Source organism: Ambystoma mexicanum, chromosome 6p (genome assembly GCF_040938575.1).
Source record: "Ambystoma mexicanum isolate Mex_15411 chromosome 6p, UKY_AmexF1_1, whole genome shotgun sequence".
Classification (NCBI taxonomy): domain Eukaryota; kingdom Metazoa; phylum Chordata; class Amphibia; order Caudata; family Ambystomatidae; genus Ambystoma; species Ambystoma mexicanum.
In genome coordinates this window covers 167,603,099-167,891,456 of record NC_090935.1, presented here as the reverse complement: position 1 = coordinate 167,891,456, position 288,358 = coordinate 167,603,099, and positions in this window count along the sequence as shown.

Sequence of the window (288,358 nt, the reverse complement as noted above, 5' to 3'; positions counted from 1 at the left end):
AAAGGCAGATAGGCCTGGGAACACAGTTGTGACTCAAGTTTCACTCCTGATGGGGGTAGCTGTCAAGCAAAATCAAGTTCCTTAAGCCAGACTTTCAGCTAACTGTCATGTTTTTTTTGTTGCTTTTAAATTAACTTGCAATTTTACACATGCAGCTAGAATGCTGATTCTAAGTGCAAAACTATGACATTTCAACAGTTACAAAGGCATGTGACACCAAACATAGGTCACTCATTTAATCTAAACATTTTCGATTTTAGTGTCTTTAAATCCAGTGCAACTTAAACTGCTGACTCCATAGCAGTTTTGTTATAAGCATTGTTTTGGGCTCTTCATTTCCCAGATTTTATAAGCACACAAAACTCCATTCTACCAAGTGTCTGCTGGTGTCCAGTGAATATTTTGCACATGTTGCAATGTTTGAAAATAGGCATTTTGAGCCTGCCTTCAGAGAAACACAGGGTGGTTTTAAAGCGCTTTGAAGCTAACCGGCGCTACTGTTTTTCCTTTGGCAACCCATTTCCCTCATGGCACCCCGGCCTATCATTCTCGCACTGGTGGTTGGCAAGTGAGGCAACCATTTTGGTGTGCGCACAAACTGCGCAGCTTTCCTGGATTTCGGCGCACATGTGGGTTTTCCGCCATCTTGAATTTTCTAAGCCCACAGCACCAAATGTTGCAGCATGATAGCTTAAACGTGGGTCAGGACACCCAACAAGCCCCCCCACGCGACTGCACTTTGAATTTGAGTCGATGGGGAGTCGGGTGCACAAGGGTTTTGACCCACGCACCGGTCTGTCCGCATAATCTTCTTCCAATTCTGTAGATGGCACAGTTCAGCATCTTCTTCTCCATCCGGTACTGATCGATGGGTTCGCCTCGTCGGTCCTGATGGGAATATTGGGCGGTACACAGGGCCCATCGCGTCTCTGCTCCCGGTCTCCGGATCATCCTCCTTGGCCCGTCTCCAGGTTTTCTTTCTCCTAGGACGACAAAGGAAGAGCGGCAATACCTACTCATAGACGTTTTTCCACCACTGTTGAGATAGTGGGGCAGCATATGCATTTCATCATCACGAAACATTACATTCTTATTTTGAAAAAAAAAACAGTATAACTAAGAGACAGTTTCATGCAAATCACAATATTTTAGAGACTAGATGTGGTATGTTTTATGATTGGAACTGAATTAGTCCGAGACAGTACCCGCTAGGATTCCAGAGGATTCCTCCAGTTGTTGCAGAGCGTGCCTGGGATGGCAAAACTTCAACTGGTTTATGTGGACCCACTTGTCTTCCCCCGCTGCCAAAGGACCTTTGGGGATGTGGATTTTGTAGGCCACAGGGGAGATTTTGTCGATGATCTCAAAGGGTCCCTTCCATGTAGGCAAAAATTTGCGCTGATTGGCCTGTTTCCTTTGGAAGTTGTATAGATAGACCCGGTCTCCCACCTGATATTCCTTCCTGGAAGTTTTCAGGTCATAATGGGTCTTCATGCTATCAGCCGATCTTTCTAGATTCCGCTGAGCGTAAGCAAAAGCATGTTGGAGGTGTTTCCTTAAATTCTCCACATACTCATGAGTAGTGGAGGCATTTATCAGTGTCTGCTCTTGGGTCCTGTAGAGCAAATGCTGAGGAAGCACCATCTTGCGCCCAGTCATCAACTCAAATGGTGACATTTTGGTTGCAGATGAAGGGGTAGATCTGATGGCCATTAGGACCAGAGGTAATCGGATATCCCAACTTGGCCCAGAATCTGCCACAAACTTCTTTAATATGCTCACAATTGTCCGGTTATATCTCTCTACTGCCCCAGAAGAAGCTGGTCTATAAGCAATATGCAGCTTTCTCTTGACCCCCAGTATCTCCCACATCTTTGTCATTACTTCGCTGGTGAAGTGGCTACCTCTGTCTGACTCAATCCTTTGAGGTAGACCAAAACGGGAAAAGATGTGGTTAATCATCAAGGCAGCTGCAGTTTCTGCCTTGCAATTTGGGGCTGGGAGACATTCCACCCACTTGGTAAACAAGCATGTCACAGTCAACATGTACTTATTCCCCCTAGCCGAGCGAATCACAGGGCCTACAAAGTCGATTTGTAAATCTGACCATGGGAGTGTCATTCCCCTCTTTTGTAAAGGCGCCCGGTGCGTGAGGGATGATGGCTGAAATTGTGCACACACAAGACACCCCTTCAAGTATTGGTCGAGGTCCTGCCCCATGTGTGGCCAGTATGCAACCTCTCTTAAGATTTCCAATGTTGTGTGAAACCCCCTATGACCGGCGGTGGCCGCATCATGGGCGTGACTTAACATCAGGCTTCGGAATGAGGTAGGAACCACCCACTGATCGTGGCCAGCTTTGGATTTCCTTACCAACAAACCGTCTTGGATCCGGAACATTTTTGGACACTTCATCAACACTCTTAGGTCCTCTTTCCCAATGTAATCGGTATCCGTAAGGGGAAAGTTCTCAGGGTCCTCAAGGTGCTGGTAAAAATTTACCAATTATTGGATCCCCCTTCTGAGCGGTAATCTAATCAGCATCAGGGGTCTCCTTACTCCATTGTGCAATTGAAAGGTCGTTGTGAGCATTTGTCTGGGACCTAGTGATAGCAGTGACCTGGATTTCCCCCAACAGGAACTCAATCTCAATCAGATCCCCTTGGATGGCCCCAGTTTTGGCCAGCTGATCAGCTAAGTCATTTCCAGTTTTGTCTGGTCCCTCTACTTTGGAATGACCCTTGATCTTTTTCCAATAGATGGTCATCTCATTCGAGGTGACCAGATCATCAATATTTTGGATCAACTTCCCATGTTTCAAGGGTTTGTTGTTAGCACATAACATGCCTCTGGTTTTCCAATTAACCAGGTGCTCCACGAACCCGTTCCGTACATAATCCGAATCTGTGATTATGACCAGTTTGTGGAGTGGATGCTGGACAGCAGTGAGGATGGCCTGATGCACAGCCATCAATTCTGCCACCTGACTACTTCGGGGACCAATTTTGTATCCAGCGGAGGGTTCTGGGGACTCATTCACCCATGCATTCCCTACGCCGGCCACCAGTTCTTTCTCCCCGTCGTTGTCAACATGGTAAGAGCATCCATCCACATACACAGTGGGCATTCCCTCACACTTGTCTTCTTCAAAGACTTTGTGGGGGGAATTAAGGTATGCCTCCATGTTGTCCTTTATTTTTAGACTTTCGTCCTCGAGACAGTTTTCTCTGGCACAATCATGCAAGTCAGCCAGACCTTGCGCGAGGGGACTCTTCTTGTTTTGGCCATATCTGACCTCCACAGGAAAGCCTTGCATTGACAGAATCCAGGAAGTAATTCGGGAATTACTCACATTTCCGGCCCGTATTCTGTCACTTTGGAGATATTGCAGAGGCTGGTGTGGAGTCTCCACTATGATGTGTTCCCCCTGGATAAACGGGCGGTAATTCTTCAATGCCCACACCGTTGCCAGGAGTGCCTTCTCACAATCGTTGAATTTTTCCTCCACAGAGGATAAAGTTTTGCTCGCATAGGAGATTACTTTATTGACCTTGTCATGCTTTTGGTATAATACTGCCGTCAAGCACGTATTAGAGAACCCTGTCTCCAGGAAGAACTCCTTGTTTCTGACAGGGTAAGCTAGGCAAGGCGCTTGTGAGAGGCTTCTTTTGAGTTGTTTTACCGCCTCGGCTTGTTCTGGACCCCATTCCCACTTGACCCCCCTTCAGGAGATGAATCAGGGGTCTGGTGATCTCTGCGTAGCCCTCAATGAACTTTCTGCTGTAATTAGTCAGTCCAAGGAGGCTCCTTAGTTCCCGCAGAGTTGTGGGGTCTTTCAGTTTCTGAAGTGCTTCCACTTTCTTTTCCTGGGGACAGAGACCCTGAGGAGTAATCTCATGCCCCAAGAAATTAACACGGGTTCTACACCACTGTGCTTTCTGAAAGGAAAGTTTTGCTCCGGCGGCCCTCAACTGTGTTAGAACATAACGGATCTCCGCTATGTGTTCCTCAACAGTTGAGCTTTTGATGAGGACATCATCTACATAAGCCAGGTTACCCCTCGCACCCAGGTCGGGCATGGCCTTATGTAGGAAAATATTGAACTCATTACCGGAGTTGAGGTATCCGAAGGGAGTCCGGGTCCATGTGTACTGCTGGCCCCCAAAGGTAAAAGCCAGCTTGTATTGGTCCTCCCTACTGACAGGCACAGTCCAGTATCCGTTGGTCAGGTCTATTGCTGTGAATACCTGTCACCCCTGGATCTGGGCCAGCCCTTGGTCAATGTAGGGCAGAGGCCATCGGAAAGTATGGACCCGTTTGTTGAGCTCCCTGAGGTCAGCACAGAGTCTCCACTGGCCGTTCGGCTTCAATATTCCCAGCACCGGATTATTGAAGGTGCTGTGGACTGGACGGATTATTCCCCGGGACTCAAGGTTCTTAATTATTTCAGTAAGGGACTCCATGGATGCGAGAGGCAAGCGATATTGCTTCACAAACACTGGGGTCATGCCAGGGTCCGTGGGGATTGTTGTTGTGTGGATGTCAGTGCGACCACAGTCATATGAGTCTACCGCAAAGAGATCTTGGAAATCCAAGAAAACTTGTTTCAACTTTTGCTTTTGTTCCAGAGTCACACAGGCATCAGCTAGGTTGACTCTCTCTTCCACCATCTGCCTGAAGCCTGGAAAGACTTCTGGTCTGGCTATCTCCGCGGCCTCCTCCAGCTGGGTGGAGAAGTCCCTGGTCAGAGTGCTGATTTGGACCGGAGGCTTCAGGTGGGAAAGGCAGCCCTCATGGACCTGGAAAATCACCTCATCCCTCCTGAAGTCACAAGTCACATCTTCCTTACCATAGGGGCAAGAAGTGTACACCAGGAAGTTCCCCCCATGCCGGGTAAAAATCCTGTCTGGTGTTGTATGGTCCTCACTGTCACTGTCAAAACAGTCCTTGGGGATTGGTCCTAACAGTTCATTACCTAAATCAATGGAAAAATGTCGGTCATCAACCGCCATTCCAACAATGGTGCCTGCGGCTAGAGTAATACTCTTTAAGTCGCTGTTATCCACCTCTATTGGAATGGTGTCATGTTCTATGTTGACTAATGGAGTTGGGTTTACCCCCAACCCTTGCTGTTGGAGAGAAGCATTTAGATGTATGTAAGCATCAGGGTTTTTCAACTCTTGTCCCCTTTTAACTTTCACTTCCAGGGAGAATTGTCGGGATCTTTCTGGGATGGTGACTTCCTCTTTAACCTGAATTTCAACTGCATAAGGTAGCAATTGAGCTGACCTAAATGCTTTTTCTGGATCATCAAAGCCCATGGGATTATCCGCTAATCAGGACCAAGCTTTGAAGTTTATTAGGTCCAAACTAATGGCAAAGCGATTGAGAATCTCACTGCCTAAGTAAAAGGCGGCAGTGACGTCTCGCACGACCCAACAATTATGGACTATGCTCTTGTTGCCAATGGAGATTTTGAGCATACACCTGCTTGGCAGGAGATGTTTGGAATTAGGTGCTTCCAGGTCCATTTCCCATTTGTCTATCAGTTTGAAGGTGGGAATGGCTGGATCTTTTGGGAGTTGGCGAAACATGGCTTCGCTGATGAAGCTCTTACCATTGTTCACACACACTCGAGCGAGAACAGAGTCCTTCCCATCATTTAACTGAACAGGGATGAACAACTGCTCTCCAATTTGCTGAATCTCAGCCAGGCTCTGAGCTGATTTCACATCTTTCTGGATTATAGGAGTGGGAGTTTCAGATTGTGGATTGGTATAGAATTTCAGAGTGTTTCCTTCCAGCGTGGAATACCACTTTAGACTGGAAGGAAGGTTGATTTTCAGAAATAGAGAGGACCCCCCATCACCAGTCTGTTGTCCTACTGCTATTACTGTCACGTCTGGAATTTGGTTGTTCTGGAAGTGAAATTCTACTTGGTCAGATTTTTGTTCAACCATGTGGCAGGTGCCGTTTAAACTGACATGGTTGACACTCTGTTTTAATTTTATTGGTCGGCTAGTCTGGGTCCAGAGGACCTTGTTTACGCAATCTATTAGGGGTGACAACCTTCTCAGGAGGTCATTCCCTAGTAAACAAGGGGTGCCCTCTGGGGTCACAACTATGACCGGGTGTTTCAACTTGTGTCGCCCAATTTTAATGTCCAAATCTGCCGTCCCCTCGACGGGAATTTCCTTCCCGTCAAAGTTCTGCAGTTGTCCAGGAAGAGAGGTGAGAGGAATTTGGTAATTCTCTCCCCTTCCTGCATTCAGTTCATCAAAGGCCCTTCTGGACAGAAGGGTAGCTTGAGATCCAGTGTCCACCAGTGCCAAAATTGTACCCTGTCCCTGTACTTGTACCGGGGCATAATATCTTCCCTCCTTCTCCTCAAGGGGGCACAGATAATGTACATTTTTGGACAACTGGTGGGCTAATTTTCTGGTTTTGGACATGGCGAGAGAAGAGATTTGGGCAGAATTCTGTGGAGAGCCTTGGGAATCTGAAAGAAAAATTTGGCAACTGGAGATCAGAGCCATTGTGGGTTCCCCTGGCTCCGGTTCTGGGCCGCCCCCCCCTTTTTGGAGGCAGTCACCAGGATGGGTTTGAACCAGGGGATTTTCTAGCTGTTGGTTCTGGGATGAGATGGTGGGCGGCGGTAGCTCAGTCTCCACATCTCCCCAGTCTGGATTTGCATCCCTAGGGACCCATTTTTCTTTGGGAGGAGTTCCCCCCTCCCTGAAGGAGAAGATCCTTTTCCCAGGATCCTCTGAGGATCCCTCTCCCTCAAATTGGAAGATCTGTACCTCCTCCTCAAACTGAGTCTGTTTGGGTCTTTTGTTTCTCTTACCCCACCTCTGCTCCTTAGGAGACAGACTTTCAGGGGCAAGAGATTTTGTTTCCGGTTCCTGGGTTTCCAGGGGCTGTTTACAAGTGAGGAAGGAAGCTTCCTCCAAGGCTTTACACCCCCCTTCCCTTCGTGCCTCCTCCCTGGGAACCGGTGAGTTATCGGGGTGCTGCCCCCGTCATTGTTCTGGAGCACCAGGTCCAGAGTTGGGTGCGTTCTGCGCCGGCATGCTGATCTGAGGGTTCTGCTGAGCCCTCCGTATGTGACCCATATCCCGCGCCATGTTTTGAACCTGGCGCTCTAACTGGGAAACCCGCTCAGGCTGATACGGGGCCCTGTTTTCTCCCCTGGGCTGATCCCGGGAAGGGTAGCTATCCCTTCTTTGGTAGTACCCCTGGTTGGGAAGATTTGGGTACCCCTCCACCCTTGGCCTCCCCTCTCCCGGATTCAGTGGTCTGGGCTCAGGGAATTGGGGAAAGAAGGATGGATGGTTTTGGGGCTGAAAGTCGGGTGGATATCTGGGGAAAAAGTTCTGCCCAGGGTTTGGTAAATTTCTGCCCTCCTGTGGGAAGTTTGGAGGGAAGTTCCCTGGGTTTGGTGCTTGGCTGGATCCCCCCCCTTGGGCTGGAAGAGTCCACACATAACCCAGGATGGGTCGATTTCCCTTGTAACGGGGACTTACATAATCAGGAGAGCGAGGGACCCCATTTGTGGGGCTGCCTCCTTGGCTCCCTGTCTGTGACTGACCCGAGGACCTTCTGGGCCTAGCATTATTAGGTGCAGGTAGGTTTTTAGGCCCCCCCATCTCCAAATCCAAAACGGGGGTGACCTTTACCTCTGCCACCTTGGCAGCAGCAGGGGTGCTGTTGGCTTTGGGGTTTTTCTGGGCATTACTTTTGCTATCTACCGGTTTCTGCACCTCATAGATCCGGGTAGCCTGTTCAATGACCCAGTCTAAAGATCTTTTCTCGTGAAAATCCCTCACGAGCTGGGTCATTATGTATTTGGGCAAGGCATGAAAAAATGTATTGATGAATTCTCTACTGTCTGTGCGCACCCTTCTAGTGGTCTGCGCAAAAGCACGTTTCAGTTCCTGCACAAATTCTTGTGGGGCCTGATCCTCCCCACATTGTAAATTGTAGGCTGCCTTGCAAGCCTCTTGAGGATTTCTATGAATGGAAAAATGTTTCAAGATGGCCGCCTTATAGGTGGACCATCTTAAATGATTTTGGTCCTCCAGCCCCGCAAAGAAACTGGAGTATTCCGGGGAGAAGGTCCACTTTACATATTGAATGCAGCTTTGGCCGTCCTTCAAATGGAAAGTCTTCATCATTTGCTCAAACAGCTCTAAGTGCTCCCAAACAGAATACTAAGCGTTCTTATGGTAAGGCGTGATGACGCTCCTGATTGCCTTAATCTGTTTTAAGGGGTCTTTAAGCAAGGCCCTTTTTGCCTTATTGGCCTTTTTGGTTCGGGTAACCCTTGTCCATTCGTCCTCGGACTCAGAGGCACTGCTCCCAGAGGTTCCCGTCTGTTCTTCCAGGTTTTCCCGGATTCTGCGAGCCTGGGAATGGCTGGCAGAATGTGGGGACCTGGTCTCCTGTGTCCTGCGCAGTTCAGAGGAGTCTTCAGATTCCTCCTTGCTGCCAGGATTTGCTGGGTACCCCCCCCACTGACCTAACTGGGCAGAGGTTTTCAGGATGCCCTTAATGGGCCTATTCTCCCGGGGTTCCCCACTGAATTGCACCATGCTTGGGTGCCCATGCCCAGATGCCCGCCCATCCATTCCTGGGAGGTACTGGCCTATGAGCCCCATGCTTCTGGCTGGATAGTAATCTGCCATCCCTGTGGCCCGGTGCTCATGTGCGCCAGGGGACATGGGGGTGGCAGAGTCCAGGGACTGAGAAAGATAAAGGCCTCTGGTATTAGGGCTCCTGAGGTTATGCTCCTGAGTTTCCCTTTCCCAGCGAACCTGGTCTCTATCCGCCTCTGCTCCCTGTTGCAATGCACGAGCCTGCATTTGTGCCTTCAGTTCCTCAGTTAAGGCCTTACTAGACTCTATCAGTCTCTCCTGCATCGCTACCTGTTGTTGGAGTCTATCATTGCGCTGGCAGAGAGCCTCATTCTCTCTCTGTGTTTCCTGATTGGTCCTGGAGCACTGGGCCAGTCTTTGCTGCAGGAGGGTTACCTCCTGAGCTGTGTCCCTATTGGCCTGCTCCTTTCTTGCTAGAGCATCCTCCACCCTCCTGGTGTGCTCTAACAAGTTCTGGTGTTCTTTTTGGAGGTCACCCAGTCCCTGGTGGGCCAGGTGATTTTCTTCCATTTTCCTTTTTAAATGGCAGACTTCCTGGCCTAAGGCGTCTCTTTCCTGACTAAGAGCCTGCATTTGTGCCGCCAGGTCGTCCCTCTGCCTTTGAAAGGCACCAGCTTTCTGGCGTTCTTCATCAAACTCTGCCTGGGTATCCAGGTCTTTCAAAATCAGCTTGTTGCTCTCAACCTTCACTCTATCTAGATGACTTTGCAGGGTGGCTACCTGCTCCGTGCATGCCCTGTTAAAGTCTAATTGTTGCTCCAGCTTTTTCTGACTCTGCAGTAAGGAGTCCAAACTGTCTTGGTGCTCCTTCTGCAGGGCCAGAAATCTAGTATCCTGGTCAGCCTTTTCCTGTTGCAGTATATCCATATCCTCCTTTATATTAGTGATGTACCGTCTGCTGTCATTTTCTGACTCCTGGCTCCTCTGCAGCCTCTGCTCAGAAGAGTCCAGATCAGATTGGGCCTTCTGTAATGCCATCTGTTGCCTATTTGCCAGATTTTGGCTTTCAGCACATCTATCCTGCATGTCTCCCATGTATAGGTACAGGTATGCTGCTATCCTGGCAATCTTATTGTGTTCCTCTTTGGCTTTAGGAGCCATATATAGTTCACTCAGGGCCACATGTAAGGGACCCTGATCTCTATATATATCTGACCCTGTTTCAGTGACCTGTTGTGTGATGGCCTGCAACCACGCATCCTGGCCCTGTTCGGTCCCTTCACCTCTCACAAGTAGCTTATGCAAGAGGTGCTCTCTGGCTATTTTCATGTCTACTAAGGTCGTCATTCTAGAGATTGGTCTCTGTCCTGACTTACAGAAGTTTGTATTTTATTTTTGCAGAACAGAACTTTTCTTGGAGTGTCCCTTTTGAGGAGTGCTTTACAGCTTTACTCAGCGTGGTGATCCGACCGGATATGTGTATCTGGTCAGCTGGCACGCTGTATTAATCTGCACAAATGGTAAATCTAACCCAAACGTCCGGCCCGAGCCCCCAATTTGTAAGAGGATTCAATTCAACACTACAGCTAAGTCAACGCCTAGTCTAGAATACTGAATGAAAACCCTCATTGATATACCTTTATGTCCAGTTCATGCGTTCTGGATGACTACCCCTATATAACACCCCTCTCTTGGAATCCTCCTGACCCCACTGAGCCAAGAAGTAGTTCTGTTTTGCAAGTTAAAAGGTTTATTTGATAATTTAAACAATATATATATATCACACTTTATAATAAATTAATAATTGAATATCACACTTAATCTGATATGATAAAGATTAACAACGGAGAATCTGGCACTAGCACACTTCTTTATAATCACTAAGGAGTTGACATGAAATGGATAAGATAGCACACTGGTAAATAGGAACAAAAGAAGAAGGTGGTAAAGAATGCTTTATGTAAGCTCAGGTGGATGCACTATTCAATGAATGCAGTACAGAAAATACTCAATATGATTTCAACCAAACAATGTAATCACTTTTCTCTGGCTATTCACTCCCCCCCCTTTATGGGATGCAAGGAAATGGGAGGAAAGCACACAGTTCTCAGAAATGCAATCAATGTAATTCAGTTCAATCCCCCCCATGTAATTCAGTTCAATCCCCCCCAAGCACGCTTAAAGAAAACAGATAGGAGTTTTGAAAACACAGGCCCAAATACTTTTATATGTGCTAGCAATGGATGAGAAATATGCTGGAAATGCTTTTAATTCCCTTTCAGAGGTTCAGGGTGAGTGATATCTAGTTAATATTAGCTCAGGCTCACTCTTGCAATGATTCAGGGATAGTTTTTATGAGGCAAACGATTTTCTGGCAAATGGAAGGCAAGCAGCAGCTGATTTTTACACGTGAAGAAATTTGCAAATCGCGGTAAAATTTGCGAATGCGCCGAGCGCTATTACAGAGGAACTACAAGGAATATCACTATCGTTTTGGGGTCCTAAGAAAGCCTAGGATTTCAGCTTCCAGATGAAAGTTACTGCAAGTCTCTAAGACAAACGGTCGCGGAGATATGAGCGATTTAGTAAAGGTCGTTTTTGGTTTTGCAAATTTTAAACGCAGCACTTTTTCAGTTTTAAAAATGATGGCAGGATAACACAATTGCTAAGCTGCAGTTCTACTTAGATTAAAAATGGATTGAATTATATGATTTCAACTAAGAGATGTGTGCTGAGTTTTGCTGAGTACTCACAAGAGATTTTAAACAGGAAGGCTTCTTTGTCACGATCTGGTCAACAGGTCTGGACTTCGGACGGTCTCTGGGCACAGCGTCTGGTCTCTGGAACTGCTAACATGGGTCTGGGTCAGCTCTGCTCTCTCTCTGGGTACAGCACTGCTTCTGGATTCTGGAGATTGAGGGATTTGAAGTCTCTGTTTATCTTGGAGTCTAAGTGTTGGCTCTTTGAAAGTTGATGGAGGTAAGTATGGATTTTTCCGGCAGAGCTTCCAGCTGCAGATGGAAAATGAAGGTCTCTATTTGTCCTATCCGTCTGCTTTTATGTATTTTGAGAGTGGGTGTGTATGCAGCATCACTAGACCCTACCCCTCTCCACTTGCCATTGGTCCAGCTTTCATTTCTCCCCTGATTGGGGGAGCTAAATTGTGTCAGAGTGATGTCAGCCATTTATGATCTCTTGAAAAAAACTCCCCTGTCATCTGTGCACCCAAATCTATATATGATCAAAACACATATTTCACAGTTACACAGTTGTTTGAAATTACATACCCATGTCACATATCACATGAGGTATACTCTGTCCCAAATCTGCTGTTTCTAGGAGCTTGCATTCAGAAATGGCACATATTTCACTTTTTAACTGATTTTGCCATTTCTGACATTGACCCCACTTTACATACATGTGCGCAGGGAGTAGGGACATTAATTGATGAAGTTTCAGATTTTTAACATGCATACATTTAGAGTAATATCCACTTTTCCGCTAAAACCCCCCTGAACATACCACCGGTTCTAAAAACCTCTTAAACTGTGGGCAGAAAAATCACAAGAATTATGGTATCATTTATAAAATTTTCACATTTCCGCTCTATGAATGATCCATCTTTTTAAAGTTATGTTCTGGCTCCAAAGGGGTGTGGCTTACCCTCAGCACAAGGTTGAATTTCTGGTTTTTCCAGTTCTGCCAAGCCAGCTTGCTCTCACAGGCAGTGCTCCTCCCCTTTCCTTCAGGAGGAAGCCACTTTTTACGACCATTTACGACTCCTGCCATAAACCATCTGCCTGGGTGAAGGGGGTTACATTGTTCAGAGCTCCTGTATTCTGTAGGGGGCTCCCCTTAATTCAATTATCAGAGAGATGGTATATCCTTAGTGTGGCCAGCAAAAGGCAGATAGGTCTGGGAACACAGTTGTGACTCAAGTTTCACTCCTGATGGGGGTAGCTGTCAAGCAAAATCAAGTTCCTTAAGCCAGACTTTCAGCTAACTGTCATGTTTTTTTTGTTGCTTTTTAAATTAACTTGCAATTTTACACACGCAGCTAGAATGCTGATTCTAAGTGCAAAACTATGACATTTCAACAGTTACAAAGGCATGTGACACCAAACATAGGTCACTCATTTAATCTAAACATTTTCGATTTTAGTGTCTTTAAATCCAGTGCAACTTAAACTGCTGACTCCATAGCAGTTTTGTTATAAGCATTGTTTTGGGCTCTTCATTTCCCAGATTTTGTAAGCACACAAAACTCCATTCTACCAAATGTCTGCTGGTGTCCAGTGAATATTTTGCACATGTTGCAATGTTTGAAAATAGGCATTTTGAGCCTGCCTTCAGAGAAACACAGGGTGGTTTTAAAGCGCTTTGAAGCTAACCGGCGCTACTGTTTTTCCTTTGGCAACCCATTTCCCTCATGGCACCCCGGCCTATCATTCTCGCACTGGTGGGTGGCAAGTGAGGCAACCATTTTGGTGTGCGCACAAACTGCGCAGCTTTCCTGGATTTCGGCGCACATGTGGGTTTTCCGCCATCTTGAATTTTCTAAGCCCACAGCACCAAATGTTGCAGCATGATAGCTTAAACGTGGGTCAGGACACCCAACAATCCCTCCCCAGGCCTGTCAAATCCCTTGTGTTCACCATTGACTTCCCACTTTCCTTCACACAGACCGCACAGCTGCTGTCAATAACACATGGAATCTGCACCTACACCTCCTACCAAGACATATCCTTCCCTCTGATGACTTCTGCAGCACAGTCCAAGCACTGGTTGTGTCCATACTGGATTACTGGAATGCTCTCCTCGCTAGTCTCCCAAAAAATACCCTTGCCACCATGTAAGCCACTCAAAATCCAGCAGCCACCTACCCCTACTTTCACACATCACCCAAGCTCCACCGGCTCTACATGCCACAGATAATTGCATTCAAAGGACTCTGCATTGTAGCCCAAGCCATCCACTGCAAAGCCCCATCTTACCTTCACCACATACACTAACCCATCACCCACACAAAAGCCAGACATGCAAGACATTCCACTCTAAAAACTGACATGCAGACAAAAACAAGAATTTACCAATTGGGCAAGAGTGAAGAGGAACATGACTCATCTTGTCCTAGAGCCCCTGGATTGGGACTTCCAGTACCAGAGAAGTCAAAGCAGCTTCATTCCTATGTTCTGCCACTTCGAACCTTCCCTGAGCTCACATTTACCATTTCTGATGCCATAGAAACAGACAGAACCTGAAGGGCCTCACTTTGGTACTCTTTATGAATCTCAAACCACTGTTTTGCCTCATCGATCCAGTTCACCACCTTATTGTTCCAGCAGAGTCCATCGCTGCTCCATCTCGAACTGTATGCTCACCTATGTGAAAGTGCCCAAACCACCTCATCTTTGAAATGCACTGCACCACGAGGTTATGTGCATCAGATTGTCTCTGGAGGATAGCTCAGGGGCAACAAGCTCAACTTGGAAACAAGATGACACGGAACAACATGGGTTTGATCCCCGGGTCCACGCTTAGAAGCCTCTGGGTATTAAGTGCGTTATAAATAAGCTATTATATCATATCATATGACTCAACCTAGCAGTTCCCATCGCATTGAACCAGCTTGACCGACAGAGCCAACCTGGCGGTCTATTTGAACCACAAAGTTCTTTTTCTACATCAAAACCCACTGAGCTCAATTTGATTCTGGCTTGCCGCGTAGATCACTGTGCCGTGTCACATTCAATTCAGTTTGGTCTACAAGCACAACACTGAGAAACACAATTCGATGCTGTGAAGCCATCAAGAAAAGACTAAGGTACTTTTGAGCGGTTCAGCCCCCATGCTCCACTTCTGTGACCCGAGTGACTGATAAGTCACCCTTTTGCACCTTTTTCTCAAAGACATTTCCTTTTAAAGGTGACGTTTGTGCAGTATCTTCTTCTTCACCCCATCTAAATTATCCAGAGTACTTTCATCTCCGTGTTCTTCATTTTCTGTGTTCTTTCCACACGGGTGGGATCTTGTTAGTGTTTTATAGTCAGTTATTTGCATATTGATGTGCCTAATTAAAATATACATTTTAAAGAACCATGATTGGACATTCCTTTATTTGGACTCTTGTACTATTGATGCTTGGACTGCTACACCTTATCACATTCACCCCCCTCTCAAGTGGGCTGAAGGTTTACATGCGCTCGTCCCACATTACCACAAAGGGCAAAGTAAGGATATCTCTTGAATTTCACCTTTACTATTGGGTTCACCGTTGACTTGTAGCATTGTGGGGGCTAAGTGTGCGGTGTATCCACTGCACATCCTTTCACACCTGTAGGGCAGCAGTCATTTAGCCACACAAGGTGTTCCAGGACTGCACATACAAACATTGCAGGAAAAGGAGAATATAAGATGAGTATTGTGAGAAGAATCTAAAGTATTCAATCGAAAAAGCGACCATTTGTGTGGAGAGGTGCACTCACGGGGTGGGGGTGCAAAATGAGGAATTTATGCATTTTAAAAATTGTAAGGACAGACTGACTTTTAATCTTCATGACTAGATTTTCACTTGCACGATATGACTTTTGCTGACCCTGTTTATTTCACTGTTGAGAAACATCTGAGCAATTGTTCGTGGCACAGAGCAATGCACTTCCAAGGAGACTTGAGGGCAGTTCTTTTGTATTTCGTCAACGCTAGCAAGTGACCTGTACACGTGCAGGCAAAATCACAGTTCCCAGACGCGCGAACTTGCAAGAAAACACTCACAGGTTTTTCAAGCCAGTGCGAAAGAACAGCACCTCTGCAGGAGCAAGGTTTCTATTCATGAGCCGGGGAATCCACAGCCCAGAGTCTTTTCATGTACTGTTCATTCTGGTGCCGGGAAGCTGGTTTCCTGGTGATCAAAATAGGTCATGAGTCACACACATGTCTCTGTCTACATCTAGGCCACTCTGGTTATGATTTCACAGACAAGCCAAGAGCGAATAGGTGGGCTAAGGCTCCTTGCAATAAAAGGAGGGTTTCCCAGTTTCTAAAAAAACAAACCCAGTGTAAGAGGAAATAATTTAAAAATCACAGCTATCAGCTAACCATTCGTACAAATGTAATATAAAGTGTTAACTTCTTCCTTTTTCCTATTGTAGGAATAGTATGTGCTGAGAGGAATGGGATAAGGCGTGTTTATTGCAAACATTAAACAAAAACATGTATATATGTGTGAGTGTATGCCTTCTGATATCCAACACATTGCATGCAGTCTGGTTGCTTCTCTCCCCTGAAGACCAGGGGGTAAATCATATTTCATACACAAATCCTACCTGGGCTTCTAGAGCAACATTGCCTATATCAGTGTATTCTACATACATACCATCAGTTATAACATATCGTGGTAGTATGACAGTGATGAATTAAGCATTCGATTTTAATTTTCAACTTCATGTGCTATCCCAACCACATGAATTAAAATACAGAATACCCTTTTATTTGAAAGCCTGCCTGTTAATAGATACACAACTCTGATAACATGCATAGACCTCCCAGTATTTTTAAACTCATTATTGCACAATTCGATGGTCATTCCATCTTCTAACACATCCAGTAACACCAATCACACAACACATATAAGAAGCATGTGTATATTCATTGAATCACAAACGAATATACACAGACACTCAGAAGAAGCACACCATTATATTATGTGGGTGTCACACACCTGCTTTGCTGTGGTGTGGATCACTTTGGAGTTCAGTGGTTCAGAAGAAATATCTCTTTTTTCAAAATACAGAATACATTTTTTATTTGAAAGCCTGCATATTAATCGCTACATAATTCGGATTACATGCATAAACTTCTCAGTATTTTCAAATTCAGTATTACACAATTCGATTGTCATTCCATATTCTAATGATTCCAGTCACATCAATCACTAATCACATATAAGGAGCATGTATATATGAACCAAAGTGACTTTCTTAGGCTGCAGGTAAATCCCATTAAGCTTTAATACATCTTTTTATGGTGACATCAGGTTAGTTTATCAGGAACAGGTACAAGGAACAAACACTGGCTCCCATCACCCAGGCAGGGGCCCTCCAACTGCCTGGGTTTAGAACCCTCACCACAAGCATTCCCTCACTCACACCATAACATTCTGCTCCAGATCACATTCTTCTCCATTCCATTCCAAGTACATCACAACATATCTTCCTTTATTCCAGGATCATCACACACACACACAAAGCAAATCACAACACACCTCCCTTTCTTCCAGATTCACCACATCCACACAAAGAACATCAAACATCTACGGTGAACAGCATGCAACCAACAAACACACAATCACACGGTGCACCTATTTTATAGAGAGGCCCAACGCTGTATAAATAATGATGGGAGGCGTCCCCACCTTCTTGAACTCTGAATCTGCAACACAGAAGGTGTCCCCCCTCTGTAGTCTTGGTGACCTTTCCTGCAGCATTCTATAACCTGGTGGTGTGCAGGCACACCCCTGTCAACCCAGGTTGGTACGTACTTGCACAACCACTCACTTTGTACGGATTCACTCCCACTTATACTACAGAAGGCATGACCCCCCCTATATTCCTTGGTGGGAAAAACACAATTCCCAACCACTTATGCTGCAGAAGGCATGGCCCCCTATCTACCCTGGTTGGAAACACACAATTCCCAACCACTCACACAGCGGCAGGCATGACCCCACTATCTACCCGGTTATGACACATTCAGTACACAACCAATTCCCAACCACTTCACATTTGTCATTCAAGATGTCAGTACTAGATACATTGAAATATTTCTACATTTATGTATAAAGCTCTATCCAGCATGACATTACATTTACAATGTATATATTTATATCCCAATTGGGCAACATTACTACAGATGGAATCCTTCACAAGGCACTTCTTAGTTCTTCCACGCAAACTAATGCTGCAATTCCTCAAAATCTGTTATCACGTTTCCTATGGCATTGCCAACATCTTCAAGTCTAAAACTCAATTACTGCATAACACTACCCTACAATTCCTCAAAAGGTTATATACTAGGACAAACTTAAACAACTGCACATTATCACGTGCTCTCACCATGCATCATAGGACACAATACCAAAAATCCACCGGAAGGATGTATCCATTTATACTCACTCACAATTACCGAAACAATACTCTAACGGCTGCACACCTATGAGTCTCGCAGCATAATAAGCATGTTTACTCCCTTTAAGTCCCCCTGCCCTCTTCATTCTTGCTCTAATCAGAAAGATAAAAAAAGTAGCATTTGAAGACCAACATTAGCAGTTTACAAAGGGGTTACTGGTCTAGTACATACAGGATACTTTTTTATCAATAACATCCAGGAAGGTAGATGTAGTATTAATGCAGGACCATATGTAAAAGGTATATGTAACCCATAATAGACAGAGAACTCACATTAGCTGCCTCACAGAATACAAACTTGCCCATGCATGGATAGAAACCACCAAATGGAAGGAAGGAGAATGCTGCACATACCGTAGCATGGGTAGTGGAGGCAGATTAGATTAGAAGCTATCAGGGAGACTAGAAGTGGAATATGGTTTTCAAACAGTGTTGCAAATTAGACATCAAGGGAACAAATGGCTGTGGTGTGCAATATACATATGCTCAATATTAACACATTGAAACCATGAATAAGGCTTTCATGAAGATCATACCATGACAAGGAAATCACTCGGAAGCACTGACAATTTTGAAAGGTTTAGGGACTGGCAATATTGAAAGTTTAGGCAATACAAGCTTAAATGAGATGCCCAGGATCACACATTGGTTAACGGGTGAAGGGGTGAAGCTGGGATGTGAGTCAACTGTGCAATTTCTGCATTTGAACACTTAATTTTCCAGTTCTTACCATGAACTAAAACAATCTCATTTTATTTTAATAGAAAACAGACTTGGCAAGTACACAAATCACATTACCAAACATGACCATTTTTAAACAAAATATAATAGAAGGGTGTTTTCCAAAATGGGAATGAGTCTAGCTTTATTCTCTCCATCATCAAGGGAAGTATATAAGAACCCGCACACCAATCTATGTGATTTAAAAAATGTAATCTGGGTTTGTCTTTTGTATTTTAAAGCAAAACAATGGCTTTTGACATTTTTATTTATAAAAGTGCATAACAACCTTTGACTTTTACCAAAAAACAAACCGTTTTTTGTGTCAAACAAGCAGATCTTAAAATATGCTTGCCTGTGGCATGCATCACATGGTTAGCTCTCTTCTGTCTACTAACCCTTCCACCCAAATGGCCTACAGGAGAAGAAAGATCATGTAATGGGCTAAACGATACCAGCAGCATGCAAGAAGGCACACCTCACAGAAGACAGCACAGTAATGTAATGTGAGATATATTAGATGATTTGATCACTGTATCGTCTGCTGGCAAATCCAGGATACAAACATGAACACTGTTGTTCCATAGTCTTGAATTTAGATACTTATTCACCTCTTGAACTAACAGTTCATGCCATCCTTGGAGGTGATTACCTAGGTTTTACAACACCCCATCTGAACAAACCAATTTCTAGACCTTGAACATACGGATGATATATTAGTTTATATAGCAACCCCTATCTGGTACCCATATGGGCGATGAAGATATTCAGTTAGTTTAAACATGTACATATGCAAGGAACCACAAGAAGCACAGAAATAGTGAGGCTTGCTTATGCTTAGTAGTAAAATAGATTGCGGCAAGCGTCACCTATACATATCTAGATCAAAAGGAGCACTTTTTACAAGTATACTTCCACTTTGCACAAGAGCAGAATCAACCAAAGGTTACTAAAGGTCTCAAGAGGAGAGCTTCACAGCAAATGAATCAAGAATTAAAAATGGAGAGAAAATCATATGAAGGCAAATCATGCCAAGAAGCCAAGGTCATGCTGGCTTAAATAGATCCACCGTGGATACAATTTATGAAAAGAAGAACAGAGTATCCTGTTCAGAAAGGTCAAGATAAAGCCACAGATGGCAGATGGCTGGCAAAATTAAATCAAATACACAAATTGCATGAAGAATGAGATGATTTCACAGTGTTGAAATCACGTGACCAGACGAGCAAGAAGGGATGAATCTTTCACACCTACGCATGGACCTGTGCCAGGCACAGACACCTTAACTTTTTCAGACCAAGAAGCAGTCTGGAGGCCAACCACAAGGAAATAATTGAAACATGACCACTCAGATGATGAGTGATTGTAGCAATAATTGGAGGGAAGCTGGGGCTGCAGACAACCTCCCTGCACGCTGCTAAGCCAAGTTGAAAAGTATGAGTGGGGTAGTTGCCAACCCAATCATAGTGGACCAAGTAATCTAGGGTCCTATAGTTAGTAGAACCAATGAGACATTGTACTTTTAGTGATGTCTGCAGTAGCCATTTTGAAGGAAGGGCTTAAATGCCCCACCTGACAGTGGTTATCCAATCCCCACTCCCCGTTACCATATACAGATATAGGCCCTCATTACGACCCTTGCGGAAATCAACTGACATGACCGCCATAGCGTAAATAGCGTTTCCGCCACTGCACGATGGAGGAAAGTGCGGCTAATTCTGACCCATCGGGCACGAGCATTACGCCATGGCGGAAGTGCAAAGTCCGCGATGGCGGAAATGACCCCAAAACGCCCCTTACCGGCGTCGTACGTCGCCCTAGGTGCAATTCCGCCACCCATCTTAGCGGTCACCGTAATGAGCGGTCAGCGCAAAATACGGTCACCGTAAATATACGGAAACGGAAGTAAAAACATGGGGCCGGAACGGGAAACAGCACGCCGTACACCTATAAAATCAGAATCCCAACACACCCATTAAAAATCCGACCCTGAGACACATCCCAACCCGTTAGCCACCCCGGTCAAAAAAATGAATATGGGAAAAGTTGCTAAAAAAGCGTGCGACCGCAAGCGGCAGGTCCACTTCTCCCACGAGGAACTCACCGTGCTCACAGAGACCCTCCAGGAGAATGCTGCCGTCGTCTTCTCTACGCAAATGACCAGGACGGCACTTGCGAACAAGAAGGCCATATGGGCGCTGGTGGCACAGCGGGTAAGTGCGGTGGGGACCGCACCCCGCAACCCACAGCAATGCAGAAAGCGATGGGACGACCTACGGATACGCGTCCGGAGCATACTCTCTGCCAACCGGAACATTGCCACAGCTACCGGGGGAGGATCGGAATCACCCATCAAGTTGACCCCCTGGGAAGAAATCTGTGCCTCCACCATTGGAATGGAGAGCATAGAGGGAGTCGGAGGGATGGAGAAAGGAGTGCAGACATCAGAAGAATCAGGTAGGTGGCCCAAATAAAACTATGCCAAATCCACAATTACCAACCATGTGAAGTACCATGTGTCCCCATAGTGCAATAGAAACACATGTTCAGGAGAACGACCACATACAATGCCATGACAGCGCCCCTTAAAAGTCAGATCAAATAAATAAATATTTAAAAATCCAAAAAACACACTCTACATGTGCAGCATGCACACCCTAACTGCAGACTGCAAAATAACTGCATCCCCAATGCACACGAAAATGAGACCACCTCCAAGGCCCTGACCCAAATCACCCCCAGGTACCACCCCAATGCATGTGATACAATTGCCATTACAATTACCACAGACCCATGAATAACGCTCGCCCTCCTTTACTCCACCACAGGGTCCGATTCCAACGACGAGCTTCAGGACACCCCTACCAGCACACCTGCAAAGAGGGCCAAGACCAACGGCCAAAGACCCTCCACCTCAGCTGCACGGATCAAGACACGGCAGCTGCACAAATCGAGTGGCAGCACACTGGAGGGGACATCAACAGGCACCCCAGCAGCCAGCATGTCCACAACAGCAGCACCACAGGTCCCCCCAATGGATGCCACAGAAGGCACTGCTTCTGGTGGCAGCAGCACCCTAGGTGACACTGCATTCATGCCAGCATGCTCCGACACAGAAAACGGTGCTGCCGAAGTAGGACACATCCATGACCTGTCCCAATCCCCCTGTATGTTTCATCCCGTACACCATGAGGAAACCACGCAGGGGCACCCACAAGATGACGACTGGCCAACCCCCACAAGGCCTGTTGCAAGGCAACATGAGGCGTCCAGCCCCTCTGTGACACCACCGCAAATGGGCATGGCCCAGCAGAGGCAACAGTCCCTCGAGCAGATGATAGTGCAACAGCAGCAACTAGCCACGCTCCTCAAGGAGCATGCTGATGAATGTGGGGGTTCTAAGGCAGCCATTGAAACATCTACTGAGACACTTAGGGCAGAAATGGAGCGAAGTACAGAGACACTAAGGGCACAAATGGAGAGAAGTACCGAGAGCCGTGCTCACTGAGCTCTCACAAACCCTTAGGGACATGCATGGACGTGAGCAGGCAGAGACATCATCCGCTGCAAGTTCCGTCCAGGGCAGCCCCCAACGTAGATCTGGGAGGACCCGGCGCTCCACAGGCAGGGGTGCCCCTGATACCCAGAGAGGGGGCTTGCAATAGCATCTGCCCACTGACAATAAGCGTCATTGGACACTGGTGTTCGGGGGGGGTAGGAGGGTGGAGGGTGTGTGTTGTGCTTCTTTGGGTGGCGGGTCGATTGGGTGTGTAATGTCATTTCACATCTGCAATACAATTCTTCATATTCATCCTATGAGATGTGTGGACATTGATCTCTGTGTACGAGGCCTATCTTGGCGTACAGTCCATATTGTGCATGTTCCAGACACACACAGTGCCACAAGTCCCGTGTCCATGTAACAGCCACCAGGCGTGAGTGCTAGAAGCATGCATCTATGAGATTCTGACGTAATTCACGGGCCTCCTGTGCCTCGCGGACCCCTTGAGGTGCTGCCACATCCCCACCCTCATCATGACCATCTTCAGGTGCTAGCAGTTCTGCGTCGGGGGGCATGGCCACATTCCTACGTACGCACATGTTGTGTAGCATGACACATGCCATGACCATCTTTGCCACCTTCTCATGGCGGTACAGGAGTGCCCCGCCAGACCTGCTGAGGCAGCGGAAACGAGCCTTCAGTAGGCCGAATGCCTGTTCTATGACCACACGGGTACGTGAGTGGGCATAGTTGTAGTCCTCCTCATGCTGGTCCTGTGGGTTCCGGATTGGTGTAAGGAGCCATCTCTTCAGTGGATACCCGCAATCACCTGTATGTGGACAAGAAAGGATGTTTGTGGAATGTCATTGCTACGTACGCACCCCCCCCTTCCTGCCAGGTCATTCAGGCATCACCTACCCCACATACTCATGCATTAAATGAGACTCACCGAGTAGCCAGGATCGGCGCCCTGCGTGTCGCTCCATGTAGCGTGGTATTCTAGAGTTCCGCAAGACCATAGAATCATGTGTTGATCCCGGAAATCGGGCAGAACAATGTGTAAAGATCCTGTTGGAGTCACACACCATTTGCACATTGATAGAATGATATTGTTTCCGGTTGCGGTACTGGGCCTCCATGGCATGTGGGACAACCAATTCCACATGGGTGCAGTCGATGGCACCAATGCAACCCGGTATGCCGCCAAGTGCATGGAATCCCACTTTTGTGTTTGTAAGCTCCTGCTCCGAGCGTGGTAAAGTGATGTAGTCGTCTGAGTGCTTCAGGAGGGCATCAAGCACTTGGAATAGTGTCCGTGAGAATAGTGGCTGTGAAATGCCATGCAACTGTCCGACTGTGTGCTGGTAGGTGCCTGTGGCCAGGAAGTGGAGTACAGACACCACCTTCAGTAGGGGTGGGATGGCGGTTGGGCTGTCCATCATGCTGACAAGGTCAGCGTGTGTCATGTCGACAATGGCGGTTATGGTGTCCGGGTCCAAACGGTAGAGGGTGTGGATCTGCTCAGCTGTGCGGTTGAACGGATTAGCTCGGAGGCGTGGGATTGCGGGCTGCCTGCGTGGTGGTAGTGGCTGTGCTGGTGGGGCTTGCTGGCCATGCCTTGCCCTCCTCCTCCTCCTCCTCCTCCTCCTGCGTCTCCTCTGTGCGGCCGGTTGTTGTAGTAGTTGGCGTTCGTCTTCTTCTTGAAGTTGGAGTACTTGCAGTGCAATCAGGTCCCCCAGGCCCAACATCGCTAGTCCTGCCGGTAGCATTCTGGAGTGGGTGTGGTTGGGGGAGGGGGTTGGGTGTGCAATTTATGTGTTTTCAGGCTGTATAGCCTTCACCTGTGGTGATTCATTCCACCTGTGTCAGCTGCAATGCCTTTCGTGCGAGCACGTCCCGCACACGACGCTGCAAATCGACGCATGGCATCTTGCATTTGCAATCATGTTCTTAATCCCGATGGCTGTGGAATATTGGTTTATATGTTAATTCTGCTATGGTCCCATTGTTGCACATACTATATTTGCATTCGCGAGCAGACTTGTGAAGGGTCAGTGGAATGTAGTGCTCGATCAACGGTGGACCCTCATGCAGCACTGTACCGACGTTCACCGACGGCGGGGAGTCCCATCAGTGATTGAGGCCAGTTACCATTTTCACACACAGCCGCACTGCATAGATGTATTTGGGAATACAAGCGTTCACAGATGCCTTTTCAACGTGATGTTGCAAATGAGGAATTCGAAGGACAGCGCTTTCGGTTTTCAACTAGCGGCGTGGAGACGCCCACAGGTCTGACTGGAAATGTAACGTTCTATTGTTGAATGTCCTTGGGACAGGGCCCATGACGGGAATGCAATGATTGATATGGCTTGAATGGGATGCGCCATAGCGTAGTGGACGATAAGGCAGGACGTTCCCAAATACATGTGACTTCACTACACAAGGAATCCGGGCAGGAGCACAGTGGATTTTGAAGCCTGCATTACGCACAGACTCAATGGAAATTTCGAATGTTATGTGAGTGAATATTCAGGGGTTTTCATAACGGGATGAGGGAATGATGAATGGATGCATGGAAAGATGATTTAATTGGGAGTCTGCCATGTACATGGCTATTTGGAATCTGTCCCCTTCCCCTGGGCTATGTGATGCAAGGCTGCCATAGTGGGACCATCGTCTGTCTGCCCTTGTTGAACCCTCCCTGTCTCGACGCGCCTTCAATCACTTGTGTCTATGCACGTTGATGATCCCGTCTGATGGATCCTGTTCTGACAGGCGCATGCACACAGACACTCGTTTGAAATAGTGTATTCACCTCGATTTGTGTCGTAATGATTCGCAAGTGATTTTTGGGTGCAATTGATCCTTATGAGTGGCCTAGCATGCATATGGTTGTAGGTTTGGTGTGTTGAATGAAGTGAGTAATGCATATGGAGTTCGGATGCCCATACTATCATTTTTTTCATTTGGGTGACAGGTATCTCCTCCCCTTCTGCCGCTGCCATCTGTACGCCACTCCTGCAGATGGCTTCTACAGTCGACACCTGCAGCTTCGAGTTAATCAGTGGAGCACCATTACGATCTTATGGGACGATCGCCAATGGCCCACATGCCCTTACGCAGTACTAGTGGCTAGGTGCAGCATACCTAGCTTCCAGCTGGACTAGTGCCTACTTCATGGGACGGCCCTGCGGCCCAAGGCGCTTCCATGTTGCCTTTTTGGACGTTGATGTAGCCCATGGGGAAGCTGGTCATTTATTGCGGCCACAGTAATGCTGATCATTTGTGAGTTTATGTTCAAATGGCTGTATGGGCTTGGTGATTTTGATGTGCATTAAATTTATATTCCGATATTAACCGTGTAGCGTTATTCTTTGCTAGTAATGTGGCATATTCCGATTTGTGGCGCGATGTATTGTGAGGTGTTCTGCATTGGGTTCCGGCTTCTGGGTACAGTTGTGTGGTACGTGCTTATGCTGATGGTTGGTTTGACTACTGGCATGTGTACAGGGCTGGTGCAGTCTCCCTCAGGTTACTGCTTTGAATGTTGATTTACACTGGTGGCAAGCGATGGGGGACTGTTGTTGTTTTGTGTCATGGAATTTTCAGTTCATTTTGGTGTACTTGCACCTTCAGATGCCTGTGCTGCATCAGTACGGCAATGGTGTGTTGCCAATTGTGGATGGCCACTCACAGGGCACTTGGGGCCCCTGCATGCATTTGTTCGTTGGGATGCATGGGTGACTTGTACATTTCACTGGTTGCATGGTGTGACTGCATTGCGCCTACGAGGAGTTGTGCAATGTGGCCAGGGAGTCGAGTACAGGCACTCAGTAGGGCCATTACGGTTGGTTCGCGATGCCGTAGTTCTCGCCATGGCGGAATGGTACTTTCCGCCATGCTTGATGGCGTTAGGTGAATGTCCGCTGGGGTCAGCATTCGCGTACCGTTGCGCCATGGCGGATATTGCGGTTTTGCACGGCGCGCGTGCGCGTACTTGGTGCAGTTAGCGTTGGCGTTCGCTACGGTGTCGCTAATGGCATCGTACTTTACGGTGACGGGTCATGATCGCAACGGGCGGTATTCGATGGCGGTATTGCATTTCCGCCATCGTTTTTCGTATTCCGCCAGGGTCGTAATGAGGGCCATAGTGCCTATATTAAAGTTACCTTCCTAGAACCAATAGAAATGCATGCTAAAGTTTGAGAGTTACTCGTCAGTGGTGACGAGTTTTTGTTATCAATACAATGTTTTTTTCTGAAATTAATTGGAGTTGAAGCGAGAAGAGCGATTGCTGATATTCATGAACGCCCCATTTCTTGTGCTTGTCATTAAACAGACTCCCTTTGCCAAACTATTGAGTTGTCATTATTGATTTGATGCGAGAGTATTAATCTGCATCCCCATCCATCTCAAGGGTGCTGCTGCTCATCTTAAACTGCTGTTGGGAATCCCCCAGCTCTATGGGCCAGTTGGGGTCCTACTGCACACTCTTGTTGGGGCGAAGAACCCCTATTCCTTGACCAGGAGATGCCTTCTTCCTACCGGCGCTCCCAATGCTGCAGGGAACACATATATTGGGTACAACTGAGGTAGGGCGCAACTTGCCCTTATTCCTTGCCCTCTTCACGCTCCAGTACTCCTTCCTTCCTCTCCCAGGGTTTTGGGACAAATCCCCCTTTTCTTTGCCCTGGGGAAGTCTGGGGATTCTTTACTAGATGGTCTGGGGAGGATAGCTCAGGGGCAATGCACTCGACTTGGAAACAAGACGATGCGGGGTAACACAGGTTCGATCCCGGGTCCACGTTTAGAAACCTCTGGGTATTAAGCACGTTATAAATAACAAATTACAATTACAATTCTGCAGGGCCAACACTTTTCCCTCTTCTTAGCCCTGGGATTTCTTCTACCCTGGCGTGTCTGCTATGCTGCTCTAGGGCTTGCGCACCTCTCCTTATAGTCTGCCCTGGGGGATGGGACTTACTTGTGGGGTCTGTTAACACATTTCTCATTTTGCCTTGTAGGACCATTTCTTGGCACCATCCTCGCCGCCAGTGAAACAAAGTGACTTCCTTAGGCTGCAGGTAAGTTCCAATATCTTTAATCACATCTTCTTATGGTGACATCAGGTTAGCTTATCACAAACAGTTACAAGGAACAGACATTGGCTCCCATCACCCAGGCAGGGGCCCTCCAACTGCCTGGGCTTAGAACCCTCACCACAAGCATTCCCTCACTCACACCAAAAAATTCTGCTTTACATCCATTTTTCTTCATTCCATTCCAAGTGCATCACAACAATATATACATTGAATCACAAACTAATATACACAGAAACTTACCAGAGGCACATAATTAAATGAGTAGGGTCTCAAACAGCTGCTCTGTTGTGGTGTGTATCACTTTGGAGTTGAGTGGTTCAGAAGAAATAACTATTTTTAGGGATTCAGTGACTCTAAAGTGGTCATCCTCGCAGTGATCTGGCAAGGCATCCCACGGGACATGGCACTCAGGATGGAAATAAGCCCTTCTCCAGCATGTTCTTTCCTTTTCATGGCTGTTGCAAGTCTAGGTTTGCTTGCATTTGAGGGTATTTAGATCCTCTGAAGCTTGTGCTTGGGCCAGAGGATCCACAGACATTATGGTTCTTTTTCCAAAAAATCTAAGATGTTTAATGTCATTCTTTGGTCCACTGCTATCAAGTGGAGGGTTACTGCAGCAGGGGTGATGAGGATCATCCTTGCAGCTAATTTCTGAACCACTTCAATGTGGTTCAAGGGGACATTTTTGGAAGGCCAAAGCTCTATGCCATTATGATCGTCCAGCCTGGATATAACCAAGGCTTGGTTTAATATAATTCAGTGACCTCTATCACGATATGGTATGATTATTTTGAGAATATTAAGTTGGAAGTGTCCGTTGCCGGCCAATGACTTTATCAATGGCACTAATGGTAGTTTATTCTTGATCAGGATATCCCAGGTATTTTGCCTTGCCAGTTGGAGTGAGAATTTTCCTTGAGTACTCTGCGAGTCAAAGGCTATCATGCCCATTCAGGCGGTGGCCTTAACCAAGATTTCGATGTTTCATGCTTGAAACAGCGGATCTGTGCATTCATCCAGTGCTCCATTAGAGTCCTATATCTGATAATTTGGGTTTTGGTTGTCTCCCTTTGACATGTGTGTGTGATCAGCATATCATTTAAAGTGGGTGTAAACGTTTTTTTTATTATGGTTCCAATATTTTTTTCCTCTCTGCCAAACTGTGTCCTAGTGCTAATACCATGCGAATTTGCACTTTCACCGGCACACACTTTCTGTAATCTGGATGCTATTGTAACTCTGACTGCAGGGATTTGTGGTGCAGCATAGGGATTGGATTGTCCAGGACAGTGCCCTGGCAGGGAGCAAGACAGGTTTTCAACAATGTTTGTAATTTCTTTATCCAAAGGTCTTAAGAAGGGCAACTAGTGCTGTGTTTCTTTGAGAGTGTTCTAGCAGCCTTTTCCTTGGCATCAATGTCTCTATTTAACCAATTAAGTTTTCACCTGGAAACATTGTTGAGGTCATTCTTTAGAGATCTGCACTGGTTGATCTATTGAAGAAAAGGACTGGCTGATATGTATTAAACATATAAGCAACTGAAAGAGCTGTTCTTGCATCAGAGGGAGCGAGTGGGCAAGTTTTGAAGAAGAAGATGTTGTCATCATGTATTATAAGGAATACAATTCCCCTTATTTTGCATTCCCGTTTTGAAAAAGGGTGTTGCATGTCATTTTAGAATTTAGTGACATTAGTACAGGTTAGTTTATTTGGTCATAGTTCTACTCAGTGACTTGTCAAATACTTAGAACCTAGGGTAGGTTGTAGTCTTGTGCATATATAATGTTGACGTCTGAGCCTTATGACGAATTGCTAACTTACTCATGTACTCTGTCCAACAATATTCTCATGCTGGAACCCCTTTGAATGTTATAAAAATGGTGTACAGTGTGAGAAACCTAAAGGTATCTCCCTGGCTATTCACTGGGGATCTGTCATCCATGTGGCCTGGACACAGCCATCGTTATTGGATCCAGTTCCTGAGGGTGGGCTAGGGAGGGAGGGTCACCTGGATGGGGAGTGCTTGGTGAGTGGGAGTGGGACACCGACGGGTGAGACTCGGTTTCCCTCTTCTTTCAGACCATTTTCCCCATCCTACCACATAGGGTATTTCTAAAACACAGCCCCCTCCTTTCTGACACAAACACTTTCGTACAACATGGAAGACAACAGACTAACAACAAAGCCGTATACCTGAAATGTCCCAATATAAGCATCAGACAAAGTCTGGCAATTGACCAGAATTACACACACCTGGCCAGAGACGTTTTTATGGGAGGGCAAAAGGGACACTTGCACAGGGCCCCCACCTTGGAGGGGGCCCCAGAGGGCTAGCTAATCTGAAAAAGTAAGATTCGATTGTTCACCATTCTTAAATAGCACACGTCAGGATATTTTATGGGGTGTTGCTGAGGCTCTAAACCCATTGCCTTTCTGTTTTGGCAAGTGCCTTCTGCCTTGATCAATTCATCATGTACTGCTTTCTGTGTTCACTGTGGTATACATAGTTTGTGTGTTCCTTATGGCACAACTCTGTAGCATTCTTTCCTTCCTGTGAGAATTATGTTGATCATGTGCAATAGGAAATGGTGAAATGCATATTGAAAAATTGAGTGCCACAATGGTTCAGAAGTTAGCTCAGTGTGTGAAGCACCCATTGCAGAGGTGTGTGTTCATATGCAAAATTAGAATATCATATTCCAGCAAGGCTGGCTGAGCCTTTCCTATGTCTGAAGTTTATAAACCTGACTGCATATGTACTTGCTTTTGCAGAACAACATCTGCTATTATCAGCAATGTACCTGTACCAGATAGGGGTTGCGATAATAAACTAACATATCTTCCGTATGGTGAAGGTCTAGAAATTGGTTTGTTCAGATGGGGTGTTGCAAAACCTAGGCAATCGCCTCCAACAATGACATAAACTGTTAGTCCAAGATGTGATTAAGTATCCAAATTCAAGACTATGGAACGACAGCGTTCATGTTTGTATCCTGGATTTGCCAGCAGACGATAAAGTGAGCCTGGTCAAATCATCTAATATATCTTACATTACTGTGCTGTCTTCTGTGAGGTTTGCCTTCTTGCATGCTGCTGGTATCGTTTAGCACATTACTTGATCTTTCTTCTTATGTAAGCCATTTGGGTGGACGGGTTGGTAGACAGAAAAGAGAGGACCATATGTTGCAGGCCTCAGGCAAGCTTATTTTAAAGTCTGCTTGTTTGACACAAAAACAGGTTGCTTTTTGGTAAAAGTCAAAGGTTTTTATGCACGTGTATAAATGAAAATGTCACAAGCCATTGTTTTGGAAATATTTAAAGCTTTAAAGTTTAAAATACAAAAGACAAACCCATATTAAATTTGTTAAATCACATCGATTGGTATGCTGGTTCTCATATATTTCCTTTGATGATGGAGAAAATGAAGCTAGATTAATTCCCATTTTTATAACACCATTCTATAATATTATTTTTGGTAATGTGACTTGTGTACTTTCCAAGTCCGTTTTTTTATAAAAATGAGATTGTTTTAGTTCATGGTAAGAACTGGAAAAGAAAGTGTTCAAATGCATACATTCCCAGCTTCATCCTTCACCCCTTAACCAATGTGTGATCCTGGGCAGCTAATTTAATCTTGTATTGCCGAACCTCTCAATATTTCCAGTCCCTGAACCTTTCAAAATTGTCAACCCTTCCGAGTGATTTCCTTCTCATGGTGTGATCTTCATAAAAGCCTTATTCACGGTTTCACTGTGTTAACAATGAGTATATTAATATTGCACACCACAGGCATTTGTTCCTTTGAAATCTAATAGCAACACTATTTGAAAACCATATCCCACTTCTAATCTCAGTCTGTCTGGATAAAGACACCTTGCTGGTAACTTCTAATCTGCCTCCACTATCCATGGTACAGTATGTGTAGCATTCTCCTTCCTTCCGATTGGTGGTCTCTATCCATGCATGAGCACTTTTGCATCCTGTGAGGCAGCTAATGTGAGTTCTCTGTCTATCATGGCTTACATGTTCCTTTTACATACTGTCTTGCATTAATACTATATCTATCTTCCTGGATGTTATTGATAAAAAGTATCCTTTATGTACTAGAAGAGTAACCCCTTTGTAGACTGCTAATGTTGGTCTTCAAATGGTACTTGTTTATCATTTTAATTAGAGCAAGAATGAAGAGGGCAAGGGGACTTAAAGGGAGTAAATGTGCTTATTATGCTGCCAGACAGCATATCAACCTATAGGTTGTGAGTGCCACGGGTGGGGTGTGGGGGGCGCAACCAGTATTCTTGATCCCTTAATTCCTTTGGTTTGGTGGAGGGGGGTCCAAAGATATCTGTACCCAGGGCCCCAAAAGTGCTTAAGATGGCCCTGCACCTGGCAGCCCTTTCCCTTCCCCACATGGTTGAAAGGTGGAGCACAAGATAACAATACGAGCAAGGCAGACCACACATTTTGAGAGTTAACTCAGCACAGCAGTTCAAGAGGAGGCAAAAGACAGCGAATACCTAGAGGGAGACAAGGAGAGAAGTAACCTTGCCCTTTCCGATCAATGCCTGTGAAAGCTCCACAGATGGAAACATAAGACCGCAAACAAAGGCCAATGTGTGTTGCAGCAGATGTCAGTTGTACACAAGACTCTCCTCCGCTGATTACCAAGCCACGGAGAGAAGCTTGACTGAGTCGTACCAACCTTGACTCCAAAGCCAAGCGGTTCATCACAGCTGGTGAGTCAATAAGAAACCGAACAGTGTTCAACGAAAAGTAGCAGGAGCTAATTTGAACTTTGAAAAGATACGATTATAGAAATATGGGGAAAACCAGCAACAGTGGAGGCTGGCACCATGTGGGCGCTCGAACAGGAAACTCTGGGCGAATACCCAACGGTAAAGACACCCGTAACCAGAAGGCCTTGGGAAGAGGCGAAGAAAGGTCGAGATGGTCACACAGGGTTCTTAATGTTTTGTACCGTCAAAAGTCTTTGACCGACAGATGATTACGAAAGCTAATGGAAGTAAATCTTGCATGGTGAACATTTAGTACATGAACTGTATATCGTAAAAGATTAGCAAGAGTGAACCCGGCAGAGGGACGCTAATGAGAACGGCAAAGTCTAAAGTCCTGTGATGAATTGTATATAACCATCGGCGAGAGTGAAACCTGCAGAGGGAAGCCAACAACCAAAGGTCAGTGAGAAGGAACCCAGCAGAGGGAAACTGACTGCCAAAAGGTGGTGAGAGTGAACTCGGTAGACGGAAACCAGTAACGGGGGGTAAATCCTGAAAACCTGCGTAAAAAGACATTATAATTTGTGAAAGCAAGAAATATTGCAAGACAAGGGCAAGGAAAGTGTCCCACTTGTCAATTGGTATCTGAGCCCGGCCGAGGGAGATCCAGGGGTGGAAAGCAGTCACCCAAAATTTACTGAGAAGGGAACTATCTGGTGAATTCGTTGAATACAATTTCTTAGGCGTCTGCACCCAAAAGAGGACCGAGAGGTGAAGTCACCACCTAAAGCGTTTGTAGAACAGAACTTTAGTGTTTGTTGAAAGCATCAGACCTCGAAGGTGAGAGACTTTTATTGAAAAGAGACTTAACCATTGAAGAACTCTATAGCTGATCTGATACTGCTAGCTCATGCTGGGAAGGCTTGACTGTGTGATGTGCCAGCTGGAACAGAAGTGTTGGCTCATGCTAAGAAAGCTTGAGTGTGTGCTGTGCTCCAAGGTCCCACCTTGTCCCGTGCTGAAAATGTGGGGGAGGGATACCCCTGGCAATCACATCCTAACTTATGATTTGGGAACACTTCTTTCTTTATTGATACCCTATCCCACACTCATTCTGTAATTATTTGTAAGGAATTGGCAAGAGGTTGTTCTTAGTATAGGCCTTTTTATTTTGACACAACGCCACTATCACTGCCCTTTTTTTCATTTGATGGTCGACACTTGCTTTCATCTTAGATTTACGTTTAGTTTAGGCGTTTTTCAATTCAACAAACACCCTTGAACTGAGATCATTTGTGTCTGTCTTTACTGTTGCCACCATGAGTTCCTTACATTTGGTGTCAGAAGTGGGATGTGATTCAACTGATAAAAATGTAAACACATGCTAATGATTGTGTTACCAACAGAAGGGGAAAATAAAATAGTTGATCTCCTGGATTCTGATCATGTATCCACCTTAAAAGAGGTGTTGTCCTCTCAGTTACATATTCCATCTAGTCAACAGGATCTGTTCTTTAAGACTTAAGTCTTGCTAGATATCCTCCCACTCTCTCATTATAACATCTAACCCTTGAACCGAATAATTCAAAAAATCCGACCTGTCTTTTCTTTCATAAAACCCAGTGCTCTAAAGCCTCCTCCCTCCGACACTTTTTTTTCTCCATGGTATTCATTCTCCATCAGCAGCAGGACCATCAGGATTAAAACCTAATCTCCCCCAGTCCACTCCTTCGACAGAGTCAGAATCAGATGACACAGATGATTTTGAAACTTTACCTGAAGGGGTTGAGAGTTTCTTTTTTTCTGATTCAGACAACACAGGGGGAACCCTTACACCCCCGGAAGAAATGTCCGATCTAACCAATATCATCGCCCAATTGGCAGACCATCAGATACAAGCCTAAAACAAACTCCAGGAAAATCTAACTAGACTAACTGAATTGCAAACAAGGCTATTACTACCACAAGGCATAGTTTAACCGTATCTCGAAGCAAAGATTTGGGAAATGTTTTCCTAAACTTTGAATGCCTGGCCGAACAACTTGTGTTGGAGAGAACCTTCAGAAATTCTATTTGGGACCCTTGTTAAAAGGGGAACTCCAAACTTCTTATATACTACTCAACCTTGCACAGGGAGCCTCCTTCATATCCATCAAGGCTTGTCGAAAAGAGTAGGTCAATCCTGCAATTTTTATCGGCAGGCATTTCGAGCCATTCGGCTGAACCCAGGAGAAACTCCTTTAGAGATGGTTGAATGGATTAAAAACACAGTGACCCTATCGACTAATGATAACACTCTAGAAGAACTGACAGAGATGATTACCTTAGAACAATTTACAAAGTCCTTACCCCTTTTTTTGCAAAAATCTGTCCTTCAATTAAACCAACCTACCCTAGCCATGGCCCTTTAGAGTGTGCAAAACCACTTCGATGTGGCTAAATACTTCAAGCCAGCCAATCAATGGGAAGATTTAAGAGAACATAAATCCATCCATCACCGTCCACCCCAGGGAATAGATAAACAAGTGTGGTTCATGTAGAGCCAAGTAAGGGCTACCTCAAGAAAGACTGGAGATCAAGAAACCTGATCCAAGACCTAAAGATGAAATCAGAAGGGAGGAAGTAAAAGGAAGCAAGCCACCTCCTCTGGTCTGTTTTTCCTATAGAGAAACTGGACATCTAGGTAGACACTGTCTAATGAATATAAAAGACAAAATTATGGATACAGGCTGCTTGAAGTGTGAAGAGTGGAAAGAAACTCAGGAAGAGCTAGAGAACTTTAGCATTTAATTATGTCAAACCCCTACCGAGTTCACCTTGGAAAAGACCTGGGTGAATGGGAAACAGGGAAAGACCTTAATAAACTCAGGTAGTAAGCAGACCGGTATACGGGCCAATTTAGTTACACCACAAGTCCTAAACCATGCATCCCTAGTTCGAGTAACCTGTGTACATGGAGACAATGAAATCTATCCTAAGATGTCAGTACACACAGAAATCCGGGGCAAGAACTCTGAAATACCATCAACCATAATTCCATGACTCTATGAAGAAGTTATTCTGGGGCAAGACTTCCACATCTTCTCTACTCTCTTACAGGAAGCTCCACTTCCCTTCAGAGACTTGCTGCTCTAGAAGTCCAGGCAGGAAAGTTATGACTCCCAAAGCTCTCACGTATGGGATCCTGAAAACTCAAAACCCATGAAACCTAAGATAGCCTTTGAAACACAATTTGTAGGTTATTGTGGAGAGTCATATAAGCTCCCCTCAACTCTACCTATTCAAATTGATCAGTGGAATATGCAAGAGTGCTTGGACATCTCTCAGCCCTGTTCCTTTGCCAGTCGTAACAAGAAATCTAACCAAAAAACAGGCATATCCACCTCGTATAGGGGAAGAATATGTGATAAACTGGATGGTGTATCCTAGACTAGTCCACAGGGATCTGTCATCCAGGTGGCTAGGACATGGCCATCACTTTTGGATCCAGTTCCTGGGGGTGGACTAGTGAGGGAGGATCACCTGGATGGGGGTCCTTTGGGAGTGGGACACCAACGGGTGAGAAGCGGTATCCCCCTTCTTTCAACACCTTTTCTGCATCCTACGAGGTAGGGTATTCTATAACACTGCTCTCCGCTTTCCGACACAAACACTTTGGCAGGACATGAAAGACAACGGAACAACAACCAAAGCCGTTTGCATGAAATGTCCCAATACAAGGGTCAGGCAAAGTTGTGCAATTGACCAGAATCACACACACCTGATTTCCCTTTCCCTTCACCAAAGAGATAAATGGCGGAGCACAAGAGCACAATATGAGCAAGGCAGACCACAGATTGTGAGAGCTAACTCAGCACAGCAGTTCAGGAGGAGGTGAAAGATGGCTATTACCGAGAGGGTGACAAGAAAAAAAAAACCTTTCCGTTTCCAATCAAGGCCTGTGAAAGCCACACAGACAGAAACACCAGAGCGCAAACAAAGGCCAACATGTTTTGCAGCAGATGTCAGTGGTATACAAGACCCTCCTCTGCTGTTACCAAGCCGGGGAGAGATGCTTGCCTCAGTTATACCAACCTTGACTCCAAAGCCAAGCGGTTCATTGCAGCCGGTCACTCGATAAGAAACCAAACTGTGTTGAACGAAAAGTAGCAAGAGCTAATTTGAACTTTGAAAAGATACGATAGTGGAAAGAGGGGGAAAACCAGCAACAGAGGAGGCCGGCACCACGTGAGTACTCAAACAGGAAACTCTGGGCGATTACCAACAGTAAAGACTCTGATAAAGAGAAGGCCTTGGGATGAGGTGAGGAAAAGTCAAAGTGGTCATACAGTGTTCTTGTAAAATCCTCTGTACCGTCGAAAGTCTTTGACCGACAGATGATTATGAAAGCTAAGGGAAGTGAATCCTGCATGGTGAACATTAGTACATGAACTGTATATCATAAAGGATTAGCAAGAGTGAACCTGGCAGAGGGATGCTAATGAGAAAGGGCAAAGTCTAAAGTCCTGTGATGAATTGTCTATAACCATCATCGAGAGTAGACCCACCGGAGAGAAGCTGACAATCAAAGGTCGGTGAGAGTGAACCCGGCAGAGGGAAACCAGTAACGAGGGGCAGAGCCTGAAAACCTGTTTAAAAAGGCATTAAGATTTGTTAAAGCAAGACATATTGGAAAGTGCCCCCCTTGTCAATTGGGATCTCAGCCCGGCTGAGGGAGAGCCAGGGTTGGATAGCTGTCCCCCAACATTTACTGAGAAGGAAACTATCTGGTGAATTTGTTGAAAAAGAGTCTGCGCCGGAAAGAGAGGGAGCCAGGTGTGAAGCCATCACCCAAAGTGTTCGTAGAACAAAACTTTTGTGCTTGTTTGTTGAAAGCATCAGACCTCGAAGGCGAGAGACTTTTATTGAAAAGAGACTTAACCATCGAAGAACCTGATAGCTGATATGGGACTGCTAGGTCGTGCTGGGAAGGCTCAAACGTGTGCTCTTCCAGCTGGAACAGAACTGTGGGCTTGTGCTAAGAAAGCATGAGTGTGTGCTGCGCTCCAAGGTCCCACCTTGTCTCATGCTGAAAACTTGGGGAATGGAGACCCCTGGCAATCACATCTTCACTTATGATGTTAAAAAACGTCTTTCTTTATTGATAGTCTATCCCACACTCTTTATGTAATTGGTTGCAAGGAGTTGGCAATAGTTTCTTTCTTAGTATAGGCCTTTTTATTTTCACACAACACCACTAGGAAGGCCTTATTTTCCATTTGATGGTTGATCCTTGCTCCCATCTTAGATTTAGGTTTAGGTTAGGTGTTTTTCAACCCTGCATTCATTGTTCAATAAACACCTTTGGACCGTGATCACTTATGTTTGTCTTTACTGTTGCCACCATGAGTTCCTTACAACATATTTTGTCATATTATTTTTTGATGATTTAATTCGTTGTATTATTATTTTTTGGTATACTTTCATGGCCACACGTTCTTGAATGGTACTCCAATTTCTACAGAACTATTGCATGAGTTTTTTCATTGTATCCATGGATAGATCGTGAAGACGATAACAGCTTCATTTATCAGCTGCTGTTACCCATGATGTGATGAAGTTGGGAGCACTGAGTTATTTTTGTAGGCAATCTTTACCACAGTCGAGCAATGCATTCTATGGCAATATGAAAGAAACCCACACTGAATGATAAAGAGATGCACTTGTGTTGGGTACAGTAGATGCTGCAAAGAGCCTTTACTTGGATTGTATCAGCTAAACACCCGAGCTCATGAAAGACACCTACAAAAACCACATTCAAGCAATACAAGAGGCCGAATTAGTCTTACATTTGACTTGCGTTCCTATCCACCGCTCTTTTATGGGGCATCTCCATAGAAACTTGGGCCAATATTTATCTCCTGATTCTACTCTCCGGTTTGGCATCCCAAATTGCTTATGTGTGGGTTCCATTTATAAGGCACATTTTCACCCTTGAAACCTTTGTCACCGACTACCAGCAGTGAAGTATGACAAAAAAGGAAAGCAAAGAAGGCAACAGAGAGGTTTTAAATGTGTGGCTGGAAGGCATGTGACCAGAGATTGTGCAAAGCGAGACTGCCATGCTGTCCCTGAGTAAAGAAGACCGTACAGAAAATCACCAGCGACCTTACTTATTTTTTGCAAGAGTAACATGGAACAGCAAGAAGAAAACAGAGTACAGTGGGTAGGCTTAAGCATTTCCCTGAGTTTACTTTCATAAACACCCTTCTTATGATGACAGAACCAAGGAGCAATTACATTTGAAGAACTTCAATATGCCACCACTCGTACACAGAAACTATTCAACATTGTCAAACCCCTCTCTAAACCACCATCCACACCTTCTGCACCGCCATCCACTTCAGTATACAAATACTTCACAGACTCCTGCAACTCTCCTCTGCTATCCCAATTCCACCCCCACGCCCATGCATTACAATACATGGGACACCTTACTGCTACATACTTGACTGGTTCACCTCTGTCCTTACAGACATAACAAACTTTGTCCCCTTGCCAAATTATCATTCTTACCCCCAAACCAGTCAAGAATGGGGTTTAGCAAGTTTCCTCCTTATCTCCACTCCTCCACATCCAATAGGTAGAATCTCTTGAACAGACCCTTAGCAAATACAATTTTGATTTCCACCAATAACAGAAAATATGCAGATGTACTTCCAAATTTCATCCACTACACAACATCATAACCTCCAAATCTGTCTCTCCATCATCACCACCTGAATAGCGACTCATTTCCTCAAGCTCAACACTTCCAAACTCAACCCTTCTAAAGTGGAAATACCTCCTCACGTCCCGTCCCCATGTACAAACACAAGCTCATCCCCTGGATGAAAGATTTCACCACAGACAACTCACCTATATCCCTCCCCAGGCCTGTCAAATCCCTTGTGTTCACCATTGACTTCCCACTTTCCTTCACACAGACCGCACAGCTGCTGTCAATAACACATGAAATCTGCACCTACACCTCCTACGCAAGACATATCCTTCCCTCTGATGACTTCTGCAGCACAGTCCAAGCACTGGTTGTGTCCATACTGGATTACTGGAATGCTCTCCTCGCTAGTCTCCCAGAAAATACCCTTGCCACCGTGTAAGCCACTCAAAATCCAGCAGCCACCTACCCCCACTTTCACACATCACCCAAGCTCCACCGGCTCTCCATGCCACAGATAATTGCATTCAAAGGACTTTGCATTGTAGCCCAAGCCATCCACTGCAAAGCCCCATCTTACCTTCACCACATACACTAACCCATCACCCACACAAAAGCCAGACATGCAAGACATTCCACTCTAAAAACTAACATGCACACAAAAATAAGAATTTACCAATGGGGCAAGAGTGAAGAGGAACATGACTCATCTTGTCCTAGAGCCCCTGGATTGGGACTTCCAGTACCAGAGAAGTCAAAGCAGCTTCATTCCTATGTGATGCCACTTCGAACCTTCCCTGAGCTCACATTTACCATTTCTGATGCCATAGAAACAGACAGAACCTGAAGGGCCTCACTTTGGTACTCTTTATGAATCTAAAAACCACTTTTTGCCTCATCGATCCAGTTCACCACCTTATTGTTCCAGCAGAGTCCATCGCTGCTCCATCTCGAACTGTATGCTCACCTATGTGAAAGTGCCCAAACCACCTCATCTTTGAAATGCACCTGCATCACGAGGTTATGTGCATCAGATTGTCTCTGGAGGATAGCTCAGGGGCAACAAGCTCAACTTGGAAACAAGATGACACGGAACAACATGGGTTTGATTCCCGGGTCCACGCTTAGAAGCCTCTGGGTATTAAGTGCGTTATAAATAAGCTATTATATCATATCATATGACTTAACCTAGAAATTCCCATCGCATTGAACCAGCTTAACCGACAGAGCAAACCTGGCGGTCTTTTTGAACCACAAAGTTCATTTTTCTACATCAAAACCCACTGAGCTCAATTTGAGTCGGGCTTGCCGCTTAGATCACTGTGCCGTGTCACATTCAATTCAGTTTGGCCCACAAGCACAACACTGAGAAACACAATTCGATGCTGTGAAGCCATCAAGAAAAGACTAAGGTACTTTTGAGAGGTTCAGCCCCCATGCTCCACTTCTGTGACCCGAGTGACTGATAAATCACCCTTTTTCACCTTTTTCTCAAAGACATTTCCTTTTGAAGGTGACTTTTTTGCAGTATCTTCTTCTTCACCCCATCTAAATTATCCAGAGTACTTTCATCTCCATGTTCTTCATTTTCTGTGTTCTTTCCACATGGGTGGGATCTTGCTAGTGTTTTATAGTCAGTTATTTGCATATTGATGTGCCTAATTAAGATATACATTTTAAAGAACCATGATTGGACATTCCTTTATTTGGACTCTTGTACTATTGATGCTTGGACTGCTACACCTTATCACATTCACCCCCCTCTCACGTGGGCTGAAGGTTTACATGCGCTCGTCCCACATTACCACAAAGGGCAAAGTAAGGATATCTCTTGAATTTCACCTTTACTATTGGGTTCACCATTGACTTGTAGCATTGTGGGGGCTAAGTGTGCGGTGTATCCACTGCACATCCTTTCACTCCTGTAGGGCAGCAGTCATTTAGCCACACAAGGTGTCCAGGACTGAACATACAAACATTCCAGGAAAAGGAGAATGGAAGATGAGTATTGTGAGAAAAATCTAAAGTATTCAATCGAAAAAGCGACCAAAGGCTCAGATGTCCATGCAACCATAAGAATAGAAACATAGAAATGTCAGAATGCTACCTTTAATCAATTGTGTGGAGAGGTGCATTGCCGGGGTGGGGGTGCAAAATGAGGAATTTATGCATTTTAAAACTTGTAAGGACCGACTGACTTTTAATCTTCATGACTAGATTTTCACTTGCACGATATGACTTTTGCTGACCCTGTTTATTTCACTGTTGAAAAACATCCGAGCAATTGTTCGTGGCACAGAGCAATGCACTTCCAAGGAGACTTGAGGACAGTTCTTTTGTATTTCGTCAACGCTAGCAAGTGACCTGTACACGTGCAGGCAAAATCACAGTTCCCAGACGCGCGAACCTGCAAGAAAACACTCACAGGTTTTTCAAGCCAGTGCGAAAGAACAGCACCTCTGCAGGAGCGAGGTTTCTATTCATGAGCCGGGGAATCCACAGCCAAGAGTCTTTTCATGTACTGTTAATTCTGGTGCCGGGAAGCTGGTCTCCTGGTGATCAAAATAGGTCATGAGTCACACACATGTCTCTGTCTACATCTATGCCACTCTGGTTATGATTTCACAGACAAGCCAAGAGCAAATAGGTGGGCTAAGGCTCCTTGCAATAAAAGGAGGGGGCCCCGTTTCTAAAAAAACAAACCCAGTGTAAGAGGAAATAATTTAAAAATCACAGCTATCAGCTAATCATTCGTACAAATGTAATATAAAGTGTTAACTTCTTCCTTTTTCCTATTGTAGGAATAGTATGTGCTGAGAGGAATGGGATAAGGCATGTTTATTGCAAACATTAAACAAAAACATGTATATATGTGTGCGTGTATGCCTTCTGATATCCAACACATTGCATGCAGTCTGGTTGCTTCTCTCCCCTGAAGACCAGGGGGTAAATCATATTTCATACACAAATCGTAGCTGGGCTTCTAGGCCAACATTGCCTATATCAGTGTATTCTACATACATACCATCAGTTATAACATATCGTGGTAGTATGACAGTGATGAATTAAGCATTCAGTTTTAATTTTCAACTTCATGTGCTATCCCAACCACATGAATTAAAATACAGAATACCTTTTTATTTGAAAGCCTGCCTGTTAATCGATACACAACTCTGATAACATGCATAAACCTCCCAGTATTTTTAAACTCATTATTGCACAATTCGATGGTCATTCCATCTTCTAACACATCCAGTAACACCAATCACACAACACATATAAGAAGCATGTGTATATTCTGATCACAGGTCACTGCTTCACTGTAACCCAAGGCACAACCTGCACACATTGTAACTAAGTCTTCCTTGCAAGTAACAGTGCCACAATGCCCCTGGGCTGCCTGCGCGCTATATAAATTTAATAAATAAATAAATTCATTGAATCACAAACGAATATACACAGACACTCAGAAGAAGCACATCATTATATTATGTGGGTGTCACACAGCTGCTCTGCTGTGGTGTGGATCACTTTGGAGTTCAGTGGTTCAGAAGAAAGATCTCTTTTTAGGGATTCAGTGACTCTAAAGTGGGCATCCTCGCAGTGATCTGGCAAGGCATTCCACAGGACATGGCACTCAGGATGGAAATAAACCCTTCTCCAGCATGTTCTTTCCTTTTCAAGGGTCTTGCAAGTGTAGGTTTGCTTGCATTTTGAGGGTATTTCGATCCTCAGAGGCTTGTGCTTGGCAAGAGGATCCACAGAAATTATGCGTCCTTTTCCCAAAAAATCTTCAGAGTGGCACCTAAGATGTTTCATTTCATTCTTAAGTCCACTGTTGTCAGGTGGAGGGTTATTGCAGCAGGACTGATGTGAGGATTAGACTCAAGGCCGGGGATCAACCTCGCAGCTACCTCCTGAAACACTTCAATCTGGTTCAAGAGTGGATTTTTGGCAGTCCAAAGCTCTACTCCATCATGATAGTAAGGCCTGGTTATAAGCAATGCTTGGGTTAACTTGATCCAGTGACCCCTTTCGCGGTATGGTATTATTATTTTGAGAATATTGATTTGGAAGTGTCTGTTGCCAATCAACGACTTTATCTATGCACTAAGGGAAGGTTATACTTGATGAGGAATCCCAGGTGTTTTGCCTTGCCAGTTGGAATGGGGGTTTAGCTTGTGTACTCTGTCATTCAAATGCTATCATGCCCATTCAGGCGGTGGTTTTAACCAAGATTTCGATGTTTCAATGCACAGCGGATCTGTGCATTCATCCAGTGCTCCATTAGAGTCCTATATCTGATCAATAGGGTTTTGGTTGTCTTCCCCTGACATCAGCTGTCTGTGTTGAGCTCATGAGCTCATGAAAGACACTTACATGAATCACATTCAAGCATTTCAAGAGGCCAAATTAGTCTTACGTTTGACATGAGATCCCATCCACCGCTCTTTTATGGGGCATCTCCTTAAACAATTGAGTCAATGTTTAGCTCCTGATTCTACTCTCCTGTTTGGCAACCCAAATTGCTTATGTGTGTGGGAGATATTTTGTTCACTCTTGGAACCTTTGTCACTGATTGCCAGGAGTGAAGTATGACACCAAGAAAAGCAAAGAAGGCAACAGCGAGGTTTTAAATGTGTGGCTGGAAGGCATGTGACCAGAGATGGTGCGAAGCGAGACTGCCATGCTGTCCCTGAGTAAAGAAGACAGCACTGAATACCAGCAGCGACCTTACTTATTTTTTGCAAGAGTGAACATGGAGCAGCAAGAAGGAACCAGAATACTTAATCATTTCTCTGAGTTTTCTTTCACAAACTCCCTCCTTAAGATGATAGAGCCAAGAAGCAATTACATTTGAATACCACGTGACAAAAAAGAAGTAGAAGTAGATGTGGCCTTAAAGACTGTATTTTTTTGCAAAGATGGAGTGAAAGATGCACAAAAGTCACCTACTTATCAAACACTCGCGGCTGCAGGACAGCATGAACACACTGCACTGCTGGGTTGCTTCAATGTGGATGTGTGCTCTTCATGGTTGTTAGTGATGCCACGGCTGAATGCTGTGGATGGTTTCTGCCACCTGCCACCGTGCCATAGGCCATCTGCATGTTGTTTTATTATGGGTTTTTCAATGTTTGCACTATGAGTGGCAATCGGTTTTGGAGCAGTAATATGTTATGTTTTTGATTTGTGTAATGTGCACCTTCTGGCATTGTTACAGCCACTTGGCCCTTTGAGACCAGTGGAAGTATGTGTTGTGTTTGGTTAGTTGGGGCAGAGGGAGCAGGGCAACATGTCTTTGCTGGTGTGTTGATGTGTGCAGATTTTAAGAAAATAGGCTCTTTGTGTAGGGTAAGATTCTGAAATGTTAGGCAAGTATCCCATTTTGATGTGGCCGGAGTGTACCCTGAGGTGGATACCCATGCAGTATATCGGGTGAATGCCTGTTGTGGTACTTTTGAGCATTATGGTCATGCAGTGCATGGATTATTGCCTTTGCTTAAAGGTTGTGTTTCGGGGGTCAATGTTTGTCAGGGTATGTTTGAGCGTTATGGACATGTGGTCTGTGTGATTGTGCCTTTGCTTCAAGGTTGGGGTTGTGTGATGACTCCTATCAGTTATTGCATGCTAATTCTTTGCTCTAAGCTGGTTCTGGTTGCTTTATTTGGCATAGTGTATTAAGTTGTATGATTTGATGTGATGTCATTTATGGTAGAGAACCCGAAAAGGTTAGTAGGGTGAGCAACTGATTACAGGGAACATATATATTTGTGCACTTCACCAAGGCACACATCTGGACCTCAAATATGTACCTTACCAGTCGGCAAAGGTTGAATTCTTGTTGGATGGGATCCAGGAGTGAGTGGATCCTTTAAGACAATGCTGGTGACCCAAAGGATGAGGGGATCTGTTTACTGGTGTAAGAAGTAACTGTGATTGAATGACTACTGCTCTGCAGGCAAGAGTACAATGAGTAGTGATTGCTGAACTCCTACTCAGCCCCACGCTATTAATAAACCAACAGTGATCGACATCATAAAGGTTAACAGGCACAACATGAATGGCATTCACCCTTTGCCATTTAAAATATCATTGGCCGAGGGTCGCTAAACTCTTCATTCTCTGTGGATTAAAAGTTGCCAAGGCGGCTTATGTCCTGCAGTGGTTATCAAAGCTTTGCTCCTCAACTTGCCCCATTCATCACGAGTCTCATCAATGCCACGTTTGAAAACAACTGTGTCCCGACCGATCTCAAAAATGCCTTGGTGCTACCATTACCAAAAAACAATGCTTGAACCTAAAATTCCCACTATTGTCCTATCACAACAGTGCCCTTCCTACTGAAAATACTAGGCAGGGTAGCATACTTACAAATTCAAAACTATCTAGAAATGAATAACCTCCTCAGATTACAACAGTCTGGATTCCGTCCGAGACATAGGACAGAAACAGCTCTCTTGGATTTAAAAATCCAAATGGACGAGTTAAAAGACCGAGGGCAATTAGCACTGCTACTCCTCATAGACCTCTCTGCCGCTTTCAATCTGGTGGAGCATAACATCCTGTGTAAAGACCTAAGCTCAGCAGCACATTTCTCCCCGAAAGCCACTCAATGGATACAATCTTTCTTGACAGACTGAACAATGAGGGTCTTCTCACAGAAAGTGGATGCACCACCAAAAGCTGTCACATGCAGAGTTCCCCAAGGTTCGTGCATCTCTCCCACATTATACAATATCTTCACGTAGCCTCTATTTGACCGTCTGAACAATTTGGGTGTCACCTACACTAACTATGTAGATAAAAACCAAATCCTCATCGCCATCACTGGAGACCATGCCACTGACTCTGCCACGCTCAATGCCATCTACCTTACTATACAAGCCTGGATAGCTCACCACAGTCTGTGCCTGAATGACGAAAAGACAGATGTGCTCCTCATAGGATCACAACTCCGGCTCTCCAAACTAAACGACGCCTTTAAAATATTCAACATCGATGGTAACACGATTAAAGTTTGCAAAGAAGTATAAACTCTTGGTTGTTACCTGGACTCATCACTCACACTTTCGAAACAAGTAAATACTACTGTATTGGCAAGAGCATACACCATTACGGCCTGCCGACCATTCTTGTCATCGGACAGTTGCATTACTCTGTCCAGTGCTCTCATACTAACTAGATTGGATTACTGCAACACTCTCTATGCAGGCACTAACATTCACAATGTCATAAAACTACAGGTTCTCCAAAATAACGCTCTAAGAGCCACTCTTAACATTCCTAGAAATACACACATCTCTTCAACCAGACTGAATGTACACTGGCTCCTGATGCAAGAACGGATCATATTGAAAACACTCACACTGACACACAAATGCCTATACCGGTCAGCCGCTACATACTTGTCAGAGGAAATATCCAGATCCCAATCCCTCAGGCCAACTACAGCAGACTACATGCATCTACTTGCCACACCCAGATACAAACTCCAGAAAGCAGGAGGCAGCAGCTTCCTTACACTAGCCAGCAAACAGTGGAACACCATGCCAGTCACACTGAGGGCTGAAGAATCCTTTTGGACCTTCCACAAACATTTAAAAACCCACCTCTTTACTCAGGGCCAGGCTTCTTAAGCTCTCTACCTAAGACTATGTAAATAATTGCATAGTCACAAGATGTGTTCTCTCAGCATTCCTAACCTATCTACCATCTTATGATTATGTAAATAACTGTTTTGCCCTAGCCCATATGTCTGATGTAACTGGGATGTCTGATGTAAATGTGTAAATTACTGTATCGCCATGCAAATAACTAATAATTAAGTAACTTGAATGTGTACATTTGTACTCAAGAAGATAACTGTACATCATCACATATAAGAAAAGCGCCCAGATGCCCACGAGTTAGGTGTGCTATACAAATAACAAAATAAATAAATAATTAAGGGGCTGCGCCAACATGGAAGAGTCCAAAACAGCATTATCATGGTAAGAACCAAAATAACATAAATGCCCAATCAAGTTTCTATAAAAGGACTTACAAGGTATTTAACACCATAACACCCCACCCCAGTAAAGTGACTCCAGACTGTTGGAGAAAGAGGCCTTCTGGGTATTTAGGACCAGGGGTCTGAAAGTAAACAGCCTTGCAGAAAAGGTAACCAAGCTCAAGAGTATGTATTTAAGGCATAAAACGGGTGTTGGCTCTCACAAGGGCTTATACAGCAAGGCCAGGTGGCCAGATCAACTTATTTATATCTTGTGTCTACTTTCAGGAGCTCAACAGTGTTGAGTTTGCTTCTGAACACTTTCCAGTTCTTCGAATCAGATTGAGATGCGAAGCTAGATTTGACAAAAAGGCAATTACACTACACTTGGAACAGGAAGGCAATGTGCAAATTACTGTGCTTCAATGGCTCGTCAAATCTTGATGCAGGAAAGAATTTAAGTGACCACAGTGGTAAACTGGCTCCAGTGGACTGAATGATGTAATGAGGCTCGACAAGTGGAAGTGACTCGAGACTCGAGGAAGCTTGGGACAGGCATGTGGCAATGAGGTCAGCACAGCTTGGAGGCGTACAAAGCAAATACATGTATACATTTTCAAAGGCAGGTTTGTTGTCTTTTTGTAGCATCTCAGGTACTTGGACCACTTACATCAGCTCAAATTAGCAGAGAAGATAGCCTTATCTATTTTCTTATGTTAATTAGGTTTTTGTGAGACCCTCCACTGGTTCCCTTAATTAATGAATTAATAAATGTTTTATAACGTGCCTAATACCGGTGGCCAGACTCTAAGCGTTGGTACCAAGATTCAAACCTGTGTTACTCTGTGTTGTCTCACTTCATAAACAAACCAGCCCTTAGAAAAGTTCCTTTTCTGCTCTTCCTAGCCAGGAATGTTGCCAGTGACACTTGCATTTCTTGCCATAATTTAAGCATGCATAGTCATAGGTACCAGTGTTAGGCAACAGTGAAGCCTTTTCAACAGCAGGTCTCTTGGTCGAGGGCAGAGTCTACACTCCACTTGAAATTCCTTACCCTTCACCGCAAAGGCAGGGGACTTTGGACAGTCTTTAACCCAACAAGTTTCATGTGAAATCTTATAAGAAGCGTCAAGAAAATGATTCCATTAAGAGGAATCAAAGAAGATTAAATAAAGGGGTGTCACTCTCCTATATTTAGTCATGTATGCCTCAGCAGATTGGTAAATCCCAAGGCCTCTGTAAGGCCTGTGATAACAAGCGTTATTCCTTGTGATATCAGCTCCCAGAGTGCCTTGTCTGCAAGGAGGTAGGGGAGTTCCAGGTAGGAAGTGTAGCCTGGGAATATTCAGGTTGTCTGGAACCTTCTCCTGTGCACAGATCCTCTACCTGGCTACACTCTACTTCCTACCTCTCCTGTCTGGCTGGGATCAAAATACCTCTTCTCCATTGTGTTTCAGGGGTTCATTTGAAGCATCAATTCCTCACCCTAACTCTGGGGGAGGAATATTTTGCTCTCTTGGGTAGTTGTGAGGCCTTTCCAGCAAAGAACAAGGCGCTTCTGGGGCAAGCAGCAGTAGGTCAGAGACAATGAACAATAAATAATACATCAGCATCAGTTTGGGGTTTGCCAGTTTCAACTATATGTTCCCCAATGCCATTATACCATACTAGATATATTATTATATTTGTATAGAAGCACATGTCCACATCCTGGCTAAGAGGGTATGCAATTATATATAGTTTGAACCATGGGTCCCAAACAGAAAATGCAGACGATGTGTGTTAGATTAAATCTGATTCCAGCAGACATTTTACTCTGTAGCTTTCATGTTACCAAGTCACATTGCAGCTGCTGGTGTGTCAGGAGGTAGGGCCCAGACATGTGCATCTGTGTTAACTGTACCTATTAAAATGAAAATGCAGACGATGTGTGTTAGATTAAATCTGATTCCAGCAGACATTTTACTCTGTAGCTTTCATGTTACCAAGTCACATTGCAGCTGCTGGTGTGTCAGGAGGTAGGGCCCAGACATGTGCATCTGTGTTAACTGTACCTATTAGAATGAGCATTCAGAAAGTGAGATCTGTTTAACAGAGCTCAGTTTCAAGGTTAGAACCCAGTATTATTTTGCAGAGCAAAAAGTTAAATAATAGGTTTAGGTTTGCACACTCTCACAGATGGCATTCTGCCACAGTGGGAGTGCTAGTGTAACACAAAATACAGTAAAACACATGCAATTCGAAATATTTCAGCCACAGTCATTCAAGCAGGATGTCGGTAATCAACTGTATTGTAGCTTCTAAGAACGTATACACAGCCGCTGCAACCTCCCTCAATGACAATGATAGTATATATCTAGTTGCTTCTTTTGTTGAGCTACAGTTTGACTTCCATAAGATTGGTATTGAAAATCTTAACCTGGGTTTGTGGAAAATTGGACAGAAAAACAAAAGGTGAACCAAATCATGGGATAGGATGGCATTGCATGGCCATTGCATGTTCAATTCCGAGCCCATACACTTCTTGCTGTTGTATCCCCTGACTAATGACAATAAACGGCTTGTCCTCAGATGGAGCAGAACACTCCTCTTTCGTTTGCAATGGAACCAGTGCATATAATCAGCATTTTGTCCACTAAAGCCATAGTCTTGGTACCTTAGCAAATTCCTTCTGTACTGCATATATTTTTGCAGCACCGATATGACATTGGCTCTGGAAACACTAGCGTGGACAACAGAGAGGCCTGACAAATCGCGACTTGCAAATGCTTTTTCCAATATGTTCAGCTGGGCAATATTCCTGCAGGTGTCTGACGATTTCAGATCCTGTACGAGCTTATGTGTTAAATGTTGCTCGGTTTGAGACCATAATCTTGGCCATAATAGCAGGGGAATTATCCTTGTTGCTGGGAGCGCACCTTGAGTATTATAGTAATTACTAGCTTTTTAACAATGGTAGTGGGGTGTCAAACCCTGACACTAGTTGTTATACTATAGTAAAGCACAGCAGATGTCCACAGTCTTGTGGAACACTCCCGTCCATCGCACACCGTATACATATTGAAAAAACAACCACATTTTTATAATGTTCAATAAAATGATTCTATACACACTTCTCATTACCTGTGTGGTATTGCTTATATTTGTGTTCAAACAAAGATTCATAAAAAACAAGGTATGTAAAACATACAGTATGCAATTTCTTAGTGTGCAATTTTTCGAAATATTCTTCTCAAAATTAAAATGTGATCTGTAAACATTTCATAAATTAAAACCAATTCTCATCATTGTTCAATTTATGCTCAGTATCAACAATAGGTGCCAGATGTTATTTTGAGAAGAATATTTTGAAAAATTGCACACTAAGAAATTGCATACTGTATGTTTTACATACCTTGTTGTTTTTTATGAATTTATGTTTGAACAGATATATATATAAAAGTGATACTGCATAATAACAGGGGTTTCAGAGTTATAGGATCGTTCATGCAGTCCGCTATTCATTCTTCATGGAGCAGATAGGTGTGGCCCCTGAAACATTCCAAAGGAATCTATTTTCTTTCATCTGAATTGATTGTAATGGGTACAGACCTAACACTTCTGCTCAATAAACACATGACGCAATGGGTTTAGCGCGGTAGATGTTGAGTGTTGGATTAATGATTAACCCGCCCATCTGTAGCCCAAATCTATATAATGCATCACAGTCCTGAGTGAATTTCTGCCTTGTTTAATAATGTGATTGGACCAGTTTGCCCTTCTGGTAAAAGTCACTCCTGAGTAAGTAAAGGTATCCACCCAGTCTTTTTTTTTTTTTTTATTGTTATAGCTGAACTGAATCAACTTTACAATATTTCATTAATATTTCATCTTCATTCATATTTATAAAATTATAGCGTTGTATATAAAAAGGTACACATAAAAAGTACACACAAAGAGTACCTATAAGATACACACATAAAAATACACATAAAAAAGTACACATATACATACATATCTATACATATGTATCCCCCAGTAAGCTGAACAGAAAAGGAGAAAAAAGACACACCCACTGGGCTTAACAACAAAAATAAACAAAATAGCAAAATAAGCAAAATAAACAAAATAAACAGCACAGATTTCAATCACTTAAACAACCAACATCAACATCAACTCTACTTGCTCCTTCCAACCATCAGTACGCTTCTTAAAGGTTTGCTCATCATTATCCATGCAGTTTCATTCCTAACAAACTTCCTAATGTTCTGCTCAGAGAATTTTAATTTACTCATAACCGAGTTCTAACACAGGTATGTATATATGTACTTAGCATTTCAGCTATATATAAAAACTGACTAAGCATTCATCAGTATTAATAAGTGCACTCTTTTATCTCAGTATTTGTACATATTTGCTTATCCATGTTGTACTAAGTTAACCAAGGCTCATCTAATCTTACTCTTCTCTCAATATCCCTCACTAATGGTTACCATAATGGTTATATCTTGGGTTCTGTCAGTTCTTGATCAATATCCAATCTCAAATCCTTCACAAGAGCAATGGTAGTGAGCCTTAGAGGGGTGGTGTGCCCGCAATAAATCAACCACCAAAGAGATTCTGTTGTAATTTGGGTGTTTTCATATAACAGTGGTTTAAAATAGAGCTCCTGTTTCTCTTTAAGGATTTGACATTCTGTAACGAGATGCCGTAAGGTTTCAGGTTGATCATTTATCTTACAGAAGCGGCATAAATTATCTTCCTTCATTATCATTTTCCTTTTAGCTTTCAGATCCCTCGTCTCACATAGGTTAAAGCGTATTCTTAAAAATTTTCTTCTATGATCAGTTGAAGGTGATCTAAATAGATATGGTTCCACTATACTATGCCTTTTAAGCAGGTATGCATTTTTGGGGAAATCATGATACTTCAAACATATCTCCCTCGTACGTAGCCAATCATGCTGAAATATCTTAGTTTTGGCTCTATCCGGATTTGTAAGGAGGTCATCAAGGGAAAGATCTGCTTCGGCCAAAGCTTCAATTATAGTGTGCCGCCATTTCACCATATATTGATCATTAGTTGTGAACACGTAATCAGCAAGGGTATTAATCAGTTTATGCCTACCAGAAGCCAAAATACATTTTCTGTACAATGATATCATTTGCCAGATGTAGCGTGCATGCAATGATATTAACCCCAATTCATACCTAACCCAAGACATAGGTACTCTCGAAACGTAACCATGTATTTCCCATTATACACGGTTTTGTTTCCGCTCCATAGAGTAGTACCGGAACCACTTTCTGTTTGAAGTATGTTATGGCAGGTGTAATAGTGAATTTACCATATTTGGCTTGAATAATTAAGGCTTGTGAGATCATCATATTCAGCTTCTGGTTGAGGCTTAGTAGGAATACTTTATTACTTGCTCCATCAATAATAACTCCTAAATAAGTATATTGTGGAACTATCTGTAGTGTATGCTCTTGTGAGCACCACCTTAATGCTTTTTGTTTCTTGTTTAGGGTACCACTTGGATTCGGGTTACAGACCATTATCTTTGTTTTGTTCATATTCACGGTTAACTTATTCTCAGTGACATATCTGGCAAGTGCATCAAGCAGGTTTTGAAGGCCACGGGGAGTTTTCGAAATCAGTACCAAATCGTCAGCATATAGCAGAGCTGCAAGTGCTTTGCCTGCTAATTTCGGTGCATCAGAAATAACCTCTTTGAAGGCTTTGCATATATCGGCGATGAAAAAATTAAACAAAGTAGCCGCAAGTATGCAGCCTTGTCTGAGACCTCTATAAGTTGGAATATTCGTGGTTAGTAAGCCTTGTAGGTTTAGCCTCACTCGTATGCTGGTCTCTGAGTGTAACATACTTATCAAATTAATTAAGTATGTAGGGCACTTTTCTCGGGCTAGTTTGTCAAATAATACTGATCTAACCACTGAGTCAAACGCCGCTCTAAAATCGACGAACACAAAAAATAATGGTTGTTTCAGGAGGTTATGATGCTGTATTAAAGCTGTTATTAATAACAGATTTATAGAAGTTCCCATGCCAGGTATAAACCCTGTTTGATGCGGATCTTGCTTGTCACAAGTTCTTACCCAATTGAGTGCGATCGGTCTATAATGTCACCTTTCTTAAAGATGGGCACTACCACAGAGGATTTCCAAGACTTTGGGATACTGTTAGATTGTAGGGCATAGGTAAAGATGTTATACAGGATCAGAGCCCATTGTTCCGGATACTGCTTCATCATATAGTTGGTTAACCCATCAGGTTCTGGGGCCCTTGAGTTGGACGCTCTGAGGATAAATCCTAGTATATCTTCTCTAGATATTTGTAATAGTTCCATGCTGTTACATAGTATCACAGGGCTATTTTGTCTGACTTCAGGGTCAGCATATAGTTCCGTATAATAGTCGATCCATAGTGTTTCAGTTACACCGTTTATCTGGACCGGGCCCTGTTCCAAATGGTTAGCAGCATTAAGCAAAGCCCAAATTTGGGCTGTATTTTTTGACATAATTACCTTGAGCATTTCTTCACCATCAGACTGGTATAGAATACATCGACGAGTACGAATCCAAGCCGTATATGCACGCTGAAGAGAACGAATGACCTCAAACCTGATATTCACCGGCAATGATAATGCCATTCTCTTTTCTCGTCTCAGTAAGGTTTTACGTTTTTGAACCTGATCATCAGCACTGTGTCTAGGTGCAAAGTACACATGAGTTCGTGTTGAAGAGTGCAGTTTGAACATTTGGAGTGTGACGTTGTACGGTTGTTCTACCCCACCATTCCCCATCTGTTCACCCAGCAGCTCTTCATTCAACTCATTCAGGGTAGATTCATTCCACCTAAACCTTATTCTTGAGTTATTTGTTATCAAATTGGTGGCGTACCGCTCTTTTTCTAGATTTTGTGGTTCTTTATAACAGTTCCATTTCAAGGTTAGCATATGATGATCGCTCACAGTCTGTGTTATCACTTTAAATGAAGCAATGTTTTGGAACATTGCTTTGTCCGTATAAATATAATCAATTGTAGAGCTACTGAGTCCTCTACGCCACGTCTCACTAGCGGGTGTGTCACCAGGTATCGCACCGTTAAGCATCAGCATATTACGATCACACATCACATCCTCCCATATTTCATTTATGCAGCCCTTTTGCGTTTTTTTGTTTTTCAGACATTGCATATTCAGATCTCTCACAAGAATGACATTCGTTATTTCGGGGGTCATAAGAATCATGTTGAAGAAATTCTCCAGTTCTTTAATGAAAATTTTATCTGAAATAGCCATCGGGTTACGATAGATATTAATTAGAGCCAAACATCCTCCAGGGTAGAGGATTTTAACTAATTGCATGAATATATTCGGGGTTGCCCAAGGCCTAATTGACAAGCCCCTCCCCATTTTGGTGGCAATTAGTAACCCAGAGGATGGACGTCCTTTCTTATTTGATCTGGCTGCCAGAAATGCTATTTCATGATTATTCCATACCTGGCAATCCACCAGCCACGTCTCTTGTAGGGCAACTACATCATAGTTGTTAAGATCATTGCTATCTTTTGCAGAGAGATGGCCATGACCACAGGTATTCCAACTCACCAAGGTCAGTGTGTCATCTCGCCACTCCTTGTATTATGATCTTTTATCACTCGGTCTGTATTCATTTTTCCCCAAGTCTCCTACTATCTTATTTTGATCTAGTAAGTTTTGTTTACGGTATATGTTTAGGGATCTAGCAGTCACGTTATCATTTGGGTCCTGTAGTTGTTCGTAGTTCATATTAGTTGGTGAAATTGTAGGATCAACTGCTAGCAAAAAACCCATTGTGAACAATTCCATCCTAGCTTGCCATATAATATTTCTGACAAGGTTGGATGAAATCCACAATCGGACAACGTCAAGCCTCTCCTCATTTAAGAATTCAACTTGTTGAATATCAGTTGAAGAGATATCTCTTAACTCTTCAATATCTTCAAATATCATCAGCACACTTGTTCTATTTAGGTCATAGGATATATGGGGAGCAGGGCAGCATTTCAGAATAAATCTGTGATATAGTTTCGGATCTAGGGCATGCTTTAATTTCTTTCCTGTACTCCCACTCAACCGTTCCGTTTCAAATCGTTGGTTTGGTTCCAAATTTCTCTCAATATTTTGTATTGTATCAGATGAATACACTGTAGTTTTACTGTTAAATGACACTTTGCCTCTCTCCACTACAGTGATTGTCGCGGGGGTCTGATCTTGTTTCCATCTTAGATACTCATCAACCGAGTTTTGTATGGTCTCTCTAATGTCTTTTAGTATGTCCAGTGAAGGTTCTCTCGCTAGAGGAGGGTTTGCGCTTGTAGTATTTGTTATAACATCATTCTTTGGGTGGTTTGTCACAATGGTACTAGCCAATGGGATACAAGGTGTTTCATGGGTTGTGATGTTAACAGCAGCTCGTTGCAGCCGCAATTGATCCTCAGAACCTTTTTTTGCAAGCAGAGCCACTAGATCATCTAGTGGAACATAGTCGTTGTGGGATACAACATTCACAGATTGACTAGCTACCGGTTCTCTAGCCTGTCTTAAGTTAGTATAATTAACTTTTAATCCTCCTCCCACAACCGCTTTACTTTTGGAAGTAATTTGCAATCGTTTTAGGAATTGATTAGTAGCGGCCTTTGTTGATCGCAGGGCCTGCTTCTGATTCTTAGTTTTCTTTTTAGTTATTGTGTTAGCTTTGGATCTTACATTGGTTCTTGAGTCAAACATATTATACACACCAAAGTCATTCCCTCGGTTATCTACAACAGTTTTATCTGCATTCACCTTAACAGAGGTACAACTTTCCACTGTCACTATCTCGCTACTAGAGGGGCTACAGTGCACTTCATCAGCACTGGATGTGACAGGGCATATAATAGCCTCAAAAACAGGTAAAGTCGATACAACATTCTCAACCTCGTTCTTCTCCTTTACACCGGATGACATTTGTGCAGAGTCTCTATTTTTAATATCTTTCGTTGTCTTTGGTGGCTTATTATCACCCATGTCAATGTACCTAGACATTTTGTCTAGGTTCTGGGTAATCAGTTCAATCTGCACAGCTTGTCGGCTTATCTTAGCATCCAAGGTCTCAAACAAATTTAAAAAGGGACATAATTGAGATATTTATGGCATTCAGCGTTATTTCCACCAGTGAGCCATGTACAATTTGTCCACCATTACCATCTGTGATTCCCACACTCGGAACAATATTTTTGTGTGGTGCACGTGGTGTAGGATAGACAAAGGAAGATGTCAAGTCTCGAGGGAATTGTGTATGGTGATCAAAAAGGCTTGGAGATCCATATAGACTGCCATCATTACCCTTAGTTCTATCATTGAGAATTTGGGATTCCAACAAAGCAGGGTCATCTACCACAATCTTATTAATAGAATCGTCCAGATTAGATTTGTTTGTAGCAGTTATATTTTCCATCTCCTCCTGCATATCTTTATTCTCACCCTCATTAGCCACTTCATCATTAATATAATTTAGCTTGTTTTACATGATAATACAGGATTTTGTGTAGTTAAATCGATTAGAGGGCACTCCTCAGTTCTCTCGGGGTCGCGTTGTGTTGAGCATATATCATTTACAATAATAGTGTCTGAAATCGACACATTTGAATTCACGGAAACCACGTGCGGTGCAATTTTCCCTCCTCCCATATTTACCGGGCTCGAAGGTTGATTTTCAGCACACGTGGGAAAAATTAAATCTGAGTCACCCCTTAGCGTGCAAAATCCTCGTATATCACTAGTAGGGTTCTTTCTCACAGGAGTCACAATAGGTGAACCTCCTAATTTTTTTTTTAAGAATAGTAACGGGGAGGCTTTAGGGGTTGCAGGCTTAAGGTTCACAGAGGCTCTTGTAATTACGATGTTTGCTGGCATCCCAGACGTCAGCGTATATGTAATACCTTTCATTCGGCACGTTTAACAAACAAATGGTTAACAATGCAACAAATTGGATATAAGTGAAAAAGTCTTACTCCACAGTCTACAATCCGCTATAACCGCTCTAACAGCAGTAACAGCAACCTTTCCAAAGCAAACTTGCAAAGCGCGCGCGCAAAGCGCGTGCATTTGATGTAAATAGTTTCCTGTTAGCTGGGGGCGGGATTTCACCACAGCACGTCCTATGGGTGAAGAGAAGACAAACTACCGTGAGTGCACTGATAGAGTTCGCCTAAGCAGTTGCTTAATCAGTTGCTTAGACAGTTGCCTTATGCAACCTTAGTTTGTAACAGTCACAAGAGTTCACAAGAGTTCTCACTTGGTGGAGGCAACGGTCAATCAAACTTCATCACTTCGTCGTCGAGTGCAATAAATCCAGTAGCGAAGCGTCTCGCAGCAGTAACAGCAACCTTTCCCAAGCAAACTTGCAAAGCGCGCGCGCAAAGCGCGTGCATTTGATGTAAATAGTTTCCTGTTAGCTGGGGGCGGGATTTCACCGCAGCACGTCTTGGTGGAGGCAACGGTCAATCACACTTCGTCACTTCTTCGTCGAGTGCAATAAATCCAGTAGCGAAGCGTCTCGCAGCAGTAACAGCAACCTTTCCAAAGCAAACTTTCAAAGCGTCCACCCAGTCAAGTTTATGTCCTGATGCAAAAATATGGGGTCGATCTTGAGTCTGCCTGCCAACACACATGTCTTGCCATTTCTTAGTGTTTACTGACATGTCTCTGCAACCAATATATTTGACCCAGGCATTAACAAGTTTCTACAATGCTAATGGATTGCGTGCCAACAGAACTGCATCGTCAGTGTAAGACAACACAGTGATATTTCTCCCCGCAACTCTAGGTGTGTCCTTTGTGACTTCATTTAGTTACATTGCCAGGTTCTGAACACAAAGGTTGAACAGTAGTGAGCCCAGGATGCACCGTTGCCTGACCTCATGTTAGATGTCAAAAGATGGAGATAATGTGCCTTTGTTGTTCAACCTCAATGCTGAGTTCAGGCCTGTATGTAGGGAGAATAATACATCTATTAATATATCACTTAATCTGTATAGATTTTTAATGTTATATTTTATGAAGTCTATGTGCTTCAAAATAAAGATTCATTCATTCACAGTGGGAGTGCAGGGAAATCCAGCAAACAAGAAACGAAACCTCAACCTTTGGTGGCTGCTCTCACAAGACATCCAAGTAGGACATTTGGATTTATGGAGAGGCCAGATTATTAGACCCTCTTATCCACCCCTTGCCTCGGCTATGGAATTTCTTGGGATATGGCTCAGGCATTTATTTATTTTATTTAATTGATGTTTTTATAATGTGCCTAATGCCATACCTGAGTTTGGTTTCTAAGCACGGATCCAGAATTCGAACTCCTGTTGCTCTGAATGGTTTCGCTTCCAAGACCATCATGTTGCCCCTGGGCTATCCTTCGTTCACATGTGGTGGAATGAAGAATAGTTTTTCAAGTGTGGATCAAGTTGAAATGTATGGCATCACCAAATGATGTTGGTCCTGGACACTCAGGTGCAGCAGGTGCATGGGAAGGGGGGCTGCGGCAGGGCATGAAGGGCATGGTTAAGCATGGGTAAAATTGCCCTTCAATCCATAATTCATCTACATGAAGGGCTTAGGATTCTCAGGTTCTTGGGGTTGGGTGAAGGTATGGAATTGGGCAGGAATGTAGATATAGTTTTGCAAGTGTGGGTGAAGGGGCAATTGACCGTATGGTGCTAGTCACGGACCATGAGGAGTAGCAATGGAGTTTAGAAAAGCTCTCTCCCTGATTGATGGAACTTAAAGGTAGTTTCTCAAAGAAAATTGTAAATGACACGTAGAAAATCAGCAAAGATCTGGAGGAAAAAGTGCACCTGAAACCAAATTAAATGAAATTAAACATCTACCTCTTACCTTACCTCATACCTTATACAGCAAATGGGTTACTAATGGACAGAATACATGGGCAAACTTTATAAAGCTGAAAGATACATGCTTTTTGTATTGGGTGCAAAATGACATCTCTAACTCAAACAAAAGGTACAAAATATGAAGAAAGAAATGATAGAATAGAGAGCAACTTTAGGAGACGTGAATCACAAATCCAAAAGTATAATGAATATGGAATTCGACGAGAAAGATCCAAAAATCAAACAATGTATGTAGATTGTTTGTTCTAAGAGGTCTAGTTCCCTAACTCCCACCTGCTATACCCAATCTCTCCCTTATGGTACAATGTATGGATAATGTACTCTGCATGGAGGGCTAATCATCTCCTTCATAGAAGCATGGCTATAAGATTCATAATTGTTACAGCACTGTCTGCAAACATTTAAACATGAATTATTGTTTTAGATGGCAAACTGTGTAAACAAAACAGCATTTTTACACACTTTGAAGGAATTAACTGTTTCTTCATTTTTACAATGGTATACGTTTGCCAAAATTGTTATGGCCAAAGGAATTACATTGGTTTAGTTTAGTGGGTCTATTGCTTGAAGAAAATCTGCTCACATTTATTTTGCTAGTTCTTTGCTCGGATTTTACCACCAACATGTCGATCGTGGGTTGGGGGCATGTAATATTGGTGGGGATTTTGTAGAGCGTAGTGAGGAGTAGTGTGGGAGTCGGGGGGAGTTGTTCTCCTGTGTTCTGTGCTAAAGCAATTGGAGCAACAGCAACAACACAAAAACAAGCAAAACATATGTGGGCAGTTTCTTTAGTGATAGACATAGATCCGTCCATGGAGTATAAAGGTTTCTAAGTGAAATATCCACATTTGCTTGAACATTCAGTCATAAATATAAACAGATTCGAGTAGATCGAATATCTACTTCATATCTATTTTTGTAGCATATGCCTGGGTAGGCTATCCTCTTCTAGTATAGTGCAAGTAGTTGCAGCCTCTAAGTAAAAACAATGAAGCAAGTGCTCAAATAAAAGTAAAGTACAAGCTAGGTTGTATTAACAGCACAAAGCTACTACTAAACACACTAATAATCCTTTCTGGAACGGGAAAGCACACAGTATTACAAACTGAATATATATCTGTAGTTTGGCAGGTACAAGGGGTGCTACACTGCAGGTGGGTTTGAACATTCAGAAAATATTTGAAGAAAAAAGGGAAACCAAAACAAATACTTAAATGGCTTTGGGAAAGGCGGAGAATTGGGGGCAAACAATTAAGTTTTGTCTTCTTTCAGGGAATAAACAGCTAATGCCACAAATGTTTTCGGTCCTAAAATGCGTGAAGAGCAAGGCTCAGGAGCATCCACTCAACCCTATCACAATGGACTGACTTTGAGTAATCCAATGTAAATGTAACTCTAAAGTTTCCATAATTCAAGCCTATAGTTTCCAGGCCCCAAGCACACAACAATCACGGATCAATTTAACAAATATTTATTTCTTGAGTAGCCTACGTCATATTGTACTTTAGCACTGTCACACTGGCAGAACCACAGACTATCTTTGAACAAATGAAAGTAAAATTGTGCCCTGGAGATTCCAGTTCTACATAATTTGCAAAGATTCTTTTGATTAAACTATTGCAGTTTTTACCTGAGTTTATTAACAGCTCTCCTAATCCGTTACCATAGATTTCTTCAAATATAATTTCCCCTAATGAGATTTCACCAGATTTGTTTCACCGAAAATGGTAGGGGAAATGGTATATGTGTAATTAGGTGGGGTTGGGGTAAAGGTATAAGTTAGGGTAGGGAGGCTGAGGAAGAGATGCGGGGGACTCCCCGCATTAAGAAAAAGAACAAAAAGTAAAAAGAAGATTTCATTTTTCGGTGAAATGGATTCAGTGAAATCCTTACTAGGTGACATTTTTTCGAAGAAATCACATACATCCCTCCTAATTGGGGCATAATGCAATATCTACTCAAAATATCCTAGTTATACCCACTGTTGAAAAATCAATTAGCATATACCATTGAATTACAGATCTATAGCAATGCCCACTTTTTAAAATTCAAGAAAATTAGCTTCTTAACAAAGTACAATAGTTTGTCGAAAAATACAGTTATCTGAGACATAAACAGTCTTGATTCTGACACAACTGAGGTACTGACTAGATATCTTTAATTGATGTTAGAGACAGCCAGATGTGTAACATAGACTCTCTCTCTGTCATGCTTGATTTATCAACTTCTGTCAACACTCTGGGCCACCAGATCCTTCGGGAAAGATTGGCACTGGTAGCCAGGATGTCTTCTTCATGTAAGGATGCCATATGTGTGGTTCAGATATTATTTCTGTAGTCGCTATACATACCCTTGTTTGAACGGCCTCCCCTCTGCCAATTTACGAAAGCCTTGTGTAGTACTACAGGGGAGTGTCTGTTCTCTTTTATCACATCCTATCTCTCTTGAACATATGTAATACATACTTTAAAAACTCATATTAAAACAAAGGATCACATTGATATAAAATAGGGATTTAAGAGACAAACAGTCTCCTCAGTTGGAAGGGGTTGTCCTCTTTTTAATACATACTTAATAACTTTGCATGACATAGTGCACAACTTAGTCCTGGGATATCATTAGTATGCAAATGAATGACAAGCTCCCTTTCCAACTCTAAAAACACAACATCTGAGAGTATTCTTGACTCAACTGCTTGTTAGCCGGCATTAGAAACTGGATGGCTAGGTCTAAGCAATTCAGAGAGGGAGGTATCCATTATCTGGTCAGGGGGTTAGCTCAGGGGCAATGTGTTAGTCTTGCAAACAAGATAACACGAGCAACACAGGTTTGAATCGTGGTTCTGCGCTTCAAGACCACTCTGCTGTATTAAGCACATTATAAAAGAGAAATTAATTAATCCATTCTCCAGACAATACAAACAAACGACCATCATTGAATGTGTTAATTTACCCATTCTACCAAATATAAAATGTTTACTACATAACCCTCTTTAAAAGAATCTGATGTTATCTTTCTTAAGTACAACTTGGTCACAGAACCAGAGCCTTTCCAAGTTCAAAATTGATTTGTGTAATGTTTTGTGAATGTGATTCACACAACAACAAAATACCAAGACCCAAGACATTCAACATGATGTTACAGTGCATTGACTCCATTGTCAATGCACCCCCATCCTCTCATATAACTCAGATTTCGCAGAGACTCTTCTGGCTCCTAGTAATGTCTTCAATATTTTTATGGTGACCAATTTGACCACCAAATCCCTCTTTCAAGAAGCCCCAATACTTCTAAAAACAAAAGAATCCTCCTTTGAAAACAAACCTTAAATCATCAAAAGCTCCCCTCCGGGTTACTCCACGATTTAATCCGAGTTGCTAAGAGGGATGATTTGTTGTGGTGCAAGGACCTCGTGGATGGAATGATTGTCTACTTAAAATTAGGACCCAACCAAATTTCCTTTCTTTTTTACACCATACTTTATTGGTTTTACAAAAAGCAAACAGAAAAACTGTTCTCATGTCGATCATACCGAGAAATTACAATTGAAGGCATAGCAATGTAATCCATAGTATACCCCAAAGTTTATATGTCTACACTACCATCACGTTTCACATATCTGTCCAACTAATGTCCACAGGTGCCGGGTGGAGTGCATACCTTGAAAGGTGGGGCGAACCCAACCAGTTTGTCTTCAACAAGTGGTGTACTATACAAATGATGACCTGCATTTCCCCCAACCCCACACATCAGAGCAGTGTGCTGTTGCTCAACATTTAAGTAGTTAACGCGTACATTACACCAAGCATTTATTTTTTGAAAACAGAACTCATTGCATATCCAAAACATATTTTTAATTCTTTATCCCCTCCCAGCCCAGTGGTGATTGCATTCCAAAGGCATCACAGACACTTGGAGGACTGTGGTTCGGTGGCACCCCACTCAACCCTGACCCGCCCCCTTCGTTGCTTCCTTATATGCTGTCTGATATTCCAGGAAGGAGAGCCATATCATATCTATGTGAGAATGGGACTCCAAGAGGGCTGCTGTAATACTTTCCATCTGATATATTGAATATGATTTTGAAAGCCATTTCCCTTTCGTTGGCAAGGCACTAATTTTCCATTTGATTGTCAGGCACACTCTAGCACCAAGCAACAAGTACTTGGCATGTGAGATAAGACAATATTAGTGTCACCCTGATCCGATTCAATCCCAAGCAGCAGTAGCAATGGTTAGAGCCCTCTGGGAATCCTGTCTATCTCATGAATCCACCCCAGGGCCTTGTTCCAAAAGGCTTGGGCCTTCACACATCCCCACCACTGATGCCAGTAATCGCTTATTGGTTTTACCCCTGAAAATATTCTTAACAGCCGGTGTGGAGTAAGGTGCCACCTCATCAATAGCCTCCCATTATGCATTTTGTATTGTATGGATATGGATGTGTTTTACACAGTCCTATATTTCACTGCCCAGACTTCAGGTTGATCCTGCAACTCTCCTCCTCCCATTTAGTAGTGGGCTGTGGGAGGTGACCCCTAGTGAGCAGGGCACTATATAGTTTGGCTATCAGCCCCCTCGTACCACTGCATCGATCAGGATGCAGTTGAATGCCATGAGGGGTCTTTGTAAAAGGTCACCCGGATGCGGATCTTGCAGGACAATGCGCAGCCGCAGGTAGGACAGTGGCCCTATTATGGTCCCGTGTTGCGCTTCCTCCAACTCTGCCTTGGAAATATAGATACCGGCTTTCCCCATCTGCCCCTCTCTAACCAGACCATTTTCATATTGGGTATGAAAGCGGTGGACATCAATCAAATGGTCTCGAATGGGGGGTGCCCAGATACAGCTAAGAGGGGATGGCCAGGACGTAACTCCCTTCATGCTTTGGGTGGGTTGCCACAGTGGCCACAACACTGCTAATATCAGATGTTCTAGATTTCTGCGTGGCATTGTTCGATATGGGGCCCATAGCCACTCGCCTAGAGTGACTGGCTTAAATAGGTAATTCTGAAGGACCACCCATTGTTTCTCTGAATGTTCCCACAGGTGGTCTTAGAGAATGCAGAGGTGGAAGGCCCTAAAGTATTCATAAAGATCATGCTCCCCCTGTCCTTTGGCAGAATTAAGGTTGAATAGGAGACTAAGAGTTTCAGCTTTGCTCACAGGTAGGCCGCTTGACTTCTGTGTGAAATGCCGCAGGGAGTTTCACAGGGAGGGACTGGAAGAGATACAAAAATCAGGGGTGAAAGTTCATCTTGCTTGATGTGAACCGTGCAGCCCAGGAGAGCATTAACTTAGATCACCTCTCCAAATCTGTCTTGATGGTGTGCCAAACAGGGCCATCATTTGCATTAAATAGGTCACCCACATTCTTTGTGATTTCTACACTTAAGTACCTTAGCCCAGTGATGTGCAGCTGGAAACCCCACTCGCAACGAGATGAGCCGGGACGGTTGCATTCGGTTAAATCAGTAGGGGCACCGTTTAATTGAGATTTGCCCAGAAGCCCGACAGGACACTATATTCCCTCAAGGCTGCAAACAAAGCCATTACTGATTCTAGCAGCTGGGAAATATAGGCCAAGATGTTGTCAGTGAATAACGCCAGCTTTTACTCTCTACATCCTCTCTCTATCCCGTGGATGCGAGAGTCATCTCTAATTGCCTGTGCAAGGGGCTCTCCTCCAAGGGCATACAAGAGGGGTGACAAAAGGGCAGGCCTGCTGCATGCCCCGTTTCAGGTCTAAGGTGTCTGATGTGAAATGGGGCGATATGATGTGCATTCTGTGGGATCTTTAGCCTCCTTAGGTAGGACTACTATCCTGGATTCAGTAATTGATGAGGGGGCTTGACTTGTTTCCAGAATTGAATTGAAAACTTTGACTAAAAAAGGGGTCAGGGAATTAGAGTTAGCTTTATAGAAGGCTGGTGTATACTCATGTTGCCGGGGCGTAGAACCTGCTTTCATCTTGGAGATGGCTGCCTGAACTTCATCATTTGTGATTGGGGCATTGAGCATGATCTGGTGTTCATGCAACAACGGTGTCCAGGAGAATCTTGACAAATATTGCTCGGCCTCTATCCCCATTCCCCCCCTTTAGCGGTGTACAGGGAAGCGTAGTATCTTGAGAAGCATCCTGTGATCTCCAAAGGGACTGACAGATCTAACCCCAGTTTGTTCTTAATTTTGAGGACCATCCTGTCTGCCCTTTGCTTCCGTAAGAGGTTGGCTAATATGATGTGGGCTTTATCACCCTTTTCAAAAAATGTCTGCCTTAAGTATTGCAGTTTCGTCAGCACTTTATCCTGCCATATATCCCTCAATTCCTTTTTGGAGCTCACTAAACTCTGATAGGATTTCCCCTCTCCCAACGGAGTGTGTTCGAAGAGCTCGCTCTTTGCGTGTTGTCTCTGATTTCAAATCCTTTTCCCTTTTTAACCAGAACCTGTTTTTGTGTGCACCCTCCATGATTAGGACTCCACGAATCGTGGCCTTTGCCGCCTCCCACACCATGGTCAAGGATGACACCCATGTGTCTTTGTCATACTCTGCAATGTAGTTTTTTATTGCATCCGTGAGAGTGTCTTTGAATACTGGGGCCTTATATAGGGTGTCATTACATAGCCATCGATACTTTGTGCACGGGGGTGGTCCAAGGTCTAAGTCAAGAGAAAAAAGGTTGTGATCTGTCCAGGCCATTCTTTCAATGGATACATTGAGGATGGAACCCTCACTCTCAGCCCCAACTAACAAGTAATTGATGTGCGAATAAGTGAGATGTGCGGGGGGAATAAAAAGCAAGGGCCCTCTCTCTTGGGTGTTATGTCCGCCAGGTGTCTATTAGATGGCTAGCCTGTAATTGGCTAAGAAATCACTCCCTCTGGGAGCTGTTAGACTGGTGTGCGCCTTGTTGCATAAAGTCCCAGTCTAGGCGCAAGTTTGCCATAATGTTAAAATCCCTGCACACACCAGAGTGCCCTCTCTCCAGCCATACAGAAGGAGGTCTTCGCTAAACTGGGTTTGGTTCTGGTTGGGGCATAGGCAGAGCAAAGTATAATTGTGTGCAATTTTATAGAGCAGGAGTGGGATATCCACTTTGGTGGCGCTGTCTCTGTCATTTCCTGGTATTTCTGTGGAGCTTTGGACTTCGTCTTGTTCCATTTCTCTAGAGGGACGTCTAAATGTCCTCAGCCTTGTGAGCGTATGAGGGTGTCAGAGCTTAATTCCAACATCTTTTCCCTGTGCAGGGGCGCCCACCCTTTGACTGGGTCCTTTCCTTTATGTATGCTCCTGGATTTCCCCTCACCCTCTGACGAGTTTGCCCCTATTAACTCAGTTTCCAGCACAAGCCTCCATATCCCCCTTGTATTGGCTCGACTGCTACGGTGTCTTTCTGGGGACTCTTGTTCACATAAGAGCTGTCTTCTCTGTTTAGGTGCCCTTGGGCTGATATGAGCAGCTGTCACTGTATTTTCTCTCTTTTTTTTGTTTTTACCTTTGAAATTTCTAAAAAGCTGCCTGTGGTCTGAATGGATTTAGTGGTACAGGGTCCTGACTTGTGGAGTTGTACGTCATTCAATTTAGTCTGTCACCGGCATTCAGCACTCCTCACTCCATACAGGGTGCCTTTAGTGCGAGCACTGGGTCTGCTTCTTGCAATGATATTCTTTCTTGCTGGGCAGAGAAACTTACACCTCCCTCTATGGTCCTCGGTGATCCCAGGGCTGCAAGGAGCTGGTGTGTGGGTCGCTGGTCACAGCTGCAGGGGGGGCAACCTTGGTTCCAAGCTCCTTTCACTACCTAGCTGTTCGGGCTGAGGGTCATACTGATGCGTGTATCAGCAGTTGCAGGGATGGGTAGGTGCTGTTGGGGGTCTGCAGTTCACTGAGGCTCTGAAGGATGAGCGCAGAGCCGGGTACGACAGCAGCAACGAGGGCAAGCGTAACTTGCAGCCTAATCCTTTGAGGGCTACCTTCGGGTGACTGGGCGACCGGGCGGCCGGGCTCACCAATATGCAGTGGGTGCTGCTTGTTTACCGGGTGGGGCAGCACACTCCATTCTTTCTCCTCGATTCCCCTGCCGGGTTGTTCCCATCAACCTGCGGGAGCGCTGGGATAGCTTCTCTCCTTCCCTCTCAGTCTGCTTCAATAATGTGCACCATGGCCAGGTAAGGTCATCCTCGGCTGTGCTGCAGAGGGTCCGCCATTTTAGAGGTTCCATTCCGTGCCGGCCGCTTGGCTTCTATTGTATTGCAAGCGGTGGAATCGGGCACTTCTTTGCTCGTTCTTCCACCGATCGATGCCCCAACTGTTTAGGGACAGAAACGTATCAATAAAAGTTGTTTAAAGGCTTTTTCTGTGGGGGTTCTTCGCTATATTCTACAGCCTGAAGAAGGAGATGACGGCTCAGGCAGCCATAAAATCTGAGCCCCCTGGTGGTCTCCCACCCAACCAAATTTTAATTACTTTTCACAAGTCAATTTATAAGGCCTCCTCTATAGGTCTCCACAATGCCTGTGTCACCAACATACTTTTTAAAATGTTCTTTGCACTATATAAATATAAACCTAAACATAACAAGGCTTTAGTTTCTAATGTAAGAATGGGGGATGGATCATGTTTACCAGAATAACTCGGAAGGCCACCTATTCCACAACTACTCCACTGTATTCACTTGAGAAGGCTGCACAGCATAGTCAATCTTCTGGAGAATCTCTGTTGTTACACGCTGTGTTTTGATGCTTAGAGCTGGATTTATTGTCTCCATAGGTGGTGCAATTCACTGACTCTAAAGTTCTGGTCTGTTGTCTCGAAGACGTCAAGGCAGCTTAACAGGCTTGTCCCAGCAGCTGTATCTGTGAAGCAGTGCTCTCGACTCTGTGTGATCAGTCATTGTAATGAAGCAACATTAGTTTGATGGCTCAGGCAGAAAATTGCTGCACGAAGAGGTGTTCGGTTGATGCAGGTCAGCAGTGGCTTGATGGCTCAAAGTCCATTCTTTGCCTGCTCGCCAGCAGCAGGTGACTGAGGTACTGCCTCTGGACTTTAAGTTTCTGCGGGTCTATTTAAGAGATCCAAAGAGTGCTGCAGATCTATTTTCTAGTTTGCCCCTTGGTTGAGGCACTCTAGACACATGTTCACCCTGTTAGCACCCTGGTATCCTGAACTCTGATTCCTCATTGCACGCAAGTTCTAAAGTTCTTCAACTGTTGTTACACATATGTCTTATGGCGGTTTGGAGAAAGGTATCTATCCTTCATTTTGTCAGCTACCTTAACCCCTACCGAATTGGACATTGAGCAGCAAAGAAACTGAGTAGATTTCTACCACTTTATTGAAAGGTAAATCATGGAGATGAGTTACTTTCAAATCCTTCAATTAATTTATGGTTACCTCTCTCTGAGTGTGAGGGAAACCCCCTTCACAGACAGGTCCTGAGTGCATATTTTCTGGAGATATTTGACAGTATCTCTGTGGTATTTCCACAAAATGATCACCAAACCCGTTCAGCACTGCCACCACTCACTCCTGCGGATTAACTGTAGGATTATGAGTGGTGGCAAACAAGTGTTAATCCCAGGTTTTGGAGTTCATAGGATTTGCAACGATTTAACACCAAGGTTAATTTCAGTGTAAGTAAATCGAGTTTTGGAGGAATTACCACCAGCTTTTAGCTGAGGCTGCACCTGGAGCCTCTACTTCATCTACAAACTCAGAATGTGGCACTTGTGTACATTTATTGGCAATTCCATTAAAAAGTGTCATTAAGGGAATTACTGCCAAAAATGTACCACATCGCTGACATTGTAATGATTCCCAAACTTTGCAGGGAATTGCCGAAAGGGTGGAGAAGATTGTCCTTCTTCTGGAGCTCCTATACTGCCTTGGATCTGCCAATTGTCTGCTTCTCACAGAACAGGGTCTCTGACTGTAAAATCTGTTTTGGTATGTTATGGGTTCAAAGAAATCATTGGAGTTGTCATTCTCACTCAGGAGCGAGGTGTGAATTGAATGAGGTGTGAATGTTGATCACTGGAGAACAGAATACATCCTAGGATGAGCCCTGGACAGCTGTTGTGGGTTCTGCGAGAATGTAATTGGTCTTTTGTTGCATACCGGTCTAGGTCATGCAACCTCTGCCCTCACTGCATATTAAATTACTGCTTTTTCATTGGAGCCTTCTTGCATTACCACTCTTTATCATTTCCCCACCACCTTCTTGTCCCTATTTAAGCAGCTCTCAGCGTCTTTCATAGTTGACCAGCTGGTGTAAGGGGATCTAGGTTACATGACTTCTGTCCCTTCCACCTGTCAATCACTGCTAATCTGCAGATGCCCTCTTATCTTGCTGCTGTTTTTTGTTTCCCTACTTATGAATGACACTCTGGTTGCCTGGGTTCACTTACCACCACTGCCAGAAAGAGCAGCACGAGCGAGGTGCAGGGCATGAGACCTGTGTGACGAATCTAGCAACATCCTCACTGATTGTCTGGAGGGAAGCTTCTTCTACATGGCCAGGGAAAGGCAGAAGCTACCTGACACTGACCATGGGGGTGGCTATCTGCGGGAAGATCACGTAAGGAAAGACAAACTCCAAGGAGGCAAGAGAATACCAGACTTAGATAACCCTTCAGTGGTAGCTTCTAGTAACAGCCAAGGTCTTTCAACACACTCCTGCATGACTTATTGTAGTGTGGATACTGAATTCCTAGGCTTTCATAGCTAACATCACTATGCGCCCCAACCCCTTTTCTGGAACTTAGACGATCCAGAGGGATGTAGTAAACGTGGCAGCCCAATGACACATTCTTGTCATTGGAAATTACTAAGTAAGACCAGGATTATTACAATGCACACAGCTGAGCAACCAGAGAGAGAGTGAAATGGAGCCTGCAACTGAATGTGACACTTTATGGGACACTAGAGACGAGTGAAGTGCGAAACGCAGCTTAGAGGCTGATGGATATGGCATGCAGCTATGAAAAACTGGGAGAAGTTTTGCCATGTCCCAGTTTTAGGCAGCTGGAGCTGCCAGACACAGAGGGAGGCCCAGTGGGAACATAGTAGCTCATGGAAGGCACTGCTGGTCAGTGGGCAAGAAGCAAAAGAGACGGAGAAACTACTGAAAGTACAAGGTGAGTACATGGGTTACTGGCACGCTTCAGGGCGAAACTTCGAAGGCTATATAACGGATACAGACACAAACATTGTAAAACACCTTAATGAAGACAATAGAACTGAGACAAACATTTTGAAAAGCCTAAAGAAGGCAATATAATTAATACGAGCACGTACCTTGCGAAAAGCCTAAGTGAGGGTAATATAAGCGTAACGAAAATTGGAAAACTCTTAAGTGATTGCGGCAGAATTAATACAGCATTAAACATTGTTGAAAACCTGAGTAAACATAATACAATTGACACAAAGTTTGCGAAGAAAGGGTCAGTTTCCCAATACTGGAGAAGTATTGTTTCTTGGAAACAAAAGAGAGTGAAAGGAAAGTGAAGCAGCCCTGGCAGGACAGTGAAAGAGGGAAACAGTGAGTCTGGGACTCAGACCCAAATATGAAAGCTGTGATACCCTGACAGGAGAGTAAACCAAGGGTGAAAGAAGAAGTGAGAAGAGACAAAGAGGTTAAGCACCCCACTTTGATAGAATGAAACAGTAATCGGTAATCAAAGGGAAGATCTATTCCCCTTACTGAGAAGGAGCTGCAATACCCTGGCAGGAGAGTATACCAGAGAGAGGATGTGGAGTAAAATCAAGAAACCATAATGGTTGAAGCAGAAAGGGAAGAGCCTTACCCCTGTGAGTAATAAAGGAAACAAGAGAAACAATAAAAACAGTGAAGCCCCGGCAGGAGAGTAAACCAGGGGTAAGAAGATAATTGAAGACCAAGAAAGTGAGAGTAAGTAAATACATTAAAAGAACTGTAAAATTGAAAGGTAACCAGAGGGAGAAGAAGGAACTTTCTGTTTCTTCTGAGTGACAAAAAGACCATTGTGTAAATGAAGACTTAAGGGATTCAATGGTGGAACCACACCCTCCCTCTCCCGTTGATGAATGATGAAAAGGAGTATTCAGGGAGAGAGTCAGAGAGTCATCTCTTTGGGAAACATTGGAACATAATTTGCTTTACCGGAAGTGCCGGAAAGATTGTGAGAAACCAGAAGAAACATAGGAGAAGGGAGAACCCCTTTTACCTGGGCAACCACTATTTTCTATCTTTTCTGCACCTTACAACTTAATAAGCTATAGGTTCATAAAGAAATCCTCATTTTCACCTTGAATTTTGTTTAGCATGTACGGGTCAGTGTAGGGTTTTGGATACAGGAAGACACAAACGTTTATTAGCTTTGTTGAGGCAGGGAAACCCCTCATAGACCTAGGGACAGGTAAGATTTCCCAACCCCTCTTATTATTTTGATGATAAACGTACTATTACAAACCTGAAACCTGATACTGTGGCCGACTCTTACTCTTGACCCATTACACCTTACTTCCAGTAAGTTTTCCGACTACCACTCCATTCTCTGGACCAAGCCTACCTCTCCTGCTTCCTTCGCCATGTCCATTGTTGGCTTTATCAATGTCACTTTGACAACTTAGGGCCACTTACCAACACTGGCATTAGAGGCAGCAAGAGCAAGGTATAAGTCACGTGACCTTGTGTTCCTCCTCCTTGCCAACTTCCACCAGCACTCCTGCCTCCTCTGCCACACAGGCTTTATCAATGCTGATACAGTGGCCATTGGTCAATTTGCACCATCGGCAGCAGCTGCAGATGGAACTAGGTGCAGGTCAAAAAACCTCGCTTTTTGCCTCCTGTAAGACCACCATCAGAAAAACAGCCTCCTTGACGACTGATACCTTTGGCTTTATCAGTGCTCCTCCAGTGGGCTAGGGCCCCTTACCACCTCCGACAGCAACATCGGAAGCAAGGCACACATTATGTGGCCTTGCATACCCGCCTCATTTCTGACCACCACCAGCACTCTAGCTCTCTTGGATGTGCCCACCACTGTCTTAACCAACAGGCTCCTCTGGGTGTTCTTGGCACTAGGCATCTTCAGCAAAGGACATATGAAAAAAAGGATTCTGCACTTTGTTCCTGTTCAGACCTGGCAGGGCCAAGATCCAGACACATTGTTACTCTTGCCACTAAGTTATCACCATGTGCCACCTAGACTTCAAACAACCCTGACCCTCACCAAACACACCTCCAACGGTTACCCAAACCCACAATCATCCTCAAATAACTTTGCCATCCCATAACCTGCATCCTCTTTGTCCTCATGTTCCCTCTTGCGAATCAATGCCTAAGTAGCCATTGTACACATGCATGATCAGACCTTATCATCTGTCACAAACTCAACATGATCTTCATCACAAAATCCTGGCTCATGCCAACAACTTCCCATAACTTTGATGTCCTCGTACAACCAGTTATGGCATTCAACATGCATTCCAATCACAGAAAAAATGGGGTGCAAGGCAGTCTTACACACAAGTCTCTAGGGTATCAGGTAATATTATTCTCACCAGCGTTTAACATACAGGAAACCATTAAATGCAAATGCTCCATCTAACATAAAGATTCAGAGATGTTCTGCCTCCTCTACAGAACACCTCACAGGTGTGGTACCATCCTAGATGAGATCATGAGACGTAACCTCCACATCCTCAATCTTGCACGTTAACTACTTTGTCAAGACTTGAATCTTCCTGGGGACATATCCAACCAAGAATTCCAGTGAAACAGTTTTTATCTATAGATGAATCGCTACACCTAACACAACATTTGCTCTCCCCCACTCACATCATGGAGAACACACCCCACCCAATCCTCACCCAATCCTCTACTCCACCTCTCTTCTAACATTCATCCTCGACTGGTCAGATCGCACAGCAATCCCTTCTCCCTAACTCACACCATGCCAACACATAAAGGCCAGGATAAATATCCTCAGAACACACCATTCAAGAGAAATGATCTCTTAACTTTCCTTCCTAAGAGAAGGTCTCATCTCTCTTGAACTCCTTTTGCCTAACCTCAAAGATGTGTGCAGCTGCCTAAGTTCTAATCAAAGTAAGCTGAGCCAAGACGAAGCCTGCTGTCCCTTTGTACACCCAAGAGCTACATAGTAGCAAACATGTTAATAGGTAATTAGAGAACCATGTCACAAGGCACACACACAAGAAAGTCACCTTGCGCTCGAAGCAGCCTGTAACACCAGTACCATTGGAACAGTACTCTTAGCACCTAATCTTTTAGTGAAGTCACTTTTCCTGACGGACTATAACCAGGGCTCACATGCTCCCTCTTGAGAAAATCCACCCTCAATGCTGAGAATCTGGAAAACTACCGTCCTACGGCTAGTCTACCTTTCAATGCAAACATCATTGTGAAGGTAGTTGCCAATTAACTACTCACTACAAACGTGACCAACTCAGCCTGCTTTGGGATTATCAATTTGGCTTCTACCCTAAATGCAGCATAGACACATCCATCACCCAGGTGAATGATGACACCTTGTAAATTATTGATAAAAGTGAAGCATGCCTTGTCAACATCTCAGCCACATTTGACTCAGTCGACCATGGACAACTTCTGTCCATTCTGATTTTAAAAAATCTGCTTTGCAAGCACTGTCATCAAATGGTTTTCTATATAGCTATCTGGGAGATGTCAGGTCGTCCAGATGGGCCCTTTGTGGTTGGCGCGCCACCACGTGAACTGTAGTTTTCCCACGGCTCCAATCTATGACTGGTGATATTCAATCTATACAAGGAACCCCTTGGCACTCTCCCAACTGGCTCCAACATCTCAATATACTAATAAATAGATGACACTCAGCTATACATAAACCTATACCACTGCGCCTTTCCAACACTCAAACTTAGATGTCAATTGCCCATTTGAAACAATTCTATGGAACTCCATGCCAGTAGCAATACACACTAAACCCTTCCTTCCCCTGTTCCAGATAGAGATTACATTCTGGCTATGTCAGTCACACCTTGCCATTAGCTAGACTCTAAGGATGCTTACCAGCTGCAGGCTGACTATCTGCTAACGTGCTCATGGTTTTCTGTATACACATAGCACTGCATCGTTGTCTGTCCCTCAAAACTCTTGGCTATTAATGTTACCCTAATATGTTTGTGCCATGATCTTCTGCTTTCCAGCTAGGTTTGTGTTATTTAAATATAATAATAATGTAAAAGGCTTTGCAGTATGTCCTCTACCAACACTAACTGAGCTCCAATCATAGACTGTCAAGATTTTAGGAATTTAAATAGATGACATTAAATTATCCATAACTTTATTTCTGTGCATTGAAATGTAACATCCTTAATGAACTCACTACTTTATCGTCATGTCTGACCAGCAGCCAATTACACGCAATATGACATGCTAACCAAATGCCGGCAGAGTTTTAGTATAGGGCGGAACTTTTAAAATAAACACCATTCTGCTTAGGAACAGCATGGGGCATACCAGGCATTTCGATTCATAATTTGACCGTACTGCACTAGTACTGATAGGGTCTGGGGTAATAATGGTTTATAATTAATTTGCTTTCTTAGTGCTAACAGGTCTTTTAAAGAAAGTGCATGGAAGATGCTATTAAGAATAAGTTGCCCATTTCTCTGCTTGCTTTGAGTAGTTGTAGTCCTTAAAGATGGCCATATTGTTTATAGCTGCTGGTGTGAATGTGCCAAAAGACTGTGCACATTAGAAATAGTTATATGTTTCTATATATGTCAGTAACCCCAGGTACACGTGCAGTGGCCTGATAGGTCCATCTGTTTAGTAACCACTAACACCACTTTTTTTGGCACAGAGTCCCTGATTACAAGCGTGTTAGAGGTAAAACACTACAAAATTACCACTACCAGATGTGTTATGCCACTGTCAATCTTTGAGGTTCATTACCAAAACCCCTAATTAATGGTGTCTTTTGTGTGCAAGTAATTATTTCCACATAAATGTCTGAATGTGTGCAGTATTTACCACGTGGTCAATTTCAGACCCCAAGAATTCTATGCTCTGGAGGGTTGCCCAGGGCAATGCCAGAGCTTAAGATTCAGTCCAAACCTTCCATCCATCAGCTCTTTGTTTTTCCATTGGTACTCGTACATGGGGAATAACAGAAAGGTCCAAACAATGTGGGAGCATCCAGTCAAGGCCACTCACCCAGTATTTTATGCATGTGGTGATGTTAAACTCATAATCAGACCGACAGGGAGGCTGTTTGGCTAACCACGTTTTCTTGCGGAATACATTCACTAAATCTTCTACAATTTGAGAAAAATATGCTTGAGAATTTTCTTAGCAAAACATGATATTATGGTAGAGGGGATTGAAGGCTATGATATAAAATTCAACATACATTTCAAGACACAGTTCCATCCTTCTGCAAGGTGCTACCAAAATATTCCTCTCCCACCATTAAGAACATGTTAGCAGTCATGTAAATATCGAGTGATATATGCCAGTCGTTAGGATGAGAGCATCTACCCGATGAATCTGGTAATGTTGTGAAGTAGCACTTGGAGTGCTGGATGGGTTTGCCATAACCAATAATTACTGGCCCAAATAACCAGACAGACTCAAAGAATATGGCAAAGTACTACTTTATTATATGTTCAATAAAGCAGGGAATTCTGGCAACCATAACAGGTCGCAGTTTACACATTCTCAAAATAGTTTTCCAATATACAAACGCTTTATACCCAAATATGTGCCTTCTATGACATCATCCTATGTGGCAAATAGCAAAAACCTATTGGGTGGAGGAATTGGTTAAGGGAACATATCTATCTATAGCTTATGTAGGTGTTAATATCATCGTTGTCTGCCCTTTATCTAATAGGCACACGTAGAACAGCCTCTAACTGCGTACAATACAGATAATAGTAGAATAACAGCAGCGGATTGGCTTCTGCAACAATGTATGGGCCATCATCGCAGAGACCATCCTGATTGGTTGGCATCCTCTTTCAACCTTTGACATTCAGCTAATTAGCAGCATTTACGCAAAATGAAACAGAGGTGCGGGGACCAACATCAGACATCTGCCACTTGGCCAATTAGCCTTACCATCTCTCATCAGTTAGGCCCTGAGCCAAGGCCTCTTCTTTGTAGTTGACCTTGCTGACTGTTCTCTTCTCCGGAACTTTTAATGGAGTGAAGGTACACAGCTATCTTCCTTTGGAGCATTATGAATAGGCCTTGCTTTCTGGTCTACCACCACGTGTGAAGAGATCAATATTTTCTCCATTCTGTCCTTTTATTTAGTGCTATTTGATCCCATTATTGTGGGTTCTATTACTCTCTTTGGCCTCCGGAGACTTGGTTGGTCGGTCTTGCATATGATTCCTTCACTATTAATTGTCCAATACTTGTCACTTGCAAATGTTTACTCCTTTTCTTAATCCAATAGAAATAGGACTTACATACATGGCTTATCCTCTTTGACTCCTTTTGTACTTTACAGTTATTTCTCCCTGTGGAACCCTTAATTCTTAGCCAAACAAATATTCTTTGTTCTGGCATGAATCTGTATTCCAGTGTCTGTCAGCTTTTCTGCCTCAGATTTTTTTTTCTGGGGGTTTTCAGCGTACTATTTACAGGAAACCGACGTCCATCTTCTCAACATTGCTGCTTTACCCGCGTCATATTTTTCACTGTAGCAAGCTTCGATATTTCTCATCTACTTTGCATTTCTGTGTATATACATCTGCTGCATATCTTCTTGCTAATCTTCTTAGTATATATGGTTTCTCTGCGTTTGCATGTATTTTCACTTTGTTACTTTACCTGTATCTTCATTCTTTAAGTATTTGAATATCTTTTCAGTGAGTCCTTGTATCTTTTCTTCATGATGAAACTTTACACCTGTCAGACTTCACTTATAGTTCTTCCATGTACGATGGTGTTTGCAGACTTTCTTCCAATGCTTCAGTTCGAGGGTACATTTGGTACGGTTGTCTGAGCGCATAACTTCTTTCATATTTCTGATGTGGTATTGACACGATAATAGGTGTCATGCACAGTGCTTTCTTGCTGCTCTCCCAGTATGACAGAGGTAAGGGGGCGGGCTGCCTGAGTGACTTGTACATCTCCTTCTCCACACTGTGTAAATAAATAAGTTGCTTAAACAAAGACATTTATGCAAAGAAGCAACTAAAGTCATATTTGTCAAAGCTACAACTGGGCATTGCTTATTTTAGCTCTCTGAATGGGCTTACAAATATTTCACGAGGTAGAGTATTGGGGAGCATTTTACATTGCAAAAAACAAATCAAGTAAAATGCTGTTTTATGTTTTAATTTCCTCTAGGGCAATCAATTGTGTTTGTAAAAGATCCATTTGGTTCCATCTTTATTAAAATGTTAAAAGAAACACACAGTTCACCAGTGAAACACAGTGTTGGCAAAAATCCCCCATTTTGCCTTTGGACCAATATCTTTCCTGATCAGGAACTAACAATACAACACATTGGGCCTCATTAGGGGTTTGTCAGTGATTTTGTGGCAATTGCATTGAAATATTGACAAACTCAGTGCACATTACCACTGCTCAGTACCATGCACATACTGCACAATTTCGAGTGGGGTAACAGTGGTGTAATTCCTCATTACTGGAGTCCAAATATCTCTATGGGGAATTCTGTAGATATACTGTGAGTGGTAATTCCTCTGCAGTAAATGTACAGGGTATTACCATGTGGTGGAGCATTACCTCCAGCATCTTGACCTTAAGGCAAAACAAATAGTTCTGTGGTGCAGTAAAATCAGAAGTAATTCCATTACCACAAAAAAACTGGAGGTAAGAGCATTACCAGGAGTGTAATTAAGCCGAATTAGGCTAAATAATATTTTTCCCAAGCAATAGCAGACACTCAATAAAACCATAAGGCAAGGATACTGTCAGGGGGAAATTCTTCCGGGGTCGGCTGGGCCGTCCGCGGACCTCCGGGCAGGGAGGCCCCAACTCCTCCCGTATATCCCAAAAAGAGATAGAGTATGAGACACACGCAAGAAGCAAGGTGGTTCTGCTGTTTATTAAACAAAACGGCAGGGATGGGTCAAGGAACGTACGCGTCCGTCCTGACACTCTCTCCTCATCGTGGGGCTCGCAGGGCCTTTTTACCTTTGTATGACGCACTACTTGTGTCACCTGGGAAAGTTAGCAAAAAACCTATCGCCACTCTGGATTGGTTCCCCGAGTGGTAGGGTTAGTATAGCAGACGTATAGAGAACGTTGTTAGTGGTTAAGGGTCAGTCAGGTGGTATACTTGGTTTGTCCCTTCAATTTGATACATAAAAATTGTTACGTGAAGACCCATGAGGATTGGTCAATGTTAATGGCGTCAGTGATAAGGGCCCCATGTTCTGATTGGTCCACCGGCGAGCCCCCCAGTCTGGGACCATCGCTGTTCCCAGCTCGCGTGGACCTGTCATTTGCAACAATGTTTCACTATGGGTATGTGCAGACAATGTGAGGATTTATTCATATGCTGGAAGGCCGACTACTCCCACCGCCGCAGATGTCCATTGAGTCGCTTAATTGTATCTGCCTGTGTCTTGAGACGGGGGATCCAGGCGCCTCCTTCCTCCTGGGCTTGGCACCCTATCAGGTTCGGCTTGGTCACGTGAGGTGGGACCGTGGTTGAGGCAGAATTCTGCACAATTAATATTGCATTTCCCACTGTGTGCCTGGCTTAATATGCAGGTGTGACCTTGGCGTCGGCTTGCGGTATGCGAGTTTGCAACGTTGTGCCCTTGACTGTCTGCTTTCGCCGGGCTCATTCTGCAGGGTCAGCAACCGAACTCTTGCTCATTCAATGTTCATGGAAGCTTTTGCTTGCGGCCTGCTTGGGTCTGGTGCATAGGTGGAGCCATTTGATACACAGGCTCTTTAGGTTATGGTATCATATTGCTTTATCCCCAGTATCGTGTCTTCGTTATATTTCTCGTTGTGGAGCGTGAGCAAGCTTTTTAGATGAGTTCATTATGCGTCTTGCGTTTCTGCATTTTGAAAAGCCTATGTGAAAAATAATAAAGATGCACGTCCGTGGGTGTGTCCGTCGCCTACGTCATAGCACCGAGTATGTTCTTTGTGTGGATTGGTGTGGGAGTGTCCAGTGTGCATGTTTGCACGGGTGTGCTGACCGTTGGCTAGGTCGTCATGGCATCTCTAACGATGTGTTGATTTAGTGCTGGATGGTTCAGTCGAGTCCATCCATGCCGCAGGTGTCGGCATGTGCAGGGCAGGCTGGTGGGCAGGCGGGTGGGCACGCGAGTGGGCACATCCGTATGTTCCTGTACCAGGGTATTTGGTCGTCTGGTAGATGGGCAAACTCCTCTCATGGCGGGTGTCTGGGCCATGATCCTCTAGGCCAGGGGTGAGAGGGGATTGGTGGGAGCCTTTTGTTCACTTTTCCCACTTCAGTCCCCCCTCTGGTCGACTTGTCGACCACAAACATATCCTTTTCCTTATCTCCTCTCACTCTCCATATTTTAGTTACCATGGTTAACATGGACTTCAAATGACCAATACATATATACACAGATTCCTCCAGGTGTACAGTATACCCATTTCCCTATGTAGCTCCTTGGGTTTCTTGGGTTTTCGAGCTTCACAGATGGTGGGTCCAGGTGGTTGGTGATGATCTGGTTGCGCAACCTCTCTCTCTCTTTTATTATTGTGCCTGTGTGTTGGCCGTCATCTGCTGGCATCAAGGGGTGCATACCGACCATTTCAATCATCTCGTCTGTGGTGCGTGCCTTCCGGGCCTTCCAAAATATTATTATGATAAGTGCCGCTCCAGCCAAAATAATGCATCCAACTATAATCTTCAGTCCATCTGACAGCCAAGATGGCATCCATGACCATAACATCGAAAACCAGCTCTCATCCTTTTTCACACCTTTACTTTCATCCATCATTTTGGAGTGCATCTGGGCCAATTGTGATACTGCTTCTGTCAGTGTACCATTGTCAGCGTCATTATCAGGGATGAATGTGCAGCACGATTGACCTATCTTTGCGCAAACCCCTCCTTCCATTGCTGTGAGGAGGTCCAGTACGTATCTGTTCTGTAGTGCTACCATCCTTACTGCTCGCAGTTCCTCTTTTATTGCGTTGAATCCATTTACTGTAGAGTTAATTGTCATCATTGGTTCCCATCTAGTTATCTGGAGCCATTTTGCGTCTGCGTAAGCCTGTAGTCCCGGATGTATTATTGAGGAGAAGAACATTGCTGCTCTGCTGAATAGTCTGTGTTCTGGCGGAATTGAAGTGAGTGCTGTTTCCGACCTTCCCCATAGGTAATTTCCTGTCAGAGGTTCTCCTTGTCTTTTCTTACTATTCAGGACAGTGTTGTTGCTGTTGTTTTGGTTCTCTGGCCCCTTCTGAAGCTGTACAGATCTCTTCTTCCTCTTGTTTCCTTCATCCATTTTGGGGAAGTTCGCCACATTCACATGTTTCTGGGGCACCACTAGTGATGGTACATTAACGTGTACCATTGTGCATATACCATTCCACAGAGGGGGCAGTGTGTGGTATGCCTTGTCTCCACAGGCCCAGTAATGGTCCATTACTACTGCTGTTCCTGCTCCCCCCTCAGGTAACTCTGTCACGCTTGCACAGTTGGTGTTGTATCCCACTTCCACTTCTCCTTTATGTTGGTAGCATACCTTAGGTGCAGTCATCGGCAGTATTGTTATTGGGTCTTCATCCTTCTCTAACCACGTTAGCATGGGTACGTACTTGACCCAAGTCATCCAACATCTGTTGTTGTGTTCAGCAATAGTTGTAGTATCCTCTCTCATTACCATGTTGCTGCCAACCACTCCTGTGTCCCATTTGTCACCCAGGTACACCTTCCCTGTTATTATTGTTAGTGGTCTTTCCCAACATCCTTGTTTACCAGGAACTTCAGTGGCGTACCAATCACATGGTAGGTACTGTGTTACTTTCTTTGTTTCTCCTTTTTCAGGGCCACTTGTTATGTATCTGAATGCTTCAGCATGTAAACTGGCATTGTGGTAACTCAAATTACTCTTGAGGAAGTTATTTTCGTACGGGTATGTGCCTCGTGTTTTCCATGCCGGGTGCACCGTGTTCCCTTGAAATCTCCCATTCGTTTGAAACAGTGCCAGGTATATTATTAATCGTGCTGTTTTTTCATCTATTTCCGTGGCAACGAAAGTTCAGGAAGCGCTCATGGCGTATGGGATCAATGAGCAGACGTAGCAGCTGTCTTCTGTTGTTTGTTTGGGTCATGTGTTGGTACCACATGTTGTTCGAGACGAGTGCTGAATTGGGATCAATGAGCAGACGTAGCAGCTGTCTTCTGTTGTTTGTTTGGGTCATGTGTTGGTACCACATGTTGTTCGAGACGAGTGCTGAATTTTGTATGTAGTTGTCAATATCTTTATTGTCTGAGTATAGGCTGCATTTAACTCTATTTCCCTTGTGTGGAATTTTGCTAGTACCACCTGACGTAACACCTGTTGCAGCCGGGGGTGGGGGTATATTAGGTTTGGGTACAGCAAAAATATTGATAGCATAACTGTTCTGCCATACAGAGGCAGCCAAGAACCCGGTGATCATCAAAATCCTTATCATCTTTATTACAGAGGCTAGTCTCACCGGCATTTTGCTCTTACCTTGCTGCAGTCCGGCAGCTAATTCTTGCGACGTTAAAGTTGCCCACCTGAAAATTCTCAATATGCTTGTTATTAGTGTTAGTTGTTGTTTTCAAGCTCTCCCTATCAAGTAGTCGTTCAGTGCCCAGGCGAAGAGCTGTTCCCACGCCAATCTAAGCGATCTATCTCTTAGGACAGGCAAGTATGGGTGGAGGTGGGGCATTGATTGTTCTATGGCCAAGAGAAGTGCTGTGTAGTAGACACGTACCCTCCTCCTTTTCAGGAGCTTTGGCCTTTTTATGTAATAGACAAATTGGTGTGATAATTCTTCAGGGTAGTTATTGTCTGAGGGTATCATCTACTCCTGGGCAGTGAACTTTGTTAGTTATCTGTTTTCTTAGCAGTACAATAATACACACTTACCTGCATGTGCGACAGAAAAAAAAGAGAACATTCAAGTGTTTACATGTGTATGTGCAAAACAATCTCCTTCAGTTGGGTTATTACTGCAGTGGGTAGGGGGTCGATGGGCAGAGGGTTTGGGGCTCAACTGGCAGAGGTCTCTTTACTCTTTGATCGTGAGACCATGGGGTGGGCGGTATGGTAATTACCCCTTTCTATTTCAGTAGTTGTCTCTGGGGAATCAGGGGGGTGGCAGGGTATGGGGACACTTAGGCCGTTAGCTGCGGTAGAAGTCCCTTCCTCCGTTGGTGACGCTGGTGCTGTTCTTCCAAAGGCCCTGTCGGTGACGCTAGGGCGGGTCTGGAGTTTACAGATCTTTACGTCGTGTAGGTGATTCCAGGCACGTTTGTCCTGTAGCTTTACTGCTCTCGTTGATACTTCCTCTACCAGGTGGGGGCCAGTGAAGCGTGGGCTGTTCCACTTTCTGTTGAAATTGCGGAGTAGTACGTGGTCACCTTTAGCAATTTTGCACAGTTTTCCCTTTTCCAATTCTTCATCCGCGTCTTCTTGTTGATCACTCTTAGACCCGCCCCGCGTGCGCTCGAGCTGTTGAGACACAAACACTACACTAGTAATCAAAGAAGACACATATTGGTACATTTCATCACCAAGGTAGGTTGCATTGTTTTCATAGTCAGTAAATGCTCTTGATGTTGGCATCAGAGGAAGGCGCATTTGACGTCCGGTCACCACCTCGTGAGGGGTGAGGTGGTGGTCGGAGCCTGGTCTATTCCTTAGCTCAAATAGGGCTAGCGGAAGGCAATACAGCCAACTCTTCTTTGTTGTTTGCTGTATTTTTGCAATTGCCTCCTTTAATAGGCCATTCAGGCGTTCGCATATACCGTTGGCCTGCGGGTGATATGCACATGCAAATTTATGCTTGATGTTCAGTAAGGATGTGATGTGCTGGAACATTTCATTGGCGAAATGCGGGCCATTATCTGACCGCAGTATTTCGCACACTCCCCACCTGGGGAAGACCTCCCTCACTAGGAATTTAGCTGCTCTGAATGCATCTGGGTGTGAGCAGGGCCCTGCCTCAATCCACCTCGAGAATGGGCATACAACTACAATCATATACCTATTTCCTTGACATACGTTGATCATATCAACATAGTCAATGTGGATGTGTCGGAAGGGTCCCTCTGGCCGGGGTATACTACCTTTTATCACCTTCAGCGTGTGACCGGCCGTGAACTGTTGACATGTGAGACAATTGCTGATAAAATTTGACACATGGGAATTTAACTCGGGGCAGAACCAATCTTGCCTAATTCGTGCTGGAATGACTTCCTTGCCTGTGTGGGCTGGGTGGTGTAGTTGGCTCAGGGCGGTGTTCAATAGTGCCAGTGGCATTACCATCTTTCCAGTGCTACCCTGGCGCCATAGTGCGTCAGTTGGTGACATTGTACATCCTCTTTTTACCCATATTTCTTTTTCTGCCATTGGTGCAGCCGCTTGTAGCTCCATTATCTGTGTGGCTGGGAGATGGGTGTACCCTTCTCTTATCAACATCTCCTTAGCTATTCCCCTCCCTCTCCCTCTCTCTGACTCTGGGGGGTTCCATATCTCCCAAAATATGCAGCATACTTCGCGTGTGCGTCTGCTGCTGCATTCCCTTTTGAGATATGATCTTCTCCATTAGTGTGTGCGGTACATTTGACCAAGGCTAATTCTTGGGGGTCATTTATTACTTCAATTAGTTCAGCCAATAAGAGAGCATGTTGCACTGGAGTGCCGTCAGCTCTCCTAAACCCTCTTCTCCTCCATTTGGACAAACCTGAGTGGACAGTAGACGTGACATATGCACTGTCGGAATATATGGTCACTCGTTTGTCAAAGCTTTCCTTCAACGCCAAGATCAGTGCAACTAATTCAGCTGCTTGAGCAGAGTAATGCTGTGGTAATTGTATGCATTTCTTCGCCACACACACCGGTACCTCAGTCATTTTTACCACTGCTGCCCCAGTTCTCCTTATCCCATCACTTTGGTCAATTGTTGATGACCCATCAATGAACAAGAGCTCACCTCCGTCTAGTGCGTTCTCTTCAACCTTTATAGTACATGAGTACATTTCAGTAGTCTTTGTACAATCGTGTGCATAGTCTCCTTCCTGAATTGCTTCTGCTATAAACCTTGCAGGGTTGACCGTGCTGCATCTAACAATCAATAGTTCAGCTCTAGATAAGATTATCTCATAACCTGACGCCTTCTGCGTGGTTAGTGTGGACTTAGGCTTGTTCAATATGGCAAATAGTGCATGTTCCACAAATAGTGTGGTTGGGCACCCCATGGTGATTGCTGATGCTTTCTCCACCGCAAAGGCAGCTGCGGCGAGACCTTGTTCGCAAGGGAAATGACCTAACATCACAGGATCCAAGTGGCCGCTGTAAAACGCTACTGGTTTGTAGCCCATGCTTGTTTTTTGAGCCAACACTGCTTTCATTACTGCTGAGTCGCAATGTGAAAATATAAAGAATTGTCATTCATAATCTGGGGTGGCCAGTACCGGAGCGGTTGATATTGCATCTTTCAGTTCATCAAAAGCCTCTTTCATTTCCATTGTCCACCCCAACTTTTTCTCCCCTTTGTTAGCTTCTTTTAACGCCTCAAGTAGGGGTCCTATGTATGAGCTGTAATCAAAAACCCATGCTCTACAGTAGTTGCACAGACCCAGGATCTGCTGTAATTCTCTCCCTGTTTGTGGCAATGGCGTTTTTGAAATGGCCTGTGCTCTTTGTGGTGCAATATTTCTTCCATATTGGGATATGAGCTGACCAATGTAAAGTACCTGTTCCTGACAGTACTGTAACTTTTCCTTGTCTACCTTGTATCCTTTTTCAGCCAATATTGTCAGCATCTTTAATGAGTCCTCTCTGCATCTTCTTTCGTTTGTGCTGCAAATTATTATGTCGTCAACATACTGCAACACTGTGCTTTCCACTTCAATGTTACCCAAATCCATCTGTATTACTCTGTTGAATATTGAGGGTGACTCGCAGTACCCTTGTGGCAATCTGGTGTGTTTCCACTTTGTGTTTCTGTAAGTGAAGCTTGTCAGATCTTGTGAGTCTGGGTGCAGTGGTATTGAGAAAAAGGCATTTTTAAGGTCGATCACTGTAAACCGTGATGCCTCTGCTGGAATGCCGCAGAATATTGTGGCCGGGTTTGCTGCTATGGGGTATTCCGCTTCCACTATGTTGTTCAAAGGCCTGAGGTCCTGTATGAAGCGCCAAGACCCCCCTTTAGCCTTGCGCACTGAGTATACAGCTGTGTTGCATGGTGATTCTGATGGGACCAATATGCCATTATTTATAAGGGCCGTTATTGTTTCATATATGCCCTCATCTGCCTCTTTCGATAGTGGGTACTGTTTCACTCTGGGGAGTATTGCACCCTTTTTCAATTTTATTCTTACTCCCCCTATGCTTTTTATGCACCCCACGTCATAGGGGCTAGTAGTCCATAATGATGTGGGTACTTTTGCCATATCCTCCTCAAAGAAGGGAACTGGGGTGGATGTGGGTGCCTCAAGTGCCATTGCAATTTTCTGTGCCACTTGTTTGTACGTCACCCTTAGCCATATTTCCACACTCATCATAAATACCATTTCACCTTCTTCCTTTTCTCCTGAGAAGAGCTCCTCATCTGACACCTGGGTGAGTCTACATCCCTCTGCTAGTGCTATCACTGCCCTCCATGCTCTTCCTTCTCTGTCTTGGGCATGTACTGCAATGTAATCAGCTGTTGCTATAATGCTCTCTATGTCCACTGAAATCACCTTTCCTTCTGGTTCATTTGCTGGTGTTTCTCGTCTAAACAAATAGGCTGCTGGCCTCCTCCAGATCTTTCCTTCTATCCCTGGCATCCATGCAAATGCCATGTCTGTCCCGTATTGGAACAGTTCACCATTACTGGCTCAGCCCTAATCACTGTCTGTCCACAGTATGCTTGCATAATCTGTCGTGCAGTGAGCATGTTAATTCCTGGAGTGGAGCAAATTATGCCGTCCTCCGTAAAGGAGATCGTCATATTCAACCTGCTCATTATGTCTCTCCCCAGTATATTTACTGGTGAGGCCCTAGAATATAAAAGTGGGACTGACATGTCATAATCCCCTATTGATAAGGGAATGTTATGAGTAAAGGGAACCAACCCCCTAGCCCCAGAGAATCCTTGGGTGTTCATGGCTTCACCTGACATCTTAAATTTACCTTCCATTATGCAAGACCGGGTCGCCCCGGTGTCAACAAGGAATGATAATTTTTTGTCACCTATCGTTACCTCTATGCGTGGTTCCTCCACACTATTAGGTGTTACCGACAGGATGTGACACACCAAGGCCGTCTGTGGGCTGTCCTATTGAGGGTATAATGATTGACCACTTCCTGTGTAAGGGTTGTGTCCCAGGACCGTCACCCTACCCAGTTGTGTTTGCTGTAGTTGGGTATTGGTAGAGGTTATGTTATGGTCTTGGACTTGTGCAGGTTGCTGTACTTGCTGTGCTTGGGGTTGTTGTGTTATCGCTACCTGTTGTTGAGGCGGTGAATATGTCTGTGGCTGTTGTTGTGTTACTAGTTGTTGCTGTCCATTTCCCTGTTGCAATGTCTGCTGTTGCTGGATGCCCTGCTGTTCCTGTGTGGGCCTTTGTTGTCCCTGTTCACTCCATGATGGTGTGCCTGGTCTCACTCTACACGTGCGTGACATGTGTCCTACTAATCCACAAATCCAACACACCAGTGGTTCCCTGTTCTGCCATGGAAAGCTTCCTGTGTTGTCCTGGTATACTGGTTGCCCGGTGGGGTAGGAATTTCTAAGTCCCCCCACCTGCTGTTGTGTGTTATATCCGTATCCTCTCCCTCTCATTATTCCTCCCCTTCACCTGTTGTAATTATAATACCCAGCTCCTGGCGTTGAGTATCCTCCTCCCATTTTAGTCGTGTATGGTTGGAGTGGCGGAATCGTTGTGTTACAGCCTGCGATGATTGTATTTGGGAGGGATCTTGTGCAGCCACTACTTGTGTGGGGCTTTGAGTCGTTGTTGCAGGTGTAGTTATTAGTGTGCCTTCCATCGTGTATTTAGTAAGTTTTTTCTGTACTAGTTTAGCCTCTTCCGTTTTCCTATCCTCTTCCTTTTTTTTCATTTTTTCTTGCCATGTCCTACAATGATGCACTATTGTCAGTTGTATTTCTGGCCATGCTTTTGCTTCCATCCCCACTACTTTCTTCAGTTGTTTCTGAACTGCTTCTGGGAGCCCCTGTACTAGTATATGATAGAATATTGCTGGTGTTTTGTCCCATTGTTCTCTAGTTTCCATATGCCACTTCTCTTGAATTTCCTGGATATAATCAACAGGATCTTCGTTCTCACGCATCTTGCGCGAGGTAATTGCTCCTATGTCTGATGTGTCTGGATACTGTACCCTCAGTGCCTGCCATAATGCATGTCTGCAGTTTGCGAATGGTGCCCCATCGTGTGATGTGTTTGTTATTGTTACCCCGGGGAAGCCCGCTCTCTTCCAGATGTCATCCGCTGCATCCCCTAATATTGATATTAGAAGGCCCTTTACATCTCCCACTGCCAATTTCTGTCCTGCGGTGTGTTTTTCCATTTCATATATCCATTTACCCGCACCTCCACTTAATGATGGGAGTATGCCCTTTATATTTTCCTTGTCTGCATGCTTCCAAGGGACGTATTGTGGTCTAACCCCTCCCCTCTCCAGAAGTGGCATTAAGTTGTGTCCCGTTTGACCCTCTGGGTCCCACAAAATCGAGTTCGCACACCCCTCCTCTTCTTCCGTCTCTTCTACATCGTCAATTTCGTCCATAGTTCTCCTGCTCTGAACTATTTCTCCTCCATCACTTCCCCTTCTTTCATCATTTCCTTTATTTAATGTGGGCGTGTGTATTCGTTCTCCCTGCCTGCGTCCTGGGAGGTCTCTAAGCCTTCCTGCATAGGGTGTCAGTTCGTTTGTGAAGGGCGCGAGTTTAGATGGGCATGTTGCACGTAATGAGCGTGAGGTGGTGGAGCATGTAGGACGGGATGGTGACGGTGTGGCTTCACGTGTCAGCCTTTCCGCTATTCCTTGCTCTTCCTCCTCACTTCTCTGCAGTTCTTCCTTGCTCCTGCAGATCCATGGTGAGTCTCTATTTGTCCGGGTGGTGTATAATTTATCTAGGCTTTCCCTTTCACTATTTCTCCCTTCCTTCTCCATTCCTTCTTCTTCCTCACTACAAAAGTCATTCATAAATGGCAACCCCCAATCTGTCTTTTTCCCCCTAATCGTTACTGTTCTTAAGTCTATTAGGTCCGTTCCTCCCTTTTCTTCTTTACCAATCGCTCCCCTTTGTGCTGATGTTGTTGCTACTTCTGTACCTCTATATACATGCCTCCTTAATTCACTCTCCCCTCTTCTATCTTCTCTTTCCCCTTCATTTCTCTCTGCTAATTCTCTACCAATTTCCTCTCTTTTTTTTTTTAATTCTTCCATTACTTCACTACTCATCTTTTCCAATATCCTTTCATCTTCTTTCTTCCTTTCCCATCTCTCCCTCTCCCGTTCTAATATACTCTCTATTATCCTCCCTTCTTCGTATTTCCTTGTCGTTTCTGATAGTAATCTCGTCTTCCATATTGCCATTTCTTTTTCTTTCTCCTCTTCCTCTCTTTTCCTGTCACGCAGTGCTGCTCTTGATACCCTTTCTGCTACTGCCTTTACCCTTTCGGCTTCTCTCCTTTGCTCCTCAGTGTGTTCTCTCATTTTTTCCAACTCATTCTTACCTTCTTTCCTTTCCCGTGCTCTCTCTCTTTCCCCCCTCTCGAGCTGCTTGATCAGTGCATTCTGCTCATCCCTAAATTCTGCTAATCGTTCCTCCAAAATCTCTTCCTTTTGTCGTAACAGCTCTTCCCCCTTTCTTTTCCCCTCTTCCCCTTTCATTTCACTCTCCCTGGTATTATCCTCGTCCATTTTCCTTACTACCTCCTTCTCTTCTCCTGTTAATGAACCTCGTAATTTTAATAGTACCTGCGCAGCTACCCACTCATCATTTCCTACGTCCGTAGTCTGCTCTTCTCCAGTCCTCCCCTCCCCTGTTGGCATCTTCCTATGAGCTGATCCCGTCGTACTAGACCGCTCCCCTCCCGTGTGGCCACCTGAAGCTGTATATGGAGGCGGGCTGTATGCCGGGTTCGAGTACCCCTCAGCCGCCCTTAATTGTTCTCTTGCTATTTCTCCTAGTTCTCTTAAAGGATACAACCCCCCTCCCTCTGTTTCCACTACCTTCGCTAGGGGTATATCGTCGCTCTGTTCCTTTTTTATTTCATTTTCGTTGGAGTTATCACTCTTTTCTCCTCCCTCTTGTCCGTTCCCCGTGTTCTGTGTGCCTTCACTCTCTTTTTCCCCATTCTCTCCCTCCTTCTTAATCTCCTTATCTCCCGTTGTTTCCCCCACAATGAACATTCCGTTTGGTCCTGGTCGGGACCCTTGGAACATCCTCCATAAGTTGAACACCTCCACGTGGTGTGTCAACTTCTTCCCCTTGTATGTATTATGCAGATGGTTTAATAGTGAATGTTGGGTATATGGATCGAAGCTACCATTAGGCGGCCATGGTGTCGTCATTTTGTTGTCCGTCCCCTGTGTCCATTCTATGCTATGCTATACTTGATCAGTTTCTCCCTATGGGGTGACAGTGTTGCAGCGGGGTAGTGAGGGTGTTCCCCCACCCTCCCGATCCTGCCCCGTATGACATAGTAGCGCTCCACTTGTTATCCTTCCCCTATTTGGTAGCGGTTATCTTACTAACAGTTTACAATATACAGCCTTATATCTTTACCTGGCCCCGTAAGTTTGGGGACTTGCGATAGTCCGCTAAGGAAAATTAGTAAAATATAGTTTTTACATTTGTATATTCTTTTCTTTCGTTTCTTCCTTTATACAACACCCTTACGGCCCCCTGCGGCCGAGGCGCACGTAGCCCCCTGCGGCTGTGTGCCACTTGTGACGTTCTTATAATGCCGTCCTACTTTCACTTGCTCCTCCTCCCTCTTCTACACTTGCCGTGGCTGGCGTTCTTCGTGCGCAGCCACGTCCCCCTTTTCGCCTACCCCCCGATCAACTCAACCTCCGTTTCCACGCCCTTACCACAGCTCTCCTCCCCACCGCTCTCAAAAATAAAGATGCCTGGTGCTCGAGATGTCCTATGAAAGCCCTACTGGTGACGTCACCGATCTCTTCAAACTACTGGTAAGTTCTTCATATCTTCTTTAAGTCCAAAATACACTTGCAATATACCCCCGTTAACCCCACAGCTGTCTTCCTGTCACTCCTGGAACAAGGTAATCAATAAAATAATCGGACTGCACACACTGCGTCGCCTCGCGTGTGATACGCCCCTCGACAGGAGGGCTTAACCAGCCAATTATCTTCCGTATTGGGCAACTAGCTAGCTACCGCCTACAGGGAAACGTCATCTATCTATCAAGTTTCCTGCTCGATCAATAGGGATCCTCATCTACTCATTGATCAATAATTGCCAAATCGTAGGAAACCGCGCACACACCCTTACACATGGTCGCAACCTAGGCCAATCAGTGTCTACGAGCGGCCACACGTGATGTTTTCGTGCTCCGCCCCCTTCTCTCCCGTAACGTAGCGGACTGCTCTCGCACTCGTCCGGCTACCATTCATTTCATTGCCAACACTAAATTATCAAACCTTCGCCGCGCACCTGTGCAACACCTCCCACCTCCCGTATTCAATTCCTCCCCCCTCCCTCACAATTTCACATTGCTTGTTGGGCGTGGCATACTCACCAAGTTCTCTTGATGCGGGGCCGCTCGACTGCGTGCACCCCTCCAAGCGGCTCGCCACCTCCCCTCGTCTGGACTACGTCTGGACACTCGCCAACCGCGGGCAGGATACTTCTCAACCGGCTCCCGAGGGCCAATATCCGGATTGCGCTGTCCGGTCGTCTCGCAGTTCCGCGATGGTCCTGTAGTCCTCAAAAGGGGGCAGCGGCAGAGGGGGCTGTGCCGCCGGGCCTCCTCGCAACGGGAGCACTCGGAAAAATAAAATAAAAGCAGATCTTAAACAGATCTCAGCAGTGCCTCCAACTTGTCGGGGGGAAATTCTCCCGGGGTCGGCTGGGCCGTCCGCGGACCTCCGGGCAGTGAGGCCCCAACTCCTCCCGTATATCCCAAAAAGAGATAGAGTATGAGACACACGCAAGAAGCAAGGTGGTTCTGCTGCTTATTAAACAAAACGGCAGGGATTGGTCAAGGAACGTACGCGTCCGTCCTGACACTCTCTCCTCATCGTGGGGCTCGCAGGCCCTTTTTACCTTAGTATGACGCGCTACTTGCGTCACCTGGGAAAGTTAGCAAAAAACCTATCGCCACTCTGGATTGGTTCCCCGAGTGGTAGGGTTAGTATAGCATACGTATAGAGAACGTTGTAAGTGGTTAAGGGTCAGTCAGGTGGTATACTTGGGTTGTCCCTTCAATTTGATACATAAAAATTGTTACATGAAGACCCCTGAGGATTGGTCAATGTTAATGGCGTCAGTGATAAGGGCCCCATGTTCTGATTGGTCCACCCGCGAGCCCCCCAGTCTGGGACCATCGCTGTTCCCAGCTCGCGGTGCACCTGTCATTTGCAACAATGTTTCACTATGGTTATGTGCAGACAATGTGAGGATTTATTCATATGCTGGAAGGCCGACTACTCCCACCGCCGCAGATGTCCATTGAGTCGCTTAATTGTATCTGCCTGTGTCTTGAGACGGGGGATCCAGGTGCCTCCTTCCTCCTGGGCTTGGCACCCTATCAGGTTCGGCTTGGTCAATGAGGTGGGACCGTGGTTGAGGCAGAATTCTGCACAATTAATATTGCATTTCCCACTGTGTGCCTGGCTTAATTTTCAGGTGTGACATTGGCGTCGGCTTGCGGTATGCGAGTTTGCAACGTTGTGCCCTTGACTGTCTGGTTTCGCCGGGCTCATTCTGCAGGGTCAGCAACCGAACTCTTGCTCCTTCAATGTTCATGGAAGCTTTTGCTTGCGGCCTACTTGGGTCTGGTGCATAGGTGGAGCCATTTGATACACAGGCTCTTTAGGTTATGGTATCATATTGCTTTATCCCCAGTATCGTGTCTTAGTTATATTTCTCGTTGTGGAGCGTGAGCAAGCTTTTTAGATGAGTTCATTATGCGTCTTGCGTTTCTGCATTTTGAAAAGCCTATGTGAAAAATAATAAAGATGCACGTCCGTGGGTGTGTCCGTCGCCTACATCATAGCACTGAGTATGTTCTTCGTGTGGATTGGTGTGGGAGTGTCCAGTGTGCATGTTTGCACGGGTGTGCTAACCGTTGGCTAGGTCGTCATGGCATCTCTAAGGATGTGTTGATTTAGTGCTGGATGGTTCAGTCGAGTCCATCCATGCCGCAGGTGTCGGCATGTGCAGGGCAGGCTGGTGGGCAGGCGGGTGGGCACGCGAGTGGGCACATCTGTATGTTCCTGTACCAGGGTATTTCGTCGTCTGGTAGATGGGCAAACTCCTCTCGTGGCGGGTGTCTGGGCCGTGATCCTCTAGGCCAGGTGTGAGAGGGGATTGGTGGGAGCTTTTTGTTCACTTTTCCCACTTCAATACAGATGGGTAATAAAATAAATACTTCATGCATATGTGAAAACAACCAAGTGCAATCTCTGTATACAAAGCACACGGCACACAAACATCATGACGAAAATAGCGCCTAAAACAAAATGGACGTTTGAAATTATAATATTCCTGGTATAAACTATGTTTTTCCAACGAAGGTCTGGAAGGAGAGAAATAGAGGCAATTTTAATAAGTCTATTCTGAATCTTGGTCTGGTCCAGTGGTCGCACAACACAAATCCAACACAATGGGGGTAGACAAAAGTCATTGATTAATAAAATATGATGAGCAGGGGTCAAGTCCTAAACATTGAAGTTGGGGGACTCATCAACAAACACAATGGGATGGGACGTCGCCAGAAATTAGCATATCAAGGTCAAATATGCACATTTGATTAAATTGACTTTGTATAACCACTCAAATTGCACAGGACAAGTATCATTTGCATTTCATAAAATCAACACCCACACAAAACCAAGAGAGGATATTTTCTCCTGAAAGTGTTTTTGAAAATGTTAAAAGGTGTGCATGTTTTAAACAACAAGAACCAATACATATTTTTTCCCTGGAACTTGCAGTACAGAAATGGGACATTTCACCTTTAGTTGTTGGTTATTTTTCATCAGGTTATATAATGTAGTGGTGAAGTGTGAGGACAGAGGGCGGCGGTTCAATCCCTGAGGTCGACTTTAATTTATAAATTCAAACAGGACATTCATTGTTTCTCATTTTAGCAGGGGAGGGCTGAGTCCACCCTCTGAAAAAAGTGGGTGGACTCCGTCCATCCGCATGTACCCATGACTTGAGCCCTGAATGAGTATAGTCACTCAATTGACAGCTAGGAGATGTAACGATCCACAACCTTCTCAATATATCTCTGTCCGGATTTGACTCTTGAATTTGCTACTTTCTACCTCTGCTATAAAAGCACATCCTCTTTCCATCACCCCATAAAGATGTGCTAAGGGTAGTTCCAATTTTTAGTGTTATCGTGTGTTTTGCCTCTATTGTAGCATGGAATTCCTTTTTTATCTTCTTCTCCCTTTCTTTTTATCACGCACGATAAACCTATTCCAAAAACTTCGGTCGAATTGAATTGATAAAAAAGTTTAACTTGACGTGTTTCCCTGTTGCCTAGCAACATAGGATGCTGTTCTCATGGACCATCCGATTCTAACGTTGACCGCATCCAAGTGCCTAATTTCAATTCGTCAACCTGTTCTGCTAAACATTCTCTTAGTGTCTTCTGTTTTTATGTAATTGAACAATTGGCAATATTACTGCTTGGCAGTGCTCTTGGCCAAAGTGCCAATCAGCATCATGTTTTCCATGAAATGAGCATTCCGATTTAATTCAATATCCGTTATGATTCCCTTTGGCAAGTACAGTGCAGCGGCAGAATTCAGAAATGTATTTTTAGACAGGTGGAAAAGCGTGCCCAGTTTTTGGCAGACTGGTTTGAAAGTCATTGAGGTCAGCGCATAGCTAATGATCAAGATGGTGGGATGGCAACCCTGCATCGATCCATGTTTAGATTTAAAGAGACCCAGATCTGCTCGCTCGCATGAGTGTCTGCATTCCTGATCTTAAAACAGAAAGCGTTCATTGTCCCCTTTCAGGCGTGAAATCAATAATTAATTAAGTGACCTGTGATATTGATTGGGCATAAGGCATGTGTCAATATAAAAAAGTTTCTAATGAATAAAGAATTGTTCCGCAATTAAAAAGTACATATGGTAAAACTTGACTCTGCGTATAACTTTAAATATGCGGTCTGATCAAAATCTAAATACATCAAGCATAATTAGCACCCAGCAGGTGTGGCTAGGCAGGCGTTACCCACCCATGGTGCCTGCATTCAGAGTCATCACTCACACCTAGGCTATGTACACCTCCACTGCCTCCATTTTCCCTGAACCCTCTCGTGTCTCCTCTCCCAGTTACCTCACACTGCGCCCCACCTTTGTTATGCTCCCATCAACCTTCTGCGCTTTCTTGAGTTCCCTGCCAGGGACTCATTTCACAAAAATGCCTGGGGTAGTGGAAGTGACAACACACGACACTTGACCTCTGATGACATCACAGGAAGTGTTGGCATTTGACCCCACCCCGAAGTGACATCACAGGAAGTGATGGAACACAGCCTTCCACCCCATGACAAACAGGAAGTGGCATAACATAGCATTGTTTCTAAGTACACTGCTAAAGATATGGTTAAGATATCACTGTAAAGTGATATACATTTCATACAAGAATGGATCACCATATGTATCATTAATAAAAGCGCGTATAGGCCCATATTACCAAATTACTGTGAATGCAAGCAGATGCCCAAGGCCAAACGATAACGATGTGTTATTATATAGCACTTACACTTTAGCGCTTCATATAGAACAAATATACTTAAAATATCACCCAACCTGTGTTGGTACTCATTTATCAACATCAGCAGGATGAAAAGCTGAGTTGATCTTGCAGGGAGTCGAACCTGCAACTTGCAGATTACACATACATTGTAGCAGAGAGAGCTCAACCCACTGAGCTATTTTAGCAGATATAGCTATCAGAAAACTAGCCACTCCAGAAACAAAGAGCCACATGCTGCTGGCCACAGCCCAGGAGCCCTAATTTAAAAAAAATAAAATAACGTGTATTATTTTTTCCTTTTTTTTTTAGGGGTAGCAAGGAAGACCACGGGGTAGCAAGAGAGACCTCGGGGGTCACAGGTGCGAACCCTGGTAACCCCTAAATGATGTCCTTGCTTCCTGCTCCCTCTCGTCATGGCTTAGTGTAGATCACAGCATGTATAATGTAAGCCTCCAACATTGTTCTTGTCCTATGTCAGACTCACATTTTATAGTCAGCCTCTTTGGGGGTACGTTTAACGTATGTGAGGGGGCTGCAACCTTTAGGCCTTCAGATGTTTTGGACTGCAACTCCCATGATCCCTCCCCATTAATTGCAATGGCCATTAGGTAGTGAGCGTTGTCCAAAACATGCTGAGAACCGCAGGCTGCGGACTAGTGATGTGTGTTATTGCTTCCATGTGTTGACAAATCAAGTGAATGTGAGAGGAATACAGCTGTGAGAAACGGATTCCAAACCATTTTCTAGCAGACAAGGGGAGGGGCAGTGGGAGGAGCCTGGAATTTCCAGCCTCACGTTTTTGTCGATGGGAATATAATGAGCTCAAGGTGCTGCTTCTCTGAGGAATACTCCATAACCCCACCCGAGGGTACTGGACAAACTGGAGGCTTCATTCAGACGAAGTTGATGGGAAAAAACTGTGGACCCAGATGGAAGTCCAGGACCGCTAATTGCACCCATTTGCCCATCAAATTCCTTTGAAAAATGAAGAGAACTACTTTAAATTGGGCATAGAAACCTTTGCAAAAGAGTGGCTCCTCCCCCTTCTTCTAACACCTACAAAAAGGGCGGACACGTGCTCCTGCACGTGCGCTTCGAGAAGTCGCTTGCAAGTCGCTGTTATGCTAAAGGATCTCTGCAACACAGCGTCCAGCTCAGCGTGCTTACTGTGGACTTTGAATCTCCCAACCTGATTGTCTTGAGTATGTTGTTGTTTTAGACTTTTAAAACATCTGTTTAACATTCTTATATAATTTAACACTTTCAGTGTAAATATCCCTTTTTTCATTTTATTTAGAGTGGCTCCTCCCCCTTCTTACAACTCCAAAAAGGGGAGATGCGCACTTTTGCACACACGCTTCGAGAAGTCGCTTGGAAATCGATGTTACGCAGTTACACTGTTAAGCTGATCAGCTGCACGACGCGACTTCTCTCTCTCCCTTCTTTTCCCTTTTTTTGAGTTCTTACACCGTGGTTTTTGTAACAGCCGTTCCTGCATCTAATTTTATTGAGGTCTTTCTGCGAGACTCAGAGATGTCGGGAAAAGGCATAGGCTACTCTTTAAAAACTGACATGCCGCATCGTGTTGTTGTTACACGTGCTTCAGTAACGTTGCAACCTTCTCAATAAAGACAATCACCTTCTATCGCCCTTAAAAGCAAGATCAGCGGACACCCGGTCCTGTTGCCTGACAAAAGAACGGCCACCAGTGACATACGTACCTTTGCACATTACGTGTGCCAACAGACATTGATGAAAGCACGAACTATATCAAAGAAACATCCGGTTATCTTTGCAGACAAAACAGTGATATTCCCATATGTAATGTCACCATTTCCCACACCTAGATCATGACTGCAATTGATGATGGGTCTAGTGCTATCCTAGTAGTGAATCTAATCTCACAAGAAAGTACCATCAATGAATTGCATATTCCATTACCTGATTGTAACCATGCTGGTCACTCGAGAATGTGTGAGAACAAGAATGGAAATGAGTTAAATCCTGTCCGTAATCATGTTACATCAGATGAATCTGCTGAGATTCCTGTGAAAAGTCATGATGAATTAAATCTTCCTGCGGAACCTAAATCTCCGATGGCAGCGACTGCTCATGATGTCGAGATAACTCTATATCAATCTCTGAGTTTGTTTGATCACCCAGATGATATCTCAGTGGTCTGCTTGAGATCTTTTGCGCAGCCGACACCTCCGGAGATTCCGGTCAATCGGGCATCTTCTGTTTCATCTATGACCATTGATGTCCCTCAGAAGTGTAGCCCTGTGCCAGAAATTACCCTGAGCGTGATGAATGTGACCATAATGTCTTTAATGAAATTATTTGAGACCTTCGATCTCAAAATAACGTAACAGACAAAAAAGTTTGATGACATTGTAGTGTGGATGAATACCTGGGATGCGAACAATTGTGCAAACTCCACACATAATGTGCATTATAAGGCACTTGACGATTCTAATTCTGAACCAGAGTTACCACTTTCAGGGCCAACTTCTGAAATTAAACATACTATACAAACAAAGGTCCTTCCACTGTTCAAGCACGTTATTCGCCCTGAAGAACCTGAAAATCACAGACAAGCCTCTTTAAGGCAGAATTCTATTCCTCTCAAAAATAACTCAAGTGCCAATTTCATTCCAACTTACAATTTGTTTGAAAAACGAACAACTGAGATAAAAAACATTCCAAAGAGTGTTGAGACGAGCAAACCTCTTCAAAAATTGAATAACGAAATAAATTTGGCTTCAAATAATAGAGCGAATGTCAAACAATTTGTAAAATGCCTAAAATCTCTCAAGACTTCAGGGTTTAGTGTTGGTAACATGGCCTTGAATAAATACAAACACTTAGTGAAACAGAAACATAAAGATTGTTGCAAAAAAATAAGTCGACAGGAAGATTGTCCTCCTCTTAATGATCTAAAAACCACGATTGAGACCTCCACAAATACACAGACTCCTCAAACGATTACTCAACAACCATTGGTACATGACACAATAGCGCCTAAACTCACTAAACTTCAACAGCAGAATAGTGCAAAATTGTTGTCAAGCCAAACAACCTTGGACATTATTATCTCCAAAAATACTCAACTTCAACAGCAAAGTAGCGTGAAACAATTGCCAAACAAAACAATGTTAGATACTATCACTTCTAAATGTACTCACAGTAATTTTAATAAATCTCCTTGCTCTGATGAAATCTTGAAAGATGTGAAGGCTGAAATAAGGAGATCTTTAGATGAGTACATGAAGTTTAAACATCCAAGTCCGGAAAAGGGTCAAGTAATCATTCCATTGGCTCAAAGCTTGGACTCACAAGCAGAGATTATTCCATCCTCTATAATATCATGCCCAGCCAGTAATGCTAAGACATTACTGGCATGTCAGCTATTAAATAACAAAACCTCAGATATGAGCATGAATCCTGAAACTGCCAAATCTGTCATCAAAGCATCTAGCCATCCTGAGTACATACCTAAGGACTTCAAAGCAGAAATCCACAGAGTTATGGATGACTATTTGCAATTGAAACATATGGGGTCGATCCGCAATTCCAATGCTAATGCATCTGGTAAAGGGTCTGAGATGTGTGCTGAGACAATTGATCTTACCCCCTGTTCTTGACAACTGCCCAATGTCAAGGTGTCATCACAGCTGAACAATCAAGTGTTTGGTTTTAAGGAATCAAGACATCCAGGTACACATCAGCGATTCATTTTGTAATTCTGTGCTGCCCCTTTTCCAATGTATGATCTTTGTAGAGCCAGCACTTTGGCCATTTTTAGTGACCTACCTAGTCTGAGTGATATTACTTCAAGTGACAACACACAAGTGGAGTTCTTAAGTGATGTCAACCTGTCAGTAGTCAGACTGTGGATATCTTCAAGTGTGGTCCGGAATGTCCTATGGCAAGCACAAATGGAGCTGTTTGCACTGGGTTTCTTACTGGGCATTGACCCTGAAAATTATGAGAATGATAAATAATCATGGGTTGATAGCAAATGCACAACTTCTGTTCAGGCACCGGTGATGACATTATACAACGCGAATGACAAGCTCCGTTCTCAAAATTTCTCACATGGGGGTGACAAAGGAGTAATAAAGTCCAATCAAATCATTACATTCCCTCCTAACTGGTGCCAGAGTCACACCCAGTTGAAATTCCTATTGCTAGCTGGAATACCTCTGGCCATTTGCACTTACTGAATGACTGCACAACGTTGTTGGCTTATAGTATAATAGCATTACAAGAAATATGGCTCACTACAACACTCACATGGAATAGTTATGACATTTTACTATCACCAGCTATTAAGAAAGTAAAGGGAAGACCAGCCTCTGGGATGTTGGTGGCTGTTAAATGTGGATTGGGACTTTGTATACTCCATTGGGTAGTACCTAATCCATTTTTACAAATGGTCAAAATAACACACACCTCTGGCACAATTGCCTTGATTAATGTTTACCGTAACCCAGTGGGGTTGGCTGATGTACAATTCTTTAGTGATTTGGAGGATCTGCTAAACACTGTTACGTAAGCTAGTGAAGTAACAAACATTTTGATTGTGGGTGACTTGAATCTGCATTGTTTGTCTAAGGTGACTGTCAAGAAAAATGGAACATGTATTAAATGGGAGAAAATTATGGAAAATCGCTATTTATTAATGCTTAGTCTATGATCGACTATATATATGCAGATGATAACACCTTCAACTTGATAACCAAATTTGAGATAGTACAACAAACTCATAGTGACCACAACATGCTTACTGCTAATTGGCGTGATAATGGAGTGGGTTGTGTTGTGGACACTCCTGGATACACACCTGGTTTGGTAGATAACAACTCTAGAACTAGGTTTCGATGGAACACATCACTTCTACAAAATTTTAATAGAGATATTTTAAATGCCGGAACAGGTGTGGGATGGACAGTGGAACCCTACACTTCATCCTTACAGATATACAAGCTGACCTCAAGTACTAATACACACGACTACTATGCACCAAGGCATGTTTTTGATAAAAACATTCAAGAGCGTAAAGCTTGCTTTCGTAGACAAAAAAATGTGCCCTTGCTTTTGCCGAGCGATGCACGATTCGAAGTCATTAAGTCCCTAAAAATCAAATATAGGAACTGGATTAAGGCGCATAAAGCGTGGCTACATCAAGCTGATGGAGAAGCTATGCTGACTACGATTAGATCCAAAAACACAGCTGAGATTTGGGCTTTACTTAATGTAGCAAACCAAGCAAGCCAGTTACCGCTTCAAATGAATGGAGTCTTGGAAGCTGACTGGGTTTCGTATTATACAGCCTTGTATGCCAGGCCTAACTTAGGAGAGCCCACGATAACCAATTATGCTTTTGACGCAGACCACTTGCAGATACAGGAAAAAGATGTTTTACAGTTTATACTTAAATCAAGCAACGCAAGAGCTCCTGGACCTGACGGTCTTAATAACCATATGTTTAAACAACTCCCAGAGCTTTGGCCGAAAATTCTTTATTATGTTTTTGCCCAGGTCCTTAAATCTAGCACTATTCCAGATTTGTGGCAGCAGTCTGTTATAGTGCCGATTTTCAAAAAGGGCAATCGGTCCTGCATCTAATTACAGGCCGATTGGCCTATTGGATGCCACTGGAAAGATTTTCGCGAGGTTTATCCTAAGAGATTTCAATTAAATGGGTCTCTGAGCACTCTAAACACGATAGTTGTCAGACAGGGTTTATTGCAGGTTTGGGGACCTCAGTAAATTTACTAGCGATTACATCTATCGTACAACATCACCAAAGCATCAAACAATCTCTCTATCTTGTATTTGTTGATCTGCGCGCATATAGCGGATATCTGTAAGAGCTTTAGTGGTATTCTGTCAGACGCTCCAAGATTAGCCACCAAAAAATTCTGGCATTACTTTATGCTGACGATCTGGTGTTCATATCCTAAACACCGGTCGAGCTCCAAAATCTTCTAGTAATGGCATATAACCCCAATTCAAGATCAAATACCAAGAAGATCAAATGGGTAGGTTAAAAGGAACGATTATAGTGTGTTTACCAATACATGTACGTGGGAGTCATAATTTCTGGTGTCAGAAATTATGCCCAAATGGCAAACTGGAAGACAAAACTTGACGTGACAATTTCCCAGTCAAGTATTATTCAAGAAAAAATTGGGAAATGTTCTATTCAGCCAGCTTTAACTTCTGGCAAAAAGTTACCCCAATTTTACTATACGGCTCTGAAACATTACCGATGTTGTCAGAAACCGTATGGTGTAAATTTGAGTCCAAATTTTGGAGAAAAATCCTTGGGATGGACACCAATTGCTCTGATTCATAATGAGCTGGGTTTAACATCTCTTTATGCACGTTAGTTGTGGTATCTAATAGCTCTAAGCAGGAAGTGTCTCCTAGCCAATAAATCAAATATGATCATAGGCACTCTTGCGCAACATGCTCTCTCATCTGAAAATGAATTTGCTCGTAAGTGGCGCCAAGAAGTAATACATGACCTAGGTTATGCTGATGTGTCTATTGATGTTCTTATTCAAAATCCTACTCATGTTAAAACAAAGTTGTTCAAATGGGACAGGTCAAGGAACAGAGCCACGTGCCTTTCATATTGTGACTTTGATGGCACTGGTTTCATACAGATAACATACAGCACACCTGAACCTTATTTGATTAAATGCCCATCACCGCAACATAGATCAGAGTTCTTAAGGTTGAGGTTGAACTTGTGGCCAACTCAGGAGATATTGGTCAGATATAAGATCATCTTGCCGCATGAACATTTCTGTTACTATTGCAAAATTGAAACGCAAACTGAGGCCTTGCGTCACTTATTAGTTGAATGTACGGCCTTATGTGATGACATTTCTTGTATTTTGAACCAGCTGTAATAGATTACAGAGAAATAACTTCTGAGACTTCGTAGCTAATGTTAGGAAAGATTTCATATGTGTATGTAATTTTTCCCTCCATGTGTCAACCCCCAAACATTTTGCTGCTGTTTAGACACCACTGACTGACTTTGACAGAGAAGCACAGCCCTCAGCTGCACTCCTCTGGTCTTTCGCTCACTTTTTATGGGGAAACTAACATGCCCTTAAAACAGTCAGTACTGGGAGGCTGTGTTTCCCTTAGTCCTTTTCTCGTGTTGCAACTTTTGTGCAAGAAGTAACTAGTGTGCAATGTATCTTACTATACAGCACACTTGGGTCTATAGTCATTTCCCAAGGCCCTAGATACTCACGCTGCACTTTTTATGAGCTGTGCAGATGGGTCAAAGACAGGACTGACAGCTATGATTTCACATTATTTTTTAACCCTTTCCTGCCATGTTAACTGTGTTAACCCCGTTTGGCATGAATAGGTGGCCTGGCTCCAAAATGGCCATGCCACGAGTTTCTTTGTCCTGTCCTTTGGCCATCTTGCCCGTTCAGCTTCCCTACGTCAAGTCGACCCGGGCCAGTCCTTATTTGGTCATGCACTTTCACGCAAATCCCACTGCTTTTGCGGGCTTCTGTATGCCTTGTGTGTGTGTCTCCAGGATGTGGGCTGGGATATCTGGTCCCAATACACATCCTGGTTGCCAGAGAGTCTGGAGTGTCTTGAATGCCTGAGACCACCGTGGTCTGTGATTGTTCCACATATGGAGTGAGTGTTTGTGAGCAGATCTCCCATTGAGTCCTCTCTGTTTTGGCGCAAATGCAACTTTGGATAAGAGGAGGCTGGAAACACCACTACCAGGTCGATCTCCAGAGGTCCCATTGAATAAACGATAGAATCCAAGTATCCTGTAACTACAAAGCTGAGTTGAGGAACGGCTGGTGACCCGCTGGAAGGTTTGGCACCCTGAGCCTGCTGTCGTCCCGTGGGACCCCTCTGCATCTGGTCATCCCAGAAGGTCTGCGAAGACACTTTGACCCATTGGAATAGTGGGACCAACTATTCTCGGCACCTTCAGCAAAATCTGCAAGTAAGCTTTCTTGGAAGTGTCCCTGGGCCAACCAGTGGGCTGACCAGCTTACGCAGGACCTTTGCTCTGTCTCCACCATTGTTTCAAAACTGCTAGCTTTGTGTCCATGGCACCCTCACATTAAATTTCGTACAATTGGCATTCCCAGGTCAGAAGTGAGACGAGTGCGTCTGGACCGGAGTAAACATGGTTACTGTGTTGCCCTGCTGCGGCGACGTCCTTTGCAAGTCTGCTGCATTTGTGACCCTCTTGCCCAGAAGCCTGCTGCAGTGAAACTGGGGTGATTCATCCCCCTTGAGCGGAGAAATCACCACTGTCCCATTTGGGAATCCTTGCTGGATCTCAGGAACTAAAAGGTGCTGAGACGTCATTTCTGCCGCCGTCGAAACTGCAACCGAAGTGGACTAACCTGCCGAAGTTTGGGTCTCCTTGCTTCAGGGACCGGTGAGTAATCATTACCCCAACCGGTGGCTCCTAGTGCCAGAGCACAACTTGAGGCACGAGTGGCCCTGGGGGCCCCTCTCCTGTCCACTGCTATTGCGAAATAGCGACTCCATCCCGAACTCTTGAACTGCCTCTGCCTGCAAGTGGAGGTCCTTCTTGAATAGTGGGAACTTATTCTTCATCGCCTTATCCACCTTCCGAGCTGCTAGAGACCCCTAAAGGGACCCTGCTTTGTCCATTGGAACCACTGCGTTCATTGGCACACATGTACTACTGAGCACAAGGCTCCACTCTTCTTAGGGCTTGGACTGCCTCTTAGGTGAATAACTGATGTTGAATTGGGTCTAAAGATCAACTGCACTGCCTGTTTTCATCCCCTCTAGGTTGTCCACATATTTCGTGCAGTCATCCCTTTTTGACACCCCTGGTTCTGTATATATATTGTATTGAATGTGATGTATTGGTTTACTTAGTTTTACTGTGATTCTTTGCTATAGTCTGTGTTACAAAGGCCTTTTAATAAATGTGTCTATATTTTTTAATATAAAACATGTCTGGAGTAATTTGTAAGTGTCCTTGCTCTGTCTGCTCATTGAGGTTCTTCAGTCACCCTCACCCCTCCTTAGACTTAGTCTTGACCGCCTGCCATAGCTACCCTGATTGGTCTGGCTTGTCCAGAGGTTACCCAGTTCCAAGAAACTAGATTGGCCTTCTGAACCTCTGCCCCTCCAGGTCAGACTTCAGAAATCCAACTTAACAGCTAATGATTATGTGCGGGTGGTTAACTCTCCTGAGAATAGGTGTATTAACCTTTCTGAAGAACTTGAAAGAACTAATGGTTTATGTTAAACAATTAAATTAACTGTGGTGATGGATCTTATGTCATCAAATGTTAGGTTCATGATTTGATGGTTTATGGATGTATTCTAAGGAAAAAATGTTTATATTTCTTACTGTTTTTTTTTTAAATTGTGCTCTATGACAAATGATTGTAAAGTTGATTTATCTCAACTTAATCAATATAAAAAATAAAGACCCAAGACCATTTGCGCCCCAAAACACTAAATCTTAAATTTCCAGTTAACTCCAACTGCAAACCATGAAAAATACAATAACATGTTTAGAAAATTAACTCTGACATTTTAGGAATGACATATCATTGCACCTTGCAAAAAGAAATACAGCCATTTCTTAAAATCGCCCTGCTCGTTTTCCAAAACGTACTCCATAGCTACAGAAATGGTGCCTTCTCGTGACAGCCTTAAGCTCACCACAGCGTTTGTGGTGCTTGCAGTAGTGTGTAAAAGGTGCCGTGTGTGTTGCTTTGGAAGAACACCCTTTGCACCCGAGCAGTGGTGCCTGCCCTCTCGTGCGAAGATCTCTGTTACATTTCCCTGATGTTCAGCGCCTGATTCTTGGAAATTCATATTTTCGCACTTAAACTTTTATCTGCAAAGAAAAATGTCACGGTGTGATGTAGGAAGGCGCAGGCAAAGGTCAATAACAGCTTCCAGTACTCCATCTCGTCTTGTCATTTCTCAGCTAACTACTAATCCCTGTAATGAACATTACTTATTAATAGTCAGTGCCCTGTGATAAAACTGTGCCCGGGTAATGGCGTCTCAAAGGAGGCTTTATACACGGACAGGAAGTCAGTCATGTGCCTGGGTGACCTTTGAACTGTGAACCTCTTTTTGCAGGATACTTAAAGCACATCAGAAACCTCTTTATCTTTAAGTCAGCCCTGGTTTATGACTGCACAGACTGATTAACAATACTGCCTCCGAAACAAGCTTCCAACAGTATTTACCGCATTGACCCCTCTTATGCAGCCAAGATCGTCGCCTAATAGTTTCCCCTGAGCACAACAGCTAGAATAATGGTGCACGCCTACTTAGCTACTGGACCAATGTACATAATTGAGCATTGTTCACTGCGTGTAATAAATCCATATAACTGTCCTCATACCTATGCCTGACTGTTGGCCATTTGCCTTGAAATATTCAACACAGGACCTACAAGTTACCCGGGATAGTTTGAATGTTTTGTAATGTTTTCTTCACTGAATAATGCCCTCTCTAGACTATTGATATAAAGTATGCTTTAGTTCATATAGGGCGAAGAGGTACTGCTAAGCTTTGGCAAATCTGGCAACAACCCACTCGCAAATCCCTATTGGTGTGAACACTGGATTTAAAATTGGGAACCAAAAGAGGCCACGGAAATAATGTTCAAAGTGGATCCATATTACACATTTTCAGCAGGCCCAATTGTTTTCCTATGAGAAAATGTGGAAATAAAATAGGTTACCAAAGAACTACAAAGGACTGGGTTTTTTTGTAAAAAGAGGCCTAGGACAATGCCCAATTGAACTTGTATTGTTACAAACAGAAGGTCCTAGCTCCTCTCAAATCCTCGCCCTTAAAGATCCAACAGCAATAGTTTGGATACCTAACGAGCTGCCCTCCTCAGTTGCAACAGACTGCACTCACAAGCGACATTAAAAAAATATAAGTATATTTTATTACAAAATTCATTTCATATGAAACAGTTTTTTTCATATGTATACAACGAGTATTTCAACCACAGTAATCCATATATGTGGAGCAACAAAACAAACCTCAAGTGGAAAAAATATTAAAAAAGTATATATAAAAAAATCTGAATAGAAAACAAAATACCAAAGATAGAACTAAAGGGGTTCTGTGTTAAACTTAAGAACAAACACCTGCACCTTTAATAGACAGAAAAACAGTAAAGCAGTTGAAATAATAAATATTTCTCATTACAGGTTGTTAATAATATAACACACACACATCCAATTGTATACTAAACAACACATAAACAATACACAATATCTAACATTAGCATCTTGAGTACAAATACCAATCTGATGTCTAATTGTGGATCTGTTATATTAATATTAAGATCCTATTATTGTTTCTAAGTAGACAGCAGCTTTTGATGCTTAATTAAAACCGTGACCGTTATCTCACAGCCAGAGAGACCCGACATGTTTCATTCCCATATTTCTTCAAGAGAATTGTTCACAGGAAATTCTTCAGGGGGGATGTACTGTAGACAACAATCGGAATTACACACACTTAAACCAATTCTAAGTATTGTTAGTGCAACCAGATACAAGCAAGCGGGGGGCAGCTCTTTGATGACAGGCTCTGAACACAGAATGGTGTCGGCCTACACAAACAAGAGAGGGAGAGGAAAAGAAACAAAGAGAGACAACTGTATTAATCGGTTGAGTGTACCAAATACAAACTCTCATAGCCAATGACTTATAGGCCTTACTTAATGAATCTCAATTTATAGAGGCTCACCTCACTGCCAACTTGTTATTAGTAGCAGGGGTAAAGAAAGAATCTTTGCATGGGGAGCTATCAACCTCTGAAAAAAAATGGGAATGCAAAGCCTTGTCAGTGATGTGGCAAAATACGTTCCATAAATCGGATGTCAACAACCACATCGAAAAATCACCGGTGAGGTTCCAATACTACCTCAATCTTAAAGAATATGGCAGAGACAACTTTGTTTACTACCAACCATTCCCACATGTTATCAACACAATGTGCCCCTCTATAACATATGAGTTAATAGTATGACAGTGTTCTAAAAACCATTCAAAATCGCAGCTCTTCATTAATTGAAAAGAATATATGAAAAACTGTTACCACTCTAAAAATTTGATTGTAACAAACTCGTTTAGTTCTCTAGATAAATGACTGACCTCAGGCTCGGAGTCTTGTAAGTACAATGGCGGCAACAATTCGAAGTCTTAATACAGCCGAAGATTTCAAAAAGGCAGGCACGATGTCAGCCGTTCGCTCATTCATCGCAATCAAGAGCACTTTGCTGTGTCTGTTAAAAAGTGCACATGGGGAAGCAACCGTTAATGTTCATGTATATGAAGGGCACCGACGAATGGGTTAAAAAACACGATATTACCAACATCAAATCACGGCAACACACGCTCATAAGGTTCATCTCTACACTTACTTTGTTGTGCCTCCTCTCCGCGTGCATTCCCATTATGCAAGCTCTACTCGCATGGCCTACTGCAACAGTAACGTGACCTCGCTAACTACTGCGACGTGACTAAATGTTGCAGCAGCTGTGCTACCACACAAAAGAGGCCCAGGGGAAATCTCCAGAGTTCCCTATTGGCCAATCCACGCCCTACCCAGGATACAGAGGCCCATTGGGAAATCTCATTGGGAAATCTCCAGAGTTCCCTAAATGCCTGTCCACCCCTGCCCAGGATGCAGAGGCCTACCGAGAAATCTCAAGAGCTACCTAAAGTCGCGTCCACCCCTGCACAAGGTGCACAGTCCTCCCAGAAAATCTCCAGAGTACCCTAAAGGCCTGTCCACCCCTGCACAAGGTGCACAGTCCTCCCAGAAAATCTCCAGAGTACTCTAAAGGCCTGTCCACCCCTACCCAGGGTGCAGAGACCTACCAGGAAATCGCCAGAATACCCTAAAGGCCCGTCCACTCCTGCCCAGGGTGCAAAGGTCTCCCGTGAAATTCTAGAGTTCTCTAAAGGCCTCCCTACCCCTGCCCAGGGTGTAGAAGCCTACCAGGAAATCGCCAGAACACCCTAAAGGCCTGTCCACTCCTGCCCAGGGTGCAGAGGCCCCCCTGTGAAATTCCAGAGTTCCCTAAAGGCCTCCCCACCCCTGCCTAGGGTGCAGAGGCCTGCCAGGAAATCTCCAGATTTTCCTAAAGAACCGGCCACTCTTACTCAGGGTGCAAAGGCCTACCGGGAAATCTTCTGAGTTTCCTAAAGGCCGGTCCACACTTGTCCAGGGTGCAGAGGCCTACCGGGAAATTCCCAGAGTTACCTAAAGGCCTGTCCACCCCTGCCCATGGTGCAGAGTACTCTCGGTGAAGAGGAAGTGCCAAGCACCATCCACACTCCAGCCGCCCCCTTCTTGTACCAGGTACATTCACCCCAAAATATGTGACGTATGAAGAACAGATAAACCAGCAGAGAGCCGCAGTCGGGCTCTGCCCAGTATCTATCAGAATAACAGAACCTATTGAAGTACCGACACCTAAGAAAACCTGGACAGTAAGGCACCCATTAAGAAAACCATATCTACAGGCAAGACAAAATGACGGTTGTCAGAATGGAATACCTGAAGAAGCCAAGAAGATAATAAAAAAAGACGAAGGGAGACGTCATAAAAAAATCTAATTGAAACACAAATAGAGGATATAATGACCTAAGAATACTGACAAAGAGATGGAATGCCATGGATACGTGACATATTGAACCTAAGGTGAAGTAGCTGATGTCAAGATGAAGAAACGTATGCCATATGCACAATGAATATATTGGGCCTCATTACGACTCAGGCGGTAAGGGTTTTACGGCGGCGTAAACAGCGCCGACCCTTACCACCTGAGTACGAGGTCCCTTAGTGCCATGGCGGACTTAACACCTGCTTTTAGCAGGTGTTAAAATCCATGGCGCTAAGGGACCATGGAGTTAATTACGCCACCGTAATTTACGGTGGCGTAATTAACGCCTTCCCCACTCCCATTATGCCCTATGGGGCAAAAATGGGAATGGGGAAGGGTACATGGGGATTGGGGACTTATCGCCCCGCCAAGGTCAGAATGGGGCGGTAAGTCCGCCAACCACCATGGCGTAAACATAGTTTACGCCATGGTGGTAAAGTCACGGCCCAGGCGGTAACTTACCGCCTGGGTCGTAATGAGGCCCATTGAGTTAGTTTAAACGTGTACAGATGCACAAAACAGCAAGAAGCAAAGACATTCTTAAGCTTACTTATGCTTAGTAGTATATAGATGGTGGCAAGCACCAACATATACATATATATATACCTCAAAAGCACTTTAATAGATGAGTGTAAATCCACTACGCAAAGCAGCAGAATTGAATAAAAGTTATTAAAGGTCTCGAGAGGAGAAGTGTTGCAGCAAACAAATCGAGAATTAAGATGGAAAGAAACCCAGCTGAAGGTAACCATGCCAAGAAGTCAAGGTCGTATTGGGATGGAAAGAGCCAACAGTGGATACAATGAAGAGAAAAAGAACAGAGTATCCTGTTCAGAAAGGTCAAGATAAGCCACATATGGTAGAAGACTGGCAGAATTAAATCAAATACATGAAAAGACATGAAGAAGAGGCCGATTTCACGATGTCCGAATCACATGACAAGGCAGGCAGGAAGGAATGACACCTTCACACCTATGCATGGATCCTTGCCAGACCCATACTCCTTAAACTTTCTCAGACCAAGAGCAGACTCAAGGCCAAACTACATAGCAATAATTGACACATGACCACTGAGGTGATGATTGATTGTAACATAATTGGAGAGAAGTTGGGGTGCAGACAAACTCCCTGCACCTGGCTGGTTGTTCTGCATGCTGCTAGACGTAAGTGAAAAAGTATGAGTGGGGTTGATGCCAACCCAATCCTAGTGGACTGTGTAATCTAGGGTACTATAGTGAGTAGAACCAATGGGATGTCATACTTTTAGTGATGTTCATAGTGGCCATTTTGAAGCAAGGGCTTAGTTGCCCCACCTGACATTGATTATCCAATCCCCTCTCTCCATTACCACATGCAGTTATATTACCTTTGTTAAAGTTACCTTCCTATAACCAATCACGTTGCATGTTAGGTTTTGTAAGATTGCGCGTCATTGATGACGAGTTTTTGATATAAATATTGTGTTTTTTCTGAAATTAAGTGGAGTTGAAGCGAGAAGGAAGATCGAGCAGTTGCTGATGTTCATTGTACTCCACGTTTTTGTACCCGTCATTAAACGGACTCCCTTTGCCAATCTATTGAGTTGTCATAGTTATTTGATGCAAGAGTACAAATCTGCATCCCCATCTATTTCGAGGGTGCTGCTACTCATCTTAAAGTGCTGTTTGGAGATGCCCAGTTAAATAGGCGAGCTGGGGTCCATCAGGTTCACCGGGAAATCTCCAGAGTTCCCTAAAGGCCCGTCCACCCCTGCCCAGGGTGCAGAGGCCTACCAATGTAAAGATGGATTTCTGAACTCTGACCTGGAGGGCAGAGGTTCATAAGGCCAGCCTAGTTTCTTGGAACCGGGTAACCTCTTTACAAGCCAGACCAATCGGGGTAGATATGGCAGGCGGTCAAGACGAGGGGCTCATTACACGGACGGCGGTAAGGGTTTACCGGTACCGGTAAGGGCACCGGTATCGGTAAACCCTTACCGCCTTACTACGAGGTCCCTTTGCGGGTCGGTACTTTAATGCCTGCTGTTTAGCAGGCGTTAAAAACCAACCCACAAAGGGACCAGGGTGCTAATTACGGTACCGCAATTTGCGGCACCGTAATTAGCGCCTTCCCCATTCCCATTATGCCCTATGGGGCAAAAATGGGAATGGGGAAGGGCAATGGGGGAAGGGGGAATTACCGCCCCGCCAACCTTGGAATAGGGCGGTAATTCCCCTTTCCACCAAGGCGGTGCCAGTATTTTACCGGCATTGACCAAGGTGCTAACAGCACCTTGGTCCTCCGCCTACTGTGTAATGAAGCCCTAGGTCTCAGGAGGGGCGAGGGTGACTGAAGGACCTCAATGAGCACACAAAGCAAGGACACTTACAAATTACTCCAGACATGTGTTATTTTAAAAATATAGACACATTTATTACAAGGCCTTTGCAATATAGACCATAGCAAAGAATCACAGTAACACTGAGTAACCCAGCACAACACTATCAACACAATGTATATACAAGACCATTGGGGTCTAAAGGGGTTAAATGCATGAAATATGTCGACAACCTAGATGGGAAGGAAACAGGCAGTGCAGATAGTCTTTAGGCCCTTTTTAACACCTAACTAAGAGACAATCCAAGCCCTAAGAAGAGAGGAGCCTTATACTCAATAGTACATGCAATGCAAGCGCACGCGGTTGTTCCAATGGGCAAAATAGGGTCTCTTCAGGGGTCTCTAGCAGCACAGGAAGGTGGATGAGGTGATGTAGAACAAGTTCCAACTATTCAGAGAGGACTTCCACTTGAAGGCAGAAGCAGTTCTAGAGTGTGGGATGGAGTTGCTAATTCACACTAGCTGTGGAAAGGAGAGGGACCCCAGGGGTCACTCGTGCATAAACAGGGCCCTTGGTGACAGGGCTACCAGTTAGTGTTGTAGGTACTCACCGGTCCCAGGTGCACTTGGACCCAAACTTCGCCTGTTCAGTCCACTCGGATTGCAGGTTCGAACGTGACAAAAGAACGTCTCTGCGGCTTTCAGTTCCTGAGATACAGCGATGATTCCCAAACAGGACAGTGGTGATTTCTCCATTCCGGGTGGATGAATTGACCCAGTTTCACTGCAGCATGCTTCAATGTACTTGCAAATGTTGTTGCCGTGGCAGGGCAACACGGTAACCGCACTTACTCCGGTCCTGGCGCACTCGTCTGACTTCAGACTTGGGAATGCCAAGTGTATGAAATTTGGTGTGAGGGTGCCGGAGACAGAGAGCTAGCAATATACCAAGTGTCGGGGGACTCCTTGAAACGATGGCAGAGACAAAGCAAAGGTCCTGTGTAAGCTGGTCAGCCCACTGGTTGGCCCAGGGACACTTCTGAGAAAGCTTACTTGCAGGTTTTGGTGAAGGTGCCGAGAATAGTTGGTCCCACTATTCCAATGGGTGAAAGCGTCTTTGCAGACCTTCTGGGACGGTCAGATGCAGAGGGGTCCCATGGGACAACAGCGGGCTCAGGGTGCCAAACCTTCCAGCGGGTCACCAGCGGTTCCTTGATTCGGGTTCGTAGTTGCAGGATACTTGGATCCTATCCTTTGTTCAGTGAGAACTCAGGAGATCGACATGTTAGGGGTCTTCTTGGCCTCTTTTTACCCAAAGTTCCTTTTGTGCCAAAACAAAGAGGACTCAATGGGAGATCTGCTCACAAAGACACACTCCATGCGTGGACCAATCACAGACCACGGTGGTCCCAGTCATCCAGGGCACTCCAGACTCTCTGGCACCTAGGATGTGTATTGGACTCAGACGTTCCAGCCCACATCCTGGTGGCACATACACAAGGCATGCAGAAGCCAGAGGAAGCATTGGGTTTCATGGGAAAGTGCATAACCAAATAAGGACTGACCCGGGTCAACTCTACCTGGGGAAGGTGAAGGGGCAAGATGGCTAAAGGACAGGACAAAGAACCTCGTGGCATTGCCATTTTAGAGCCAGGCCACCTATTTGTGCCAAACGTGGTTAACATGGTTAACATGGCAGGAAAGGTTAAAAAGAATGCGAAAAGATAGCTGCCACCAGTCCTGTCCATGACATAGCTTCACAGTTCATAAAAAGTCCAACGAGAGTATCGAGGGCCTTTGGAAAATGACTATAGACCCAAGTGTGCTGTATGGTAAAATACTTTGCACACTTGTTACATGTTGCACAAAAGTTGCAACATGGGAAACGGACTAAGGGAAACAAAGTCTCCCTTTACTGACTTTCTTAAGGACATGTCAGTTTCCCCCTAAAAAGTGAGCAAAACCCCAGAGGAGTGCAGCTGAAGGCTGTGCTTCTCTGGCAAAGTCAGTCAATAGTGTCTAAACAGCAGCAAAAGGTTTTGGGGTGTACACATGGACGGAAAATTACATACAATTATGAAATATTTCCTAAAAACTGGGAAATCTCCAGAGTTCCCTATAGACCAGTCCACCCCTGCCCAGGTTGCAGATGCCTACCGGGAAATTTCCAGAGTGCCCTAAAGGCCGTCTACCCCAGCTCAGGTTGCAGAGGCCTACCGGGAAATCTCCAGAGTATCCTAAAGGCCCCTCTACCCCTGCCCAGGGTGAAGAGGCCTACTGGAAAATCTCCAGAGTTCCCCAAAGGCCCGTCCACCCCGGCATCTAATTACGGGACTCGTGCATGTATATGGGTGCATTTTTCGGTTTTGATACTTATGAAGTAACTTTCAACTTCCTGTTTCCTTTATGGTTTGAATCTGGCTGCAGGAAGGTGCTATTCACGGCATAACAGCAAGAGCTCAAATGTTATTGGGGAGAGATTCGGCTGCCATTTGACAGGATGCAGTATTGTGAATTGTATGTGCGTGAGTTATACGCGTGGGACCTTTGTGTGTTTGACACCAGTTTGTTTTGGAAAGGCATCTTTTGTTCTATATTGTTAGGAAACCCTTTTGTTAGGGAAACCTTTTGCTGTGATTTTTCCTTGAAAGATAATTGCAGGGTGGTAGACACGACATGCAGTGCTGTCCATCAGTAAGCACAACAATCTTGATGCGGATGCACAGTTATACAGCAGATGTGGTGTGATGAATGCAGCAAATTACTCCACCTTGCTTTGGTCTCATAGATTCGGGTGGTTCATGCGGCCGTGGGCATCCCCGAGCTAGTAGATGATAAACACAAGGGGGTATGTAGAGGTTCCCTCAGTCACCCTCAATGATACCATGCCAGCGTGCAGGCACCACCACTTTTATAAACTGAGTGTTGCTGCCCCTTTAACAGAAAAGCATTACTTCCTGGAAGGTGAAGAATTCCCAACACGAGTTATTACATACGCGCTGAGCATGAACCATGGGCAAGGAAGGATGCATGATATACTTGCATCACTCGCACAGCTTTTGCTATCGAAGCATTAACCAGGCAGAATGTGGTTCAGCTTTCAGAGCCACACTGAACCCACGTTGTCCAAATCAAACATGTTAGATACAGCTCCTGAACACATCAGCTGCACTCAACTCCAAAAAAGCATTACCTCTCCTTTATGAAAAACGTTCTTAATCCTGGGCCAGTCAGCTACCAAAGTCAAACTAACACTCAGGTGAAAACCACAGAATGGGGCTTAAACCAAGTGGTGCAGCAGAATTTCCTGTGCAGAAAAATGCAGATGGTGGGTGTTTGGAGCATGGAGAAAGCAGAGTTTGGGGATTTAGGAGAGAGCAGAATGGAAGAGATTGGATGTGACAAGGGGAGTATAAAGTGGATGGAAGGGAACATCAGGGGCACGGAAGAGGGCACACAGAGGTAGGAGAGGAACATCAGATGGCAGGAAAGGAGTACAGGAACATGCAGGAGGAGAGTACGGGAGGTGGAAGGAGAACATCACATGGCAGGGAAAGAGAACAGGAGGTGGAAGGACAGGAACATCAGGTGGTAAGAGGAGAGTACAGAAGGTGGAAGGAGGAGAACATCAGGTGGCAGGAGGAGAGTACAGGAGGTGGGTTGACAGGAACTTCAGGTGGCAGGAGGAGAGAACAGGAGGTGGAAGGACATGAACATCAGGTGGCAAGAGGAGAGTACAGAAGGTGGAAGGAGGAGAACATCAGGTGGCAGGAGGAGAGTACAGGATGTGGGTTGACAGGACATTCAGGTGGCAAGAGGAGAGTACAGGAGGTGGAAGGACATGAACATCAGGTGGCAAGAGGAGAGTACAGAAGGTGGAAGGATGAGAACATCAGGTAGCAGGAGAAGAGTACAGAAGGTAGGAGGAGGAGAACATCACATGGAAGGAGGAGAGCACAGGAGGCAGAAGGACAGGAATATCGTGTGGCAAGAGGAGAGTACAGAAGGTGGAAGGAGGAGAACATCACATGGAAGGAGCAGAGCAAAGGAGGCAGAAGGACAGGAACATCAGGTGGCAGGAGGAGAGTACAGGAGGTGGAAGGAGGAGAACATCACATGGAAGGAGCAGAGCAAAGGAGGCAGAAGGACAGGAACATCAGGTGGCCGGAGGAGAGTAAAGGAGGTGGAAGTTGGATAGGATCAGGGGTCAGGAGGAGAGCACAGAAGGTGGAAAGAGGAGAACATCACATGGAAGGAGGAGAGCACAGGAGGCAGAAGGACAGGAACATCAGGTGGCAGGAGGAGAGTACAGGAGGTGGAAGGTGGATAACATCAGGGGTCAGGAGGAGAGCACAGAAGGTGGAAAGGGGAGAACATGACATGGAAGGAGGAGAGCACAGGAGGCAGAAGGACAGGAATATCATGTGGAAAGAGGCGAGTACATGAGGTGGAAGGAGGAGAACATCAGATGGCAGGAGGAGAGCACAGGAGGTGGAAATAGGAGAATATCAGGTGGCAGGAGGAGAGTACATCAGTTGGAAGGAAGAGAGCACAGGCGGTGGAGGGAGGAGCACGGGAGGTGGAAGAACAGGAACATTAGGTGGCAAGAGGAGAGCACAGGAGGTGGAAGGAGGAGAACATCAGGTGGCAAGAGGAGAGCACAGGAGGTGGAAGGAGGAGAACATCAGGTGGCAGGAGGAGAGCACAGGAGGAGGAAGGAGGAGAACATCAGGTGGCAGGAGGAGAGTACAGGAGGTGGAAGGAGGAGACCATCAGATTACAGGAGGAGAGTACAGGAGGTGGAAGGAGAGAAACATTAGGTAGCAAGAGGAGAGTACAGTAGGTGAAAGACGGAGAACGAGGGAGGAAAGTAAAAAGAGGTGTAAGGATGTGAACAGTGGCTTTAGAGGAGTATGAGGGATGTGAGGAGGTGAACAACCTTCTACTCCCCTGCCTTCTACCACACATTTACTCCTACAACTTTCATTCCCTCGAAGTTGCGATAAGTATGACATGAAATTCAAGTGCTCCTGTTTGTCAGATACTCAGCTCAACAAAATCATGGGTGAGTGCACACTCAATCAACTAGCATGTCCAAAGACATTCGCCCTGCATGCAAAGAGTGCTAATACATGTTAAAAGAAACTGAAAAGGTCATGTATTTCAGCTACTTTGCTCATCCAAGTCTATCATGAGCACACGTTCAACCTACACGTACCCCAACGAAATGTGCCTTTCCCTCAAATTGTGCTAACCCATTTGAAAAGAAATTCAAAATCTCGCGTCAGCTAATGCTCTCAAACGAGTCATGCATGAGCATGAGTTCAATAAACAAGAATGCCCTAAAGACATTTGCCCTTCAGTCAAGGTTTTCCAATAAATGTAATAAGAAATTCAAGTGCTCATGTATGTGTGAGCTACCATGCTTAACACAGTTGTAGGTGTGTGTGTTCAAACAACCAGCATGACGCAAAGACGTGTGCCCTTCCTTCACCATGTTCTGATAAATTTGACAATAAATTCAAATGTTCACGTGGCAGCTACTGCACTTAGCCACTTGTGGTTAAGTGCAAGTCAATCAACCTGCATTCCACAAAGAGGTTTGTACTTATCTCAAAGTGTCCTATGTTGCAAATATCTGTACATGGCAGTGTACATCCCCTAGTTACTCAAATAAGTTATGGATGAATGCGCATTGCATGAACCCACATCCTGTGCCTTCAAAGTGTGCTTATGAATTTGACATGCCCAATCAACTAGGACACTCCTAAGACATTGGCCTTCCCTCAAAGTAATATGAACTAAATACATTTTAGAAGCAATTAAAATGATTGGAACTGTCAACTACTGTGCTCAGACAAGTTGTGTGTGTGACTGCGTATTGAACAAGTGCACCCCAAGGATACTTGCACTTCTCGGAAACTGTGCCTCATATTGGACAAACTATCGAATGCTCTGCTTTGTCAACTACTGCTCTCAACCAGGCATTCATTAGCATGTGTTCAAGTAATCAGTGTTCCCCAAAAGACAAAGGGCCTCATTACACGGAATGCAGTAAGGGTTTACCGGTACCGATAAGGACACCGGTACCAGTAAACCCTTACCGCCTTAGTACGAGGTCCCTTTGCGGGACCCGACCTCAACGGCTGGTTTTACCAGCCGTTAAGGAACGGGCCCGCAAAGCGACCTTGGTGCTAATTGCGGTACCGTAATTAGCTCCTTCCCCATTCCCATTGAGCCCTATGGGGGCAAAAATGGGAATGGGGAAGTGCCTTGGTGAATGGGGAATTACCGCCCCTGCTCACCTTGGAGTAGGGCGGTAATTCCGCCATCCACCAAGGCAGACACAGTAAAATACCGGCAGCGATGGTTACCGCATGCCATGTAATGAGGCCCAAAGTATGCTAATACATTTGACAACAAACCAGCACATCCAAAGATATTTGCCTTTTCCTCAAATATTCGGATACTTTCTAAAATAATTTCAAGTGTTCATATGTGTTAGTTCCAGCATTTAACCAATTTGTGTAAAAGTACATTTTATCGTGGGAATGCCCCACAGGTCTTTGCTCTTCCATCAAACTGTGTTAATGAAGTTTACCAAAAAGTCCAATGTTTGTGTCAGCGCTTGTGCATGTGCATGCATTCGATCAAACATCATGCCCCCTAGAAATGGGCATGCCTTTACTTGACCAGTGCACTTCAAAGACATTTGGCCTTCCCTCACTGTATGCTGATTCATTTGTTATGCAATTGTTGTGCTTGTGTCAGCTATAGTGCTCAACCAAGTCATGTGCCCATTGAATCAAGCCTCCCCAGTGCAAATTCCCCCTTCATCCAGAAATGAGATGTGCTGTTCTTTAGTCCCAATCGCCCTGCCACTAATGCCACCTCATGATTGACCAGAAACATATTGACAGTAATATTTTACCTGCATCCACAAGGACATTTGCCTACCCACAAAGTGTGCAAATATATCTGAAAAGAAATTCAAATGCTCGCGTCAACTAGTTCTTCAATAAGCAAACAATCAGTCAACGAGGTTTCCCAAAAACAAGTGCCATTTAAATAAGTACAAAGTACAAGTGTGTAAATAAATTTGACTAGAAATGTAAATGCTATTGCACTTAACCAAGACTTGCATGAGCATGTAGTCTCTCAACCAGTGTTCCCCAAAATGCTCGCCCTTCTCAAAGGATGCAAATACACTTGTGGTTGCTTAAGTAGATGCGCCAGACACATTGCTTGCATTTTTTGATTGTATCCGTTGTACAGTCAATTTACTTGTACCCTACACGTGTTTCACCACCTGTTCAGATGGATCTTCTGGAGAATTTATCAATCTTTTGAGATATGTTGTTTTCGAAAAATTGTTCTCAAAAAGTCCACTTGGTAAGGATAATTTGAAATTCTCTGATACCGGTCTCTATATTATTTGCTTTGTGATACCTTCTTCAATGTTCTGGAAATGCTAGTCCAGAACCAGAATTCCTTAGTTGATTTGTGCGACGGGTTCTGGAATTCTGAATTATCCTGGCATATTGGACTTTTTGAGAACAATTTTTCGAAAACCATGCATCTCAAAAGATCGATAAATCCTCCTGAAGATCGACCTCAACAGGTGGTGAAACACGTGCAGTGGTACAAGTAAATTGAGGATACAATGGATATAATCAAACAAGGCATATAGAGCAGACAATTAAAATTAAAAAAGCGTAATGAAAAAGCAAACAATTTGTCTGTGTCTTGCGCATATATTTAAGCAACCACACATGTATTTACATTAGTTCAACTTTTGAGCAGACAAAAAAGTAGTGGATGTGAGGAAGCAACCAGACGCAGCCCAATAGGTTTCAGGATCATCGCCCTGCGAGAAGATTTGATTCCTGAACACTAAATTCAATACTATATCCTTCTCAAAGGGTCCAAATATAACTGTCAAGAATTTCAAATTGTCCTGTGAGGTATTGGGCTCAGCCTAGTCCTGAGGGAATGTGTGTTCATCAAGCCACTTCAGGGGGAATGTTCCCATTCCCCAGTAAGGTGTCGTGGTGCATCAAACACCCAACCCTCACTACTACTAATCGCACTACTGCTGTGGTCAACAAGATTCTGACATGTTTTTACCAGCAATCCCTAAATAATTAGACTCTTCTACTGCATATTCCATCAAGCTACCCCAGCACAAAATACATAGGTCAGGCTCACTGTGTTTGTTTCAGTGATTTACAGAACATCTATTAAAGATGTTTGCAAAAATAAAAAATAAAATTATATCCTGTCTAAAATCACTGCTAAAACGAAGGCCCAGGGGTCTTGCTGATAAAATATGTCCTGGCTCTCCAATTAATAGCAATGTAAAACTCCCTCCTCACATGCAAAGAGATTCTCAGTGACAATTGTAGAGGACCAGAAGCAAGAACTTTACCTGTTATACTGTGGTGAGAGGAGGAGCTGCATTCATTCATTGAAAAACCCCATTTACCGTGGAGCGGGCGCAGAGCTGGTGCTGAGGTGGTGCATTCTGAGCAGTCTCCAGCAGAATCTGGCTCCCGTTGTTTTGGGAATGTCATCTGGTGCTTCCTTCACCAGAAAAAAGCTGCAAAAATGAATTGTGGATATTTGGTTAACCGGAACTTCCTTCCATTTCAAGAACTGAAATCCTGCATTCCAACTCATTAGTAGCATTACTAATATCGCGTCTCTATTATGCCTGAAATGTTTACTGCCCTCGCACACATCGACATGAGTAAAACCCTGAGAGCTTGTCTACATATTTCATCTAGAACGGGTCATGCTACAGAAGGAAAGCAACATATGGGGATGAAGTCGTTCGAGCAGTTTCGACGTGCATTCTTTGTCCAACCATCAAACCTTACATCTAGCCCCATAGCTCTGGGTGTATCTTTTGAACCAGTGTACCTAACACTAGGACCTTTAAGACGAGGTAGCAATACTTTGAGATCAATGGAGATGCAGAATATACTCAAACATCAATAAACAAACTGACTCAGGAAGTTGGCAAAGTACGTCTGTTTTGATATCAATTTTCTAAAACAGGGAGTTACAACGAACATCCGCTCGACCTTCTGACTCAATGAATTTATAAAAAATAAAACATTTATAGTAAAAACTTGTCATCATTGACATCAATCTACGTGGCAAACTACAAAAACCTACTTGGGAAAGTGATTGACTTAACAGGATCATCTAGGTATACGTTCCATACTTTTTGGGAAGGTGAATGGGTCTCTAACATTAGGTGGGGCAACTAAGCCCGCCTCTATTGCAAGTCACTATGAATGTCATCAAATACACAATGTCCCATTGGTTATACAAACTATAGGGCTCTCTATTACATTTCCCTTTACAATTGGTTGGCACCCTTGCAACCCTCTGTACTATTCCACACTTGCTAGCAGCACACAGGCTGGCACCCAGGTGCTGGTGGGCTGGTCATAACCGTAGCGTTCCACCTCATTAGCCTCTCATCTATCATCACTATTGTGGTCTGCCTGTCAATTAGCCCTTTGATCATTGGCCTTGGAAAGGTTTGTTGTATCTGAGAATCAAAGGGAGTAGAGGCATACTCTATCTCTTGCTTTCGATACAGCTCAACTCAGTATCTATTTCCATCCATCCACGTTACTGGAGACCATGTTTCTGAGCTTTTCGGTATTTGAAATACTATTAAATGATGAACCTCTCACGTCTTCAATGTTCATGCTCCTCATTTCAAACAGGAGTTTTTTTCTTTTCACACGTTTTGTAGTTACTGAATGAAAATCCAAGCTCACGGTGGCCTTGACTTCCTGGTACTGGGCCGGCCAAGCTCTTCTTGAATCTACCTCTGGTATTAAGTCATTTTCCAACTGCGCCACACTGAAAAAGCCTGTCTAGTTACTGCGGCCAAACTCTGCTAAAGTGTGTTGTGGAACATCCATAGTCTATACATTCTTATGCATATACGTTGCCGAATTGTCGCAATCTAATCACTACGTAGCCAGCCTTTAAGAATACTTTGTCTACTTGCGTTGCTGCATCTGTACAATTGTAAAATGACTTGACGTTTTCTTCATCATTTCTGTAGCAGGAGCATCTTCATCTCAAGCCTGAAATGTTGATCATCTTTAACACCTCCTCCTTAGATCTTCATAGAGTGCTTACATTCTTCAGCCTCTTGTCTCATCTCTGGATACGTCAGCTCTGCTCCACATGATGTCTTCAATCTTCTCTTTTGCTCGTATTTTCACACTTCTTCTGGTATTTTATTCAAATGGCCATCATATTGTTGGAGTGCATATATGGCTTTCTCAACGGGCATTTTACTTCCAGGATTATTTTCGGTATAGGTACTCTCACTGGAACTGCGCGTGTCTCACACTCTGGCTCCCAACATGTAAGCATCATGGGGGTGCAGCTTTGAGTGGGTTTACTTGGCTCCTCCTCTACACTTTGACTCCAGCCCGCTCAATTGTAACAACATTTTGCGTGCAGGCATCCAAGTGCACACGGCAAGTTGTAAGAGAAGTAAAAGAGCATACCTCCGGCGACAGAGTGCCTGCTATTTGTGGCACGGGTCTGAACTCCTTGGTGGATGGCTCGGGGTGCAGCTTGAAGGGGGGGCGATACTGCTGGGCAGGCTGATGCCTCGTGTTGTGCGGAACAAGCCATGGAAGTCGAATGCTCTAAAAATTCAAATGAAACCAAGGATTTGAGTACAGAGCACATTTGCCCTGTGCATGTGCATGTAAAACAGCAGGGGAGTGTGCAGAAGAAAGTGCATTTTAAACAGAACATGCACTACCCTTTCGAATAAAATGATTTAGAGCGGGTATTTGCACATTCAAGTCCACTATTTAACCTGGATACTCTAAAGGATCAAAAGTCAAATTGTTCCCATTCTCCGCAAGTGCTTGAAACATATGAGTCACAAAGCATCTTAACACCACTATCTGCACTTGCAGCAAGACTATCTCGTGACATAGCATAGATCAAAGCATGCTTGGCTATTTACTGTGGGACAACTAATACTGGCAATAGTGCCACTAAAGAACTGTCAAGGGATGTTGTATCATCCAAAATAAAAGAGGGGCGGGAAGCCTTAATTAGCAAAGAGACAGTCACTTTGCATTCTCAAAATCAACAAGATCGAGAGCCTGATGGCAATCAAACGGGCGAAGGTTCTCTTGAGATAAATTACTGTAATGGAGCCAGAGATCGTGACAGATGTCTCAGTCGGAATACTCACTAAATCCTTATGGACAAGCACCGGATAAACAACTCTGTATTCCAACATGATGGCTGTCATGTGAATATATCTGCAGAAACAATAACTCAATTGAAAAATAGCATCTTGCCCATCTTATGTAACTCCATGACTCCATTCATCAAACCATATGAGGCAATTTATGGTACACTCAAAGATCAAGCAACATTGTTAGCTATGTCACACATCAAATTGATATATGTTGAAGGCATAGTAAATAAAGCAATGTGAAGCTGGATCAAAAAGCTAAGACGTCCTTAATGTGTATAAACAGGCTCTGTGACCTAGCAACGAGATAGGAATCAGACAAAGTTGCTCTTATGACAGCGGTTCTAGAAAACCGCTAATGGATGCGCCAATTAACAAGATCACAGCAAACAGTGAACCTACAAACAAAAAAACTCTGCTCAAACCCATCGAGCTTGATAAATCATCATATGGATAAAATTGTTGACCGTCTTGAACCCATTGACGATGTTACTAAGCAAGTGCCTAGAACTACTGCTAGTGGTGGGTCCAAAAAAATGATGGAATAATGACTGCTGGGATTGAAGGAAGACAAACAACAAACATACCCTCCCTTAGCATGCCAAATGGAGATGATCAGGATCATCGGCACAATATGGGAATAGATAAGTCTCTGATCATGATTACAAATGCACAAGAGTCAGAAAGTGCAATATACATAAAGAAAATCCAATTGCCACTACAAAAACAACAGATTCAAGTGACACTCATAGGAACCTATTGTCATTTGATATATTTCAAAAAAAGTCTAACATCAAGGGGCAGCAGGTTAACCCTGCTGTGACTAACCAGACAACTTGGAGAATCCTAGTGAATGAAATCCAGCGAAAAAAATTCTAAAAATGTACGCATTGCACAGAAGCCTAAGATAAATGGATCTAGAGCTTATTTGTGGAATATAAGAATTGCTACAGTAGAGATCAAATAGAAATCAAAAAAAGTTCCAAGGAATCTGCCGAGACCTCCACTTGGCTTAGAAAACTCGAAAGACAAGTATTCTCAATTGGCTAGATCAAATGAACGCTCTTATAAACTTCAGAATGATGACCCTATGATAGATCTGACAAGCTCAAATAGTACACTGAACTCAGAAAGTGATGTAAGTGAAAACTATGAAGGCATATCTGAGCTGTCAAATGCAATTGCGAACTAGGAAATGAAACATTGCTAATCTTTACTGAGAAATTGGAAATACTTTGAAAGAAATCAAACATCTAAGGATGTGCAAAAACCGTCGGGTCAGGGAGGCATGATTTTGGGACAAGTTCCTAGATCAGATTACCGGGCCTTTCTTACTCTGGAACAGAATCGATCCATTTCTCAGACCAAAGGAGATATGCAATTACCTCATGCCAGACCAAAAAAAACAACAATGCACAGGCAGAGAAACAAGAATAAAATCTAAAACAACTGAAGGATTCGATACAATCAATTTGGTATTAAATGGAAGGTATCTTCAATCACGAGATGACTTGATACTAAGGCCCTGTATCATGGATTATTTGCGCTGAAAAAATGGGATTTGTGCACCATTCTGCCTGCAAATCCCAATTTGTTAAACCGGGATTTGCGTGCAGAATGGCGCACAAATCCTGTTTTTTCACGCAAATAATCCATGAATCAGGGTGATTATCATAGAAATGTCATGAAACTATTACATCATAGTCCCAAACTTAAATATATTAAATCTGAACATATTAGGATTGTACAATTCATGAATGAAACGCGCACCGATTGGGTGATATTACATCAAAAATCCCTGAAAATCATACACAGTCTACTGGAATCTGCAACTGACTTTCTACCACTAGGATTTTAGCTAAGAAGCTATGTGAAAATTAAAGAAGAGATCAAATGAAACAGCATGTTTCGGAGTAAAGAAACAAATTGTGTGCGATGCTAAATTGCTGTCATCAACATCAGAAATCGACTGGAAATGTGAAATGAGAGAGCTGTGAAAACAAAATCAAAATATCGAGGCTGAGTACCCCAAAAGGAAATGCACCAAACACAGGTTACAAAGGAACATACAAAGTACTTTATTTTATACTGAATCCAGTTACGAAGAACAGAGCAAAATCAGATAGCGATCGACCCTCAGTGCAACACAACGAACTCTAGTGTGGTTCAGTCTGTTCAGTGAGAGATGCTGCACATTAGAATGCATTGTTGTTTTATACTCTTTGTGAGCACGATGTCCAGCCCCACTTCGGGTTAATATTCCACTAATACATCACCAATCTAGGGTTCATGCCAAGTCTCGCACATCCGCATATAACTGGTTTGCTTTTAATACATATATCAACAAACCTATACCGCAAATGTGTATTCTGGGATTTTCAATGTAGGTCTTCTCAAACATTAATACAATGTAGTTAAACAAGTGTTCTACGTTCAGTATTTGAATACAGTGTTCTTAACATATGCTCGAGGATTAGTTTCATTGCACGAGTAATCCTTTACACACAGGTCAACGAAGGACAAAGTCTCAGTTCACGACCTCAACAAGTGGCCTGGAGGCAAGTTACATATTAGCTACATACAGAGGTCAAGACGGCCATGTTGCATTTTGGAATGTCATTGTCCACCATTTTAACTCACAGAGTGACTTTACAAAGCGAACCTAAAATGGCGGATTGACCTATAATGGCGGCTTACATTAATTTTAAGATCAGGACCTTGCAACACGGATTTCTTCGCCAGCGATTTATAAGCAGCTTGGCGTAGGTCAATATACATATATTTATTGCGATAGGAGGCACAAAATAATTTCTCTTTCAACAAACCCTCCGTTTGGCCTATGCCAAGTGCTAAAAACTACTTTGGATCTCCTTGCAAATAACTCCATGCATCATCCTCCATGCACCCTGAATCGCTGTCGGAGATATCTATTGCCATTAGGTAATTCGCTAAAATTTCTTTCAACACATATTCTTTGGAAGTTTTATCTGGGGCATACACTTTATGTCCTATCGTACCTATCGCTTGTGTGCAACATCCCCCTATCATCGAACATATACTAGGTAGACACTGAATACAGCAACAAAGAAACAACAGGATTCCCAAAATAATCAGCAAGACCGAAAGTACCTTCCAACCCCGAGATCGCAAGAAGTCCCAGAAACAAGTGCTAAAATCCCAGTTTCCCTTGGGAAAATGCACTTCTGAACTAAGGACGTGCAGATTCTGTATTGCCTTGAAGATGGTTGGGAAGGAATCTGCTACAAAAACACAGCAAGCGGACCCCACTAATTTACACACTCCACCACGTTCAGCCGGAATGACATCTAATGCCATCCGATTTTGAAGTGCTACTAGTCTTATCGCCTTTTGTTCTAATGTCATATTATAGAGTATGTCTGTGGTCCGGTTGATGGATCTCTCCAGTACTCTCGCTAGTCTTCTGATATCTTTGGAATTCGCTATCTGCCCCCAAAATGGCACAACTGATTTTTGCTATATCTCCCAAGATTTGTACTGGGGTGTCACCATTATCGTCCCGCCGTGGACGAGCCTTTGAAACTTCTTTTGTACTAGCTATAAACACCCCAGGTAACAGGATCCCTAAATAACAGGTTATCTGCCAATCCCTGGGAAACCATGGGAATGCTACATTACCGCAGACAAAGTGACAGGTTTTCCTATATACAAAGGTCTGTTTTCCCCAGTCAAATTTGCAACGTTAGCACAACCTAGAAAATCTCACATTGACTGAGTTCCATTCCTCTGTATGCAAAAAGAAACTGAATCGGGGCTATGGTTAACAGTGTAAGAAGGAGGCATGACATCCTTATTGCCTATCGGAGCCATCTTAAAGGAAATCAAAGATAGAAAAGGACGAGAAGCCTATCAGAAGGCCTAATAGAAGCAACGTTAGGTTTACTCCTGTTTGCGAAAAGCGAGCATCCAAGGGGAGTCAAAATACATTTCTCAAAACTATTGAAATTGGTGCCATCAAAGTTCCCTGATATGCTATCATTCCAACGGCCAAAGAACAGTGCTCTAAGAGAAGCATAGCAAGCAGTTGTCAAAGGTAAAGGATGAATATACCAACCTAGCCCCTTATCCCTGTGTTGCGGTAAATGTGAGAAGACCAAACAGTTAAACTTATTAAAAATGGCATGCGTAGCATTCATGATAAGTAGCAGAGTATATTTGTGGTACCTTTGTCTATGCTGAGAGTCCCTAGGGGACAGAGTATGCAAATGTTCAAAGGGAGTAGGGACAGCAGGTACATTTTCAGTGGGCAACACGGATTCTAAAGGATGCATTTCCTCAAGGTACCACAATCCTAAAACAGTGACTATTATAAACCCAAATATCGTTATAAAAACACAGCTATATGTTTTCGGGGCCCAGGCATATTGTCCATTGTCCCAGTTGGTCACCCCCTCATTTAAAAGTCACATACAAGCGGTGGCGGTAGCAGGCATTGTAGTCTTCAGACGGATACCCCCAATGTTCTTTGCTGGTGACCTCCCGGCCGCGCGACTTCTTAGTCCTTCCACAACCCTAGACAACAGAATCCCCTTTCTCAAATTTGGGCAAAAACAAGCCCTTGATGATCCTTTTCTTCTTCAAATGCACAGCCAAACTGTGCCGTAAGTCTATCAGATGCACAGCAAAACAGTGCCGTAAGTCTATCAAATGCACAGCAAAACCGTGCCGTAAGTCTATTTTCTTGGATGCAGATTGTACCTTACTTTTCCCGGTACTGATTGATCCGGAAACAATGTGTCATCACTTCCCGTTGGAAGCAACGTATCAGAGACAAGTGAAGATGCCAAATTTGAAACAGCAGTTCCCGGATGCAAAACTTTTGGAGAGTGTGGAGACAAAATGGCGGCTTCCACAAGTCTCACGGGCTCAGAGAGATTCTCCGACACACTCTCGCCGCTATGTACTGCTTTGGGATCATTGGTTGCAGCATTAGCAAGGGTTTCTGTTTCTTCTGTAACGTGTGGCACTGGGTGAGGGTGTCTTTCTACTAGTCTGGCACTCTGAGCATGTCTGGCCGAATGGAACCGTTTGTCGATCTGTAATGCCGCACATATCTGCAGAATTACAGCAGCGACAAAATGTGGACCTTTATCCGACCAGATAACTCTTGGTAGCCCGAACCGCGGGAAGTACTCCTTTAACATGGTTTTCGCAGTTGTCATGGCTGTAGCATCTTTGACGGGGAAAGCCTCAACCCATTTACTAAAAGCACAGATGACCACCAGCACATATTTTTTATTGTCACATCGTTCCATTTCAATAAAATCAAAGTGGATAACTTCAAAGGGGACAGAGGGTGGCCCAAAATTTCCCCGTGGAGTTACGGTCCCCTTTCCCACATTGTGTTGTAGGCAAATCATGCAATCCTGGACGTAGCGCTGGGCAATTTTCGAAATTTTGGCATTTGCCCAAACTTTCTCTAACATTTTTGTCATTTTCTGGGCACATACATGCGTATGACCACGGGCCATGATGACCATCATCATTATATACCCGTCAGGAAGTAGCCATTTCCCTTCATCTATTTCCACCCAACACCCGTCATCATCAAGTTTTCCCAAGCCTTCAGCCCACCTCTTGGATTCTTCTAACGTGGCATCAGCTTGAATATCCCATACAGACCCAACGCCCTCATCCATTGCATAAGCATTTAGAGTCTCCCTTGAAACATATATCTACGTAAGGGGATCGGTAGCAGTTTGTCTAGCTATCTGATCAGCGAAAGCATTCACTTTCCCTATGTCATCTGTAATCTTTCGATGTGCTGCACATTTCATAACTGCTAACTGAGTGGGGAGCGCAAGTGCTGAGAATAGTTGTACTATTAGGGAGCCATGTTGGATTTTAGTGCCATGTGAAGTTAGGAATCCTCTCTCTGACCAAAGTCTCCCAAAGTTGTGAACCACCCCAAAGGCATACTGACTGTCAGTATATATATTTACTGCAAGCCCTTCGGAAAGTTTGCAAGCTCAGGTCAATGCTATAATCTCTGAAGCCTGCGCAGAATTATGCGTGATTCTCTTAGTTTCCACAACCGTGCTTAATGTGGTGATTGCATAAGCAGCTGTGGATGTACCATCCGGAAGTTTGAAGCTGGAGCCATCACAGAACAGCTCTCCTTGCAGATTATCCAAAGGATTGTCTTTCAAATCAATTCTACCCTTTGTTTCTTGTTCGGTAGTATACAGTCATGTGACTCTTCATCACTGCAAGTAGTATCTTGCGGGAAAGGTAGGAGTTCAGCCGGATTAAGAACACAACACCTCTTAATTTGAATGTGAGGAGCAAACAAGATCAATTCATATCTTGTCAACCGTGCAGAAGTGAGGTGTTGCGTTTGGGTGCGGTTCAGTAGAACATCTACAGAGTGAGGCACCATCAGGGTTAGATCATGGCCTAGGACCATTCCCTCTCTCTGTTTTACAGATGCAGCAGCAACAGCTCGCAAACATCTTGGCAAAGTGTATGCTACAGGATCAAGGACAGAAGAAAAATAACCGCACGGCCTATTCTTCCCTCCATGTTCCTGCGTTAATACAGCCAAAGCACATCCATCACATTCATGCACAAACAACACAAAGGCCTTTTCATAGTCTGGTGTGCCCAAAACTGGTGCAGAGCATAATGCAGTCTTAAGTAAGTCAAACGAATGCTGGTGTTCCGTGTTCCACGGCAATGGCGAAGAAATGCCCTTCTTTGTCAAAGCCATCATCGGTTTGATCACTAGTGGAAAATTTGGGATCCACAACCTACAGTAAGAAGCCATACCTATCAAGGCTCTAACTTCCTTCTGTGTATTTGGGACAGACATGCCAGAAATGTGTTTTATTTTTTCAGGTGTCAATCTTCTTCCCTCCTTTGACAGGAGATAGCCTAAATAGGCGACCTCCTGGCAACAATATTGACATTTTTTAAGCAAAGCTTTGTGACCATGCTTAGCTAGATGGATAAGCAATACCACAGTGCCCTCCTTACAGGCGCTCTCAGAGTCAGCAGCTAAAAACAAGTCATCAAAATATTGAAGCAATGTACAAGTAGAGGGCAATTAAAGGGTATCAAGCTGTTCTTTCAAAGCCCTACTATAGATGCTAGGACTATCTAGGACTATCTGTGTACCCTTGAGGTGCACGAGTAAATGTCAACAAGCGTCCCCCTAAGGTGAACGCGAACAAGTATTTACTATCCTTGTGTTTAGGAATACTAAAGAAAGCATTCTTTAGATCCACAACACTAAAGTAAGTAGCTGTAGCTGGGATCATGGTTAAGATTGTCGTCACATCAGGCACAATTGGAAATTGTGGAGCAACGACTTTATTAATGGCACGTAAATCAATTATGAAACGGAATGGAATTGCATTATCGCCTTTTTTGTGCACGGGCAAAATCAAACTATTACACAAACTTCTTCAATAACCTCGCGATGCACAAAATCGTAAACAATGCATTTCAAAGCTTGCTCACCCTCAACTGAAATCTTATATTGGGGAATGCGTGGCAGCTCAATTCCGTGTTTCAAAACTATCTTATCAGGTTCAATCTGTAAAACACTGACATCATTGACGTCAACAGCCCATAAGCTCTCTGGCACATTAGTGAATTCTGGCGGAAAAGGTCTAGTCAAGAATTGCGAGACAGAAAATTGCTGTGGTGAAATCATCAAGCACACTCCATCAGAAGAACAATAAATCACTGCATTTAATTCTTTTAACAGATTCAACCCCAGCAAGTTCTCTCCACAATTCGAAGTGAACAGAAATGGACAGTGGTCCGTAAAGGAACCCAAAGAAATGGGTACTGGTGAAAAAATCGGACAAATAACTGGTGTGCCAGAAAACCCTACAGAAACATTGGTTTGCCCTGACAGTGGAATGTTTTGAACCAGTGAATGATCAATGGAACACTCTGTGCTCCAGTGTCTATCAAAAACTGATGTTTCCTATTTCCCACCACCATTTCAACGTAGGGACCTTTCTGATTGACGGGAATAGGTGTAGGTTCCAAACCCTGCTTCGGGCAATCCTAACGAAACAGAATGTCATCAAAAGGAAGCTCTTCAGATACATATGCAGCAGAAGGATGATCAAATATGTTCCTGGTGTCCACACTCGAAATCTGATTATCCTGTGAAAAAGGTTGCTGAGGATCCTGTGTAATCTGACCTCTACCAGGGCCCCCTACACCCGGGCGACCTCTGGATCATCTACCCATATTCCCAAATGTGTTATTCGACCTTTGTCAAAGGACAGTCCATTGTGCACGCCAATGATCCTTTTGACGACAATAGGCGCACTGGTTAATGTTCACAGGACCCAAGGGCACATTCCCTTGCGGGACATACTGACCTAGAATCTGAGAACTACCCCCTCTGGGGCCTCTAACCATTTGCTGTAATAGCACTTTAGTCTTCAAATCACCTTTTCGTTTTTAAACTCTATCTTTTTCATTATTGACACGGTTCTCGTAGTACTGAGCCATGTGCAGTACTTCTGATTGCGATTTCGCCTGCCAAGCGCTCTCAGAAGACATACTTTGTGACTGGATGTCAGGCAGCAATCCACGCACAAATTTGTCCACAAATAACCTTTTCCCAGACTCTGTGCCTAGATCTTGTCCACTGAAATCCGAGAATACCTGTTCGAACCGATTAAAGAACTCAGTAGCACCCTCAGACTTTCCTTGGACACAGGCCTTAAGTTTGTCCCAAATAATTTTTTTCTCTGGAATTATGGTTTTTAATTTTGTAATAATTCTATCAGGCAAAGTTACTATAACCTGAGGCAGTCTTTCACCAGCTGGCCTTTCTCCATCGAGTCTAGTTATATTCACCCATGTATCTCCCAACCCTGGTATGTCATCTATAGTTCTAACTTGTTTCCACAAATCTACGGGCAGGAGTACAGGCAATAACAAATCAATATCACCTAAGTTGAACACTGAGGATTGCAAGACGGACTCTATTTCTTTATAGAATCCTGTCGGATTTTTCCTAATATCAGGAATAGATTGCCTAATAGTATTCACTTCCTGTCTTCAGAACGGGACGTGAACGAACTGTGATACATAATGTGCAGGAATGTCCACAGCGACTATACCCCGTGCAGCATCGGCCGCAATTTCAACCTTTGGGACAAATGTTATAGGAACCTCTCTCATAGGCAACTGAGAAGTAGGTAGCTCCGAACACTTACTAAGCAACAGAGCTAAATCGAGCGCTAAAGCAGTCAAAGAAGTGTCAAGTGAAAAAGCTCTCTTGTAAATACTCCATACCTCTGTGGGACAACTAATCTTTCTTTTTACACAATCATCCTGTAGGTACTCTACCTGTATCACTTTCCTCTGCATTTCTGGCGTATATTGACTATATGTGTCATATACTTCAACTGGAGTTATCGACACATCTGAAATCCATCTAAGTGCATCCTTCGTACAAATTCGTGCTTCCTCAGATATCGATTTACAACAAGGAAGGAACCGTTTCTGCACATACATACTTTCCCCCTCGTCATCCTCATTCTGCAACTTTTCTAGCTCCTTTCTATACCCAAATAACCTCTCGACATGCTCATTTACTTTCTCCACAGTGTCTCTAGAAATCGCTAAAGTATTTAGAGCCCTTAACCCTTGCGGGAGATCAGTATTATTTAATTTTCTCCACATTACACATAAATTAATCCCTAAACCTTCAATAAAAACATTTTTCTCAGGAAAATTATCCATATTACAAAGTGTGACAAAAACATTAGCTTGATCATCCCTCTCCATACAATGCTTAGCCCATGCAATCAAATCACGTTTCTTCTCTGTTGGTACAGTATTGAGAGTGACAACCTTTGACCCTGCACCTCGATCGACTACAAGTGGCTCATGACCACTTGGAAGAGAGGGAGCAGGCAAATTCAATGGAGGTACTGTAACTGGTGCGATAAGAAGAGGTGGAGGAGCCAAACGAAGGGGAACATTAGGAGGAGCAGGAACAACGGGAACAACAGCAGGTAGAGCAGGAATAGCAGGAGGAAGAGGCAAAGCAGCAGGAAGAGGAATATACAAAGGTGGCGCAGAGGCACCAGGCTTTTGTTCATTTAACAATTTGTCTATGAATTCATTGGAAGCATGGAGGTCTTTGGAAGGATAGATTTTCTGAATTCCAAGTGAGAAAGCCCTATCCATATTCATATTCTATTCAGAATGTTTATCTTGGTCATACAATAATGCCTTTTCGGCGTTCGTCTTATGTTTTTATCTACTTTTAAGTTGCTGCAATGCTTCTTTTTTCCAATTCTGCAAAACATCAAATGCTGCAGGTCTAGCTTACAGTACATAGTACATGCCGACGACCCCTCCTGTGGTGCGGGATGGCCCAATTCCAAAGTTTGTCCATCGCTGCGGAATAACGCCCTGAAGCAGGTAGACAATTTCCCAGGCATATCAAATTATTGGTGTTACCTGGTCAATAATTGTGTCTGCAGATACAATGTGCCAAATTCAAATTATCAGGGTTGAATTACGAGTCGGGTCACGACTCACCTGAACAAACCTAAGGAGGTCCGATTGGATTTCAAAGAATCTTACCTAACTAATCTTACCTCGTTTATGGTGATTTCGGCAAATCTGCCTGCCTCGATAAGTGAACCCTCGTCAAGACGCCATCTCGGACCACAAGCTAATCGTCCAGGGATCGGATCGTGCAGCCCTGCTGAGGCGGCGCGTCTCGTTCAGTGGGGCCCCTTTTTGTCACACCGTCCGATCCTGGTCCGATAGCCTGCGTCAACCTTCAACAATCCGGCATCAATCTTGAGGGTCCCCATTCGGGCGCCAACTGTGAAAACAAAATCAAAATATCGAGGCTGAGTACCCCAAAAGGAAATACACCGAACAAGGGTTACAAAGGAACATACAAAGTACTTTATTTTATACTGAATCCAGTTACGAAGAACAGAGCAAAATCAGATAGCTAACGGCTCTCAGTGCAACACAACGAACTCCAGCGTGGTTCAGTGTGTTCAGTGAGGGATGCTGTATATTAGAATGCATTGGTTTTTATACTCTTTGTGAGCACGATGTCCAGCCCCACTTCGGGTTAATATTCCGGTAATATATCACCGATCTAGGGTTCATGCCAAGTCTCGCATATCCGCTTATAACTGGCTTGCTTTTAATACATATATCAACAAGCCTATACGGCAACTGTGTATTCTGGGATTTTCCATGTAGGTCTTCTCAAACATGAATACAATGTAGTTAAACAAGTGTTCTACGTTGAGTATTTGAATACATTGTTCTTAACATATGCTCGCGGATTCGTTTCATCGCACGAGTAATCCTTTACACACAGGTCAACGAAGGACAAGGTCTCAGTTCACGACCTCAACAAGTGGCGTGGAGGCAAGTTACATATTAGCTACATACAGAGGTCAAGACGGCCATGTTGTATTTTGGAATGACATCGTCCACTATTTTAACTCACCGGTTGACTTTACAAAGCGAACCTAAAATGGCGGCTTACATTGATTTTAAGGTCAGGACCTTGCAACACGGATTTCTTCGCAAACGATTTATAAGCAGCTTGACGTAGGCCAATATACATATATTTATTGCGATAGGAGGAACGATATAATTTATCTTTCGACAGAGCAACCTCACATGCAGATTCAAGTCAACTTTGCAACTGAGACACTATCTCAAGTACAGTCCACCCAAGCTGGAAGCCTACAGGAAAGTAAGGAGGAGTGTGAGTGGGGTTGGATTTCCCCAGCCCTGGCCAAACAGATGGCGGACTAGAGCCTGGGAAAACCTTGAAAAACTGCCCTGAGAATGGGAGTCTAGATATCCTGAGGATTCTATCATCGCTTTAATAACAAAATCTTAGGCCTTGAAAAGTATGACATTATTTGCTTACATCAATCCTGGCTCAGGCAGGCTCCAATTTGTGATGGGTACTCATGCTACCTGAACCCTGCAAAAAAGGACTGACTGGTCGACCTTTCTCGGGTCTTCTTATGCTTATTAAAGCTAGCTCTGTTCTTGTGGTAAGAGAGGTTAAGAATCCAAACCTCTTCTGCCAAATTCTCACACTAAATAGATTGAAGGAGACAAGTGGTTATTAATAATTTGAATGTATACTGAAGCCCGGAAATGTGTAACTTTAAGACGTTCCTCTCTACGATCATAAAAGAACTTGATGATGCCATCATCCAACATCATACATTTTCTGCAATAATATGTGGAGATTTAAATATGAAGTTACTTGTTCTAGATAAACATCTATTTAGAAAAAAATGCGCATGAATGTATTGAAAGTATTAAAGCCAGAATTCTACATTTACTTAATGGACATACAAAAGAGGATGTACCCGGACACTTTACATGGTCGAATGACCAAACACAAGGTCATTTGGACTATGTATTTGTCTCTAAGAATCTCCTGGAAACAGTGTCCCATTTGTGCATGAAAAAGGTGCTAACCAGTGATCATAATCTCCTGGAGTTAACATGTGCAGAATCCACTATGAAGGAGCCACAAAAAAAAAATAATAGCAACAAAGTCATGCAAAGACTTAACAGACTCCGATTGAAAGCCAGGGACATTAAATGCATCACTAAATTGTTGAGTAAAACTCAAGGAGATTCAGCCAATACTACAGAATACATATAGCTGCTATCAAGCTTTAAAGAAACAACAAAAAGGTGCGGGAGACCCTCGTTTTAACCTGTCCATCTGTACAATACTCTAAACTACGATCGGACATAAGGGCCATTAGGCAGAAACAGGATTCAGATATGCTAGCCGTTCTGAAAGCCAGAAGGCAAAGATATAAAAACTGGCTCATCGCGACCAAATCTCTCGGAGCACAACAAGATACCGAAACCATAATGAGCACAATCTCGAAGCAGAATACAAGATACTTGTGGGGGCTATTAAACAACAATGGAAGATTCCAAGCAAGTGTACTTACCTCAAATGTGTCCGAGCAAAATTGGATAGCTCACTATTCGAATTTATATGGCAATTTAACACAAGGAACTCAATGGGTAATAAACCAAACATCGGAGCAATGGCGTTTTTACCTGGGATACAGCAGATATCATGTTAATGATTGGCAGATTAGATGCATCGCAAGTAGCAGGCCTTGATGGTCTAACTAATTGTTTATTGAAAGAAACTCCAGACCTTTGGGCAACACTTATAGCGATACTATTCAAAAGAATTATGCAACACAAAAACACATCTTCATGGATTAATGCAATCATTGTCCCGGTGATCCTACTATGGGAGTTAACCATATGAGCCGAGGAAAGTGGACACCTAGATCCCTGTCAAACAGGGTTCATCAAGGGCATTGGCACAACTCTAAATCCATTAATTCTCAAAATCCTACAACTGAGGACATTGCTAAAAAAAATAAGTACTTCCTAGCATTTATCCACTTTGAACAAGCATTCCATAGTGTGGATAGGAGCAGATTGTGGAATAAATTGAAAAAAATGGCAATTACAACCAGATTTGTTTGAGGCTATTATGATGCTATATTTAGACACAACTATTCAGATCAGGTTGAACAACCAAGGTCACATCACTGTCAAAATACCAACAGACAGAGGGCTAAAGCAATGCTGTCCTCTTGCGTCTATATCTTGCGTCTATATTGTTCAACCTATATTAGCATTCTCTTCAACTGTAATATAAATGAGAAAGAATGGCTTGACATACTGCGCGTCAAAACAAGAAGTCTAACTGCGCATGCTAAAGTTACCACTAATAAATATGGAATGTATACACTGATTACAATGATTGCATTCTATAAGCAGAAGGTAGTGCCTGTGCTAACATATGGAGCGGTAGCATTATTAATCTTGTCCTGGAATACATGGGCGGTATTGGAAGATCTATTCTTGAGAAAGGTCCTGTGTTTACCTAGGGGAATACCGATTAGTACAATCAGGTACGAACTAGGACTCCAGTCAATGGAACCACAAGTGCTATGGAAATCCCTTTCCTTATGAAGAAAATGTATATCAGAAGATCGTTCAACATTTTGAGAACGGAAACAAATGGAAGAAGAGAAGGGTTGTAGGATCTTTGGAAAGATAAGTACCTAATGTGGCTCAAAGCAATAGGGGCAACAACGGATATGTTGAAAATGAATCCAGACATGGTGAAAAGAAATCTGAAAGACCATGGCCCTCATTACAAGTCATGCGTTAAGGGTTTAACGGCGCTGTCGGCGCCGTTAACCCTTAACGCCTGATTCACACTTTAACGCCTGCTTTTTGCAGGCGTTAAAGTCCAAGGCGCTAAGCGACCTTGGTGCTAATTACAGCACCGTAATTTACGGTGCCGTAATTAGCGCCTTCCCCATCCCCATTATGCCCTATGGGGCAAAAATGGGAATGGGGAAGGGCAAATGGTGAATGGGAATTACCGCCCCACTCACCTTGGAATAGGGCGGTAATTCCGCCATCCACCATGGCGGAATCCAGCATGGACCATGGTGCTAATAGCACCATGGTCCACCGCCTGACTTGTAATGAGGGCCCATGACTGGATATAAACGCAAGTTAATAAATCCACCAATCAGACGTGCATTTCGAACATCATTGGAAGACGAGCCCTGAATTATGTGCCTGGCTATCTAAAAAAGTTCCCATCAAGGCACTATCTGGATATGTTTATGAGATTTAGGCTCAACATACTTCCGACAGGTGAAATTGTGTTCCTCTGGAAAAAACACCCCCATGGCACTCCATGGTGCAGATTCTGTAACTTAATCCGAGTGAAACCTGGCAGCATCTGTTGATTAGTTGCCCTGCACTGAGAACTTTAAGAACAATTTACCTGGAAAACTTTGTTAGTAGAATGATTTCACTATCTGCAGATGAATGGTGGAACAGGATCGCAGGTGGAGCTGATGTGAGCTTAACACTGGCAGCGTTGAAACATTTGGAGAAAATACTAGTAGAAGTCCAACTGGAATGAAGCTGCTACGTTATGGAAATACTGTAAAACTAAAATGTATAGGAATGTGAATAATTCATTTTGCTTGTATGAATGATGTTTGAAGGTGATGATGTGTTGTTTTGTATTTAAAATGTTTGTATAAACCATAATAAATCAATAAAAATAAATAACTAAAATTACAAAACAGACTTAAAGTGAAGATATCATAAGTTAGTCAGTGACTAACTTCTAATTAGATAAGAAATAATGCCAGCAAAACTCAAAACACTGAAGAATAGACTAAGAGGGTAATTCATAGAATTTTACAGAAAAGTGTTGCAAGCGGCTGGCGCAGAGTGTCCGCGTGTGATTGACTGCGCCAGGCACGTGCGCTAAAACCGATTTCCGCGCACAGCGTATTCATGGATTTCAGGCTTCCAAACCAGCTGTGGCGCAGGGAATCGCAGCGACCCTGCAGCAGCGCCAGTAACGCCCCCAAGAACGCCCTCGCGCTAGGAAAAGCCATCAAAATCGCTAAATCATCGCAAAGGGCTGCGCTAACCCTGGACCAGTTCACCGGGCTGGCAAACAGCAAACGCCAAGCGGGGAATGTGTATTGCAGGGGTGCGCGGGAAGTTCCACACGCGACTGGCCCCGTGCAAGCAGGGTACGTGTATTTCAGGGATGCGCGGGAAGTTCCACACGCGATTTCAGCAGGGTACGTGTATTTCAGGGGTGCGCGTGAAGTTCTACACGCGAATGGGCCAGTGCGAGCAGGGTACGTGTATGGGTGCGCGGGAAGTACCACACGCGATTCCATCAGGGTACGTGTATTTCAGGGGTGCGCGGGAAGTTCCACACGCGAATGGGCCAGTGCGAGCAGAGTACGTGTATTCCATGGGTGCGCGGGAAGTTCCACACGCGATTCCATCAGGGTACGTGTATTTCAGTGGTGCGCGGGAAGTTCCACACGCGAATGGGCCAGTGCGAGCAGGGTACGTGTATTCCATGGGTGCGCGGGAAGTTCCACACGCCATTTCATCAGGGTACGTGTATTTCAGGGGTGCGCGGGAAGTTCCACACGCGATTGTCCCAGTGCGAGCAGGGTACGTGTATTTCAGGGGTGCGCGGGAAGTTCCACACGCGATTGTCCCAGTGCGAGCAGGGTACGTGTATTTCAGGGGTGCGCGGGAAGTTCCACACGCGATTGTCCCAGTGCGAGCAGGGTACGCGTATTTCAGGGGTGCGCGGGAAGTTGCACACGCGATTTCAGCAGGGAATGTGTATTTCAGGGGTTCTGGGGAGTACTACACGTGAATTGGCCGTGTGGGTCCTCCCAGGTGTACGCTCCACAACCTCCACGGCCCCTGCAGGCAGCCCACACCACGGGGGACTACCCTGCACCCCTGCTCATGTCCTGCAGGCAGCCCATCCACCATGGGCATGCCCCCCAGCCAACCCACATGTCACCTTGCACTACTGATCAACAATGCATGTCTCCCACCACCCCCACCCTCCAGCACTGTGGGGCACCTGCCAGCAGGCCCCAACCCATGTCCAAGTCATGTACCCCTGCACCCCCACCCCCCAGCATTGTGGGGCACCCTCCACCAGGCCCCCACTCATGTCTCCCACCACCCCCACCCCCCAGCAGTGCAGGGGCACCCTCCACCAGGCCCCCACTCATGTCTCCCACCACCCCCACCCCCCAGCAGTGCAGGGGCACCCTCCACCAGGCCCCCACTCATGTCTACCACCACCCCCACCCCCCTGCCACCATGGGCAGCCCCCACCAGGCCCCCACTCATGTCTCCCACCACCCCCACCCCCCAGCAGTGCAGGGGCACCCTCCACCAGGCCCCCACTCATGTCTACCACCACCCCCACCCCCCAGCAGTGCAGGGGCAGCCTCCACCAGGCCCCCACTCATGTCTCCCACCACCCCCACCCCCCAGCAGTGCAGGGGCAGCCTCCACCAGGCCCCCACTCATGTCTCCCACCACCCCCACCCCCCAGCAGTGCAGGGGCACCCTCCACCAGGCCCCCACTCATGTCTCCCACCACCCCCACCCCCCATCAGTGCAGGGGCACCCTCCACCAGGCCCCCACTCATGTCTACCACCACCCCCACCCCCCAGCAGTGCAGGGGCACCCTCAACCAGGCCCCCACTCATGTCTACCACCACCCCCACCCCCCAGCCACCATGGCCACCCTCCACCAGGCCCCCACTCATGTCCCCCTGCACCCCCACCCCCCAGCATCCAGGGTCACCCTCCACCAGGCCCCCACTCATGTCTACCACCACCCCCACCCCCCAGCAGTGCAGGGGCAGCCTCCACCAGGCCCCCACTCATGTCTACCACCACCCCCACCCCCCACCCACCATTGCCACCCTCCACCAGGCCCCCACTCATGTCCCCCTGCACCCCCACCCCCCAGCATCCAGGGTCACCCTCCACCAGGCCACCACTCATGTCTCCCACCACCCCCACCCCCCTGCCACCATGGGCAGCCTCCACCAGGCCCCCACCCATGTCTCCCACCACCCCCACCCCCCAGCAGTGCAGGGGCAGCCTCCACCAGGCCCCCACTCATCTCTCCCACCACCCCCACCCCCCAGAAGTGCAGGGGCAGTCTACACCAGGCCACCACCCATGTCTCCCACCACCCCCACCCCCCAGCAGTGCAGAGGCACCCTCCACCAGGCCCCCACTCATGTCTCCCACCACCACCACCCCCTGCCACCATGGCCAGCCTCCACCAGGCCCCCACCCATGTCTCCCACCACCCCCACCCCCCAGCAGTGCAGGGGCACCCTCCACCAGGCCCCCACTCATGTCTCCCACCACCCCCACCCCCCAGCAGTGCAGGGGCACCCTCCACCAGGCCCCCACTCATGTCTACCACCACCCCCACCCCCCAGCAGTGCAGGGGCACCCTCCACCAGGCCCCCACTCATGTCTACCACCACCCCCACCCCCCAGCAGTGCAGGGGCAGCCTCCACCAGGCCCCCACTCATGTCTACCACCACCCCCACCCCCCAGCAGTGCAGGGGCAGCCTCCACCAGGCCCCCACTCATGTCTACCACCACCCCCACCCCCCAGCCACCATGGCCACCCTCCACCAGGCCCCCACTCATGTCCCCCTGCACCCCCACCCCCCAGCATCCAGGGTCACCCTCCACCAGGCCCCCACTCATGTCTACCACCACCCCCACCCCCCAGCAGTGCAGGGGCAGCCTCCACCAGGCCCCCACCCATGTCTCCCACCACCCCCACCGCCCAGCAGTGCAGGGGCACCCTCCACCAGGCCCCCACTCATGTCTCCCACCACCCCCACCCCCCAGCAGTGCAGGGGCACCCTCCACCAGGCCCCCACTCATGTCTACCACCACCCCCACCCCCCTGCCACCATGGGCAGCCCCCACCAGGCCCCCACTCATGTCTCCCACCACCCCCACCCCCCAGCAGTGCAGGGGCACCCTCCACCAGGCCCCCACTCATGTGTACCCCCACCCCCACCCCCCAGCAGTGCAGGGGCACTCTCCACCAGGTCCTCACAATCCCCAATCATGTGCGTAATGGTCAGCCTCCACAGCCAAAAAGCCCTACCAAGTAACCCATTCACCCACATGGAAATGGAAATTACATGTTACACCCCCAATGTTCATGAAGCTAATGAACCCATGTCCGTCACACACAATGGTTGCAATTGAATGGGAAAACACCCAACACGACATGCATGAAACCAATGAGATGATACCACACAGTGAAGTATGAAAACAAAATTGTATTGAAAAAAATAAAGAATGCTAAAGAAAGGAAACAAACTACAATGGGAATGAGAAAAAATAAGCTGCATGTCTGTATTAAAAAAAAATACTGCAAATCAGAATCCAAAAAAATGTCGTCCAAAGTCAAGTGTAAAAACATCTCTATGCAATAAAGAAGTATGTAAAAAACTACCAAGGGTCCATGAGCCCAACTGAACAAAGGAAACCTACTAAAAAACCTAACTAAAAATCAACTATATACAAAAAGTGGAGCAGTGTCCGTCGACTCCAAATCATAATAAGAAACAAAGGAAACCTAAAACTAAAGAACTATATACAAAGGCGGCGGGCAAGTCCAGCGGCTCACTCCGTGGTGTCCCGGGCCAGGGCATCATCGAACTCCTTTTCGATGTCCCTGAGGCGGTCCAGTTCCATGGCCCCGAGGGTCCGCAGGGACGACGCAGTGTCCTCCTCCAACCCCCTGCGGATTGCCTCGAGTCACTCGGCCCGCCTCAGGGCCCTCCGCATTCCGCCCTGACCATTGTGAGCCGCGCCTCTTCCGCCCGCCGCCGCTCCGCACCTATGGCGTGGCCCAACCGCTGCCACACGGAAGACACTCTCTGTCCTGGTTCCCCCTGCCCTCCGGCCGATGCCTGCCCCTCCGATGTCGAAAGCCCCGAGCCTTCATGTCTCACAACATGTTGCTGCTGCTGCTCTGCCTCTGCCCGTGCACTGCCTCCTGCTGCCTGCACATCCTCCGCCGGCTGGGGTGCAGTTGTTGATGTGGCCACCCCTGATGGACCTCCGACTCCCGACTGTGGCAGGGATGCCTCCTCCACCAGCCTGGCCGCACCGTCAGAGGCAGCTCCACAGGGCACCCAGGTGACTGATGGGTGGGAAGATGGCACAGAGGACGACTGGCGCGTAGGGGGTCCAGTTGAGGAGGGGGTCGGAGCAAGCCCCATCAGACGGAGGAATCCGGCCTGGGTGACCTGTCCCAGCAGGCTGACGTGGTCAACGAGCCAATCGAGATGACGTGCAGTCTCTCCATGAAAAGACTGCAGGTCACCTCGCATGGCCCGTTGACGCAACGCCACACCAGCCAGGACAGGCTCAACCCGGACCTGGATGGCCACGTCCGCAGGCAGAGGAAGGCCAGTTGACGTCAGCTCATCCCCTGCCTGAAAACGGGTCTGGACATAGGCATCCCTGCTGGTGCAAGATGATGCAGGGACAGGATCGGGGACAGGATTGCACACAGGCACCTCCGCGGCGGCCTGTGCTGCCTCCTGTCCCTGGTCCTGCACTGCACCACTAGCACCAGTGGGATCCCCACCTCCAGACCCCGTCTCTAGTGTTTGCATGGCCTCCTCCTCCACCAAACCCCCCACCAACCTGGATGACTCCGTGCCATCTTCCCCTGTTGGGCCCTGTGGGGTCCCAGCTGCCCCTTCTGCTGCCGAGGAGTCCAACTGCAACCTCCGCCTCTTGGACCTCCCCCCGGCAGCTGCGGCCTGGGACGCGGCACCGGACTCCTCACTCCCCGACGAGATGACAACACGGGAGGGGAGCCGGGCCTTGCGTCTCCGGCTGGCAGTGGGATCCCCGCCGCTGTGCTCCACAGCACCTTCTCCGCCCTCTTCATCAGTTGACGCTGCAGACAGGGAGAAACAAAACACAGGCATCAGGGCACTGTACAATGGACACATACACACATGACAGTTGCACATGAGTGGCATTGGCAAAACTCAGACATGTCATCACAATCCCCAACACACATGTCATTGCAACTCGCACACATGAGCCATACCACAGCCATATCGCAACTGCCAGCACCATCCCTACACATACAACAGCATGAGCAGCCAAAGGGGAGCCAGACATCACATGCAACACATGAAGTGCACCACACATGTACACACACCACCACACTTGCATGCATGTGTACACCTCTGCCAAGTGTCGCACTGTTCAGACGGGCATCCATGTCACATCTCCCAATCAGGCTTCCACATACCGCTGTCACATGCATCCATGTTGCATCACTGTTGCACCCTTGTCAAATACACACACATGCACATGTACACAGTGCTCATACATGCAGCCGAAAACAACATACATGCGTGACATCACGGACATGTCTACTTACATACACATTCATCCAAACATGTGTGCACGCACAACTGCATTTGCCATGCAAGCCTACACACACAAGCACCATCCATGTCTCACACATTACAGCCCTCGCATGTGTCAGCCCCACGGCCCTGTACACCCCCACCCATACTCGACCCCATACAAACAGATGTGCAACCTGCACAAGAACGAATAATCACCACACGCACTGCTCACAATCAGGATGCATGTACACTCACCGCTCGACTCCAGACGGGTCTGCTTCTCTAGGACCTGGACGTGGAGCGCTGGGGATATGCGTTCCAGGACCCCCAAGAGGCGCCGGGCCTTGTTCAGGGTCCTGGACCTGAAGTCCTCCCAGCGCTTCCTGACATGTTGTAAGTCCCGGACTGCCACCCCCTCCGCGTTGATGGCAGTCACGATGTCAGTCCAGATCCGAGTCCGTCCTTCCTTGTCGGCGCGGGAACTTCCGAAGAGGGCATCATACTGCCCCAGGACTTGCTCCACCAGGACACCAACTTCGGTGGCACTGAAGCTGGTGCCCCTCTGCCTCTCTGGCCGGGGGTTGTCAGTGGTCACAGATGGTGTTTGCCCCGACATGACAACCCCAGAGGCAGGAGTGGGTGGGCAACTGGGTCCTGGGGCTGGGCTGTGGAGCGATGGAATTCCAGTCGGGAGTCTTCGGTTCCAGCAGTGGTGGTCACAGTAATAGCACCCCTGGCTGATGTGCAGGCAGCAAATGGCAGTGCACGTGGGCAGCAGGCAGTCAGGCAGCAGCAGATGGCAGGTGGGAGCGTGCTCGGGGCTCTGGGGGGCAGTAGTTCGGCCTTCTGGGCAGGAGCGTGTCTTCCGTGTGCTTACGCGTGGCCAGCTTGGTACGGAGTGATTTGGCACGTGAAAATCCTGCACGTCAGCGTGAAAATCGAGGAAAGGCCCTTAGCGCGTAAGCGCGTCAGCATGCATACGCGATTCTATTGGACCAAAGGCCCTCAGCGCGTAAACGAGTCAGCACGCATACGCGATTCTATTGGACCAAAGGCCCTCAGCGCGTAAACGCGTCAGCACGCATACGCGATTCTATTGGACCAAAGGCCCTCAGCGCGTAAACGCGTCTGTGACGTGACCCGCACGGGTGTTTCCCACACAGCACGTGATGACAGAGCACACGTGGAAAGACTGCACGTCAGAGTGTCATCGCGTGTAATCGGACAGCACGTCAGAGTCTCATCGCGTGTAATTAGACAAAAGTGCGCGTACACGCGATTGGCCTATGTACGTGTATATCAGGGGTGCACGGACACTTACACACGCAAGTACGTCAGCGCACCTGTATCCCGGGGTGCGCGGGAATTGCCACACGCTATTGGACCGGGTACTGGATTTCAGGGGTGCGCGGGTCACACGCTCGCCTACAACACGCGCAACGCATTAATTTGCGCGCTAACAAAATAACAAGCTCAGACCCAGGATGAACATACCGTTCCTAGCAGCAGTGGGCGTGGCCTACCAAAGGAGGAGGAGGAGGATAGTCAGGGCCAGAATATTCACACCCAGAACCAGCCTTTTCGGGATGCCTGATGACCAGGTGCATGGGAGGTACAGGTTTCCACCACACATTATACTGGACCTGGTGAGTGAGTGGGAGGATGACCTCACATCACCCACCCTGTGCTCCCAAGCACTCAGCCCCCTGGAGAAGGTCCTCAATGTACTGCACTTCTTAGCCACTGGATCATTTCAGCGGACAAGTGCCATTGTGGGTGGTGTATCACAGGCCACCCAGTCACGCTGCCTATACCAGGTCTTGAACATCATCACTGCACGCCCATCAGTCCGCAGGCACATATACCTGCCCAGAACACCTGCAGAAAGGCATGCTGCCGCCCTGGATTTTTACGCTGTGGCACGATTCCCCAAAGTGCTAGGTGCCATCGACTGCACCCATGTGGCTCTACGTCCCCCCAGGGCATCTGAGCACATCTATAGGAACCGCAAGCACTGGCATTCCATCAACGTGCAGGTAGTATGTAATGCCAAGGGAATCATCACCTCAGTATATGCCAACTATCCCGGGTCAACCCACGACAGCTTCATTTACCGAATGTCCACCCTAAGCCGGGACCTAGAAGCTGGCCGGCATGGCGATACATGGCTGCTTGGTGAGTATGAATGCCACTGCACATGCATGTATGTCAGATACTGAGCAAGGTCACAACCCCACCAATGATACCAATCAACACCTCCACAGGGGACAGTGCCTACCCTCTCAGCCCCCACATGATGACGCCAATTCGGAACCCCACCACGCCACCCCAGGTAAGATATAACACAGCCCACATTACAACCCGGGGCATAGTGGAGCGCACATTCGGAGTGCTCAAGTCACGCTTTCGCTCCCTTGACCGTTCTGGCGGGCAGCTGTTGTACGCTCCCCCAGTAGTGTGCAGGATCATAGTGGCAGCATGTGTCCTGCACAACGTTGCAACATGCCGGGGCCTGGCCGTGGACATGGTGGTGGCCCCACATCCCCAACCACATGCACAGCCGCTGCGCATGGGAGGGGAAAGGGCACGGGGGGAGGCAGCCCGTACACAGCTAGTGGCTAATTACTTCACATAGGAATCACACCCCTGTGGAGTGCACACTGCCCTGGCACATTCCATCTGGCAATCAATGATGACTCAACCTGACACTGATCCTGAATGTCTGGAGAATGAACCGTGAAAACCATATCAGCCTGAGATTGTTCACCTGGAAGTGTCACAATGTGTGCATCCCTACCCACACAGACACCACCAATGCAGTTTTGTGAAGTAACACATTCAAGCAGCTCAAATGAATACCCACTTGCAAAATGCAACAAGAGGACAGTGCCATGTCAGCCAACCCATCCCCAGCACCGCCACACGACACACCGTGCCATGTCATGCTATTTGCAGGTAAACAAAGTAATCCCCACAACATGACACTAGTGTCACAATGTAGAGTGTCCCTAATTGAAACTTGCAACACCTGAAATGCTCACAGTAATGCAGGACCAACAACAAACTTGAGCAGGTACTACCATTAACATGACATCACAAATGTTATATATTAGAAGTCTCACCACCTGGAAATGCCTGCACTCCCACCACTACCAACTGTGCAGTGTTGGCGCCATGTAGAGTTGTAGGTGCACTGCTGCCAACATGGACCCCATCTACAGACTAGAGGGCCTTGTGTAGACATGAGGAAGGGACCTGCAAATTGGGAGGTAGACACAGATGATGAGTTACACATCAATGCAACATGCAGTGTACAACACAACAGCAATATGCACTAGGAATGTATACACAGTATTGACTAGACTACCCACACATGTAGTGGGAGTCCAATGTCACCATGTACGTCAATGTCACTTGGGCACACCCTTTGCAAGCCCATGGAAACGGGAAGCAGGAGGGGTGTGTGTGACTCAAACCCAAGCATCTGAACCAAATACATGACAAGCCTGCATGTGCCCAGACACAATGCTGCGTATGCCCACAGGAACCATGGAAGCCAACAAATTGTCCCAAAAAAATTGGGAAAAATTATTTAGAAATAAAAAATAAAAATAAAAATAAAAATAAAAATCAAAAATAAAAATCAAAAATAAAAATTAAAAATGGCCATTGATGGGCCCGGGGGGGTTTGGGAGGCCACCCAGGAGGTCCGAGGACAGGGTGCACACCAAAACCCACCTGTGTGGGTCCTGGGAAAAAAAAACACCTCCATGGGCTCATGGCCCACACGGCTACCCTATTGTGGGAGTATCACTGCTGTCGCTATTGTCACCCTGTGCAGCTGCATCCGGAGGTGGTTGCACTATGGGAGGCAGCCCACGCAAGGCCCTAGTCTGCTCCTCCATGGCTGCAAGCATGCGGGTGTGGTAGGTCTGGTTCTGGAGGATGAGTGTGCGGAGGTCCCCATGCAACAACTCACGGGATGCCCGGACCTCCGCCCTCGTTGCCTGCATCTCAGCTGAGAGCGTACGGGTGAGACGCTCCAGCTGCTGTCCTGTCCTTTGGTGTGTTGAAGCCTCAAGCTCAACAAGAGTCGTCCTGAGGTGAAGGAGCTCCTGCCTCAGGGCTTCCCTGTGGGCCTGGGACTCAATGGAGATGGCCTCCTGCAGAGTCGCCAGTGCCGCCCGCCTGTCCCTGTTGGACCCCAACATGTCCTCCCTGTGTGACTGGCAGATGGAGTCGGTTGCCTGCTCTAGTCGCTCCATCAGCCTTTCAGGGGGGACAATGGAAGTGGCCACCCTATCCATGGCCTGAGCCATCATCTCGGATGATGCTGCCTGTTGTGTTGCCATACCGTAAATGGATTGCTCCGATGCGGTATTGCCAGGTGGCGTACGGCCACCACGTCGGCGGGCACCACACCTGTCTGGGGCAAGGCGAACTGCGCCTTGCTGTGCCGGCACTGCCTGAGGCTGCAGGACTGCATTCCCCCTCTGATCTGCTGGCTCAGGAACAGGATCAGATGTCGCGGAGTGTGACCCTGCATCCGTAACCACCAAAGGCATAGCTGCCAACACTGACATCCCCATTGAGGGTTCTGACCCTGGTGCAGGTGGGTGGGACAGAGCAGAATCCCTCCCTGGAACACTCACCTGCGACGGCACGTAGGTCTCATCCGAATCAACACCTGAGTACAGCTCGGGGGAGGTGCAGCCAGAGACACCCCTTGAGAGCACGACCTGCAGCACTTGTTGGTTCTCACCCACCACCACACCACGTCCCTCACTGGTGGTTGGTCGGCCCTCGGACCCCTCCTGGGTCTGCACCATCTCCACAACCCCAGCAGTATCAGGTGCGTCTTCCCCTGCAAAGACATAAAAACAAAGAAATGGAAACAGGCATTAGCACCATGGCACACAATGAGGGCTGAGAAGCAAGAGAACCAGTACTTGATTGACACATGTCCCACATGACTAAAACCCTCCCATGCATGCACCCTCACTGCATATGAAGGGCAGGCAAATGGCACACACTGATGACACCAAGATGGAAGATGAACACATTTTCTGCATGCTGCCTGGCAGTGCCATCACACATTGGCCTGTGATTGCCAGGTGAAACACACATGCCATCACACAGATGGCATGTACCATTGCTATTGAGTGAAGATGGAGAGGAGGGCAGCACCTATTCATTCAGTCCAGTTCCCGCAAGTAATAGCTTTTCAAATTCTAACAGGTCAGAATTTTCACCTGGAGCTGCCAGTCTGAAATGGTCCAATTGCACAGGGACATGTGTGAACAAATGACATCCAGGTAACAAAGTCACTCCACTTTACCATAGCCATGTCAGACATGTGACTAGTGGACTGCGACATGCCTAGTAAAGGTGGTGGAATGCAAACAATCTGACTGAATGAACAGTGAAAAATAAGCAACAATGTTGTGGCAAGGTGACACTTCAAGGGCAACTGGCGTGCTGTTGGGCTAGAGGTCTACTGTTGGCAGAAGGGATACTGCTATGGCCAAATGCAGCTGCGCAGGATGTATTGCATGAAGCACATGGCTGACCCATACGACTCAGGTGCACACACTCTCACCTGGCACACAAACAGAAGCCCTCACACACACACCATGCACATGGATGACACACACATGCATGTGCACTCACCGGACAATGCCTCGTAATCAGCCAGATCTCCCACGCCTTGGATCTGTTCCTCCGTGACGTAGGTCCCAGCGACTGACTCATGTGGAGTGAGTTCCATGTCTACTACTGGAGACCCACCTCCAGTCACTAGAGTTGCGGCATGACTTGAGGCCAGATTACTCTTTGCCCTGCGCTTTAGGTCATTCCAGCGCTTATAGCAATCATTGGCTGTGCGCCTCACGATTCCAAGGGCACTTACGATGTCCGCAACGGTCTGCCAGTGTGCCTGGCGTTGTGCAGGTGTGGTCTTGGATCCTGCAACAATGACCATCTCGTTGTCATGTGCGGACACATACTCGACAAGTGCATTCAGTTCGTCATCCGTGAAGCTGGGCTTCCTGGATGGGCCGGACTGTGTAGCCGTGTCTGGGGCATCAGCCTGTGCCGGACGAGCACTCTTCCTCTTCCGCTTGGAAGGTGGTGGTGATCCTGAGTGTCCTGCGCCGCTCTGGACACTAGGGGCAGGAGCCCTGGTGGACTCTGTATCAGGAGTGTGGGATTGCACACTCAGCATGGGAGTTGGTGCAGGCATTGGCTCTAGTGTAATGGTGTCAGGGGGAATGTCAGCAGCATGGACTAGGACCGACACTGTCCTGGCTGGGTGTGTGAGGGCTGGGGTGGATGGAGCCGCAGCTGCCCCTGCAGCCTCTCCGCCCTGCCTACTTGGGGCAGCAGATGACCTTGCTGCCCCAGATGCACGTGGCATGGTGACATCAACGTGCACCAGCGCACGTGTCATAGGCCTGCTGACCTGGAAGTCAGCCATGGAGTCAGCCAGGTCTGGTGCCACAATGGGCTGGTCCAACAAGGGCTGAGCATGGATGGTGTCAGCCACATCAGCCTCAACGGGAGGGGGGGAGAGGGGGGGGATTATGGGTGCCCTTGACTGGTCCTCCACACATGGGGGGACAGGCTCACCCTGCAAGTAACGACCACGTCCCCTACCAGATCCACCACGGCCACCACTTGTGGCTCTTCCACCTTTGCCACCCTTACGGAATCCTCGCCTCCCAACCATGGCACTGATGTTGATGTGCGTATGGGAGTGGCTGTCAAATATTGTCCTGGGCAATTGGGGGTCAAAGGGGTTGGGTACCAGATGGTAATTGTACCCTAGTGCTCTTGCAAGGCTGATTGTAACCCCTGGGGAAAGATGACGGGTCACGCTACGCACAGGAGCCCCAAAAAAGGGAGATGACGTGCACGCAACCCCTCCTAGACCACGTGTGCAGAAAGAAAAACCTGCACTACGCTGTGGCACCCAGTAACACAAGAATGAACTTATGCGTGTCACACGCAGCCTAGAATGACCTCTGAAGGGGTAGGCTACACACGGGGCAAGCACAGATGTTAGATACGTGCGTGACTCACCGTCTGCCAGGTAAAAGAGCATGAAAAAGGAGCGCGTTTGGTTGGCAACACCCCCGCCAAAAGAAGATTTGTACGCTGTCTGAGGAGACAGGACAACAGTAGAAGGGAACACTGTTTGAGGGAACAGGCCCAGGTAAACCAGTAAAAGAGAAAAAAGAGAAAAAGCTGTCAGAGGTAACAGGGAATACGAACTTGAAACGCCGTGAAGTAAATCGCGTGTGAAACGACAAGAAGTACAGAATTCACCCACTCGCTCTCCACGAAAAGCACGTACAAGGAAATGGTGTTCTACACGTACCTTTTATACAGGCCCACACATCCAGCGTCACTTACGCGGCGTGTACGCGCTAGGGCCATTTCCACCAATTACACGCTTTGTCACTTATGCGTGTCCATCAATTACACGCTTTGTCACTTATGCGTGTAGGGCCATTTGCACCAATTACACGCATTGTCACTTCTGTGTGTAGGGCCATTTCCACCAATCACACGCGATGAGACTCTGAGGTGCAGTCTTTCCACGTGTGCTCTGTCATCACGTGCTGTGTGGGAAACACCCGTGCGGGTCACGTCACAGACGCGCTTACGCGCTGAGGGCCTTTGGTCCAATAGAATCGCGTATGGTGCTGACACGCTAACGCGCTAAGGGCCTTTCCTCGATTTTCACGCTGACGTGCAGGATTTTCACGTGCCAAATCACTCCGTACCAAGCTGGCCACGCGTAAGCACACGGAAGACCACGCTCCTGCCCAGAAGGCCGAACTACTGCCCCCCAGAGCCCCGAGCACGTTCCCACCTGCCATCTGCTGCTGCCTGACTGCCTGCTGCCCACGTGCACTGCCATTTGCTGCCTGCACATCAGCCAGGGGTGCTGTTGCTGTGACCACCCCTGCTGGAACCGAAGACTCCCGACTGGAATTCCATCGCTCCACAGCCCACCCCCAGGACCCAGTTGCCCACCCACTCCTGCCTCTGGGGTTGTCATGTCGGGGCAAACACCATCTGTGACCACTGACAACCCCCGGCCAGAGAGGCAGAGGGGCACCAGCTTCAGTGCCACCGAAGTTGGTGTCCTGGTGGAGCAAGTCCTGGGGCAGTATGATGCCCTCTTCGGAAGTTCCCGTGTCGACAAGGAAGGACGGACTCGGATCTGGACTGACATCGTGACTGCCATCAACGCGGAGGGGGTGGCAGTCCGGGACTTACAACATGTCAGGAAGCGCTGGGAGGACTTCAGGTCCAGGACCCTGAACAAGGCCCAGCGCCTCTTGAAGGCAGCGGATGCCAAGGGGCGCCGGGGCCACTTGTCGGAAGAACAGATGGGGGTCCTGGAACGCATATCCCCAGCGCTCCACGTCCAGGTCCTAGAGAAGCAGACCCGTCTGGAGTCGAGCGGTGAGTGTACATGCATCCTGATTGTGAGCAGTGCGTGTGGTGATTATTCGTTCTTGTGCAGGTTGCACATCTGTTTGTATGGGGTCGAGTATGGGTGGGGGTGTACAGGGCCGTGGGGCTGACACATGCGAGGGCTGTAATGTGTGAGACATGGATGGTGCTTGTGTGTGTAGGCTTGCATGGCAAATGCAGTTGTGCGTGCACACATGTTTGGATGAATGTGTATGTAAGTAGACATGTCCGTGATGTCACGCATGTATGTTGTTTTCGGCTGCATGTATGAGCACTGTGTACATGTGCATGTGTATGTATTTGACAAGGGTGCAACAGTGATGCAACATGGATGCATGTGACAGCGGTATGTGGAAGCCTGATTGGCAGATGTGACATGGATGCCCGTCTGAACAGTGCGACATTTGGCAGAGGTGTACACATGCATGCAAGTGTAGTGGTGTGTGTACATGTGTGGTGCACTTCCTGTGTTGCATGTGATGTCTGGCTCCCCTTTGGCTGCTCATGCTGTTGTATGTGTAGGGATGGTGCTGGCAGTTGCGATATGGCTGTGGTATGGCTCATGTGTGCGAGTTGCAATTACATGTGTGTTGGGGTTTGTGATGACATGTCTGAGGTTTGCCAATGCCACTCATGTGCAACTGTCATGTGTGTATGTGTCGATTGTACAGTGCCCTGATGCCTGTGTTTTGTTTCTCCCTGTCTGCAGCGTCAACTGATGAAGAGGGCGGAGAAGGTGCTGTGGAGCACAGCGGCGGGGATCCCACCGCCAGCCGGAGACGCAAGGCCCGGCTCCCCTCCCGTGTTGTCATCTCGTCGGGGAGTGAGGAGTCCGGTGCCGCGTCCCAGGCCGCAGCTGCCGGGGGGAGGTCCAAGAGGCGGAGGTTGCAGTTGGACTCCTCGGCAGCAGAAGGGGCAGCTGGGACCCCACAGGGCCCAACAGGGGAAGATGGCACGGAGTCATCCAGGTTGGTGGGGGGTTTGGTGGAGGAGGAGGCCGTGCAAGCACCAGAGACGGGGTCTGGAGGTGGGGATCCCACTGGTGCTAGTGGTGCAGTGCAGGACCAGGGACAGGAGGCAGCACAGGCCGCCACGGAGGTGCCTGTGTGCAATCCTGTCCCCGATCCTGTCCCTGCATCATCTTGCACCAGCAGGGATGCCTATGTCCAGACCCGTTTTCAGGCAGGGAATGAGCTGACGTCAACTGGCCTTCCTCTGCCTGCGGACGTGGCCATCCAGGTCCGGGTTGAGCCTGTCCTGGCTGGTGTGGCGTTGCGTCAACGGGCCATGCGAGGTGACCTGCAGTCTTTTCATGGAGAGACTGCACGTCATCTCGAATGGCTCGTTGACCACGTCAGCCTGCTGGGACTGGTCACCCAGGGCGGATTCCTCCGTCTGATGGGGCTTGCTCCGACCCCCTCCTCAACTGGACCCCCTACGCGCCAGTCGTCCTCTGTGCCATCTTCCCACCCATCAGTGACCTGGGTGCCCTGTGGAGCTGCCTCTGTCGGTGCGGCCAGGCTGGTGGAGGAGGCATCCCTGCCACAGTCGGGAGTCGGAGGTCCAGCAGGGGTGGCCACATCAACAACTGCACCCCAGCCGGCGGAGGATGTGCAGGCAGCAGGAGGCAGTGCACGGGCAGAGGCAGAGCAGCAGCAGCAACATGGTGGGAGACATGAAGGCTCGGGGCTTTCGACATCGGAGGGGCAGGCATCGGCCGGAGGGCAGGGGGAACCAGGACAGAGAGTGTCTTCCGTGTTGCAGCGGTTGGGCCACGCCATAGGTGCGGAGCGGCGGCGGGCGGAAGAGGCGCGGCTCACAATGGTCAGGGCGGAGAACTCCATGCGGAGGGCCCTGAGGCGGGCCGAGTGCCTCGAGGCAATCCGCAGGGGGTTGGAGGAGGACACGGCGTCGTCCCTGCGGACCCTCGGGCCATGGAACTGGACCGCCTCAGGGACATCGAACAGGAGTTCGATGATGCCCTGGCCCGGGACACCACGGAGTGAGCCGCTGGACTTGCCCGCCGCCTTTGTATATAGTTCTTTAGTTTTAGGTTTCCTTTGTTTCTTATTATGATTTGGAGTCGACGGACACTGCTCCACTTTTTGTATATAGTTGATTTTTAGTTAGGTTTTTTAGTAGGTTTCCTTTGTTCAGTTGGGCTCATGGACCCTTGGTAGTTTTTTACATACTTCTTTATTGCATAGAGATTTTTTTACATTTGACTTTGGACGACATTTTTTTGGATTCTGATTTGCAGTATTTTTTTTTAATACGGACATGCAGCTTATTTTTTCTCATTCCCATTGTAGTTTGTTTCCTTTCTTTAGCATTCTTTATTTTTTTCAATACAATTTTGTTTTCATACTTCACTGTGTGGTATCATCTCATTGGTTTCATGCATGTCGTGTTGGGTGTTTTCCCATTCAATTGCAACCATTGTGTGTGACGGACATGGGTTCATTAGCTTCATGAACATTGGGGGTGTAACATGTAATTTCCATTTCCATGTGGGTGAATGGGTTACTTGGTAGGGCTTTTTGGCTGTGGAGGCTGACCATTACGCACATGATTGGGGATTGTGAGGACCTGGTGGAGGGTGCCCCTGCACTGCTGGGGGTGGGGGTGCTGGGGGACATGAGTGGGGGCCTGGTGGAGGGTGCCCCTGCACTGCTGGGGGGTGGGGGTGCAGGGGGAAATGAGTGGGGGCCTGGTGGAGGGTGGCCATGGTGGCAGGGGGGTGGGGGTGCAGGGGGACATGAGTGGGGGCCTGGTGGAGGCTGCCCCTGGTGGCTGGGGGGGTGGGGGTGCAGGGAGACATGGGTGGGGGCCTGGTGGAGGGTGCCCCTGCACTGCTGGGGGGTGGGGGTGGTGGTAGACATGAGTGGGGGCCTGGTGGAGGCTGCCCCTGCACTGCTGGGGGGTGGGGGTGGTGGTATACATGAGTGGGGGCGTGGTGGAGGGTGCCCCTGCACTGCTGGGGGGTGGGGGTGGTGGTAGACATGAGTGGGGGCCTGGTGGAGGGTGCCCCTGCACTGCTGGGGGGTGGGGGTGGTGGGAGACATGAGTCGGGGCCTGGTGGAGGGTGCCCCTGCACTGCTGGGGGGTGGAGGTGGTGGTAGACATGAGTGGGGGCCTGGTGGAGGGTGCCCCTGCACTGCTGGGGGGTGGGGGTGGTGGGAGACATGCATTGTTGATCTGTAGTGCAAGGTGACATGTGGGTTGGCTGGGGGGCATGCCCATGGTGGATGGGCTGCCTGCGGGACATGAGCAGGGGTGCAGGGTAGTCCCCTGTGGTGTGGGCTGCCTGCAGGGGCCGTGGACGTTGTGGAGCGTACACCTGGGAGGACCCACACGGCCAATTCACGTGTGGTACTCCCCAGAGCCCCTGAAATACACATACCCTGCTGATATCGCGTGTGGAACTTCCCGCGCACCCCTGCAATACACGTAACATGATGAAATCGCGCTGTGGAACTTCCCGCGCACCCCTGAAATACACATACCCTGCTGAAATCGCGTGTGGAAATTCCCGCGCACCCCTGAAATACACATACCCTGCTCGCACTGGGCCAATCGCGTGTGGAACTTCCTGCGCACCCCTGAAATACACGTACCCTGATGAAATCGAGTGTGGAACTTCCCGCGCACCCCTGAAATACACGCACCCTGATGAAATCGCGTGTGGAACTTCCTGCGCACCCCTGAAATACACGTACCCTGCTTGCACGGGGCCAATCGCATGTGGAACTTCCCACGCACCCCTGAAATACACGTACCCTGCTTGCACGGGGCCATTCACGTGTGGAACTTCCCGCGCACCCCTGAAATACACGTACCCTGCTCGCACTGGGCCAATCGCGTGTGGAACTTCCCGCGCACCCCTGAAATCCACGTACCCGGCCAAATCGCGTGTGAGACTTCCCGCGCACCCCGGTATACACGCACACGTATTTTTTGTCAGCGGGTGTCCGTGTTTGTGGGTACCCCTTTGCACGTCATTTGTCCTGGAGGGCCACAGTATAGGACATTCATCATGGCAGTATATAGGTGCTATTTGTTGGCGCACCTTTTGGCGCACATTTCTTACAGCCGCAGAGACGCTACCGCCTGCTTTCTTGTGGCGGTCGTGTTTGTGCCTGTGCGCTGGTTTGAGCGTGCGCTTTCTTGCCCTATTCTATTCCATGAATACGTGTTGTAGGCGAGCGTGTGGGCGTTCCGCGCACTTGTGCCCTGTACTTCCCCCGTGACGCCCACGTTTTGGCAAGTTGTTCCCCATTCCGAGTGTTACGCCCGTCTTCCGCCTACTTTTGTTGCGTGCGCCGTGCTATGTGCGATTTTCGCTGTGGCCGGTGCGATTTTCGCTGTGACCTGGCGCACGTAGTTAGATGCCCTGTGCGCCAACGTGCGCCGCGCACTTTTTTATCGCACATCCACTGGTTTTCTCGCGCACGGCCTTCCATGAATCGATGTGCGCTGCTTTTCGTGCAATTTTCGCACTTGCACTGCGATTCGCACATTTTTGCCCACTTGCGCAGCGCTAATTATTCCATGAATCGGCCTGTTAGTTTTTAGTAAAGTTCAAGTGGTCAACCATGTGTTTATCAGACAGCCATTATAAAGGGGATCATGATAAGGGTATCTTAAATCAGTCTTTGGAAAATGCCCACAAATACTGTAAGTGTTAGCACAGTTTCTTTTCATCAGAAACAGTTGCCAATAATTTGACAGACCAGCTACTTAAATAGGAGTTAGTGGTTAGTGACTTTCCCACCTAGTCTATTTCCTGGAGCTATAATGGAGCTGGTTATCATTGATTTCTGAATAAGACATGACCACAACGTATTGGTTAGGTTCAAATCCTCTTGTAAAGCTCGGTTAAAGCACCTCCATGAGGCTGAAGCGTGCTAAAAGAAGGTCACATCCACAGATGATTCTTTGGGCATGCTGGCAACAGAGCTTTGGATTCAGGCAACTTCCGGTGGCTGAATCTGGGTACAAGATAATCAGACTCATTTGGTGGTTAGTGTCAGGTGGTCTCTAAAGACTGAGCTCTAGGAGCTAATACCTCTCCAGGGGTATCTGGTCACAAGGAATGGCTGACAAGTGCTCCATAGTCTTGGATGGAGTTTTCAGAAAGTCTCAGCAAAGGGGCTTAAAGTGCCGGAAGATGTGTTCTGAGCGGTTCCACTTCTGCACGCAACTTGCCCTGTGCCTCCACTCTGCCTTTAGCACCCGTGAGTAACCAAATGCTGGTGTGAAAGGAAAAAGAAAACGTACCTTTCTTCAGTCCTGGGAAACGGCATCTTAAATCAGAGTCTGTTTTCAGTGTTGATATGTAATCAGCAATGGAAATGGACTTCTATTCTGCATGCAGTGTCACATGACTGAAGAAAAGTAAGTTTAGGTTTTTTAACATGTTGACTTGACTTTTAGTGCCCGCGAGTGATTTCTCGCGGGTGGTAATGCCACTATAACCCTCGGCCATGGCCCAAACATGCTGGTAAAGACACCGCTGCCCATGTTAACAGTCCCTCACTTTGCTCTGGCCCACCACCTCGGGTTATATCGCCTCAGTATGTTTTTTCATTTTGCTAGTTTTTGCCCTAGTTTTAATACTGTGCAAAATTACACTTTAGCAGTGTAACATTTCTGTAATATATGGCCTATTGTCGTGGATCCCTTTTCAAACCCCTAAAAAGTTATGTTATCTTCCTTTCGTTTCCTGAGTGCAGGCCCATATAATGCACCGACAGGTTCCAGAACCGTATTAAGCAGAATGACACAGACTAAGTAACAAAGATTTCAAGGGCAAAGTTTACAATGTTGTGCATTAAGTGTTACCAACATGTAATTTAGCTCACATCGATGATACTGAAGCACAGAAATGAGGATTCTAGAGGTTTTCAAATTCAATCTCTGAAAGCTTGCGGACTGAGACTCAGGAACCATTCCACGACTCTCTCAAATTGCTTCCCATCCTGCAAATGGCTCAGCCTGGATAGCCAAGTGCATCTGTCCCCTATTCTGGGCTCTGTTATGGATCTGTAAGACATTATGCTCATCAAAATATAAAATGGTTGCCATGCTAAAAGAGCTGCTGTTCTGCCACGGTGGATGCTGTGCAGTTAAAGAGGCTGGGCTATTGCCTCTTGTAATGTGTTCAATAACAATGTTTTTGCACAAAAAACTAGCTCCTTGCACATACTTGCCAACATTCTACGACCAAAAAGATGTAGGATTTTTCAAGTTTCAAAAATAATACTTAGCATAACAATGACATCACAGGAAATTACAAAGCATACATTGTTGGCACCCCTGGAGCATTCTAAAATGCTCAACCCATCAAACAGCACAACATGGAAAGATGCTCAAATGTTTAAAATGTATAATTGTGAATGGTAAGTTAACACCAAATTCAATTACCTAACTTCACAGACAATAATGATCACAACGGGCTGGTAGGCAACGTTTGCCACTGCTCTGCAGCAGTAGCCCAGGCAGTATATATGTATTCCTGCAGTGCAGGTTGACACTGAAGAACATGGAGGCTGATACCCTCCTCAGTCTGATTGGCAGATGCAGTGTGATGGTGGTACGCTCTGCCACTGCCTTCACTGGTGGTTCACCTAAGGTCTGTCCCGGCCAGAGTGCAGGGCAGAGTCACATAGCTGTCAGGTCACTGGATTTGTCTGAGACTATCATTCAAATGTATCACTTACCCGCCCACTGCACAGACAGATTAATTGCCTTAAAGTCACATGAATTACCTTCCACGTAAAAGCAGTAGGCTCTGTCACCCAAATCTGTAGGTGGTAGGACTGCTTAAAAAGCAGTAGCCTACTACCTAAACAGTAGGGTTGGCAAGTATGACTGCATCACAATAGGACACCTCTGCCTATCATCTCATGGCTGCAATCTCTGCAATATTCGTCCAGCATGAAACAGACTTAATGGAGTCTTTGTTAATTTCAAAAGGCAGATCCAGTTGCAGGTAAATTGACCTCTCTTTGCCACTCGAACTGCGCCTTTTGCGTAACTGACAGAATGCGTTTACGTCATGCTATTCTTAACTAATGCTATCATGCTGTATTTCTGTTAGGCATGCCCATTTATAGATGCTGTCGCACCACTCGTGAGACCTATTGGGCAGTATGCATTCGCATATAGCATCTCGAGCACACTTCTCGAAGATTCTAATGGAAACTGTACCTGGCAACAATGTTCCTTGAGGTTAACTCATAAGCTTGCCTGGACAGTGCTGGCAGGGTCTAGGTTAGGTCCGTTATTCAAAGGCCCTGTCACCCAGAGCACCCTGACCATTCCCACGGCCTTTGCCTACATGTCTATGTTAACACATTTTAATATAATTTTTAAAGTGTCATTTGGGTTATTGTTTCTAATTTTTAAACCTTTACTTTTTTGTAATCAATGAAACTGTATGCATTATATGTGTTGTTTCACCTTAAATGTGAAGTACAGTAGTGGTAAACGCATCCTGTGACTCTTGAACTACTTTGGACCTCTGCGCCCACAATCTCGCTCCATTGACTATGCTGGGCAGGGCTGATGGAAGTTGTAGTCCGAAACAGTGGTCTAGCCAGGATCTTGCCTGAGGGGCAGGTCACGGCCTCAATTTGCTTACGCCAAACCTGCCACATTAAATACAGGAGATGGGATAAGCGTAGGCTGCAAAGCGCCTGTTTTTCAATGGGATAACTGGAGCACTGGTCACTGTTCTAAGATGTGAACTATACTTTAAACTCTGAAACGGCCTCCCCACCTCCAACCTGGTCGCCTGATACCAGGAAGTGAGTGTTGATATTTTTTTAAAATAAAAATAAATAACACAATCAATATGGGATTGTGCAGTTCACTGCTGAGTTACTGAGCATGCTGGATGGTGTTAAATAAGCCGTGTCTGAAGAAATCCTGCAATGCATTCTGGGTTAATTGTAGTACAAGCAGTTTGTGGGTCACAATAGCTCAACCTCTCTCAGCAGGTTTACATTCGACATTGCTCTCTGCAATTTATTTGCATGCAGTTTGTGGGTCCCATTGCGCAACTTATCTCTGCAGGTTTGCATTCGAAATTGCTCTCCACGATGTATTTTCTCTGTTCTGAATCCACATGTATACATGAGTACAGCTTTCTCTCAACCTATATGTGTGCATTTTACTAAACAGAAGTGTGTTACTTGCAGTCTGTTCCTTGGTGTATGTGTGGGTGTGACTTGGAAAACAGCTAAGTTCGTAATTTTGAATTCATGTGTGTGTATGCGCCATTTTCAAGCTACTTGCCAGTGCAACTTTCATGTATGTCTGCACAGCTTTAATGCATCCGTGGGTGTGTTTTCAGTCTCCATGTATTCACCTTTCTTTGGGGAATAGGTTGATCATGTGCCATAGCCAAATATGAAATGCGTGCTGTTGAGTTCCACAATGGCCTTGAAGATAGCTCAGTGTGTTGAGTACCCGTTGCAGAGATCTGTGTTTATTTGCCACATCACAATTCCAAATCCTGGCAAGGCATTCTTGGCCCTAGTCTTGCTCAGCTGTTGATAATCTTGAGTGTATACATACTTTGATGATAGTATCATCCATCGTGCCACTGGAGCAACATACCTGCAGGAGAAATGGCTAGTTTTGATAATGAACACAAAATCAGTATGGTACAGGCAGCGTCATCCATTCGGGACCGAGCGAGATGGTTTCTAGTATGTTATTGACAGATGTCCGTGTCAGTAAGGCAACAGTCAAAATGTCTTTGAAAGCATTTCCGGTACTGTACCAAGAAAGATACTTCCAATGCTACTGCATCTTATAGGGAGATATGTACTGTCTTGTTCGATACTTATGGCGAATGAGAAACCCTAATGTCGTGATGTATACGGAAGTCAGTAAAAGATGTCCATGGCACCCATGTTAAATCTAAGTACATGAGGCTATGTAACATAGGAGCGTTGCATATCTATACTAGATCTCTTAGAGAAGTATACAAATGGTTGCATGTAGTGTGCAGGCCTCCTCTTCTGCCACAATAGCCATCCATCATTTGTTCATAAAGCTTGGCTTCAACTTTCTGCACGTATTGATATATCTTGATTCCAACTTGAAATGACATCTATGACATCATTTCCTTAAAATTCCATGTGAGGAATAGCCCAGGTTTAAAGCTATGAATAACATAGAAATCCGCTATATAATAGTGTGCAAAGAATGCAGAAAGAACAGTGTTCATACAATTATCGGGACTCTTTCTGGAGTCAAGATACAGTGGGCCTCATTAGGAGGTTGGAGTTAGCTTTGCCCGTAAAACCGGCAAGGCTACCCCCAAACTCGCATCCGGGTTTGGCACCCACGAATGGGCAATTTCTGGGTTATTCCAGCCCCACCAGACCCGGTAATTGCCCTTTTGCAGGCGCCAGAGCTGGTACATCCTCATTCGAGCCCCATAGCGCTCAATAGGAATGGGGACATTGGATGCACCAGCACCATTCACAACAGTGCCGGTGCATCCGACCTGATGTGCTCATGGTTGTCGCTCTGCCTGCCAGGTCAGACCTGGCAGGCTGACAGGCACCCACGAGCACAGCTCCCTGTGTGGCGGTACAGTAGCAATGGTGCCGGTAGCACTACCAACACCATTTTTACCTTACCGCCATACTTATAATGAAGCCCAGTGACTCATATTGAAAACGCAGTCTCAATAAATTGCATATGAAAGAGGAGAGGAGAGTCCTCAATGAAATCAATGTTTGAACATGTCTACGTGAACCATTTGTCGTGACTGGTGAGGAGAGGTATGGATCAATGTATAGTCCTCGGGGTGTCATAAGAACGCTCCCAGGTAGAACTCTTCATTCGTTCCATGGGGTACATTGCTGTCTAATTTATCTATCCAAAATAATTCTCTTAAATCCAATTTCTTAGCATGATTTCCTCCTCTAGATGATCTTTGTACCACTTAGAGTATCTGAAATCTGAATTGCGCCACAGAATTTCTTTTCTCTGAGTAGTGCTTGGCCACTGGTGAATGAGCGTTGTTTGTCCGGATATTGCTCTTGTGCTCATTACACCGTTCCTTCTTTTTTTATTTTTATTTATTGTGTATTTAAGTTTTAAAAAAACATTTTACACATATTCCATTAAAGAGAAAAAGACATATTATGTTAATTATAATCATAAAACAAAACACATTTACTAAAAATAACTTCTACAAAGAACATCCTACTGCAATCATGATACAGAATAAAACTCAAAAGAAATGTAAACAAAATAAATATAAGATAATTAAAAACATACTTCTATATGCACAACATTATTATGAACATGCTAGTATAAAATTCTGAACTTCACATATCACCTGCTTTTTTCACAATCACAACTACATTATGCCTACCATAAAAGGTAAACTGTGTACATCACAATTTAAATGCATTCAATTATTACAGATAACAAGGCTGGAGTCACTGTTGTAATAGACATTGCACTAATTACTAGGGTCAAATGTCTCATTGTGCTTTAATACTTGTCAACCTACTTTGTCTTCTAAGTACTGTAACCAAACAAAGTAACCACCAAAAAAGTGTATACACCAATTACAAATAGATTACATTTCCTGGCTAGTATTTCTAGGCATAAGATCCAGTAAATCGTGTTCAATTTTAATAAGCAGACGATTCAAATGAAACATAAATTAGTTGTTAGGACTCGCCATGCACTTAGACCATAAAGACTCTATAGCGATGGATGTATATCTTACATTTTGCACTCTTAGATAGATAGTTCTGGCCACTTCATAATGTTGACAATAAATGACAAGATATTTAATGGTTTCAGTCTGCTCAGGAACCATACAGAATCTGCAGCTTTCCATTGTAGTGTTAAACCAATGCTTTGTGCGCTCTAAAGTGTGTAATTGATTCAGTCTAAATTTCATATAAATAGCAAACCCTAAGTAAGTAAACCCTTACAGCCTTACTACGAGGTCCCTTTGCGGGACCCGACCTCAACGGCTGGTTTTACCAGCCGTTAAGGAACCGGCCCGCAAAGGGACCTTGGGGGCAATTACGGTACCGCAATTTGCGGTACCGTAATTGTTGCCTTCCCCATTCCCATTGAGCCCTTTGGGGCTCAAATGGGAATGGGGAAGGGCCTTGGTGAATGGGGAATTACCGCCCCGCCAACCTTGGAATGGAGCGGTAATTCCCAAATTCACCAAGGCAGAATCGGTAAAATACCGGCGGCATCCATGGCGCTATTAGCGCCATGGTTACCGCCGTCCATGTAATGAGGCCCTATATCTCAATCTGGGCCCTCTTTTATGAGAAAATTGTGCAAATTGTCAATACAATTGTTAAACCCAATCTCATCGTGTGTAGTCTCCCAATCACATTCATATAATTTTATTTTAGCAAAAGACAGACCTAACCATAGATCTTCCTTAGTGATGTTAGTTTATGCAAAGTCACCTCCATGTTATTTTGAAAAATGACCAAAGAGTGTGGATTGGCTTTTGATAACATCTTTGCAAATTCCTGATATAAGAAGTTTCTCGGGGGGTTTATCATCTTTGCATACGTATTTAACTACCTCCACTGGAATCGGGCTGCTAGACTAGAAAGGCCCAGTTCAATACGAATGCAGGAATTGGGCAACGACTTGGCCAAGCCAAGAGCCTGCTTCCATATACATGCTTGTATTGAATTTTAAAAAAAGTGCTAATGTCATGAAGCTATAAATCCAAACCATAAAGTAATATTGCTTCCATTTTCAGTAAATAAAATTGCAGTGCCGGGTTGAAAGAAAATTTACATAATTTTTTGATTATTATTTTTAGTTGCAAGCTCAAAAGTCTCAATTTCTAATTTAATGAATTATGCCAATTTGTAATGGACGACGCATCAGGCAGATCATATCACAAATATCTGACGGTGGGCATCCTTTCTATGGGCATCCCATTGAATGTCCAATAGAAAGAAACTATTTTCTTTCTGCAGGTGAATACTAGTATTTTAGATTTCATAACATTAGCATGCAGATTAAATGCCAGGGCAAATTCGAAGAAGGCTTGTAGTTTATTCTGCAGCCCAAACAGAGTTCTATCAAATAACAAGATGTCGTCCGCAAACGCGAGCAAATTGAGCCTCAAAATACCTAATATTATGGGAAATTAAGTGATTCGCTGCCATATCTGATCGATGTCAGCTAAATATAAATTAAATAAGGTCGACGCAAGGTTGCACCCCTGCTTTACACCAGTGTGAGTGCTGATTTTTTGAGTTAGAGCCCCTTGTTGAGTAATTTGCACCTTGTAGCAGGTGTCTCGATGTAACATTGCTATAAGTTGAACTATAAATGGTGAAAATCCCATCGTAAGCATTTTGGACCACAACAGGTTGTGAATTACGCAGTGGAAAGCAAAACTGCGATCTAACACAGCCACATATACCGCCCCTGCCGCTGCTTTCTTGACTCCAGATAGCACATGGGATAGCACAGTTGCATTAAGTGCTGTCCCCATGTTTTTCCTGAAACCAGTTTGATGTTGTGAAAGAATATCATTACCGCAAATATGGAGCTCTAATTCATTGAGGATCAGGATGGTGTAGACCTTGTACAAGTCATCCATTAGCGATATAGGGCAATAGTTTGATGGTAGTTTGATGCTCATTACACCGTTCCTTCATTCTCCTTGCAGTTTGTCCTACATAGTAGATCCCGCATGGACAGTTTATGGCGTAGATTACTGACTTGTAATCACATGTGGCGAAGTCTCTCAGCTTGATTTTAGCTCCAGTTGATTACTGCAACTCGTATCTGGCTCAGCCATCGTTTCTCATAAAACGTCTCCAACTGCTGCAAAATGCGGCTGTCAGAGCCATCCTGTGCCCTCCCCATGGGGTGCATATAACCCCCTTGCTCAGACAGCTTTATTGGTTGCCAGTTGAACAGAGGATCCTTTGTAAGTCCCTATGTCTTGTTCACTGCACGTTCTATGGCATAGGGGCAGACTATCTTCAAAAATAATTCTCACAGTATGTGCCATCTCGCTGTCTGCGTTCTCAGTCAGCCTATGTAGTGGCTGTTCTTCGTGCTAGACCCTCTCATGTTGGCGGCCAGGCCCTCTCGGTGGCTGCCACTAAGGCATGGAATGCCCTTCCCGCTGCCCTGGGGAACTACTGTGGACCATCTTGTTTTTCACCGTTTCCTGAAGACACATTTCTTTTAGCCCCCCACAACATGCTTCAGCTGCCAGCGCCATGATGCCATTGTGAACGTGCGCTTAAGAAATAAGGATAACATAACATAAGAAAACACCAGAGTCAGATAATAAGAGACCAATCTGATGACCCTCCTGTAAAATCAAGCCAGCTGACAAAGGGGGAGCCATGGTTATTATGGACACCACCTTTTACAATGCCCAATGTCTTGCACTCCTTAATGACAGAGACACCTATATTCCGATTGATGAAGACCCTACACATAAGATCATGTCCATAATAGAAACAACATTGCAAAATGCCCTTGACAACGGGTGGATCAATGAAAAAACAAAGTCCACCCTATCAGTCCCGTATTCTACGGACTCCCAAAAATACACAGTTGCCCAATCCACTACTAAGACAAATAGTAGCTGGAACCGAGAGTGTCTTCGACCCCCTACCCATCTATATAGATCAAGTACTACAACCAATTGTACAGAAAACAAACAAATATTTATGGCACACAATGCATTTTCTTAATACAATTCAACTTCTGGACACTCTCTTAGATAGTGACCTTTTGGTGACTTTCGATGTACAGCATCTGTACACATCAATTCCTCATGCAGGAGGTCTAGGGGCATTAGAGTGGGCACTGCTGAATGAAGAAAACTGCATACCACCAAAGTAGTTTGTACTGGAATTAACCAAGGACATTCTGATGAACAATTTCTCCAGATTTGGACGCCAATTTTACTTGCAAGCCTCCAGCACCTCTATGGGCTAGGCCATGGCCCAGTTTATGCAAATCTTGTCATGTACCATCTGGAAACAAAATTCATAATTTACCACCAACACTGGAGCCCAAGATTAATTATCTGGATGAGATACATTGACAATGTTTCGCAATTTGTAGAGGACAAAGAGAAGAACTGGATTCCTTTCTTACATGCATAGATTCTGTAAATGATCCGATTAAATTCACCATGGAGGTGGGCCCACCTAAGATACATTTTCTAGATGTGGAAATAGAATTGAGAGACAGTCTAATTACCACTACCGTATTTCACAAACCAACAGATGTGAACAACAGTTTGCACTACATAAGTCATCTTCCAAGACATCTAAGGGATAATCTCCCCTACAGCCAATTTCTTCGGACTAAGCTCATAAACTCTGAGGAAGCTATGTTGACTATTGAAATGGACAAGATGTCCTCCAAATATAGAGAAAGGGGATATCCTGAGAGAGTAATCAAAGCAGCCAAGGATAGATTTACCTTGACCACCCGTGAGGATCTCCTAAAACACAAGACTCACAACAAAGAGATTCCTTTTCTCGATACGCTAAAAGACTCAAGCCAAAGTCATCAAATTACTCGTTTGATCAAGAAGAACTGGAGGATAATACAGCTGGACCCACATTTACAAAAGCTATTTCTGGAACCACTGTTAATAGCGTATAAGAGAGGCAGGAATATAAGAGACCATCTAGTGAAAGTCAAAAGGAAGACCGAAAACAAACAGATGACACTGCAGACAAAATAATTGACTACATTTGCATGTCTACACTGCATTAACTGTAATAACATGACAAAGGGGAAATACGTAAGACATCCAAGGACTGGAGGTAAAATCAAGCTGAGGGACTTTGCCACATGCAATACCAAGTCAGTAATCTACGCCATAAGCTGTCTATGCGGAATCTATTACGTAGGCCAAACTACAAGGAGAATGAAGGAACGGTGCAATGAGCACAAGAACAATATCCGGACAAACAACACACATTCACCAGTGGCCAAGCACTACTCAGAGAAAAGAAATTCTGTGGCGCAATTCAGATTTCAGCTACTAGAAGTGGTATAAAGATCATCTATAGGAGTAAATCATGCTAAGAAATTGGACCAGAGAATTATTTTGGATAGATAAATTAGACAGCATTTCACCGCATGGAATGAATGAAGAGTTCTACCTGGGAGAGTTCTTATGACACTCAGAGTACTATACATTGATCCATACCTCTCTTTACCAATCACGACAAATGGTCCACGTAGACATGTACACACATTGATTTCATTGAGGACTCTCCTCTCCGCTTTCATATGCAAGTTACTGAGATTGAGTTTTCAATATGAGTCAGTATATCTTGACTCCAGAAAGGGTCCCGATAATACTTTGCATGAAAATATAAACCAGATCTCTAAGTTATTCAAAGCTTAAACCCTGAGCAATTCCACACATGGAATTTTAGGAAAGGATGTCATAGATGTAACAACATTGTCATTTCAAGTTGGAATCAAGATATATCAATACATGCAGAAAGCTGAAGCCAGGCTTTATGAACAAATGATGGATTTTTATTTTGATGGAAGAGGAGGCCTGCACAATACATGTGACAATGTGTACGCTTCTCTAAGAGATCTAGTATAGATATGCAATGTTCCTATCTTACAGAGCCTGATGTTTTTAGATTTTGAACGTGAGTGCAGTTGGACATCTTTTACTGACTTCCATGTACATCACAGCATAAGCGATTCTCATTCGCCATAAATACTGAACAAGTCGAATAATTGTATGCAGTACATATGTCCCTATAAAATGCAGTAGCATTGGAAGTATCTTTCTTGGTACAGTATCGGAAATGCTTTCAAAGACATTTTGACTATTGTCTTACTGACACAGACATCTGTCCATAATGTACCAGAAACCATCTCACTCGGTCCTGACCTGATGATGCTGCATGTTTGGCCCTAGGTCACCACGCAGACCGGCGCTTCCTAGTTACTGGTTGTTAGGGAAGCTATTTAACTCTACGTGTCTGCGAGGGCTCTTCTTGCCTGAAGACGGCGTTCTGTCACACGGATGCGAGTCATTGGGCCTCATTACGACCCTGGCGGAGTGGGTTTACGCCAGCGTTATTCGTGGCGGACCCGTCCGCCCTACTACGAGTTTCCGTAGCGCCATGGAGCGTTTTCCGCCTGGTTTTTCCGGGCGGAGAAATCCATGGCGCTACGGGACCTTGTTGTTAATTACGCCACCGTATTTTACGGTGGCGTAATTAACGCCTTCCCCACTCCCATTATACCCTATGGGGCAAAAATGGGAATGGGGAAGGGTAAAATGGGGGATGGGGATTTACCGCCCCGCCAAGGTCGGAATGGGGCGGAAAATCCGCCAACCCCCATGGCGCTATCGGCAGCTTTCCGCCGTGCTCCATGGTGCATTTTGCACCGCGATTTCCGCCAGGGTCGTAATGAGGGCCATTGGGTTTAACAATTTTGAAATGACTTTGATCCAACTACATACTACTGTAAGCGAGGATCTAAAGGGGCACACTGGCAGGTTTAGTTACAGATTGCATCCAAATAACCACACATTCTCTTAATTGTTGCTAGGAACAGATGACAGCACATTACAGTAATTCTGGTAGAAGCCTCCACACAAGATCCAAGCTTTATTGGTTCCCTGACACTTTCTCACACGAGGCGACTTACATCTTTACACTATCAAGTAGGAGTTTTTTCTTATTAGTAGACATAAAGGGCCTATCTCAAAAGATTTGGGCAATACACTTATCTGTTAGATATGACCTTTTCTGAGTGCGTTCATTGCTATTTTTGCAGAATAACAGAGACATGAGAACTAACACAGCTTTGATCAGTATGACGACGTAGATATTGAAGATAAGCAGTCTGATTAGAAAGCTTTGAAGTCAGACCACCGACAGACAAGCATGATCACCACTTCCGTACATGATTATTTTAACCTGATATTTCATCTGATTAACTAAATTCATTGACTAAAACGGACTCAATGATTCTTCAGTTTCCCTGTACATAGGGCATATTTTGGTATGCCATAAGAGGCTTGTTAAGGATTAACAATTTTAGAGAAACCCTCTGTGATCTCCAGTCGGCACTCACGGCAGGTATAATTATGCCAATTTAGGACATTTGAATTATGAAGTGATCACGTTATGAAATTCTAGCAAACTGACATCATTTCTGTTGCTTATTTACATTTAACAGAGTATACACACTATGAAAATCATATTTGTATTGACATGAAATCCGGCTCCTGAAGAAGGGATACCAGATCCCGAAACACGTTGAGCTTTTGTATAAACCTCCCTTTCTTTTACTTTTTGGGGAACACATCCTGCATTTTGAAACTTCTTTAACTGTGTTTAATTTTGAAAAATGTTTCCTTTGTAGTTGAATCATAATTAGACTATGCACTACCAAATACTGTATTGCACAATATAAATCTAATATTGTGGATCTGTATCTATACAACATATATCACAACATTTTAGTAAAAACTGAGAAAAAAATAACTGTAAGTGCCTTTTCTTAAGCATATGCATAACACATGTGGATATTCCATTGTGTCTTAAATCTATGCTTTTCTTATCTGAGATTTATAGATTTCTGTGAATTTTTGTTTGTCTTTAGACAATAACCCTCTGTATGCACAGGATGTGAGTGTTTCTCTTTGTTCCATTTAACTATGATCTAGTGTCAGGGTCGATATAAACTCCTGTGCACCTCTCTAATCTAACAAACTAATTACAAACATTGAACTTTTGGGTGTGCAGCTGTATCAACCATTTTCCCTTGTTGTAAATCCACTTTTCTGAGTGTGTGACACAAACATACAGCTGGCACCCTACCTCTCTACATACAGCTAGAGAATAACATGTCATTCTCTAAAATAAACATCATTACTGATAAACATGCAACAACCTTTGCCTTGAGCGAAGAGGAAGCCATCCACATCCTAGGATTTATCAAAATTATCGAGACCACAACACCTACAGTTACCACCCCAGAACGCATTATTCAACTGCTAGAAAAACTAATAAGGAGGGAGATCTCCCAGAAACTTCATGCCAACACGTTAGCAAATGTACATGTTCTTATGCTAGAACAAAAGTGCAATCAGTGTTGACAGCTACTGTTGCCCTTGTGATGCCACTTTGTGTATTGTTCTCAATCCTGTATCGTTGACATGGATTATGGGACTTCAAGGTAGTGTCCCCACGTATGGTAATCACTGCCAGGGCACCATATCAAGCTGTGGGTTGTGTTTGTGACAAAGGGGTCAAAAAAAGTGAGAGTGACCAGAGATTACTTGGATCCTTTCGATTTTTGGCTTTGGAGGAACCCAAAGTTGTTTTTAACTAGGCACCCAGAAATATTAAAATGGCCCTCACATAAAAGGGTCAGATACAAACTCAAATGGGACAACGGAGAGTCAATGAGAGAAATAAAACACCAGAGCCCAATCTCCACAGAGACTCTGCAGTTCGGTTTACTCCATTATATAAAATAAAACAAATTCACCAACTATGCAAATGAAGTCGGGGCACATCAGGAAGTATTTCCCTTCTCTTATCTGCAGAATGTTGAATATTCATACTACCTTGAGCAAGTATGCACAGAGAATTTGCATGCATGTTAATAAGTCTCTCCGAAGTAGAAAAAGGTACCAACAAAAATTGGGTAATTTGCAGCAATCAAACTAGTATCAATCTACAATGTTGCAGGGCAGCAGGGAGACCATTGGCCCCTGCAACAAATGATCCCTTTGTGAAAGGCAAATCTGGATTGGTTAGAGTATGTCCTTCCATCCCTGGAACCCTGGACAGTTACCAGGCTGAATGTACCTTTTCAAAGCAATGGGAATGGGAATTAACTTGGAGGTGGAATGTGTTCCCTAATGTTGCCATTCTCTGATTACCTAGTCCTGTGAGAGTGCATTCAGTTGAACATCCAGATGCAACACTTGTAGCTTTTTCTCCCTTAGTTCGATGGGAATGGCTCTCCTCATCTACCTTGTCTGAATGGACATTGTCCTACTCAGCTGGGTCTTGTGTGCTGAGACCACAGAATAACACCCTCTCACCTACAATTATGAGGGTTTTAGCATGAATTTCTATAGGTGGCTTATTGTCTTGGTGACTGGAACTTTTCCGTCTCCACTTGTCCTTGGCTGAGTGCCTTGTTTCTGCTCACCTCTGCCTGTGGTGATCGTGGCAGCCTTTCCATATGCTCAAAGCCTGACTCCTCTTAGCCATTAATTTCAGAGACCTATAACTTCTATATTATTCCATATGGTTTGTCCATGTTAACAGCAGTCCAGCATGGGCAGTCTAAATATATGAACTCTTTGCATCTTGTGGTTTCAGCTTTAGTAAAAGATATGAACACAACGATATGTACATTTATCTGTCCTCTTGCCTACATGGGTCATAAGCATGTTCTCTGTGCCTATATGCAATAAACTAGTGCATGTTGAAGTAGCTTCACGAATGGATGAATATATACTTCATGTATAATGCAGCTATGTCATGATGTCAGTGATGAGGTCATTGATTTCTGGCTTTTCAGTCATTCGACTTGCTTGATCGATGTACTTCAATATCGTCCAAGTCATTGATTGGATATGGTCTGAATCTTTGAGGGAATAGCATTTCTCACACCTGCGATACCTTGAGGTTCATGGTGATGGGCCTAGAAGTGAGGCACATCTGCCATTTCTCTAGCTTTGTGCTGAGGATTGTGTGGGGGTATGAGAGTTTGGTGTGACCCCCCCATCTACAATCCCCCTCTGGTCAACCTGTTGACCACACTATGTATGCCATTCACTTGGTTCATCTGTAGCTTTGGGAGCCAGACCTTTGTTATCCCTCCAAGATGTCCATAGTATTTTGCATGGACGTCTAAGCTCCATGTCACATAGCTGCAGTCCCCATCAAGGTTGCACCAAACACCTTTTCCCCAATAGTCACAGGTATTTTAAGCATACTGGAACAGGGGACACTGTGCCAGTTGTGTTTTCAGTGCAGTCCGTGTCTTTGTTTGTTCATCTTCTTCAGTATCTATGTCTATTAGCACTTTCAACCCTAAAGTCTTTTCAGTTGTCTCTCTACAGTACTCAATTATTATTTTTATGACACAAACTGTCAGCAACACTAGTACAAAGGCTCCTGCCACTACTTTCAGTCCATTGGCCATCCATGTCGTTATCCATGAGAATATGTAAGACAGCCAACCTTCATCCTTTCCAACATTTTTCGTTTCTGCTCCATCTCTGTGTGAAGTTCAGAGAGCCTGGTGATGGCCTCTGTCAATGTCCCATTGCCTTCGTCATTGACAAGAAAGAATGTACAGCAAGAAGACCTGATCTTGGCACAAATGCCTCCCTCCATGGCTTTGAGGAGATCTAGAATGTATCTGTTCTGGAAGGCCATCGTTCTAACTGCTCTTAGCTCCTCCTTGATGGTGTTGAACCCCTTCAAGGTTGGGTTTATTGTCTGCATCATTTCCCACCTCATTATCTGGAGCCACCTGGCATTCATGTGTGTTTGTACTGCTGGAACGAAGGATGCAAAGAACATCTCAGTTCTGCTAAACAGCCTGTGTTCTGGTGGCAACAGATCTAATGCCTTTTCCTTATCTGATGATGCACAATGTCCTCTCTTCACACTGGTCAATTCCACAGATCTGTTCTATTTTAGGGAAACCTTCAACCTGTATGTCCTTATGGGACACTACTAATGAGTGTTCAAATGTACAAGTGGACATATTCCTCCCCAGTTAGGTGGTAAGGCAGATATGCCTTGATCCACAAGCCCAATAGTGGTCAATGAGCACTGCTATTACAACCTTAATGCCTCGTATCCTCGAAATCTGCTTGCATCATTCATTTTCTCCAACCTTTACTTTGCCATTGTTCTGGAAACATAAATCTGCTCCCTTGAGCGGTATGATTGGCATGGGTCCTGCTTTGTTTTCTACCCATGTGAGCATTTTTTCACTTGCTTCCCATTCTTTGAGGCACTTGTCATTTTCTTGCTGTACTACTTCCACTGGAGCCATTAGGAGGGCATGTGTGTTGTTCACCACCACTGCTTCTTTCCATCCATTTGTTGTGTATACTTGTCCATACACTGCATCTACTGTCTTTCCTAACACAGTGGCATTCCTTCTATTTCTGCAGATCCCATAATGGGACCCTGTAACTCCTTCTGTGTCACTGGCCCTCATTACGACCCTGGCGGAAAGGGGTTTACGCCGGCGTAAACCATGGCGCCCCTTTCCGCCTGAGTACGAGTTCCCTTAGCGCCATGGTGATTTTAACGCCTGCTTTTAGCAGGCGTTCAAATCCATGGCGCTAAGGGACCTTGTTGTTAATTACGCCACCGTAATTTACGGTGGCGTAATTAACGCCTTCCCCACTCCCATTATACCCTATGGGGCAAAAATGGGAATGGGGAAGGGTAAATGGGGATTGGGGACTTACCGCCCCGCCAAGGTCGGAATGGGGCGGTAAGTCCGCCAACCACCATGGCGGAGTTGGCAGCTTAGCGCCATGGACCATGGTGCAAATAGCACCATGGTTCTCCGCCAAGGTCGTAATGAGGGCCACTGTCTATACCTCCCCTTTTCACGGACACTCTGTTATATATTGTATGCGTTTATCTTTGTTCCAGTAATTGTCTAACATTTCCTGGGTCTTTATTTAATTATCTTCATACAGGAATGTTTTATGGGTCATCCACCTTGGTGTGGCATGCTTCCCTTGAAATTGTCCTCCTTTGGTGAATAGCGATAAATGCATGAGGGATTGTGCCCTTGCCACTGGAATATCAGTTGCTATGAATGTTCTGGATGCACTCATGGCATAGGGGATGGGAGGCTAGACATAACAGCTCTCTTTTGTTGTTTGTTTCCCCATTTTGGCCATGTGGCTATAAAACATTGTATTCCATATATAGGCCAAATCAGTTATGTAGTAATTTACCTGATTAAAGTCTACTCCTGCACTGCACCTAACTCTTTTTACCTTGTTAGCAGTGCTTGTTGGTCTACCCAGACATGGCTTCTGTTACAGCATTGATCAGGGTTACATTAATAAGGGCCAAAGCTTCATAGAATAAGGAGTGTAAAGAGGTAGAGGCAGCAGAAAACACAAACCATTATCATGATATTAAGAATTACAACTCCCATCTTTTATGCTTGGGTGCTCCTTTGCATTGATACAAGGGCTTGTGCAACTCACATGAAAAGCCTTAGCATTGCGTTATTGTCGTGTTAATGTATGTTAAATCAAGCACTATGTCTATAGTATTGGGCGAGTGCTGTGAAGATCAATCACTCCCACACTATAAAGATTCTCAGATCCCCAAGCAGAGTTATAACAGATGGGTTTACACAAGTTAGTTGTGGGTAAATGTGGGCAACATGTAACACAAATACCTGAAAAAACAATCATGGTGGTATCATTTTCTCATGTTCCATCCGTATTGCAAAGAGTACAAAACACTCCTGGAAAGGATCACTTCTACTGAGTACCATAAAGAATGAATTGTCCTTACTTTCTCAATGAATACCTATTGTAAGCAAAATAAATAGTGTGTCTATTCTAGGTGTTCATAATGTCTCTCCCTAGCATTCTCACTTTAGCTCACATCATCCATAGTTTTTATTCTTCGTCTTTGTCTTTCTCTTCTCCTTGAATCAAATTGTCCTCTCTTAGATGGGAAGAGGTCTCGTCTCGGCAGGGCTCAACATCTTGAATTTAGTTCCACCTTTTTTCATGTGCAATTTTAGTGCATGCTCTGTTTCTTGCTCTACATCATAGGGACCTTGAAACCTGGGCTTGAACCAAGGTCTCACAAAGTTCCAGAGCGGAATCGTGTACCCCGGATAAAGCAGTAGTTGCTTGAGGAATTGTTCAGTTGTGGATTGGTCAATATCTTCCTCACTGTTCTTAGACCTCCCCCCCTATGCCTGCAGTTGACGAGAAATAAAAGATGCACTAGCCATCAAAGTAGCCACATATTCATACATTTAATTCCCAAGAACATAGGACATTGCAATTGCAATGGTACTCATCTAGTGGATTGAGCCAGGAGTAGTCACATGCATCATCCTATCACCTCTGCATGGGGCGTTAAGTGATGGTCGGACCCGGGCTGATTGTGCAATACGAACAGATCTAAGGGCAAACAGTGAAGCCACCCCTTTCTTAAAGTGGCTTTTATCTTGGCTATCTTTTCTTTGAGCGAGCCATTGAGGCACACACACACCATATTCTCTTGCGAAAGATAAGTACAGGAGAATTTGTGCTGTATTCCCAGATGTTTGTGATGTGCTCAAAAATCTCATTCACGAAATAGGGCCCATTGTCTGACCACAGGACCTCACATGCCCCCCATCTTTGGAACACCTCTCTAACGAGGAATTGCACAGCTTCAATCCATCAGTTGATCATTTAGCGGAAGCCCTGGCAAATCTAGATTATATTGACATAGTCAATGTGGAGATGTTGAAAAGGCCCAATTGGCCTGGGTATGGCTCACCTTACGTAAAGTGTGTCCTGCAGTGAATTTCTTGCAGGTGACACAGTTTTCCATAAATGCAGTTATATGCTCAGTCATGTTCGGACAAAAATAATCTTCCCCAATATGATGAGCAAGTACTTCTTTACCCATGTTTCTGGGGTAATGCAGTGTTGTAAGCACAATTTGCTATAACGTTATTGGGAGTACTAGTTTGCCTTTGCTTTCTTGTCACCAAGGAGCATCAGTAGAGGATATTGAACACCCCCTTTTCACCCATAGGCCCTTCTCCTCTGTAGGATCCCTTCCCTGAAACTCCATTGTCTGTGTGGTCGGTACAGTGTTATACCCTGCCCTTATGATCATGTTGCATACACAAATTCATGTGCTTGATGGGCTCTCGAAGTCTGTTATCCCGGTAAAATATGCTGTCCGCTTTGCTTCCACTTCTGCTGCTTCATTGGCCTGGTAGACTGTGTCCTCCCCCCTGGTGTGGGCCTGGCACTTTACCACAGCTATTGCTGCTGGGAGTTCAAGTGCCTCTATGACCCTACCCAAAAGAGGCACGTGCTTCACTAGTGTGCCATCAGCACATCCAAAGCTGCTCCTTTGCCCAGAATGTACTGTAGACGTCATATAGGCTGACTCTAACTACACCGTGATTTCTAGGTCGCTGCACGTTTCTAATGCCATTATAAAAGCCATTAATTCTGCTGCTTGCGCCAAAAGTCAAGGCAATCTTGCGCTGGCTATTATTTCTGCTGTACCGTCTGCTTTGAGTTTTACTACTGCCATCCCTGTGTGTCTTTCCTCTGTTGTCTACTCTATTTTCGATGACCCGTCTCCATCCTCCAATGGCTTCTCCCCCATCTTGGGAAGGCTGTCATATTGTTGTATATATGTAGTGCAGCCGTGTACATGTTTTATTTTTATTTATTTTGTATTTTGACATTTATATCGTGCACAAAACCCAGAGGTATCTAGGTGTTGTTAACTTAAGAATATGGTTACAGTAAGTGCTAGTGCATAGAACATTAGTTTGCATTTCGTTCCATAAGGTTACATCAAGCAAGGTTAGTGAAAACAATAAATACTGAGATTAATGCATAATAAGGTGATATCATAGTAATTAATTAAAGAAGGCTACCCCCGGCATTCGGAATGCAGGGGAGACAGGAGAGGGCACAGCCTCTATGTGCGGCGTTGCAATAGTCAAACAATCATGCATACAGGGCATGAGGTAAAGACAGCTGATCATTGGCAGTACACGTTGAATATTAAGGATGTATATGAAAAATAGTCCGGATAATAGAACATGTAGATGCTGCTTGAGAAAGATTGTATAGGCATACACGCGGAGCAGAAACAGTTTGATGATGATGACGCGGGTGACTGCGTGCCAGAGTCTGTCACGGTTGGAGCGTAATGTTAGCACTGGTATTGTATTTGTTTCGGTAGGAGTCTGTAGCAAGTGATGTGAAGGGTTGACGTTTGGCACATTGCAATAGACGCCGCAACGTGACCAAAAGGTTTTGGTATGTAAGGATCGTGTGACAGGGGGGTTAGATATGACAAGGGTGAAAGGGTGAAAGGGTGAGTGGAGAGGTGAGCGAGTCACAAAAGATCATAAACGCTCCTGAGCTTTCTTACCTCCAGATCAAAAGCACTGTCCTGTGGTAGTGGGGGCTATGTACGTGAGTAGCTGGAGCACCAAGGAGGTGACAGGGAGAGGACAGGGGCCTTAACCCGGGTCTTTACTGCCTGGCCTCTGCATTAGTTGGAGAAAAAGGCATCAGCATGTTGTTGGGTGCCTCAAGGCACTGCAGGAAGGCTGGATCAAAGCCAAAAAGGTGGAAGCAATGTTAAGAAGGCTATGAAGCCTATAGTCTGTACTTGTTGTGGCAGACAGTGTCCCACAATGTTGGGGGGCACATCCTTCTCATGCACCAGCAGATGGAAAATAGAATCCCTCTTCTACTGGCTCAACTAAAAACATCACCGGAATGACAATCCTGCATGTCACTACCTTTATCGCTGGATGTGAGATAATTACCTTTTATACAGAAGCTCTATGTATGGCTAGCATACTCTTGGGTCTTTCGAGAATTGCAAAGAGGGCATACCCACATAAGTGGGGTGCTGCACCCCATGGTAATACTCACGGAATTAACTACCACAAATGTGGCAGCAGCCAGAGCTTGCTCACAAGGGTGTTGTCTGCTTATCACTGGGTCTAAACATCTGTTACAATAAGCTAATGGCTTGTTTCCTCGGGTCATCTTCTGTGTGAGTACTGCAGTCCTCACTACTCTGTTGGAGTGTGAAAACAAAATACGTATCATGATAGTCTGGGATTCCTAGTACTGGAGCCGTGCATATTGTATTCTTCATCTCTTCAAATACTTCAGTTACTTTGTGTGTCCACCCCAACTTACCATTTCCTCTCTGTGACTCCCTAAATCCACTCAACAAGGTTCTCGTGTATGTACTATAGTCAAACACTCAAGCTCAGCAATAATTGCAAAGACCCAGAAACTTCTGCATTTCTTTCACTGTGTTTGGCATCAACATTCTACTGATCGCCTCAGCTCATTCTGGAGTTACTTTTAGCCTTCTTGTGATATCAACTGTCTTATTTATTTCACTTCCTTTTGTCAATATTGTAATTTTGCCTTGTGCATCTTGTAACCTTTCTCAGCCAATACTATCAACAGATGTATTGAGTCATTTTGAAATTGTTCCTCTGATACACTACATATTAAATTGTTGTCCACATATTGAATGACTGTGCTCGCTATTTGTATGTTGCCTATGTTCATCTGAAGGACTCTGTTGAAGATGGAAGGTGATTCACAGTACCCTTGTGGGAGTCTCCTGTATTTCCACTTCCGGTTTCTATATAGGAAGGTTGTTAAGTCCTGTAACTCTTCATGAAGTGGTAGAGGAAAGAAGGCGTTCTTTGAATCTATTACCGTGAAGTGCGTAGCTTTCAATAGGACGCTGCACAAGATTGTTGCTGCATTCGGAACTAAAGGAAATTCTGCTTCGGCAATTTGATTCAAAGGTCACAAATCCTGAATAAAATGCCATGATCCCCCTGTGGCCCTTTTAACAGGATAGACTGCTGCATCACACTGCGATTCTGAAGACACCGGAATGCCTTGCTTCACTAATGCCGCAATCGTTTCATAAATGCCATCGTCTGCTTCCCTCAATAGGGGATCCTGTCTGGCCCTTGGTAAAATAGCTCTTGGTTTAAGATTCATCTTAACTGCTCCTATCCCTTTTAGCAGACCTACATCAATGGGCTATTGGTCCATACAACACTGGATACCCGCCCTAAGTCTTCCTCAAGAAATGGTAGTGGCGGTTGTTTTGCAATACAGCCATTCTCTGTGGTACTTCCCTGTAATGTACTTCCACCATTTACATGTATGAACAAAAAGCATCTACAAAAAATAATATTTTTCATAGTTTTTGGGTGGCCCAAGCCCTCTTTTAAAAAAAAAACATTTCCCCCCTAAAACTCCCATTCCCATTCCAACCACATTTATTTAGTCTTCTAAAATGAGTTATTATTTTTTTCGATGTTTTGTGTTTGTCTAAAATTGCATTCTTTGTTATCTATTTGATAGCATCACTGCATACCATTTCCACCGGGTGTATAATGCTTATGTCAAATACCACCTTGTTATCTGATTGGTTGTCTTGGAATAACTCCTCATCTGTCACGTCAGTCAAATTGTATCCTTCCCCTATTGTAATTACCATTCGCATGATCGTCCTGTATCATCACTCCAATGCAGTACTATTCTCTTGTCTCTTATTATAACTGCCTTGAGTGCTATTGGGATCACATTTCCTTTTTTCTCAAAGGAACCTCTGGTCTAAATAGAAATTCATTTGGTATATGAAACAGTCTATCCTGTATTCCTGGAAGCCATGTTATTAGTACTCCTACCCCATATGAAAACAGCTCAATGTCTACTGGCACCACCCTCTGTGCCATAAGGCCGCAATCAGCTTGGATTAGTTCCCTCACATTCATGTAATGAATCCCTGGCATTGAACACACTTTCCCTTGGTCTGTGAATGAAATGTTCATATTAATTCAGCTCATCATGTCTCTCCACATTATATTTACTGGTCTCTGTCGGTAATATGAGAGTCTTATTGCTAGGTTATGTTCTCCCACATAAAATGGCAATTCATCATTAAAAGGAACCAAATCCGTGGCCCCAGAGTATCCTTGGACATTCAAGGAATTGCCTGACGTAGGATATCCCCCTTCCCTGACACAGACCTAGTCACCCCTGTATCCACAAGAAAAGAAAACGTCTTGTCACCTATAGTCACCCTATATGTGATTGCTCAACTGGATTAGGTGTAACAGATAGGATTGAATACATCAGGACCATCTGTTGGCTGTCTTATTATGGATAAAATGACATTTTCGTCCCTGTGAATGGATTGCCTCCTACAACAGTAACTCCTCTCAGATTTCACAGGTGAGCCAACATTGTGGAGCCTGCATGTGTCGTGGTTATACATTTCTGCTGATCCTGCACCTGCTGTGCTGATTTTGATTGTCCCTGCATCTGTAATGCGTGTGCCATGGGCTGATATTGCTGCATTTGTATGTCCTGCACATGCGCCTGTTGTGGTGTGTACATCTGTGCTTGCTTGTGATCTTGGCATAATAATCAGTCTGCTCAGCCTGGTATGTGGGCTGTTGCTGCATTCCATTACCCCTGGACCAACCATATGTTTTATATCCTCACTTTTTGAAAATGTAACAAGAATTATTATGCATTCAGTAATGATACATAACATGATGATGCCATTCCAAAAACATATAGGTCGATGTCGACATAGGTTTCATGCATGATTCTCGTATTTTTATGAGGTAGCATGCTTTTCAACACAGTTACATACCGTCCACACAATAGTAGTGTTTTGCGCCCTGCACATCCTATACCTTTTATGATGGAATACATGAACTGAGTTATTATATTAGCATTGACCTATATGTTTCAAGAATGGAATTATAATTGTATGTATCATTATTGAGTGCATAATAATTTCGATTGAATTTTGATTAAGTGTGAATAGAGAGCATATGTTTGGTCCAGGGGTAACCCTGAACCATTTTTTTTGTATAATCTACCCTTGTGCCAAAGGATAATTTTCACCATTTCTGTTCTTTAAAATTTAGATTGATTGCACAACTAAGGATATAGATTTGGTGTATTAAAAAATACACCAAATGTGTTGAAATAAGAAGTATAGTGGTGCCTGCCCTTCATCCACTGTTGCTGCATTCCCCCATTCTGAGAAATCCTGTTGCTGTATCTACATTCTCGTGAAATATGGCCATCTGTCTGCACATCCAACATTATACAGGACCCCCCCGCCATTGGTCTTTGCTGTCCCGCAGGAAACCCTCCAGCTTTCTGCTGCATTGGATATTCCAACCCTCTTCTCTGAGGTATCCATCCTCATCCTCTTGCCCACTGGTTTATATTCACTCATCCTGCAAGCTCTCCCTCTGCCATCTGTGGTTGGTTCTGTACTGGCTGAGTTGCTACTCCTCCTTCGCTCATCAGCATCACTGTTTCCATTGTATAGTTAGATAATTTCTTCTGCACTAACTTTGCTTCTTCTTGTTTCCTCTCCTCACTCTTCTTTGTTGCATTCTCTTCCATTAGCCTGCAGTAGTGCAATATAGTTAGCTGGATTTCTGACCACGTCTGAGCCTGCATTCCCACATGTCTCTTAAGCAAATTCTGCACGTGTTCAGGTAACTCCAGACATCATTTGTGATAATATAATCCCACTGATTTGTCCCACAATTCTCTCATTTTAAGGCACCATCACTCTTGAATGTGTTGAATGTATTGAAGTGGGTATTTGTCCTCACGCATTTTGCGTGCCATGATCGTACTTATATCGGATGTTTCTGGATATTACACCCTTTTATGGTATGCCATATGGGCACTCTACATTTTTTGAACAGCGCCCCATTGTGTGCTGTGTTTTGTGCTGTGACCCCAGGAATCCCACCCTTTTCCATACAACGTCATCTACTTACTACTTAGAATGGCTGAGAGTAAATTCTTGATGTCCACTACTGCTAGTCTCATTCCTGCTGTCCGCCATTGGATCTCATAAATCCACTTACCATCCCCTGTGGTTAACAAAGGTAGCTTACATCTTAGATTGTCCTTGGCCATCTGCTTCCATCGTATGTACTGAGGTCACCACCCACCCTTTTCAAGTAATGGTAACTGTTCCAGTGTCATTCCTCCGTCCTGTCCTCCCATGCCTTTGGGTGGCCCAAGCCCTCTTTTAAAAAAAAAAACATTTCCCCCCTAAAACTCCCATTCCCATTCCAACCACATTTATTTAGTCTTCTAAAATGAGTTATTATTTTTTTCGATGTTTTGTGTTTGTCTAAAATTGCATTCTTTGTTATCTATTTGATAGCATCACTGCATACCATTTCCACCGGGTGTATAATGCTTATGTCAAATACCACCTTGTTATCTGATTGGTTGTCTTGGAATAACTCCTCATCTGTCACGTCAGTCAAACTGTATCCTTCCCCTATTGTAATTACCATTCGCATGATCGTCCTGTATCATCACTCCAATGCAGTACTATTCTCTTGTCTCTTATTATAACTGCCTTGAGTGCTATTGGGATCACATTTCCTTTTTTCTCAAAGGAACCTCTGGTCTAAATAGAAATTCATTTGGTATATGAAACAGTCTATCCTGTATTCCTGGAAGCCATGTTATTAGTACTCCTACCCCATATGAAAACAGCTCAATGTCTACTGGCACCACCCTCTGTGCCATAAGGCCGCAATCAGCTTGGATTAGTTCCCTCACATTCATGTAATGAATCCCTGGCATTGAACACACTTTCCCTTGGTCTGTGAATGAAATGTTCATATTAATTCAGCTCATCATGTCTCTCCACATTATATTTACTGGTCTCTGTCGGTAATATGAGAGTCTTATTGCTAGGTTATGTTCTCCCACATAAAATGGCAATTCATCATTAAAAGGAACCAAATCCGTGGCCCCAGAGTATCCTTGGACATTCATGGAATTGCCTGACGTAGGATATCCCCCTTCCCTGACACAGACCTAGTCACCCCTGTATCCACAAGAAAAGAAAACGTCTTGTCACCTATAGTCACCCTATATGTGATTGCTCAACTGGATTAGGTGTAACAGATAGGATTGAATACATCAGGACCATCTGTTGGCTGTCTTATTATGGATAAAATGACATTTTCGTCCCTGTGAATGGATTGCCTCCTACAACAGTAACTCCTCTCAGATTTCACAGGTGAGCCAACATTGTGGAGCCTGCATGTGTCGTGGTTATACATTTCTGCTGATCCTGCACCTGCTGTGCTGATTTTGATTGTCCCTGCATCTGTAATGCGTGTGCCATGGGCTGATATTGCTGCATTTGTATGTCCTGCACATGCGCCTGTTGTGGTGTGTACATCTGTGCTTGCTTGTGATCTTGGCATAATAATCAGTCTGCTCAGCCTGGTATGTGGGCTGTTGCTGCATTCCATTACCCCTGGACCAACCATATGTTTTATATCCTCACTTTTTGAAAATGTAACAAGAATTATTATGCATTCAGTAATGATACATAACATGATGATGCCATTCCAAAAACATATAGGTCGATGTCGACATAGGTTTCATGCATGATTCTCGTATTTTTATGAGGTAGCATGCTTTTCAACACAGTTACATACCGTCCACACAATAGTAGTGTTTTGCGCCCTGCACATCCTATACCTTTTATGATGGAATACATGAACTGAGTTATTATATTAGCATTGACCTATATGTTTCAAGAATGGAATTATAATTGTATGTATCATTATTGAGTGCATAATAATTTCGATTGAATTTTGATTAAGTGTGAATAGAGAGCATATGTTTGGTCCAGGGGTAACCCTGAACCATTTTTTTTGTATAATCTACCCTTGTGCCAAAGGATAATTTTCACCATTTCTGTTCTTTAAAATTTAGATTGATTGCACAACTAAGGATATAGATTTGGTGTATTAAAAAATACACCAAATGTGTTGAAATAAGAAGTATAGTGGTGCCTGCCCTTCATCCACTGTTGCTGCATTCCCCCATTCTGAGAAATCCTGTTGCTGTATCTACATTCTCGTGAAATATGGCCATCTGTCTGCACATCCAACATTATACAGGACCCCCCCGCCATTGGTCTTTGCTGTCCCGCAGGAAACCCTCCAGCTTTCTGCTGCATTGGATATTCCAACCCTCTTCTCTGAGGTATCCATCCTCATCCTCTTGCCCACTGGTTTATATTCACTCATCCTGCAAGCTCTCCCTCTGCCATCTGTGGTTGGTTCTGTACTGGCTGAGTTGCTACTCCTCCTTCGCTCATCAGCATCACTGTTTCCATTGTATAGTTAGATAATTTCTTCTGCACTAACTTTGCTTCTTCTTGTTTCCTCTCCTCACTCTTCTTTGTTGCATTCTCTTCCATTAGCCTGCAGTAGTGCAATATAGTTAGCTGGATTTCTGACCACGTCTGAGCCTGCATTCCCACATGTCTCTTAAGCAAATTCTGCACGTGTTCAGGTAACTCCAGACATCATTTGTGATAATATAATCCCACTGATTTGTCCCACAATTCTCTCATTTTAAGGCACCATCACTCTTGAATGTGTTGAATGTATTGAAGTGGGTATTTGTCCTCACGCATTTTGCGTGCCATGATCGTACTTATATCGGATGTTTCTGGATATTACACCCTTTTATGGTATGCCATATGGGCACTCTACATTTTTTGAACAGCGCCCCATTGTGTGCTGTGTTTTGTGCTGTGACCCCAGGAATCCCACCCTTTTCCATACAACGTCATCTACTTACTACTTAGAATGGCTGAGAGTAAATTCTTGAGGTCCACTACTGCTAGTCTCATTCCAGCTGTCCGCCATTGGATCTCATAAATCCACTTACCATCCCCTGTGGTTAACAAAGGTAGCTTACATCTTAGATTGTCCTTGGCCATCTGCTTCCATCGTATGTACTGAGGTCACCACCCACCCTTTTCAAGTAATGGTAACTGTTCCAGTGTCATTCCTCCGTCCTGTCCTCCCATGCCTTTGGTGGTGGTGAATACCCAATAGTCCCAATGCTACTGTCACTGTACCCTCATCTGTCTTCATCAAAGCTCATTATCCTTAATGGTATACATTCCTGCTGTTTTCCCTTGTTTGGTCTGCAATTTCACTCTCCCCCCTTACCGAGGGATCAGCACATTTGTTTGCCCATTGGGAAATGGTGCTGCTTCTTCTGCTTTTATAGAGATCTCCGATCATTCTTCATATGCCTTCCCCATCCCGTCTTTCTCTGCTCTCATCTCTATCTTGCTCCTCCCTTTCTCTGCATCGGCATTCTTTAACAAGCTGCTCGACTTGCAACCTTCTTTTTTCTTTCTTTCTTTGCAATTGTCTTTCTTGCTCTTCTTCTTTTTTCCCCCTGTTATGGGAAAAACACATGTGCTTTTAAATTTCGTGCCTGTCTCGCGCACATTGCTAACCTCCTTTCTCACCTCTGAAAGCGTGGTTTTTCCTTCTGACGTGCACATTACCATCTCTTTCCAGCATTGCCCTTGCTTTTTGGGCCATCCACCACGGCTGATTCGTTGACTTCATGATCCCTGCCTGTCTGGGCTTGGTCCTGCTCCTCCTCCCATTGGCAATCGGTGCTGTTGGGAGGCGGGAGCTGGCCCAGACAAACCAAGGCCCACAATCCTATCCTCAGCAAGGCCTAAATACAGAAAACGGGACCGGACCATTATGCCATATTCACCAAATTATCCTTATGGGAACAAGGGAACAATGGTGGATATACGCGCTATTTAACAAATAAACTCTTGATTCCATGGATACTGAGGGACCATCCTCCCATCACACTGCGATTCTCTATTTATAGATATATAGACATGTGAGCATTTTGTTATAGATCCACCTCTTCTATTTTTTTCTCGCTAAGATCACTTCAGCATGCCTCTGTACTTGATCGCGTATATATTGTATAGTTTACACCTTTGCGATCCAGTCTGTTTAGACTCTATTACTTTAATGTAAATCAACAATTACATGACATTGTTTGCCTTCATCCCAGGTGCACATAAGCGCGCATTTTTGGAGTAGTATATGGTTATGTGGTCCCCCGTTCCCAGCATGCACCTTTGGTGTTTGTAGATGGAATTTAGTCTTGGATTGCTGCCGTACGCGACGGTCTTATTGCCGCCGCCATGGTTAAGCCTTCTTTATTTCATTATATTTGTTAAACTAATACTTTTCTGTGAGTCTTTTGTCCTCTGTATAGCCTCCTGGACCGTCCGTGACTTGTAACGTTAGATCAGACACGCCACTTTGGTATATTTGTGCTGGATCACCCGGAACGTCACATCAGTCACGCCTTTTTGCATATTTAAATGAGGACGTGTTTTCATGATGGGCATCCGGTTTGCCTGACCAGTTCCGTTTCGTTGCATGGCGCTCGACGTCCGATGGAGGTAAGACGATAGAACTATCCAGTTCGACTGAACCTCAGGTTCTTCTTTGCACATTTCTATTTCTGTATACGGCGACTTTTATATTACGAGTACCCCGTGGCCCCTGCGGTTAGGAACCTCTAGTGCTGATTCAGTGCCTATTTTGGAATTGTGGAGAAACGAGATTTTCTTGTGTGTGGATTAATTTGTAGACTGGCAATTCATGGGTATTAAGAACCTATTTTTTCTTAAACATGTCATCCTTATTGATCTCAGTGAGCATAGCAACGCTACTTTTTACTTGCTATCTTGTGGACATTTAAAATGACTTACTAATGCTCCGTGCCTTACATCATTATTCTTTATTAGACTTCAGCTCTTCCTCATTGACATCTTGAGGTTCACCTTACTGGGAACCAACGGGGACATAGAACCTCGATTTATACGAGGTGACACTTCAAACTAAGGACACATTATCTACTGGCATTTGGCTGGCGAGATTCCATTCTGTTCCTAGGTGAGCCACATATGACAAATGTACTCTGTTGGTATTCTTTGGGTGTTAGAACACAGAAAATATTCCGGGTGTTTTTTTTATTAATCTCTTTCGTTGCACACTATATTTGGCTCTTCATTTATTTTCTTCATTTATTCCTTCTTCCCTCGTATCACTTTATATGACTGTTCTATCACAGATCTTACCTTGATCCTACTTTGGGCATTTCTATTTTTCACTTGATTTTGTTTTCATGAGAACCTTAATGACCATATGTGGCCATTTTTAGCTTTTCAGCCTTTGTTATTATACCTTTCATTTCAGATCTAATCTATTAGAGATTTACTTTTTGCATGGCTGGACTGTGATTTCCTGGACTCTTTAGACAGGCTTCCGGAGCCATCGCCTCCTTAGTGGTTGAGACTATGGTAACTAAAAAACTATGGTAACTAGATTTTCTCCCCTAATGTCACTTGATATGTCTTAATCTACAAGTGTGGGATTGGTTCCCTTGTGTTATATTGTCTTTTTTCTTTTTGTTTTAGGCAGAACTATTATCTATGAGACATTACCTTTAGTATAAAGGCTGTTTAACGTTCAATAATTTGTGTATTTGCATAGAAGACACAGTTGAATTTTCATGAATATTTGTACGGGAATGCCACGTCCTGATGAAGATGGACATCATCTGCAATTCAGTTAAATGTTTTTTCCATTGAAACTACTCTTTCAACGGTGCCATGCTCACTATGTTGTTTATATGTATTTGTGTGAATTTGTGTATGCCACTTTAGTAGTTTGGGGTCATGCCCACAATATTGTTTATATGTATTTGTGTGAATTTGTGCATGCCACTTAAGTAGTTGACGTATAGCATCCTATGTCAGAATTCAAGTGTATGATTTTAGGATTGTGAGGTTTTGCAGTGCCAATACATCATTGGACTGCCCTATTTGGGATCAAAATATTTGTCCTTTTTCTTTCCTGCCTATGTGATAGGTTGATTTAATCAATTTATGAATCAACTTTCTACATTTAGATTTGTCCAGTTGACCTGGCTTCTCCTTTTCGAGAGATTACCTTTTCCCGATGGAGTCTGTTGACTTGGCAACTGTACATTTACATTAGGGATTATTGCGATTTTCCCTCTGTATTGTAAACTGGCAGTGAATTGTTTGTAGCCTCCTTTTGATACTAGCACTTTTATCACATATTGCACTTCATTAGTGTCATATTTTTCATGTTATATTTCTGTGTGAACTCTAAACTATTTAATAACTTTTTAATTAATTTGACTAAATAAATAAAGCTAGTTTTTTCAACCTTGTTATGATTTGTATGAGGTGATCTGCGGTGTTGACTGAGGGACTTCTTTCCTACATTGCTGATGGGACTGTGTCTTTTTGAGTGAACCCATTTCAAAATCTGCTGGCTTGACCTTTGTTTATTATTGCTAGATTCAGAAAACCCCACTAAAATCTCAATACCCAAAGGGAAAAGCTATTGTACCCTTTTTGGGAAGTAGTCTGTGAGCAGACTGGCTTGCTGCTCACTAACTTCATGCCCGCTGCAACCCTGCCATCCAGCTGTCCTTGTCATCCGGTGACCAGACCTTTGCCCAGCTGTCTTTTGACAGAAGAGTCCACTATCTGGTGACCAGAATCTTTTGTGATCAGAACCCTGACTGTTCCAAAATCCCAAAACTCAAGCCTGGAATGTCAGTACCTCCTTATCCCAGAGAAATGCAGTCTCCCAATCTTGACCCTTTTGTCTTTATTCCACTCTCTAAGCAATCCTATCCATACCCTGGTAACTTGTTAAAACTGTTAGAATTTTCTGTGCAACCTGTGCTTGACTTTCTAAGTGCTAGCGCCATCTCTCTATTAATTCTCTCTTGTGTAGATCCTAAACCCGTAGTCATATTTTGAGTAATCAAACTAATTTCCACATAAAGTTGAATGCTTGGGTGACAAGGTTGACATTGCGACTCAACCTTGGATCTTACTGTGTCCTTCGTTAACAATATAGTCGAAATAATTTTGTTTAAGTGAAATTTGTCTTTCATTTTTAAAACCGACACGGGGCATGAGCAGGGGGTGGGGGGAAGGGGAGAGAGACACGGGGCATGAGTGGGGGGTGGGGGGTAGGGGAGAGACACATGGGGCATGAACGGGGGGTGGGGGGGAAGGGGAGAGAGACACGGGGCATGAGCGGGGGGTGGGGGAAGGGGAGACAGACATGGGGCATGAGCGGGGGGTAGGGGGGAAGGGGAGAGAGACACGGGGCATGAGCGAGGGGTGGGGGAAGGGGAGAGAGACACGGGCATGAGTGGTGGGTGGGGGTGGGGGGAAGGGGAGAGACACACGGGGCATGAGCGGGGGTGGGGGTAAGGGGAGAGACACACGGGGCGTGAGCGGGTGGTGGGGGGAAGGGGAGAGACACACGGGGCATGAGCGGGGGGTGGGGGGAGGGGAGAGACACACAGGGCATGAGCGGGGGGTTGGGGGAAGGAGACACGGGGCATGAGTGGGGGTTGGGGGGAAGGGGAGTGAGACACAGGGCATGAGCGGGGGGTGGGGGAAGGGGAGACAGACATGGGGCATAAGCAGGGGGTAGGGGGGAAGGGGAGAGAGACACGGGGCATGAGCGAGGGGTGGGGGAAGGGGAGAAACACACGGGGCATGAGCGGGGGGTGGGGGAAGGGGAGAGACACACGGGGCATGAGCGGGGGGTGGAGGGGAGGGTAGAGACACACGGGGCATGAGCAAGGGGAAAGGAGGGAGACACAGGGCATGAGCGGGGGGTGGGGGGAAGGGGAGAGACACGGGGGCATGAGCGGGGGGTGGGGGGTAACACAAGGGAGACACGGGGCATGAGCGGGGGGTGGGGGTAACAGGGGAGGCACGGGGCATCAGCGGGGGGTGGGGGGAAGTGGGGAGAGACACTGGGCATCAGCGGGGGTCGGGGGAACAGTAGGGAGATACGTGACATGAGCGGGGGTGGGGGGGAAGGGGAGAGACACACAGGGCATGAGCGGGGGGTGGGGAGAAAAGTAGGGAGACACAGGGCATGAGCGGGGGGTGGGGGGAAGGGGAGAGACACACGGGGCATGAGCAGGGGTTGGGGGGAATGGGAGAGACATATGGGGCATGAGCAGGGGTGGGGGGAGAGACACATGGGGCATGAGCGAGGGGTGGGGGGAAGGGGCGAGAGACACGGGCATGAGCGGGGGTGGGGGGAAGGGGAGAGAGACACGGGCATGAGTGGGGGGTGGGGGTGGGCGGGAGGGGAGAGACACACGGGGCATGAGCGGGGGGTGGGTGGAAGGGGAGAGACACACGGGGCATGAGCGGGGGGTGGGGGGAAAGGGAGAGAGACACGGGCATGAGCAGGGGGTGGGGGAACAGTATGGAGACACGGGGCATGAGCGGGGGGTGGGGGGGAAGGGGAGAGACACAAAGGGCATGAGCGGGGGGTGGGGGGAAGGGGAGAGACACACGGGGCATGAGTGGGGGGTGGGGGGAAGGGGAGAGACACACAGGGCATGAGCGGGGGTGGGTGGGAAGGGGAGAGACACTGGGCATTAGCAGGGGGTGGGGGGAGGGGAGAGACACACGGGGCATGAGTAGGGGGTGGGGGGAAAGGAGGGAAACACAGGGCTTGAGCGGGGGTGGGGGTAAAGGGGAAAGACACACGGGGCATGAGCGGGGGTGGGGGGGAAGGGGAGAGAGACACAGGGCATAAGCGGGGGGTGGGGGGAAGGGGAGAGACACACGGGCATGAGCGGGGGGTGGGGGGAAGGGGAGAGAGACAAGGGGCATGAGCGGGGGTGGAGGGAACAGTAGGGAGACACGGGGTATGAACGGGGTGTGGGGGGGAAGGGGAGAGACACACGGGGCATGAGCGGGGGGTGGGGGAGAAGGGGTGAGACACACGGGGCAGGAGCGGGGGGTTGGGGGAGGGGCAAGACACACGGGGCATGAGCGGGGGGTGGGGGGAAAGGAGGGAGAAACGTGGCATGAGCCAGGGGTGGGGGGAAGGGGAGAGACACACGGGGCATGAGCAGGGGGGTGAGGGGAAGGCGAGAGAGACACGGGGCATGAGTGGGGGTGTGGGGGAAGGGGATAGACACACGAGGCATGAGCAGGGGGTGGGGGGAAGGAGAGAGACACACGAGGCATGAGCGGGGGGTGGGAGGAAGGGGAGAGAGACACGGGACATGAGCGGGGGGTGGGGGAACAATAGGGAGACATGGGGCATGAGCGGGGGGTGGGGGGAAGGGGAGAGACACACGGGGCTTGAGCTGGGGGTGGGGGGAAGGGGAGAGACACACGGGGCATGAGCGGGGGGTGGGGGGAAGGGGAGAGACACATGGGGCATGAGCGAGGGTTGGGGGAAGGGGAGAGAAATGGGCCATTAGCGGGGTTGGAGGAGGGGAGAGACACACGGGGCATGAGCAGGGGGTGGGGGAAAGGAGGGAGGCACAGGGCTTGAGCGGGGGGTGGGGGTAAAGGGAGAGACACACGGGGCATGAGCGGGGGGAAGGGGAGAGACACACAGGGCATGAGCGGGGGGCGGGGGAAGGGGAGAGAGACACGGGGCATGAGCAGGGGGTGGGGGAAGGGGAGAGAGACATGGGGCATGAGCGGGGGGTAGGGGGGAAGGGGAGAGAGACACGGGGCATGAGCGGGGGGCGGGGGAAGGGGAGAGAGACACGGGGCATGAGCAGGGGGTGGGGGAAGGGGAGAGAGACATGGGGCATGAGCGGGGGGTAGGGGGGAAGGGGAGAGAGACACGGGGCATGAGCGACGGGTGGAGGGAACAGTAGGGAGACATGGGGTATGAGCGGGGGGTGGGGGGGAAGGGGAGAGACACACGGGGCATGAGCGGGGGGTGGGGGGAAGGGGTGAGACACACGGGGCATGAGTGGGGGGTGGGGGGAAGGGGAGAGAGACACGGGGCATGAGCAGGGGGTGGGGGAAGGGGAGAGAGACATGGGGCATGAGCGGGGGGTAGGGGGGAAGGGGAGAGAGACACGGGGCATGAGCGGGGGGTGGGGGGAAAGGGAGAGAGACACGGGGCATGAGCGGGGGGTAGAGGAACAGTAGGGAGACACGGGGCATGAGCGGGGGGTGAGGGGGAAGGGGACAGACACAAAGGGCATGAGCGGGGGGTGGGGGAAGGGGAGAGACACATGGGGCATGAGCGGGGGGTGGGGGGAGGGGAGAGACACAAGGGGCAGGGGGAAAGGAGGGAGACACAGGGCATGAGCGGGGCTGGGGGAGAAGGGGAGAGACATGGGAGCATGAGCGGGGGGTGGGGGGTAACACAAGGGAGACACGGGGCATGAGCGGGGAGGGGGTAACAGGGGAGATAGGTCATGAGCGGGGGGTGGGGGTAACAGGGGAGACACGGGGCATGAGCGGGGGGTGGGGGGAAGTGGAGAGAGACACGGTGCATGAGCGGGGGGTGGGGGGAACAGTAGGGAGACACGTGACATGAGCGGGGGTGGGGGGAAGGGGAGAGGAACACAGGGCATGAGCGGGGGGTGGGGAGAAAAGTAGGGTGACACGGGGCATGAGCGAGGGGTGGGGGGAAGGGGAGAGACACACGGGGCATGAGCGGGGGTTGGGGGGAAGGGGAGAGACACATGGGGCATGAGCTGGGGTGGAGGGAGAGACACACGGGGCATGAACGGGGGGTGGGGGGAAAGGAGGGAGAAACGGGGCATGAGCGAGGGGTGGGGGGAAGAGGAGAGACACACGGGGCATGAGCGGGGGGGTGGGGGGAAGGGGAGAGAGACACGAGGCATGAGCGGGGGTGGGGGGAAGGGTAGAGACACACGGGGCATGAGCGGGGGGAAGGGGAGAGACACATGGGGCATGAGCGGGGGTGGGGGGAAGGGGAGAGACACTGGGCATTAGCAGGGGGTGGGAGGAGGGACAGAGACAGACGGGGCATGAGCGGGGGGTGGGGGAAAAGGAGGGAGACAGGGCTTGAGCGGGGGTGGGGGTAAAGGGGAGAGACACACGGGGCATGAGCGGGGGGTGGGGGGAAGGGGAGAGAGACATGGGGCATAAGCGTGGGTTGGGGGAAGGGGAGAGACACATGGGGCATGAGCGGGGGTGGGGGGAAGGGGAGAGAGACAAAGGGCATGAGCGGTGGGTGGAGGGAACAGTAGGGATACACGGGGTATGAGCGGGGGTGGGGGGAAGGGGAGAGACACACGGGGCATGAGAGGGGGGTGGGGGGAAGGGGTGAGACACACGGGGCATGAGCGGGGGGTGGGGGGAGGGGAGACACACACGGGGCATGAGCAGGGGGTGGGGGGAGAGGAGAGACACACAGGGCATGAGCAGGGGTGGGGGAAAGGAGGGAGAAATGTGGCATGAGCCAGGGGGGGGGGAGGGGAGAGACACACGGGGCATGAGCGCGGGGGGTGGGGGGAAGGCGAGAGAGACACAGGGCATGAGCAGGGGTGGGGGGAAGGGGATAGACACACGGGGCATGAGCGGGGGGTGGGGGGAAGGGGAGAGACACACGGGGCATGAGCGGGGGGTGGGCAGAAGGGGAGAGAGACACCGGGCATAAGCGGGGGGTAGGGGGAAGGGGTGAGACACACGGGGCATGAGCAGGGGGTGGGGGGAAGGGGAGAGAGACACGGGGCATGACCGGGGGGTGGAGGGAACAGTACGGAGACACAGGGTATGAGCAGGGGGTGGGGGGGAGGGGAGAGACACACGGGGCATGAGCGGGGGAGGGGGGAAGGGGTGAGACACACAGGGCAGGAGCGGGGGGTGGGGGGAAGGGGAGAGACACACGGGGCATGAGCAGGGGGGTGGGGGGAACAGTAGGGAATCATGGGGTATGAGCGGAGGTGGGGGGTAGGGGAGAGACACACGGGGCATGAGCGGGGGGTGGGGGGAAGGGGTGATACACACGGGGCATGAGCGGGGGTTGGGGGGAAGGGGAGAGACACACGGGGCATGAGCGGGTGTGGGGGGCAAGGGGAGAGACAAACGGGGCATGAGCGGGGGTGGGGGGAACAGTAGAGAGACACGGGGTATGAGCGGGGGTGGGGGGGAAGGGAGAGACACACGGGGCATGAGCGGGGTTGGGGGGGAAGGGGAGAGACACACGGGGCATGTGCAGGGGGTGGGGATAAAGGGGAGAGACACATGGGGCATGATCGGGGGTGGGGGGAAAGGAGGGAGACACACGGGGCATGAGCAGGGGTGGGGGGATGGGGAGAGAGACACAGGGCATGAGCGGGGGTGAGGGGGAAGGGGAGAGACACACGGGGCATGAGCGGGGGGTGAGGGTACAGTAGGGAGACACGGGGCATGAGTGGGGGGTGGGGGGAAGGAAGGAGACACGGGACATGAGTGGGGGGAAGGGGAAAGAGAAACGGAGCATGAACGGGGGGTGGGAGGGACACACAGAGAATCAGCGAGGGGGGGAACATGGGAGACACGGGCCATGAGCTGGGGTTGGGGGAACAAGAGAGAGGCACGAGGGCCTGTGCCTCACCGCCTTTTCGTGGCCGACGCAGCCCACATCTACACTGTGCAGGCTGCAGATCCCGCTCTGATAAACAAAGATGGCGGGCGTCTCTGAAAATAGATGCACTGCACACTTCATGGCAGCCAAAAGAAAAGCACGTCAGAAGTTCCCTGGACATCACGCAAGCTGCTTGCCCAATCACCGTCCTGTCCGCGGAGCAAACAGGGAAGTGTGTCCGCGAAGCGAACACAGATATCACTCATTTGTTCAGATCTACTTTTTGCTCATTTAAAAAAAAAACTACTGGACGGATTTTCACCAAATTTGCAAAAGCATGCTTTCGGGACCAATCCGCTGCTCCTGGTCCAAATTTGGTGAAAATCCGTCCAGCGGTTTGGGCTGTAGGCGCGAGCGGTAGTGACCATGTAGTTATGGTTAAGTTGGTGTTTCCATAGGAAGAGCACTTTTTGGGTGGCTTATAACTTCGCTCCCTCTGGACGAATCCTCACCAAAATTTGCAACAAAAGATATATGGCCCACTCTGAATTTTGTGTTTGGTGAGGATTTGTCCAGGGGAGGGCAATGTCATACAAGGGGTCCCAAAACGTTTTTTTTTCCCATAGACTGAATGGGGAAAAAACTTTGCTCGCGCCTACAGCCCAAACCGCTGGACGTATTTTCACCAAATTTGGACCAGGAGTAGCGGCTTGGTCCCGAAAGCCTGCTTTTGCAGATTTGGTGAAAATCCGTCCAGTAGTTTTTTTAAAATGACCAAAAAGTAGGTCATAAAATATTAGTGATATCTGTGTTCGGTCCGCGGACACACTTCCCTGTTCGCTCCGCGGACAGTGTCGTGATTGGTCAATCAGTTTGCGTGGTGTCCGTGGACAGGCGACGTGTTCGCTGATTGGACGGTGTGGAGTGTGAAGCGCGTCAGGTTTTTGGTAGCGCCCGCCATCTTGGATTTGCAGACGTCCGCGGACAGCGCAGTGAAACTTGGTTCAGAATTTGTATTTAGTAGAGTGTGTTGGTGTGTAGGAGTGTTTGGGGAGGGTGGGAGAGTATGATATAGGTTGAAAGTTGTGTTTTTTTACGTGTTAGACGTTCTTGTTGTGTTTGATTTATCTGCGGACATCGCAGGGGTGTTCTGTAATGTTCTAGATAAACTGAATGGGGGGTGTTCTTAGGACTCAATATGTGTCCGTTTTGTTCGCAAGCAAGCTGAAACTGTTCTAAGAACACTTGCGGCATCCGGAAATGTTCGTAAATAAACAAAATGGGGGTGTCCTGAGGATGCTGTCCGTAATGTTCTTTGTGAAGTTGAAAGTGTTCTAAGAACTGTCGCGTTGTCCTGAAATGTTCGTAGGGGGTGTCCTGAAGATGCTGTCCATATTGTTCGTTGTCAGTTGAAAGTGTTCTAAGAACTCTCGCGGTGTCCTGAAATGTTTATAAATAAACAAAATGGGCGTGTTCTGAGGACGCTATCCGTATTATGTTCGTAAATAAACAAAATGGGGGTGTCCTGAGGACACTGTCCGTATTGTTCGTTGTCAAGTTGAAAGTGTTCTAAGAACTCTTGCGTTGTCCTGAAATGTTCGTAGGGGGTGTCCTGAAGACGCTGTCCGTATTGTTCGCTGGCAAGTTGAATGTGTTCTAAGAACACTCGGGGTGTCCTGAAATGTTTGCAAATAAACAAAATGGCGGTGTTCTGAGGACGTTGTCCGTATTGTTCGTTGTCAAGTTGAAAGTGTTCTTAGAACTCTTGCGTTGTCCTGAAATGTTTGTAGGGGGTGTCCTGAAGATGCTGTCCATATTGTTCGCTGGCAAGTTGAAAGTGTTCTAAGAACACTCATAATGTGCGCGGACATTAAAAGTTTCCATAGGCCATAGTTGATATATTTGACTCTATGGGTGTGCTATGCTGTGGTGGTTGTGGCCAGGGCATAGGGTGTTGGGCCATTTGGCCATGCACCCAACACTCTATGCCCTGGCAACAACCACCGCAGGATATCACACTTATAGTTGCTTATAACTTTGGGTCAAAAACAAATTTATAAGGAACAAAGTTATAAGATACTATGGGTGTGATATGCTGCGATGGTTGTGGCCAGGGCATAGAGTATATAGTATACTTACTGTTTGGTTTAGTAACTGGAGTACATGTATTTCTTGTTCATTTCTGTGATAAAAGAAAATAGCATGTTAGTATTCGTATTTTGTAATGACTTATTACATTGTATAATCAACATTTTTTTTTACCCTCCTATTTAGTAGATTACAAACCAGAGAACTGTGCAATTAGCTCAGTTTCTGTGTTCGTTGATAAAATCATTGGGTCTGTGGGAGAAAAAAAAATCCATGTTGGATTAAAAAAAAACTTTTTCTGTTATGCTACAGTTTATTTGTTTGTTTTCAGTGTTCACTCGTTGTTTCTGGCTAATGCTTTATACTTTGGCTTGTTGCATTTTTTTGGAGCAGTAACATATTATTTATTTGTTTGGATATTGTAAAATTTTGGAGCAGTTAGATATCAGTAGGCGTATTCTGTCTATTTTTTTTTATATATTTTAGTGGTATTGATTTATCTGTTTGGCTATTGTTAAATTCTGGCACAGTTAGATACCAATTGTCGTATTCTAACTGTCTATTTTTTGCTCTAATTTAGTGGTATCCATTTATCTGATTAGTTGTTGTCAAATCTTTGGGCAGTTAGCTTTTGGAATATTCTAACAGTTCATATTTTTTTACTACACGTTTACTTAAGGTTCAAATACAGTTTAGTTATCAAATTTTGGTTTTAAGAACATTAAACAAGTGTTTGTAAGATTTGCTGGTAATCTCTGCTTTGGAATAATGGTACTATCATTACATTCAAACCATCCACATTTTTTTTATATATGCAGTGTAGTGCCCTGAATTGGTTGTGGCTCCTGCGTGGTAGATTATACCTATTGTTGTGAAGGTTTTCTTACCAAGTGATATTTTACCATGTGTGAATCCAGTCAGCTTGCAGTTGTTTTTGGTACCATCTGCATTGTAACATAGAAGCATTAGTATTACGTATTTACTATGTGTTTGTATTACTAACGTGGAGCGATTATCTGAATTGCAGGTAGAACATAATCTACCATGGTTTGCATTTTGTACAAGTTGCTGAAATGGAATGGATTCACAATTAGGTATTAATATATATACGAAGCGTTCATTGTGGATTTGTTCTTGTGTCACATTGTTGCAGAGAGTGCATGTATGTTTCCACATGTATGAAATCTGGAAGATTTCATTAATAGGTATGTTTTTGTTTTCCAGTACTTGTAGTAAGCACATTAAAAATTCTTGTGGATCTGCCTGTGAGTTTATAGCGAATTCCACCATTCCAGCACAGAAGTCCAATTGTTGTCTTATTCCATGAACACTATACGTGTGGTCAGGATTGTTTGTTGCATTTCTATGAAGTACTAACATTTGCAAACACAATGGGTCTGTACTGTGTAAGTAAATGTTGTCAACAATTGGTGGTAATTGAAATAGAATATTCATTGCTACATTTGCATAGCAACTTACACCAACTATATTTGAGAGTTTAAATGGACCAGGTAGTTCTGTATCTGACTGCTTTTTTGGAGTGTGTCTTCCTTCTTTGAAGAAGTACCTGGTTTAGTTTCCCTAATTGATTCTTTTTTGCTTGTGGTACTTGATGAAGTATTAGTTTCTTTTACTCTCTTTGGAGGATTTTCAGTGACATCCTGTTGCATTTCTGTTTGATTTATTTTTCTTTTATAATGTTTTACATTTTTGGAACAGAATATGTGTTTAGATGGGGGTGTATAGTAAGCAAAGTCTATTATATTCTAAAATGCAAGGAATATCAGCGTTTACTTTACTTGCATCAAAGTTGATTAGAAATAGACCGTCAAGTGTACGTAAGTGTGATAGTGCTACATAGCTCATGCCTTCTTTAAAGACTTTGTTGCCAATATCTATCATTGCTTTGTCTAGGGTAAGACCTTGTGATTTATGAATCGTGACTGCATATGCAAGAGTTAGAGAAAATTGTTCTCTGCGCACATACATGTCTTTGAAGAGAAGGAATCGAGCTGTTGAGCGTCCTATCCTTTTTACTTCTGAAAGTTTGTCAAAGAGAATATTGACAAACTGAATTTTGTTGTCACGTGGGTATGTTTGAAAGCCAACATTGTACCCAATGCTCCATTAACAAGTCCTTGGTCCACATCAAGGTTACGTTTAAGCATTACTCTGCAAATTAAGGATAATTTTAATATCTTTTCTAAGCCTGCTGTGTTTGAGATTGATTTTTCTAAACTATTTAGTCTTGTTGTGGCTTGGTCACACATGGGTAGTGTCATACCATGTACATCTAGTTTGTCTGTGGCGCTAATTTTCATTATTGGTTGCATTTCTTTACTTAAAATTATTTCATTGAATTTGAAACAGCTTGCAAGAGTTGTCATTAAGGCCATACAATTGACATTTTTGTGGGCTAATTGTTCCCTAACATCTGTAGCACATGCATTACCGCCATAAAGTGCATGAATGTGCCGGATTTTCAATATTGCTTCTGCTTCTTTAGAAAGTATACCAACTCTGATACTTTTTAAGATATTGGCATAAGTGAGATCTGCAGATTGCCGCATGTTTTCTGTTAATTCTCTGTATTGGAAATGTTGCCAAAGGTTGACATTTCCAATGCTGCCAACAGTTTTACGGCAGAGTTTGTGTCCTAATGTTTTCAAAATAGGCTAACCTTTTACTGGTGTCAATTGAAGAAGATCTCCGAAAACAATAATGTGTTTTCCTGCAAAGAGCTCTTCATAGTTTGTTTTGAGTACTTCTTGTAATCTGAGGTGAATCAAAGCCAACATTAGGTTGGAGACCATGCTCACTTCATCTATTAGTAGCATTTTCATTTGTTTCAATACTCTGCGTAGTTCCCTTGCAGCTTCTGCAGAAAGTTTGTAATACTCTAATTTGTTTTGGTGTTCTACTGTCAATAGTAGTAATCGGTGTAACGTGACACCACCTATGTTGTAGGCAGCTAAACCAGTGGGGGCAGTGACAACAGCTGACAGTTTGTTGTTTGTCAATTGTTGAAGGAACTTACTGATGATTTTGATTAGGAATGTTTTGCCAGAACCAGCTTCACCACTGACGTACAGTAGTATAGGTTTATAATTATGGCAGGAACATTCTTTATTTTCATCTTGTACACCATGTGCAATTTGTTTTATTACTTCTTGAAAAATGCTACGTTGCTCATTGTTTAGATTTGATTGTGGTATAGTTAAGTCTTCTTTATCTTCATACTGACACATGGTGTTTTCTACTTCTATCATAGCTAATTCTGCCTCATTTATTATTAGTGGTTCTCCCAGTGGTTCTTGGCTTCCTGTTACAGAAGGTTGACTACTGTCAGGAGTTTCTTTATCTAGTTGGGCCTGGAGTTCTTCTTCGTGTTGCTGTTCATTGTGCAACATTGTTTTGTACTGTGTAAAGTTTACATCAGTTATAGTGCTTTCATTTGCTTTGAAAGCATCTTCATATGAGTCATAGTTATCTAATATTTCTTCTTCTTTTCTCCATGGTTTAAAGAGTTGTAGCAGGGACATGTAATATACTTCTTTATGGTGAGGAGTCTTTAATGAGAATTTGATTTGATTAATTAAATTTGGTTTGGTGAGTTTAACTAAGCTGCCTTCACAGTTTGTAACTCTGTATTTACCTTTTTTTTCATCAGGTTTCATATTATTTTTGTATGTGTAGTTTTGGGCAATGTGGTATAGACACATGGTTTCCAAAGTTTTACTTCTGTTTGGGTAGTATGTGTCCAATAAATTGTTTTTTAAAATGTCTTGGTTGTTGGGATCACGTTTGGCTATTGTTTCTATATCTTTTATGATCATAGAACTCTTTTTCTAGATTTAGCTGGAACAAGACTTAGCCATACTTTATTTTTAGATTTACCATACAATGCAGTACCAGTTAAACGATCAGCTTCTTCATATGATCCACATTCTCTATGGGAGAGCATTTTTATGCGCAAGCTGTATAATTTCTGAGACACTGTTTTATCTGATGACAGGTCATTCCAGAGGTCTTGGAGCTCTGTCTTTTCTGCTTTGGTTAAGTATGCTGTGACATATCGTGCAACTGCAATAGAATTGTCTGCAATGTACTGCACATCTATGTTTGCATTCCATAAGTGGGCAATGATTGCATTATAATCATTGATATAATTTTCTTCTTCTTTTCTTTTTATGTAATATGTATTTTTAGGTGACTTACCTTTAACACTATTGCCCTCATTACGAGTTTGACTGTAACCATGACGCTATTGGCGGCATGGGTGCCGCCAAAATCGCGTCGGGGTCCGGGTCCTCGGAATGAGGATTTACCGGGCCATTCTGAGTTCGGAAGACCCGGTAATTCCTCCATCCGAGGACCCGGACACGGTCCTTCCCCATTCCCATTTCAGCCCCCGTAGGGCTGAATGGGAATGGGAGAGGGAGCAAACAACGGGCCATTACGAGATGGCACGTTGTTTGCTTCCTCTTCCCCTCGCGGGACCCAGTAAGCATGCCTGGTTTTCCCAGGCGTGCTGACCGTTTCCCGTGAGGGGAACTTGTAATGCGGAGATACTGAGTGAACGGCGCCGGCACCTTTTACGGTGCTGTTCACTCAGTACAGCCAGGGTCGTAATGAGGCCCTATGTCTAACTGAAGACATGAGGTTGTTCACTTGACCTGTATTTGTAACTGGTCTAGGGAAACCAAATCAGCATTTGGTGTAGTATTTCCCTTTGTTTTTGTATTTGCAACGACAATATTTTCCACATTTGTGTCTTTGAAATTGTAAAATTTGTGCATGAAGATCACTATTTGTTGTTTCCAACGGAATTTCACAAGTGACATATTTTTCAATAAACTGTAAAACAGTGGCATCACTGTCTTGACCAAATTTAGGAGCATCTTTAATCCATAAACGCATGTGGATATGTGGTGATCCTCTGGCTTGGTATTCTTTTCTCCAAAAGAAGTGATGCACTTCTCCAACGGGAGGAACAGTTTTATTACAAATAAAATGTAGCATAGCCATTAAGTGATGGTGAAAATATCTTGAAACATTAACAGGATCCAAAGAACAATGTTCTCCAGGTGTTAGTATATCTATGTTTGTTTTGTTTTTGTTTGATATGCGTAGGAAATCATGTAAATGTTCCCATGCATATTCTGCACAACTTAATATAACAAACCAAGTGGGTGGGCCAAAGTTTCTGATCATACAACGTACATCTCCATGACGTCGAATCCAGTACTCTTTAGTACCACACATATTTGCTAATAGATTTGTAATATTTGATTGCAAAACCTCATCCTTTTGTTGCACTTTTTGTAATAATTGTGTAGCTGTCATATTTTGAAAGTGTGAACCTGATTTTAATATGTGTGCAACTCTGTAACATAAAGTTGCTAGTTCACTTTCAAACAGTAGGTGAAATATGTATTCCACATTTTGTCTAAATCTGGGATCTTCAGAATACATCCGTAATAAGCGCTATTCTGATGCTGATATTTGAATAGGTGTATCATCGTACCTTCCTCCTTTACCAGTAGGAAAGAGTAGAGGAAAAGCATGTGCGTCTATACTTTTTTCCCATATGCTGATTGGTGATCCTTTTGTTTGACGCATTTGGTATGTTTCCAGTGCATCTTCTATGGTGTCATTAGAGTGCAAAGGATGAATTGTATAATCGTCTAAAGTATTTGATATTGTAGCAGGATCTAGGAGCTCAAACTGACCAGTTTGTGTTTATTGAATTATTTCAGTTGTATCCTTCAAGTTTTCTTCAATATTAATTTCTTTGTAATATTCATTATTCTCTTTAAGATATTGCAAGGCTTGTCTAACTTTATGTAAATCTACCAGCTGGTGCCATTTTTTTTGTCTTTTGTAGGTACTCCAATTACTAAGATAATTAAAGATTGCTGCATTGGACGTTGCACTCCTAGAGTATGCACGTTTTCTTTTAGATCAAATGGTAAATAAACTACTTTTCCACTAATGCCTATCACCAATTCAGAGGGAGGTAATTTTGCTGTTTTTGGTTGAAGGCGTATTATTGCTTGAAATGGGTGCACTGTTTGAATTATGATGCTCTCATATAAATTACGTTGTTGTAGGGGTTTTGGTAGTGGGTATAATTCCAAATTATTTGTGATAGCACGTGAAGGAGTTTGGTTGTTGTAAAGTTTTGTAGTGCAGTAACTGCAAAGTATTAAGGGGTCAGTTATTTAGTATTTGTTTTCTGCTACAAGGTAGAGAGCTAATTCAAACCATTTAGAATCTTCATTGTCTTCTATTTTGTATGATAAGTCTACAGTTTTTGTGTTACTTTTATAAAAATTTCTGCGGCAGCATACACACACATGGTTTGGTACTTCAGCTGATGTACTTTTAAATTTTATTATTTCTTTTTTGTATGTGTTTAGTAAAAGGTTGCCATGTGTAGAATTGTTGCTAATTTGGTTTAAAGCTATATTATTCTGTAATTGGCTTTCACTTCCAAAATATTGTTTCTGGATATAGTCAATTTCTTTAAGTGGGTCTTTTGCTGTACCATGAAGAAGAATGTTATTTAAATGTTCAAGTGCTAAAGCAGGACTTTTAGCATAGTACAGTTTATAGACTAGATTTCTTATAGTTGAATGATGTGTTGATATCCTGTTGATATCATGGAAGGTGGTTTTACAAGTAGGTCCTGTAATGCAGGCCAATGAATGTCCTTGTAGTCCTGTGTACTTGCGCACTGGACAGCTATCCATATTTTGCAGTAGTTTAATTTTGATTTTGTCTTTGCTTTTTACATATTGATTAAGGAATTGGCGTAAAGACTTAAAAAATTGTTTGGGAATGTTACACATTGACGTGCATGGCTATTTGTACACTAGATGTTCTGATTCAGTTGAATGGAGGGGTAATTCTATGTTTTCAGCGCATATTTTTGTAAGGAGTACTTCTTGTTCCATTATGTTATTATTCACTTTTTCATAACCTCGACCACTGCTATGTATAGCAATTGTATTTGTTTTCTTTTGTTTGTACGCTTCTTCATTAAAGTATGGTTCTGTGCTCGTAGAGTGATTCCATTCACCTCCACAGATACTTAAGAAGTTCTTTCTGTTGACATGTTGTTTATTGAGAAGTCTTTTTTGTAATTTAGTTATTAGTTTTGTTAGTGGTTTCATTTTGTTTAACACTAAAATAAATTTCTTTTGAGAAGAATTGCACTGTCTATCAACGCTTCTAAGATTAATTTCCTACGATAGGTTTTGAGCATTGAACCTGATTTCTCTCCTGTTTTTGTAAGATTTTGAAGGACTTTGTGACGGTACATTTTGGCTAAAATACTTTTCTTGGTATGCTTACTTTGCACTATATCAAAATTTAAAGAAGCAGTTTTATCTGTAGTGATTGCTGTTTTTCTGTTAATTGTTTTTTGGTTTGTTTTACATTTTGATAGAGGAGGCAAAGTTTTTGTACTTGAAACTTCTTGTGTTTCACTAAATGACTGTATTAGCTGTTTTGTTTCAACTTTTTTACAAATTCTGCTAGAGATGGATGCTTATGTTGGACACTTTTATTTTCATTTGCTCTACTTCTGCGTTGATTTCTACTGATTTGACTTTTGGTAGGCATTCTTTAGGGTCTGTTGAAAATAATAAAGAAGGTATGGGTTGGGGTGTTCTGCAATGTATGTGTGCTGTGTGCATGAGTGTTTGAGTAAGATGATAAAGATGTATGTAATGGTGTGTGATTGTGCATTGGGAACTACAACTAGTAGGCATGGGTATTCTCGAATTTATGTGCTACTAAACTGGGGTTCAGATGACAGAAAAAAGTAAGCTAGTGGTGTGGAGATGTACAAACAGTAAATCTAATGTATACAATTAAAACAGTTGTTTGTTCTATAATATCAAAATTCTAGCGGTTGAGTTGGGTAATTTGCGTGTCCAAAAATAGGAATTTGTGGGCCATTCTGGCTGTAAATCGCTGTTTAAGACATGGGGATTTTTGGACACAATGGTGCACAATCTCTATTTTTAGGCACAGAAATAGCATGAATTAACTTTACAGTGTTGTTTGAGTAATAATGCAAATATTATGGTGATATTCTACTTACTTCTTTTCTAAAATGAACAGGTTACCTCTTAGTTCTTCTTTGTCCTTCAAATTCGGCTGCTTCTTTTCAGGAGAATGGTCTTCACTGCAATTGTAAAAGAAACAAATTAGTAATTTTGTTTGTATATAGCACTGTTTTTAATTTAGACATTGATTTTCTTAATTGAAATCCTCAGCGCCTTCCTCAAAACCATTAAAACTATCTTATTTACATAAGGTACGTCGCACCAGTTCAAGACGTATGATATTTTCTTAATGAACAAATTGTATTGCAATGACTAATTGTAGCAAACAAAATATCTTTACTATGTCTTGTGAAATTCATAATGTACCACTGAATACCACTATTTCTGTAACTAAGCTCTTCCTGGTAATAGTGCCTCAATGTCATGCTTAAGTTAAAGTAATTAAATAAATAAAGAAATAAAAAGAATTATGTAATTGTATAAGTATTATTTTTGGAGATTTGAACATAGAGTGTGCATGCATGCAATTTTGTTTGAATATATGTAGTCTATATATTTTATTTCAAAAATGTTAGTTTAACATGATTTGAGTGTGTGTGTGTATAAAGAAAGTAAATAGTATAAAGGTTTATAAGTGACAGTTGATTTTAGGAGATTGAAAAAAAGACAGTAGATTCATTTTACAGATTACACAAGCTAAAAGTCAGTTTGAAAATGTGTTCATGTACTGTACAGAAAATATTCATACCTGTAGTTTGCGTTCATGCATATGGATATGCATGGAGCTGTAAGTAGAAATCTTGGAGACTTTTACAGTATTTCTTGTAGATTGTGCTTGCCAATGATATGGCACTTGTACTCAGAGAGATTCACAGTACATTTGCAGTGCTGATCTATGATGATGCAGTTATATGTAGAGGTCTTGAATGTGATTGCTGGATGTTCAAGTGACTTCTTAGCTACATCCAATGAGGGAATGGCACAGAAAGTGAAGTGGAAATGGTAGAAGGGCTGTTCATGTTACGATATGTCCACAGACATGGCGGTAGTTTGCGGACATCGGGTGTTACATCTGGGGATTTTTGGGTTCATAAGTCATGCAAATGAGAATGAGCACTGAAAGGGATTGGTCAGGAAAGTTTAGTGTGTGTGTTGTGCCAGGAGAGAGTTTCTCAGATACTCTTTTTGCTGAGAGAACAACAGATAGCTATGGCTGTGTGTTTCAGAAAACAGATTGTTTGGATTTTGGGAGATTTGTGGATACATTGGTTGAAGGTGCATGCAGAAAGCTGTGGAGTAGCTGTAGATCTTGGATTTTCACATGTGGAAGTGCACTGGCATGGAGTTTATGGAATGAAGTGGTTGGCATTGCTACCTCTCTGTGCTACTTTGGAGACAGAGCAACATCCAGACATAATTGTAATTCATTGTGGAGGGAACAGTTTAGGACATGTGTCTGGAATTTCTTTGCAATTTGCTATGAAAGAAGGACTTGGGAAGGTCATGGACAGGTTTCCTAATTCTCAAGTAATATTTTCACGTATTGCGCAGAGAAAAATGTGGCTTCGTTCTTCTTCATTTGGTCCAGAAATGGAAAAAGCATGGCGCAATGTTAATAAGGCTGTGTGTGCCTTTCTAAGAGATTTTGGCATGTCCTCTTTTCACAATGAAAATATTATGTTTCATAGTACATACATTTTTCGCAGAGATGGAGTCCAACTTACTTATGCTGGCAATCAGATTTTTCTGAGAAATGTGCAAAATGCATTGTGACCTTTTTTAGAATTACAGCATCCATTTTGAAGTAGGTGTTGAGTATTTATAATTTTTGACATACAAACACCTCCCAAAGGCTCTTTTCAGAGCCACCACTTCTCCCCAGAGAAAATTGCAATGGTTATGATAGGGTAGCACCTCAAATGTTTAGATGTCCGCAGACTGTCCGCAGACTTCTAAAAAATACAAAGGGCTCTGCTTCATTTATTTTCACTTCTATTTTTTAACTGTGAAAGGCGGCTCTGAAAAGAGCCTTATTTTTTTTTTATTTTTGTTATTTTGTATTTTTTTTGGTTTTCTATACACAACACAATAGGAGAGGAGGGTAACAGGGGGGACACCAACCACCGGGATAAGAAAGGGCGAGCTGAGAGAGGAAGATGTAGAGTGGGTTTTATTTGGGTAGTGAGCAGGTCTTCTCATGCTCTGAGACGATAGTCTCAAAAGCACTGCGAATTCGCTCCCCTCTGCAGATTACTGTGTCGCAGTACATACATACATCTGTGACCCTCGAAAGGTAAGGGTCATCAGAATTCTGTATGGCCTGTGAGGCAGCTTGAGGAAGACGCTGTCCCACAGAGGTCGTCCTTGTGGTGACAGGATCAGAAACGGAGGATGAAGTAGAGGAAATCAACCTACTACGCTCCTCGCAAGGTACAACCTTGCGAATGGCCCCGAGTGAAATTACCTTAGGTGTCGCTTCATGGTAGTGGTCCCAAAGCTGTACGAACCATGCCTCCCGTGATTGAGTACCATTTTGCACTCATTGCAGGTGACACGGTTCACACGAGCCTTAGGACCATTTCCATGAATGGTAAACAACCGCCACACCCAAGACTCACGCCTAGTGGGGGTAGTAGGGATTTCCTCTACCTCCTTCTCGTCATCCTCTTCTTCCTCCTCTGCATCCTCACTCCTGTTCCCCTCTTCAGGCTCTTGGGAAGGTGGTGGTGGAGGGGGCGGGGGTGGTGCTGAAGCAGGTGCAGCACCAGGTGGCAGTAGTGCAGCCATGGATGCCATTTCGATGATGGTGTAATCTGCAAGTTGCAGGAAAAATAGCTGTGCTCTGAAGAATAGCCAGAAACACAATGAGAATAAACTCTAGGGCGTAGTCGTTCATTGGGGTGCTTGTACGCGGTTCGCGGATATGCGCATTGTCCGTGGACAGATCGAACACAAAAAAAGGTTCAAAAACTTTCAAAAAGTTTGTAGAAACTCAGGATTAGTATGTGGGACTTGTGCTATGGTGAGTTTTTATTGAGAAATATTGTGGATTATTTGAAAATGTACTTTTAAATTGTTCGGGGACACGAACAGTGTCCGCATTCAGAACACGCGATCAGCATGGGCATGATCACATGATCGCTTCGCGAACATGTTCGCGAAGGAAGCGGCTGTCCGCAGGACACCAAATGCATGGACATTGGTTTGCGCATGCGCGTTGATGTTCTACGGACACTGTTTGGGTCCTGAAGTAATTAAAAGTGCGTCACACATCAAACAAACATTTCTGGACACTGCATGTGTTCTAGAACAGTTTGAAGTTGGTAGCGAACAGTAGGGACAGGCAGAGTGTTCTTCAGTACACCTCCATTTTCTTTTATTTACGAACATTTCAGGACACTACTTTGGTTCTTAGAACAGTTTCAACTTGCTAGCGAACAGTACGGACAGGTATAGTGTTCTTCAGGACACATCAATTTTCGTACATTTACGAACATTTGAGGACACCGATTGTGTTCTTAGAACAGTTTTAAATTGCTAGCGAACAGTACGGACAGGTATAGTGTTCTTCATGACACCTCCATTTTTGTTTATTTATGAACATTTCAGGATATCAATTGTGTTCTTAGAACAGTTTCAAGTTGCTAGCGAACACTACGGACAGGTATAGTGTTCTTCAGGACACTTTAATTTTCGTTTCTTTACGAACATTTCAGGACACCGCGTGTGTTCTTAGAACAGTTTCAACTTGCTAGCAAACTGTACGGACAGGTATAGTGTTCTTCAGGACACCTCCATTTTCGTTTATTTACAAACATTTCAGGACACCTATTGTGTTCTTAGAACAGTTTCAACTTGCTAGCGAACACTACGGACAGGTATAGTGTTCTTCAGGATACCTCCATTTTTGTTTATTTAGGTACATTTCAGGACATCAATTGTGTTCTTAGAACAGTTTCAACTTGCTAGCGAACACTACGGACAGATATAGTGTTCTTCAGGAGACTTTAATTTTCATTTCTTTACGAACATTTCAGGACACCACGTGTGTTCTTAGAACAGTTTCAACTTGCTAGCGAACAGTACGGACAGGTATAGTGTTCTTCAGGACACCTCCATTTTCGTTAATTTACAAACATTTCAGGACACCATGTGTGTTCTTAGAACAGTTTCAACTTGCTAGCAAACACTACAGACAGGTATAGTGTTCTTCAGGACACTTTAATTTTCGTCTCTTTACGAACATTTCAGAACACTGCATGTGTTCTTAGAACAGTTTCAACTTGCTAGCGAACAGTACGGACAAGTATAGTGTTCTTCAGGACACCTCCATTTTCGTTTATTTACAAACATTTCAGAACACCCGCGCTGTCCGCGGACACCTACATTGTTTTTTTTTTTTTACACGGAAACTAATTACAACACAATATAAAAATTTTACTTTATTTAACATATATTAATAATTTATGATAGAGAAGGTGAGGCAGAAACGGAAACAAAAACAAGAGAATTAGGGGTTTCAACATGATTGGTATCAGGTGAAGAAGGGATGGAAGTCTCATGAAAACGTCTTGGGTTATGTAGAGGGTTTGGGGATAATTGACTGGGATATGGTGAGGGGGGACAAGTACATGTGGGACAATGGTATGAGGTTTTTGTTTTTAAATGATCTTCAACAAAAGTTTTCAAATTATTAAAATTGGTCAACAATAAATCCATTTTTTCTTTTATGCTGTCAAGAGTGTTATCCATAACAGTTTCTTCAGAGGTATTTTGTATTTTGGTTTGCTCTGTACAAAAAAATATGTATATGTTAAATGTACATAAAATAATAATAATTAAATGGTTTGTATTGTAAAGTGTTTACCATTAGTTTCACTATCTTCTGAAAATTCCTCATGTGGGAAATGCTCCTCTAGCCATTCCAGAGTACTAGACATTTCTGTGAGAAAAAAAAGATAATATTTTTGTTTATCTAATACAGAAAGTTTATAAATATATGAGTAAAATGAAGTACACTTACTATTTCAGGTAAGATATGTTCTAAGTACTCTGTAGGTCTGGTCTTGCTCTTAGTTCATTAGTGTCTGTGAGGTAATTATGTTAGAAGCCAATTTATCTTCTTTTGGTATATTCCATTTTAGAACATATTGTATTTAAATGAATGGTTAGTGTGTTACATATATGGGTTACATTTCTTATGTATTACTACATATAATGTGTATGTGTGCTGCTTTTTTAATTTGTTAAATGTTCCTATGTTATGATATAACAATCAAACATACCCAGAGTTTTTAGGTATTGGTACTGTTCTCCGAATATGTCTGCGAACATTAAAAGAGTTTGTGGACATCAAGTTCAGTAAAAGGGGTTCAGTATGTTCCATATTACATGTACATAAAGTCAAAGTTATTATTGTTAAATTGCGCTACTAAAAACCTATGAAATTCATTGAAAAAACGTTGTTAAAGGGACATTATGGTTAAGTTGCGCTATTAAAAACCTATGAAATTCAGTAAAAAAACGTTGTTAAAGGGACGTTATGGTTAAGTTGCGCTACTAAAAACCTATGAAATTCAGTGAAAAAACGTTGTTAAAGGGACGTTATGGTTCCAAGTAAAACCGAAAAACCCTTGAAATTCGCCAGTTATAGTAAGCTAAGCAACCATAACTCGCGCCACCGTGCACTGCTAAGACTAACACCCAGGACATCAAAGATGACATCACAAATGTCATTGATGACATCACTGATGACATCACATGTGTATTTACCTTTCATGAACAGTCTGTACAAGGGATTCTTAGTGTAATGTTAATAAAAACAGTGTCAAGGATTATTCGAATAAATATCAAGTGCTAATCAGTGCATTAAGCTATGCATTGATATAAATAGCATTCTATTATTAATTTCAATCCAGTATACTTAGATACTCATGTACAAACATAGGCATTGTGTGCAGCATAAATGATGGAGATGCAATATTCATAAACTTGCCATGTTGAATGGTGAAATGATAACTGTTTTCATATTAGAGTTTTACGTACAGTGAAACTTGTGATAAGTAGGTAATAAAACCCACTTACTACATAATTGCATTATTATAGACAAATCACAAAGAGACAATACCACATACTAATATGAATATCTACAAGGGTATTGAAGTAAGAAAAAAAAAACAGCAGAAAGTGTTCATAACCTCACTGATTACCTTTATGCAGAGAAATGATTGCTCTGTTTCAAAGCTGTTACTTACCCTATCTATGTATATCACATGATGTCTTTGGACCCCAAGGAAAATAGTGTGAGTACAACATATAAAAATATGAGCAAATACAGGGAAAGTACAGTAATAAAAAAACATCAAAACTATCAGAAAGTGCTGAGAAATCTTGCTGATAATTTTAATGCACAAAAAGGATTGCTGTCTTTCAAGGTTGTGTCTTCCCCTATGTATACGTTTCATATGATAATGCTGGACCATAAGGGAATTATTGTAAGAACATACTTGAAGGATAAGGCTACGAATATAGTACATTTACATTTTTTAGTTCCTGACTGTTACTGAAGAAAATCATGTGGCCTAGATATGTCAGGAAAGGAAAAAAGGGAGAGTCAGACATGTGATGTCATCAGTGATGTCATCAATGACATTTGTGATGTCATCTTTGATTTCCTGGGTGTTAGGCTTAGCAGTGCACGGTGGTGGCACAAGTTATGGTTGCTTAGCTTACCATAACTGTAACATTTCAAGGGTTTTTCGGTTTTACTTGTAACCATAACGTCCCTTTAACAAAGTTTTTTCACTGAATATATATATATATATATATATATATATATATGCATATAGAATCTAGATGTTCCACGTCACATTTTAGCAAACTCGGACCTCATTGGCAAAAGTGCTGAAAGTGTAGCGCAGCAGAGAAAAGCAGCTGAAGATGGAGGAAGAATCAAGAAGTTATGTCTGGCCCGGTGTCAAGGGTTGAGGCAGCCACGATCCTGCTTATCTATTCGAGAAGATACAATGAACATGAGAAGCGAGGCGGGCTCCTGTTGAGGTGCAATGGAAAAACACTATGGGTGGCGAGTTTTATTCATTTAATAGTATTAAATGTGAAGAAGGAGATAAAACACGGCCTCCTGTCACATTGGATCAATGGAAATAGACTTTGGGCAAGCTACATCGAGGCTGAAGCTAAGAACGTGCTCCCACTCCCTTCTATTCTCAGGTGCACTGATACTTTGCAAGGTTGAGTTCAAAGACAATTTGAATGGCAGACAGCAGGGGTGGTGATGGATGATGGGCTAATTGGGTGGGGAGGCATGGTCAAATCTACCCACAAGCACCTTGGGTACAAGCTTGCGTGCTGCTAGAAAGTGGAATATTCCAGAAGGGTGCACGCGTGCCAACCAATTTTAGAGGGCCACGTAGCAAAGAGCCCTATAGTTTCAGAGCCAATGAAATGTTCCATATTTGATGACAATGAAGATGACTTGCACTACGGGTGTGCATAGATGTCCACCTGACTATAGAGACCCAATCATAATCCTATCTCTGATAGAAAGTATACCTAGATGTTCCCTGTAGACCAACCACAATCCTAGATAGGTTTCCTTAGTTTACCACGTAGTATGACATCAATGATGAAGAGTGTTTGCTATAAAAGTGTAATTTGCATGTAAAACATTGAGAGATATGGTTTGAGACGCCAGTTGATGTCCGTTATACTCCCTGTTTTAGACAATTGATATTAAAACAGCTATATTTTGCCAACTTCCTTAGTCAGTCTTATTGTTGGTGTAAGAGTAAATTCTGCATCCCCATCCATCCAATAAAGTGTAACCTAATTAAAAGGGCCTACGGTTTCAGACCCATCAACGACTCCAGCCACAAGAATGGAGACTCAGCCATGGAGCAAAGTTCAATGTCTTTATTAACAAAACAAAAATGACAGGGATCATACCAGAAAAACAAATATTCTCCATAGCTCTTGTCTTCTAAGCATTTTATCCCAGTGTGACATCACACATTCAGGTTCCAACCCAAAAAACCTAGCAGCCAATTGCATTGGACAGTTTGAGCAGGTTACATATAGAGAATATATAGGTTAGTCCTATGATTGGATGGCCATGTCTATGAGCCCCTCCTAGCATCACCCCTACTAGTACCAATCTACAATGTTGCACGGTCGCAGGGAGATCATTGGCCCTTGAAACACATTATCCCCCTATGGAAGGCAAATCTGGATTGCTTAGAGTGTGTCCTCCCATCCCTGGGACCCCAGGCAGTTAACATACTGAGTGTACCTTTTCAAGGCAATGGGAATGAACATGGAGGTGTAAAGTGTTCCCTAATGTTGTCTTTCTCTGATCACTTAAGCCTGTGAGTGTGCATTCAGTTGAACATCCAGATGCAAACTCTTGTCGCTTCTTCTCCCTTGGTTCAATGGGAATGGATCTCCCCGTCTACCTTGTTTGAATCGGCAGCTAGGTCAGGTGTGGTGAGACCACAAAATTAAGCCCTCTCTCATGTAATTATGAGCATTTTAGCCTGACTTTCTGAAGATGCTTATTGTCTTGGTAACTGGAACTTTTCTGTGTCCTCTTGTCCTTGGCTGAGTGCCTTGTTTCTGCTCGCCTGTGCCTGTGGTGATCATGTCAGCCTTTCCATGTGCTCAAAGTCTGTCTCTCCTTTGCCATCCATTTCAGAGACCTATCATATCATTCCCTATGGCTTCTCCATGTTAATAGCAGTCATGCATGTGCAAGCTAAATATATGAACTCTTGGCATCTTGTGGTTTCAGCTTTAGTAAAAGATATGAACGCAACAATATGTACATGTATCTGTCCTCTACAGGGGTTATAAGAATGTGCTTAATGCTATATGCAATAAACGAGTGCATGTGTGTGTAACTTAATGAATGGATGAATATATACTTAATGTATAATGCAGTTCAATAGTGGTGTCAGTGATAATGTCATTGATTGCTGTCATTGCAGTCAGTCAACTTGCTCGATCGATGTCATTTCCATATCATCCAAGTCATCCATTGGGTATGGTGTGAACATTTGTCTGAGTGAATAGCATTTCTCACACCTGTGATACATCCAAGTTTGTGGTGATGGGCTTAGAAGAGAGGCACATCTGTCATTTATCTTGCTTCGTGCTGAGGATCATGTGGGGGGAATGCGAGTTAGGTTTGACCCCCTTTCTACATGCACATTGCACATAATTGTTGTTCTGGACCTAGCAATTAGAGTACATACATCATTTTATAGTTTCCTATATTAACATCAATATTAAAACCAGCGGTATATAATAGGCCGCTCAAGTCTGGAAAATAAGGATTCATTTTCTCCTATGAAAGCAGATGGACCATATAATAGAAAGATGCTTATGTCAGTTAATCAGTAAATATCCTAAAGACATGCTGACAGGCTGCACCCTGAATGGAATTGCTTAAAATGCTTCGGTGAGTGGACTTCCTTAGCACTGTGTCTTAGATGAGTTTGGTGATCAAACCTATTCACCATACCACATTGTGAGCTGTCTGAATCCCTTAAATACATTCCTGCAAGATCCTAACTCGGGTCTAATAATGATCAGACCTGCAAAGACTTCTGCTAAAACCTTAAGAGGGAAGACTTGAACCTTCTCTTATGAGACTGCAATTGCCATGCCTGTTCCCTATAAACACTAATCTGATTACTGTATTGACTAAAGCACATTTGAAACCGTTTATTAAATGTTGGGCTCTTGTTATACAATATTTGCATGATTGTTTAGGCATTCAGTCTCTAGAAGCGGGGCCACCAAACCTGACACTGCTTCTAAAAAAGGATGTTGGATGCATTTTCAATAGCTGCTGAGCGTAGGAAATGGTAGCATATCCACACATTACAATGTATTACACCACACTCACCCATAGCAACCATTGCAAACCCTGCCATTGACTTGATGAAAGAAATATGTGACCAGGGCTTGCCATGTTGAATTTCCAAAGATGAAATGAGCAGAAGGAGGTATAATGTTATACCCCTCAGACTGATACTTGATGCTTTGAATGCAGAGTATTTTCAACATGTTGCATGTGTGAGAAACCTGAGAGTATTCTCACTACTTCCCTTGAATTCTCTTCTCAGATGGCCAGGAGACGGCCATCGCTATAGGATACTCAACAGAGTCTCCAATCTTGGTGGTGGAGAAGCGAGGGAGGATCACCTGGGTGGAGGGTCCTTGAAGAGTGGGGTACCCACAGGCAAGACATGCTATTCCCCCTTTTCCTGTTGAGGACCAAGCATACCCCTCCCCGACCTTTATGGGTTACTATAAAGCTGTTCCCCTAATTTCTCCACAATGACACTTGATACTAATGGGACGAGGGAAGAGGTGACTAGTCGTAGTTGTAGTAAACACCAATAGGTTCTTTAACCACTATTCTACTGAGATGAAGAAGACTGAAAAAGAATACCCTTTGGAAAGTCAGGCAAGTCCCACAAATAGGCTACATAGAGGTCAGGCAATTGAACTTCTTTACCCACACATGTGGACCCTTAAGACTTCTAGGGAGTATAGTATAAGGAGGTGGGGCTGCTTGCAAGAGAGGGAGAAGCATTGCATCAGGAGAGATACTGGAGCCATGGTGTTGAAGAAGGCTGTGACTAACCAAAATACGATGTTAATGACTCCAATCAAGCATTCCCACTAAGTCAGTGCCTTGTCAGGGATTGCTCAAGGGAAGCCCTTATTTATATATTTTTATGACAAGTTATAATCTGGATGATGAACCCTTGTATAACGCTCCTCTCTTAGAATCCCTCTGATCCCACTGAGCCAAAAAGTAGGTTTGTTTTGCAAATTCAAAAGGTTTATTTGAAAAATTAAACAATAGATATATATCACACTTTATAATAAATTAATATTTGATATCACACTTATGAGTATAATGTCGATCAACAATGGATAAGGTTATACTAGCACACTTATTTTATTACTTAGGAGTTGGTACGGAAAGAACAAGGTAGCGGTGAATGCTTTATGGTATCAAGGAGATGCAAAGATGAATAACAGGCAGTACAGAAATAAACTTGATATGATTTCAGCAAAAGATAATATGATCACTGTTTCTCTGACAATTCACTCCCCCCCTATGCAATGTAAGGAGATGGAAGTAACATACACAGTCTTCAAGAATACAATCACAGTAAAATCTGAATTCAGTTCCCCCCTAGCAAGCTTAGAGAAACAGGGATGATTTTAAACACAGGCAAAGTACTTTAAAGGTGGTATGCAAAGAAGGGAAAAATATGCTAAATATGATTTTAATTCCCTATAAGAGATTCAGGGTGGGTGATAGCTACTTTAATTTAGTTCAGGATCACTTTAGCAATGCTCTATGAATGATTGTCAGGTTGCAAACGAATTTCAGCAAAGGAAAGCAAGAAGCTGCTATTTTGACAAGTGAAGAAATTTGAGCCAAATCGCAAATCGCGGCACTTTTTCCGAGTGCGTCGAGCGCGATTACGGAAAAAGTTTAATGAATAGAAAGTCGGTTCTGGGTTCGTTGGAAAGCCCAGAATCTTAGCTTTAAAATGCAAGTTAAAACGGTTCAAGAGATACAGACGATTTTATGAAGGTAGTTTTTCAGAAATGAGATAATGATTCAAAATGGCAAAATGACACTCTTACAGGTTTAAAATCGGAGAACGGACACACGATTCCTATGATGCAGTTCTGGACAGGTTCAAATGTTTTGAATCAGATTATTTTAAGCTAAGAGATGGGTTCTGCACAGTTCTAGCTGGGTTCTAGCTGGGTGCTCACACTATGAATTTGAAATAGGCCGTCAGGGTCTGGTCAGGTTTAGCTATCTGGGTCAGCTCTGCTCTGCTGGTCTGGTCTGGATCTCTGGTTCTGGTCTCTCTGGTTCTGATCTGGTCTGTGGTTCTGCTGTTGGCACTTCTTTCTGGGTCTGCTACCGGTTCTGGCAAAAGTTATTGGCAAAGGATTCAACAGCTCGCCCGGCTGTAGAATAGTTTGGTTAGATTGCTGGATTCTGAAGGCCTGCTGAAAAAGGATTTAGCTGGTGGTCCAGGCCTCTCTGCTTTAAGTTCTGGAATGAAGTTCTGGAGTGAAGTTTTGGAATTCTCCGTCAGCGTGCTGCGCAGGAATTCAGTTGAAGGTTGGAAAATGAATGTCCCTGTCTGGCTTCCAGTGGCTCTTTGTATGTCTTTTGGGAAGTGGGTGTGAAGGATAACTTTCTGTGCCCACCCCACTCATGATTTGATAGGTCAAGGATTTCTCTTTGACCTGATTTGAGAAGGGAGCAGTGAGTCATCAGGTGTCATCGTTATGGCATACAGAAAGAACACTCCCCTTTGCTTTTACCTTAGAAAATAATTTTCATAACTAAACACATTTCCCAGATACACAAGTGGTTGACATTACATATACACATCATATATCACATGAGGTAGTTGCTGTTCCAACTCTGATGTTTCTAAGAGCTTGGATTAAGAAATGACAACATTTTGCGCTTTTTGGTTGGTTTACCAATATTGGATTTTTACCAAAAATTACACAAATGTACACCGCCTTTCTACACATATTCCAATAAATTTTCATTTTTCTAGCGTGAACCCCGTGTCTGCAATCTCCATAGTTCATGGGGTTTTGCCTCAGAACATGGTACAGAGTTCGAACACCTCTTAAAATGTGCACAGAAAAATCACAAGAATAATGATATTAATTATATAATTTTGACAAGTCCGTACTATGAATTATCCATCTTTTTTAAAATTATGCTCTGGCCCGGGGGGTGTGGTTTCCCAAAGCACATGGTGGAATTTCTGGTTTGTCCACTTCCTCCAACTCAAGTTGCTCACAGAGGCACTGCCCCGGCCCGTTTCTCTCAAGAGGAAGCCATTTACGACCCCCCCTAATTTAACATTTGCCTGAGCCAAGGAAGGCTCATTGTTCAGTTTCCTGCAGTCCCCAGCTGCTCCTCCCCTAATCCAATCAGAGAGGTGTCATCTCCCTTTGGTGGGGGCAGCAGAATGCAGCCAGGCCTGGGAAGAGTGGCTGAGCAAGTTTCAACTCCTGTCGGGGGTAGTTGCCAGGCAGAATTCAATCTCTTTAAGCCCTGCTTCAGCTAAATGTCACTTTTGTTCCCAGTTTTTCTTCATCCAAATCAAACTTACAATTTTTACACATGCAGCTAGAACGCTGATTCTAAGCTCAAAACTATGACATTTAACGGTTGCAAACTACGTGACACTCAACAGTAGGTCACTCATTTATTTTAAACATTTAGATTTTAGTGTCTTTCAGTCCAATTTCACTTCAGCTGCTGACATCCACGGCTCAGCCAGTTTCGTTATAAACATTGTTTAGGGCTCTTCATCTTTCCAGATTTTGTATGCACACAAGACTACATTCTGCCAAATGTCTGCTGGTGTTCGTTGAGATTTTTGAATATCTTGCAATGTTTAAAATAGGCATTTTTAGCTTGCATTTCAGAGAAACAAAGCGCTTTTTGAGCCAACCGGCACTGTTGTTTTTCCCTTTGCACACATTTCACCGATGGCACTCCTGGCCCATCACGCTTGCACTGGTGGGTGGTAGGTCAGGCGACCATTTTGGTGTGTGCAAAAACTGCGCGGTTTTCCTGGATCCTGGCGCAAATTTGGGCTTTTCCGCCATCTTGGATTTCCTAAGCCCACAGCACCAAATGTTGCAGCATAATAGTTCAAACGTGGGTCAATACCCCTGACAACGAGGCAGAGGGCACCAAGGCCCGTACCCCTACCATGCTGGAGACAGGTCTTGTGAGTGGCAAAGGAACGGCTATTCCTCTCTACAGAGGTTGAGCAGCAGGCAATGTGGCTGAGTTGGGCCATTCTACTAAGTTTCTAAATTAATGCTTGTTGCCTCTGGTTGTGGCATTGACACCGAAGTTCCTGAGGGGCAGCCAGAGACCCCTTTCAACAGAGGAAGTCAAAAAGAGTGGACTACTGGTGAGGCGACACAACAGAGAAGTCTGCGTGATTGGCAGAGCATGCATTAAATTCAAATCCCTCTGCATCATCCACAAGGCTGTCTGGGCATTTGGACTGTTAAAATGGATTTATGAAGTCTGACCTGGTGGGAAGAGGTTCAGAAGGCCAGCCTAGTTTGTTGGAACAGGGTAACATATTGGACAAGCCAGACCAATCTAGGTAGCATTGGCGACAGGCAAGACTAGGTCTCATGAGGGGAGAAATCCCAAATTGAGCACACACAGTAAACAACACTACAAATGACTCTCATATTAAAAATAGATATACATTTATTAAAGGCCTTTTAAATCAAACACAAATCAAATATCAGCAGTAATAACTGAACCAACACAACACTGAGCTGGGTGTTGCCAAACAGCCCTTTAAGATGGGTAGCGGTACCCTGGAGATAGATGGGGATGCAGATTTTATTCATACATCAATAATCGAGACGACACAGATAGTTTGGCAAAGTTTGTCTGTTTTAATGTCAAGTATCTAAAACGGGGAGTATAACGAACATCAGCAATCGCTCGATACTCTGACTCTACCTACTTCATGAAAAAGCTGGTCTTTTGTACCCTAAATTGGTCATCACTGATGTTTTGACCTGCATCATGATGTTATCCTACGTGGCAAACTACAAAAACCTAACGGGAGGTGGGATTGGTTCTAAGTGAGTAACTAAGCATAGGTTCCATATCTGTATAGAGTAGAAGTAGAAGGAGAGAAATAATTGGCTAGTTAACATCAGGTGAGGCAACTAAGCCCTCCCTTCAAAATGGCCACTATGAACATCACTAAATGTATGACTCCCCATTGGCTACACAAACTATAGGACCCCCAACTACGTGGTGCCCTACATTTGTTGGCTTCTAACCCCCATCAGTACTTTTCCACCTACGATAGCATATCATCCATTATCACCTCGATGGTCCAGTGTCAATTAGTGCTTTGGTCCAGTGTCAATTAGTGCTTTGAAGTTGGCCTTGAGTTTGTACTGTTATCTGAGAATTTTTAAGGAGTATGGGCACCAGCCGGCCTCATGCGTAGGTGTGATCATCTTGCTCATCCAACTTCCTTCTATCACATGACTGGACGCCATGAATTGAGCCTTTTCGTGTATTTTATTTTATTCTTCAATAGTCCTCTGACGTCTTCTGTTTTTGCTTGACCTCTCTGAGCAGGAGCTTCTGTTCTTTCACGTTAATTGTATCCAATGTCAGCCAATTCCAGTTTGAAAAGACCTTGGCTTTCTTGGCTCAGTAAACTCCTTAGCTGAACTTTTATTCTGTTTAATTCAATTGATTTTCTCAACTGCGACACTAAAATTAGGCCTTCTTGCTTCGTTCAGTACTGCTTATATAGTTAGTGGAAACATTCATCCTTTACTGGTCCATATGTATCTAGAGAGGTATATATGTATATGTTGCCACAGTCTAATATATTTAAAAGCATGTGGCTAGCTTCTTGATTGCTTTGCTGCTTGTGTTTCATTGCATCTGCACACGTTTAAACTAACTATCTTCATCAGGTTTGTGTCATAAGTCTCTCCATCTTGATCCCAAGATGTCACTTATCCTTAGTACTTCTTAATGGTTTATAAATCGTCTGCCTCTCTGGTCCGGTTATCTTCTATATGGGTGTCGATTCAACATTGTATGATATCACAATTCATCTTTGCCATTTAGTTTCTCTGCTTTTTCAGGAATCTCGTTGAAAGGGCCATCATATTGTCTTGTATGCAGGTATGGTTTCCTCAATGGGTACTTTACCTCCGATATGATCTTAGGTATAGGTATTCTTATGGGTGCTGCACAGAGCCCACACTCTTTCCTTTGCTGGTTTAACTGTTCAGTATTCGTCACATACTTCGGTTAATACTTTTCAGGTAATGTAGGGGCGGGACAGTTGGAGTGGGGGTACTTGGCTCCTCCTCTACAACACTACTATGAAACATATATACAGTTACCAATGCCTAAAGACATAGTGTACAGTAAGGGTTCACTACCTGTGCAGAAAGGTACCACACAGTGCAAATAACATTTAGGCAGTCCTTCAACAATCCCTATCTGAGAGGCAGTCCAGTCCCTATGATGAGTGGAGCATTGTGCTGAAAAGTACTTTTGGTGCAGATGCACGCGATTGTTCGGTTGGCAGCTTGCAGGGGCTGTAGGATCTCAGGAAGGCAATTGAGGCAGGGAAGAATAAGTTCCCACTATTCGAGGAGGGTCTCCCCAAGAGGGCAGAACAGGATCCAAGAGTTGGGAATAGTTTGGTAGCACAGGCTACCTTGATAAAGAAGAGTGGTCCTCAGGGGACACGTGTGCATAAAAATGGATGGATGTGCCAGGGGCCACAGGTAAGGGTTGCAAGTACTCTCTGACCCTGAGCGTACTCTGGACCGACAGTCGAGTCCACTTCGGTAGCGGGTTCAAATCCTGCAGTTGTGCGGTTCTGCGGCTTTCAGAGGCTGTGTTGCAGGGATGATTCTGTGGCAGGACAGTGAAGATTTCTCCCCTCCTGATGAAGGGATTAGGCCAGTTCCACTGCAGCAGGTCTGAGGGCACAGGGGGCACAGCAGAAAGGCACCCTTGGAGTTCATCACCACAGCTGGGCGACACGTCAACCACATATACTCGTGTTGCTTTCCTAATTCCAGACCTAGGAACTAGGAGTACAAAACTTGGTGGAAGACTGCCTTATATTCAGATCTTACAGTTTTACAGTCTCCGAAGTCTCAAGTGTCAACTCGAGACAACAGCGGTTTCAGGGCAAAGGTCTCATGCAAGCTGGTCAGTTCACTGGGTGGTCCAGGAACACTTCCGAAAAAGCTCGCTTACAGGTCAAATTGGAGGTCCCGAGAATAGTTAGTCCCACTATTCCAATGGGTCAAAGCGCCTTTGCAGACCTTCAAAATTTGATCGAAACAGGTGGTCCAATGGACGACAGCGGGCTCCGTGTGCCAAATCTTCCAGCGGGTCACCAGACGTTCCTCAGCTCTGCTTCGTGGTTTCAGGATACTTGGCTCCTATCCTAAATTTGAAAATAACTCAAGAGATTGACCTGGTATGGGTATAAGGGGCATTCTCTTATCCAGAATCTCCTTTGTGCCAAAACAACAAAACAGCAATGAGAGATCTGCTCACATACAGCCATCCCAGATGTGATCCAATCACGTACCATTGTGGTCCCAGCCATTCCATTCCCAGCACACCAGACATCCTGGCACCCAGGATGTGTATTGGAACTGTGCAGCACACACACAAGACATGCAGAAGCCTGATAAAGCTTTGGTTTGCGTGGGTATCTGCATGGCCATATAAGGGATTTCCAAAGTCTGATCGACCTGGGGAAGGAAAAGGGTCAAGATAACCAAAGGACAAAAGAAAGGACCTTGTGTAATGACCATTTTCGGGCCAAACCACTGTCCTGGGCCAAATGCAGTAAACACGGTATGGACCACAAGAAAGGGTTAAACATATATGAAAAATAACAGCTGTCACCATCTCAGTCTAAGGCACATCTGTACTTCTACCAAATCATTCTTTGAGGGTGTCTAGGGCCTTAAAAATGAAAGGAAGACCCCATGGTACTTTATTGTAAGGTACTTTGTTCACTGTTAACATGTCGCTAAAAACTAGCAATAAAGTGAAAGACTAAGGGAAACAAAGTCTTCCAGTACTGACAGTCTTTAAGGGCATGTCAGTTTCCCCATAACAAAATGAGTGAAAACCCAGTGGAGATCAGCATAAGACTTGGCTCCATTGGCAAAAGTCAGGCTAGGATGGTGAGACATCAGCAAACATTTGGGGGGGTTCACAACTGGAGGGGAAACTACACATACATGGGAATCTTTCCTAACAGGGACCACACTATCTTCAACGTTATCAAACTAAATGCTATCCCTCTAGACCATGTTGTTCCTCTGGCACCAACTCTTTGTTGGTAAAGTGTTTTGCTAAACAGAGAGCAGGGGGTCACGCTCTTTCCTCTGCGGGCTCCCTCCTCTAGAATAGCCACCCCCTCCCCCTGTGCCTTGAGCAGGATATTCTCAAATTATGGAAGCTCCTTAAGACCTTCCTCTTTTCCTCCTCTTTCCTTCCTTTTTTCCTCTGCTATTCCCACAGTTACTGAATCAGTCTACTTGGCCCTTATGCATCCTCGGGGGCCTTGACCTCCCACATCAATTCTTCCCAGCTCTTTTCTATCCACAGCACTTAGCATCTGCACACCCTCTGCTCTGGAGGCTTGCACTTATACCTCCTGTGGCCCATGCCGTGTAGCACTCAACATTCCTAGCACTTTGTCTATGGATCTCAATCAAGATTTGACCCCCCAGCACTTACCACATATTCCCTCTTCCTTTCTGCACTTGCACATTCTGAATACTCACAAGGCATAGTAGGTTTGTCCCTCCCCCATCTGTTCTTAAATATTGTGCTGTAATGTATTTCCCTCCCCTCTTCCCTCCCTGCCCTGTGGGTGCTTTGAAACAGTATTGTCTTATTGTATAAGTGCCTAATAAGCAAACAATAAATAAATGAATACATAAATGCTGGAACATCGTTGAGTATCTGCGAGAGAGGAGTCGCTGTGTTGCCTCAGACGCAAACACAAATACCTTGTGATACTGTTACAAGTGAAGAGAAAGCATTGTTAAATTCAACACATGATGAAAAGGATCTCCACGAGCAGAAACAAGGTGGCAAGTCATTTCTTAAGTGAAACTAGAGGTATGGCAGAAGAAGGGCGGATCACGGATCACGGATCGATGTTGAATAAATGCAAAAGGAGGAAGAAACTGAATATGTGCATTTCCCAAGCCAAGAGAATGTTGCAGCTAGTATAAAGAAGTGTGGAGGAAGCATTATTGGCAAGGTTAATGGGCGGCTATGCAAAGTTAAATTTCAAAGCCAGTATACATTTTTAAAAAAACTAGTATTGACTCAAGCATTGGGGAATCTCAGAAGGTTATGAGCAAGCCTTTAAAACCTGAAATTCCTTTTTGAATACCGAACTGAGCTTACTTAACAGTGTAAATATAATATGGCAAGAAGTATGTGACAGGTGGTGGCACGTGGTGGCAAAGCCAAAAGGCTAACCAGGAGAAACAAAGCAAGTGTTGGATTTCACACAGCCCCAAAAGAGCCATAAAGAGAAATCAAGTGAATGTGAATCTGAACAAAGGGGCACGTGCCAAAGAACGTGTCTGTGAGGGTGAGCCAGGGGTTCCTGGTTGCATGACCTGTGATGGGTGGACCAAGTGGTCTGACAACTGCACCTAGACCTAGAAATGGTGAACATCCAAAGACATCTGGTAATCAACCAAAGAGTGATGTGAGTGAACTGGTGAAGCAAACCATCAGAAGGGTCAAGTGGACCCATTTTGTGTTGAACATTGATAGAGTGATATCAGTGCAAATGTTACGTTGAAGTCTGGGGGAAGGGTACGCTGACATTTCAGGAACTACACGTACTGTCTTGCGGACGGTGCCTCAAGATCCCTTTTTGTGTGATCCGCTTAGCCTTAAGCTTGGGGAAGGAAATCCCAAGTATTTTATGTAACTGTATGACCATGAATTGGCAAAGGTAATCTTGAGACTTTTTATGGAACTTTCTTGAACTTGGGAAAAGGGAGCTGAAAAGGAAACTATTTCTCTGATTTTTAACATTCCTTTAGTTTAGTTGTGAGGGCAAGCATCGGTTTCGGACACAGACAGACTTTTAAATTGGACCCTTTGACTAAGACTTTCCTTAGTTTTATTCAGATAGAAGAAGCAACAGAATGGAGATAGTAGTACTCTGAGCATAGTTCCAGGGATGATAGGTCAATCACTAGCCACAAAAAGGATATCTTGGTTGAAAACAGAGCCGATCATAACCTAACTAGTCACTGTGGTCCAAGTGGACCAAGCGGGTAGGTCAGAGTCAACAGTACCTGGATTCAGTTCTTGATGGGCTGATGCAGTCAGACCCAGTGTTGAATGTAAATGAGAGTGGAGTAAGCTCACTTCAGACATGTTGGATTGTGTTGGTCCAAGCACGAACGGGGTGTTAAGTATGGGTGAATGCCAGTAATCTGAGTATTAGAAGGGTGGCTGTTCAAAAATACAAGTGTGGAATGTCCCAGCAATGCTTTGCAGTTGGCCATGCTGAGTCTGACTTTAGCCGCTGGAAGGGGTCAATGAGTGATGCGCCAGCGTTTTGAGTCTGCGGGTGTAAGTCGTTGAAGTGGTGATCTTGGGTGCATCGATGCGCGATCAATGATGTGGAAGTTCAAGGGCTTGCTGCGTTGAGCCATTAGAGTCAGCGTGTAAGTCTCCAGTGATTTGGTTTGGTCCGGGCATTGAGCTGTCAGTTCAGGCATAGCAGGTGTGGTGCTTTAGCTAGAACACAATTGTGTGTCACACTGGTTGATATTGCAAGCAAGTTTGAAGTGGTGGAGGAGCACAGCAACCAGCATCAGCAACTGCACTCTTCTTCCAGGTGCAGTGAACAAAGAGTGTTTTATTTGGGGCAGTAGAACAGTGAGCTTTGGCTGGTCTGGTCCTCCGGTTGCTGTGAGGCCCGCTCAGGAGGACTAAAGGACAGGATGGTTTCATTCAGGTTCTGCTCTCCCAGAACACGAAATTCTGGTGCAAATTAGTAGGGCCAGAACCATAGTAAAGGTTGCCGCCAGTGTGCCCTGAGAGTGGTAGGTAACAATTCTTACTTCTCTTTTTTGCTATTCTTTCTTCACCTCAGGCTAAGGGCTTTGGAAAGTGCAACTTTCCCATAAGAAATCCAGTGGGATCTTTAGAATGAATCTGTGGCCTTAAAGGATCAAAGAGGAATTGAAGAGAGGGTGAGATAACCCTTTTTTTTAAATTACCAAAGTCTTCAAGTAATTGAGATGATGCTTGCCTGCTTTAACAGTGCAATCCCTACTATTCAATGGAGTAGACTTTGCTCTTCTGATGTCATACCCTAAGCTCCAGTTATTGAAAACAGCACTGATGCAGTTGCATCACCCAACGCACAAAGGGAAAGAAGTCATTGCAACACGCATTGGAGAATCATGGTTCTGCCCTAATCTAAATGAGCATGTGGCAAATTTTATCAGCAGTTGTTTGACGTGCCAGCAGTTCACTGCTGGACACACACTGGGAGTTGTGAGAGGAGCCATACCTAGACCTGAAGGCCCATTCCAGCCGCTCCATGTCGACTATGTGGACATGATCCAAGGATTTCAAGGATACCGCTACATGATAGTAGTTGTCTGCCCATTCTCAAGATGGATAGAAGCTGGACCCTGTTCCCATGCTGACACTCTCAGAGCTGCTAAATTCTTTGTCCATGAAGTATTCCCAAGATGGGGCATTTGTGAGTTGGTCAGGTCTGACAATGGCCATCACTTTGCCAATGAAATGTTCCAACACATCAATACCTTGCTAGGAATAAAACACAAATTTACATGTACATACCACCCATAGGCAAATGGGCTGTGTGAATGCCTCAATGGCCTCCTGAAGGAGCCCATTGCCAAAACCCAGCAGAGCACAATTCGAACTACGCAACATGCCAGGATCCGACTACAACTTAACACCCCATGAGGTGGTTACAGGTTGGCACATGCATCTCACACTGGCTCCTCCCACTAGAGGAGCACTAAAGGATTGTGACAATGTTACTGAAAGTTTGGGTCAAGAAATTTTTGAGTAGGTCACTTCACTGGTTTCTAGCGCTTTTTATCTCTTGCCAGATACAGCGGACCCACTGCAGGCCAGAAGACAATGTTCAAGAAATTGCTGGCAACACAGTGCAGGAAACACGTAAAGAACCTTTAGTGCAAATAGGTGACCTTGTTCTGTTGAAGAATTTCACACAGCGCTGGAATGCGCCCCTTTTTACAGGACCTCATGTTGTTGAGGCAGTAACAGAACAAGTGGTACGGATAGAAAGAAAGACAGTCTGGAATCATCTGCAAGACATCAAGCCCTACAAAAGCATCGGCCTTGCCCAGAAAGACAACTGCAGAGATTGACAGGGCCAACACTTCAACTACCAACGATCCACAAGAAAGTACAAATATCACCAATTCCCCTGAACTAGAGACTGCTGGCTACCCTATGTCAGGCGTTCCCAAAATACTGAAATACCCACAGCAATATTGGTGCAAATCAACCAAAAAGAAACACTGTTCTGTCCCCTATCCAAGGCAAATGCCCATTGTCAAATCTACAACTATGCTACGTGCACACAGCAGCAGTACCACGATTTAACGTTCTCTTTCTCACACATGCAGGTTATGTACATTTACAGCTGTAACACAATTTAACTATTTTCTCTCTCGCACATGCAGGGTGCTGTGACTGTTGATATAATTGTTAGGCAAATAGCTTGATGTTACCTCCCATTCATAGCCCCAAACATTTTCCAATCAATTCGTCCACGCTATAACAAGACCCAGACACTTTAGAGCACGGTCCCCTGAGATATACTTCCTGGTATTCATAGAGTATTTGACCCAAACATAACCTCAACTCGAACATAGCACATACCCCGTCTTGCCCACCTTACGTAACCCGTCTGTACAGAACATTTTGGAAAAAATATTTGCATGGGCCCTTAGTGATTACTTAGTTCACGGAGCTTAAACAATACTCACAAACACTAGCCAAATAATGTTTTTTCTTACGAATTTCAGGCAGACATCTTTATCATCTCTTCAGCTGATCAAACAAAAAGCAGCATGAGTGGTTATGATGAATAAAATAAAGACTGTTATGACTGTCATGTGGTTCCTATTATCCACTGGGTTCTTGGGTACTATATTTGGCAACTGTACTTTGCTATGCATGCCAATGCTGTATCCCTTACTAACACTCCACCCAAGCAGCAAGGACAAACATGTCAGGTGGAAGTGCTGCTGATAAGGTAAGAAGAGGTAAGTGCAGTGTTGGCATAGACATGAAGGGAGTTAACACATATCTCACAGACACAGCACACATAACAAATAACATGTGGTACAAGCACATGTCCAAAATTGGTAAACATATGACCAGGGAGAGCTGGTATGTCTTTGATGCCCTATGCCATAAGTGCCTCCAGAACCTTCGTAGCAACAGAAATACCTGCATAAAGAGCACAATGCTTGATGTATCTTGTGATGTTCCAGGCGTGAGGACGATTTCAAGGGAAAACATCAACATTAAGATGGATGCCCAAAGGGACTTTTCCATACGTAAACAATATATTTAGACATTAACCATGGTAAACGATTGCTGGCAGCTCAGTGAGGAATTGCAATACATAACTGAAGGGCCAGAGAAAGGAGAAACAAAGATGATCACACTGGAGTACTTGCCATGCCCATGGTCAAGAGTAAAAGAAGTCGGAGGAGATCCTGGGTGCTGGGAGAGGCCACAGATAATGATCTATGGAAGAGTATACAGTAATAACGGATGGGAAGACAGAGTAGTAGGAAACAAGGCACTAACTCTAGCAAAAGCTGCAGTAAATAAGGTATTAGGAGAAAAAGATAAATGCCTCAAAGAGTGGGACAGAAGCACAAACTTAGTGACATGGGTGGGGAATGAAGCTGAACCACTGCCGATAATTCCCCTGAAGACACCAGCCCTGTGTTATCAACAGAACAGCGATGAAGAAGTAGGAGAAAACCAAGGATGCCAAAGGATAGAGAAAATACCATGAATGGGTGCAGGAACTGCAGTGTTGATGGATCACCATTGTGCTTGTGGATCAAAAACATATGACAAACTGTTACTCTCACCTGGTCTCTGTAGGGACGTTTGGGCACAGTTGCAGCCGTCCCTGGAATGTGATCACCCCTGTCCGGCATCTCCCCCTGTGAATATTCTGTGGGCTGCAGTAAGTGGAAGTACTGCTCCTGCAGAAATATGAGAGGAGGTGAGTTTGCCAAGCTGTGACTGCTTTCCCTCTTGAAACCCTTCTTCCCAAGACATGGTTTCTGTGAGCATGCGCTGACCCATAGAAGCTTACCTGGTAAGTATTGATGATGAGCTCTCCGTCCTGCTTCTTCTGGCAGGGGTGATTGTACTACAGGACCAAGTTCCTTCACTGGCCCCTTGCATGTGGTAGTCCAGTCCAGCTGTAACTACGCCACTTTGTGTTGGTAAGTATCTTTGTTCTTTCTCTTGTCGCTTCTTGCCTGTTGTTTCTTAAAGTGTTTGTATTGTTCATTCCAATCTTGCTTTCAAAACGGTCATCCGCTCCTTAAATAATGTTTTTCTTCTGCTTTCTTCCAAATAGGAGAAGTTGCGTTTAAGCGGCAGCTTCAGAGCGCGCGATGGAGCCGGATCGAAGAGAAATTAATCCGCGATGATCTGACAACAGGTAAGTGGTGGTTTAAAGATGAGCGTGTGGTCCGATGGTAGCGCAACCTTAAACTGAATGTTTTTTAAATGTCTAACCTTGTCTTTCGTGTTCCTTGCAGGACTTGTCTTCATAGATGAGGAGTGCGCCATGCTGCGGTGTCAAGGTCAAGATTCTGCATTCCGGAAGGTATGAAGATGGAATAATGGTGCCGGGTTCAGCGGAAGATGCATGCAGGTGAGAGCAGGTCCCCAAAGGTAAGCCTGAAGGCAGGAAGCTGGATTCCAAGAGGTAAGTATGCACCCAGGCGGCGGTGAGCGTTACGCTGCATGTGAGTGCAAAATAAAGCAAAGCGGCGGCCTCTAGGATTGAAGCAGCTTATACAGCCGAGCTTGTGGGACACACTTACCAGGCCTGGCTTGCCTACCACATCCTGAGTCAGCATGTGCAAGGCAACCCAGAGAAGCAGCCACACCTAATATTGTACACGTGGGGGTGCTCCTAAGTAAAGTACATGGAAAGTTCCAATAATAAAAGCACCCTTGTGCCAAAATGAAGTGTTCTTGTTCATTGTTGTTCATGAGCCTGGCGCCAAGAGCACCAGAACTGTGTCCATCCGGGCCCCCTGCATGGTTTTTGTGACTTTGGTCCCGTGACCATGACACAAAGTGCCACCAAACTGGGGAGGAATATGCTCCCTAGCACACGTCAACATACCCTCATTGATGATACCAAAGAAGGATGTGAAGCTTGAAGACTTTCTGAAAATGGAAAACAACAAGAGAAAGAAGAGATCACTGCTCAGGGAAATCAGAAACAGCATTGGACAAAAAATACCAGCATCACACAGACTGTTTATCAGAAGAAAAAATGTTCTTTACATCACTAATACCCGGAGTTCAGACATACACAAATGCCAAATGGTTACAGATAACAAGATGGGAGTTGATGGTATCTATAAACTCAACAGTGAATGGGTTCAACACAATAAAAGAAGAGCTCAGAGCAATAAGGTTGATGGCGCTCCAGAAAAGATACGTTCTGGATCTCCTCACAGCTAGAGAAGGAGGAGTTTGCGCACAGATAGGAAGTTCCTGGAGCACATTCATACCTTCCAACGATGTAGATAACGGAACTCTCTCAGACACAGTTACACAACTGGCCCATATGCACGCAAAAATGGAAGAGTAAGCAAATGGAACAGGGAAGGACAAGAGCTGGCTGGCTTATCTCTGGTCATGGATGCCGTCCTGGCTAGCTGATGGATTGAACGTGATAGTTGGATGTTTAGCACTGGGAGCAGCATCCCTGTCTGGGATCAAGATATGTATTGGCAGATGCAAGTCGACAGCAGAGGAAGCGATAGGGATGGAGATAATAATGGAAATGGAGACTGGCCAAGCAAGGGATGATATTATGAAAGAAAGAGAAAGAATACGACAAAAGATAGCAGAGTCTGACCTATTTCAGCTTGGAATGAAGGTTGACAACCCAAGCAACCCAAAGCTGTACGTAGGAAAGTGTGCCTGGTGTAAACCTGAAGGTGGGTGCATCTACATGTACTGATCGTTTGAAGATCATGTCAACTACTATGGAGATTTCGCAGGGATAACGAAGGTGTGGCAGTTGGTGGACGATGGAAGAGATTGTGTGGTGTGGTTGACAAGTTGACCTGAGGGGGGACTGAACAGGGGAGGTTGAACTATACCGCCTGTCCCGGGAGACACTCCAACCAAAAGAAGAACCAAAGACAGTATAGCTACTGATCATATGAGCTTGCACCAATCCCCAATGCACCCACAATGGAAAAGTACAATGAGAAATGCCCTCTCAGCTGACCCTACAACCCAGGAGCAGTGCGAACACTACCCAAAGTGGATAAAGACGCACAAGACGGAACCTGAGACAGTTATATGGACAGAATTGACTAAAGACTGAGAAGCCATGCCTCAAGTTGTTAGAGACACCATGCCAACCTAGCAGCATCAGACATGTAGTACACATGCCATCCCCACAATCAGGACACCCACACACCCAAATACATTTAAAACAAATGCGTACAGACTATGAGTTAGAGGACAGTGACATGCACATACTGTCTGCACATTTATTATTTTGCCATTAGCTTGTTGTAGCAACGCAGAAAACCGCAAAGAAGCAAGAAGAGAATGTGTGAATGCTTGCAGATGCTTACATGCAAATAACCCTATGGAATAGCAGGTGCACTGGAGGAACCTGACCAAGCCATAACTCACTAACCTTTGGATACTTTGGGAAAGCACATACAGTAGAAACTAGACCCTGTTTTGGGAAATCATAGTAGGCCACAACTGTCTCAGAAAACCTGAAGTCATGTAGAATGCTGTGTTAGTAGAACCACCACATATGGAATGCGGCCACCGCCAAGGTTTGCTATATTGCAAAGAACATTCTTTTTCCTGACCCGAAGTAACACCATCGGCAGAGGTGCATAATTCTCCACACAATGATGAATAATTCAGAGGTCCAGAGCTCACAAACACAGTCTCATGGACCAGACAATGGTTTCAACAATGTTGTTACACTCGAGCTACAGTCATGCAATGGGAAAGGAGCACTCTCACGGCAATGATGGTTTACACACTGTTACATTGCAGACACATAGTTGCACATAGCACCATCAACAGGTGCATTCCAAGCCAGGAATTGATTATATCCCAGGCCTGGGGACTCTCCGCTCAGCCAATCACAATTCATGACCCTAGGCATGGGTAACTGGAGCCACTGACCAATCCTTATGTCAGACACACTATAACAATTAGTAAGTAACAGCTCTATAGGGGAACTACCACTCGTTAACCAATCCAGAGTGGAGTTAGGATTCTGGAGAAGGGCCCAGGGTGTGACGTACTTGTGACATGATATTCCATCAAAACTGGCCTGCAAGCCAGAGTTTGTCGAGCCTGGCCTGGATTTGCCTCTGTATTTGATCCCTGTTGGTTTGTTGGTTGAAGTTGCTACTTGTATGGACAGGCATTCCCTTTTGGATTGGGAAGGAGTTAGGCTTTCCATGAGTTTGGTGTCCGTGAACACCTACCAAACCACCCTGCTTGCCTTGGAGTCCTCCCTAACACCTTACACAGCCTGAGAATGTTATTTTTGCACACTTGCCTTAGTAGTAGCAACTACCCATACCGTGAGCCCTAATACAGGGAGCGGTGGTGTCAAGATCAATTGTTTGTGAGTAATCTTGTGGAGCTGGTTACCCAGAAAATGTATTTTTGCCACTGGCGGATGTGATTCTGCATGACTGTTGTTCCTAGCCCACAGCCTTTGTTCATGTGAAGGGGGGTATACCAAAAGAGACTACCCCCTTCTATTTGATGGACAGATGAACGTGTCACTTAGGGCTCTTGGCCCCCTCCGGTCCAAAATTGCAAATATGAGAAGGGTATTCACAACTGTATTATCCATACCCGAAACAGAAACAGTGAGGATAAACATTTTGAGAGCCAAGGATAACATAAGCAAGTGATGTCATCTCACCTATTACACATACAGTTGCATAAGACTCCAAGCAGATATGTATTTATTACAAAGTCACACAGACATTAGGGCAAACTGTGTCTAGATGTGGAGAATATTACCTACACTCAATAGACACTAGAAACCCATAACATAAATAATATATCAGCAAAATGTAATACTGAAATATATGCAGAATATAGCTCTTGGCATAAAAATATGATGGCAATAGAAGTCCATTCCTTTTAAAATGGACACCATAGCATTCATTTCAAATTAATCCGGCAGGGTTGAGAAAGTAGAGGAAGTGAGGGTCTGCTCATAGCCGAGCCAGGCACACGAATTTGGCAGCATTAAATAGTAGACTAGATTGTTTATAACAGTGTTGCTCAAATGCTTTTGTCATAAATGGACTTGGCAGTAAAGTAAGAAATAGATATGGACGGAGTAGACAATGAAAACACGGCAGCAGGCCTTGTGTCCTTGACAGAGCTGAGCTATGGCCTGCGTCATCCCAAAGCTGCTTCTAACGAGTTCTAAGTTGGAACACAAGTCCCAGTTATTCATTGAAATTGGGAACAACATGTTTATGCTAATCAGCAGAGAATGAGTAATTGGAAGTGGACATAATGTATTCCAGGAAGCATTTGTGTCGAATGAGAAAGGGCAATGCATGTTACTCATAGAAACCTGAATAATTACAGTGTAGGATTTTTCTTATAGCATGATTGATGCGTGATGCTTTTCCTGCTATAAATATATGCTTGAGATGGTAGAACTTTGAGACTTTCCTTGCCAACTGAAACATCATGTTGCATGAGAAACCCTCCCGGCTGGCTGTAAAGGAATAAAAGCTTTTGTTCTTTGCACAATTGTGTGTCTCTACTTGTGAATGGCTTTATTGGGTTATGGCAAATACATGACCTCTTCTACACCTGCCTCCCTGCTTCACCCAACTAACCACAGGCGCCCACCACACAGATAACCACAAACACCTCACCCGTGACTGTCATCCCTGGTGTTAGCACAAGGTTCTGCCACACCCAGGACCATATGAGCTGTGAGTTCTTTGCATCATACCTCTGTCTCACTGTGTACTACTGTGCCTGCCTTGCCCCTTCTGTAGTGTCAGGCTCATGGTGATGCTCCCCCACCTGCTCATCCTCCTTCTCTACCTCAGTTAGTTTCAATACCTCGTATTGCACTACTACAGGTTGGCTCTTCTTCTCAGATGTCTCCAAGACCTAGCCAACATATAGGATATCCCATGCATCTGGACCCTCACCCTGAAGGGTTGAGACCCATTCCTCCTCATTTTCAAGTGTCCCATAAAAATCAGGATTTATTTCTAAAATCTTCTCCGGGTTGCTGGCAGAAATTATCCCATCTTCTGCCATGAAAATACCTGTCTGGTCTTCCTGCATGAACTGCATCAAGTATCCCTGCTCCACCACCACAAAGCCTACCCCTCATGCCTCCATGCTCAAGGGTGTCTGCCCCTTGGTACTTCCTCATCTAACTCTCCTCCTTCCTGCTCATCCAAACAATCTGTAAAAATCTGCAAAATTCTAACTATAGAATTTCAGTTTAAATTGGCAATGAACAAATATGGCAATCCCTGGGCTACCGTCTTGAATCAGGACTACATTTTGGCAGTGTAACCTACTTTAAAGGAATCCTGGTCCTACCATAACATGATCTCCTGGGCCATCTCATTGCCCTTTATATAAAAGGACATAATCAGCTACCGTTAAACACTATCTTCAGATCCATTACAAAGCTAATCTCAAAAGAATTCAAGAAAAACTTCTTTAAGAATCTACAAGACCTCAACTACTCCACCTTTGAAGAATTCTTCCCAGGAACCTAAATGGCAAAAATCTCCAAAAGTGCAGAAGTGTTTGAACCACTTCAGAGGGTTAGAACCAGCACAACAAGAAATGAGTGGCTCAACGCCTCCCTCCACCCTCAAAATATAACCTGTAGATATCCAGAGAAATCAAGACACAGAAAAAGTGCTGTTATGTCTATTACAGTATTAAAAAGAAGACAACAGAAGACAACAGGAGATTTAACCTGGCTTCGAAGAATCTATGTTGTCACAATAAATCAGGTTCACACATTGTCTAACTTCAACGATGCCCTTTTTCCACACAAAAAACACCTATTAGCATGAATGCAGACTCCTGCCATTCTCCCTGAACTCTCCCATAGTGCTTACCACCAACACAGCACTTTCGAAATTGGTCATCTTAACCGAACCTCAGCTTTACACACTTGATGAAGTTAACTATAAACCTTCACGAACTTCATGAAGTTGCAAAGTTTATTGTAGATGTCATTAAATACCAGCACATGGTGTTTTGCAATGATGTAAGTATACATCTTATTTACAAACATAATAAGTGGCGCTCTGCAGGTGCTGCTCTGTCTCTCCTCTGTATAAAGCTGTAACGTGAGAAGATATGCCCTTAATATTTTATGCTTGCTGTGGAAGTGAGTGAAATATTCCTGTAAATAAAAAAGAATAATCACAAATCAATAGGTGGTGGGGTTTGATGAGTGTAGTAGACAACTTCAAGATCAGACCACATATGCCACTCTAGATCATGATCCAACTATCTCAATCAAACAGAACTTAGTTATTCTGCTGGACAAAGCACTCGAACTAAATTGGGTAAATGAACATACACATAAGTTCCTGCTCAATGAACATCTGAGAATTCCGAATTTCTACACTCTGCCAAAGATTCATAAGGACCCTATCAAACCCCCTGGCAGACCCATTGTCGCAGGAATGGACAGTATAAACCAGCCACTTGGTGTTTACATTGATTTTTTCCTACAACCCCTAATTCAAGAAACCCCTACTTATACTCGAGACACAACTCATTTTTTACAGAAGCTTAACAATATTACTTTCCAACAGGATCATCTAATGTTTACTATAGATGTCAAAAGTCTATACACTTCTATACCACACGACCTTGGAATTGAAGCAGTAGAATGGCTTTTACTTCAATCACCGGATGTTCGAGCACAAAAGGAATTTATTCTAACCCTTCTGCAATTTATTGCTGAAAATTCTTATTTTCAATACCATAACCAGTTTTTCCTTCAAGTCTCTGGTACATCTATGGGCGCAACTATGGCGCCGACTTACGCCAACTGCTTTATGTACAAATTCGAGTCGGACCACATTTTGAACAAACCGGAATGGAAGAAGGATATCTACATGTGGACTCGATACATAGATGACATTTTTGGCATTTGGACAGGCACAGATACAGCATTTCATGACTTCTTTGAGCACCTTAATAACATTGACCAACGAGTTCAATTCACTAGGGAATCATCACGGGACAAGATTACGTTTCTAGATGTACAAATAATAAAGAAAGACAATGGTTATAGTACCACCCTTTTCCGGAAGCCAACTGATCGCAATAATCTGTTACACCGCCTTAGTTTCCATCAGCCTAGCTTACTAAGGAACCTGCCATTTAGTCAACTTCTTCGAGTCAAAAAGATTGTAAGTGACCCCGAGGATTGTATTTCACAGCAACTGGCTATGAAAGAGAAATTTCTTGCAAGAGGTTACCATCAAGAAAACTGGATTCTGCAGTTGAAAGGGTCAACAGTCTTGACCGTAAAACCTTACTATCCACTCCTAAGAAACCAACAAGGGACCTTAAATCACCAGTATATGTATCAAAATTCTCTACCCAGAGCAATAAAATCAAACAAACAATTAAGAAACACTGGAACATTTTCAAAAACGACATAAGAGTACAAAACTTGTTTTCTGAATTACCTGTGTTTGCATACCAGAGGAGTAGGAATCTCAGGGACGAACTTGTACATACAAGACCTCCATTGAAAAAAATTATCACACAACGCACTGGTACGTTTCCCTGCCTACACTGCATTAATTGCAATTCCGTCATTAAAGGCAATGTAATCTTCCATCCACGTACAGGTAAAAAGATCATCCTCAAGACATTTGGCACATGCGACACTGCCAACATCATATATGGCATTAAATGTCCTTGCGGAAAATACTATGTCGGCCAGTCAACTAGAGCAGCCAAAATCAGATGGAACGAACACCGGTCATGTATCCGTAATTCCAACCCTAATTCGGCTGTAGCTCGCCACTGGGCCTTGAACAATCACAATCTTTCACAGATTAAGTTTCTGATTCTGGAGGTACTCACAAGAAATAATCCTCATGAAGATTTAGGTCTGCGCCTCAATCGCAGAGAGACACTTTGGATTGATAAACTCTGTAGTCTGGTCCCGAGCGGTCTGAATGAGGAGATCAATTACCACTGTTATATTTGATTGTGATACTACTGTTTTGCCTGTGTTAAAGGTGTATGCTTTGCCATGTTTTCACACATAAGGGTCTCTACTGTTCCTCTTGTGACTTTACTGTTTCTACTGTTCTTTCTGTGCTTGGGTTGTATACTTTAACATGTTTTCATACATAGGGGTCTCTTTGCCCTGTGCTCTAATTATTACTTTTTGATTGCATTGGCTACTCTATATGATGCTCAGAGTAATTTGTGAAAGATGTTCTGAACATTTGGATACTGTTTTTTTACATTTCCACATGTTGACAGCCGTTGAGCTTAACTTGTTCGAATCACTCTACCTCATGTAGCCTTTTTTGCTTTATTTTCTTAATTATTGTCTGGCATATGTTGCCTTTTGTCTAATCATGTTTGGAGCATTCTAGTAACAGCCCTAGTGCATGTCCCGGACGTATGTCTGGGACCCAAGGTGCCGCCCCTGGGCGACACCTTACGCACTGTGACTGTACTTCAACTGCTCATCTACGTTTGAATAGTCTTACTATTACCTTAGCTTAATTTTGTTATGTCTTGCTGTCCAGACAGCTTAAAGACCTGTGACAGTATTTTTTCTATCTTTACTACTTTGTTACTTCATATATTTATTTGGAATTTTGTCATTACAATTATGGGCACCCATTGGTGATGCCCCATAAATACTTCATTTTTATTTTTTGTGGGCCCTGGCCGACTTTACAACAGTATTCGTAACCAGATAGCCATAGGACCTGTGACAGTATTTTTTCTATCTTCATTATTCTAATGTTTAATTTTTTTCGGATTTTATTATCACAGTTATGGGCACCTATTTATGATGCCCCATAAATACTTGGTTTGACATCTTTGTGGGCCCTGGCCTATTTTACATCATTATTTGTGACCACCTACAAAAATCCATCACTACTACTTTGTTTTTTCATAATTTTTTTAATTTGGGAATTTGTTATTACAATTATGGGCACCCATTTGTGATGCCCTATAAATACCTCATTTTTTATTTTTTGGGGGCCCTGGTCGAATTTACAGCAGTATTTTTGACCAGACAGCCACAGGACCTGTGACAGTATTTTTTCTATCTTCATTATTCTAATGTTTAATTTTTTTCGGATTTTATCATTACAATTATGGGCACCTATTGATGATGCCCCATAAATATTTGGTTTGTCATTTTTGTGGGCCCTGGCCGATTTTACATCATTAATTGTGACCACCTGCATCTCACAGAAACGAGGTGGTCACATGCTAAACAAAAGAACCGTTGCCTAGACAACGGCTTCACACTGCAGTCTGTGTCACTGCCCTGCAGCTGCACAGTGGAGGATCGTTTCTCTCTGTGTATTACAAGGTAAGAATCTGATTACAATCCTTCTCTTTGACCAAGTATGAGTGTAAAACACAGTATCTAATTGGATCTTTTATGATCCACAGATTGGTTTCCTTGTAAGCACGAGTGGATTTTCTCCATGCCTTTGTGCATAATGTCATTTACAACCCACTGCTGAGTGGGCATTAACGCAGGACGTTCTGTTTTTCACCACTGACCACACCAATGAGGTAAATCCACACCTAATATTCTTTGGTTTCATTTATTTACCTTATAAACCACTTACGGCATTTTTCTTTTTCTTTTTTCTTTTTTCTTTTTTGCTATTGATATTTACCCATGATGTAACATCTACTGATTGGTATGTTTCCTTTCATTCATTTTTTTCAATGTATGTTTCGTTTGAATTGTCACCATTATATGAATTTATGTCACATACTTGCATTTGTTATGTTATATACTTGCTTGCTGGACTTATATAATTAGACTCGCCCTGATGAAGGAAATAATTTCCGAAATGCATTGGCTTTTTTAGTCTAATACATGTGGATTGTGGCAACTGCTTCCTCACTAAGGATTATTAGTGATAGCTTTTTGTTTGAACTACTATGGATAAATCATTTTTGATATGAATCAGAAAGACTCATCTTCCTTTCTCTAAGAAGTATGGTATATTATGGATACTTGAACATATTGTCGTGAATCAGATATAAATACGTGCCCATCTTGGGCCCCATATGAGAGCGGTTGTGTGACCCGGTATTATTACTTGGTCTCCAGCGTGTGTTACATGGGTATATTGTTGACATTCTTGAAAGCTGTGTCTTATGTTGATAAAGACATGCATGAAATAATACTGTCCTATAAAACAAAGACAGAACTCAAGAGCAAAAATCTTGGTTTTACCTAATTTGCACAATGCAATAGGCAATGGTACTGGACTGAACGTGTGGATGGGTGGTGCTGTATTAGGTGAAATGGCCTATTGTGCCTTCACAGTTCAGTTAGAAGGTGTCTTTATGCTTTTTTAAACCTGTATTACTATTTATAGTGTGTGATACATATACCCGATTGCTCCAACTACCAGGATGTAATACTATGGTGCACTGAGGGGCAATATGTATGTAGTTTTCTGCATTCTAAAGGACTTACCATCATGTGTAAAATATGGCTGCCCTTTAAGACAAAGAAAAATGTCTGGAGAAAAAAAAAGAAGCTTTTGAGCTTATTTGTATACCCACAATGCATTGTTCAGTGCCCCTGAACCAGAGGCGATCTTCCACGGATGGCTACTGTATGGCATTGTGTTGTGTGAGCTGGCTAAAATGGCCTATTCTACTCTCACAATTCACAAAGAAGTGTTTTATGCTACTTTAAATGCGCTATAACATGGAAGATATTTGCTATTATATACCTCAATGCTAAAATCACAAGGACATTAGACTGTACTGCGCTGATCACATAAATGTTGTTCTTTGCATTCTTGAGAGTTGTCCTTATTTTAAACCCTCCCCATGGAGATTGCACTTACCCTTTCTTTATAGCACTTCACCTACTGCTCACCAGGAGCACCAATGCACATATCCCATACACATATCCCTCTTGCCATTGCACGTTCTGAACACTCACAAGGCATAGTAGGTTCCTCTTCCCCTCCCCACTATATTCATTGGATTATTTGTTTTTATTAATTAATTAATTAATTAATTAATTATTATTGTTGTAATTACATTTTTCTGTCATCCCCTTTATAAGCACCCAACAAGTGAAAGAAAAATGCTATATATACAATAGTGCTGATCGATGAGACACAGACAGTTTTCTACAAACAAGCAGGTATTTAGAGATACTGTACATAACCACAATGTATTGTTTAGTGGCTGTTGAGGCATATGTGGTTTAGCTGAATTGCCTTATTAACATAGAACTAATTATACAAAATATATACAATGTGTAACCCTTCACCCGTTGCATTGGTTTTTTAAGCACATTTTCATTTAGCTTAATTCCATTAATGTAACACATGTATTATTGTTTTACATTGATTTTTTGTATATATTTGTTTATATGTATGTTACTTTTAATTGGTATTGTCTATACTATAATCATTCTCACTATTTCATACATTTTTAAACATCATTATTTTAACTATTTAATCAATTTTTAAACATCATAATTATTGTTCATTACCTATTATGTTTTGTAGTTTTTATTTTTAATGTATTACTTCTATTTTACAGTTTCATTTTTGTCCATGTTATGTTTGCTAACATGCTTTTGTACTGCACCCAATCATCACCGTAGTAGTATCAGTATGCCTAGGCTTGCATATGGAGTGTCATTTTTTGCAGCCACCAGGGATCTCAGGGGTATGAAGACTGTAGTTTGTCGGGAGTATGAAAATCTGCAAGAACAAGTTATGTGGCTGGGGACGTGGGAAGTAGCTACAAACACAGGGAGGGATAGATTCACTGGCTTACAACATTTATTTTTCAACAGCACGGGTGCATGTCAGTCCTGTTAGGTGGACCACGGTTCTGCACAAATGGAGAAGGTAGATATGTCCTAAAGTGTTGTGATAGTTGGGTTTTGTTTGAAAGGTTGATTTGCAGGTTTGTAAGTTAGTACCATGTAACATTGAATGCTTAAGGGTCTTATCTGCCTAATGTCTCCATACTTTTTAGGCCAGGACACATTTATGAGAGTTAATTCTATGACTGCCAAACATGAGCCAAGAGTCGATAGTCAAGAATCAACTGTATACTTATAAATGTTTTTCGGAACAAGTGATGAGGGAATGGGGTGCTACAAACTGGTACAATAAAATGATCAAAGGTATGTACCTTATTGTGAAAAAAATTATTATTTAGAGTTTGTGCCATGTTATGTCAAGCTGGATTTTATTTTAGTTTAATGTGAGACCAGGTGCTGCCTTACTTGGAAGTAAGAATACTTATACATCTATATTGAGAAAATGTAGTCTGAGCTCCCCATTCAGCATGTGTTCATTAGACTATGTGATAGAAAAAGGTGGAAGGACAACCAAACATGGTTGTTGGAAAGAGTAGGGCTAGATGTCTATCCTTCTGTTAAATCATCATGATTATACGCGTTCATTATTATACATTTTACTTTGTATTGGTGTTATATATTCCACATAGCAATATGATTTTATGATTCATAATAATGTATTGTAATTCATTGTTTTATATTTCTTTTTCATTTTTTATGTATTACATGTGTAATATTTATTTTGATTATTAATGCTCATTAAAAGAAAATATGTTGAATTAATATGTTTCATAACGTATTACCCTTTTAACTTAACCTCAATAAATATTTGAGGCTCATAATCATATTTTGTATTTTTTAATATTTGTTAAAATAAATATGAATTAAATATCAGATTTAAGATTAGCAAAAATAATACAAATTAAATTAATGTTTGTAATGTGTTTTCCTTGATTTCATTATAATAATATTGAACATTAATTGCAATTAATAATTTGTTTTTGTATTTTTATTCTTCAGTCATAATTATTTTTACAACATACTAATCGGTATTATTATTTAGGAATAATATACATTTTAATAAATACTTTGCATTTGATTTAATCTGTCTTTAATTTTGAATGTGAAGGTTGATTATTCATTTTATTGTGTATTAATATTTTCATTTACATTTTCTAAACGTGTTTCAAGGGAAAGATTATATTTTCTAAATTGAAATGGATGAAGTTAAAAGGACTGAAAAAGAAAGATAATAGATTATGGAATTTTAATTCCAAAGTGGGAAATAATACACAATCCTTAGCTGGCCAGTATTGTACAATTGTAAGTAATGCATACTTTCATGAAATTGGTGCATTTAGTAATGTGTCGATTTTCAGATTTCATGCAAGGTCAGTCACATATGCAGGTATACATAATACATTTTTAGCAAATTTACAATATGAATGTATGTTCCCCAGTGTGTGTGTATATATATATATATATATATATATATATATATATGGTGTCCAGTCATAATATCGAAAAAATAAAGTCGAATGACAAAAAAGTCGAATCAATAATGTCGAAAAAAAAAAAGTCGAATTTGTTTTTTTATTATTTATATATTTTTTTTGGGTTTGGTAAGTAAAAAAAAGGGGTAAAATAAAAAAAAAATAGAAAAAAAGGGGGGTTGGGGGGGAACCCCCCCATTTCGAATAAAAAACGTATTAAAAAAAAATTCGACTTTTTTTTTTTCGAGATTATTTTTTCGACATTTTGACTTTCGATTTTATTGATTTCGATTTTATGTCTAGGAACCTATATATATATATATATATATATATATATATATATAATGAAAACAATTTGTTAAAGGGACGTTATGGTTAAGTTGCGCTACTAAAAACCTATGAAATTCAGTGAAAAAACTTTGTCAAAGGGACGTCATGGGTCCAAGTAAAACCGAAAAACCCTTGAAATTCGCCAGTTATGGTAAGCTAAGCAACCATAACTCGCGCCACCACCGTGCACTGCTAAGACTAACACCCAGGACATCAAAGATGACATCACAAATGTCATTGATGACATCACTGATGACATCACGTGTGTATGTACTTTTCATGAAATATGTGTACAAGGGATTCTTATTATAATGTTGCGAAACAAGTGTCAAGGGTCATTGCGATAAATATCATACCCTAATTAGTGCATTGAACGATGCATTGATATAAATAGCATTCTATTATGGGGTTCTATCTAGTATACTAAGCTACTCATACAGAAACATAACATTTTGTGCAGCATACAAGATGAAGGTATAATATTTGTAATGTTAATATGTTGAATAATAAAATGATAATTGTTTTCTTAATAGATGTTTGTGTACTGTGAAATATGTGATAAGTAGCTAATAAAACACATGTATTACATAATTGCATTACTATAGACAAAACACAAAGACACAAGAACACATACCAATATGGGTATATACAGGGAAAGTGAAGTTAGCAAAAAAGCACAAGTAGTAGCAGAAACAATTCATAATTTAACTGATTATTTTCATGCAAATAAATGTTTGCTCTGTTTCAAAGCTGCTATTTACCCTAGGTATATGTATCACTTGATGTGATTGGACCCTAAGAAAAGTAGTGTGAGTACAATGTATACAAATACGACCATATACAGGGAAGGTACAGCCATAAAAAAAACAACAGAACTATCAGAAAGTGCTCATACGTCTATTGATTATCTTTATGCACAAAAAGGATTGCTGTCTTTCAAGCTTGTGTCTTCCCGTATGTATATGTTTCATATGATGTGTCTGGACTCTAAGGGAATTACTGTAAGAACCTACTTGAAGGATACGTCTACAAATAAAATAACATTTTTAGTTTCTGACTGTTACTGAAGGAAACCATGTGGCCTAGATATGTCAGCAAAAGAAAAAAGAGTGAGCCAGACATGTGATGTCATCAGTTATGTCCTCAATGACATTTGTGATGTCATCTTTGATGTCCTGGGTGTTAGTCTTAGCAGTGCATGGTGGTGGCGCGAGTTATGGTTGCTTAGCTTACCATGACTGGCGAATTTCAAGGGTTTTTCGGTTTTACTTGGAACCATTACGTCCCTTTGACACATTTTTTTCACTGAATTTAATAGGTTTTTAGTAGCACAACTTAACCATAACGTCCCTTTAACAAAGTTTTTTCATTGAATTACATAGGTTTTTAGTAGCGCAACTTAACAATAATGACTTTCACTTTATATACATATCATATGGAACTGACTGAATCTCTTCTACTTTACTTGATGTCCGCGAACTCATTTAATGTTCGCGGACATGTTCGAAGAACAGTACCACTACCTAAAAACTGGGGGGGTATGTTTGATTGTTATATCATAACATAGGAACATTTAACAAATTTAAAAAAAAAGCACACAAACACATTATATGTACTAATACATAAGAAATGTAACCCATATATACAACACACTAACCATTCATTTAAATGCACTATGTTCTAAAATGGAATATACCACAAGAAAATAAATTGGCTTCCAACATAATTACCTCACAAACACGACAGAACTGAGAACAAGGCAGACCCACTGAGTACATAGGACATATCTTACCTGAAATAGTAAGTGTACTTAATTTTATTCATATATTTATAAACTTTCTGTATTAGATAAAAAAATATATTATCTTTTTTTTTTCTCTCACAGAAATGTCTAGTACTCTGGAATGGCTAGAGGAACATTTCCCGCATGAAGAAATGTCACAAGATAGTGAAACTAATGGTAAACACTTTATAATATTGTTAGGCGGAAACCTGCGCAGTCCCCTCTGGGACCACTGCAAAAGATTTAGGACTACAGGCGTTTGGCGGTGAACCCACTTGGTAGCAGTCTGTACCACACAGATTCACTTGGTAGCTGTGGCTGAGCAGTCAGACTTCTCTCGAAAAGTTGAGCAGTATGTGGAGTATACAAAATAGGGCAATTCTTCACAGCAAGACAAGCAAACACGCAACAAGGCTTAGTGTAAAGATATTAAGGTATTTATTTATAACAAAACATCTATCAAAAACACTATGGCAAATTCACGGCAAACAAATCAAATACAATTACTCTACGAAGAAGAAAAACGATGAATCCCCCTAGCAATATTTCGACAACTCTAGGTTCTACCAGTACCACTTATTTTCAGACAGAGGTGTATACCTCAACCTAGATGACACTCTAATATTAGTTAGGACGGGAGAGAAAAAGATAGGCAGTTTATGAAATCAACACAGTTCAATCCTTCGCGGATAAAATGCAAGGCGGGAAGGCAAGAATCACAATAGATCATAAAGTTCAGAGGCCAGGCCCACTCGGAGAGAGGCAAGGCGCGATGTCCCAACGAGTCTCTAGTGGAGATGCATTCAAGTCTTTGTAGCAAATTGTTATCGGCAGATTGAACCAGTTCAGAACAATAAATGAGACAAGCTTGGAGGCGACCCAACGGAACGGAGAGGATTAAGACACCTCACTCGAACCGATCGAAAGGAACGCCAGGCGGACACGGTACCTTGTTGTGGAGGGCAGCTCCGGCGGGGGCAGTTGTTCCTGGTGGTGGATGCACGTCGGGTCTTTGCCAAGAGTAGAGATGATCTCGTCGTCGAAGAAAAGTGAAGTCCGGTGCACCACCAGGGAAGAGACCAGCTGCGGAGTGCTCCATCACAAGGCACCACCTTTTGGTTGCGGTACAGGGGTAGTGGCTATCCGGTTGCCGGGGTGCTCTGCATGGGCAATTCGACCACTGCATCCTGAGGCGAATAAAAAGCAAAGGGGACTGGTTGTTCCCACCAGCCAGGGGAAGAGACTCTTCGGCAGGGAGATCTCCTCTGTCGTCAGGAAGTGGTGAGTCGGTTCTGCAGGGCTCCACCGGAGGTGTCGTTGTGCAGGTCGGCTCAGCGTTACCCTCGTCGGATTCTTAGGTCCTGTGGCGACTTCTGAAGATCCAGTCCCAAAAGCCCTGCTTTTATGCAGAAAACCCCCATTCATTCAGCCTAGCTGTCAATCAACACATGCTAAGTGGTGAGCGGGAAGGCTCACCACTTGGGCCAATCACTCCAGAGTGCGACCGGAGTTGGCAAGGCAACTCGGTCCAGGGTGCCTAAACCCCCTCCCACACCCCTGTGGTAACCCAGACAGAATGGCACCACTTTGGAGGGTCTCTGTACAGAGCCCGCCAAAAGTGGAACAAAGGGCTCGACCTTTGGTTTAGGAGTCACAGAGACGAACACAGACGCCATTTTACAAACCGAGTTCTGGCAGAAAATACCATCCGATAAAACTTATTTAAGATAAGTAGATCGGTGGTACGTTGGAGATTAACGAGAAAAAGTATCAATCTCCAACCATGGGACGAATCCCATAGGGTTATGTTCGGGATCGAACATAACAAGTAGTTTCCACTGCCACCAGCCAAAACTCGACGAGGGGGGACGGGACAGTGCCCCCTCGAGTAACAGATCTAGGAGTAATCGAATTACCCCTACTAGTACGTCCACAATAAGATGGTTTGTACTAGTTCTGTTAGTAAATTTAGGTCTAGTAAAGCCAATGGTGACTTTACATGCCCGGGGAGACAGTAGTCAGTCCCCGGGTATGGAGTCTATGGTGGGGGTCCGCTAGGACTCCCCAGTGTTACGGCACGTAGGGTGCGGTGTAACACACATAGAAAAACATATGAGACCCTATGGAGTAAAAGACCCCATAGCCCATCGAACACATTGACCTTTCAAAGGAATTACACACATACATGTCCAAGAGTGGGAGAAAAAGAGTCTCACTCTTGGCAGGATGGAAAAAAACAAACTCCCGAAATCCAGCAAAGCTGCTGGGGGACTCACTAGGTTAGGAAATTCAGCCTAAACAGAGAATTCTCCCTAACACTCGCCCCTCCCAGACTAAGGGACAGGAGGATTTAATCCACTCCTGGATGAATCTCATACCTCTAGTCGATGACATACATCCTAGAGAGACCATCAGCATTTTGGTGGTGACATACTGACCTGTGCTCAATGGTGAAATCAAACCCTTGCAGGCAGATTGACCATCTCAATAGTTTTGGGTTTTCCCTTTTCATTTGCATTAACCATCTCAAGGGTTGGTGGTCAGTCTGAATGACTAAAGTAGAACGATACAAGTACGGCCTAAACTTCTTCAGAGCCCACACGATAGCAAAGCACTCTCTTTCGATTGTTGCCCACCTTGTTTCAGGATCCTTCAGCTTGCGGCTGATGAAGCAAACGGGGTGCTCCCTACCTTTCCCATCCAGTTGACTGAGTACGGCACCTATTCCTACATTCGAAGCATCTGTCTGCACAATGAAGTGTTGGCGGTAATCAGGAGCTCTGAGTACTGGGGCTTGGCAAAGAGCCTTTTTCAGGGTTTCAAAAGCCTGATTGCACTCCTCGTTTCATTTAACCTTTTTAGGAAATTTGGGCGAGAAGATGACATTCAGTGGAGAAGCTATGGTCCCATAGTTCTCTATGAAATTCCTGTAATACCCAGTGAGGCCTAGGAAGGCTCTCACCTGGGTTTGAGTAGTCGGTGTTGTCCATTTTTGCACAGCTTCAATTTTACTGAGCAAAGGCCTTATTTCTCCACCGCCTACCTCATGCCCAAGATAGACGACCTTATTCTGTCCAATTGCTCGCCTTTATGGTCAGATTGGCTCATCCAAGAGCCTGCAAAACATCTCTCGGGTGGGTTACATGTTCTTCCCAGGAATTGCTGAACACTGCGATGTCATCCAAGTATGCCATGCAGAAGTCCTCCATCCCATTCAGAACCTGGTTTACCATCCGTTGAAACGTAGCAGGTCATTTTTCAATCCGAAAGGCATTACCTTAAACTGGTATAGGCCAACGGGGGTAGAAAATGCAGTTTTCTCCTTGGCATGGTCTGTCCTTGGCATGGTCTGTCAGGGCTATTTGCCAATAGCCTGACGTCAAGTCAAATGTGCTGAGGAACTTGGCGGCGCCAAGTTTATCCACCAACTCATCTGTTCTTGGCAAAGGGTGGGCATCAGTCTTGGTGACTGCATTAAGAGCTCTATAATCCACGCAGAATCTAAGTTCTTTAGATCCGGCCTTTGGTACTAACACAACTGGGCTAGACCATGGACTAGTAGAGGGCTCTATTACCCCGAGATCAAGCATCTTGCTGACCTCACCTTTGATGTGGGTTCGTACGTTTTCTGACATGCGGTATCCTCTGCTTTTGACTGGCAGACATTCACCAGTGAGTATGTCGTGCTGGCCCCAAGGGGTCAAGCCTGGTGAAAGCGAGAACAGAGAGGCAAACTGATTCAACATAGATTTGCACTCTTCTTGTTGCTCGGGTGTCAGATTGTAGGAGAGATTTACTCCTTCAATTTTTTCGTCTAAAGGTAAGCCTCTGAGGAGATCCGGAAGAGCTTCACTCTCTTCTTCTTCCTCGGATGATGCTAGAAGCAACGCTCCTACATCAGGTCGTGAGACATACGCTTTAAGTCGGTTGGTGTGAAAGACTGTCGGAGCCTCCTTGGGATTGCCCAGGTCCACCAGATAGTTAACCTCTCCGAGTTTACCCACTACTCGGAAGGGTCCCATCCACTTATCTTGCAAGGCCCTCTGCCTTGTTGGGATCATAACGAGAACGAGTTGGTCTTGAGCGAACTCAACCATGTTAGCCTTTTGATCATGCCAGTGCTTGACCAATGCTTGTCCAGCTTTCAAGTTATCGCTTGCTTCCGTCATCATGTGTGACATTCTCCTCCGGAGACCTATCACGTAGTCAGTCACTCTGACTGGCTTGGGGGAAGGAGCACTCTCCAACCCCTCCTTAACAAGAACCAATGGACCTCTGACGGGATGACCATAGAGGAGTTCCAAGGGCGAGTAACCTACGCCCTCCTGAGGGACTTCTCTATCAGCAAAGAGAAGGCATGGCAGTAGAAGGTCCCACTTGCGCTTAAGGGGTTCCTCTAAAGCACCTATCATGCTCTTCATGGTTCGGTTGAACCGTTCTACCAACCCATTGGTTTGTGGGTGGTAAGCCGTTGAGAACTTGTAAGTAACTCCGCATGTTTTCCACATGGCTTTCATGTAGTGGGACATAAAGTTTGACCCCCTGTCAGAGATTACTTCCTTAGGAAACCCGGCCCTAGTAAAAATACCAAGGAGGGCCTTAGCCACAGCCGGAGCTGTAACAGTCCTCATAGGAATTGCCTCAGGATACCTAGTAGCATGGTCTACTACAACAAGTATAAACCTGTTGCCTGAGGAGTTTGGAGGATCAAGGGGACCAACGATGTCAATCCCTACTTTCTCAAATGGGACTCCAACGACTGGGAGAGGCACTAACGGTGCCACATTCTTGGAGCCAACCTTACCAGAGATCTGGCAGGTGTGGCAGCTCCTGCAGTGTTTTTCTACTTCGGCCCCCATCTTTGGCCAATAGAAATAGAGAGAGAGCCTTTCCTTAGTCTTGTTGAAACTCAAGTGACCAGCCAAAGGAATCTCGTGGGCTAACTGCAAGAACTGTGGTCTGTTCTCTTGGGGTACTACAAGTCGTTTGTAGTCTCCAGGTGCAGACTCAGTCGGTTCACTGTAGAAGAGGCCATCTTCCCAGTGCAACCTGTATTTCCCAGGCTCTTGCCCTTCAGCCTGAGCTTCTGCCTGGTGGCGAAGACCTTCCAGAGTTGGACATTCTCTCTGTCCCCTACTGAAGTCTGCCCTGCTGGGTCCACCTTCTGCCAGTAAAGACTGCAGCTCAGGATGGTCAACAGGATCCAGATCCCCAATGAGTTCCTGGCCTTCCATTAGCTCTTCCTCAGAGTCTAATTCTACCACACAGGGTTGTACCTCCCTCTCAGCCTCGGCTGGAGGTGGAGTTACGGGTGTAACTGTGGACAACCGCGAGGAAGTCCGTGTTGGCTGCACTGGAATGCGGGCTGCTGGTTTCAGGATAGAAGTCTTAGGTTTCCCTTTCGCTTCTGATTTCGTGGAGACAGCGGCCGACAATTCCAGTGGAGCAGGAGTGATATATTTCTTCATCATCTCCTGGAGAGTACCGCGCATGGTCCTCTCTCTTGCAGGCCTGGTTAGCTCCTGTAACCGTTTACTAGGAGGTCTGGGAGTATGCGATACAACTCCGAGAGTTTTCAAATCGTTACCCAACAGTACGCGTCCTGGTACCTCACTTTGTATACTGACAGGTATCTTCACAGTCATGTCGTTACACTGGATGAGAACTGGTAATTGGGGAAGCATCTGCACAGGCCCTCCAGCTAACTTGGTGAGGCGTTTGGGTGCCTTAGCAACATCCTCAGCCTGAAAAAACGATTTATCCACCACGCAGGAGTCTCCTGACCATTCACCTGGACACTGTCCTTATAATACTCTTTAGTATTATCGGGGATAGAATTATAGACATCTAAATTCTGTTGTTCCCACAACCCCAGAGATACTAAAGAAACGCTGGCTGAGACTCCAATGGGTTCGTCAGCTAGAAGTAGAAAATTTCCACTTGCCATTTGGACTTCCTCCTCTGGAGCGAAGGCTAAGGAGACAAGCTGGACCCCTGAAGGTTTACCCTTACATCTGGGATCTCCTTTCACGTGGTCAGTAGAGCCACAAACAAAGCATTTACCAAATGCTTTCTGGAATGGTGGCTTGTTCTGACCTCCTTCCGGTTTGGCACCAGAAGACACTCTATTCTGCTGTGGTTTTCCCGGTGGCTTACCCTTCTGGTTTTGTTTGGGGCCCTCTTTGGAATGTGAGTTATTCAAATTCTCTTTTGAGTCTTTTTTAGGCTGTTTTCCCTCATCCTTTTTCTGAGTTGCTCCAGAATCCTTATGAGTAGCCCTGTTGGCAACCCACAAGTCAGCAGCCTCAGCTAGCTCCCTGGAATCCAATTCCTTCGAATCAGCCAAGTGCTGTCTGAGCTCAGGAGAACAGGCATCATAAATAGACTCCAACATAAAAAGATTCCTCATACCCTCATAAGTGTTCACTTTGTAACCCTTAATCCATCCCTCTAAGTTTTTCAACCCTTCACTCACCCAGGTAGCCCAAGGGGTACCATCATGCTCTTTGAGGGTTCTAAACCTCTTAAGATACTGGGAAGGGGTCGTCCCGAATCTAGCTATTAAAGCTAGTTTCCCACTTTCGTAATCCGTCTTATCCGCCTCCCCCAACTCCATTACCACATCAGTCGCAACAGGAGGGAGCCTAGAGAACAACCAGGGAAGCAACGCATTCCCGGTAATGTCCTGGAGCCCATGATTGTATTCAAACAGTTTCAACCAATCCAACACATCCAATCTCGGTTCATACATACCCACTAATTCCTTCGGCATCCGGGGTCTTTTGGGACTGGAGCTCCTAGAGGAACCAGAGGAGAGAGAAGCATTTTCCATAGACAACGTTTTCATCTCTAACTCGTGATTAAGTTCTATTTCTCTGAGTCTTAACTCAGCTTGTTTCTGCTCAGCCTGGGCATTCATCCGTCTGAACTCGAGCTCTTGGTTTCGTTCAGATTGAGCCAAGAACCGTTTGTATTCTAAATCGAGCTTCATTTTTTCAAGTTCAAAATAAACAGGGTTACTTGTGGGACCTGGTATGGGCCCCGTAGGCACAGCTGGTAAGGCAGGTAGAGGAGCAGGGGAGCCAGTTTCGTTAGCCTCTCCGTCCTGGTCAGCCTCTTCATCGCTATCATCAGAATTATGATTTTGATCAACACCATTACTGTTATCTACATTTGCTGGAGAGCTTGGTTCCTCTGAACCAGTACCCAGACTTTGGTTCGCCAGCAATCTCTCGATTAGCTCTAACTTCTTGCCTCTTACAGGAAGATTCTCTTGCCTACAGAGAGCTTGCAGGCTCTCAGTATTTTCACCTGACAAGGACTCTTGACTGTAAGTTTCCATTGTAGACATGTTTCTTTTTTAAAGTTGCTTTGTGTGCAAAGTTTTGTGGTTAGTTATCCTACAGTGTCGAAAAGCACTCTAAACTGTATACTCGATACAAATCCCACTGCTGTACACCAGTGTTAGGCGGAAACCTGTGCAGTTCCCTCTGGGACCACTGCAAAAGATTTAGGACTACAGGCGTTTGGCGGTGAACCCACTTGGTAGCAGTCTGTACCACACAGATTCACTTGGTAGCTGTGGCTGAGCAGTCAGACTTCTCTCAAGAAAAGTTGAGCAGTATGTGGAGTATACAAAATAGGGCAATTCTTCACAGCAAGACAAGCAAACACGCAACGAGGCTTAGTGTAAAGATATTAAGGTATTTATTTATAACGAAACATCTATCAAAAACACTATGGCAAATTCACGGCAGACAAATCAAATACAATTACTCTACGAAGAAGAAAAACGATCAATCCCCCTAGCAATATTTCGACAACTCTAGGTTCTACCGGTACCACTTATTTTCAGACAGATGTGTATACCTCAACCTAGATGACACTCTAATATTAGTTAGGACGGGAGAGAAAAAGATAGGCAGTTTATGAAATCAACACAGTTCAATCCTTCGCGGATAAAATGCAAGGCGGGAAGGCAAGAATCACGATAGATCATAAAGTTCAGAGGCCAGGCCCACTCGGAGAGAGGCAAGGCGCGATGTCCCAACGAGTCTCTAGTGGAGATGCATTCAAGTCTTTGTAGCAAATTGTTATTGGCAGATTGAACCAGTTCAGAACAATAAATGAGACAAGCTTGGAGGCGACCCAACGGAACGGAGAGGATTAAAACACCTCACTCGAACCGATCGAAAGGAATGCCAGGCGGACACGGTACCTTGTTGTGGAGGGCAGCTCCGGCGGGGGCAGTTGTTCCTGGTGGTGGATGCACGTCGGGTCTTTGCCAAGAGTAGAGATGATCTCGTCATCGAAGAAAAGTGAAGTCCGGTGCACAAGAGACCAGCCGCGGAGTGCTCCGTCACAAGGCACCACCTTTTGGTCGCGGTACAGGGGTAGTGGCTATCCGGTTGCCGGGGTGCTCTGCACGGGCAATTAGACCACTGCGTCCTGAGGCGAATAAAAGCAAAGGGGACTGGTTGTTCCCCCCAGCCAGGGGAAGAGACTCTCCGGCAGGGAGATCTTCTCTGTCATCAGGAAGTGGTGAGTCGGTTCTGCAGGGCTCCACCGGAGGTGTCGTCGTGCAGGTCGGCTCAGCGTTACCCTCGTCGGATTCTTAGGTCCTGTGGCGACTTCCGAAGATCCAGTCCCAAAAGCCCTGCTTTTATGCAGAAAACCCCCATTCATTCAGCCTAGCTGTCAATCAACACATGCTAAGTGGTGAGCGGGAAGGCTCACCACTTGGGCCAATCACTCCAGAGTGCGACCGGAGTTGGCAAGGCAACTCGGTCCAGGGTGCCTAAACTCCCTCCCACACCCCTGTGGTAACCCAGACAGAATGGCACCACTTTGGAGGGTCTCTGTACAGAGCCCGCCAAAAGTGGAACAAAGGGCTTGACCTTTGGTTTAGGAGTCACAGAGACGAACACAGACGCCATTTTACAAACCGAGTTCTGGCAGAAAATACCATCCGATAAAACTTATTTAAGATAAGTAGATCGGTGGTACGTTAGAGATTAACGAGAAAAAGTATCAATCTCCAACCATGGGACGAATCCCATAGGGTTATGTTCGGGATCGAACATAACAAGTAGTTTCCACTGCCACCAGCCAAAACTCGACGAGGGGGACGGGACAGTGCCCCCTCGAGTAACAGATCTAGGAGTAATCGAATTACCCCTACTAGTACGTCCACAATAAGATGGTTTGTACTAGTTCTGTTAGTAAATTTAGGTCTAGTAAAGCCAATGGTGACTTTACATGCCCGGGGAGACAGTAGTCAGACCCCGGGTATGGAGTCTATGGTGGGGGTCCGCTAGGACTCCCCAGTGTTACGGCATGTAGGGTGCGGTGTAACACACATAGAAAAACATATGAGACCCTATGGAGTAAAAGACCCCATAGCCCATCGAACACATTGACCTTTCAAAGGAATTACACACATACATGTCCAAGAGTGGGAGAAAAAGAGTCTCACTCTTGGCAGGATGGAAAAAAAACAAACTCCCGAAATCCAGCAAAGCTGCTGGGGAAATTCAGCCTAAACAGAGAATTCTCCCTAACAAATATAAACCATGTAATTATTATTATTTTGTATACATTTAACATATATATATATTTTTTTGAACAGAGCATACCAAAATAGGAAATACTTCAGAAAAACCTGTTATGGATAACACTTTTCACAGTATACAAGAAAAAATGGATTTATTGTTGACTAATTTTAATAATTTGAAAACTTTTGTGGAAGATCATTTTAAACCAAAAACCTCGTACCATTGCCCCACATGTACTTGTCCCTCATCACCATATCCCAGTCAATTATCCCCAAACCCTCTCCATAACCCAAAACGTTTTGATGAGACTTCCATCCCTTCTTCACCTAATAACAATCATGATGAAACCCCTAATTCTCCTGTTTTTGTTTCTGTTTCTGCCTCACCTTCTCTGTCATAAATTATTAATATATGTTAAATAAAGTTTAATTTTTATATTGTGTTGTAAATAGTTTCGTTTTTTTTTTTTAAAACAATGTAGGTGTCCGCGGCAGTGCCGGTGTTCTGAAATGTTCGTAAATAAACGAAAATGGAGGTGTCCTCAAGAACACTATACCTGTTCGTACTGTTCGCTAGCAAGATGAAACTATTCTAAGAACACACGCGGTGTCCTGAAATGTTCGTAAAAAAAAAAAATTAAAGTTCCTAAAGAACACTATATCTGTCCGTAGTGTTCGCTAGCAAGTTCAAACTGTTCCAAGAACACACGCGGTGTCCTGAATTGTTCGTAATTAAACGAAAATGGAGGTGTCTTATAGAACACTATACCTGTCCGTACTGTTCGCTAGCAAGTTGAAAATGTTCTAAGAACACAATTGGTGTCCTGAAATGTTCGTACAGAAACGAAAATGAACGTGTCCTGAAGAACACTATATCTGTCCTTACTGTTCGCTAGCAAATTTAACCTGTTCTAAGAACACACGCAGTGTCCTGAAATGTTCGTTTCATGTGTGACGCAATTTTAATTAGTTCAGGACCCGAACAGTGTCCGTAGAACATCAACGCGCATGCGCTAGCCAATCTGCGTGCATTTGGTGTCCTGCAGACATGCGCTTCCTTCGCGGACTTGTTCGTGAACGGATCATATGACCGCGCCCACGCTGATCGCGTGTTCTGAATGCGTACACTGTTCGGGTCCCCGAACAAATTAAAAGTACATTTTCAATTAATCCATAATATTTTCAATAAAATCTCACCATGGCACAAGTCCCACATAGTAATCCTGAGTTTCTACATACCTTTTGAAACTTTTCAAACTTTTTTTGTGTTCGATCTGTCTGCGGACAGCGCGCATGTCCGCAGACCTCGCACAAGCACCCCTATAAAAGACCACGCCTAGAGCTTATTCTCAATGTGTTTCTGGCTATTCTTCGAAATGCAGCGATTTTTGCTGCCACCTGCAGATTACACCATAATCGAGATGGCATCCCTGGCTGCTGAACTGCAACCTGGTGCTGCACCTGCTTCAGCACCACCCCCACCCCCTCCTCCACCACCACCTCCCCAAGGGCCTGAAGAGGGGAAAAGGAGTGAGGATGCGGAGGAGGAAGAAGAGGATGATGAGAATGAGGTAAAGGAAAACCCTACTACCCGCACTAGGCGTGAGTCTTGGGTGTGGCGGTTATTTACCATTCATGGGAATGTTCCTAAGGCTTGTGCGAACCGTGTTACCTGCAATGAGTGCAAAATGATACTCCGTCACGGGAAGCACGGTAAGTACAGCTTTGGGACCCCTACTATGAAGCGACACCTGAGATCATTTCACTCTGGGCAGGGTTGTACCTTGCGAAGAACGTAGCAGGTTGATTTCCTCTACTTCATCCTGTTTCTGATCCTGTCACCACAAGGACCACCTCTGTCGGACAGCGTCTTCCTCAAGCTGCCTCACAGGCCATACAGAATGCTGATGTCCATTACCTTTTGAGGGTCTCAGAGCACGAGACGATCTGCTCAGTACCCAAATAAAACCCACTCTACATCTTCCCCTGTCAGCTCACCCTTTCTTATCCCTGTGGTTGGTGTCCCCCCCTTTACCTTCCTTTCCCCTCCTCTCCTAGTGTGTCATGTATAAAAAACCAAAAAAAAATACAAAATATCAAAAATAAAAAAAAAATAAGGCTCTTTTCAGAGCCGCCTTTCACAGTTAAAAAATAGAAGTGAAAATAAATGAAGCAGGGCCCTTTGTATTTTTTAGAAGTCCGCGGACAGGTCGCGAACATTTAAAAAATTGGGTTGCTACCCCATCATAAACATTGCAATTTTCTCTGGGAGGAAGTGGTGGCTCTGAAAAGAGCCTTTGGGAGGTGTTTGTAAGTCAAAAATTATAAATGCTTAACACCTACTTCAAAATGGTTGTTGTAATTCCAAAAAAGGTCGCAATGCATTTTGTACATTTCTCAGAAAAATCTGATTGCCAGCATAAATAAGATGGACTCCATCTCTGTGAAAAATGTATGTACTACAAAAAATAATATTTTCATTGTGAAAAGAGGACATGCCAAAATCTCTTAGAAAGGCACAAACAGCCTTATTAACATTCCAACTTGCTTTTTCCATTTGTGGACCAAATGAAGAAGAACGAAGCCACATTTGTCTATGCGCAATCCGTGAAAATATCACTTGAGAATTAGGAAACATGTCCATAACCTTCCCAAGTCCTTCTTTCATAGCAAATTGCAAAAAAATGCCAGTCACATTTCCTAAACTGTTCCCTCCACAATGAATTACAATTATGTCTGGATGTTGCTCTGTCTCCAAAGTAGCACAGAGAGGTAGCAAGTCCAACCACTTCATTCCACGTACTCCATGCCAGTGTACTTCCACATGTGGGAATCCAAGATCTACAGCTACTCCACAGCTTTCTGCATGCACCTTCAACCAATCTATCCACGAATCTCCCAAAATCCAAACAATCTGTTTTCTGAAACACACAGCCATAGCTATCTTTTGTTCTCTCAGCAAAAATAGTATCTGAGAAACTTTCTCCTGGCACAACACACCCACTAAACTTTCCTGACCAATCCCTTTCAGTGCTTATTCTCATTTGCATGACTTCTGAACCCAAAAATCCCCGGATGTAACTCCCGATGTCCGCAAACTACCGCCATGTCCGTGGACATATCGTATCATGAACAGCCCTTCTACCATTTCCACTTCACTCTCTCTGCCATTCCCTCATTGGATGTAGCTAAGAAATCACATGACCATGCACCAATCACATTCAAGACCTCTACATCTAACTGCATCATCATAGATCAGCACTGCAAATGGACTGTGAATCTCTCTGAGTACAAGTGTCATATCATTGGCAAGCACCATCTACCAGAAATACTGTACAAGTCTCCAAGATGTCTACTTGCAGCTCCATGCATATCCATATGCATGAACACAAACTTCAGGTATGCATATTTTCTGTACAGTAGATGAACACATTTTCAAACAGACTTTTAGCTTGTGTAATCTGTAAAATGAATTTACTGTATTTTTTTCAATTTCCTAAAATCAACTACCACTTATAAACCTTTGTCCTATTTACTTTATTTATACACACACACTCAAATCATGTTAAACTAACATTTTTTAAATGAAATATATAGACTACATATATTCAAACAAAATTGCATGCAAGCACAATCTATGTTTAAATCTTTAAAAAAATACTTATACAATTTCATATTTTTTTGTTTTTATTTATTTATTTACTTAATTACTTTAATTTACACATGACATTGAGGCGCTATTACCTAGAACAGCTTACTTACAGAAATAGTGGTATTCACTGGTATATTATAAATTTCACAAGACATAGTAAAGATATATTTTTTTGCTACAGTTAGTCATTCAATACAATTTGTTCATTAAGAACATATCATATGTACTGAACTGATGCAATGTATCTTATGTAAATAAATTAGTTTAATGGTTTTAAAGAAGGCACTGAGGATTTCAATTAAAAAAATATATATCTAAATTGAAAACAGCGCTATATACAAACAAAGTTACTAATTTGAAGCTTTTACAATTGCAGTGAAGACCAGTCTCCTGAAAAGAAGCAGCCGAATTCGAAGAACAAAGAAGAACTAAGATGTTACCTGTTAATTTAAGAAAAAAAGTAAGTAGAATATCATCATAATATTTGTATTATTAATCAAACATACTATAATGTTAATACAAGCTATTTCGGTGCCTAAAAATAGAGATTGTGTACCATTTTGTCCAAAAATCTCCATGTCTTAAACACCGATTTACAGCCAGAATGGACCACAAATTCCTATTTTTGGACACACAAATTACCCAACTGAACCGCTACAAGGTTCATATTATAGAACAAACAACTGTTTTAATTGTATACATTCGATTTACTATTTGTACTTTTCCACACCACTAGCTTACTTTTTTTTGTCATCTGAACCCCAGTTTAGTAACACATAAATTCAAGAATACCTATCCCTACTAGTTGTAGTTCCCAATGCACAATCAAACACCATTACATACATCTTTATCATCTTACTCAAACACTCATGCACACAGCACACATACATTCCAGAACACCCCAACCCATATCTTCTTTATTTTTTTCAACAGACCCTAAAGAATGCCTACCAAAAGTCAAGTCTGTAGAAAGCAACGCAAAAGTAGAGCAAATGAAAATAAAAGTGTCCAACATAAGCATCCATCTCTCGCAGAATTTGTAAAAAAAGTTGAAATAAAACAGCTAATACAGTCATTTAGTGAAACAGAAGAAGTTTCAAGTACAAAAACTTTGCCTCCTCTATCAAAATGTAAAACAAACCAAAAAATAATAAACAGAAAATCAGCTATCACTACAGATAAAACTACTTCTTTAAATTTTAATATAGTGCAAAGTAAGCATACCAAGAAAAGTATTTTAGCCAAAATGTACCGTCACAAAGTCCTTCAAAATCTTATAAAAACAGGAGAGAAATCAGGTTCAATGCTTAAAACCTATTTTAGGAAATTAATCTTAGAAGTGTTGTTGGACAGTGCAATTCTTCTCAAAAGAAAGTTATTTATTTTACTGTTAAACAAAATGAAACCACTAACAAAACTAATAACTAAATTACAAAAAAGACTACTCAATAAGCGAAATGTCAACAGAAAGAACTTCTTAAGTATCTGCGGAGGTGAATGGAATCACACTACGAGCACAGAACCATATTTTAATGAAGAAGCGTACAAACAAAAGCAAACAAATACGATTGCCATACATACCAGTGGTCGAGGTTATGAAAAAGTGAATAATACCATAATGGAACAAGAAGTACTCCTTACAAAAATATGCCCATAAAACTTAGAATTACCCCTCCATTCAACTGAATCAGAACGTCTAGTGTACAAATGGCCATGCACATCAATGTGTAACATTCCCAAACAATGTTTCAAATCTTTACGCCAATTCCTCAATAAATATGTAAAAAGCAAAGACAAAATCAAAATTAAATTACTGCAAAATATGGATACCTGTCCAGTGCGCAAGTACACAGGACTACAAGGACATTCATTGGCCTGCATTACAGGACCTACTTGTAAAACCACTTTCCATGATATCAAAAGGATATCAACACATCATTCAACTATAAGAAATGTAGTCTATAAACTGTACTATGCTAAACGTCCTGCTTTAGCACTAGCAAAGTTAAATAACATCCTTCTACATGGTACAGCAAAAGACCTACTTGAAGAAATTCACTATATCCAGAAAAAATATTTTGGAAGTGAAAGCCATTTACAGAATGAAATAGCTTTAAACCAATTAAGTAACAATTCTACACATGGCAACCTTTTGCTAAACACATACAAAAAAGAAATACTCAAATTTAAAAGTACATCAGCTGAAGTACCAAACCATGTATGTGTATGTTGCCGTAGAACTTCTTATAAAAGTAACACAACAACTGTAGACCTATCATACAAAATAGAAGACAATGAAGATTCTAAATGGTTTGAATTAGCTCTCTACCTTGTAGCAGAAAACAACTACGAAATAACTGAGCCCTTAATACTTTGCAGTTACTGCATTACAAAACTTGACAACAACCAAACTCCTTCACGTACTATCACTAATAATTTGGAATTATACCCAGTACCAAAACCCCTACAACAACTTAATTTATATGAGAGCATCATAATTCAAACAGTACACCCATTTCAAGCAATAATACGCCTTCAACCAAAAACAGCAAAATTACCTCCCTCTGAATTGTTAAAAGGCATTTGTGGAAAAGTAGTTTATTTACCATTAGATCTAAAAAAAAATGTGCATACTCTAGGAGTGCAACGTCCAATGCAGCAATCTTTAATTATCTTAGTAAATGGAGTACCTACAAAAGACAAAAAATTATGGCAACAGCTGGTAGATTTATATAAAGTTAGACAAGCCTTCCAATATCTTAAAGAGAATAATGAATATTACAAAGAAATTAATATTGAAGAAAACTTGAAAGATACAACTGAAATAATTCAAGAAACACAAGAAGCTGGTCAATTTGAGCTACTAGATCCTGCTACAATATCAAATACTTTAGACCATTATACAATTCATCCTTTGCACTGTAATGACACAGTAGAAGATGTACTCGAAACTTACCAAATGCGTCAAACAAAAGGATCGCCAATCAGCATATGGGAAAAAAGTATAGAAGCACGTGCTTTTCCTCTACTCTTTCCTACTGGCAAAGGAGGAAGGTATGATGATAGATCTATTCAAATATCAGCTTCAGAATACCGCTCATTACGGATGTATTCTGAGGATCCCAGATTTAGACAAAATGTGGAATACATATTCCACCTACTCTTTGAAAGTGAACTAGCAACTTTATGTTACGGAGTTGCACACATATTAAAATCAGGATCAGACTTTTAAAATATGACAGCTACACAATTATTAGAAAAAGTGCAACAAAAGGATGAGGTTTTACAATCAAGTATTACAAATCTATTAGCAAATATGCGTGGTACTAAAGAGTACTGGTTTCAACGTCATGGAGATGTACGTTGTATGATCAGAAACCTTGGCACACCCACTTGGTTTGTTACATTAAGTTGTGCAGAATATGCATGGGAAGATTTACATGATTTCCTACGCATATCAAATAAAAACAAAACAAACATAGATATACCAACACCTGGAGAACTTTGTTCTTTGGATCCTGTTAATGTTTCAAGATATTTTCACCATCGCTTCATTGCTATGCTACATTTTATTTGTAATAAAACTGTTCCTCCCCTTGGAGAAGTGCAACACTTCTTTTGGAGAAAAGAATACCAAGCAAGAGGAGCACCACATATCCACATGCTTTTATGCATTAAAGATGCTCCTAAATTTGGTCAAGACAGTGATGCCACTGTTTTACAGTTTATTGAAAAATATGTCACTTGTGAAATTCCATCAGAAGCCACAAATAGTGATCTTCATGCACAAATTTTACAATTTCAAAGACACAAATGTGGAAAATATTGTCGTCACAAATACAAAAACAAAGGGAAATACTACACCAAATGCCGATTTGGTTTCCCTAGACCAGTTACAAATACAGGTCAAGTGAACAACCTCATTTCTTCAGTTAGACATAGTGTTAAAGGTAAGTCACCTAAAAATACATATTACATAAAAAGAAAAGAAGAAGAAAAATATATCAATGATTATAATGCAATCATTGCCCACTTATGAAATGCAAACATAGATGTGCAGTACATTGCAGACAATTCTACTGCAGTTGCACGATATGTCACAGCATACTTAACTAAAGCAGAAAAGACAGAGCTCCAAGACCTCTGGAATGACCTGTCATCAGATAAAAAAGTATCTCAGAAATTATACAGCTTGGGCATAAAAATGCTCACCCATAGAGAATGTGGATCATATGAAGCAGCTGGTCGTTTAACTTGTACTGCATTGTATGGTAAATCTGAAAATATAGTATGGCTAAGTCTTGGTCCAGCTAAATCTAGAAAAAGAGTTCTAAAATCATATGAAGATATAGAAACAATAGCCAAACATGATCCCAACAGCCAAGACATTTTAAAAACCAATTTATTGGACACATACTACCCAAACAGAAGTAATACTTTGGAAAACATGTATCTATACCACATAGCCCAAAACTACACATACAAAAATAATATGAAACCTGATGAAAAAAAGCTAAATATAGAGTGACAAACTGTGAAGGCAGCTTAGTTAAACTCACTAAACCAAATTTAATTAATCATATCAAATTGTCATTAAAGACTCCTCAACATAAAGAAGTATATTACATGTCCCTGCTACAACTCTTCAAACCATGGAGAAAAGAAGAACAATTACTATATAACTATGACTCATATGAGGATGCTTTCAAAGCAAATGAAAGCACTATAACTGATGTAAACTTTACACAGTACAAAACAATGTTGCGCAATGAACAGCAACACGAAGAAGAACTCCAAGCCCAACTAGATAAGGACACTCCTGACAGTAGACAACCTTCTGTAACAGGAAGCCAAGAACCACTAGGAGAACCACTATTAATAAATGAGGCAGAATTAGCTATGATAGAAGTAGAAAACACCATGTGTCAGCAATGAAGATAAGGAAGACTTAACTATACTACAATCAAAACTAAACAATGAGCAAAGTAGCATTTTTCAAGAAGTAACAAAACAAATTGCACATGGTGTAAAACATGAAAATAAAGAATGTTCCTGCCATAATTATAAACCTATACTACTGTACGTCAGTGGTGAAGCTGGTTCTGGCAAAACATTCCTAATCAAAATCATTAGTAAGTTCCTTCAACAATTGACAAACAACAAACTGTCAGCTGTTGTCACTGCCCCCACAGGTTTAGCTGCCTACAACATAGGTGGTGTTACATTACACCGATTACTACTATTACCAGTAGAACACCAGAACAAATTAGACTATTACAAACTTTCTGCAGAAGCTGCAATGGAATTACGCAGAGTATTGAAACAAATGAAAATGCTACTAATAGATGAAGTGAGCATGGTCTCCAACCTGATGTTGGCTTTGATTCACCTCAGATTACAAGAAGTACTCAAAACAGACTATGAAGAGCTCTTTGCAGGAAAACACATTATTGTTTTTGTAGATCTGCTTCAATTAACACCAGTAAAAGGGGAGCCTATTTTTAAAACATTAGGACACAAACTCTGCCGTAAAACTGTTGGCAGCATTGGAAATGTCAACCTTTGGCAACATTTCCAATACAGAGAATTAACAGAAAACATGCGGCAATCTGCAGATCTCACTTATGCCAACATTTTAAAAAGTATCAGAGTTGGTATACTTTCTAAAGAAGCAGAAGCAATATTGAAAACCCGGCACATTAATGCACTTTATGGCGATAATGCATGTGCTACCGATGTTATGGAACAATTAGCCCACAAAAATGTCAATTGTATGGCCTTAATGCCAACTCTTGCAAGCTGTTTCAAATTCAATGAAATCATGCTAAGTAAAGAAATGCAACCAATCATGGAAATTAGTGCCACAGACAAACTAGATGTACATGGTATGACACTACCCATGTGTTTACCAAGCCACAACAAGACTAAGGGGGTAATTCATAGAATTCAGCGCACAAGTGGCGCACGCGGCTGGCGCACAGTATGCGCGTGCGAATCCCTGCGCCATCCGCGTGCGCCAAAATACATTTCCACGCACAGCGTATTCATGGATTCCAGCCACCAAAACCAGCCGTGGCGCACAGTGGCGCAGCGACCCTGCAGCAGCGCCAGTTACGCCCCCAAGAACGCCCCTTGCGCAGGGAAAAGCCATCAAAATCCCCAATCCAGCGCAAAGGGCTGCGCTAACCCTGTACCAGCACGGCAAGCGGGCTACGTGTATCACTGGGGTGCACGGGAAGTACCTCACGTCATTTCAGCTGGGTACGTGTATTTCAGGGGTGCGCTGGAAGTTCCACACACGATTCCATCAGGGTACGTGTACATCAGGGGTGCGCGGGAAGTTTCACACGTGAATTCAGCAAGGTACGTGTATATCAGGGGTGCGCGGGAAGTTCCACATGCGAATGTCTGGGTACGTGTATTTCGGGGTGCGCGGGAAGTTTCACACGCGATATCAGCAGGGTACGTGTATTACTGGGGTGCGCTGGAAGTTCCACACGCAAATGTCCTGGGTACGTGTATTTCGGAGTGCGTGGGAAGTTTCACACGCGATATCAGCAGGCTACGTGTATTACTGGGGTGCGCTGGAAGTTCCACACGCGAATGTCCTGGGTACGTGTATCTTGGGGTGTGCGGGAGGTTGCACATGCGATATCAGCAGGGTACGTGTATTTCAGGGGTGCGCTGGAAGTTCCACACGCGAATGTCCTGGGTACGTGTATCTTAGGGTGCGCAGGAAGTTTCACACGCGATATCAGCAGGGTACGTGTATTTCAGGGATGCGCTGGAAGTTCCACACGCGAATGTCCTGGGTACGTGTATCTTGGGGTGCGCGAGAAGTTTCACACGCGATATCAGCAGGGTACGTGTATTTCAGGGGTTCCGTGGAGTACTACACGTGAATTGGCCGTGTGGGTCCTCCCAGGTGTTCGCTCCACAACCTCTACGGCCCCTGAAGGCAGCCCACACCACGGGGAACTAGCCTGCACCCTCACTCATGTCCCCCTGCACCCCCACCCCCCAGCACTGTGGTGTACTCTCCACCAGGCTCCCACTCATGTTCCCCTGCACCCCCACCCCCCAGCACTGTGGGGCACCTGCCAGCAGGCCCCCACTCATGTCCAACTCATGTCCCCCTGCACCCCCACCCTCCATCACTGTGGTGCACCCTCCACCAGGCTCCCACTCATGTCTCCCATCACCCCCACCCCCCAGCACTGTGGTGCACCCTCCACCAGGCCCCAACTCATGTTCCCCTGCACCCCCACCGCCCAGCACAGTGGTGCACCCTCCACCAGGCCCCCACTCATGTCCAACTCATGTTCCCCTGCACCCCCACCCCCCAGCACTGTGGGGCACTCTCCACCAGGCCTAACTCATGTTCCCCTGCACCCCCACCCCCCAGCACTGTGGGGCACCTGCCAGCAGGCCCCCACTCATGTCCAACTCATGTTCCCCTGCACCCCCACCCCCCAGCACTGTGGTGCACCCTCCACCAGGCCCCAACTCATGTTCCCCTGCACCCCCACCCCCCAGCACTGTGGGGCACCTGCCAGCAGGCCCCCACTCATGTCCAACTCATGTTCCCCTGCACCCCCACCCCCCAGCACTGTGGGGCACCTGCCAGCAGGCCCCACTCATGTCCAACTCATGTCCCCTTGCACCCCCACCCCCCAGCACTGTGGTGCACCCTCCACCAGGCTCCCACTCATGTCTCCCATCACCCCCACCCCCCAGCACTGTGGTGCACCCTCCAGCAGGCCCCCACTCATGTCTCCCATCACCCCCAACCCCAGCACTGTGGTGCACCCTCCACCAGGCCCCAACTCATGTTCCCCTGCACCCCCACACCCCAGCACTGGGGGCACCTGCCAGCAGGACCCCACTCATGTCCAACTCATGTTCCCCTGCACCCCCACCCCCCAGCACTGTGGTGCACCCTCCACCAGGCCCCCACTCATGTCCAACTCATGTTCCCCTGCACCCCCACCCCCCAGCACTGTGGGGCACCTGCCAGCAGGGCCCCACTCATGTCCAACTCATGTTCCCCTGCACCCCCAACCCCCAGCACTGTGGTGCACCCTCCACCAGGCCCCCACTCATGTTCCCCTGCACCCCCACCCCCCAGCACTGTGGTGCACCCTCCACCAGGCCCCAACACATGTTCCCCTGCACCCCCACCCCCCAGCACTGTGGGGCATCCTCCACCAGGCCCCAACTCATGTTCCCCTGCACTCCCACCCCCCAGCACTGTGGTGCACCCTCCACCAGGCCCCCACTCATGTCCAACTCATGTTCCCCTGCACCCCCACCCCCCAGCACTGTGGGACACCTGCCAGCAGGCCCCCACTCATGTCCAACTCATGTTCCCCTGCACCCCACCCCCCAGCACTGTGGTGCACCCTCCACCAGGCCCCCACTCATGTCTCCCATCACCCCCACCCCCCAGCACTGTGGTGTACCCTCCACCAGGCCCCCCACTCATGTCTTCCATCACCCCCACCCCCCAGCACTGTGGGGCGCCCTCCACCAGGCCCCAACTCATGTTCCCCTGCATCCCCACCCCCCAGCACTGTGGGGCACCTGCCAGCAGGCCCCCACTCATGTCCAACTCATGTTCCCCTGCACCCGCACCCCCCAGCACTGTGGTGCACCCTCCACCAGGCCCCCACTCATGTCTCCCATCACCCCCACCCCCCAGCACTGTGGTGCACCCTCCACCAGGCCCCCACTCATGTCTCCCATCACCCCCACCCCCCAGCACTGTGGGGCACCCTCCACCAGGCCCCCACCCATGTCTCCCATCACCCCCACCCCCCAGCACTGTGGGGTACCCTCCACGAGGTCCCAACTCATGTTCCCCTGCACCCCCACCCCCCAGCATTGTGGGGCACCTGCCAGCAGGCCCCCACTCATTTCCAACTCATGTTCCCCTGCACCCCCACCCCCCAGCACTGTGGTGCACCCTCCACCAGGCCCCCACTCATGTTCCCCTGCACCCCCACCCCCGAGTACTGTGGTGCACCCTCCACCAGGCCCCAACTCATGTTCCCCTGCACCCCCACCCCCCAGCACTGTGGGGCACCCTCCACCAGGCCCCAACTCATGTTCCCCTGCACCCCCACCCCTCAGCACTGTGGGGCACCCTCCACCAGGCCCCCACTCATGTCCAACTCATGTTCCCCTGCACCCCCACCCCCAGCGCTGTGGAACACCCTCGACCAGGCCCCAACTCATGTTCCCCTGCACCCCCACCCCCCAGCTCTGTGGTGAACCCTCCACCAGGCCCCCACTCATGTCTCCCATCACCCCCAACCCCCAGCTCTGTGGTGCACCCTCCACCAGTCCCCCACTCATGTCTCCCATCACCCCCACCCCCAGCACTGTGGGGCACCCTCCACCAGGCCCCAACTCATGTTCCCCTGCACCCCCACCCCCCAGCACTGTGGGGCACCTGCCAGAAGGCCCCCACTCATGTCCAACTCATGTTCCCCTGCACCCCCACCCCCCAGCACAGTGGGGCACCCTCCACCAGGTCCCACTCATGTCCAACTCATGTTCCCCTGCACCCCATCCCCCAGCACTGTGGGGCACCTGCCAGCAGGCCCCCACTCATGTCCAACTCATGTTCCCCTGCACCCCCACCCCCCAGCACTGTGGTGCACTCTCCACCAGACCCCCACTCATGTCCAACTCATGTCCCCCTGCACCCCCACCCCCCAGCTCTGTGGTGCACCCTCCACCAGGCTCCCACTCATGTCTCCCATCACCCCCACCCCCCAGTACTGTGGTGAACCCTCCACCAGGCCCCCACTCATGTCTCCCATCACCCCACCCCCCAGCACTGTGGTGCACCCTCCACCAGGCCCCAACTCATGTTCCCCTGCACCCCCACCCCCCAGCACTGTGGGGCACCTGCCAGCAGGCCCCCACTCATGTCCAACTCATGTTCCCCTGCACCCCCACCCCCCAGCACTGTGGCGCACCCTCCACCAGGCCCCCACTCATGTTCCCCTGCACCCCCACCCCCAGCACAGTGGTGCACCCTACACCAGGCCCCCACTCATGTCTCCCATCACCCCCACCCCCCAGCACTGTGGGGCACCCTCCACCAGGCCCCAGCTCATGTTCCCCAGCCAACATGTCATCACAATCTAGATCCTTGGTCCCTATGGTCAGCCTCCAAATGCAAAACACCCACCCGAGTATTGCATCCACCCACTTAGAAATGGCAATAACATGATAGAACCCCAATTGCAAGTTTGGAAACAAACACATGTCCCTCACATACACCCAATGGGTGTCAGTGAATCTCAAAACCCATATCATGATATGCATGAAACCAATGAGATGATACTACACATTGAAGTTTGAACAAAAAATATGTATTAAAGGAAACGTAAATTGAATCAAAAATAAACAAGCAGAAATGGGAATGTAAAAAAATAAAAAGAAGCATGTCCGTGAAAAAATGCAAAACCAAAAATCGTAATCCAAAGGAATGGTGTCCAAAGTCACAGTAGACAAAAGAAAATCCAATGGAAAATTATAATTGAAAGCCATTGCTCCATGGGTAAATTGTAAAAAAAAAAAGAAAATCCAACAGTCAACTATGTACAGATGAACAAGCCAGGGTCCATGATCCCAACAGAAGAAATTAAACCTATCTAATAACACTACCTAATAAAAAAAAACTATATACAAAAATGTGGCCCATTGTCCAAAAGGTCCAAAAAAAATGCTAAACCTAACACTAACTACAGAACTATGTACAAGGGCAGCGGGCTAGTCCGACGGCTCACTTTTGGATGTCCCAGGCCAGGGCATCATCGAACTCCTGCTCAATGTCCCGGAGGCGGTCCTCCTCCATGGCCCCGAGGGTCCGCAGGGCCGTCGACGTGTCCACCTCCAACCCCCTGCGGATTGCCTCGAGGCACTCGGCCCGCCTCAGGGCCCTCCGCATGGAGTTCTCTGCCCTGACCATCGTGAGCCGTGCCTCTTCCGCCCGCTGCCGCTCCGCATCTATGGCGTGGCAAAACCGCTGCCACACAGAAGACACTTTCTGTCCTGGGTCATCCTGCCCTCCGGCCGATGCCTGCCCCTCCGATGTCGAAGGCCCCGAGCCTTCATGGCTCCCACCACGTTGCTGCTGCTGTTGTGCCTCTGCCTGTGCACTGCCTCCTGCTGCCTGCACATCCTCCGCTGGCTGGGGTGCAGTCGTTGATGTGGCCACCCCTGCTGGACGTCCGACTCCCGACTGTGGCAGGGATGCCTCCTCCACCAGCCTGGCCGCACCGTCAGAGGCAGCTCCACAGGGCACCCAGGTGACTGATGGGTGGGAAGATGTCATGGAGGACGACTGGTGCATAGGGGGTTCAGTTGAGGAGGGGGTCGTAGCAAGCCCCATCAAACGGAGGAATCCGGCCTGGGTGACCTGTCCCAGTAGGCCGACGCGGTCAAAGAGCCATTCGAGAGGACGTGCAGTCTCCTCATGAAAAGACTGCAGGTCACCTCGCATGGCCCGTTGACGCAACGCCACACCAATCAGGACAGGCTCAACCTGGACCCGGATAGCCACGTCCGCAGGCAGAGGAAGGCCAGTTGTCGTGAGCTCATCCCCTGCCTGAAAATGGGTCTGGACGTAGGCATCCCTGCTGGTGCAAGATGATGCAGGGACAGGATCAGGGACAGGATTGCACACAGGCACCTCCGCGGCGGCCTGTGCTGCCTCATGTCCCTGGTCCTGCACCAGTGGAATCCCCACCTCCAGACCCCGTCTCTGTTGCTTGCACGGCCTCCTCCTCCACCAAACCCCCCACCAACCTGGATGACTCCGTGCCATCTTCCCCCGTTGGGCCCTGTGGGGTCCCAGCTGCCCCTTCTGCTGCCGAGGAGTCCAACTACAACCTCTGACTCTTGGACCTCACCCCAGCAGCTGCGGCCTGGGACACGGCACCGGACTCCTCACTCCCCGACGAGATCACAACCTGGGAGGGGAGCCGGGCCTTGCGTCCCCGGCTGGCGGTGGGATCCCCGCTGCTGTGCTCCACAGCACCTTCTCCGCCCTCTTCATCAGTTGACGCTGCAGACAGGGAGAAACAAAACACAGGCATCAGGGCACTGTACAATGGACACATACACACATGACAGTTGTACATGAGTGGCATTGGAAAACCTCAGACATGCCATCACAATCCCCAACACACATGTCATTTCAACTCGCACACATGAGCCATACCAAAGCCATATCGCAACTGCCAGCACCATCCATACACATACAACAGTATGAGCAGGCAAAGCTGAGCCAGACATCACATGCAACACAGGAAGTGCACTACACATGTACACACACCACCACACTTACATGCATGTGTACACCTCTGCCAAGTGTCGCAGTGTTCAGATGGGCATCCATGTCACATCTGCCAATCAGGCTTCCACATCCCGCTGTCACATGCATCCATGTTTCATCACTGTTGCACCCTTGTCAAATACACACACATGCACATGTACACAGTGCTGATACATGCAGCTGAAAACAACATACATGCGTGACATCACGAACATGTCTACTTACATACACATTCATCCAAACATGTGTGCCCACACAACTGCATTTGGCATGCAAGCCTACACACACAAGCACCATCCATGTCTCACACATTACAGCCCTCGCATGTGTTAGCCTCACGGCCCTGTACACCCCCACCCATACTCGACCCCATACAAACAGATGTGAAATCTGCACACTACTGAAACATCACCACACGCACAGCTCACAATCAGGATGCATGTCCACTTACCGCTCGACTCCACTGCCTCTCAAGGACCTGGATGTGGAGCGCTGGGGATATGCGTTCCAGGACCCTCATCTGATCTTCCGACAAGTGGCCCTGGTGCCCCTTAGCATCCGCTGCCTTCAAGAGGCGCCGGGCCTTGTTCAGGGTCCTGGACCTGAAGTCCTCCCAGTGCTTCTTGACATGTTGGAAGTCGCGGACTGCCACCCCCTCCGTGTTTATGTCGGTCACGATGTCCGTCCAGATCCGAGTCCGTCCTTCCTTGACGGTGCGGGAACTTCCGAAGAGGGCATCATACTGCCCCAGGACTTGCTCCACCAGGACACCAACTTCCCTGGTACTGAAGCTGGTGCCCCTCTGCCTCTCTGGCTGGGGGTTGTCAGTGGTGCCAGATGTTGCAGTGCCCGACATGACAACCCCACAGGCAGGAGTGGGTGGGCAACTGGGTTCTGGGGCTGGGCTGTGGAGCGATGGAATCCCAGCCGGGAGTCTTCAGTTCCAGCAGGGGTGGTCACAGCAACAGCACCCCTGGCTGATGTGCAGGTAGCAAATGGCAGGGCACGTGGGCAGCAGGCAGTCAGGCAGCAGCAGATGGCAGATGGGAGCGTGCTTGGGGCTCTGGGGGGCAGTAATTCGGCCTTCTGGCCAGGAGCGTGGTCTTCCGTGTGCTTACGCGTGGCCAGCTTGATACGGAGTGATTTGGCACATGAAAATTCTGCACGTCAGCGTGTAATTCGAGGAAAGGCCCTCAGCGCGTAAGCGCGTCTGCACGCATACGCAATTTCATTGGACTGAAGGCCCCTCAAGCGCAAGCGCCCCTGTGACGTGAGGCGCACGCGTGCATGGGCATTTCAGCGCGCGTGAAAAACTGCACGTCCGCGTGTAATCTGAGGAAAAGGGCCATGCGCGTAAGTGATGTGACGCACGCGTGCGTTTCCCTCAGCACGGGTCAAAGGTGAGCGGGCCCAGCAGTTCGCTGTACGTGCCTTTCGTGGAGACCAACGTGTGTTGCTGCTTCCTGTTGTTTCGCGCGCCATCACAACTTCACAGCTATCAAGGACTGTGGGATGTATTTACCCATGCATCCGAGCCCTACCTCAAAACTGTGCAGTACTGACATGGAAAACATCATGATGGCCAGAGCTTCCCAGAAAATGCACAGGGAAATGCATGAAGAATAGGCTGCCACTCATTTTTGCCGATGTTATGGGCACAGAAGGACGCTATCTAAAACCACCATTGGACTACCCACACAGTAGTCTGAAACCATTGGGAGTGGCAATGCTGATTGCCAAAAGCAAACCCATAACTGTTGGGAATTCATTTTCTTAAATCCCAAAAAGGGGTGCAGTACCAGTACTCACCACTATCCAAAAGCCGGCGTTTTAAAACAACACCAGATTTTACTTTTTTGTAGAAAACTGAATAAATGAACCCAAAACATGCCAAAGAAAGACATTTTAAGAGGTGGATCCAATGTAAAGTTATATTCTGAAGTGACTTGAAGGTTTATAACAAGACTGGCTGAGCTGTGGATTTCAGCAGTTTAAGTAAATTTGGACTGAAAGACACTACAAATCTAAATGTTTAAAAGAAATGAGTGACCTACTTTGAGTGTCACATAGGTTGCAATTGTTTAAATGTCATAGTTTTAAACTTAGAATCAGCATCCTAGCTGCATATGTAAAAAAATGTCTTGACTTAAACTGGGGAACAGAAATGACATGTAGCTAAAAACTGGCTTAAAGAGATTCCAATTTTGCCTGGCAACTACCCCCCATCAGGAGTGAAACTTGAGTCACAGCTGTGTTCCCAGGCCTATCTGCCTTTTGCTGGCCACACTAAGGATATGCCATCTCTCTGATAATTGAATTAAGGGGAGCCCCCACAGAATACAGGAGCTCTGAACAAAGCCCTGTCCTGACTCAGGCAAATGTTTTATTGGCGGGAGTCGTAAATGGAGCTTCCTCTTGGCAGAAGCTGGGAGGGGCAGGGTCTCTGAGCTTGGCAGAAACTGGAAAGACTGGTTTCTGTACCATGTGACATGAAAAGACACACCTCTATAGCCAGAATATGGTTTTAGAAAAAGATGAATAACTCATAGAGCGGACTTGTGAAAATTATTTAAATGACACCATAATTCTTGTGATTTTTCTGCCCACATTTTAAGAGGTTTTTAGAACCGGTGGCATGTTCAGGGGGGTTTTAGCGGAAAAGAGGATATTACTCAAAATGTGTGCATGTGAAAAATCTGACACTTCATCAACTAATGTCCATACTCCTTGCGCACATGTGTGTAAATTTGGGTCAATGTCCGGAATTGCAAACCAGTTAAAAAGTGCAAAATATCGCCATTTCTGAATGCAAGCCCCCAGGAAGAGCAGCGTTTGAACAGGGGATACCTCCTGTGATATGTGATGGGTGCATGTAATTTCAAACCACTGTGTAGCTATGAAATATGTATTTGGTTCAAATCTAGATTTGTGTGCAAGTTGACAGGAGGAGTGGACTTTCTGCAGGCTGTAAAATGACATCACTCTGACACAACTTAGCTCCCCCAATCAGGGGAGAAATGAAAGCTTGGCCAATGATAAGTGGAGAGGGGCTGGCTAGTGATGCTGCTCACACACACCCATTTTAAAAACACATAAAAGCAGAGAGACAGGACAGATAGGGACCTTAAAATCCATTTGCAGCTGGAAGCTCTGCCGGGAAAATCCATACTTTACCTCCATCAACCTTCAGAGACCAGACCAGACCTGTTAGCAGAACCAGAGAGAGCTGACCCAGATCACTGTGAAGTGCAGAGACCAGAGTCCAGTCTAAAACCTGACCAGATCCGTGGCAAGGCATATTTCTAAATATAGTGTGAGTACGTAGTAAAACTGTGCAGAACCAATCTCTTAGTTAAAATAATATAATTCAATCTATTTTAATCTAAGTAGAACTGCCTCCTAACTGTCACCTGTCATTTGTAAAGCTGTCACTTGTCATTTTCTAGTTGCAAGCTGCACTTGTCTTTTTGAACTTTAAAATTTAAAATCTGAAAAACGACCTTTATTTAATCGCTCATATCTCCGTGACCGTTTGCGCTAGAGACTTGCAGTAACTTTCCTCAGAAAGCTTAGAATCGTAGCTTTTCAACGAACCTAGAACCGCATTCCGATTCCCTATAGTTTTGCCGCGATTTGCAAATTTCTTCACGTGTAAAAATCTGCTGCTGCTTGCCTTCCATTTGCCAGAAATTCGTTTAACCTGCTAATCATCCCTGAATCATTGCAAGAGTGAGCCTGGACTAATATTAACTAGATACCACTCACCCTGAACCGCTAGAGGGAATTAAAAGCATTTTAACATATTTTCACTCCATTGCCCGCACATATAAAAGCATTTTGCCTGTGTTTTCAACGTCTGTAGTCTAAGTTGCTGGGTTAACTGAATCACATTTAATTGCATTTCTGAGAACTGTGTGCCTTCCTTCCATTTCCTTGCATTGCATAAAAGGGGGGGGTGAATTGTCCAAGAAAGTGATTACATTGTCTTTGCTGAAATCCTATCAAGTTATTTTCCGTACTGCATTTCATTCCACATTGCATCCATTTGAAACCATAAAAGTATTGTTGCTATCTTATCCATTTCATGTCAACTCCTTAGTGATTATCAAGAAGTGTGCTAGTGCCAGATTCTCCGTTGTTAATCTTTATCATATCCGATTAAGTGTGCTATTCAATTATTAATTTATTATAAAGCGTGATATATATATATATATATTGTTTAAATTATCAATTAAACCTTTTAACTTGCAAAACAGAACTACTTCTTGGCTCAGTGGGGTCAGGAGGATTCCAAGAGAGGGGTGTTATATAGGGGTAGTCATCCAGAACGCATGAACTGGACATAAAGTTATATCAATAAGGGTTTTCATTCAGTGTTATAGACTAGGCGTTGACTTAGCTGTAGTGTTGAATTGAATCCTCTTACAGGACGTATCTCTTCTTTTGGCGGGGGTATTAGCTACGTGTGTTTTGCTGCATCGCGCTAGTCAGACGGTGAGTCGCACACGCTCTTTTTCCCACTGCGGGTGCCCCTGTGTATCGCACCCATTTTTGATGTCATAGTAGCCTGCGTGTCCCACACGTACGCATTATTCGTGTTACTGGGTGCCACCGCGTACTGCGGGAGGTTGAATCCACGCACGTAGGCTGCAGGGTTGCGTGCACGGTTTTACTGAAGTTTTGGGGTGCCTGAGTGTTGCGTGACCCATCACTACATCACCGGGGTCACATACAGCCTTGCAGGTGCAGGGGGGCTGTTAACATCTTGCTTCCCACCCCCTTCACCCCAATTGCCCAGGTCAATTGTGGTGTACACCTCCCATTGGCACCACTCCATCTGTGCCGGCACTACTACATCTGTGCCATGGTTGGGAGGCCACCAAAGGTGAGGGGCGCCTCAGCTGGGCGTCCTCCTCGTGGCGGGCGTGGTCGGGGATGTGGCCGTGGTGACCAGGGAGTAGGGGGACTCCAGGGTGTCCAGGGCGGCCACAGAGGGGGAAGAGGCAGGGGTGCGCCACTTGAGCACAATGTTGTGCCATGTGTCGGTGCAGTCATGCCACCACCCCCTGTGGTTCCGGGGGATGCAGCTTCTGCATCTGGCACTGGCGCCCGTGTGACCCGGCAGTCTGTTCCATCGACTGCCACAGGCCTAAGGGTAGTGGTAGCTGCAGGTGCAGCTGTGGACACCGCCACCCAGGCTCAGGGTCTGCCAGCGCAGGCTGCGTTGGCACTTGAGGAGCCCTTGGTAGATCTCCAACAGGCCAGGAGGGAAACCATAGGGGCAGGCCAGGCTGCTCAGACCAAGACACGTGTCCCTGGGGCAGTCATGTCATCTGCTGCCCCGAACAGCCGGGTGTTGGCAAGTGCAGGGGCAGATGCACCCAACAACACCCCGGTTGTGAGTCTGCCAACCAGGACTGTTGCGGTCAATGACCCTGCCACAGCTGATGTTGCTGCGCAGGGTCCCTTAGAGGGCACCCAGCTGCCACTGACACAAGTTAGGCCTTTGGTCGTCCCTCCACCTGCCACTCCCTCGGCTCAATCCACCGAACCCACTGGCCATACTGGTCAGGGCGGCATTAGCCAGCCAGGGCCTGCGCCACAGTCCAAGAGGAGGAAGGTTGCACCTGCATCACAGGCTGGGACCCCACACACAGCCACGACCTCCTGCACGTCGAGGAAGAAGCCTTTCTGCAAGCAGGAACTGGACTTCCTCGTGGACTACGTGCGGGGCCACAGCCGTGACATGCTAGTGGGTGCCAATAGTCAGACTACAGCTGCCCAACGTGACACCCACTGGAAGCATGTTGCGGAACATGTCAGTTCATTCGGCCATGAGGTGCGCATGGCGCAAGAGTGCAAAAAGCGTTGGAATGACATCAAACATAGCACTAAGGCTAAGCGTGCCTCTAATTACAACTTGACTCTGGTGACTGGCGGTGGGCCTGCACCAGAGGAGGAAGTGCTCACTCCGCATGAGGCACTCGTTGCGGAGTTCATACCACCTGAATTGGTCGAAGGAGTGGGAGAGATGCTGGACTTTGATGCCCAGTCCAGTGAGTGTTGATGCGTGTTTGTTGAGGACGTGTGTGTTTCACTTGTGGGATGTGTTGTGCATGATTGCCACTACATGTGACGTGTACATGGTTCTGATGTGTAAGTAATGCAATGCTTCCGTGATGCATGTCTCCTCTGCCTGCATGCGGGGACTCCATGTAGGCATGCTCCCTTGCCCCTCCTCCGCCACTCTGCACCCCAGTTCCACCTTTGCACTGGTCTGCTTCAATCTTGCCAATGTGTACTTTCTTGTTCATGCGTCCTGTGTAGATGCTAACTTCCAGCGTAGAATCTGCCAGACACATGCCATGTGGTACAGCCTTAGTACTTGATGCAGGGTCTCTCACTTGTACTGTGCATAGGTCAGATGTCCCGCAGGGACATGAGTGCCCATTCATGCTCCATGTGCATTGCACGCATGCCCCTATGTGTCCTTGACTGGATGATCACTGTAATACAAGTCCTTGGTTACATACATTGCCTGGCATCTCATCAGCCTTCCCATGTCAACTGTGGCTCAGTCCTGCGTTGCACACATGTTTAGGGTCTGACAATCTGTGTGCCTCACAGGCCTCAGCCTGTTCAATGGCCAATGACTCTGTCTAACTGTTGTTGTGTCTTCTTCACACATGGGCGGCATCCAGAGTTTTCATCATGTGTCCTGCTTACTGTCCCAGCATCATTTGCAGTGTTGTCACTTGAATCACATTAAGCTGTTGATGCCAGTCAACACTGCGTGTCAATACACAGGTGTATGGTCAGCCTTTTGATACCATGCTAGGCATCCCTGCTTTGGTACTGGGGTGGAGGGGTGCTTGGCTTCTAGATATGGTACACATTGAATGCACAATGCACGTGATGTCTGAATTTGACATTGCACTGCCTTCACATTTCCTGGCACACACCATGGATTCCTTGTACATGTAGGTAGTGAGTGGCGTACACATTTTCTGCCCTGCATAGACCCACTTCCATGGAAACTGCCACCTTTCAACAGATCTGATCACAGAAGCAATTCAAAGTTGACCCAGCATGCATGCCAGGTTATATGTTGTGTGTCACATGTCTGCCTGATGCGTTTGCTGTCGGTGTGTGTGTGTGTTGTGTGCTTCTGACATGTGTAGTGACCTTTTTTCTCTCTATTTTTCAGGTGATGATGCAATGGAGGTGGAGGATGGTGTTGTCATGCCAGACACAGGGTTGTTACCACTACATCAACCTGGCACTAGTGGGGGTCGTGGGGTGGTAGGCCACGAAAACCCCCAAGTGCTACAGTCCATCTTGTCTCTGGCTGCCTATGAGTCCAGCCTTGATGACGACTCTGACGTCCATGTTGAGTTGGATGAGCATCAAGTCCATGTGTCAGGGGTGAGTGATTCTGATGTGGACACTCCTCTGTCCGCGACACCTGCACTGAGGAATCAGACAGTCTTGGTTCCTCCGCCCGTGGTGGATCGGGACGCAGGTGACATCCACACCAGTCACTGATGTGCCTGGGACATCACGTCGACGGGGGCATGTAGTCGTGCAGCCGCAGGCGGTGCCAACACAGCGAGGACCCCCGGTCCTTGGGTCCCGCAGGAGTTAAGCCCGGCAACGCGGTCACCGCGCGAAACCGCAGTATACTGAGTGGGAGCAAGACATGACTGCCAATTCCGAACGGCAGGGGGCAGCAATGGATAACATCGCTGAGAGCATGGAGCGTGTGGCCCGATCTGTGCTCCCCCCTGCTAGTCAGGTGCTTCTCCAGCAGCAGGCGGCACGGCCCACGGCCCGCTCGCTCAGGCTGGGCATGGCGGCCTCAGACAGGGCACGCCAGGCTGAAATGTCGTCTCTGCGTCAAGCAATTGCTGCTCACGCAGAGGCGCACATGGATGCCCTGAGGGAGGAGTATGCTTCCCTCAAATCCACTCTGGGTGTCCTTATGATGTCCCAGAGGCAGCGGGCAGAGGAGAGGTTTGCACAGCTTGAGCGTACCATCTCGGCTGAGCTACAGGCTTGCCGGGAGGTGCAGCGGTTGTCCAGCCAGGCCTTGCAGGAGGAACTCCGTGTTACACGTGCTACCTTGCAAGAGGAAGCACGTGTATCACGTGAGGTTCTGCATGCAGACCTACGTCACATCGCCACACAGAACCAGGCTCACCCGCCCGGCGGACTTGCTGCCGACGAGGGGCAAGCTGCGGCTAGGTGTGGCCAGGCTACTGTGCCATGTCCTCCTTTACAGGATGAGCCAGACTCGGACGACCATCTATCTCCCACATAGGTCGGGCTGTGCAGGCGTTGAGCCCATGGAGTTTTTTTTTTTGGCTCAGCATCATCGCATGTGGGTGTTGAGCAGCACCCTGTACCTCCCCCCTCCTGGGTGCCTCCCCTCCCCCCCGGGTCGTATGTGGCCATTTTTGATTTTTCTTTTAGTTTAGTTAGTTTCTGTTTGATAGTTAGTTTAATTAGGTAATGTAGGTTTTCCATAGTTAGTGTAATTAGTTAATATAGTTTAAAATTGTGCTTTCATGTGACGGTGCGGTGCTTTGTGGCTTTTGAAGGCATCCACTGTCTGTTCCAGCTGGGCCCTTCAGGCTTGTCTTGTTTATGTGTTTGCTGCTTGGGGTCCTTGACTCACATATGCCACTCCTGCCTCCCTTATCCATGGGCTCGCAAGGATGGTTCGGTGTCACAACCTTTTACACAAGGGCTTTCGACTGTCATATCTGTGGCATGTCTGGTGCTGTGTGACTTGTGTTTACACCCCTAGTGGGGATGATTTTGGTGTCATTGTCCACTGTTCAGCTTTTGCTAGATGGGGTGTTTCATGATTAATGTGTACATTCATTGCTGTGCATTGTGTAGTATGTTTCTTATCTTTACTGTACACGTGCTTGTTGCAATTCATGCCGTAGATAGTGTTCCACACTTTGGATGTGAAAGACGGACTGATGGTTTGATTTCTGATGTGACTCTCTGACATGGTCAAGTAATGAGATGCCTGAAGAGACACACACAGATGACTTTGAAGCATTAATCATGTGTTTCATGCCCTTTCTGCAGGGGGATGAGCCTCCAGAGCACCTTTGCCAGCAGACATGGACCATTGGACGTCTGAATTCTGGACACGTTTGTTGGTGCCCACATGCACATGTGTGCACAAGCAGAGGCACAGGGATTGCAGACCTACATCCTAAAACTGCTGACGTGTTCCAAGGAACTCCAGGCAAGGTGAGCAGCACAGGGGGGCCACAACACAGCAAAGCTTGCACCAGGCGAGTTGCACATGCATGCTTAGTCACAGCACTGAGGGTGAGCTTGGACGAATATTGGTGTTGAAGCACACAATGCAGCTCAGATGTGTTGGTGGACTGATGGCTGTTGATTGTAAGGTTGTCTGGGACATCTGCAGGGGCAGTGGCACATACCCTCCGGTACACCAAGGTCCATTGAGGCACTTTTATCAACCATGTAGCCTTCCGAGACATGGAAAGGGGCAGCTCACAGGGACATACAGCAAGGGACATACTCGGGTGCAGTGCATTTCATTTCCATGTACATTTTGATGAATGCACTGCCAACTTTGTTTCGGTCATGGTGGTACACAACTTGCTCTGAAGTCATGGCTTGCTATATGGGTATGTCTGCTTACCCAGGGAACATTGCATGTTGTGTGAATTGTGACACATTGGTGTTCCATTTGCCACGCACCCACCGGCGGCTGACTTACTGCATTGACTGTGTATGACCCATCACAGGGGTAATGTTATATATGGGTACAAAGCATCTACACCAGATTGTCTGTTTGTAGAGTAGTTTGTTGCTATGGAGCATGTTTGGTGGTGTGTTTTTGTGTAATTGGCACATACAGGTTGTTGACTGTGGCTCTCTTTGCAGCATTGCAGTGCTCCTGTAACCGGACCTGAGAGTGCGCAGGCAGGAGGCCAGCACTCAAAACCAGAGCTAAGTGTCTTGTTGTTTTTCTTTCAAACTGCTCTGCATAGGCTTGCTGGGGGGTGCACTAATGCATGGATGAATTTGTAATTCAATTTGGTATGTTTTTTTCCCCCTAATCACCCAGAATCCTATGCAGTTTTGAACCCTGTACCCTCTACCCGGTGTTCCTGCTTCCCGTACCTATCCAAGCAACGTTCCCTAACCCTCTTTCCCCGCTGGGGTTGCGGATGCCTGTGTAAGCCCCAAACTTGCAGGCGCCAAAACCCTAGAGGGGGTGGTTGGTGACACTCCTAAGCCTGAACTACAGAAGGCCATGACAATGATGTCCAAGTTTGTTCGGATTGTGTATGTGTTCATGCAGGTAGTACATTTTTGTGCATTCCCTACTTTCATGTGTCATTCCTCCTCCCCTCTCCTGCCACTTATTCCAGTTATCCAGTGTGCCAACACCTGTCCCGACTGCATATCCCTGACCCTCCTTCCCCACCAGGGTCTCAGGGGCCTGTGTGAGTTTGACCTTGCAGGCACCCGGGACACGGTGGGGGTGGTTGTTTCATGACACTCCCGCACCTGTACACGGGACCTCTGACAGTACACATCCGTTCATGGTGCATCATTCTATGTTATGTACCACACATGGTTCACATCCTGTTGTGACATTGTTTTACTGTGCTACCTTGGTTGTTGCATCATTGTGGTAGTATTTGGCCTTTGTGAGGTACTGCTACGTCAAGTCATCTACTGGAGGGTGTTCTGGTTCATTTTTCTGGCTTGGATTTTGTGATTTTGGAAATGAGTGTGGATTCTGAGGGTGCAGGCACCTTTTTACACACAAGGTGGGAGATGGTGACGAAGGGGAAAGGTGATCCTGTGGCCATGTGGAATTGAGGGTTGAAGGCTCCATGACCCAGGTGCAGTTGTTCAGTGGGTCATAGTCATTTGTGAGGGAGGGGGGGGTGTTATTGATAGTTGCCTTACCCTGCAGTGTGATGGGAACCCTGACATTGTGATGGTGGTATCCGATGTACATGTTGTGTTCTGCTGATCAATGCCTGTTCATGTGTTGTGTTTACCTTTCAGGTGCGAGGGGATAGTTGTGGTTTGACATGATGGGGTGTACACATGGTGAATGTTCACATGTGATGTGTAGAGAACACTGATGGTCACTTGATTGCACATGCATATGTTGAGTGCATGTCCTTGCTGACCCACACACTTGCATTCTGATGCACTACATGTACAACCACCCTTGCATATCCATGTGTACACTGTTTGCCTTCTGGTGCCCACTGTGTCCCTGCAGCACATGTTCTGTGACCAATTATGGATCCTGTACATGCCTAATTTGCTTTTTGATGTGGTCTGTCGCTTAGATGAGATGCTCAGGGTGTGCATCACCCACAATGGCTGTTCACTGTGCTGTACGCTGAGCAGTGTGTTGCAGGAGTAGGACACAGCACACAGAAGCTGCAGTGTTGATTTTGCAATGCACAATGTGCATGTAGACAGGCATTCATTGTTATGTTACGTCTACAACTCTTGTAATGCATTTGGAAATGACTTATTTGGAGTGGGAGGTTGTTGGTCAGTAATTTCAACTGATTCCAGGTCAGGCATCATTGTCTGATGCCACTGTACATTTTGGACATGGCAATGTGTACCTTATTGTTACTGTGTTGGTGTATGGGTATTGCTTGCCATGTCATGTTGTGGTTTGGGAGGGTTTGAGTGACATAACAGTGATGGCCATGGCCTGTTTTGCAGGAGTGTGTGATTCACACCTTGCATGTCAGGGTCATCCGCTTCTCAAAGCAACTAGCTGGGGGTAGATCTCTCTCCGCGGCAGGGCCCTCCCACTGGAAAAGCCTTCCTGCCTCACTGGAACTTGAGGAGAACCATCTCCGGTTCAGGAAGCACCTCAAGACCTTCCTCTTTGCTTCTGCTTTGTCTCTGCCTCTCCCTTGCTAAATTCTTCACTGGAACTGCACTGGATCTGCAACTGGGCCACCCTCACCGACCTCGGTCCCTGGCCCAGCCACTCTCCACTTGCACTGCCTCCCTGGCAACCCCTGCACTGCGGGACTGTCTCTCTATCCCTACAGCCCCCCCTTCCCAGCACTTGTCTGCACTTACCATTGCAGTTGCCACCAGCTGGCCTATGTATTTGTTTTTTGGTCTACTTACCCTGTACTGCACTTCCCCCCTCCCCTTCCCCTTGCACTTTTCCCTTCCCCCTACCCCTGCACTTGTACAATCTAAATGACACCTGGCCTAGTAGTACCGTTGTCTGTCTTCCCTTGTTCCCCCCTCCCTGCCTCATCGCACCTTGAAATACTTGTGTATAGGCCATATCATGTCATGTCATATGTGTGCCTTTTGGTCACACAGGATAGCTTGTGTTTAAGTAGCCAGGGATGCAGACAATGTGGCACTTCCATGGCAACTATCTCAGGGTGGTAGGGTTGTGACAGTTGACTGTCTCTTTGTTATCATCGATTGTCACCTGGTATGTGCCAGGCCTGTGTGCACTCCGCAGGGGTGGGAGTTTAGGTGAAAAATGTGGCCACAAGCTGGGTCCGGGCTTCCTCGCCACGTGCCCTGTCCCCTCCCATGGGCAGCGCCTGTGCCTGTGGTTGGGGATGTGGGGGCACCACCATGTCCACCGGGATGCCCTGCCGTGTTGCAACATTGTGCAGGACACATGCTGCCACAATGATCCTGCACACTACTGGTGGTGCATAGAGTAGCTGCCCGCCAGAGCGGTCAAGGGAGCGGAAACGTGACTTGAGCACCTCGAATGTGCGCTCCACTATGGCCCTGGTTGCAATATGGGCGGCGTTGTATCTTACCTGGGGTGGTGTGGTGGGGTTCCGGATTGGCATCATCATGTGGTTGCTCAGAGGGTAGGCACTGCCCCCTGGGGAGGTGTAAATGGTTGTGATTATTGGGGTTTGTTTATTTGTGTGTGTGTGTGTGTGACATGCATGCATGTGCAAGGGCATATGTACTCACCTAGGAGCCAGGTGTCGCCATGCTGCCCAGCTTCCAGGGCCCGGCTCAGGGCGGACATTCTGTATATGAAACTGTCATGGGTGGAGCCAGTGTAGTTTGCATAGACAGAGGTGATGATTCCCTTTGCATCGCATACCACCTGTACATTGATGGAATGCCAGTGCTTGCGGTTTCGGTAGATGTGCTCAGTGGCCCTAGGTGGACGTAGGGCCACATGGGTGCAATCTATGGCACCGAGCACTTTGGGGAAGTGTGCCACCCTGAAAAAATCCAGGACAACGGCCTGCCTTTCTGCGGGTGTTCTGGGCATGTATATGTGCCTGCGGACGGAGGGGCTCGCTGTCATGATTGCCAGTACCTGGTGTAGGCAGCGTGACTGCGTGGCCTGTGAGACCCCCACCCACTATGGCAGTAGTCCGCTGAAATGACCCAGTGGCCAAAAAATGCAGGACATTGAGCAGCTTCTCCAAGGGGCTTAATGCTTGGGAGCAAAGGGTGGGGGATGTAAGGTCATCTTCCCACTCCCTGACCAGGTCTAGGATGATGTGGGGTGGAAACTTATACCTGCCGTAGACCTGGTCGTCAGGCATCCCAAAAAGGCTTGTCTGTGGTGCGAGAATGCGTGCCCTGGCTATTCTCCTCCTCCTGCGGTGTCCCACGATCAGTGCTGCGACAAATGGGGCATTCAGCGTAGCTGTGTATACGTGTTTGTTGTTTGCGCGCACTTTTATACTGTGCGTGGGGATGCTTCTGCCTGCCTTCGTGTGGCGGACGCGTTGACACCTGTGTGCTTCTTTTGCCGTGCGCGGGTTTCCCGTGTTCGAATCCATGAATACGGGTTGTTGGCGGGCGTGTGGGCGCTCCGTGTAGTTCCGTGCAGTACTTCCCCAGTTACGCCTTCTTTTTCATGCATTATTCTCCATTCCGCGTGTTACGCCCACTGTTCCGCCCACTTTGGTTGTGTGCGCCGCTCTATGTGCGCTTTTGCTGTGCGCACAGCGCACGCCGTTTGGTGGAGTGTGTGCCGGCATGCTCCATGCAAGGATTTGGCACACGGACAGCGGGAAACACGCGCAGCATCTTCCTTGAATCGCACAGGTGCGCGTGCGCTGGGTTTCTCACGCTTGCGCCACCTTGCGCCTGCTTGCGCTGGGATTTTTGGCGCACGTTTGCTCCATGAATCGACCCCTAAATAGTTTAGAAAAATCAATCTCAAACACAGCAGGCTTAGAAAAGATGTTAAAATTATCCTTAAATTGCAGAGTAATGCTTAAACGTAACCTTGACGTGGACCAAGGACTAGTTAATGGAGCACTGGGTACAGTTGTTGGCTTTCAAACATACCCACGCGAAAACAAAATTCAGTTTGTCAATATACTCTTTGACAAACTTTCAGAAGTAAAAAGGATAGGACGCTCAACAGCTAGATTCCTTCTCTTCAAAGATATGTATGTACGCAGAGAACAATTTTCTCTAACTCTTGCATACGCAGTCACGATTCATGAATCACAAGGTCTTACCCTAGACAATGCAATGATAGATATTGGTAACACAGTCTTTAAAGAAGGCATGAGCTATGTAGCACTATCACGCTTATGTACACTTGACAGTCTATTTCTAATCAACTTTGATCCAAGTAAAATAAACGCTAATATTCCTTGCATTTTAGAATACAATAGACTTTGCTCACTATACACCCCCCACCTAAACACATATTCTGTTCCACAAAAAGTAAAACGCTATAAAAGAAAAATAAATCAAACAGAAATGCAACAGGATGTCACTGCAAATCCTCCAAAGAGAGTAAAAGAAACTAATACTTCACCAAGTACCACAAGCAAAAAAGAATCAATTAGGGAAAGTAAACCAGGTACTTCTTTAAAGAAGGAAGACAAACTCCAAAAAAAGCAGTTAGATAAAGAACTACCTGGACCATTTAAATTCTCAAATATAGTTGGTGTAAGTTGCTACGCAAATGTAGCAATGAATATTCTATTTCAACTACCATCAATTGTTGACAACATTTACTTACACTGTACAGACCCATTGTGTTTGCAAATGTTAGTACCTCACATAAATGCAGCAAACAATCCTGGCAACACGTATAGTGTTTATGGAATAAGACAACAATTGGACTACTGTGCTGGAATGGTGATGTTCACTATAAATTCACAGGAAGAGCCACAAGAATTTCTAATGTACTTACTACAAGTACTGGAAAACAAAAACATACCTATAAATGAAATCTTTCAGATTTCATACATGTGGAAACATACATGCACTCTCTTTAACAATGTGACACAAGAAGAAATCCCCAATGAACGCTTCATATATATATATCAATACCAAATTGTGAATCCATTCCATTTCAGCGACTTGTACAAAATGCAAACCATGGTAGATTATACTCTACCTGCCATTCAGATAATCGCTCCACGTTAGTAATACAAACACATAGTAAATACGTAATACTAATGCTTCTACGTTACAATGCAGATGGTACCAAAAACAACTGCAAGCTGACTGGATTCACACATGGTCAAGTATCACTTGGTAAGAAAACCTTCACAACAATAGGTATAATCTACCACACAGGAGGACCAACCAATTCAGGGCACTACACTGCATATATAAAAAAGAAATGTGGATGGTTTGAATGTAATGATAGTACCATTACTCTAAAGCAGAGATTACCAGGAAATCTTACAAACGCTTATTTGATGTTCTTAAAACCAAAATTTGATAACTAAACTGTATTTAAACCCTAAGTAAACTTGTGTTAAAACAAAAATGAACTGTTACAATACTCCAAAAGCTTATAAGCAAATATGAATGTGATATGCTGCGGTGGTTGTTGCCAGGGCATAGAGTCTTGGGTGCATGGCCAAATGGCCATGCACCCAAGACTCTATGCCCTGGCAACAACCACCGCAGCATATCACATCCATAGAGTCAAACATTTCAACTATGGTCTATGGAAACTTTTAATGTCCGTGGACATTATGAGTGTTCTTAGAACACTTTCAACTTGCCAGCGAACAATACGGACAGCGTTTTCAGGAAACCCCCTTAGAACATTTCAGAACAACGTGATAAGTTCTTAGAACACTTTCAACTTGACAACGAACAATACGGACAGTGTCCTCAGGACACCCCTATTTTGTTTATTTGCGAACATTTCAGGACACTGCAAGTGTTCTTAGAACACATTCAACTTGACAGAGAACAATACGGACAGCGTTCTCAGGACACCCCCTACGAACATTCCCCGGACACCGCGAGTGCTCTTAGAAGCGTCTTCAGAACACCACCATCTTGTTTATTTGCGAACATTTCAGGACACCGCGAGTGTTCTTAGAACACATTCAACTTGACAACGAACAATATGGACAGTGTCCTCAGAACACCCCCATTTTGTTTATTTGCGAACATTTCAGGACACCATGAGTGTTCTAAGAACACATTCAACTTGACAGAGAACAATACAAACAGCATCTTCAGGACACCCCCTACGAACATTTCAGAACAACACGAGAGTTCTTAGAACACATTCAACTTGACAGAGAACAATACGGACAGCCTCCTCAGGACACCCCCATTTTGTTTATTTGCGAACATTTCAGGACACTGTGAGTGTTCTTAGAACACATTCAACTTGCCAGTGAACAATACGGACTACGCCTTCAGGACACCCCCTACGAACATTCCAGGACACCGGGAGTGTTCTTAGAAATGTCTTTAGAACACCCCCATTTTGTTTATTTGCGAACATTTCAGGACACTGCGAGTGTTCTTAGAACACATTCAACTTGACAGAGAACAATACGGACAGCGTCTTCAAGACACCCCTACGAACATACCCCAGACACCGCGAGTGTTATTAGAAGCGTCTTCAGAACACCACCATCTTGTTTATTTGCGAACATTTCAGGACACCGCGAGTGTTCTTAGAACACATTCAACTTGACAGAGAACAATACGGACAGCGTCCTCAGGACACGCCCATTTTGTTTAGTTTATTTGCGAACATTTCAGGACACCGCAAGTGTTCTTAGAACACATTCAACTTGTCAGCCACAACCCCCATTCATATTTGCGAACATTTCAGGACACAGCGAGTGTTCGACAACGTCTTCAGAACACCCCCATTTTGTGTATTTGCGAACATTTCAGGATACTGCGAGTGTTCTTAGAACAGTTTCAGTTTGCTTGCGAACAGAACGGACACATATTGAGTCCTCAGAACACCCCCCATTCAGTATATTTAGAACATTTCAGAACACCCGTGATGTCCGCAGACAAATCGAACACAAAAAGAATGTCTAACACATAAAAAACACAACTTTCATCCTATCTCATACACTCCCACCCTCCCCAAACACTCCTACACACCAACACACTCTACTAAATACAAATTTTGGACAAAGTTTCACCGCGCTGTCCGCGGACGACCGCGAATCCAAGATGGCGGGCGCTACCGAAAATCTGACGCGCTTCACGCTCCATGCCGTCCAATCAGCGAACACGTTGCATGTCCGCGAACATCACGCAAGCCGATTGGCCAATCAGGACACTGTCCGCGGAGCGAACAGGGAAGTGTGTCCGCGGACTGAACACAGATATCACTAATTTTTTTTACCTACTTTTTGGTCATTTTAAAAAAAACTACTGGACGGATTTTCGGGACCAAGCCGCTGCTCCTGGTCCAAATTTGGTGAAAATCCGTCTGGCGGTTTGGGCTGTAGACGCGAGCAAATTTTTTTTCCCATTCAGTCTATGGAAAAAAAAAAAGTTTTGGGACCCCCCCTATACCTTTGCCCCCCTGGACGAATCCTCACCAAACTTTGCAAAAAAATTCAGAGTGACCCTATGGAAACAGCAACTTAACCATAACTACATGGCCACAACTGTGGCCATGTAATATAATATATATATATATGTCTATAGCCCACCGAACAATGACAACTGCAGGTACCTAGTGAGTGCATAGTTATATTTTCTTTACCTCCTCCCTGTTGTTCAACCAATCACTCAATGGCCAATTTCCTGAGAAGCCTCAGTGAAAACAGGAGCGAGGAATCAAGCTGTAGTAAGCAAAGAATGTCCACCTCAAGGGATGAAAACATCACAATTATGTTGACTTAGTCTCCCACAGTACTCATGTTCTGGTTTACCTGGTGCAACCAGTAGTACTGGACCCAGAAGTGAAAAAGATGAAAAGTGCTGCTGCAACTAAGATTTCATCTGGTCATTGGTCATCTGGCACAAGTGCATCTAGGACATGAGACCTATGCCCCTCCCATCCCTAATCAAAGTTAATGTTTTGGGACCTCTTCTTTTCTTTACCTCACTCCTTTTCTTCCTTCCTGAAGTTGTCTTCAAGACGTTTCCTGTGCAATTGGTTAGCTGGTGCTTGTGAGTCTGGTGTATGCACAATATGCCTCACCTACCCACTTACCTCTGCCCCTTTCTTTCATGACTCTTTACCACCATCTACAGACACACCACAGGTGCCGAAACGTCCAAGATGAGAATACAGGATTATTTTCTGCAGCTTCAGTACCTTACATGACCAACCAAAAACACCAGAGACACAGTTCTGTGCCTTTCAGAGTCTCTGACATTACCAAATGAGTACTATCTGCCACAAAGAGTGATGCTCTCATCTTATCCTCTACCCCTCCCCCCCGTGAACTGCATGGATCCCATTACGCTCAAGTGGTGAGACCATGCAGCCATCTCATTCAGCTTACAACACTCCCTAACAGTAGACAAAGGACATGGCGGCACTTCACTTCTAGAAATGTTTTCAAGCAGACCAACTGGATAACAGTTTTGCCAACTTCCCTGCCTCTTTTAATCTCACTGTGCTCTTAGAAACTTTTAGCCAATCTTTAAAGGAATTCACAGATATGTTTGTTCCAGATATATTGTGCAGCACAAGAAGCACACTGTCCACACATGGTACACTAAAGAACTCTCTATCAGCAAACAGTTAATTAAGTCTGTGAGAAATGCTAGAGCAAGGCCCACAAACCAGAGGATTGACAAGCTCCTTGAGAAAGTAGTTGCTAACCAACTTCTTGTGAAAATTGACAAATTGGTCTGTTGCAGGATAGCAATCATTCGACTTCCACACCAAATTCTACACTGAAACAGGCACCATCCATGTGGTTTATGATGCCCTTTGGATAATTTGAGACCTATGCCGGATAGTCCTCCTGAACAACACAGCTGCCTTGGACATGGTTGACCATCACACACTACTCCCACTCCTTGCACCCAGTAGTGGCATCTTGCCACAGTCCAAAAATGGATGGCTCACATCCTACCTATCTGGCAGGCACCAGGCTGTCGAGGTGGGCTCTATCAGGTCTGAATGCTGCCACATTACCTGTGGAGTGCCTACGGGTGCTCATCTATCACTGGGCATCTTTATTCTCTAGATGGAAACCCTGTGCTCACTCCTAGATGACCCCAACATCGCAATACACCAGTACACAAATAGAACCATTCATATATGGATGGCAAGTGCTTAATTAACACCAGCAACACAGAG